The following is a 272,407-nucleotide window of genomic DNA, read 5'->3' as shown; positions in this document are numbered from 1 at the left end:
CTGTATCTGGGGGCGGGGGCGTGATTTGTTGCTTGTGTAGACAGCAGCATGGGTTTCAGCATGTGCTGTCACTGCAAGTATGTACTCAAGGGGATCAGGTGGGGTTGTGCAAGCTGCATTGAAACCCATGCTGGTGTGTCCTCACTCTGCCGTTAGCGAGCTAACTACATTAAAGCCAGTGTGGGTACAGCTACACAAGCTTTAAATCACATTAGCTGTAGTGTGGACATACAGTTAGTACCACGTCACTATAGTAGTCTTTCCAGGTGAATAGGGCTGAATGAATTAACAGCACTTGCATCAGCAGGAGCAATGCAAGATGCTCTGTTTCTATGGGGATTGGGTTTTGAGTATGATGCTTTCAGAGTGTTACCAGCTCTTACTGACTGAGAACAAGTGTTCAGAGTTGAAATAATCTAGAAGTCTTTCATGCGAGTGTACAGTGTACTGTCCACAGGCATGCTGACTAATTTAAGAGCAGCTGTGGTAGCTTCTTTTGTTTCCCACAATTTGGTAATTGTTGCTATAATGTTTTTGTGTCCTTTTCAAAGGGTACCAGTGAAAAGGACCGTCCATGTGAAACCTGTGGGAAGAATCTAGCTGACTGTTTAGGGCATTATGGCTACATTGACTTGGAGCTGCCGTGTTTCCATGTTGGGTACTTTAAAGCTGTCATAGGCATCTTACAGGTAAAATAATTTTCCTTAATTGCGAGAGACAGCAATTATTATACCCAGCCTAAGGAGGGGGAAGAGGTCAGAAAAGCTAAAATGTCACTTCATTTGGATTATCCGTCTGGGACCATGAAAGAGATGGTGGTGGTTTATGCAGAACACTTTATATTGTATGGCTTTATGTATTACATCAGGATTCTATCAAAGGGGAAGGGTTAGTAAACATAAGAATGGCCATTCTGGGTCGGACCAAAGGTCCATCTAGCTCCGTATCCTGTCTTCCGACAGCGGCCAATGCCAGGTGTCCCAGAGGGAATGAATAGAACACGTAATGATCAAGTGATCCATTTCCTGTCGCCCATTCCTAACTTCTGGCAAACAGAGGCTAGGGACGCCATCCCTGCCAATCCTGGCTAATAGCCACTGATAGACAAGTTCATGGAGGATAGTTCTTGTTCCTTTTGAACCCTATTATAGTCTTGGCCTTCACAACATCCTTTGGCAAGGAATTCCACAAACTGGCTGTGAGGTGTGTGAAGAAACCTGCTGCCTATTAATTTCATTTGATGACCCCTAGTTCTTGTCTTATGAGAAGGAGTAAATAACCCTTCTTTATTTACTTTCTCCACACCAGTCATGATTTTATAGACCTCTGTCATATCCCCCCTTAGTCATCTTTTTTCCAAGCTGAAAAGTCCCAGTCTTATTAATCTCTCCTCATATGGTAGCCATTCCATATCCCTAATAATTTTTGTTGCCCTTTTCTGAATCTTTTCCAATTCCAATATATCTTTTTTGAGATGGGGTGACCACATCTGCACGCAGTAATGAAGATGTGGGTGCACCGTGGATTTATACAGAGGAAATATGTTATTCGTGGCCACGTAAAATGCATCACGGCCTATGCGTCTCCCCCTGTGAAATAGTCTTTTGTGTGCTTTTACACTATACTATATAGAGTTGATGGGGGACACCAGCGTTTCTCATATTGGGGTCCTGACCCAAGAGAGACTTGCAGGGGGTCACAAGGTTATTTTAGGGGGCTCGTGGTGTTGCTACCCTCACTTCTGCAGTGCCTTCAGAGCTGGCTGGCCAGAGAGTGGCAACTGTTGGCTGGGTGTCCAGCTGTGAAGGCAGTGCCCCGCCAGCAGTAGTGTAGAAGTAAGGGTGACAATACCATACTATGCCACCCTTACTTCTGCGCTGCTGTCTTCAGAGCTGGGTGGCCAGGGAGTGGTGGCTGCTGACTGAGGACCCAGCTCTGCAGTCAGCAGCAGAGACATAAGGGTGGCAGTACCATACCATGGCATCCTTACTTCTGCGCTCCTGCTGGCGGCAACTCTGCCTTCAGAGCTGGGCTCCCAACCAGCAGCCACCCATCTCTGAAAGCTATGCTGCCGCCAGCAGCAGTGTGAAGTAAAGATGCCATGGTATAGTCCTGTTGCAGTACTGTAACCACCTCCACAATAACCTTGCCCCACCCCACCCCCATAACTCCTTTTGGGTCAGGACCCCTACAATTACAACACCACGAAATTTCAGATTTAAATAGCTGAAATCATGACATTTATGATTTTTAAAATCACATGACCATGAAATTGACCAAATGGACTGTGCATTTGGTAGGGCCCTACTTATTATCTTTCTTAACGATTCCCAACATTGTTTGCTTTTTTGACTGCCAGTGCACATTGAGTGGATGTTTTCAGAGAACTATCCACAGTGACTCCAAGATTTATTTAAGTGGTAACAGCTAATTTAGACCCCATTATTTTGTATGTATAGTTGGGATTATGTTTTCCAATGTGCATTACTTTGCAATTATCAACATTGAATTTCATCTGCTATTTTGTTGCCCAGTCACCCAGTTTTGAGAGATCCTTTTGTAGCTGTTCTCAGTCTGCTTTGGGCTTAACTATCTTGAGTAGTTTTGTATCATCTGCAAATTTTGCCACCTCACTGTTATATCCCATTTTCCAGATCATTTGTGAATATATTGAATAGGACTGGGCCCAGTACAGACTCCTGGGGGACACCACTATTTACCTCTCTCCATTCTGAAAACTGACCATTTATTTCCACCCTTTGTTTCCTATCTTTTAACCAGTTACCAATCCATGAGAGGACCTTCCCTCGTGTCCCATGACAGCTTACTTTGCTTAAGAGCCTTTGGTGAGGGACCTTGTCAAAGGCTTTTTGAAAATCTAAGTACGCTATATCCACTGGATCCCCGTTGTCCAAATGCTTGTTGACACTCTCAAAGAATTCTAGTAGATTGGTGAGGTTGATTTCCCTTTCGAAAAAACAGGTTGACTCTTCCCCAACAAATTATATTCATCTGTGTGTCTGACAATTTTGTTCTTTGCTATGGTTTCAACCAGTTTGCCCAGTACTGAAGTCACACTTTGTGGCCTGTAATTGCCGACGTCACTTCTGGAGCCCTTTTTAAAAATTGGCATCACACTAGCTGTTCTCCAGTCATTTGGTTTAGAAGCTGATTTAAATGATAGGTTACAAACCACAGTTGTTAGTTCTGCATTTTCACATTTGAATTCCTTCAGAACTCTTTGGTGAATATCATCTGGTCTTGGGGATTTATTACTGTTTAGTTGAGCAACTCGTTCCAAAATCTCCTCGAATGATACCTCAATCTGGGACAGTTCCTCAGACTTGTCACCTAAAAAGAATGGCTCAAGTTTGGGAATCTCCCTCACATCCTCAGCCGTGAAGACCGATGCAAAGAATTCATTTAGTTTCTCCCAATGGCCTTATCATCCTTGAGTGCTCCTTTACAATCTCAGTCGTCTTGTGGCCCTACTGGTTGTTTAGCAGGCTTTCTGCTTTTGATGACTTTGGTTAGCTGTTCTTCAAATTCTCTTTTGGCCCTCCTAATTATATTTTTACACTTCATTTGCCAGAATGTATGCTCCTTTCTATTTTCATCATTAGGATTTAACTTCTACTTTTTAAAGGATGCCTTTTTTGTCTCTCAGTGCTTCATTTACTTTGTTTAGCCATGATGGCATTTTTTTTTCCGTTCTCTTATGCTGTGTTTTTAATTTGGGGTATACGTTTAAGTTGAGCCTCTATTATGGTGTCTTTAAAAAGTTTCCATGCAGCTTGCAGGGATTTTACTTTTGGTACTGTACTTTTTATTTTTTGTTTAACTAACTTCCTCATTTTTGTGTAGTCCCCCTTTCTGAAATTAAATGCTACACTGCTGTAGTGTTTTGCCACCATAGGGATATTAAATTTTAATATATTATGATCACTATTACCAAGTGGTCCAGCTACGTTCACCTCTTGGACCATTCAGGATTAAATCAAGAATTGCCTCTCCTCTCATGGGTTCCAGGACTAGCTGCTCCAAGAAGCAGTCATTTAGTGTGTCAAGAAACTTTATCTCTGCATCGTGTCCGGAGGTGACATGTACCCAGTTGTTGAAATCCCCCATTATTATTGAGGGTTTTTTTATTTTTATAGCCTCCCTAATCTCCCTGAGCATTTCACAGTCACTGTCACCATCTTGGTCAGGTGGTCAGTAATGTATCCCTGATATTCTTATTAGAGCAAGCAATTACTATCCATAGAGATTGTATGGTACAGTTTGGTTCATTTAAGATTTTTACTTCATTTGATTCTACGCTTTCTTTCACATATGGTGCTACTCCCCCACCAGCACGACCTGTTCTGTCCTTCCGATATATTTTGTACCCTGGTATTACTGTGTCCCATTGATTATCCTCATTGCACCAAGTTTCTGTGATGCCTATTATATCAATAACCTCATTTAATATGAGGCACTCTAGTTCACCCATTTTATTATTTAGATTTATAGCATTTGTATGTAAGCACTTTAAAAACTTGTCACTTTTTAGCTGTCTGCCATTACATGATGTAATTGAATGGGACTCTTTTTCATTTGACTGCTTCTTATCCGATCCTACCTGTATTTTATCATCTTCTATCCTCTCCTCCTTACTAGGAGATAGAGAATCTCCCTTCATAGATACTCCCCAAAGGAATATCTCTGTCCAAACCACGTGCTCCTTCACATCTGTCAGCTTTCCCCCAGCCCTTAGTTTAAAAACTGCTCTACGATCTTTTTAATTTTAAGTGTCAGCAATCTGGTTCCATTTTGTTCCGGTGGAGCCCATCCTTCCTGTATAGGCTACCCCTTTCCCAAAAGTTTCCCCACTTCCGAATAAATCTAAACCTCTCATCCATGCATTGAGACCCTGCAGTTCTGCCTGTCTAACTAGCCCTGTGCATGGAACTGGAAGCATTCCACAGAATGCTACCCTGGAGGTCCTAGACTTCACTCTCTTACCTAGCAGCCTAAATTTGGCCTCTAGGACCTCTAAGTAGCAGTGATCTAAGTACCAGATTTGCAATGCTAATAGTCACCTCATTCCAAGTTGCAAAATTTATTCCAAGTTTGTCTTTAGTGATGCCAGTAAACCTAAGTTGTCTCTTTGCATGGATATTTAATTTCCTGCTGAACTTTTCTTAAGAAGAGCAAAGATTTGTCCTGTTGGCCAGAGTTTCCCAACTTGCTCATATTTGTTGGGCAGTGTGCTGTGTAATAATTGGGTTCCCCCACTAAGGCAGTAGTATTTCATTCATGAAACTCCATGTGTGTGAAGAACTGTGGTATCCCTTATCATAATTTGTCCCTAATGACATTTATTTCTCATTAACAAAAGAACAATCAATTGTTTATGTTTAAGATGATCTGCAAGACCTGTTGCCGTATCCTGTTGTCTTCAGAGGAGAGGAAACAGTTTTTGGATTATCTGAAGAGGCCTGGTCTGACCTACCTGCAGAAACGGGGATTGAAAAAGAAAGTCTCTGAAAAATGCAGAAAGAAAAACACCTGTCCTTATTGTGGTGCTTTCAATGGTGAGTGTGGAAATTAGCAGATGGTGGTTGGTATTTAGCATGACTCTTTTTTTTTTTTTTTTTTTTCACTAGTGCCCAGCCCGTGAAGAGCATCACAATGTTGTGTTGTCTTTTCATCATTCAACAATCACTGATGTTTTTTCTAGATCTTAACCTATAGCTGACACATAAACATAGGCTAAAAACCAAAAACCCTCTTGAGTGTACTAGACAATTGTTCAAAGCTTTGTTACAAGGAGTGGCGTGAATGTACCTGATGATTATCCTCTTCCTGCAAATATGAGGATTGATAGGTCAAAATTGGGACTAACTGAAGATCCTGTTGTTCATAATTGTGCTTAATCATCTTTGTGAAGAGTAATATGCTATTGACCATTTCCTGCAGTCATGAGTTAGACAAATCAGTAATACTTAGCATATAAGTGTTCCAGATGGAGTTGCGATAATTGCGGATCATACTGATATTTGATTGTTTGGTCAGTTATTGGCCAGAAAACCTTATGTGATAGACTTTTTGATTCTTTTAGAAAAAAATGAATTGTGATTACTCTTACTCATTATTTTGTGTTAACATTGCTGTTAACTATCTTGTTAATATTGCTATAGTATTATAGCTTTGCAATTTTATAGTGACAATCTGGATTAGAATAGTCAGCGTACATATTCTCTTTAATGTAATGTGTCCAGCAACCCTCACTATTTGCATTGTGGTAATAACTGAAGGTCTCACTTAGAGGACTGGGCTTGATAATACTAGGAACTGTACAAATGCATAGGAAGGCAGAGATTTAATAAGAGCACTCCAATCCATGCATTTAGTTCTGTATTTTTTTTTGTCATGAATGCATTCATGTTTGTGAATGTGTTACCAGTAGTGGCAGCTACAAGACATTAAAATCATGTTTTTGTGACTATCTTTTTTTTTTTAAATTTCACTTCAGATCCAGTATGGTTTTTGGAAGCTAATATTTCATGACTGTCTAAAGTTAGAAGTTACTTACATGAATTAAAAGCTATGTCTCTAAGCCAAGCTTTCAGATGATACAAAGCTCTCTGAGGACCTGCTAAAACCAAGGCTTTTAAAAGTTGTTTTGGAAATAACTTGGGAAGGGAGGGAGCAAGGTAGTAATCAGAATGTGATTTTTATTTCTTTAAGGTCTAGTGTGTCTCAGCTTTCTAGGGTAGAAATGAATACCCTGTGCTATTGGAAAAACAAAATATTTGCTTTCCAGCAGTATAAAGCATTCAATTTCAGCCATAGCAGTTTATGCAATGTCAGACTTAATGTTATTACTAGTCCCTCATTTTAGCAGTATTTAAGTCCCACACCTTGTGCAAGTAAAAATCAGTCCCTGAAATTGTACTTAAACTCTAGAGCCTCTATTTTCCCATCTCTAAAAAGAAGGTAATATTTGCCTCAAGGGTGTTGTAAGGAATGTTTTTACAACATTTCAAAAACATCAGGCCATATTCTGGTTTCAGGTGTGTATATGTGGGGTTTCCTATATAAGTCAATATGTAGAGTCTGTTACAGTTTTTGAAGCTAGATATGGCCCTAAAAAAACCCTCAAAAACTTGAGGAAATCTTTTAAATTTCTTTGTGTTGTGTATTCTATCATCCAGAGACACAATACATTGCTGCTCATCTTGCAGAACCACCTATTTCCTTTAACACATACACAGTAACAGGTTCTGAAAAGATGAAATGGTCATCAAATGAGCATCTCAATCTGCTGGACATGCAAAAACATTTTAAAAAGAAAAGAAAAACCGTATCTGCATTGTGAAGGTTTGGAGAGGTTAATTGAAGTGTTGGGGAAATAGGTTAATATGATGTCCTTTCCCTTGTGGGATCAAATGCTCATGAGTCAGAAGTAGAAATTGGCTTTTGGGGGGATTTCTTGTTCTTTGAACTTATTCCAGCTAATGCAGCATCTAACTGATTTGGTGGTTATTTTTGGTATTTTTCTGTTTTGTTTTCTAAATCAGTTTATCCACATTTTCAATGAGCGCGGTAGAACACAATTTGAGAGGACTAGCTGGTTCAAGGACAAATAATGGTTATAATGTCCTGCACAGTTAGGTCACTGGCTAAAATCCACTCTGGGTTAGTAATGATCAAAAGTTACTATCTGAATGACTTATGAATGAAATGAGTTGGTGCACTCTGGTCCAGTTCCTAGTGCAAGAGCATCTACGTTGCAAAAATCCTGTACCACTGTTGAGAAGAGATTGAATGGACATGTAGAATGAGCCACCCTCTCATCCTTAGAAGTAGTCCAGGTCACAGCTGAGGTGCACTGAACAGGCAACATGGGCAAACTTTCATTGCTGTGGCTGCTGCTCCTCCTGTTCTGTGAACAGAGGCATCTGGTATCTAAAGGTGACCAGAGCCAGCACCTTTCCCTAATACTACATTCACAAAAAAGTGTTTTTTAAAAATTTAGAAGAATAGCTCAAGAGTTGAGGTTTATTTAACAAAATTTGTCATCTTGTAGGTACTGTAAAGAAGTGTGGCTTATTGAAGATAATCCATGAGAAGTACAAGACCAATAAGAAAGTGGTGGATCCAATAGTATCAAGTTTTCTTCAGTCCTTTGAAACTGCCATAGAACATAACAAAGAAGTAGAATCCTTGCTGGGGAGAGCTCAGGTGAATTAGTGTGTCTACCAGTGCTTGTTTTGCCAGTGCTTGAATTTTCTGCTAATTTTGATGCATAAATTCCTGAATGATGAGCTGAAGTATTTAGTATAGGGGTAAAGGGTGGGTGCTGGTCCAGCCTTTGAATATGTGGAGAGGAGAATTTGAAGAACAATTATACTACCTGGCTGAGGGAGATGTTAATGGTTTCTGCAAAAAGCAGCATCTTTACTCTAACCAGTCAATAAATTGTGGTACACAGTTTTCTGCATGCAAAGGATAGGGATACCCCTGGTATAGGATCAGTGGTGGTCAGTGAAGAAAGCTTAGTGGTGAAATCATGGGGACAGGAAGCAGAGAAGAAATTTAGGCTACTGGAGGCTATCTCTGGGGACAGTTACCTTCAGTCACTGTCTTGAATATTTGTAATACTCATAAACCCCACCTATGATTGGAAGAGCTGAGAACTGGACAGGAAGGAGTGACCAAAGTGTAGTACAAGAATATATATAGTTTTTGTGGTTTTGCTGAGCTTTGCATTTTTGTATGGAGATTTTTCCTTGGATTTTAACAGATCAGTCAGTTCTTAGTATAGATGTTTGGAAAATGCAATAGAAAACATTTGATGCAGATTTTGTGTCTCTCTTCAATTGCGTTAGATCAGCTTTATAAAGACAGGCACTTCTTGCAAACTTTGGATTTATTGATGAATCATGATATGTCAGCAATATATTCATCATTCAGGAAAAAAAGGTTAAATTTTAAAACAACTTGCTAAACCTAATGAAATTATGTAGGATATAATGCTGTAATCTATGTGAGCTCTTGTAAATGAAATTGGTGGTAATTATACCTTACTGCAAGCACCTTATAAGCTGTTTACGTTGCTTTGGCAAGTAATTATGAAATATCCATATTGCTATAAAAAACAGACAACTGTAACAGCTAATCTAAAGAGACAAATCTAAACTGAAAATAGTGTAAGAGGAGAAGCTTGGGGGAAAGCATCAATGAGCCAGAGTTTACGGGGACTGTTATTCTAAATAAATCAAAAGACACATTTGTTTTTGTTTGCCTTAAGAATAACTTCCTCTACATATGCTTTTTTGTTTTAAATCCGTCTTTTTACTTGAACAATTGGCAGAGAAGGGTGGCAAATGAAGTAAACAGTATTAAGATGTAGCCAAAAATGAGCTGTTATGCCCTTGAAGGTTGCAGTATGACTTTCTTCATTTAATTTTTTAGGAGAACTTGACTCCTTTAATGGTGTTGAACCTCTTTAAAAGGATCCCAGCGGAAGATATACCTCTGCTTCTGATGAATCCAGAAGCAGGAAAGCCTTCAGACTTGATCCTGACACGACTCCTGGTACCTCCATTGTGCATCAGACCCTCTGTTGTGAGCGACTTGAAGTCTGGCACCAACGAAGATGACTTGACGATGAAGCTTACAGAGATAATTTTCCTCAATGATGTAATCAAAAAGGTGAGCCTGCCTGCCTGAAACTGCTGCTCTATTTAAAAATAAATAAATAAAAGGCTGGATTAAACTTTGGGGGGGTAATTGGTTTTACTTATTGCTGCAAGGCCTGATGTTGCATTCATTCTGACTTCAGCTGCAATATTTGGCCTTATGTGAAATGGCATAGGAATGGTGGACTCAGCTTGAGCTCTCTATTTGGCTCTTGGTGTTACACCAGTGTGTTAGCGACCTGCTAAACGTGGACTGGACTAACTGCTTTTCCTGAAGTATTTCTCAATTTCAGTTCATATTATGCTACATTTAGCATGTTTTGGGATGACTGTTGCACTTGATGGAAGCACAAGAACATAATAGTTCATGGGCCCAGAAATTCACACACCCCTCTTTACCCATCTGGTTTCTTATTTTATCTCTCTGTCTGTCTCTGCCAAGAGGCCCTTCCAACTCTTCCATGTAGTCTTAAAAGCCTACCCAAAATGAGCAGCTTATTGGGCTTGTCTGCATGTAGAGTTGCACCAATTTAATTTTTTTTAAACCGCTGCAAAAGATTGTGCGCACATTCTTTTTTGGGTTAAACCAGATTTACTTGGGTTTAGCTTAAATTGATTAGGAACAGGTTTAAGTTAAATGGGAAGAAGTGATTTAACCCAATGCAACTATATCTGTTAAGAAAACTGCATAGATAAAGGGAGTTAGCACCCATTGAAATCAATGGGGCACTTCCCAGCTCAGAGCTATTTCAGCTCTCTGCAAACTCAGACACTAGTTACATTCAGGTCATGCTTTCAAGGTTGTAGTTGCAACAGTAACCACTAGAAACTTTTTTTTAAACAAAAACTGAAACTGAAGAACAATTGAGAAGGCTTGTTCGCCACCCCAAAAGCTAGTCCTTTGTATCTCCTATTTTTCTTCCACATTGGGAAATGCTGCTCTAGGTTGTGTGTGCTGTCTCCTGGGAAGCAGAGAAACTAGCACTGGGTTTATAACCTGCTTCTCTGCAAGATGTTGTGCAACAGAACTATATCCTCAGCTTGGCTTAACCTGTTCCGTTTTAGTTCCTGCCACAGAGATGCAGGAGTGAAACCTTGAGTGATGGAGAAGGCTAAACACAATGGAATTTTGTATGCCACCACTCTGATAAGTTAATGAATGTTTAATGAATCATATGTTTAAAGATATGTTTAATGAATCATAATGTGTCTCCACAGCATGGTCATTGTATTATACATTCAGGTATTAAAATGGTCAGAAAATCAAACAAGCACACATCCTGTAGTTTGCAAAAAGAAAAGGAGTACTTGTGGCACCTTAGAGACTAACCAATTTATTTGAACATGAGCTTTCGTGAGCTCATGCTCACTAAACTAATAAATAAATAAACTAATAAACTAATAAATTGGTTAGTCTCTAAGGTGCCACAAGTACTCCTTTTCTTTTTGCGAATACAGACTAACACGGCTGTTCCTCTGAATCCTGTAGTTTGTCATTAATCAGAAGCTGATCTTTCAGAAGGAAAATGTGTTTTGCTAGGTTCTGCTCGGTTACATCCATGCATGAACAGAATGTGCCTCCCTTATGGCTGTTACTTATGGTGAAGGTGCCAATCTCTTGTTGCCTTTGCGATTTAGTGTGGTGCACAGCTTTCTGAAAAAATTGCTCCGTGCCAATTTTGTGTGTCACTGCATTTGTTTTCTGAAATCGGTAATTGTCTTGTTTAGCATAGGATATCGGGAGCCAAAACACAGATGATTATGGAAGACTGGGACTTCCTACAGCTACAGTGTGCCCTCTACATTAACAGTGAGCTCTCTGGAATTCCTCTTAACATGGCACCCAAGAAATGGACCAGAGGTTTTGTTCAAAGACTCAAAGGGAAGCAGGGTATGTCTAAACTCTTCCTTTTCCACCTCCCCAAAGTGTGTGTTTTTTTTTCATTTGTTTGGCTTTTTTAGCCATGTTTGCCATTGCATAGTGACCAGATCAGTGTTTGTAGATCAAGTTAGCAAGGCTTTCCCTGTATGATGTGCGTACTATGCTATATTAACACTTTACTATTTTCTGAAGTACCATTTTGTATAATGGTATCCTTTTCCCAAATAGTTTTAACTTGCTTTATTTGTTAGGTCGGTTTAGAGGCAATCTGTCTGGAAAGCGAGTGGACTTCTCGGGCAGAACAGTCATTTCACCTGATCCCAACTTACGAATAGATGAAGTGGCTGTGCCTGTTCATGTTGCCAAAATATTAACATTCCCTGAAAAAGTAAGTAGTGTAAGACTGAAATTCTTTACATGCATTTTTCTCCAGACACCTGCATTGTGGTGTTCAAATCACTGGAGAAAAAGGGCGTCAATAGTGTGTGTGTGTGTGTGTGCACGTGGGCGTACGTATGTACGTACATACAAGGGAAGAATGGCATGCAGCTTGAGGTGCTCAGTGCCCTCAGTCAGCACCAGAAGGTCATAGTGGCATAGGTTCATTGTCCATTGTAAAGCTGACTTGTTTCACAGAGCAAGACAATAGGAATGCTTGATGTAGACTGTGAGGGGGGAGGCCTGAAGGGACAATCATGAAAAACAGTTAGTTTTGCCCAACCCATTTTAAATGACATAAATTTCATATATGTTACTGTGTGTCACAGTGAAAACTGGATTTATAATGTATTTCTAAAAAATCACGCCTTTCACATCTTACTCTTTCTGTGATCCTGTCTGTACTTTTTCTCATTGCTCTGGTTCCTTGTGTACCACAAAATAGACCAGTTGTGTAATGAGGTTGAGTCAGCTTTGCTAAAGAAAACTCTTCGTTTCTTCTTTAAAATTCTAATTTTATTACTTTACTTTTGTGTTTAACATAGACTTTTGCATTTTAACTAGGGCTGTGTTGATTAATCACAGTTAACTCACGCTATTAATTCAAAAGAATTAATCTCAATTTAAAAAATTAATCACGATTAATTGCACTGTTAAACAATAGACTACCAATTGAAATGTATTAAATATTTTGGATGGTTTTCCTACATTTTCAAATATATTGATTTCTAGTGCAACACAGAATACAAAAAGAAAAGGAGGACTTGTGGCACCTTAGAGACTAACCAATTTATTAGAGCATAAGCTTTCGTGAGCTACAGCTCACTTCTTCAGATGCATATCGTGGAAACTGCAGCAGGCTTTATATATACACAGAGAAGGTGCCACAAGTCCTCCTTTTCTTTTTGCGAATACAGACTAACACGGCTGTTACACAGAATACAAAGTGTACAAGGCTCACTTTATATTTTTATTACAAATATTTTCACTATAAAAATAATAAACAAGAAATACTATTTTTCAATTCACCTCATACAAGTAATGTAGTGCAATCTCTTTATTGTAAAAGTGTAACTTACAAATGTAAATTTTTTTTGTTACATAACTGTACTCAAAAACAAAACAATATCTAACTTTAGAGCCTACAAGTCCACTCAGTCCTCCTTTTTATTCTGCCAGTCGCTAAAACAAACAAGTTTGTTCACATTTACGTGAGATACTGTTGCCTGCTTCTTATTTACAGTGTCACTTGAAAGTGAGAATAAGTGTTCACATGGCACTTTTGTAGCTGGCATTGCAAGGTATTTACGTGCCAGATATGCTAAACACTCGTATGCCCCTTCATACTTCGGCCACCATTCCAGAGGACATGCTTCCATGCTGATGATGCTCGTTAAAAAAGTGCGTTAATTAAATTTGTGACTTAACTCCTTGGGGGATAATTGTGTCTCTTGTTCTGTTTTACCCACATTCTGCCATATATTTCATGTTATAGCAGTTTCGGAGGATGACCCAGCACATGTTTGTTTTAAGAACACTTTCACTATAAAAACTTTTCTTTCACAAAAGATTTGACAAAACACAAAGAAGGTACCAAGGTGACATTTCTAAAAATAGCTACAGTGCTCGACCCAAGGTTTAAGAATCTGAAGTGCTGTCCCAAAATCTGAGAAGGACAAGGTGTGGAGCATGCTTTCAGAAGTCTTAAAAGAGCAACACTCAGATGTGGAAACTGCAGAACCCAAACCACCAAAAAAGAAAATCAGCCATCTGCTGGTGGCATCTGACTCAGACGATGAAAATGAACATGCATCAGTCTGCTCTGCTTTGGATCGTTATTGAGCAGAACCGATCATCAGCGTGGACGCCTGTCCTCTGGAATGGTGGATGAAACATGAATGGACATATGAATCTTTAGTGCATCTGGCACATAAATATCTTGCGATGCTGGGTACGAGGTGACAGGCGAACGCCTGTGTTCATTTTCAGGTGACGTAAACAAGAAGCGGGCAGCATTATCTCCTGCAAATGTAAACAAATTTGTTTACGTGATTGGCAGAATAAGAAGTAGGACTGAATGGACTTGTAGGCTTTACAATTTTACATTTATTTTTGAATGCGGTTATTTTTTTGTACATAATTCTACATTTGTAAGTTCAATGTTCATGATAGAGATTGCACTACAGTACTTCTATTAGGTGAATTGAAAAATACTTTTTTTTCACAGTCCAAATATTTGTAATAAAAAAAAATAACGTGAGCACTGTACACTTCGTATCCTGTGTTGTAACTGAAATCAATATATTTGAAAATGTAGAAAACATCCAAAAAATTAAATGGTATTCTGTTACTGTTTAACAGTGCGATTAATCGTGGTTAATTTTTTTAATCGCTTGACGGCCCTAATTTTATCATGGGGGATCCCAGTATTTTTAGAGAGCTTCTCAAGCTTCCCTCTATGTGTGAATTTGGCCAGCAAGCTATTCATTCCAGTTCTGTCAACAGTCTTACCTCCATAAGGTCAAGATTGGCTTGTATTTTTCTTCTCTTCCCCTTTCTCCAGCAGCTTAAAATAAGAGGGGATAACCACCATTGAAATTGAGCCTGAAAATCCCAAAGCACAAACCCAAGGAATAGTGAGTGGTGTTAAAATGTCTCACTTTTTTCTAACTGATACAGTCATGTTGCAGGTGAATAAAGCTAACCTAAATTTTATGAGGAAACTTGTACGGAATGGTCCCGAAGTTCACCCTGGAGCCAATTTCATTCAACAGAGGCACACACAAATGAAAAGGTACTTATCTGTAAAGGTTCACTTTCCACCTACCACCACTACCTGGTCTTATTGCTGAAGTGAAATCCAGCAGATTATTCATCATAGGGACTCCTCTGGGGTTTTTTGTTTTATGTAATCTTCAATAAAGGATAAAAACAATATTCCATGACCTAAAGGTAGCTTGTGCAAGCAAACATGAACATAGATAAATCCTTCTGTTAGAACATTTTGGTAGGCATAGATGCAATGTCATTGCTAGTAAGCTACAGTTGGATGACATACCCATATTTCCTGATAACTTAAAACTAATTCACATTTTTTCTTTAAGAACCTTGATTTTCACGAATGTGCGGTGTTTGCTGACTGCTCTACATTTGCTGTGGAGAATGATGTAGCTATTTGCTAATTGTTTGGTTAACATAACTCTATCTTTTGATATTAAACTGACCTCAGTCCTTATCTAAAACTTTTGTGAAAAACATTGTCCCTCAGTTCCACTCAGTGACAGAGACACTCTGTTAATATTTAATAAATTTGCAGAATGCATGTCTCGTTCGAAGTGGCTGTGTCACTGGAGGCTCTTTAAGAAATCAGAGTACAAATAAGAGGATGCTCTTTAGTTGTCTATTTTTCTGTTTTTATTTTCCATGAAATTTTGACTCTATTGACGTGTTTTATTTCAAGGTTTTTGAAATATGGAAACCGTGAGAAGATGGCTCAGGAGCTCAAGTATGGTGACATTGTAGAGAGGCATCTCATAGATGGGGATATAGTTCTGTTCAACCGACAGCCCTCTCTGCACAAGCTGAGCATCATGGCTCACATAGTGAGTATACACATAGCCTAACATCTGGCTATCATGCAACTTTAACCTTTAGTTTTGTTTGTTAATCTCTCACTCACTGTGTTGATCTTTTTTGCGTCTTAAAACAACACTACATGGAAATGATCCAAACAAAATAGTTCTACGCTTGTGCATAGAAATCAAGGTGGAAACTGAGCAGTCTTTTGTTCAAATTCCACCTATTTTACATTTGTGCATGTATATATGCATATCGATAGATGTAAAAATAAAAAAAATTGCAGTGTTAGTAAGAACCCGGATGCCTAAGAATATGCTGCATCTTGTACTGTGCAAGTAATGTTGCAAGGTTAAGGGGTTAGTAAATAAATTCACTCAACTTTGGTTGAGTGACTTGGTGAGCCTCCACCAATTATACAATTCTGTGTAAATTAAAATAAGTAATTTAGATGTAGCGTCTCAAGTGTCTTTTTATTTTTTAAAAATGTAAAAGCACAGTTTGCAAGGAAACCACTCTCAAAACTTGTAGATTCTGGAACCTCGTAAATTCGATGTGATACTTTGTGTCTGCGGCATCACTTCTTATCTCTTTTGCAGGCGAGAGTAAAGCCCCACAGGACCTTCAGGTTTAATGAATGTGTCTGTACACCATACAATGCTGATTTCGATGGAGATGAAATGAACCTTCATCTTCCTCAAACAGAGGAGGCCAAAGCAGAAGCACTGATTCTCATGGGGGTAAATGGAGTATCTTACTGTCCGGCTTGTGGTAATGTGATATTGCATTTCTGTATGAACAGCACCCTGTATTTTTCAGTTGCTGGTGAGATCTGCATCCTTCAGATAGGCCGCTTGACTGTTTCAAGAGACCAATGCTAAATGCTGCATCCAGCTGAATGTTTGGTGCTAGTGTTATGGCATGTTCAGAAAACAAGGTTTTGTTTTGTTTTTAACAGAATTAGAGGCATCACAGTGATACCTACTTAATATTCTGTGAAAATGTGGTTTGTTCTGGGTACATGTCTTCCTATAGTGACATGCTGCAGAAATGAGGGGCTTTTGCTGTGCAACGTAGGGTATTTTATCTTATGCCGCCACACATAATCTCCCCTCCCAACTCATAAGGCAACAGTGGGGCAGTAAGTTCCCTTTTCAAAAGTAAGTTGGGACTTCACACCCGTAGTGTAGACATGGCCTACAGCACCATTGCTTTGCTGCTGTAACCCCCAGTGTAGATGCAGACTATAGCAGTGTGGGAGGGTTTTCAGTCACTCGGAACTCCATATCTCTGAGTGACTGTTGATGGATGTATTCTTCCATCTACTTATCTATGTCTACACTGGGGATTAGCTTGGCATAGCTGTGGTGCTCAGGTGTGGATTTTTCACCCCAAGGGCTGTTGGTATCTCCACCAAATTTTGAGTGTAGACCAGACCTCAGGAGCTGATTGAGTTTTATGTAAAGCAGTGGTAGGTCATCTGATAAGACCCTACTGGGAGGATTCACGCTGTACCCTGACACTGGCTCCAGATATATGGGAGACCACTGGCATCTACTTCACCTCCAGGCTAGCAGTTACTCATACTAGGGGATTGAAGGTATAGGTGTCCAGTATCTCCAGGCTGCCAAGACTACAGTCAGACAGGACCCAGGTCAGATTTAAGAAGTGAGGAGGTAACCAATATAAGCACTTGATGAAAGTCAGATCAATGGCGGATCACCAAACTCACAACTTCACAAGAGCCACCAGCAATCCTATCCCTTGTACTTGTAACATGACTAACAACTTGACCAATCAATTCAACTACTACATCAGTAGAAACTCCTCCTCCCCTTCTGACCAAAGATGTATTACGGTTAGACTCAACAGTTTTGCTAAACAGCCTTGTGATATAGGTTTGTTATTAATGTTACTCTCTCTCTGAGGTTTTACTTGTGTGTTTTGGAATCTACCTTTCCAGCATCTGTTGGTTTTCCCCCTGTCCCACAAATGATTGGAAAGTAATCTCCCAAACGTGCCAGGTTCAGTTGCCATTTTTCTTTTACGAGTAAAACTTGTTTGTATATATGCCATCCCTCGGGTTCCCCAGATCTGGTGGCTGGTGCTGAACACACAGCTTGCAAGGGAGTACGTATCTCCCCACATCTTTTCCTTACCTAATCCATAGCTTAGATGTGTAGGTGCATTAGCTGTAGGGATAGGATAGGGTCTAGAACTAGGGTTTCCTCCAGTTTACAGGATTTGTCCTACATACGAGAGTAAATCCTAACACGTAAACTATGGAATTGGGCCCTTAATGTCTGTGTTGCAAGCTCTGTCTTAAAAGGTTTGTTCTTTCAAATGTATTGCAATAGTAAGGTATGTTAAGTTAATCTTCTCTACAGAATATTTCAAGTAATATTCATTTTTCATTCTTACGTTTTACAGACCAAAGCGAACTTGGTAACACCAAGAAATGGAGAGCCTTTGATTGCTGCTATTCAAGATTTTCTTACAGGTCTGTATGTAAAGCTCGTTTTAGAGATGTGTGTGTTTGACTTAAAAATTATTTCCTTTTTTTTTAAATCGATAATATCCCATGCTAATATATAAATGAACTTTGTGTTTTTGTTTTTCTTTTGCTCTGTTGCAATACGTATCAAAATGGATTCCCTGACTATGAAGCAATTAAATTGATGCTACACAGTGCTTTTCAGTTATGATTTGGCCTAAAGGGGTTAATTGTAATAATAGTAGGGTTAAAAATATATTATCTTTAAATTGATGGTGTCATTTGTGACTGCAAGGTTATTTAATGTTATAGGAAATGTTCAGTGAGTATATCAGTGGCCAGAGACTTCATAAGGAAGAGGATGTTTGATAGCAATACTCAGATGGTCTTTTAGACTTTAAATCTAATAGGAGAAAAAATAATTTTTCTCCTTTTTATAAATTGCTGGTACAGGCTTTCATTTAAAAAATCATAAGTGCAGGGAAAGAACTTAAAGCTAATATTACATCTGCATTGCTGTCATCTGTATCAAGTGGATAGCACGTTTTCAGAGTAATACTTAACATGCAATCATTTTTAAATTTTACTTCAGGTTTACTGTCAGGTTAACCTTTTTTCACGTTCCAGGTGCCTATCTTCTCACACTAAAAGACACCTTTTTTGACCGAGCCAAGGCCTGTCAAATTATTGCTTCTATCCTGGTTGGCAAGGATGAGAAGATTAAAGTTCGCCTTCCACCCCCAGCAATCCTAAAGGTGTGTGGTCCTATTTAGTTTTTTTTAACTGTTGTAAAGATTTTTGGCCGTGATTTCTCTTGGATGTCATGCATACTTGACCCATTCTCATAGCCACCAAAAGACAGAATTTTAGCGACATTTGTTCTTAGAGTGGTTACTTGTGCTGTAAACCTATTGTGCATGGGGATGGAGACAGAAGCCGGGCTTGATGCTGATGCTGCTTTAACTTCGCAATGGATCAGACAGCAGTGCTGTGTGAGGGTCATAAGTCAGGGCCATGGGGAGAGAAAAGTAGTGGAATCTAGGGAGGGTAACTAGAGCACTGCAGACGACCTGTCATAGCACAGTGTGCAGTCCATCTGCCCCAAACCATCAGTGCTTTGGCTCTCCACTACGCTGAGTCAGCTATGCATATTGGCATGATGAAGGTTCCTTATGGTCCTGCTGCCTCCACATATCTACTGTGGTTTGGAAGAGGGGAAACCTAATCTGATATACCTGAGCAATCTTCTTAAACCAGGAATATAGATGCTGGTGAAGTTCTCCACAGATATGAGGGGTTGGAATGCAGGTGATTGTCACCTCAGAGCCTGTACTTTCCAATATTCACTGACCCCAGTCCTGATGGGATTTGACGCAGGAGTTGGTGGGGGCTGCATATTGGTGCATCAGAACTTGAATGGGCATCTAGTACTGATGCTTTAGTTGCTGCCACCTCTGTGCATTGAGGAGTCCTGTGGGTTCAACACAGATGGTTTAGTGAAAAGGAACTTTATTCTCAACTTTCCCATTCAATCTCCTGCCTCCCTCCTCACATTTCTACTGACTTGTCCTCAGCTCCTACACCACAATACACAGAAGTACCATGGGGAGTCTAGAGCATTTAAAGCCGAGAAAATGTCCTAGGGATCATGGGGGATTATTGAGGGTAGTGGAGCTTGAGCTTGGGGAGCAGGATCTGGGATGGAAGAAATGGAGCAGGGAAGAGCTCTGCTCCATAGCTGCCTATAGTCCTATTTCATATTCTGCTGCACAATCTTCATTCTGATGACATAATTTAAATTTATAACATGGTGTTTATACATAACCAGTGTACATGTGTCCGGAGAAAATAGTTGTGCACTTTTTATTGTGATGTAGAGGAATTAGATGTATGCATTGTGGTTATCTTCTGAATCAAATATTAAGTAAATGACTTGCAAATGAACATGTGTACTGATACCTAGAGTGATCTTAAAACTGATAAATATCCATGTGCTGGAGAGTGTAATTATTAATGTGTTCAGAGGATAGTGGAATTGGAGCATCAAAGGATAATAGTCATCTAAAGCAAAGGCCAAAGCATTTATGGGCAGTCAACCTTTACCTCACCTCAAAACTTTCCTTTGTAACAAGAAACTGAGTATGACAATAACAGTTTTCATTTTGCCAAATGACAGTAGATTTAGTAGTTTGTGTCAACTGCTTATATTGGCTAGCTGTGTTTTTCATGTGGCTGAAGTACACAATAATGTGATCTCTAAGCCAAATGCACACTTATTTACAAAAGCACTGTATATTGAACAAGAGAAACTAGATTCATAGCAAAGTAAATGTGGGGAATGAAGTGGAGATAGCAGTCATCTACATTTTAACTTTTTTACTTTTATTTCAACCAGTGTCTGAGAGAAGTGGCAGCGTGGAGGGACGTCTGCCCTCTATCCTTCATCCAAAAATATTGAAGTTCCGATTCCTCGGGTAATGGGGTTTCTGGTCTCACTTAAGTGAATAATGGCAGCCATCTCAGCAAGCTGACTGTCACAGGTGGTTCCACCAAGATATTAACCACAGTTTTAGAGCAGCATATTGAAGTTGGCTGTTTTGGTACTATAATCCTATCGAAAACATTCTGATTGTTTCTGATTCTTTCCCTTTGTTGCCTTCAGCCTGTAACCCTGTGGACAGGAAAGCAGGTCTTCAGCATCATTCTCAAACCTAGTGATGACTGTGCTGTGAAAGCCAATCTCCGAACCAAAGGAAAACAATACTGTGGCAGAGGAGAGGATCTGTGTGTCAATGATTCTTGTGAGTGACCTTGCCTGCTCAACTGCTCCTCAATTACGAGTTCATAACAAATCTGCGCCAGTGACTGTTTCTATTCCTAGTCCGTAATTGAGTTCACAGCAGGGAAATGTGACTGAAGAAAATGCTGTTAAATGCTATTTTTCACTGTTAAACATGAAAATGCGAGTAAAAAATGCAAGAATGTGATGAATATTTGATTCACATACAAAATAGGCAATTTCTCAAAAATTGGTGTTTTCTCAGACATAAACACGACAGAAAAATCATGATCTTTATTAGTAAAACATTTATATAACACTTAACTTGTCATGACACCTTACAGAGATTTAAAAAAAACAGTCTCTGCCCCAAAAAACTTAGCATTTTAAATTTGACAAATGTAGAACTTGAAGCTAGACAAAGGAAGGTGATGGTGCAAAAACAGAGTTGCTATACAGGGAGCATATTACACATTCTCTGATATTTTTAAAATTGGGATCAAGGTAGAAGGCAGTGGAGAAAAGTGGTCTTTGAAGTGACAGTGCATTGATAGAGAGCAGTGGGGTGGAAGGCACAGCAAGTGTGGGTGGAGAATGACAAAGCACCAAGGTGAAGGGGCTGGTGGGAGATAGGAGCAGGGCTTGAGGAGCCTTGAAATTGCGGAGAGGGAATTGAATACCTTGTGGTAACACAGAGCTGGCAAAGGGGCTTTAGCAGAAAGGGAAGATGGGTTTGGCTGCTCATCTTACCCAAAAGGGAGAGTCATGGAAGCTAGAAAGGAGGAGATGGCTGTAGGAGCCCAGGCAGAGAGGATCTTGGTGTGAAAGGGCTTCGGCAGTGGGGACTGAGATCTATTGGATGTGTAGGGACACTGACAAAACTTGATGAAACCATGGTAGTGAGAAGGCAAGAGAGGAGTCAAAGATTCGATTCAAGATTGCAACACTGGGTGACTAGGTATAAGCATTGTGAGTTTTTGGAAGGAGTAATCAGCTCGCTATGGTCCTTAGAGGTACAGAAACTCTCCATCCTTATCCTCTTTGGCTTCTGTAAAAGCTTGGGACTCGGGTGAGTGGGGGATCAATTCTTTATCCTCCTCAGGACCTAGTATATCTGTCTAGCTGCAAGGGGGTGCTATTAAACCAGCAGTCCATAGCTAACCATTTCTGTAACCAGAAAAATCCTTCCTCAGTTTTAGTGAGGTTTTTATCCCTTGCCCCTGCCACCTTTTTCTTCAGCATGAACTAGCTGCAGGGGAGCAGAGCAGTGTAAACCCAAGAAATATGAAGACATTGCAGAGGGATGTGACAGGTCTCAGAAGGTGCTGGTGGAAACCCCAGTTTCTCGGTGTCGGCAGCCTCAGTGGAAGTGACAATTCCTCTGAGTTTCTCTGAAATTAGTGTTGCAGTCTCTGGCATACTTGCTCTTTTGTGAAGCAATAACAGTCTCAACTGGAAAAGGTCTTCTGCAAGATCTCATGAAATCCCAACATGGCTTTTACAGTGTATTCAGCCATTTAATGAATATCAATGGTTATTACCTACTGTTCAGCAAGTAGGTTTTTGCATCCTTTTAAAAAATAAATAAATCATTAAGTCAGGTCTGCTGGTAGAGCTATGTCAGTTGGGGAAAGAGAAGTGTGGTACCTGACCCACAAAGTTGTGCTGGCTTAAGCCCTAATAAAGATGTAGTTATGCCAGCAAAACTGCTTTCACTGGTATAGCTTGTTTGATGGGGGGGAAGACAGTTACTATAGGGGGTTACTATATCAGTACAGAGCACAGCTTTGCAGATATAGCTGTGTCCACACTAGGAGCACTTAATAGACCAGCTTACCAATTCCTACTGTACATGTAACTATGGTGTACCTTTAGGGAGCAAAGACAGTGCAGTGATTTAAGTCCATCTATATACCCAAGCCTTCCTTGAATGGAGCATATTGGAGTTTGAGTGCTCACACATTAAGTTGCTTACTTTCTAGTGCTATTATGCCCAATTACTGACTTGTTCCTAAATAAAATAACTCATCAATGATTCTTTGCTTACTATAGTCACTTAACATTTTTATCAAAGTTAAGTGTGGCTTTTGGCTGGGAAACTGCTTGCACTGATTTGCCCTACTGTGTTTTAAACTATGTGAACAAAAATGGACTAATTTAAGATATTCAGAAGACCTAAAATTGCTTTTTATCACATTTAATTCTTCCGTGGGAGTTAGAAAATTAAAATTTGCAGTGTTAAGGTTGCTTTGAGTTATGGGCTACAGCTGTTTCTTAAAAGAAAATCTGGCAATTGAAGCATTTGCCTGGGGAAAGGATGGGAAATAGACTTAAAAGTGTTTGGGAAATGGAGTTGTGGGGGAGGATTGTTTTGGAGACACTTTCACTGCATCCTCTTTATTCAGTGTTCCGCTTCTACAGGCATAACGTGTGTGTTTTGGAGCTTTTTTGTTTTGACAGCCCGCACTCTTAGGTTACTAGTAATTTAATAGAGTTTAAGTTAAGCTCTTGGTCTCTTCGGGTATCAGGCTTTCAGTATTTTTCTTTGTGCCTCCAGATGTTACAATCCAGAATAGCCAGTTGATGAGTGGCAGTATGGACAAAGGAACCTTAGGATCTGGATCCAAGAACAATATCTTTTACATTCTGCTGAGAGACTGGGGGCAGGTAGAGGCTGCGGATGCTATGTCACGGCTAGCCAGACTTGCTCCTGTTTACCTCTGTAAGTAACCAGGGAGGTGCCTTTTGTTGTAGAATGATATTTTAATGTAAAAATGTAACCTAAATCCAGGAATGTTTCTATTAAAAATGTAGCCTATTTAGACAAGGAAAAATCAATAAGATACAAAATTGATGGAAATGGAGAAAAGTGCATCTGTTCACAGCTTTGTCTTGAATTTCAGAGATGCATTTGCAAATGTCATATAATGGAAAGAAATTCTGTGATGGTTACCTGAATAGAACTCAATGAACTGAACTTCTTTATATGTCAATATATTTTTTGTAATTTTACTGTAGCTAACCGTGGGTTCTCAATTGGGATTGGTGATGTAACTCCGGGACAGGGGCTGCTAAAGGCTAAATATGAACTTCTGAATGATGGCTATAAGAAATGTGATGAGTACATTGAAGCTTTGAACACTGGTAAGCTGCAGCAGCAGCCTGGCTGTACTGCAGAAGAGACATTAGAGGTGAGCGGTGCTTCGCGTGTTGAATATGAGTGCCATTCACTCAGGCCAAGACACTCAGGTTTATTAAATTAAACCTTTATTTTAACTAAAAGCATACCTTGCTGTTACAAATACTATTCAAGTACAAAACAGCAGACATACAGAAAAACGCCATGGATAGTTGCCTTCTCCTGGGGCTTAGGATGTCATAGTGGATTTTTTCTGTGAAGCTCTGGCTGCCCCTTACAACCTATCACATTTTATTACACATACATATTCATTACTTATTTCCAATCACCGTTGTGTCCTGAATGTTAAGTATCTTATGTAACTCATACAATACTCGTGTGAACTTTCATTGGCATGTAACTTTCTGCTGCCATTTTTGTGGTGGTCTCTTCTCTGGTTGATTGTGCGCTATTGTGCATATTTTGGCCAGGTTACTTTGACCTGTTTCTCTGCATAGGGGTTTTTTGCGACCTTCCAGTCCATTTTTCTAACTGCTTTTGACAACAGAATTTATAGATACATTATTCTTCAATTTAAGCACATCCTGTTTTAAAAATGTCATCCTCTGTCCTATATAGTTGTTGGAAACAAGTTTACTTGATGACAAGATCATTTAAAGCAGCATTTCGCTCATGTCAGACAAGCTGCAAACTAGGCCAAAGGCAGCCTTACTTACAGACAGAACTGCTAAAAATAAGTCAAATACTAGCCTATTACAAGGTAGTTATCAGTGATATTTGATTAAAAGATTGTAAAATATGCAGTGGATTCTAAATATGACTGTGTCTGAAAACTATGGGGAATGAATCGTTGTACTTAAATATGTGCCTAACATGAAGAACCTGGATAGTCGTGTAGACATCATCTCTTTAACAGTTTCAAGCCTTTATCCTCTTATCTAGTATATTTCTAGAAATGCTCAATCACTGTTTTTCTTAAGATCTATAAAACTAAAATAAGATCTCACTTTGGTAGTCATCAAGTCTGATGCTGGTCACAAAAAGCAGTAGTTTCGCCATACTTCTCAAAGTAGAGAGTAGTAGTAAGATCTCTTGTTACTACATCTAATGCTTGCACCAAATACATTTATAGAACATACATAAATAGACTTGACACATGAACAAAGTACATTTTGTGGTGCAATATCTTTTAAATACATTTGCTTACTGTCTTGACAATTTGCCAGTCTATAGTGGGTCTCCCATTCTTAGTTCATTTCACGAAGATTCTCATGCATTTCAAAAAGCAGATTTTCTTTTTTACTCTTAACTATGTTCTTGTTGGCCTTCCTGATGCTATTTTAGACTTCATATTACTGAAGGTTTTTGGTGGCTAGCCTTAGTATATTGCTGTGTGCATATTATCTGTTACTAATGCTAAATATCTAAACTCTCTGGTTCTAGGCCTTAATCCTTAAAGAACTCTCTGTGATCAGAGACCATGCTGGCAGTGCCTGTCTCAGAGAACTAGATAAGAGTAACAGTCCACTTATCATGGCTCTCTGTGGTTCTAAAGGTAAGATTAGTCAAGTTTTGGAATTGTGTGAAGTTGCTGCCTACATCATTTGCTCTTAATTACTTGTTCTGCCTTTGTGCTAATCATTATGTAGTCTGTTTTGTGTAAAACATGCCGTTGTGTAAGCATTGGATTTATAGCATGTATCATGGCTATCAATTCCTTTTGAGAGGGTAAAGCTAGCTTCTTTTTAAATTGACTTGTAAATAATCACACTTTGTTTTATTTATTTAGATGTTTATTGCTCTACAATAAGAGCATCCATCCAGCACTCCAGGTGTCCTGGGGAATCTTGTAGAAATACACAAATAAAGACATGTTAATTACCCCAAGGTCAAATAACCCAGCAAAAATATAAGTATGTCAGAAAAAGTAATAATTGGGAAGACTTTCCACTTCCATTATCAAGTCATTCCATGTCATGTTCTGTGTTCCTGGTCTCTACTTCTACAAGATCAATTGAATAATTGTTTTTCTTTTTTTGTTTGGAGGTTGTCTGATCTTTGCCATTAATTTCCTGTGTGACCTTGGGCAAGTCAGTTGCACTCTCTGCTTACATTTCTCCATCTGTACTGGATAGGGGTAATACTTCACAGAGGTGAAGTTTTTTTTAATATTTGTAAAACACTTTGGGATCCTGAAGTGAAAGCTATAGCAAGTGTGTGGTGTTCTGCTTGTTTTCAGAAGGAGTTAATCAAATGATGCTATGTCTGTTGAGAAACTAAAGATTCTAAATTCAAGATGGGTTTTTAAAGCAGTTGATATTGCATCTGTCAACAGCAAAAGACATATTGAGCAATGAAATAATAACAAATGGCATTAACAGACATGGATTATGTGCTGTAGATAATATGATAAAAATACCAAACAAGTTAACTTAAGGTCTGTAATCAAATAATAATGTCACAAAGATCCATGATCCACAGAAAACTAGACTGATTGATTGACAGAGGGGGAGTTCCTTGCAGGGATTATTTACTTAATTTTGATTGGTATCTCCAGCCTGTGAATGTAAGTTTGACTGAATAGGAGAAATAACTGAAGAGTTTAATTAATTGACTAATTTTTTTATGACTTAGTAAGTGGTGCACCATTCATCTCCAGTTTGAACAAGCATCCTTCACAGAGGATTACTAATTTTAATGTCTCCTGTTTCTCCAGGTTCCTTCATTAACATATCCCAGATGATTGCCTGTGTAGGACAGCAGGCTATCAGTGGGTCACGCGTGCCTGATGGATTTGAAAATAGGTCTCTGCCTCACTTCGAGAAGCACTGTAAGGTCAGTAGCCTTGCACTCAACAGGATTTAATGAAATCAATCCATGAACTGGGAATAAGTTCAGATGAGTCACTACTAGGTCCTTCACTAATGGATCTAAGGATCAGGGTAACACCATAAAGTTCAAGTACAACATTTTGAATGGGGAAGTAGGGACAAGGAGCTGATTCTCTTTGCCTTCATTTGTTTTTAGGAATCTTCATTAGCCTGAACCTTAACCGCTAAACTTTTAACTTCTGGTTGCCCTTTTCTGCCAAATAGTCCCTTCCTTTATTTAAACAATACTTTAATATGTTAAATTAATATTTGTTGAAATAACATTAAGATAACACTGAGGATACATTCATAGTTCTTATATTGCTTACAAACAATAAGATTTTCTTAATCTTTGCCTTTTTTCCTTTCTTTTGAATACTTATTCACTGCACTAAGGTGTCTCATGGGTGCTGTGCTGCTGGTTTTGTTTTTATGATGGATTTCAAGAATTTTAGTGCTTGTAAAATATATCCGCTGGGTCACTCTGGAGTCTGAAATTCTCTATGGAACAGATACAGCATGACAAATAGTATTGCTAACTTCATATCAATGTTTCTCAATTTTGTTGTGCAGGGACAAGTTTCCAGGGTCAATAGACTAGAACTGTCTCCATGTTAATACAGTCCTATCTGTTAAAAAATGGTATTCATTTCCTAGTAAAAAAAGTGTCAATATAGCCACCCTCAAACACCGCCCTAAGCTCACCAGATCATGTCATTCAGGTCACTGAAGACCTGTCTAGTGGTAATTCTCAATCACTACCTGCCAGGACTCCGCTGCAATTTCTGAACTAATGGAGAAAGTTGCTTACTGCTGTTCAGTAGCCTAAACCTGCACTTCCCTTTTTATTAAGAAAATGCTCCAGGTAATTTTTGTTTATGGGAGAAATACACACGATGACATAAATTCCATGAACTTTACCAAGAGAAAATGTCCTAACTTTAATTCCCCAACCTTGTCCATCTTGTCTGTTACTAGTTAAATGATGGTACAAAGTAGCCTGCTTTAAGGGTCAGTGCCTTTTACCCTCTCCATCCACTGTTCTGCTTCACCGAACATGGGAATGACTTTTCAGTTGGATGCTAGTGACGGGATTAGGAATAGTATAGAGAAGGTTTCAGTCAATCCTCTAGTTACTCAGTTGGCTTAATAAACTTGTAAATTGGCTTTGAGCAGTTTGTTTAAAGTCTATTGAGCAGACACTCATCAATGGCCAAAACAAGCTATTCAAAAGAACTTAGAAGCTCCAGCCATGTACCATACTCCATGTTCCATAGGCCCAGGTTTGGAAGATTCCAGTAGAAGTAATGTCTCTGTCATTCTTCCTCCTCCCCACTCAGAAATGAGTATTCATTGTCCTCCAACCAGGTTGCAACTCAGAAGAGTGTGCATAGACTGAATGTTCTTCTGTATGTAAATGTTTTTCTATTGCAGACTTACAGAATGTGTAGTATATCTTTAGAATTTTTTCCCTTCCCTCTAGCTTCCAGCTGCAAAAGGTTTTGTTGCCAATAGCTTCTATTCTGGCTTGACTCCAACTGAGTTCTTCTTCCATACAATGGCTGGTCGGGAAGGTCTAGTGGATACAGCTGTAAAAACAGCCGAAACTGGATATATGCAGGTAATGCTCAACAGGAGTATAAAGATGTATAACAATCTTGCTGTTGCAAGAGGGTTATGGTTGTCAGTCATATCGTTTAATGTGAGATGCTGTTAGACCTCATCGATCTAGTGCTGGATGTTGAAAAGTATAATCATTCATCTTTTAAAGTGGGCTTTCATTAAGTGACACAGGAGTGTAACTGTCTTTGTATCTTCTGAGTACAGTGACCAATCCTTGTTCATACGTGTCCCGATTTGCTGAGCACCTCCTGCAATGTGGCAAGTGCCTTCAATTTCTCTTGAAGTTAATGAAGGTCTGAGGGCATGGAACATCTGAGTGGATCCGGCTGACAGTGTCTTTTAATCACACGCCTGTGATGATGCTTTGGTCACTTAGCCTTCATTCCAGTAAAAAACAAAGACGATACCGGTGAAACTTTAAACACTTGGTTTGAACCATCAAAACAAAAGGGACGTTGTCTCCATTACCCATATGTAAGCATGGACTGTCCTGGGGCAAACCTGCTTGCCCTACTTGTGTGAGCAATCTCAGGGTCTTCAGTGGGACTACTCAAGTAAGGCAAGCAGAATTTTGCCCCTTCTTCAAGAATGAAAACGTATTTTAAGGTGGTGTGATCTTATTCAAAAGTAGCTTAAGGCTGGCCTAACTTTTTGCTCTATTTAGGTAAACAGGAATTTTCCCATTGATTTTAATCAGAGGGCAGGCCCAATGTGAGTGTTCTTGAAATTCACATACTTAAATACTTAATATCGTATTGATGTTCTTATGTAGAGGCTTTATTTAATATATTTGGGTGCAATCTCTGACCCCATTTAGACGTTTTAACATTCTGGGGTGCAGTCCAGACCAGTGAGGGGCTGTGTCACCACTGGCCCTCTAACCTTGGGTGCCTCACAATGCTTTGCTGCTGTAGCTCCCACCGAGGCCACTCACAAACAGCATGCAGGTTACCCTCTGAATGTCTGTGTCTTGCCATAGCCCAAGTCCAGCAACTCTGACCCCGGAAGCCTGGCAGCAAACCAGCCACACTCTGGCTTCCAGCAGCCTTGGTAACTACTTGCGGTGTGACCCCCAACACACTTCCAGTCCCAGATTAAGCATGTTCTGCACTGTCCAGCCCTCTCCTGGACAGTCAAGCTACATTAGGTCCATTGCCCCTCCAGGGGCTTAGTATACAACAGTTTGCTACCATAAATGGAATTACCCACACAGTTCAGTTTCAAGACAACACTTGATTGTAAAACTACAAAAAGAGATTTTTAAGTCAGTACAAATGTAAGGCATTAAAGTTAGAAATGGTTACAAGAGAAATAAAGATAAAACGCTTTCTAAACTTAGAATCATAGAATATCAGGGTTAGATGACCTCCTTCCTGTCCCTTCCTGTCCAACCCCCCGCTCAAAGCAGGACCAGTCCCCAACTAAATCATCCCAGCCAGGGCTTTGTCAAGCCTGACCTTAAAAGCCTCTAAGAAAGGAGATTCCACCACCTCCCTAGGTAACCCATTCCAGTGCTTCACCACCCTCCTAGTGAAAAAGTTATTTCTAATATCCAACCTAAACCTCCCCCACTGCAACTTGAGACCATTACTCCTTGTTCTGTCATCTGCTACCACTGAGAACAGTCTAGAGCCATCCTCTTTGGAACCCCCTTCCAGGTAATTGAAAGCAGCTATCAAATCCCCCTCCTTCTTCTCTTCTGCAGACTAAATAAACCCAGTTCCCTCAGCCTCTCCTCATAAGTCATGTGCTCCAGCCCCCTAATCATTTTTGTTGCCTTCCGCTGGACTCTTTCCAATTTGTCCACATCCTCCTTGTGGTGTGAGGCCCAAAACTGGACACAGTACTCCAGATGACGCTTCACCAATGTCGAATAGAGGGGAACGATCACGTCCCTCGATCTGCTGGCAATGCTCCTACTTACACAGCCCAAAATGCCATTAGCCTTCTTGGCAGCAAGGGCACACTGTTAACTCATATCCAGCTTCTCGTCCACTGTAACCCTTAGGTCCTTTTCTGCAGAACTGCTGCCTAGCCACTCGGTCCCTAGTCTGCTGCTGTTTGCTTAAAATGCCGATTTGTGTTTTCAAGGACCTTGTTACTATTTCTAAATTGAAGTAAACACATGTTCCTTTGAGACCTGTTTGTCCAGTCCTGCCTAATCGCAGCTATGTGGGTTGAACATGTGCCCCACACACCTTGAAAGCTAACTCATAAATTTAGAAAACTATATTTTTTTTAAAAGGTCAGCTTCAGAGGCTGATGTTCAGTGGTGATATTTTTAACTGTCTCTGCTCTTTTCTTCTCCTCCCTACAAGACAGTATACGTGGTAATGTGTCTCCTGTGTTCTTGCTTTTTTAAAAAAAAATACCAGGAAGCAAAGCTGGTTAGAGAAACCATATGATTGAAAAGGCATTTCCTTGAAAACATGTTTGTATTTTTAAAATCCAGATAAATTGGGCTGTATCAGGTTCTAATGGTGGTAAATTTGTGTGTGTGTGTGCGCGCGAGCCAAAATTAAATGATATGAGGTGCAGGAAGGAAAGCTTGCAGACCTTCATGTTGCTTTGAATTTTTTATTGCTGCTGAGGTTGATTTTTTTTTTTTTTTTGGTCCTCTCAGGGGAATATAAAATGAAATCTTATGGATGGTGTATGAATTAAAAAGTTCTATTTTCTCAGTCCACATTCCATAGGTTTTTGTAACTCAAATGCATGGATATTCCTAAAAACCAGTTGTCTTTACTTTCCCCTCCTTTGTTTCAGAGACGGCTGGTGAAATCTCTTGAAGATCTTTGCTCTCAATATGATCTCACTGTCAGAAGTTCTACTGGTGACATTATACAGTTCATTTATGGGGGAGATGGCTTAGATCCTGCTGCGATGGAAGGGAAAGATGAACCTTTGGAATTCAAGCGAGTCCTGGACAACATCAGGGTAAGATTTTTCTGAAATCATCTGTTTTGAAATACATTTAGGCTCTCTAGTTGTCAGAGGCATGAAATACTATTTGGGACATGAAGAAAAGTGTCATGATACAACATGGAGCATCATTCTAATGTAAGGATTTATTTGAAATTGAGTGACTAGTTTATCATTTGGGGTTTTTTAAGATGTTCATGCCTGATCCAGAGCCCATTGAAGTCAGTGGCTGGACTACTGTTGATTTAATTGGATGATTGACTGGGCCCTTATTGCACACAGTAATGTTTGGAAAATTATTCTTCTGCTGGATTTCTCAGCTCAGGAAGAGAGCCTGGTTTGCTGTCTCTAAGCCTAGCATGGTATTGTGAAACACTTGAATGCTAAACATGCTGAACATCTCTTTTCAGAATGTTCATATGTTATCTTGCCTAAGACTAATGGTTTTCTGTGGAAGTGGCAATTTGGACTTAAGTGACTGGCTCTGATTTGATTTGTATAATTAAAAACATATGGATTGATTTTCCAAGTACATATATTTGGGACACTATTCAGTGAAGTGTTAAGGGACTCTGTTGTCCATGTGGAACACAGAACTAATCTCTAAAGTGTTTAATGTCATGGCCCTGTGGTCTCTATATATGTAGAAGTATAACTCTTTATGTTGTTGCTTAAGGCGGTATATCCATGTCAAAGTGAACCAGCTCTTAGTAAAAATGAATTGGTGTTAACTGCTGAGTCCATCATGAAGAAAGTTGAATTCCTTTGCTGTCAAGACAGTTTCCTACAGGTAATACTTTAATCTTAATAATCATGAAATATCACTTCCCTCATAAATCAAGGATACTAAACACATTGAGAGAGCTTTTATTTAAAAACTGATGCAGAGCTTTTCCAAAGGAAAGTTTTATCCGCTACGAGCAGCAACACCTACTGTACTACTGTCTTTAAGATATTTCTGATTATTGCGTTCACAGTGGGGTGATACTAGCACTTCAGTGTGGATAATTAATTTCTTCCTTTGTTGTCTTGTGTAAATCTGTGTTTGCTACAATCACTTTATAAAGGAAAGAAAGTCTACTGGTTTGAGCAGGGGCCAACCATAGGCCTGCTGAGACACCTTCATCAAATCTCTTAGTAAAAATGAGGTCTAGAGCAACCATCTGCAAAATAGTTCTAGTAATTCGCTATCTCTGAGGAGTGTTAAGGAATAATGTGATATTTGACATATAACTGTGAAAGTACTAATATCAAGAGCTCTTCCCTTTTATCCATCTTTTGTGTAACTATCTTTTATCATTTTCCCTGCTCCCTTCGTAAACACTCATTTTCTTATGGTTCCCAATCCAACAAAGCACTTCAAGTACATGCTTTGCTATATTGGGGCCTGTTTCCTGAGGCTTATCCACACTCCTAAAAAAAAAATGGTGTGACTGCTTGCAAAAGGATTTCACAAAATATAATGTACAAGTTTTACGAAAGTACTAGGTAACTTAAATATTGAGAGAGATGAGTAGATGTACACTGTCTCCTAATTTGAGTTTTATCCTTCGGTGACAAATGCTAATGTCTACACTTCCCTGCAGTTTGGACTATTCGGGTGTATATAGCAGTGCACACCGAAGTACTGCATTGTCACTCCCCCCGTGTGGATGCTGCAGGCATGAACTAAAAGGTTCTTAGTTCACATTAACATAATCCTGAAGAGAGACCTTTTCGTTCATGCCTGCGACATTCGCAAAGGGGAGTGACAGCACAGCACTTTGGTGCGTGTTGCTGTTCACACCCCCTTAGACCAAACTGCAGGGCAATATAGATGAGTCCTAAGAAAATGAAGAATTAACCTGGACTGATAAGCTTGAAATGGCCTCTGGGTTATCAGTGATGAGACTATGAATTTCAGTGACTGGCTCTAGTGGCTCTTTGCTATTTATGATGGATCACTATGCTCCAGAGCAGAAGGTGACAAGATTTGTAAACAGTTCTTTATATACATGACTTGCTATCCAAATGCCAGTGCTGAGTCAGTAGACTACTGTGGATACAAATAGAAATGTATACAAATCTTAACTTCATGGGCTGGTAAACAGTTTCTTCACAGCTCCTAGAAATAAATTCTGATCTGATAGCGTCATAAAGTTCAAAGTTAATTTTCTTTATTTTATAACTGCGCTAAATTTTAATGCTCCTTTCAGAAGTCAAACTAAGATGTATAGATATAGCTACATCATCTTAGCATTAACTTTTTTGAAAGATTTCTTTCTGACCAGTAAATTGCAAACATTGTTACTTTTTCTTCTGTCCTTTTACCTTCCCCCCCCCCATTCATTCTTGAAGGCATTAACTGAGACAGGTTATGAAAAGTATAATGAGGTAATTATAGCATGCGTGTGCACTGTATGAGCATTAATGTTAGTGCTATTTAACTTAAGATACTTGTGCAAGATCTTACAGTAACAAATGGGACAATATACTACTGTCTGGCAAATTATAATTAAGATTTCTCCTGCCTTAATCCACTGCATCTTTTTTAATTTTTGGATGAAAACAAAGCTCAGATGCGATGAGAAGGTTCCTGCTAACTAAATTCCAAGAATTAGTCACCTAAGGTTTTATTTCGGCACACCGCTTTTTTCTCTCCTCTCTCATATCGGTCATCTTAACCACTAAGGTTATTAACTCAGTCTAATAGCTTGAAACTCCAGCTTGTTTCAGAAGTACTAGTATATGGCAATTGGAAGTAACTTAGCATCATTTCCCATTGACACTTGGAAAGGTCTTGGGAACTTTGGTTGTCATTTTCCCTTCTCATGCATGTGGAAGACCCTTGAAAAGAATAAATCTCTCTCCAGTGCTTCACTTTGCATTCTGTACCAACATTTCTTTGTTATGATAGTTAAAACTAGCTTTTAATTGAGAATATTAGAAATGTAGGTGTGGAAGGGACCTCAAGAGGTCACCAAGTCTAGCTTCCTGCACTGAGGCTAGACCAAGTAAACCTAGACCATTCTTGGCAGATTTGTCCAACATGTTAAAAACTTCCAGTGATGGGGATTTTACAATCTCCCTCGGAAGCCTATTCCAGTGCATGATTTGCCTTCTAGTTAGAACGTTTTTCCTAATATCTAACCTAATTGTTCTTGCTGCTGATTATGCCCATTACTACTTCTCCTACCTTCAGTAGACATGGGGAACAGTTCATCACAGTCCTCTTTATAATGGTACTTAACATTTTTGAAGACAGTTATCAGGTTCTCTTCCTCCCCCCCTCTTCTTCCTCTCCCACCCCCCCCCCCCCAGGTTGTTTTTTCTCAAAACTACATATGCCTCGTTCTTTTAACCTTTCCTCAAAGGTCGGGTTTTCTAAGCCTTTTATCATTTTTGTTGCTCTCCTTTGGACTCTCTCTCCAGTTTGTCCATGTCTGTCCTAAAGTGTGGCACCTAAAACTGGACATAGTATCCAGCTGAGGCCTCCCCAGTGATGAATAGAGTAGAACAGTTACCTCCCATGTCTGACATACAATGTTCCTGTTAATACACCCCAGAGTGATATTAGCATTTTTCACAACTGCATCACATTGTTGGTATTCAGTTGATGATCCATTGCAGCAGCCAGATCCTTTACGGTATTATTACCTCCAAATCAGTTATTCATTCATCAGTTTTGTGGTTGTGCATTTGATTTTTTTTTCCTTCCTAAGTGAAGTACTTTGCACTTCTCATACTGAATTTCATCTTGTTGAGTTCAGACTAATTCTCCAGTTGAATCACCTAGGATTTGCAGCTCAGATGCCTGTATACAGAAGCATTCCAATTCCTGTTTTGAAAGCTGTTTAGGTATTCAGGAACAGTTAAAGCAAACGGATTGTCAGTAAATGAGTTTGCTTGTCTGGGTCCTAATCCTGTCTCTGTCAAAGACTCTCACTGTTGCTAACTCTTGCCATTTCATTGCAAGTCTTAGAATGCTTGATTTATTTTCAAATAGCCCAGCTCTGGGAGGCATGTGCTTAGGTAAAAATCTAGGCTTTCATTTTTTAATAAGTAAATTTCTAGCCCTCCTGGTTAGAGTAGCAATTGAAATGTGGCTCAAAAAGTTCACAAAGTTGTATAGTTAAAAACCATCTCATGATTTTTGGTACCTTAGGGTTGGAAGTACTGTTTCCTTTGTAACCTTACCAAATCATTTAACCTCCCTTTCCATTTGCTCATCTGTAGTAGGGAGATGATGCTTACTTATCATGTGGTTATTTAATACTTCGCTGTTAAGGAGTAACATATGCTTGAGGTTTGAGATGCTCTGGTGGAAGAATCTGTAAAAGTGAAAAGAATACTTTTCAGTGAACCTGATTAAAGGGAGAAAAGTATATTGCAAGGTGAAACTAGGCAGAAATAACTTATTACATTTGTAATCTTGTAAATGGGGATAAACTGAAGCACCAATTCCTGTGGCATACTTTTATTATCTAAGTCTTCCGTTTTGACCTTGTCTGCAAATTCTGATTTACAGTAGTGGACTGTTGTTAAACTAAAAATGTCTTGAATGTTGAACAAAACATCCACATCTAGGATTCAACCTGCAGAGTCTGCTGTGACAAATATACTCTGTTGACAGTGTTTTATTAATGGTGAGTGCTGTGGTTATGAAATGGCTAGGAATTTATTTATCCTGATATTTATGTAGTGGATGGAGTAACTTTTAAATGCCCAGTTACTGAGGACATTGGATGGCTCTGCAGATTTTGATCACCTCAGAGAGTTGGTGGGATTAGTGCTGTACCTAGTGGATAAGTGTCCACATCACACAGTCACCACAACAATTGGCTGCCTCAGCAAAGAGGCCATGGATTTGAATGGACTCTGAAAACTGAATTGTCCTCTGCTGTAGAAATAGTTCTCCCAAGTCACTGTTGAGGTACATTGACATAGTAGCAGAGTTTGGAGAAGGTTTCTTTGTTGCTGCTTATGCTGATCCTGTCTGTGTGCAAATGGAGGACTTAACTCTGCAGGAACCATTAACTTTTAAAATATAACCAGGCGAGCCTGTCACTAATATTGGCATTGCATAACTAAAACGCAACAGCTGGGGAGCAGGAAAAAGAGGGTAAGTGGGAAGCAGAAGGATCCTCCAAAGTGGAAAATCTTAGGTCAGCAAAGTCAAAACTATTTTTGTCAGTTTCTAGGAGAATGCTGAGGAAGGATACTTTATATGTATTGGTACAAATTCCTGATGTACTGTGGTTGGGTTTTTTTCAGTTACGCCAAGGGTGAATTTGGTTTGTGGTACCCACATACTGTGTGTCTAGGTTTTGCTGTCTTCCTTCTCATAGTGTGCATTTCTGATTTAGTATTGTAAAAAAGTTCTTCCAGATCTGTAACCAAATAGCATTTACCATAGTAAGGCTGGAGTATGAGACTCAGATATTGCATAATTACATTTATTTTTTTAATTTCAGGAGATTAAAAAGTTCATCAAAAGCGTTTCTGAAAAGATCAAAAAAACCAGGGACAAGTATGGCATTAATGACAATGGCACAACAGAGGTAACTGCCTTCAGAGGGGTAACAACAAATGCACTTACAGTAAAGCTCCATAGCCCATTGGATATCTAACATTTCTGTCTCATTGTCTCTTCAGCCACGTGTCTTGTACCAATTGGATCGAATTACCCCAACGCAGCTAGAGAAGTTTCTAGAGACCTGTAGGGACAAATACATGAGGTACAAGTTTCAGGTCTTGTTTTCTTCTAATTGGCTTATATCAATCTAGTGTTCACCATTTATTATACAAACTAGGGGTAGGGCTTGTAACTGATTGACTTAAATCTGAGAATGTAATTGTTGCTACAATAGTGCTTTCTGTCGCTTCTGTTGGTGTGACTTATGTCGCTCTGGGGTGTGGGGTTTTTTTCCAAACCTCTGAGCAACATAAGTTATACTGACAAAAGTGTTAGTGTAGACATGGCCTTAGTGTTGGGATACTGTTCAAGTTAGGTCAATTTGAAGGCCATTACAACCTTGACTGTTACTCTTGATCTATAAACAGACTGTAGACAATCATTATCTTTAGTTTCACACAACATTGGTCCACAGTCTGACCCTCATTTCTGGGAGACCGCTTCTGTGCTGTAAGAAAACGCTGATAGTCTGGAGGCTCTTCTCTCTCTGTTATTCATTGTGAGTTGATTCATATATACAGAAACGGTTCATAATGCCTTGGGATTGGTTCATTGGGATATAAATGAGGGTGATAGCTATCCTCTGGTCTCCTACGTGCACTCACTGCATTGGTTATTTGCTAAGCTTATTGCTGCTGTCGCTTAATGCTTCTAGAACAGTGGTTTTCAACCTTTTTTCATTTGCTGACCCCTAAAAAATTTCAAATGGAGGTGCAGACCTCTTTGGAAATCTTAGATATAGTCTGTGGACCCCCAGTTGAAAACCACTGTTCTAAAAGCACTAGATTTATGTTGAAGATAATTAACAAGTCTGCTGTAAATTAACTGACTTGTTGGTTTTCTTTGCTTACACTCACATGGGTAATATTTTTCAGTGCAAAGCATATTACCTGTTACCTGTTCCACAGCTTCCTTTTTGGTGTTAACATGTTTGTATAGCCTTGGATGGTGTTCGAGATACACTGGTAAATTCTGGTTTTAATTAAGGTTTTGATGTAGTAATCTTCTCCTTGTGATTTTTGGAAGGGACTTACTTGCTGTGAAACATTTCTTTGCTTAGTTACATTGTAGTTTGAGCAGGAGTGGCACCACCGAGAACTCCTACCAAGACTGAGGTACTCTCTCTGTCAGAGAGAGACGTAGCTATACCAGTGTAAGTTTTGAGTGTAGACCAGCCCTAATTTAAATAACTGTTGTTTGCTGCCATACAACCTAGTTGTTGATTGCATCAGATCTCACAGGCTAACGTCTGTAAGGCCTGGTTGTATTGGAAAGGATGTTCTCCAAGGAAAACCCAGGGTTATGCTGAAGGTTGCACTGCTGATTTAGCAGGTGGCATTCTCCCTTGACTTTGGTGTTAGGGGAAGATGTGTTCCTGGAGTGCTGATCCCATTTCACTCTTTGCAAAAATAGAAGTGTTAATTCCAATGTCCTGACAAAACTGCAGTTTAAAATGTAACTTCTGATCAGAACCTCTCTTCTTCTTTGTAGCTTCATGTTGCATATGGTGGGATACTTCACTTCCTGTGCTGTTGCTGTTATCTGTTTGATTAGCTGATTTATTGATGCTATAATAAAGCAATAACATGATCTGATTTTATTCTCATTAGAGGCTCTCCCTCTCTCAAAAATTAGACTTCTCTAAGGTGACCCATGATACAGAACTTTTTCTCTTGAAAAGCCAAAAAAAGAGCTGCTATAATGTACTGAAATCCAGTATGGAGAATTTGTATTTGGAAAATGAGAATTGCCAGTGTGTTGGTTCACAATAGTCCATCTGATGACAAATTCTGAGCAATGACCAGTACCTAATACTTCAGAAGAAGATGAACTTTTTTAGTTGACCTGACCAGTTGTGGAATGTTTTACACCTGGGGCAGAGGAATTTCTCTATGCCCCTGGCAGTCGTTCAGATTGCATGAGATTGGTGTTTGTCTCTTTTCCTGCCAGCCCCAGTGCTGGCAAAGAAAATACAGTTTAAAAACTCTTATTAGCACTCCTGGAATAATGCTTAACTTTGCTCAGCCTAGATTTAGTGTCTTAATGAGCAATTTGTTTTATACGTGTTTTTGATCAGAAGTTTGTTTGGTTTTTTTTAACCCCTGGCTTTCTTCTTAGGGCACAGATGGAGCCTGGCTCTGCAGTAGGAGCTCTGTGTGCTCAGAGTATTGGTGAGCCTGGCACACAGATGACTCTGAAAACCTTCCACTTTGCTGGTGTTGCCTCAATGAACATCACTCTGGGTGTTCCTAGAATCAAAGAAATTATTAATGCCTCCAAAGCAATCAGGTACTGAAACCTTTTTTTTATTTCTCTCCTTTAGTGAGAAGTGATTAACCTGCAGCCCAAAGTAGGATCTGTCTTACAGGAATATGAGAGGCTTACACTGTCAGATAGCCAAACAAGATGAACTAGGTTACTCATCAAATTTATATCTTAATTGGCAGAAAATCACATATTTCATTCCATCCAAATAATGACTTTTCTAGTGGCCAAAACACAAGGTTAGGTGTTCATTTCCTTTGAAACATTCACTTAAAGACTACAGACTGTCAAGAGATTAGTCTACATCAGATGAGTCTAGCTCAAGCAGTAGTTAAAGCACTTGAATATTTCTGATGTGCAACTGGAGCCATATTTAAGCACTGCTCAGTAAACTAAGCCATAAAAACTTACTATAACCTCTTGGAGTATGTGTACGTTGGAGTTTGAATTCCAATAACTGTCTTATTCCTTCAAGCTTGAGTTATTTAAAGAATAATTTTCTTAGAGATTGTCAATTTTGGGGTACTATTATTTCCTAGCAAGCAGCAGTCTTTTACAGCCTGTCCTATTTGTCCCTGTAGTGAATGGTAGTTGAGACAGTCCACAGAAGCTAGGATGTACAGAAAGCTGCTATTTTATAATCTAGCTAGTAAATTTTATAGCTGTGTCTTATTCTGCGTAGCACACCTATTATCACAGCACACTTGGACAAGGATGATGATTCTGATTTTGCCCGTCTGGTTAAGGGAAGAATTGAGAAAACCCTATTAGGAGAGGTAGGAAAATCTTCACTGTTGGTACTAGATTAAATTTAAAAACTCTAGTCTGTATTATTGCAGACTCTTTGTAGTGGACAGTAACCATTCTGAGGGAGATTCTAACTATTCCATATTGATCTGTAACTTACAGATTTCCGAGTACATTGAAGAAGTGTTTCTTCCTGATGATTGCTTTATACTGGTCAAACTCTCTCTGGAGCGGATTAGACTGCTGAGACTAGAGGTGAGTTTTTCAGATCTTGCTGACTGTACTACTTGGAAAACCCAGAACAAGCAGTGGTCCCTTCCTCCACACCAGTTGATGCCCTTTTCAGAGATGTCAATGAAACAAGGTAGTTAAAGAGCAAATGGAAAGTGCCATCCACAGGACGTCCATATAAGGTTTACAACTCCATTTAGTACTCAAAGTTGACATTTCAGAACATTGCCTAGAGCTGGGAATAGCACAGGCAAGCAGTGTTGAGGTTTCCTGACCTATTTAACTTCAGGATTTATTCAATAGACCAACTAAGTTTTTCACAGATTTATGGTCATCTTGTAAGTAGACCATTGCTAAAATTATTTTCTCTTGAGCTTTTCGCTAGGAACAAATCTTCTGAGGTGAATGGCTGTTGTGCTATGTGGCCTTCAGAATGCAAGTTTAATTTTGTGAGACAAGGTGCGTGAGGTAGTTGTCATGCTGTCTGTGAGAGTCTATCTCAGGGCAGACGATCGAAAACAGGGCGGACAACCCAAACTGGTGGTATGCTCTATAATTAGATTTTACAAGCTGGACTTAGTGATTAAATGGTCACGTACACCAAAAATCACACACTGTTCAGGTTGCTTCCAACTGCAAGAGACCAGTCACTTACCCCAGATCTTACACAAAAGACAGCATATGTAGCCAGTCCTGTAACAAACTATCTAAAGGTTTATTAACTAGAAAAAGAAATAAAAGTTGTTTACAAGTTAAAGCAAGCAAACCTACACAAATGAGTTCCTAAACATGATTCCTAAAGATGATACAGATGTGATAATCTGTCATTTCAAAATGTCTTTCAGGGTGGACCCTGGGGATCTCTGCCTCTGTATAATGTTTCTGCCCCTGTGGTTAAAACAGCAAAGAGATGACAAATTTTTATGTGACCATGTTTTATCTCTTACATTTGGCCTTCCAGTCCATGAGACGAACCCCCTTGTACATAGCATTTCCAAGACCATAGAACCATTGACCAATCCTTTGTACTATGATGATTCTTAATGGCCCGTTTAATCTTGATAGGCCTCCTTACTGTGTGTGGGAGATGATTCCCGTGCGTGGGTTCACAAGTTCAGAGCAAACATTTTCAAAGTTATAAAGCAATATGTACATATTTCTTTACAGCATGGGGTACAGACATTACAAGTGAGACTATGAAATGCTTGCAAGTTGCTGCATGCATTAGAGTCTAAACACTAAATATATTCTGGTAAGACTAAGACCTGTTTTGAACAAAACTAACATACAGGTGAGCTGGTTTGGTTTCCAGCTATGAGTTTGTCAGTTCTTAGCTAATGCCTACAGCCTTGGCCAGAGCTGGCAGGTGGTTTACCAGCATCACAGTAATATCTTCATTATTCACCCACCTTGTGTGTCTAATATCCTGGGACCGACACAACTGCAGTAACACGGCAAATAGTTTAGTTCTGTGTCCTATTCAATAAAAGTTCACCCTTATACAACACTTCAGTGAGACTGAAGTGGCATCTGAGCCCGTGTGGACCATCTGCACAGGGGCACATGTCACTCTGAGAGCCATTTTGTGATAATCTGCAAGCATTCCGTTTGTTAGCCCCATGCAGCTGTGATAGTATCCTGATTGATTAGTGGAGCAGAAATCTGATTTCTGCATGGCTGAAAGATTTAAAATAGTTAAAGGACATATTTTAATATTCAAGGAATCATTTTGCCACAGGTGAATGCAGAGACTGTGCGATATTCTATCTGCACTTCTAAGCTAAGAGTGAAGCCTGGGGATGTTGCCGTTCATGGAGAGGCAGTTGTTTGTGTGACCCCTCGTGAGAATAGTAAGAGTTCAATGTATTATGTCTTGCAATCCCTGAAAGAAGAGCTACCAAAGGTAAGTAAATCTCTTCCTTTTGCAATTGGTAACTGCTTCAATTTGTATGAGGGAAATACTTGTGTTCTAGATTGTATTGAGTGTCAATATGGTCTAGCTGTCTGAGTCCAGAACTCCTCGGTTTTAATGCCAGCAATGCTTAACATTTCCTGTCTCTCTCCCCCTATATAAAATGGAGATTGTAATATTTTTCTTACAACATTCTTACAAAGTATGTTTGATCATAAGACATTTAGAAGCTGGAAAGTGCTATTTGAGTACCAAATTTTCTACCACTTAAAAATAGGGCAGGTTTTGAAAGGAGCCCATAATAAAATCTGTCAAATGCATTGCCAAGCTTATGTGTGAGGATCAAGTCTAGTTTAGGTTTAAATGTAATTGCAAACAAAAACCTGTAACTGACAGGGTGCATGCTGAGTGTCATATAGAGGAAGAGGCAGAGATCTGTGGTACGTCTGATTTTCTGGACCCCCTAGATGTGGGGGCAGAGAAGACTAGTTATAAAACAGTAATGTGGTGAATGCCCCTCTTACATGTCTCTCTGGAGCATTCAACACATAATAGAAATCAGACACTAATATTTATTTTTGAATGTTCAGACCACTGTATGAAAGTGGAGTTTTTAGATAGCTTTGAGGACTTGATTTAAAGCCTTAGATGTAAGTGTTCTCACGTTGTCTATTTAAAGCTGCATGGACAGGACAAGTTGAGTTTATACAACTTCTTATTTTGAAAAGATTGTAGTGCAAGGTATCCCAGAGGTATCTCGAGCTGTCATTCACATTGATGAGCAGAGTGGCAAGGAGAAATACAAACTTCTGGTGGAAGGAGATAACCTACGAGCTGTCATGGCCACCCATGGAGTCAAAGGAACTAAGACCACTTCTAACAACACTTATGAGGTAATGCTCAAGTGTGTGTTATCACTACTTCTGGCTGCATCTTGATTCCTACTTATGCTCATTTACAGACAGTTAATGCAATTTACAACTGATCACTTCTACTTTCACAAGTAACCTGTCAGTGTGTGTATTATCATAAAAGGCTAATTCAGCTGCCAACTGCAATTACTTTTAATGAGCAAATGTTTTTATTAATTCAGGATCTTTAAAAAAAAAAAAAAAAAAAAAAAAAAAAAGTGGTGGGTTGGTAGAATGTGCATCCCAGGAAAATCACTTCAGATTTTTCTAGTTAGATCACTAAGAAAATCTTCGGTCCCATGTGCAAGCAAAGAAATGTTTCAGCGGTCCAAGCACTTCACCTCTTCATTTTATCCGTGATCTCTCTCCTAGGTAGAGAAAACACTAGGGATTGAAGCTGCTCGAACAACCATTATCAATGAGATTCAGTACACTATGGTAAACCATGGTATGAGCATTGACAGGAGGCATGTTATGCTGCTATCAGATCTGATGACATACAAGGTTTGTGCTGCGTTCTTTTTGGTCTCTTTACCCAAACTAACTTTATAGAGTCAATAGAAGAGCTTTCAGCTGAGGAGTATTAATAGGCTATATACTGAAGTAACTGCTAATCACACTAATTAAGCCCCATGACTGAGTTGATACCTAAAATTTAAATGGTGACTTAATCCATAATTGGAGAACAGCATGTTTGAAGAGCTTCATTTAGAGGTTGTGGGTGTCTTTATTTCACCCTGGAGGTCAACTCATTGGCACTTTACAATAAAGAGCCTAGGGTTCGTGTGGGCACCCAAGCATGTACACTGCTGTGTATATCTGTTCATATATTTGAAAGCACAGCAGCTGTGCTTCATAGCAGAGGGCAGGGTAGAGTCCTTGCAAATGGAAGCAGATTACATAATGGACTAGGGTTCTAGCACTTGCCATTTTGATGCAATGTCAGTACTCCTCAGGGAAGGAAAATAGCTATTCACCTCCATGATAATGTATATTGACTATAACCGAGCTGTATTTCTGTTAATGTACATAATGGAGCAAATCCTTTCCCATGTGTCAAGCTAGAGGACAGGAGTTTAACGCAGGGGAACTTTGCCCTTAGGGAAAGCAGCTAAGGAATTGTAGCTTTTCCTTGTTTCCTGAAGCTGCAGGGCAGTTACTGTTGCACCTTTGGGACTGCAATAGCTTCTGTGCTGATTGTGGCACCTTTCCAAAATTTTGTCTGCAGCAAGCTCACAGCCCCACTTTCCACTTCATTGGAGAAGGGGCACAGACTACAGTGTTGGTAAGCTTGTCAGGTTTCCAACATCCACTTCTTTCCCTTACCCTTCTGTCCCATGTATCAGAACTGTACTAGCTCCATTACATCAAGGTGTGTTGTAGCAACATGAGTTAGAAACAGGATTAGATCTAATATGTTTACCCTCAGGTGGATTTTTCTAAAGTGACTAAAATCGAGGATTTGCATTATCCAGTCATTTTACACTTGGAGTCAGATTTATCGGCCAACAATAATTGACAGTCTCCGCTAAGTTCTTTATAGCAGCCTTCTAATAGCCTCCACAAAGATGGGGTTTGTTTTGCTTTGAAGTGGTTGATTAATAGTTGAACATTTTTCTGTCATCCATATGCCTTTTTTGATTCACATCTTTTCCAGTTTCATTGACAACATAAAGTTTCAAGCGATTTATAGCTGATCCTACAGCCTGTGAATAAATGCTTTTTGGTTTTATTTAAACTTTCATTACTACCAAAGCTTTAACCTTCAAAAGACTTAAGCATGAAACAGCAGAACAGAGGCTTCACTTCAGACTGTAGACTTTTGTTCAATACTGTTAAAATAAACTATATATTTTGTCGTATCCACTTACTTTGATTCTTCAGTAAATTTAACTGAACCCCTGGAACCATTACTGTCTTTTTATGTTTCTGCATTGATGTAGGGTGAAGTCCTGGGCATTACTAGGTTTGGGCTGGCAAAAATGAAGGAAAGTGTGTTAATGCTGGCTTCTTTTGAAAAGACTGCAGACCATCTGTTTGATGCTGCCTACTTTGGGCAGAAGGATTCTGTGTGTGGTAGGTATTGTCGGTTAGACTGAAGCATGCAGTATTCGCTTATCTGCAACACACCCTTAAAGCGCGTGTGTGTGTGTGTGTGTTGCCTGCCTGCCTGCCTGCCAAAGCTTTCAGTGTGCCTCCGAAAATACTAAAATGAATCTAGGTCATATGCTAGATGCTTCAGAAATGGGGCTGGATAAAACAACTTGTTCCCAGAAGTCTGACAGACACTACCCTGGGGACCACATCCAGTTCCCATCCAAAGGTGTTAATCAGTTGGAGCCCTGCCTGTGCTGCTGGGGATTAAATTTGTCCCTTGGGATTTTTTCCCCTTAACTAAATGAAATAGCAGGAAATTAGTCTCTCTCCTTAATTACCTATCAAGAGCAGTGTTTTTTGTATTCACTCTACAAGTTTTGTTCACTATTACTAAGACCTAAAGTAGATTAAGGGAAATAGTTCCCTGTTTTGTTTTTAGGCTCGCTTTTTGTTTGTACTTTAAAGTGCTGAACATATCTGTGGTACTTAGAATAATGAATAATTATGATGGGTTTTATCAACTGCAACAAGAAAACCCAGAAGGCCAAGGGGCTTGAACTCTTAGGCCATGGGGATAAACAAGGTATAAAATTCTAGCGAGAGCTGTTGTTCAAACTGATAGTTCATCTTCAGAATGTACATGCATATTTCTAGGCTTATAAATTACTGAACTAATATCAGTTGCAGCTTTCTCTTATTCCACTGAACAGATGAAAGGCACAAACTGACTAAAACTAAAATGTAAAAAAGCTGATGCAGTTTTCTAGATCAACTGTATCTTGGTAGTTAAATATTTGAGTTTTGTCATTTGATTGTATATCCTTTTCAACCCTACATTTTAAATTCTCATGCATACTCTGTACATGATTAGAAATCTGTTTATTCCCGTTTGTTTTCCCCATCCAATTTTAGTTCACATTAAAAAAAAAAAAATTTTTTTTTTTAATGGACAGTTATCTACTCAGTTAAGCTGAGGAGTTGGGGAGGCAGGCAGATTTCATTACAACTCTAGTTATCTTGACTACATGTTAGTTCAGAGCCTAGCATAGTGGAGCTGTTATCCTTCATTGGGGTTTCTGGGTGCTACTGAAATATAAAAATACTAATATAACAGAGGCTTCATTTGGGATGTGTTGAAAATATAGAGCTGAATCCATTGTTTTGTTGATAGAAATGCTTGTGAATAGATAGAGATCGTTTGGAAAGCTTGGCATGGGTCGTACATATTTTAAGATCTGTGTCTCTTTCTAGCCATCTGTGCCTCCCTTGTGATTGACTTTTATTAATGTTTGTTTGTCTTTGCTTTGATTGTGGTTAAAGGAAAGGTCTTAAGATGAACTTGCTCCGTCCTGAATGATATGGAAAAGGAAATGTTTGCTCCAATTCCCCTCTGTGACTGAGTTGGTTGCCCTCTCCCTCAGTCAAGACTGTACTAAGGTCCTTTTCACGCTACCCTCTTCATGTAACAGTTTAGTTCAAATAAGGAAATGGGATGGACAAACATAGAATTGTCTTATTTCCAAATGTAAAGAGGTAGTATTGTCAGTTTTTCTTACAGGCAGGCTGTGCACAATCACATGTCCATAAGAGTAGGAAATATAGATACATCGTCATTTTGGTTCGAAGGGCACATGTTATTGCTCTTCATTATTACTTACTTGAATTATTGTAGTGTGTTGGGTCTCCAGTCATAAGCCAGGATCCCATAGTGTTAGGCTGTAGAAACTCAGAACAAAAATAAACAAAAATACAGTCCCTGCTCCAAGGAGCCAACAATCCAAGTAGAGACAAAACACTTTTTATTTTCATGTGTAGTAGCTGAAATCTTTGAACATATAGTAATTGAAGAGCAGTGTTCTAGGGGTACATATCTAAAACACAGTAATACAGCACATTGCTGAAAAGGTAGGAAATAACCTTTTGCATGTACACATCTATTGCATGCATTGCATGGACTTCCAAACCATATATTAACTGACACATCAAAGGCACTGGGGCTCACTTCATGGGCTAAATCCATGGCAAGATTGATAACTTTCAACACATGCACTTCTGAGTCATCAAAATGCAAAAAAAATTAAAACAGCTAAAGTGGTGAGAAACTCCAGACTTCATTTCATTTGAAAATCTGTCAGCCAAAGAGAACTTTACCAGACTGCACAAAAGCCTTGCCGCTGTGACGAGTCAACATGCAGGATATATTCCCAGCAGAGTTTGGTTCATACCTAACAATAGGCAGTGCCTTGTCCACTGTAAATTCCAGTGTCAGACAGAAAGCTATAAATCCATTTTATAACTGAAGCTCCTTCACTGCTGATGGTTGGCAAACGTGTTTAGCAAGGGGGAAAAAAATGCATTGGTTGTGATGAGTATCTTGCTTAACTGTGTCTGGTGGAGAGAGCTTTTGACATGTTTGGGTTTATATGTAAAGGTTCGAACAAGGTTTTGCTGTGGGGACGTCTACAGAGGGGAATCAGCAGAACAAGTAATTTTGGAAACCTTTTAGTCACTTAACCCTGTTTTTTTTCTCTTCTAGGTGTTTCTGAGTGTATCATCATGGGAATTCCGATGAACATTGGAACAGGACTCTTCAAACTGCTGCACAAAGCAGACAAGGAGTCGACCCCTCCTAGGAGGCCCCTTATTTTTGATAACGAATTTCATATTCCACTTATCACATAGGAGCTAGGGGCACCAATGGTATAAAGCTTAGTGTTTTTACTACACTCATCTCAAAATAAGTGTGAGCTGTGACTTGGTAAGTGAAATATTGTCACAGGAGTTGGGCAGTTGTTCACTAGTTGCTGATACAGACTTTTAAAGGAGATACTCGTCTATACATTGAAGTAGAAATTGGTCTAAAATGAATGTCGGTTAACTATGCTTAGTTGCTAATATGCAAGGATTTTCCATGCTACAAATATGAAAAGATGCAACACACTGGCTGGAAGACAACTGGAGGAATTGTTATATTACTTAAAATAAATACTCCCAAAGCTTGGTGGATGCGGTGTAGTAGGAATTGACTTTCTATTTCCTATGTCATCTCAAATAAAAACATCTATTTTCTGACAGATACACTCAATTTCTTGGTGTTGAGAGTTGAGGTGTTTTGAATACAAAGCACAGGTGCAGTGACATTGGTGCCTTTAGAACTGGAAGTTTTTGGACTGCTACCACTAGAGGGTCACTAGTAGAACTGGTTAAATGACTACAAAAGACGCATATAAGGCGGTTACAGCTAAGAATTAGATGTTAAAACATTAGGATACCAGAGGAAGGCAAGCTTTCAGTACCAGAGGAAGGCAAGCTTTCAATCTAATAATTTCTTTACAAAAGAAATATAATTGCTATTAGGTTTTACAAGATGTGTTGGTCCATGCAACATGAAAAAGCAGTGTAAGCCATTTACAAGAAAAGAGCTTTTTGCTCAAGGAGACAATATGTCCTTTGTGCTGAACCTACTAATTGAGATTGGCAAAATGCTGAAGTAAGACATTATTAAATAGTGGCAGAAATATACTGCCTTTTTGCCTGAAAATCATCTCTGCAGTCTCTTTCCCTTAAGGTTTATCGCTGCATTACGGAGCTTGACAAGAGATGTAACCTTGTTTCAGGTGTTCTCATGACAAGGCTAAAGAAAAGTCAAGTAGCATGTGATGGTTTGTCAGTAGATGTTGATTGCAGTGCAGGATAGTAGAAGGTACTACTTTTATCAGGGATTTTTTGCCCCCCAAAGAGCGGGTGATTATTGCTGTATATCCATGGTCTGCTAGTCTGTAGACATGAAGACTTCCTGTAAGCAAAATCCTGGTAACACCACTGAGTAGTCAGAAAAATGAATATAAACTGAATAACTTCTCTGGGTTTACACTAACTAAACTTTCGAAAGTGGGGGCAGCTGAACATGAGAGAGGGGTGTATAAAACACATGCACTGTGTGTGAGGTTGTAGTACTAGATCTAGAAGATAAGTTATACAGTGTGCATCTTAGAAATCTGATGCTTTGTAGTATATGAATAACCATTTGGATTCTTGCAGTGTGGCAGGCTATTGTACCTTGAATGTTCTCGCAGTGCTGTCTAAGGTTTTAGTTTGCTTTTATCAGTACGACTGAGCTATTTACTCTGTTCAGATTTGACAAAGATTTGTTCAACACACTGATCTCTGAATATGGGCAGGGTGTATGTGGAAATGGCCTTTTAATGGGAGCTGCAGAAGTCACATCTGCAGTTCCTAAAGATGAGGAATGAGCACTCCAAGGTTGCATTGAATGCCCAATTCACGCCACCTTGTTCCTCACCCAAACGCACAGATACGTATTAGTAGAAGTATAAGAGGACCAGACTTTGGGAGGCATATACCAGAAGACCAACTCACTTATATTTTGCTTGTGTAATGTCAGTGACTGAATATTGCCATTGTTAATAGAAAACAATGCTGTCAGATTTCTGCGCAAAACTGTGCCTTTTGTATTATCATTTCCATAAACTCTCCTTCTACTATATTATTATTTGGTGCTGTACTTTCCTCCTAAAGATTCTGTTCCAGTGAGATTTAATGGAGGTTACAAAATGTGAAGCAAAGCTGGCATTAAAGTTTGAGAGAAGGCTTTTGTGTACAAGGATGGTACACAGCTAACTTTTTTCATGGTATAGCAAGTGTTATAGTGCTGAAATTGTAAGCATGTGGCAGCCTTATTTTTGTAAATGTCTCATAAGTCACCCAAGGTTCTTTGAACTTTTTTTTTTAATGAGTGAAGTAGAAAAGTCATCTTTCATGTTTGATAATGAAAACTGAAATATTATTGTTTAATATTTAAATATTATTGTTTATTGTTAGAACAATGCCTTACTCTCCCTTTAACTCATTGGAGTAATCTTCAGTCTGAAAATACACGAAAACCGTTCAATATAAATACAATATTCCTGAATGTACACCGGTGATATGCGGGGAAAAATTAACTTTTAAGAACTGTTTTTTGCGTTTGGTTTTTGTTTGTTTGGTAAGCAATATTGCCTGGAAGCAAGCACAGCAAATTTGCTTCAAATAGCTTCATAACTTGGGTCAGAATGGAAAGGAACAGGATAGCCTTCAGAGCAGTCTCCTTAACTTCTAAGGTTAAGATTGTACAATCATGAACTGAAGCCAGCTCAATGTCTAACCTGCTGCGTGCCTGGGTGCATCCAAATGTGACTTGGTCTCTGGGACGGGGTGCATGTGCACTTGGATTTTTATTACATTTCATGGCCAATAGAAAGATACAGTGCTGTGTTAAGAGAAGATAAGCCCTTTTGTCTGTAGAGTCTGAGATGAAGCAGTGATTTCTGTATTTGGAGGAGGATGTATTAAAAAAAGAGAAGACCTAGATGAAATGTTATATATTGCTACCCTAAAATATGAATCTGTGGTTTTTGAGTGAGCTACTGAGACATATCTTATGTAGGTTCAGGCAAGGTAAAAAGAGGACAGATTTGGAGGCCTACAAATCACTAGTGTGGAAATTGGTACTAAACTCATTACAAGCCACTCTTAAATATTTTTGGGAAGCAGTAGCAAAATGCAACCTGCAGAGTAAACTTACATACTTCAGTTGGATGGCCCTCTTGCAGACCAGTAGATCTATATCAAATTATTTGGGGGGAGGGGTATTATTTTAAGGATGTGATTAAGACACAAATTGAGGGATAATAAACTTCTCCTTGCTACAGATAAATACTTGAGTGTAGCATGGAAGATTCTTTTAGTACTGTACTGTGTTGCTATGTATAAAGATTTTTCTAAAGATGTAATTTTGGTGGGCCTTGTATTGGAGCAAGTGACTGCTTCAATTTTTTGTAAATATACATAATAAAACATTTAACAAAAACTTTTCTCTGTTCTGCTCTGTTCTAAGCATGCTTTAATGGTCTTCACTAAATTAAATCTATTAGTTGCTTATCCTGACAAGAGGAAAAAGGAACAAAGGAAAAGTAGAAATTTTAGGTCTGCTTGCTGATGCATTGGTTGTTACGTTCAAATGAATTTGGGAGCAAATTACTGATGATGACCTGGCCTCTTTCTCCTTCATTTATTTAAAGTAATTCAGGCATCTTAGCCCTGGTCTACACTACAAGGTTAGGTCAAATTTAGCCGCTTTAGGTCATTTTATAAGCAGTGCGTCTACACAACCAACCCTGTTCCGTCGACATAAAGGACTCTTAAAATTGACTGCTGTACTCCTCCCCGGCGAGGGGAGTAGTGCCAAAATTGACCTTGCTGGGTCCAATTTGGGGTAGTGCAGACACAGCATTGTGCAATTCGACGGAATTGGCCTCCGGGAGCTATCCCAGAGTGCTTCAATGTGACCACTCTCGACAGCACTTCCTTTGCACTAGCCAGGTACACAGGAAAATCCCCGGGAACTTTTGAATTTCATTTCTTGTTTAGTCAGCATGGCAAGCTCAGCAGCACAGGTGACCATGCAGTCCCCCCAGAGTCGCAAATGAGCTCCAGCATGGACCGAACGGGAGACACTGGATCTGATTGCTGTATGGGGAGAAGAATCTGTGCAGGCAGAACTCCGATCAAAAAGAAGAAATGCTAATATATATATTATGCCAAAATAGCACAGGGCACGGTGGAGAGAGGCTACACCAGGGGAACACAGCAGTGCTGTGTGAAAGTTAAGGAGCTCAGGCAAGCCTACCAAAAGACGAACAGTCACTCCGGGTCAGAGCCCCATACATGCTGCTTCTATGATCAGCTCATGGCATTCCAGCGGGGGACCCTACCACTACCCCACCACTGTCCATGGACATCTGCAAGGGGGGAGTCTCACGCAACACGAAGGAGGATTTTGTGGATGAGGAAGAGGAGGAGCATGAGCAGCAGACAAGCGGTGAATCCATTCTCCCTGGCAGCTAGGACCTTTTCATCACCCTGGAGCCAATACCATCCCAAGGCGGGTTCCCGGATCCTGAAGCCAGAGAAGGCACCTCTGGTGAGTGCACATTTGTAACTACAGTACAGGGGTTAAAAGCAATTGTGTTTAATGTTTGATTTGCCCTGAAGAATTGGGATGCATTTGTGGCCAGCACAGCTACTGGAAAAGTCTGTTAACGTGTCTGGGGATGGAGCGGGAATCCTCCAGGGACATCTCCAAGAAGCGCTTCTGGAGGCTCCAGAAGCCTTTGCAGAAGGTTTCTGGGGAGGGCTGCCTTATTTTGTGCTCCACAGTAGGATACTTTACCATGCCAAGCCCAGTAGCAAGAAGTCTGGAATCATTGCAGCACAAAGCATGGCAGCTAATGGTCCTGGGTTTTGGTCGCATTCATGCAATATTTCTGTGTTAGCCTCAGGAGAGTGATATCATTCATGGTCACCTGGTTGAAATAGGGGAATTTTTGAAAGGGAACAGTAAAAGGATCCTGTTCATGCTGGGCTGTTTGTGCTTGGCTAAAAGAGATCATCCCGGAGAATAGCCACGCAGTGGGGTTGGGGGAGGTGTGTGCTGCACATCGACCCCAAAAGAGCAGTCCCTCCTTTTAAATGGCAAACCCAACCGGCACTGCTTGCTGTGGGAAAGGAGGGTGCTGCAGTTTGAAACCATTCCCACATGTTATGAAGGCATAAGAAGCTAACCCCGCAGACCCTTTGGCTTACTATGGCTGCCAGGAAACTGAATTCTGTTGCCCAGCCGTTTGTGATGTGTCACCATACCAGCAGGCGCTCAATATAAAAGGCAAAATGCGACCTTGTCCCTAAAGCACATGTGCTGTCTGCTGTGAATTGCTTGATTCACTGTGAAAAAGTCTTTTGTTCTCAGAAATGTATCTTCTTAAATTTTACTCTCCCTTTTTATCCCCCCTGCAGGTGCAAATGTTTCTATGCTCCCTGTGTCATCTCCGTCCCTGAGGTTATCGCAGATTAGAAGGTGAAAAAAATGCACTCACGATGACATGTTTTCCGAGCTCATGCAGTCCTCCCCCACTGATAGGGTACAGCTGAATGCATGGAGGCGTTCAGGGGCAGAGGCCAGGAAAGCATTCAGTGAGCGTGATCAGAATACGCAGGAGGTGATGCTGCGGTTAATGGGGGAGCAAACGGACATGATCAGGCGTCTGGTGGAGCTGCAGGAAAGGCAACAAGAGCACAGAGTGCCGCTGCATCCACTGTGTAACCGCCTACCCTCCTCGCCAAGTTCCATATCCTCCTCACCCAGATGCCCAAGAACGTAAGGGGGGGAGGCTCCAGGACCCAGCTAGCCATTCCACTCCAGAAGATGGCCCAAGCAACAGAAGGCTGTCATTAAAACAGCTTTGATTTTAGTGTGGCCACAATAAGCAATGTGGCCTTGTCCTTCCCTCCTCCCCCACCCACCTGGACAGCCTTGTCGGTGATCTCCCTTTATTTAAAAAAAAAAAAAAATGCGTGCATTCAAAACAGGGCGGGGAAAGCAACTTGGTATTCATGTGCTTCAGGGCGGGGAAAGCAACTCACAAAGTTCCAGGAAAGTGGCCTTACGCATGCAAAAGTTCTGTAGTCACTGGGAATCATCCCATATCCACAACACTATGCAATCCCACCAGTCTCTGTGCTTGTTTGCCAGGCCCAGAATTGGCGTTCCACTGTATCAACCTGCCCTACTGCTGCCAGGATGTCCCAATTGCCACATCTCATGCGTTCAGGAACGTCAGTCTCCATGTCCTCTTCACAATCATCCCCGTGCTGGCATCTCCTAGCCAGGTTCTGCCGGATAATGCAGCAGGTGTTTACAATGCTCACAACAGCAGTGCTGAGCTGGCGTCTGCATGGGTAACCCAGGATGAAAGGCCTGAAATTGTCTGCCATTGCTTTCACGGAGGGAGGGGAGACTGAGGACATGTACCCAAAACCACCCATGGCAATGTTTTTGCCCTATCAGGCATTGGGAGCTTAACCCAGAATTCCAATGGGCAGTGGAGACTGCAGGGACTGGGGGATAGCTACCTACAGTGCACCACTCCGTGAGTCAATGCAAGCCACAGTACTGAGGACGCACTCCACCGATTTAATGCACTTAGTGGGGACATACACAACTGACTGTATAAAATCACTTTCTAAAGATCGACTTCTATAAAATTGACCTAATTTTGTAGTGTAGACATATCCTTACAATTATCTCATATTTTTTTAATCAGTTTCCAATAACTGGAAACAGATCATTTTGAAGACTTAACACAATGTTTCAATACTAGAAAAATACTTGCATCGACAAAAAATTAGTTGATGTTGAATATGTAGTGTTCCATACATTAAAACATGAATGGACTCATTCAACTCACTGTACTATACATACAGTATGATGGGGGCTAATTTAGCTACAGCTAATCAGGAAAAAGATCTTGGAGTCATCGTGGAAAGTTCTCTGAAGATGACCACATGGGGTGCAGCGGCAGTCAAAAAAGCAAACAGGATGTTAGGAATCATTAAAAAAGGGATAGAGAATAAGATGGACAATATCTTATTGCCCTTATATAAATCCATGGTACGCCCACATCTTGAATACTGCATACAGATGTGGCCTCCTCATCTCAGAAAAGATATACTGGCATTAGAAAAGGTTCAGAGAAGAGCAACTAAAGTGATTAGGGGTTTGGAAGGGTCCCATATGAGGAGAGGCTAGGACTTTTCAGCTTGGAAAAGAGGAGACTAAGGGGGTATATGATAGAGGTCTATAAAATCATGAGGGTTGTGGAGAAAGTGAATAAGGAAAAGTTATTTACTTGTTTCCATCATATAAGAACTAGGGGCCACCAAATGAACTTAATGGGCAGCAGGTTTAAAACAAAACTAAGTTCTTTACACAGTGCACAGTCAACCTGGGGAACTCCTTGCCTGAGGAGGTTGTGAAGGCTAGGACTACAACAGGGTTTAAAAGAGAGCTGGATAAATTCATGGAGGTTACGTCCATTAATGGCTATTAGCCAGGATGGGTAAGGAATGGTGTCCCTAGCCTCTGTTTGTCAGAGGGTGGAGATGGATGGCAGGAGAGAGATCACTTGATCAGTACCTGTTAGGTTCACTCCCTATGGCATTGGCCACTGTCGGCAAACAGGACACTGGGCTGGAGGGACCTTTGGTCTGGCCCAGTGTGGCCGCTCTTCTGTTCTTATGACTCCTTGCAATTGATTCATGGCTGGAAAAAATGTGTTGGCGCTGCAGGCATTTCCGCAGCTCCTCTTCCTTGTCCAATCGTATCGCATTTTTGCACGGTGCCCCTGAACAAAGCTCTCTCTGTGATACCTTGCAAGCACACTCCGTGGGAATTCATGTCTGCAACGCAAAACTTGTAAGTCAGTTCCTGAATACTAAAGAGAAACTAACCCTGCAAAAGCCGCCTCAAGTAATCTGGCTTTAGACAGTGATCAAAGTGGATCTGTCGTGCAAGATCCAGATGTTTCCTGCTCTGTAAAGCAGATACAAACTGAGTTAAAACACAAATTTGTGTTGACTGCTCCTCCTAACCAGACTGTGTACTTGACAATCTGTTCAACCAAAAAATATTTAATATTGATATAAATAAAAATAGCAAAGGGAAATCCAAAATATTAAACTTGCTAATCAATCTTATACTTATACTATATATTTCTAGCTTGTCAAGTAAACAAAATAAAGCTAATGGTATTGGCTTTGCTCCTAGGCAGTTACTTGGGGGGTTTTTTAATGGTCAGTTCAATAAAACCAAACTAAGTTTCAAAATACTTCATGAGATTCTGATTCAACTCAATCATATTTCTCACTTCATTTTTTTAAACCAAGTTGATGTTGCAGGATCTTTCTTCTCAACTTACATCAGACCCATCTGGTTGCAGCTAATAAGGAATTGTTTCAAATGCTGACTTAATTGTCCAGTGAAAGTCCCAACAATGGGACCCATCTGATCATTGTTAAACGTTCAAAAATTATTTCCTTTTGTGATATGGTTTTAGGAGTTCCTGGTTAACAAATAATCCAGAACATAACATTTTAGATTGCAGAAGTATCGTTGCAATTGATGGTATTTGTGATACCCAGGAATTGGTTATGTGCAGATTAAGTAAGGACACCTGCGAAAACAGTGCTCCAATACTATAGCTTCCAGCCCAGAGCCAGGGGGCTCATTAGATATACAGCCTTGCAGAATCTTGTTCACCAGAGATGCATAGGAAGCTTTCCTGTGTGTGTATGACTAATGCATCCAGCTTCTGCAGAGTACAAGCACTTAAGGTCGATGATTACAAAAGAATCTCAAATATGATACAAGTAACCAATGCTGCCATTGAGAGCAACTGCAGCTGTTGTTCTGTCAGGCTGAAGACAGACTGTCTTTAAAATCTGTTGTTTTTTTTAAATGGGTTTCTTACGTTTGCCTTCTAGTTTTTAGCCTTTAGGATTCATGTTTAAAAAAAAAAAAATTCTCCACAACTATAACTAGAATATTTCCTTGGTGGGTTTTTGAAAGTGGAGTCCCACGTAATGACCGGTCTCCAGGAGTTGGGACATTAAGGAAAACACCAAATATTGCAAGACCTGTAGTAAAACTGTGACACTTTGGACCCATGTGGGCCAATGCCTTGCAACTGAGTAAATGGAGAAGCAGCTGCAATGGTCCACTTCTGGACTCTTCTGAACTCTGGGCCAGTTTACAGGGGTACTGAAGACTAGCAGTTGCCCTGGGCTGCACGTTTTCTGGGTCAGGTTTCTCTCCCATCATTTACCTTTGGCCGAAAACTGGGTTTTTTGACGAAAAGTTTCTGCACCAAGTGTCTGTTCTGCAAAAATGTTCTTTATTTTTTTATCGTAAAACATTTTGGTCAAACTAAATTGTTCATTTTGGAAACCCTGCTACTCTGCTTCATGGAGACTGTAGCTGAGTTATTTCATGTCCATATTGCCTTGTGGGTTGGGCTCCCCATCCAGACTACATCTTCTATGAAGCCTGTCACTTCCAGTCTTTCCCAAATCCGTGCCCTCTGTGCTGCAAGTGGGAGATGTAATCTGACCAGGCAGCCTGACCTAAAGAGGAGAATGGGAGCATGAAGCACTGTAATTTCCAAATCAATGTTTCATTGAAAAATTAGACAAAGATAATATTCATTTTAATTTAAAGTTTGGGGAGGCGGGGATGGAAAACATTTCCCAACCTGCTCTACTGTAGAGGCCTGTCCCGGAGTACCTCTCCTCTGCCGTCCTGCCCCGTTCTCCCACAGCCAGTCCCAGACTGTCCCCACCCATCTGCCTCCCTAGGGAAAGAAACCTGCTTTCTTTATCACCTACACAGTTGGGGACAAAGACCCCAGCTGCTCCAGGGACCCTTCCTTAGGTAGGGCTTTAGGTAGAGCAGAATCACTGGGCCCTCTGTGGCTGGAAAAGTGGGCTTCACACAGCAGAGAGATAAGGCAGCTGATGAGAAGATTGGGGTCTAAAGAGATGTGAAGGTGCTCAGGCCTCACTTGCAGGGGCTGCAGGGTGACTGAGTGGAGGGGGTGATGGGACAAGTAAAGTGGAGGAGCTGAGCAGAATGGTGTAGGCATGGAGAGTTGAGGGCTTGCTGTGAGGTGTGCTGCTATGACATCTGTGCAAATGGGTTGAAGGAGTGGACTAAGAATATGCAGAGGGATGTGACTAAATCTCCTGTGTGTGTGGTTGTATGGGTGGAGTGTGCAGGGTTGCAGGTGTTTGGTGTTAAGGGTTGGCCTGGTGAGTGTTCCTGACAGTCTTGCAAGCCTGTATTACGTTACTCTCTTTAATAATGTATGTACCCCAGATAGTTCTGACAGATGTGTATATAAACCTGATAAGATTATCACGGTTACAGAAGAGGCTCATAACTTAAACCAGTGGAATAAGACTTCATAATCTTTATTCTTGACAAATATGCCTTAACTGTCTGTTCCCTGAGTTGTGCTTTTAATACAAAAAATATTTAGGGTGAAAATATTGTGCAAAGAAAAAAGAACTTGTGTGCCACAATAGACTACTGAAGAGAGAGCCAAACTTTCTGGGGAAGGTGCTATGTAATAAGTATAATCTTTAAAACATTACACTTTTTTTCTGGAAATTGTTTCACAAATGTATCATTCACATTTTGCAGATGGAAAAACCAAAGCACATAAGAGACTTTTCTGAGATGTCAGTGAGTTGGCAAAGCTTGGAATAAACCTAGAGCTAAGTCATCTTGCCTACATTAAGTTAAAGAAAACTAATGTAATATGATACGATCTTCCTCATAATTAATACAAAATCAATTTAACAAACAGATACTGTATTATAATGTGCAACTGCAAATTAAAATACAGCAAAGTATTTCCTGATTTTTTCCAGGTATTACTTACAATTCCCAAGCACCCATCAACCTTTTAGACTAAGTTAAGGGAACAAGACTGTATGCTTTTTCCATGAGTTTAATAGCTGATTGTGAAGCAATGTACTTATGATCAGGGACATCCTCAGAACCTACAGCAGGTGAGCTACAGTTCTGTATAGGATATGCATGTAAGTTGTAATGAAATGACCTGACATGTACTTGATAAATAATAATTTCCATCTTCAAAGCACTTAGCTAACAGTCTTATATATTCAACTCCTAGTCAGTGTAGCCAGTAGGTAAAGTTGTAGAGAGAAAACCCAACCTGCTCAATTCCTGCAGTACAATCTGAATCAAAGGACTGGAAGCAGAGATGAGCTGTGCTTGACGGTGGGGGAGGGGGTTCAGAGTGAGCGCAGCCGGCTTTAGCAATGTCGTTGAATATGCTCAGTCTGTGTGAGCATGCTCATTACAAGCGAACAGCAAATGGGGGGGGAGGGGGAACATGACCCCATATGCCCCTCACCCACCCACACAGCGCCTCCCATGGGAAGCAACCTTGAGATGTCTTTAAGGCAGTCCTCTGCACTCAAGGCAGGACTAAGTATTATCGAGACCAAGGGTGGACAAACTTTTAGGAGTGAGGGCCACATCAGGGTTCTGAAACTGTATGGAGGGCTGGATAGGGAAGGCTGTGCCTCCCCAAACAGCCTGGGCCTTGCCCCCATCCGCCCCCTCCCACTTCCTACCCCCTAACTGCCCCCTCAGAACTCCTGACTCATCCAACCCCCCCTTCTCTTTGTCCCCTGACCGCCTCCTCCCAGGACCCCCTGCCCCTAACAGCCGCCCTGGGACCCCACCCCCTATCCTGTCCCCTGACTGCCCTGTCCCCTGACTGCCCTGCCCCCTATCCACACCCCCACCTCCTGATAGGCTCCCCGGAACTCCCACGCCTATCCACCCCCCCACACCATTCCCTGTCCCCTGACTGCCCCCCCCCCCGAACTTCCGCCCCATCATAGAATCGTAGACTTTAAGGTCAGAAGGGACCATTATGATTGTCTAGTCCGACCTCCTGCACAACGCAGGCCACAGAATCTCACCCACCCACTCCTGTAACAAACCCCTAACCTATGTCTGAGCTATTAAAGTCCTCAAATCATGGTTTAAAGACTTCAAGGTGCAGAGAATCCTCCAGCAAGTGACCCGTGCCCCACACTGCAGAGGAAGGCAAAAAACCGCCAGGGCCTCTGCCAATCTGCCCTGGAGGAAAATTCCTTCCTAACCCCAAATATGGTGATCAGCTAAAGCCTGAGTATGTGGGCATGACTCACCAGCCAAACACCCAGGAAAGAATTCTCTGTAGTAACTCAGATCCCACCCCATCTAACATCCCATCACAGGCCATTGGGCATATTTACTGCTAATAGTCAAAGATCAATTAATTGCCAAAATTAGGCTATCCCATCATACCATCCCCTCCATAAACTTATCAAGCTTAGTTTTGAAGCTAGCTATGTCTTTTGCCCGCACTGCTCCCCTTGGAAGGCTGTTCCAGAACTTCACTTCTCTGATGGTTAGAAACCTTAATCTAATTTCAAGTCTAAACTTCCTGGTGGGCAGTTTATATTCATTTGTTCTTGTGTCCACTTTGGTACTGAGCTTAAATAATTGCTCTCCCTCCCCTGGTATTTATCCCTCTGATACATTTATAGAGAGTAATCCTATCTCCCCTCAACCTTCTTTTGGTTAGGCTATACAAGCCAAGCTCTTTGAGTCTCTTTTCATAAGACAGGTTTTCCATTCCTCGGATCATCCTAGTAGCCCTTCTCTATACCTGTTCCAGTTTGAGTTCATCCTTAAACATGGGAGACCAGAACTGCACACAATATTCCAGATGAGGTCTCACAATCGTCCCCTGTCCCCTGACTGCCCTCCGGGACCCATTCCCCCTCCCCCTCTGTCCCCCCCCTCCCCTACCATGCTGCTCAGAGCACCAGGACTGGCTGCTGCGCTGCCCAGCAGGAGCTTGCAGTCCCACCGCCCAGAGCGCTAGCAACACGGCGAGCTAAGGCTGCGGGGAAAGGGGGACAGCAGGGGAGGGACCGGGGGCTAGCCTCCCCGGCCAGGAGCTCAAGGGCCAGCCAGGACGATCCCGTGGGCCAGATGTGGCCCACGGGCCAAAGTTTGCCCACCTCTGATCTAGACCATCCCTGACAGATGTTTGTCTAACCTGCTCTTAAAAATCTTCAGTGATGGAGTTTCCACAGCCTCCCTAGGCAATTTATTCCCGTGCTTAACCACCCTGACAGGAAGTTTTTCCTAATGTCCAACCTAAACCATCCTTGCTGCAATTTAAGCCCATTGCTTCTTGTCCTATCCTCAGAGGTTAAGGTGAACCATTTTTCTCCCTCCTGCTTTTATGAACTTGAAAACTGTTATCATGTTCCTCTCCGTCTTCTCTTTTCCAGACTAAACAAACCCAATATTTTCAATCATCCCTCATAGGTCATGTTTTCTAGACCTTTAATCATTTTTGTTGCTCTTCTCTGGACTTTCTCCAAATTGTCCACATCTTTCCTGAAATGTGCACCCAGAACTGGACACAATATTCCAGATGAGGCCTAATCAGCGCGGAGTAGAGTGGAAGAATTATTTCATGTCTTGCTTACAACACTCCTACTAATTCATCCCAGAATGACATTTGGTTTTTTTTGCAACAGTTACACTGTTGACTCATATTTAGCTTGTGATCCACGATGACCCCCTCCCCGTCGGCCCAGATCTCTTTCCACAGTACTCCTTCCTAAGCAGTCATTTCCCATTTTGTATGTGTGCATCTGATTGTTCTTTCCTAAGTGGGCTACTTTGCATTTGTACAATGCATGAATAGAATCAATTAGAACCATTAGCCGTCTGAGCAAATATCCAGAAAGCTATTATATAACCTACAAATATATAGGCGTGTTCTTCAGCTGTGACCACAGCATTGATTTTGCCACTTTAGGGATTAATCTTGAAGAATACACATTTAAAATTAGAGGGGTAAATTGAAAGAATAAGGCATTGTCCTTCAGTTTTAAAGAACTGCGGTACTCCATTGTGGGAGTGCTCATGAAAATAAGCAAAGGTCTGCTGCACCTGATTGACCTTGTACGGTAATACAAACTGATCGAAAGAAAGTTTTGCCATATATCCTCATGAACCCAAGGAAAGCATTCCTCCAATGATTGCTCTCCATTTAGTACAACAAGTAGGTTAGATACTCAATTACCACTAGAGGGCAGCATTCAGTTTTTAGAAGAAAGAGATTGAGATAGTTATCAGGTGTTATATAGAAGGAATTGTCGTGTGTATGATGCTTTGATTGCATTTGCAATGTCGAAGCAGAAGCATATCCATGAGAAGAAAAATAACAAGGTAAAATTATTCACATTACAAAGAATATTAAGATGATGGGAGCACTTTGGGGAAAACCCAAATCACGAAGTGTAGAGTCTCCAGCTCCAGTGAGTCTTGAAGAAACAATATGCTTGTTCCTTCTGGCCAGAAAATCGGCACTGATTTTACGGCCGACTGGGTGGGAGCAAGGGTGAGCAAAGAGATGGCTCCAAGACTGAAGGGATGTGGTCATTCCCCAGGATCCATAGTGGATTATACTTTGCAAGGGGGAGACCAATTTCCAAGGAAATAAGAGACTGTGTTTAGAGTACCCCTGCTTGCCCCCCAACCCCCAGCTAATCGAAAGTAACAAACTTGCTTATTCTTAGTAGCAAGCACTTAAATAATTGCTCCAAGAACTTTGCCAAAGCATGAGGTTTTGCCACCCAGCCGAGTAACCATCATGATATTTGAGCTGCTTCCGTAACATAAAGGTAATTATTAGAAGAGCCATGGATGTTTAAAGACCATGTTGCTGTGACTGACTGTTTGGACTGAAAATAATATGAAGCAGGTAGTCTTCTGTGAGTGCAGACAACTGAAAACACAGAGAAGTAAATAAGAGATTAATTCTGCTTGATTGCCTTAAAGCTAGCACAAGTTCAATGAATGCTCGCAAGTCAGTTAATTCCTTTCAAGCACTTATTTCACAGTGCTCTTTTGAAGAAGGATCCATGTTGACTGATCATGGCCAGGGATACTATTGACCTTAACCTCAGAATGATTCAGATCTCATCTCATGTTAAACACCACAAGCTGTTCAGATGCCTGTGTTATGTCTGACCTCTTTTTGAGAATAGACTTAACAGTGTTAGGCCATTACCTCATGAACACAACTTGTCAAACTTGTAAATGGAGATTTTGAACAGAGTCTGTATAGTTTGAAGTAGAGAAATGTGATGAGGTGATAGGAAAAGCAGCTCGAGATAAAGGCTTTTCATAAACTGGAACTGTTTAAGATGTTGAAATCCCCATATGTAATGCACTAAATTTACACAATGCTTAACAAACAGGGTAAGAGATGTTTCCCACCCCAAAGAGTTTACAGTCTATGGGCCCAAGCCTGCAAGGTGTTGAGCATCCACTATTCCCACTGCACTCAATGGCAGCTGAGGGTGCGCCACATCCCAGGACTGGCCTCCAAACTCAACCAGACAAATACAAGGAGACACTAGATGACAGGCTAGCAGCAGAGAGATGGAGAGATTATTAAGATAAAACTGATCGTGAGAAGTGAGATGTGGGGGAGAATAAAGGGGAGGGTTTGCACAAGAATAAGATGTTTTTTCTAGGTGGAGGGGGCAGGGTTGCTGAGGGAACTACGTTGTGAGGGTAGAAAAGAAGTAGTAAAGTGAAAAGTAGGGCTGTCAATTAATTGCAGTTAATGCAAAACAAATTAACAATTAAAAAGTCAAGATTACTCACAGTTTTAATCACTCTGTTGTTAATAGAATACCAATTTAAATTTATTGTAAATATTTTTTGATGTTTTTCTACATTTTCAAATATATTGATTTCAATTATAACACAAGGGATTATTTTGGGCTCAGCCAGCTCCCCACCACCACACACACACCTGCAGCAAATGCTCCATCTGCTGGAGGAATTAAAAGACAGGGAATTAGCTCATTTGGGTGGCAGAGCTGGAGGTGAGCAGACCTTTGCAGCTCGAGCAGAGCAGAGGGAAGCCTAAAGGCCCTCAGAGACACACCCCAAAGACAACCAGAGAGGGAAGTATCCTGTGGACCTTGAACATTGATAACTTCCTCTTACTTATTGTGGTTTGGATTTTCCCACCAGGGGAAGGCCTTGGATTAAGCATTGGCCCGGGGAGGGCAGCCTTAAGCAGCCTTGGTTACCAGACTACTGGTAGCCCAAAGGGCCCTGGGTCAGAGCCCAGTAGAGTGAGAGGGCCCGGACTCCCCTCCCCACAACCCCCTTGGCAGTCAGGGGTTGCAGCTATTCCACTCGGCCATGCTCCCCAACCAAACCCCGAGTGAGGACCATTACAGAGTTCCAGTGACACAGTGGCATAGCTGGGAATGGAACACAGGCATCTGATACCTAGGACCCTGCTCTTATCATTTGACCACTCTCTCACTGGTACTTAATATTCTGAGACTATGGTCTGATCACTGGTTCTTAAAAACACAAATGCTGTGACAAGGTGGCAATCAATATCATTTGCTATAGGGCAAGGGGGTCAGCTGTCCATACCCCCCCCCCCCGACTTGTCATAGGTCAACATGCTCCATTATAGAAAAATATACTTTTCCACTTTTTGCCCCCAACCCAGATTTTTGGACGCAGTCAATAGGAAAGCAATAATTGCCTAGTTCTTATCATTGGTGATGCTGTTGGGGTCAGAGAACGTTCTATGTGCTGACACAACTGGGCCACCCCCGGAATTTTTCTGAAACAATGCTGTTAGGATATAGATATTCAGGCCTGTCTGCAAAGGCCTGTACTTTAAGAATTTAGGTGTATTCTTATTACTTGGCTAGTTCTAGAGGTATAAAAGAAAGAAAGAATCAAAATCACTGTCTGCTGGTGTAAGGACCTTCTCTTACTGTGACAGTCTGAGGCCCTGTTCTTGGGCTAAGGCCTTTGGCTAAGCAGCAGAGGCAGCCATAAGCTAGGAAGCGAACAGTCACATCCTCACATTCCAAACTAGTCACATTGAAATAAGGTGCTATTGGGCTGTTAGGCACTATCAGGACAGGATTGTATTCCTATCACCTCCAGAGAAAGGGAAGTGCCTAGAAAATGTAAAAGGAAACTTAGTTTGATAGCATCCTGTCTGGCAAGAACTCACTTATCAATAGCAAGGATGTGAAATCCTCACTTCTGTATTGTCTTGTCGTTATAGTTCCCACTTTGCTATTGTTTGTCTGTATAATCTCTGTCTGGTTCTGTGATTGTTCCTGTCTGCTGTATAATTAATTTTGCTGGGTGTAAACTAATTAAGGTGGTGGGATATAATTGGTAACATAATCATGTTACAATATGTTAGGATTGGTTAGTTAAATTTCAGGAAAATGATTGGTTAAGGTATAGCTAAGCAGAACTCAAGTTTTACTATAGGTTTCAGAGTAACAGCCGTGTTAGTCTGTATTCGCAAAAAGAAAAGGAGTACTTGTGGCACCTTAGAGACTAACCAATTTATTAGAGCATAAGCTTTCGTGAGCTACAGCTTATGCTCTAATAAATTGGTTAGTCTCTAAGTTTTACTATATAATCTGTAGTCAATAAGGAAGTTAGTGGGAGGGGGTGGGTGAGATGGGAATGGGGGTAAGGAAATTAGAATAATGTTTGGCTAAGGGCAGGAATGGGAACAGGGACACAAGTGTAAGGCTCTGTGGTTTCAGAGCTGGGAAGGAGGATACTAAGGAAGGAAACTGGAATCATGGTTGCTGGAAGTTCACCCCAATAAACATCGAATTGTTTGCACCTTTGGACTTCAGGTATTGTTGCTCTCTGTTCATGCAAGAAGGACCAGGGAAGTAAGTGGGTGAAGGAATAAGCCCCCTAACATCTTGGTGCCGTGACTCGGATTCGGCTTATTAAATTTAACTAACCAATCCTAACATATTGTAACATGATTATGTAACCAATTATATCCCACCACCTTAATTAGTTTACACCCAGCAAAATTAATTATACAGCAGACAGGAACAATCACAGAACCAGACAGAAATTATACAGACAAACAATAGCAAAGTGGGAACTATAATGACAAGACAATACAGAAGTGAGGATTTCACATCCCTGCTATTGATAAGTGAGTTCTTGCCAGACAGGATGCTATCAAACTAAGTTTCCTTTTACATTTTCTAGGCACTTCCCTTTCTCTGGAGGTGATAAGAATACAATCCTGTCCTGATAGTGCCTAACAGCCCAATAGTACCTTATTTCAATGTGACTAGTTTGGAATGTGAGGCTGTGACTGTTCGCTTCCTAGCTTATGGCTGCCTCTGCTGCTTAGCCAAAGGCCTTAGCCTAAGAACAGGGCCTCAAACTGTCACAATAAGAGAAGGCCCTTACACCAGCAGACAGTGATTTTGATTCTTATACCTCTAGAACTAGCCAAGTGATAAGAATACACCTAAATTCTTAAAGTACAGGCCTTTGCAGACAGGCCTGAATATCTATATCCTAACAAATGCCTCTGGTGGCGATGCAACAATATTGGTGAATAACAGAGTTGAATTGTTTGCGTCGGTCATCAAATAAACGATTTGTCTGTAATCTTTATTCAACCAGCTGTACGAAAACCAAAACAAAAAATGATTTGCTATGTTTGACGGTCTAGTGCAGGGCAAAAACTGTTGCTTCTGTTGGATTTTAGCATAGTCCACATTTCCATCTGCTAAATGAGAGGCTGGGGGATAATGTAGACAACTGTGAGGGTGAATCAGAAGCAGCCTGGTAGTGTTGACGCACACAGACAAATGATGAGCAATCTTGGAAAATCCTTACTGCAAGGAATCTTTATCTTAATGTAAATCTTGCTGCTGGGGCAGCATATAGAAATGAATTAGAACAAGGTAAGCTGGAATTTATCTCCCATTAAATAAAAAGGCCTAACTGGAACATTTCATATTAGGATTAGATCAAGAATCCATTTAATGGTTTTCATGGTTGCAGAGAAAAGCTTGAAACATGAACAGAGTGCCCTGTAAAGACTCAGAAAGAAGAAGGTTAAAAAAAAAAATACATCCATACATATTACTTACCAAAATGATTTTTAAGCTTCTTGTGATTTGAGGTGCTGATCCATGATTTTTTTAACACAGTACTGTTGCTTATTCTCTGAGTGTCCAAAAATGTGCTAGGTACCATGCAGAATAATATAAATGCGTGGTCCCTGCCTTGAGAGAACTTACATTCTAAAGTTTAAACAAAACACAATGAAACAGTGGGGAGCAAACGAAGTGAGGAGAGATCTAGGCCGTACAGAAGCTTAGGTAAGTCATGCTCATGCCTTGAAGGTTAAGGGTGCGTATTTCACAATCTTGCAAAAATATTTTTGCATTTTAAAACACACTTTGACCTGGTTTGTTTCTACACCAATATATTTGGTCAGCAATAAAGAACTGATGAGATTGGAGGAGGGAGTGAAAGTGAGAGCAGAGAGGATGCAAGGAGGTGAGGTTATGGTAAGTGGAGAGAGGAGGCAAGGTGGAGGGGGACAGAAATAAAATTGCTTAGGACCAGAAGAACAAAGATGATGACATGGCGAGGTGGGAGTGTGTGTGTGTGTGTGTGTCTAAAAACAGTTGGCATTAGAGACAATTGCAGATTGGTGGTGGTACTCAGTCAGGTCCTGGAATGGAAGCAGTGATGTCAAGATGATGAGGCAAAAAATGTCAAGGGGCCTTGAATGGATGCTGTTGCTGGCTGTGACAACCTCTAGGAGTCTGGTTGGGCAGTGTTGCTTTTTCAGCTAATCTCTTCTACCCCAGCAGTGGTTGTAAAAGTAGGAAACTGTTAAGCAACCTTCAGGTGCTCACCTGATTAGATACAGGTATTTTATTCTCTTTTTACAAAATATAAGGATCTTTTGTTAACTGTGCCTTCCTCTTTTTTTGTGGAGGTGTTTCTATTAATTGTTGCATCTTTTATTAGTGATGGCTAGTTTATCCATGTACATGCTTTTAAAAAGTCATACTGATTGTATAGTTTTCACCAAGCTGTAAATAAAGACAAGGAAATGAAATGCTAAAAGCTTTATAAATTCAACTTCAGGATTGCACAGTTAAACTCACTGAATGCCAGAAAACACAAAAAATAAGCAGAAATGAGTTTAAAAAATGCTAGTGTCCTGCTTTGATATTCTCATTCTTTTGCTAGCTGCTGTCTGAGAAACATGGTGTAGCAGCATGAACTGACCTATATTTTTAAACTATTGTTACATCTGTAATAGTAATTTCTTCATTTCTCAAAGTAGTTCATCCTGCAGGCCAGTTTGAAAAGCTGTGCAACCACTGGTAGTTCATGAACTTGGATTAACAACCTCTTACCTAGGTAAACTTAGCAGCATTTCTATTGTACTCTTCAGTGTTCTCTGGCCTTTTACAGTCGAATGCATTAAGGCAAGTCTAGTCGTGCAGGCTGATGTTCTGTCTTTGGATTCATAGAACACTAGAGTTCAGGTAAGATGGCTTGTCTCTAAAGGGAGTACTCGGTATGGTGCCCTTGTCACGCAAAGGTGCACTGGGGTGGAGAAAAAGGCACCCTACCTTGCATCCTCCCCCACACTTTCCAGTGCAAACGCTTTTGGCTTGTGTGTTTTTTATCTGGACATCCTTTAGGGTTGTTTTCTCCTTCCCTCCCCTCCCCCCCCCCCCCCCGCTGCTTCCATTAGCCATACTTAAAGAGATTTGCTGCTTAAACAAATGTTGCCCTTAATGCTTTCATTTTAAGGAGGGGGATATATTTGTTCTAATCCTTCTGTCTGAATCTGCTGCTACTCATCTTGTGTGATTTTTTTATATTTAGTTTCTTCTCCCTGTCCTCATTCCTCATATAGACATTCCACCCTCTGGGCCTGCAGTGACCGTCACTGGTGGTCAGAATGCTTCCCTGTAACAGGCTGCGTAAACCATATTGTGCCACTGACTTGCTTTAACTCAGCTATGCAAGGTTACTCTGAACCCTTCCCCTGGGGGCAACTAAACCACTGAAGGAAAAAACACTTCACTGGCACATCTAGATGTGGAAATTTATTGCCATCAAAATTACAACTCTGGACTTCAGTGACTTCTGGAGAAATAACGATTACATAGAGAAGTGAGTTTGTACTTTGTGCGTCAACTTTTTGTGTTGCTTTTCTCTTCATTGATGATTGTATCTCATTCTTACCAAAATGCACACATTTTCTTCCCTACTTGTCAGTGTTCTTCCCCTTTAACTGATTCTACAGTTCTTTCACATACTGAACTCTGATGTCAATAGGAGCTAAGCACAATAGGAAGGAAGAGTAGTCTGGTGGTTAGTGCACTAGCCTAGGACTTGAGAGACCAAGCTTGAGGTCCCTGCTCTTGCCAGAGACTTCCTGTATGAGCCTGAGAAAGTCACTTAGCCTCTTTGTGCCTCAGTTCCCCATCTGTCAAACGGTGATCATAGTACTTCTTCATAGGGTTAGTGTAAAGATTATGGAGTGATCACATATTTTGCGATTGGCATCAAGTGAGTACGTAAGATAAATGAGATGTAGGATTGATAGGAGCATATCCTTTTTTATTTAGATTCTTATCATGTCCATCATCATGGGCTGAGCAGCTTCCAGAAGTGCATAAACGGTGCGACTAACATTTGTCCTGTGCAGTTCTTCTTTTTACCCCTCCCCAAGAAAGAGGCATAGGGCCTGATCCTGCTCCTGTTGAAGTCATTTGCAAGACTCCATCAATGTCAGGGGGACTAGGTCAGAGCCAAAGCTGGCAGTGGAGTGCTTTGCTATAATCATGTATTAGAGAAAAGGTGTCATGGAGGATGTGACAGAAAAAAATCTCTGCTTGTATGAATGGTTTGTGAGTGTATGGCTTTGCTACTGAGATGGATTGATTCTTTTATAGACCTATCCCTAGGACTCTTGGAGACTTCATCATTCAGTTGTGTTGTGCATCATTTTTATTACAAAGTTGGGGTTTGATCTAAAGCCCGGTGTCAATGAAAGGGCTCTCACTGACTTGCGGGAGGTGAAGGATTGGGGAGAATTGGTAACATCAGTACTAATTTATTTATCTGGCTTTTAGCATCATTTGTAAAAATCATACAAAATCAAGGTACTATTTTATAAATACAAAGAGCAAAACAAAAGTATGATTTCAGAATCCTGAAACAACTCAATATACAGCAAAGTAATTGCTGCCTTAAAATTCATGAGTTTGCATCCACATTTCATGAAACAAGTGCTTCTGTAGATCTGCATATATTTCATCCCTAATTTTTCCCCACACCTAAGTGTCTTAATACTCAACAGTAAAGATTATATGCTCTATCAAAGCAGCCTCCCTATCTCTCGCTGTATATTTCTTTTAAAACATATGCTCCATCCATTTTTTTAAAATGGTAGAATAAAATTCATAAGCTGATAGATAATGTGCTACAGGCTTGGTTCAAAGTCTATCAGAACCACTGACAGGACTGCCATTGACTTCAAGGGGCTTTGGATCTAGCCCAACATCCTTCCATTGTCCCACATGTTCAGTGACTTGGAGTCAGGGGGATAAATTGTGCTGCTACGCGGGAGAGCAGGGGGACTAGTCACAGTGCGTAAAATTGAAAGCACGTGGCTAAGTCTTTGCAGGAGCGATACTTCAAATGTGAAAAGGAATTGAGGAAAAAATAATAAACTATCTCTGTCTTCAGCACTCCTTAGACTTAAATCTAATTTGAATACACATATTGCTATGGCAACCAAAAAAAAAGCCTTTTCATAAAATAAAATGAAGCATGGCAGGTCAACAAATATAATTTTTTTTTAAATGTCAGGGCATGCTATTTAAAGAGTTCCCTGTAAGAAAAATGTCAATATATATATATAAAAAAATTCAAGTAGGCCATGTCCTTAGTCACTAGTTTATAGTATAGACTTAATTATCTTGTGTTTTGGCAATAAATATATACTAGGATGTTAACGCAATTAAAAAATGAAGTTCAAATGCTTTTATTTTTACTTGCTGCCCACGTTTTGAACCTTCCTAAGATCTAGCCTCAAAGAAACAGTATGTCCTGTTCTGAATATGACCTGTGGGTGCTCCATACATGTATTGGGTTCTGTTCTTCCCTAGATATATGGATATCTTTCAGCATCATAATTAATTAATTATGCTGGTATATTCACTTGAGCATATAAATTACTAAGAGGAAAACATACTGCCAAGGGACTTGGTTTGCACATCAGCTAAATTTTTTTATCAGTAGACTGTTAGGCTATACATTTTCATCTGCCTTGTAGATTTAAATCTTCCATCTGATCTCTAGCATTTAAGCAGAATCTATTAAACATGGGAGACAGAATCTTATTTCAGAACATTTGTCGCTGAGCAGGCGCACACAGGAAAAGTAGTGGTTGCAGAGCAAAGTTTGCATATCAGCAATTACCTTGAGGACTGATTTTGCTCCCAGTAATTTCAATAGGAGCAAGATTGGGCCTTGAATCATTAGATTCAAATTTCTGCAAAGCTTTATATACTTAACTTTGCAAACTATTATTAGTCTCATTGAAGTCAAGGGACTGCTGGTAGTGCGTCTAGTTAAGCACATACATGACATACCTAAGACTTTGTAAGATCAGAGCCTGACACTTCTATCCTGCAAACTACCAATTTTTAATATGGTGTTTAATGCGTCATCCCAGAGCATTTTGCAGGACAAAAGCTTAAAAACTACTTTACAATAATGTTGACCATTGACCCCCCCCCAACCTAATCATAGAGCATTTATAATTTTGGGTAAAATTATAATTTATTCGCTAAACATGCGTATAGGAATATTAATGAAAGTTATAAAGTTGTAACAGCAGATAGGAGACAGGCTGTTTTATCAGTATGAGGACTTGTGGGAGTGGTCGTGCTAAAAGGTTGAATTTTAGCTAAAACTTGCAGGCCCAAGAAAATAACCGCAGATAATAAATTCTGCACTCTCACTTGGACAGACAAACAACTACAAACAGTACAGTACACCGCAGAACTCTTCAAAAAAAACCAAAAACAGGGTGTGGTTTTTTTGGAGTCGGCTTTAGGAATCTGGTTACTAGGCACTTAAACATCGGAATGATTAAGAAATAACTGATATTAATTATTAGAGGCATGGCTGTGGACCCCAGAATGTCAATTATGGATGATGGGCAGGTATTATCTGTTATGGTCACGGAAGATGATTAAATATGGTTGTGTAGCTAACTGGTTACATAAAGCTGGGGATGTAAAAGATGAGGTTTGTTGAGTCCCTGAGATGGTGTAAACTGAATTAGGACCTTGCTTCTGATACACTCCAATTACTTTTCCTTTCACCTTTGTTTCCAGTGGTCTCCAGAAAGTTGTAAGTATGCACAATGCAAGGTTGTGTGTATGCATAATGCAGGAAAACACTTTACTGTACTGATCTTATACTTAGGTATATTATAATTGAAATCCTAGAATAAACATATTTGCCTATATTAACTAAAGATCATAAAGTTTCTGTGTGTGCTTCACCAGACTCCGTCTTCTCAATTTACTCTAAGTAGCAGCCTGTAAAAGAACCTGTCATTTGTGACAAATGCATGTTGTACTCCAATAAATAATCGCATAATTAATAATCAGGCTACAATAATCTCTGTTAAATCCCCCCCCCTTGTATTTTCAAAGGCACAAATGGTAATTAAGGGTCTTGCAATAATTTTCAAACTGTAAATTGTGTCTTTGAAAATCTCTCCCAAAGCCCTTCACAATTTCTTTTTAATTGTGATCCCTTAACCCTTTATTTCACATCCAGCGACCACAGTTTGAGGAGCTTCATAAATATCTAGATAGAAACATTAGTGTAACCTTTTATTTTTTCTTCGGAAAAAGGAAAACACGAAAAAAGCCAACCCAAGAAAATCATTGTTCCAGAGCACCACAAATTGCTCCAGGTTGTTAGAGAGACAAGAAAACCATGATTATTATCCCCTTTTTATTAAGGGAGCCTGACACTTCCTATTATAAGATCTTGTTTTCAGATGCTTATGACTGTCAAATTCTAACCATTTGGGCTGAAATTTTACATACTGGGTATCTGCATCAGCTCTTTCCTTTTTTGGTCGGGGGGAGGAGGACGGGGGATTTCAGCCAAAATGATCCAGCTGTTTCCAAGAACGAGTATGTTCTTCTGTCCATGTTAAAAGAATTCTGCTGATCTTTTTCTTTGAGAAGCTCTAGTGCCCCGATGCTTTGAAGCAGGGACCTGAATTTGGCAGATGTGGAATGGCCTTTCTGTCAGGGACACGCTTCAGTTGTCCCTGTGAAAATACAACCACATTGTAGTTTGCACGTGCTCAGTTGGGACTTGCTAGAGCTTTGCGGTTTAATTCTGCAGAGTGTCAATTCACATTGGGCCTGTTCCAGCCCGGGGCTTAGCAGGATTTCCCCTGCATTTACTATTCCAGGCTGTGCTGGGTCCAGGTCAGACTGGGCACCAGAACTGAGAGCAATGAGCCTGTCTTTCCTGTGCTCTTAATGATCCCCTGCTGGTCCAGGCAGCATGGAGGAGGAAGCAGAGGGGATAAGAGCCAAGACAGGGGAGACTGGCACAGGGAGAGAAGGATTGGGAGTTGGTGGCAGAAGAGATTGGGACTGGTTGGGCGAGGGGATTGAGTCAGGTATGTGGAGACGGGCTGGGAGCCCTTCTTCCCCCTCCCCTCCAATTCCTCACATCCAAATGATGACCTGTAAAACTAATCATGGGGATGAACACAAGGAGGCCACTGAAGAAATATCCCTGGAAAGCTTGGATCTCTTTGGGACTGAGCACCCTTATGCTGGCCAGGTAGAAGGCAAGCCCAATTCCTGCCCTGTAGCAACCAGCCCTGCACATGTAAATTTTATTATTTGCTTAATATAGGCTGTTTGTTGTTCTCATGCTGTACTGCCTTCTGTTCCAGTTGCCCCAATGCTGCAGACATTGTAGATGGATGTGAACTAGACACCTGTCAGAGTCCATGGTCCCTGCCTTTCTCCTTCCATTGATGCATGCTGTCTGTTTGCGTCCCCTCTCTTCCCCGTACACCTTTCCAAAATGGTGGCTGCTCTGGCAGGGCAATCAAGGACTAAATTCCTTGCTGCCAACTGCTTTCAGGCACAGGCCCATGTGCCTGCATGCTTTCCTTTCCCCTTCCCTCACCGTTCCTGCCCAGTAAACACCACCACCCTGACCCCACTCCAAATCCTGGTTCACCACCTCAGAATGGTGGTTAGCAGCATGGTGTAGCCACAGCCTCTACCCTCCCCTTCCCTCAGTAGATTCAAATAAGGAAAACATTCTTTTGTACAAAAGGTTAGTGAGACAGCGGTTATGAGAAAAGTGTGGTTGGTGTTCTCACTGCACACATGCGGACATGGAAATTGCATGATTGTAAACGAATACAGCTTCCCTGTAAATGTCCTGTAGTATGCACACTTAAAAACTGGTAACAGGGAATGCTCCAGGCTATCATTACAGACCCTTATCTATTTCTCTTTGCACTTTCAACATGGCTGAGGGGGAGATAAAGCAAAATATAAGGTTGAGAAGTGGCTCAGTTTTTGTTTGGAGGTTATGAGGACAAGCTGTATGGCTTTTGGCACCAGTGTAGCTAGTAACTCCCTTCCACTCCTGCTGAACTTATGGAAGGACTATCTTGAGGGATAATTTGACAGTGTATCTTGCTGGTCCATGCTTTTCCTTGTTGAATAAGGCCCTTCTTTGCCTCCTGGTCACCAGCCTCAGTATAACAGAACAGTCTAACAGGGATGCAGAGGGGATTACTATCCACCTTGTCCGCAGATTCACCCCACAAACCCCTCTGACACCTTATGAGCACCTCCAAGGCACAGTAAAACTGCAAAACCAGACCGGGAACATAATTCCCAGCACCATCCCCCCTGGCTTCCAAGGTATGATGGCAAAGCCACACAACACAGACTGCACAGACAAAAACCCCAGTGTATCCACCACTTACCATCTGCGAGAGTACCCCAAGACTGGGAAGAATCTCAGGAAGGTAAAGACAGAAATGTATGTACAAAAATGCTGTCACAGCCTTCCTAGAACATAAACAATATCTGTTTGTAATTTTTTTTAATACCCCCCCTACAGCTACACCATCTGCACTGGCCAGACCCTCAAGGACAGGGCCCTTCAATGGTGGAGTGGCTGGCTATCCTGAGGGGTAGAAAATGGAAAACTTGGACGAAATGTTCATGGAAATCATTAAAGTCTAGCCTGCCCCCTCAAAAAAACAAAAACAAAAAAAACCCAACAACTCAAATATAGAGAAGTGGAGGCAATATCTGACAGAGGGAATTTGAGAAGGAGCTTTCCATGGAGATGCTTGCAATGGCAAAGAACAGCATGGCCATTGCCTGGGAAAGCATTGCCATGGCCAAAGACAGTTTGGAAAAAGACAGGGAAATGCACAGGCAACTCCTGGAGCCAGTACAAAGCCAAAATGCCTTGTTGCAACAGATGGTGCTATTAGGGCTATAGGCAATGCAGTACTGCAAACCAGTCCCCAGCAATGTTACGCAGTCCCTGGGCAATATAGACTACTGCAAACAACAGCAACTCCTCCCTGTGGTAACCCCTGCTCCCAGAAGTCATTCTCCTCCCAGACTCCAGCAATCTCCACACTATTAATGTCTCTGGTGTTCCCAGGGGCAAACAGTCCTTTCTCTGCTAATTAAATAGAGCTGAATTGCATGGACCCTTCCAAACCATCCAGCATTTATGTCTGTAAGTCTGCTACAGTGGATGACAAAGCCTTGGAGCGCTGTAGAGAAATACCCCTTTCTCTTTATGAATTCTGAGCCCTGATGCGGGAAGCAAATAAGAGGCACATGGTCTTATCAGTTGCCCCAATACAGTTTGGGAACCCCATGTATGCAAAGCCATCAGTAATCTCCTGAGCATTATCCAGCTTTATTACCCAGTGCAACAGTACCTTTTCCATGGTAGCACACATCTGCATGACAATGGTCCCAATAGTCAATTTCCCTATGCCAAGTTGATTTGCTACAGATGGCAGCATTCGGGGTGGCTAGCTTCCAGATGGCAACTGCAACCCACTTGTCCATGGGTATGGGACACCACATGTTGGTACTCTGCCACTGTGGCTCAGGGGTCAGTTCAGCACAGTCTCCAAAAAGGTTATCTTCCCCATCCTGAAATTCTCTTGCCACTGCTGGTCATTCCAGGACTGCAGAACAAGCCTTTCCCACCAGTCGGTGCTGGTTTCCCAAGCCCAGAAACAGCTCTGCATGCTGTGACACTGCTTCAGGACCTGGTCTTTCACTACCAGTTGCTCAGTTTGTTCCTCTTCTTCCTTGCCTATGTCCTAGTTCCACCGAAGTCCCTCCTGCTGCGGGAGGAACTGCTGCCGCCGCCATGTCATCTGCTTGGTGGTGCTGCAGGTGAAGTCTCAACCCAAATTCATCTGGCTTCGAGTACAAAAACACAACCCAAGTAGCCTATGGGTATCTGAGGTTGTCAGCACAGTGGTGCAGAGCATTGCTGGGTCCAGGCTGGCTAACAGCAATTTGAAAATGGTGCTCGCTTGCCCATACAGGATATACAGCATGGAGATAGATGAATCATGGGATTTTTAAAAAAAATTTGAACTAGTCTGTCTTCTACTATCCACAGTGCACAGCAAGAAAATCCCAGAATGCACACTGCTCAGCAGTCAAGCAAAGGAGTATGGGATACTGCCAAGAACGCCATGCCCTCAGTTCACAGCAAATTACAGCCGTGTGTACACAGAGATGCACGTTGATGGCCGGCACCCCATCCTGTGTGAATGCTCTTATTGCCGCTTTCATAATGAGTGTTATCTGATGCAGAGCCAAAAGCTGTGGATTAACCCTCTCCTCCCTTGTTGATAAACCCCAGACTGGGACAAGAGAGAAGGGGTTGCTTCTGGCTCGGGGCAATCAGCTAACAGAGAAGGCGTGGTGTGGGGTAGGATTTAAAGGTGTGAGATAGCCCTGTCTAATTAACACCTTCTAAGCAAGACAAAGCAATTGTACTTCTCAACATGCTAATCTGATCAGGCTAAATCCTGGTTTTTCCCCTGTAACATGCTGCTGGGGACAAACAGAGTTCTGAGCCACTGTGTTACCTCTCAGCCTCAGCAAGACTGAGGGCATGGCTACACTTGCAGATGTAGAGCGCTTTGAATTAAACCAGCCTTTGCAGAGGGCAGTAGGGAAAGCGCTGCAGTCTGTTCACACTGACAACTACAAGTGCACTGGTGTGGCCACATTAGCAGCTCTTGCCACAGCCACAGAGAGCAGTGCATTGTGGTAGCTATACCAGCATGCAAGTGGCTGCAACATGCTTTTCAAATGTGGGGGTGGGGTGGAGTGTGACAGGGAGTGTGTTGTGTGTGTGGGGGGAGAGAGAGTGGGTTTTTGGGGGGGCTGAGAGCATGTCAGCAAGCAGTCTTGTAAGTTCAGACAGCAGCAGACTCCCCCCTCGCCCCCGCCTCTCTCTTGCTCACACAGCATTCAACAGTAATGGTTGCTTTGTCTTGGAGCAGATAAGCATGCCGGCTGTCAGACACGGAGCTTTCAAAGGGCATATCCACTGTCCTGCAGTGATTCCAAAACAATGAGAAGTGTGGCCACTTGACTTAAGGGGATTATGGGATGTTTCTGGAGGCTGATCAGAGCGCAATAATGCAGCACCTCGTTCACACTGATGCCTGGGCGTTTCAGCCACTATGCAACAAGCGTTAATCTTCTTGCCAAGGTGGAATCCAAACACTCTATGTGCCTTGACTGTGTGGATGGGTAGTGAGCTAGGGCGCCCGGGGCTACTTTAATGTGCTTTAACTCGCAAGTGTAGCCAAGCCATGAGTTTTGCTGGCAATTAGACTGTGTATCCGCTCCCTCCACACCAGTCTGTCTTCCTCCCCCAGCAAACTCCTCAAGGCTCCTTCTGCCAAAACCTAGCCTAGCAGGTAGCAATCAGTGAACTCGAGCCCCTGAGCTCCTCAGAGATGTTTCTGTAGAATGCACAGCCTCTATCACTGTACATTCACAGAAGAGATTAAGGCTATGTCTACACAGCACACCTTACAACGGCACAGCTGTGTATATGCCAGAACCAGAAGCAATTTAACATCCCAAATTCCTACTGACGTCACTCAGGTAACACAAGTGGAATAACTACAGGCTCCAGTTAAATCCTAATTCTAATACTCCATAATGGCATATTTGGTGCCTTTTGGTTCGAACTTTCTTGAACCAATGTACCCAAACTGAAAATCAAAGCACCCTATTATCGTTTTCTTCTATCCCAGATCCACCCTTTAATCTCTCCCTCCCCCTAATTATCTCCATCCCTTCCACTGCCAGGCAGATTCTCCCACCCTTTCCGGTAAATGCTTCCCCTGTCTCCAACAGGCCTTTCCATTTTAGCCATTTATCTTTCTCCCTTTCCCCACAGCCCCAGGTACAAACTACCTGATTTCCTGCTCCTCTCCTTCTGTCTATAGCCCTGATCTAAACTCCTATGAAGTCAGTGGAAAGACCCACTGATTTCAGTGGACTTTGGATCAGACCCTATATCTCCTGTACTCTTGTGCTTTCTGTCCTTTTTTCTCTCTTCCTATCCCAGATCTCACACCCATCCCCTTCTTACTTCCCTTGCCACATCACAAAGTTGAAGAATCTGTTCCTGAAATCTTGGCCTCACAGAAGTCAATGGCAAAACTCCCATTGACTTCAATAGCTCCAGGATTTCACCCTAGGTTTAACTGCAGTCCTTATGCCTTTCTGCTGTAGCCAGGAGTAGGTGTGATTTCCGTGCAGTTAGTGGTGACTGGTAATCAATGTAAATGAGCAGCCTGGAGGCTTATCCTATTGGGTTCCCTGTGGCCCCCACCCCCTCAGCCTAAGGGGAGGATCCACAGGACCTGGAAACCAAATGATTCCGGGGGGCAACAAATAAAATAACAGGAACAGGAGTGTGGTCAAAGGGTCAAACGAAGGGAACCTGTTGGGGACACCGAACAGAGAACCCCAGACAGTGACCCTCAAAGGCGTCACGGGAGTCAGTGGATGCTGCCCAGAGGAACGCTGCCCAGATGCGTGAACGGATGGAGGATCGGAAATAGGCCTCACAGTCACAGGAGTCTCCATCGGCCAACCTCCTCTCCCTGGTTTTATAGATGGCCATTATGTAAGGCATGCACACAAGCACTAATTGAAGAGACCAGTGGGTGATCCTTGGAATGACAAGACACCATGGAGTTCACTTAAATGTGGACAGAATACCAGATTCAATCCAATGGGCTGGGAACCCTCCATCTTCAACAACAGCATCATCATCATGGCAAATCTCAAAGGTATGTAGCCTCCTTGCAGATTAAGTGCCACCCAGATTGGTGGGCCAAGACACTGGCATTCCCCTTCTAAGGTGAAACAAGCCTGGCAAATTTGGTCTTCCAGTAACCCTAAGTATGGCAGATTCTATAAATTGCAAAAAGAAAAACATCAGGAAATTAATCACCTACAAATATTGACAGAGTAATGTTAAAGGTCTGATTGACATTCACAAAAGGTTTCAGAATAACAGCCGTGTTAGTCTGTATTTGCAAAAAGAAAAGGAGTACTTGTGGCACCTTAGAGACTAACCAATTTATTTGAGCATAAGCTTTCGTGAGCTACAGCTCACTTCATCGGATGCATACTGTGGAAAGTACAGAAGATCTTTTTATACACACAAACCATGAAAAAATGGGTGTTTACCACTACAAAAGGTTTTCTATCCCCCCACCCCACTCTCCTGCTGGTAATAGCTTATCTAAAGGGATCACTCTCCTTACAATGTATATGATAATCAAGTTGGGCCATTTCCAGCACAAATCCAGGTTTTCTCCCCCCCTCCCCCATAAACCCACTCTCCTATTGGTAATAGCTTATCTAAAGCGATTTAGATAAGATATAAATCTGAGATCATGACCTCCTTTGCATCCGATGAAGTGAAAGCTTATGCTCAAATAAATTGGTTAGTCTCTAAGGTGCCACAAGTACTCTTTTTCTTTTTGCGAATACAGACTAACACAGCTGCTACTCTGAAACCTGACCTCCTTTGGCTTTTAGAGATTCTATGGTGTGTTCATAAGAGCAGACATGTTAGCCATGGTCAAAGTCCAACTTTTATACAAATGGATCAAGTAACTTTTTACTGTATGAATATCACTTAAAGAATTTGAGTAACAAATTTAAGACGAAACCATCACAGATAATGTCTTAGCTCCATCTATTGTTCCTAATGAAAGGGAGATAGAAGCATGGGAGTGGTAAAACCTTTTTAAAATGCCAAGGATTAAGGAAGGATATATTTTGTAGGCTGGCATCATTACTGGGACAGAGTTAAGGTTGTTTTGCTTTTATAGCAGGGGGTAGCCGTGTTAGTCTGTATCTACGAAAACAACAAGGAGTCCAGTGGCATCTTAAAGACTAACAGATTTATTTGGGCATAAGCTTTCGTGGGTAAAAAACTCACTTCCTCTGAAGAAGTGGGGTTTTTACCCACGAAAGCTTACGCCCAAATAAATCTGTTATTCTTTAGGGTACCACCAGACTCCTTGTTGTTTTTTGTTTTTATACGGATGGAAATTTGCAGTTTGTGTGTTTAATGAATGAAGTTATTAGGTTTGGTGTCAGAATTGCATGTTTAACCTTATTGGGCAACTTCCCATAGCTTTTAATTTTGTTTTCTTTTAAATAATATGTGTAATTGTACATGTTTGGAGTAGCACTTAACAACCTTAATTGTTAGCAAACAAAGATTTTTATTTGGGGATTAACACCGTTATCAGGGATGATTCAAGATGTTGAAGTATAAACAAGGAAGTAAACAAAATCAACCATGTGCATTTCCATTTGCTAAGCATAGATATGTTTGCTAAGAATGAAAACTAAATCAGAAAAGAAAAACATTTTATTTTCAAACTCCTAAATGTAGATTACAAACAATGGCGCAAACATGAATGGAAACTATTTAAAAGCACATGGATGTCCTTTTAAATACTGCAAGATTACATTGTCACTTTTAAGTCAAGACAAATGTCACAATCTCTGATTCCATTTCTATCTGCACTAATTCAAGTATAGGAAAGGGCAGTACAAGTTATACCATTTTTATATAACAAGACAATACTCCCATTTGCTAAACTACATAAAATGTCATGGCATGCTGTCAGGGGCACTACACTGGGGAAGGTGCTGTCTTTCAGATAAAATATAAATCTGAGGTTGTGACCACTCACGGTCATTCGAGTTCCCATGACATGTTTTACCAGGTTTTTGCAAAGTAAGTATCAGAGAGGTAGCCGTGTTAGTCTGGATCTGTAAAAGCGGCAAAGAGTCCTGTGGCACCTTATAGACTAACAGACATATTGAGCATAAGTTTTCGTGGGTGAATACCCACTTCATCAGATGCAGCGGGTATTACCCACAAAAGCTTATGCTCCAATACGTCTGTTAGTCTTTTATGTGCCACAGGACTCTTTGCTGCTTTTGCAAAGTAAGGTACTATTAGTTCAAGTGATGGTATCAGAATCTAGTCCTAAATAACTAATAATATTCTGCCTGACTTCCACTGGAAATGTTATTATTTCTTCACCTTTTGGGCTAAAGTATTGTGTACTATTGCTGTTACACAGCTGCTATGTTTCATCCGACAGCAAGCAGCATTTTATGGAAGACTGAAGTGATCCCTATGGATACATCTACAGTGCAAACCCCTCCCCCAGCAGTGAATCTCAAAGTCCAGATCAACTGGGCTCATATTACAGGACTTAAAATAGCAGTGTAGGTGTTCCTGCTCGGGCTGTGAGACTCACCTCCCTCTCCAGGTTTCAGAGCCCAAGCAGCAATATTTACACTTCTATTTTTAGCCCTGTAGCCCGATTCCAAGTCTGTTGACCTGGGCTCTGAGACTTGCTGCCACAGGTTGGTTTTTTTTTTCCTGCAGTGTGGATGTTACTGATAACAACATTGGGTTGAAAGATAATATGTAAATGTAAGGTATTAATTAGAGCTGGTTGAAAATTTTGTGATGGAAAGCTTTTCCCTTTGAAAATGCAGATTCATCTACATCTAAATGCTCCCCAGGAATGTCATAAATGCAATGAAATTTCATTTTGGGGAAAAAAATATATCGGTGAGGTCAGAACAAGACCTTTAGAGCTTCAGTTTGAAACAACTTTTTGTTTTAATTATTTTACATGATAAGCTATAATATAAAATTAATAAAATAAAATAAAAATAAAATGATTGAACAATGTTATCAAAACAGAATGTTTTGATTGACCAAACATTAACTTTTTATAGAAAATTTTGGTTTGCAGGAAGGTCACAGGAAGCCTGGCCCTTTAAGAGAAGCCAGGCTCAGCTTACCAGCTAGCCCCCAGCTGATGGCAATATGTAGGGCCCTACCAAATTCACGGCCATGAAAAATGCGTCATGCACTGTGAAATCTGGTCCCCCACCATGAAATCTGGTCTTTTGTGTGCTTTTACCCTATACTATACAGATTTCACGGGGGAGATTAGTGTTTCTCAAATTGGGGGTCCTGACCCAAAAGGGAATTGCAGGGGGGAGGGTCGCAAGGTTATTTTAGGGATTTGAGATATTGTCACCCTTACTTCTGCGTTGCCTTCAGAGCTGGGTAGCTGGAGAACGGCAGCTGGTGGCTGGGCGCCCAGCTCTGAAGGCAGCACTCTGCCAGCAGCAGCACAGAAGTAAGGGTGGCAATACCATACCATGACAGCCTTACTGCTGCACCGTTGCTGCACAGCTCTGAAGGAACAGTACTGCAGCCACCCCTACAATAACTTTGCGACCCCCCCCCCCCCCACTCCTTTTTGGGTCCAGACCCCTACAATTACAACACTGTGAAATTTCAGATTTAAATAGATGAAATCATGAAATTTACAATTTTTAAAATCCTGTGACCGTGAAATTTACTAAAATGGATCCTGAATTGGGTAGGGCCCTAGTCAGTGGTGAGCTGGAGCTGGTTCGCACCTGTTTGCTGGAACCGGTTGTTAAATTTAGAAGCCCTTTTAGAACCGGTTGTTCCACGAGCACCCATGGAGTCGGCGCCTAAGGTGCCACTTTTTTGATGTGATCAGTGGGGGGAGCAGCGGCTCCCCCTACTCCCCCCCTGCTACGCTCCCCCACCCCTAGGAGCCAGAGGGCCCTGCCGGATGCTTCCTGGGAGCTGCCCCAGGTAAGCACAGCCGGGACTCCCCACTTTGCCCCCCGGCAGGTCCCTCTGGCTCTTGGGGTGGGGTGGGCCACGAGACCCTCCTGCCCAGTTCTGGGGCAGTCAGGGGAGTGGGGTGGATGGAGCACGGGTCCTGGGGGAGGCGTCAAGGAACGCAGGGGGTTGGATGGGGCAGGAGTCCCGGGGGGCGGGGGTGGACAATGACCCACTCGTGGGGCGAGGAGGGAACCACTTGTTAAGATTTTGGCGGCTCATCGCTGGCCCTAGTGATATGGCAACTTAATGATGAACAGTAATCCAACCACTGGGAATCAGGAAGGACTACTTATATAGTAAAGTGGAGAATTCAATCTGGAGGAAAAGAAATTGCAGAGAAGGAAGGACTCTTTTGCCGGTTGGTATACTCACAAAGACCAGGGTCAGAGTCCTGTGGGGAAGGCCTTGAGGTAGGGCCAATAAAAGCACTTTTGTGGAGCCTGAGAGGGTGGAAGACGACTTAGTTCAGAGATGAAGGGGGAAGCCAGAGGCCTGAGAACCAAAAGGAGGCTGTGTTAAGTACAGGCTGCACGTAAGCAGTACAAGTGAGCTTAGAGATAGGAAGTGGCCTAGGGAAACAGCACCACATCTGAAGAAGCAGACCTAGCTGCTTAATCAGGGACCCTGGGATAGAACTCAGAGCAGCTGGTGGAGCTGGGTTCCCATATCAGCCCCTGAGGAAGGAGAATGCAAGCCCAACTGCAGGAGCAGACAAGGCTCCTGTGGGGAGCCCCTGAGGGAAGGCCGGTAAGAACACTGCAGTAGAGCCCGAGGAGGGTGGAAGAGTTATTTGGAAGTTTCGCTGGGAACTTTTCTTACCTGGGAACTTTATATCACTTGGCCAGAAGGCCAGAAGACATGATGGAGGGAGATGGCCTGCAGGAGGTGCCAGAGGCAAGGGCCCCTTGTACCATTGCACGCTGACAGAAGGGGGCGCGATGGGTGATGAGTATGCTATCTTACAAGGAAACGTCAACAATCTTTGGTTTTATTCTGACTTGGAGCAACAACAAATCCTGTAATCACAGTATTTCTTTCACAATAGACATTCCAGTTCCTGCACTTCTCAGTATTAATAGTGTCACCAAATAGGCTAATAAATCGGGTCAGTTATGCCTATGACCAGGTGTGACATAGCCTTTCCAGTAGATGGCAGTGGCATATCCACACAATCTCATACATTGTCCTGTGAGTGCCTCAATCAGCTTTGCTCTGTCATTCGTTTTTGAAATGTATTCACTGCAGGATGTAGGACTACACTCCTTTTTCTTTTTCAAATCAAATCCTTTCTTTCATCTTTGGCTCAAGTATATGGACAGTTCATTTCACTGTATCGTTTTACTTTGGTATTGTCCCCCATCTTCTCTATGCATCCTTTTTTTTTGTAGGGTGTGGGGGGGGGGAAGAGGAGGAAATGAATTGGAAGAATTTTTTCTCCACCCAAATGTAATCTTTCTGATTCCTTCTCGATGAAGGACCAAACAAAAAGCAAGAATTATACTGTAATGAAGGGGTGGGCATGTGCACACCATGACTCTCTACTATGTAGAGTAAGAACTGGTCAGTTGCTAATGGAGTTTCTTCTTTACTGTAAGGTGGAGCTTAGCCTGTTGGAGCAGTTTGCTCTGTCACTGTGAAGTTCTGAGTGGCCAAGGCATACTGTAATATACCAGCTGGCCATGTGGATCTGTCCAGATGATATTAACTAATACACATTACAAAAAAAATTATTTATCTGTTTGTATTTAGCTCCAGCATGGGGAAAAACAATAAAATATGAGGGCCCTCCCACCCCAATCTCTCAGGCAGGGAGACAGAATTCCCTGCTTCTGAAGAAGTGGGTCTTTTACCCACAAAAGCTTATGCCCAAAGAAATCTGTTAGTCTTTAAGGTGCCACCAGGCTCCTTGTTGTTTTTGTGGATACAGACTAACACGGCTACTTCCTGATACTTCCTGCTTATGTAAGCCATGCCTGCTATCCGATCCCTGGGCAAGGGGATGAAGAGAGAACCCACCATCCCTTCAGCTGACTGCTTTTCCCCTCTCCGCCCATGAGAGGAGATCCCAGCGGTGTGGGGGGTGCATTGTGGGTCTGTGGAGCAGATCCTCTTTCCCTGGTGATAGATTTCAGAGTAGCAGCTCTGTTACCCTGTAGCCGCAAATAGAAAAGGAGGACTTGTGGCACTTTAGCGACTAACAAATTTATCTGAGCATAAGTATTCGTGAGCTACAGCTCACTTCATCGGATGCAATCAGTGGAAAATAGGCTTGAATCTCCCTGGTGAGGTGGTCTCCTATCTCTCAGGAACTGGTCTCCCAGCCAGAGGGGAGGTGTCTAGTTCCCCTTCCTCTGGAACCGATGTCCCAGCCAGAGAGGAGGAAAGGGGGGAAGAGCTCAATGTCTCCCGTCCCCGAGGCTGGGGCACTCTCTCAGCAGGGGGGAGCGAGGCTCCCCAGCATCTGGGCTCCTGGCGGTGGGGAAGGAGAGGAGTTAGGAGCACGACTCCTCCCTTTCCCCGGCGCTAGGTGCCCCGCCCCGGGGAGAGGCAGAAGCTGCCGCCGGAGCCCCGCCTCCTCTGCCCGTACATGGCCTGGCGGGGAGCCCCTGATTGACAGCCGGGTGGAGGCCGCGGAGCGGAGGCGAGCGCAGCCGCTGCCGCCGGGCTATGGCGGAGGAGGCTGCGGGGAGCAGAGGGGGGGAAACTTAGCCGGGGAGCCCAGCATAGGGCTGGGAGGAGCGCAGCAGGGAGCAGCCGCCGCTGAGGAGCGGGCGCTGGCCTGGCCGGCCTCAGGCCCCCTGGCGCTGGGCGGGCCCCGGGGGCGCGTTCTCCTGCGGCGGCGGGGGCGGCGAGGAGCATGAGCTGGGGGGAGCGGGGAGAGGCATGGCTGCAGCCTTGCCGTGGGGCGGCCAGCGGCCCCGCGCAACCAACATGGCTGCGGGTGCGAGGAGGCGCTCGGCGCTGAAGCCGCCTGGCCCCCGGCAGTCCCCTCCTTGCCCCACGGCCCCCAGCCTGTAGCCAGGGAGAGGGGAAGTGGTTCGAGCCGCGGCTCGGGACTCGGGGGTGGCAACTGCAAGGGGAGCGGCCGCCTTTATCCCCAGCGCCTGCCCCAGGCGGCGTCTGCCCGGCGGAGAGCGGGGAGGCGGCCGCGGGTAAGTTGGGCGGCCGGGCGGCGCTGCGGGTGTCAGCTGTAGCGGGGGGAAGAAGAGCCACAGCCCCTGCGTGAGCCCGGCTCTGTCCCGGGGGAGAGGAGCCTGCAGCCTCTGTCCGGCGCTCAGCCCCCGGAGCAGTCAGAGGCGGGGGAGACGCGGAGCTGCCCGGGGGGTGCCCGCTGGGGCAGGAAGGGGGAGGCGCCGCCGCAGCATCTCCCCGGGCGCACCGAGCCGCGGGTGGCTTTGCCCGCCTGCAGTGCGGGGGAGGGCAGCCCGGTGCTCCCCGGGGGGAGGACAAAGTTTGGCGGCTGGCTGCCCTGCCTCGCCCGCAGCGGCCATGGAGCCCAAGCACAAGGAGCTGCTCGCTCAGTGCCGCCAGAGCCTGGCCCACTCCATGACCGAGGTGGACAAAGTGATCGAGCTGCTGGAGGCTGCTGGCACCTTGAGCCCCCGCGACCTGCTCGAGCTGCAGGAAGCCGCCGGAGGGGGAACGGGGGTCGCCAGCAAGGCCGACCTGCTCATCCAGCTGCTGCTGGCCAAGGATCGGGATCATTTCCAAGACCTGCGGGTGGCCCTGGAGAAAACGCAGCCTCACCTGCTCTCGATCCTCTACCTGAACGGGGTGGCGGGGGCGCCGCCCGGGGAGACTGCCGGTGAGTGTCCGGTGGTAGGGGACAGGGACCGGCATTGGCACCGGGGAGCGGTTGCTGCCTCGCTGCACTTCCGCGGGGCGAGGGAGCGGAGCTTCCCGCCTGTGTGCCGGACGGTGCCCAGGTGTACTCTTCGGGGCCAGGGGGTAAGGGACTCGCTGCCTAGGTGCCTTTTGGGGTGGGAGTGTTTTCTGGATGCCCTCTTAGGGCTGGGGCGGGGGGTTGCTACCAAGATGACAATTGTTTTTTTTGGCTGGGGATAGGCGAATGGTTTGGGTGGAAACCAGTCTCTGTCTTTCACCATCCTGACTTTCTTAAGGCAGGAGGAAGAACATTCGGGATGAGATGTAGGCAGATGCCCAGTATTGGCTTAGTTTTACCACCCCTTTAAGTCAATAGTAATAATCCTGTGGTGCTGTTCATCCGGAGACCTCGGAGTTCTTATCCCCGTTTTACAGATAGGGAAATGGACAGGGAGATCGAGTGACTTGCCCAGCAGGTCAGTGGCAGAGCAGGAAATCAAACCCAAGTCTCCTGAAGCCCAGCCCAATTCTTGGCCACAAGGCCACACTGCTAATATTAAGAAATGGGAGAAGAAGGAGGTCTGCAAGGAGCACTTTTGGAGAGACCACTCTAAATTAAACGGTGAAAACACCTAAGCCTGGATACTTAAAGGTAGTTAGGATCAATGGGAGCTAAGTGCCTAAATACCTTTGAGTGTCTGGGTCCTAGCCTTTTATTGCTTATATTTTCTTCAGGCTTTAGGTTTTAGGGTTTATTTTGGTCTGCCTTTTTGCTCCCAACCTTTTTCCCCATCTTTAGGAAGATGTGCTGCTGCTTGTTCCCAAGTAACAGTAACAGCGTTAGCATTTACAGTACCTTGCATTACCTTCCCAAAGCAGTTATATAATTATTTCATTCATGCTTTCATTATTACTATTCCAGTCTCTGGAAACCTGGGATCAGTGAAGACTAAGCTGTTTCCATAGTGTTGTTTTGTACACTGTATGTTGTTTGTAAACTCCACTGAAGTTAATGTTGTTAAACAGTTAAAGTTTTGTGACTAGTTGCAGCTGTGAAATTGTTTCTGTTGCAGATTGATTGAACTGTGTTGGCCTAATAAAAACATGGAGATTTTTTTGTATTTACCTGTTTGAAGAGAATGGCAAATGTTTTAACTAGTGGTCCTATTTGAATACAGATTAGTTTGGGTCTATATTATAGTAACTTGTATTTGTTGGGAGAGAGGAGAGAGAGAACTTGTTTTATTGTTCAGCCAGGTGGAGATGAGAATTTTGAGAGTAAACTTCCTAGTTTATCAAAAAGAAAAGGTGTACTTGTGGCACCTTAGAGACTAACCAATTTATTTGAGCATAAGCTTTCGTGAGCTACAGCTCACTTCATCGGATGCATACTGTGGAAAGTGTAGAAGATCTTTTTATACACACAAAGCATGAAAAAATGGGTGTTTACCACTTCAAAAGGTTTTCTCTCCCCCCACCCCACTCTCCTTACAATGTGTATGATAATCAAGGCGGGCCATTTCCAGCACAAATCCAGGGTTTAACAAGAATGTCTTGGGGGGGGGGGGAACAAGGGGAAATAGGTTACCTTGCATAATGACTTAGCCACTCCCAGTCTCTATTCAAGCCTAAGTTAATTGTATCCAATTTGCAAATGAATTCCAATTCAACAGTCTCTCACTGGAGTCTGGTTTTGAAGTTTTTTGTTGTAATATCGCAACTTTCATGTCTGTAATCGCATGACCAGAGAGATTGAAGTGTTCTCCGACTGGTTTATGAATGTTATAATTCTTGACATCTGATTTGTGTCCATTTATTCTTTTACGTAGAGACTGTCCAGTTTGACCAATGTACATGGCAGAGAGGCATTGCTGGCACATGATGGCATATATCACATTGGTGGATGTGCAGGTGAACGAGCCTCTGATAGTGTGGCTGATGTTATTAGGCCCTGTGATGGTGTCCCCTGAATAGATATGTGGGCACAGTTGGCAACGGGCTTTGTTGCAAGGATAGGTTCCTGGGTTAGTGGTTCTGTTGTGTGGTATGTGGTTGCTGGTGAGTATTTGCTTCAGGTTGGGGAGCTGTTATCAAAGCCACCAACAAAACCCAATTAGGACTATATCAGAGATTCTTTTTAAAAAAAAAAAAAAAGAAAGAAAAGGAGAAAAAAAAAAGATGAAGTTGGCACTATTGAGGCCTTATGAATGCAGCTATTCCTCCAAATTAACACTACTACAGTTTATCTAAATTTCAAGGCTGTATTGTAGATTGGCTTTAAAGAATATGCATGTGTTAGAGTAATGTGCTGGGGCTGTTTTATATCAGAGGTGGATTTTGCCAGGGTGACTTACCTGTTTACAGTGAGGAAACTAGCCGTGGGAGGTGCTTCCTGGCTCATGTAAACAATATGATTTTCTTAGGAAAATTGAAGCAAACTGTCTTCAAATCAGACTTTTAAACTTGCCTGTTTCACCTGGAAAATATTTATGGATGTGCTTTTATAATATACACAGTCATACTTTATAATATGCACCGCACTTTTATTTTAATTCCGTCAGCCATAAGAGTTTATAATAAACATAGAAAATGTGATTTCTTTTTTTAACATCACTATATATTATGTCTCCTCTAATAAATGTATATCATTGTTCACAGGAACAATGGACCTCAGGACTTATAATATTGTGTGGTCTGACATCAGTGGGAGTTGAGGGCACGCAGTGCTTTGCAGAAAAGGACCCATAATATTTTATATGATTAATGCTCAATATGGTCTTGTTTGGCAGCTCCATTTACTGAACTGATGGTACTGGACTATTGGAATTCCTTAGACTTAAGAACAAAATTTTAAAATGGAGTGGATGTATCCACTCTGTGTGATGATACTGTGTTTAATAAACTGAAAGTAAGATCTAGGAAGTGTCAATACTGAGATCCCAAGGGAGGAGGCATTTGAAATTAATGGGCAAAATTAATTAGTTTCTTTCTACGTGAACTCATGAGGCTAATATTAGTAAGAATATACCCCTGGTACACCTAGTATGTAAAATTAGATTTTCAGGTTCACAGATACATTTCAAAACTTTTTAGTTTTTAGTTTTTGAATTAAAATTTTCATCTAATTGAAACTGACATGTTTTTACAAGTTAGTACAGAAGAGATTATTAAAGTAACTTTAACAGAGACAGTTGTAGTGTGTGTTAAAAGATTAAGGTCCTGATCCTGGAGTGTGCTTAACTGTGCATGCCTGAAGAGTTTTATTGGAGTCAGTGGGACTAACTCATGCATAAAGTTAAGCGCTTAGAAACATTTTTGCAGGATCAGGACCTAAATTTTCACTTGCATACTGAATATATTACAGAAAAGGACTTAATCTTTAATAGCGGCCACCTGGCCACCTTTTTGCACTTCTGCTGCTGTGGACAATGAAAATAGTCTAGTCAGTTTCATTTTCTTGTTCTTATGTAGGTTGAGTTGCTGCACTGTTTGGGTAGCAAATACTGAAGGAGGCATGGTTTATATCTGAACAAAAGTGTACAAAATTTAAGAAGTAATTAGTGAAAACAGTTCTATTAATCCATTTTGTAAAATGCTAATATTTAAAAGTGAGGTAAAAACTAATTACTGGGCCTAAGCTAAGTGTTCATTTAATTTTAATCTAAGGCCTGAATTAGTTTTTGAAGTTACTATTTAGAATTTGGTTAATGAAGGAATTTAGGACAAGCACAATTAAATTATAGGCTTGTTTGGCAGAGGCAAGATTTATCTGCAGTATATATCTTGAATGCTTGTTGGAGGTTAAAGTAATATGCAGCAGACTGCTTACATTATCAAATTTGGGGGGGGTCTATTTTTCTTTGTGAGGAGAGTGTCTAAAGCAAGTAAGGCATATCAATATTGATAGAAGTTCTAGACATATCTGTCCTACTCAGGGCCAGATTAACCTTTTGTGGGCCCCCATGAAGGCAGTGGAGCATGGCATGGGGAGGTCAGTCCCCAGAGTGAGGGGCTAGCCAGGGACAATGGGGCATGGCATGGCAGGGGCGGCCCTGCTCCATCCACCCAGTACAAGGGTATTGTTTACAAACAGAACGTTGACAGATGCATTGCGGCCCATCTGGCCCTGTGCTGCCAGCATGCCCCTTCCCCTTGGGGATGGAGGTCCCATGCCACACCACACAGCAGCCCGCCCCCCCACCCAACACGAACGCCCCTCCCCAACACCCTATGTCCATAGCCCTCTGGACCTGCTATGTGAAGTGCCCCCCGTGAGACCCTCTCCACAAATGCACAGCACCCCACACTGCACTACCCCTGCCCAGCGCCCCCCTGCCCACAACCGCACCACAACAGCCCAGCACCCCACACAGAACCCCCACTCCCTGGTGCCCCAACACATACATCTTCCCTGCCCCTTCACAGCCCACTCCCCCATGCCATGCCTCCTGGCCACACTCACCAGCCCTGCTGGGAGGTGACTGTGTCTTCCAGCCTGAGCTAGCAGTGCAGCCAGGGCTGGTCCTGGGGGCGGGGCGGGGGGGAATTGCTCCAGCCCCTCGGGAGTGGCGCGATCTGCCAGGCCAGGGTCTGCCCCAGCCAGGTTCCCTCAGGACCCACTTGCCTGAAGGGGCCCAACTGAGGCCCCCACACTGTCCATCCCCCCAACTGGCCATGACTGTCCAGGCTTCTGCACCAGTCCCAGACAGCTCAGCTCCGGGGAGACCGGTGGGGCCCCACAGGTGGTGGGAAGCAGAGACTGCCTGGAGCGGGAGGTGCACTGGGTCCAGCCAGGGCCAGAGAGGAGCTGGCGGGTGGGGCCGGGGGTGGAGAAGAGCCCTTGACCTGCCTGTGGGTGGGCTGGGGGGAGCCAGCAGGCTGGTGGGATCTTAGGGCGCAGTGCAAGTGGAGCAGGCTGGGGCCACTTCTGAGCATGGGCCCAGTACCATGGTGCCACTGGCACCATTGTAAACCTGGCACTGGTCCCACTTGCCCGGTGTCAGTGAGATTACCAATCTATTGGTGTATTGCAGTGGCTTTCAACATTTTTTCATTTGTGAAACCCTAAAATATTTCAAATGGAGGTGTGGACACCTTTGGAAATCTTAGGCATGGTCTGTGGACCTCCAGAGGTCCACAGATGGAAAACCACCATTCTATGGTAACGATGGCCTTTTGTGGTCCCCTTAGATATAGACTGCAGACCAGTAAACAGCTGTTCTGAATGCTTCAGGGAGAGATTGGGAGTTCTAGTAATTGCTAAAGGACTTTTAACATGTATCATGATGTATTTGCTTTACAGGGAGCTTGCTTTTCTTTATAGCATTTTTCCTAGCTCAGCAGTTGTTAAGATTTGAATACATGTTGCACATGTATATCTTACATTGTGAATGATGATGGGTCATTCTAATTTTTTTAAAAGTTCCCTGTGCATATTCTTTTAAATTTAATATTGTGATATTGTGTTATATTAGGACATGGTTTTAATTTTAGAGCATTGTGCATGACAACGTTAATAAACTGACTGCAAACTGACAAGAAATAATATTCTGACAAAGCAAAATCAACACAAACTCAGTGCTACATGTTTTATTTTGCTTAGTGATAATACAGGCACCATATAGTTCTTATGGTATCTCCCTTTAGAAATTCATTTAAGATAATAAAGGAAGAAAATTACATTAAGATATGCTAATAAATTATTTCAATTAATACTTCTACATTATATTATAAATTTTAATGTACCTCCCAAGACTGGAGAGGATAATTAAAAGATCTGGGCAGATGGATCCTTGCTATACAAATTATTTACATTAACTTTTTGAAAATGTCCATTTGAAAATCAATTTTTTTTCATTTTAAAATCAAACTGAACTTTGAGTGCTAATTCTTTCTTTTAAGCTATTTATCAGTTGTTCTGCCTATATTTTTGCACATTTTTATCTGCCTCTATGAACTTATGAGTTTTAATTAAGTAGCTGACTTGGCAAGGTACTTTTAATCATTTAGTAGTTGCATATCTTAATAGTATAGATTTCTCCCTTTTAATGGTGTATTAAATGGCTTAATAAGTGCAAGACTACTTGCATGCTTAAGTATCTTAGTGAATTGGGGCAATATTAATGTTGCAACATTAATGTTGTGAAATCAGATAAACTTCAAAAAGTTTATTTAACAATATTCTTGGATATGTTACACATCCATATGTATTTTATGTTATTAGCAAACAGTATATGAAAGTTTGAGTCTAACAAGCAAAACAGAAATAAAAACACTACAAATAATGTAGCTGCTAAGTTAGCACTGAGGGAGAAAGGATACCTTGTGAAACTTCTTGGCTTTGGAGTGCTTGATATATAAATGCCAGTTTTTTGTGCTTCATTTCCATGGTTTTCTAGGGGGGAAAAGGAAACAGTCCGGATCTATTTAGGTTGCTCAGCTTGTAAGTTCTTTGCTGCTGAGTTAATGGGCTTGTAGAGTTAAAAGGTGCCCTAATCTCCATATTACAGAGCTAAAACAGCTTGCTGAACTTAAAAGCCCCAGTACACCTGGCTTTAAAGCTGTTAAGCTTGCCACGTTCACAGTTTCCTTTTCCTTTAGCAGCTGGACTGGTAAATTCTTGTAACCAAACAACTGCTTTAGGTGGTGAAGTGTGTATGCATCTATCTTTACCTTTGCAGCTAATAACATATGGAAGTTTTTAGTACACAGTTTCAGTACTGTGTTTCATACTACTGATTAAGGCCTGTACGTAACAAGTCTTGAGACCAGCAAGCACTGAAAGCCAGTGGGACTAGTAAAGTTACACATGTGCTTAATGAAAGGATGTGCTTAAGTGTTTTCAGGACTGGGGTGAAATTCAACCATTCACTCATTTGTGAGTTTCTCTGAGGTGATAGGGGATAATTTTGTAAACCTAATTCAAAAAACAACTGAAGAGAGTTGAATGTTGAATTATTAAATTTTTTTAACCATCTTTGGGCAGAGACCAAGTGTTACCTCCAATCCAACAGGTAAAATTTAGAAATCTATAAGTGTACAAAAAATGGAGGTAAAATGGAAACTTCTTGTTTTAGCTTTAGAGGGACATTGTCAACTTAATGCAGTCAATTTCAAAAAATGAGTAAATAACTTCTCACCGTGAGCCACCCAGTGATCTTTTTGTGGATTACTGTAATTTATTTTTTTAATGTCTTTCCACTCTCTTGCTGCTTTGTGAATAGAGTTAGTGAGCAGAGGGGCTGTGAGCCACTTCTCCAGAGGGTAGTGGTAAACGAGAGGACAGAGTAGCTCTGAAGTGATTGACTCCTTCTCCAAAGGGATGCTGGAGATAGACCCCCAAGTCAGCGTTCTTTATCCAGAAGCAGAGTGGGGAGCAGAGAGCCAGAGGAACCAGTGAATGAGTAAGTAAATATGTGGATGGAAGATTTGAGAGGAAGTGACTGAGAGAGAGATTTGGGAGGATAGGCAAAAGAAGTGGTGGAGGACATACTGTAGGGGAAGGAGGAGGAAGAGATAAGATGGGTGGACTGAGAGAGAAGGAAAGACGCATCAGATGATGAAAACATGCACTGTGACAATGAAGAGAGGTGGAGAAGTGAAGAGATAAATTTGAGAAGAATATGTTGCAAATAAATACAGTTGAGTGTAACAATAAACAGTGCATAATGTTTTTATTCCCTGGAAATGGAAGGAGTGGGATATGTGGGGCAGCACAGGTATTTTTCCATCTAGTTAGTAGGTATCAGATAAACTTCACAAACCCTATTGCAGAATTCTTTAAACTACGTAGCTCAGAAGTCATGCAGTTACTCCTACAGTTGCTTAGGCAGCATTCAGAAAAGACTGCTTTGTGGTGGGCACTGAGAGCCTTTGCTCTTTTGGGGGGTGGTGAGTGAGACTGGCCAGGTATTTCCCAGCCAGCTTGGTAGCAACCTTCTGGTTTCTTGCTGTTCTCAAATTCTGAATGCCTGCTCAGATTACACAGATATTTTGAGAGAAGCAAGAAGTATGTCCAAAGGGGTATCCCCAAAGAAATATAAAGTTGTAGCTGCTTGGAAGTGGTCTCCCAAGCTCAAAGAAGGAAATTTGCTACTTAGTAGCTTACAAATACCTAGGGAACTACTAAGTAAAAGTACAGTTAATAAGTTTAATAAGATTGTTGAAAGCTTCTTTTCAGCTGGGCATTTGCTGTGATGCTTATCCAGCAGTGACCATCCTAGAATGCATAGTGAAAATTCACTGTTTCTAAAAAGAATGCTCCAAATCAGTAAGGGAAATGAATCACCCGTGGAACCATTTGTGGTGGTTCTGTTGCAAGTAAGGATTGCCTTCCTCGGTTTTCAGTCAGTAATGTAGATATTAGAATGTCTTCGCTCCTCTGGGTTACATTGTGTTTTCATGTGAACTTATTAAAGGCTGCAGTGACCCCTCCTGCAGACCGACCTAGACTCTGGCAGGCGACTCTCATTCCAGAGGTATCAGACTATAGTTCTAGCCTCTTTCCCGGTCTTCTGGACTTAATGGAGAACAGTATGGGGTCAGAACAAGCCCCTGGGAGTAGTGGCTATACAAGGGATGTCAGCAGACTGGGTTCTGCAGTTTGAACTCTGAGTATTCTTTTCTCTCCGCTGTCTGCTCTGACCTCTTCCAGCTACTATCCAGCCTAAAGCTCCCTTCCCCTCCAGTTTCTTTCTTCCCTTTACAGCCATTAATCTTCCTACTCCCTTGCTCCTATTTTCATCTTTCCCCTCACTCTGTTTTTGCTTCTTGATGTTGTTATGACATACTTAAAAAATCCCCAACTTACCCAAAAGCTAACTAGACATGGCAGTAATCCTGAGCATTTGCTTGTATGTTGTATCCCTCTTTCCCCTTCCTTCTTACACCTGTTATACTGTAAGCGCTTGGGGACGTGGATTTTGTCTCTTCCTATATGTTCACACAGTGCCTATCGCATTTTGGCCGCTAAAGTAAAATAGTAATCTGTTGCCAAGCTTTTCTCTAAATGCTCTCTTGATAATTACTGTGCATGCTTTATTATGAATCTTCTCCTTGTACAGATTTTCTGCAGCATTGATGATAAAACCTATGGGGATTACTCATGTTAAAAATAGTTGTGAAAGCTTCAGTAATAAATTAAGATGGAGCATTATTTTAGGCTGCTCTGGGATTTTCCATGATGACTAATCGTAATCATTTGGAAGCACGAGCTGTGACCCACTTTTCAAAATCAAAATACAGCTGGCAGGGTGGGGGGGCGGATGTTTTGGTAAATGCCCTTGATAATAGGCCTGAATCTTTCTGATGCAGGGGAGAAGAAGTCAGCAAGTTTGTGCTGATTGAGCTTCTCCATCTGAGGTAGTACAATGCTCTTCCTCTCCCTCTCTCACTTTTCTTCCTTCCCACCTGCCTCCTCCCAAGCCCTCTCATGTAACTGCAAGTGGGGGTTTGGCTCCTGAAAACCACAGCTTTTTGGAAGCTAGAGCTATTTGTGCAAAGGCCTGGTGTATCTAAACTGTTCCTAAGCCTAAAGACAGCTATACACTGATCCCAGGTCCCACCCTCGGGTGGTATTAGTTACTGCTAACCCTTCTCAGCATCAACTTCATGATGGGAATTACTACAAGCTAGGGATGGTTTACAATATTGTGGCCATGGTCATACCCTGTGCTGGGAGAAAAGGAACATTTTCAGAATTGGAAAGAAGTTGGCAATAGGCTGCAGAGCCAGCAGCATCTCTTATTCCTGCAACCCTTCTCCCATACAGATGTGCTGCTTTTTGCAGAGGGGCCTATCGAGTGGAGGGGCCAATAATTGGGGTGGAAGTTCTTGCAGGCTTTGTCTCTTGTAAATGAATGTTTAAGATACAGTAGGCAAAGGATAAAGTATTACATCTGAAAGGCCCTTTCCATTTCCAGTTGATGAGTGAGGGCAAGAACAGACCCTATACATTTAAATTATATAAGTATTTTAAGAAGTTAATGAAATGGACCCAGGCTTGACTTCTGCTGTAACTCACTCATGTGTAGCATAATTGGCTTCCTCTAGATAATTATGATTGTTTTAGAAAATCTTGACTTGTTTTTAAAAAGTCAGCTGATAAGGAGCTGAATTTGAAATGAGACATTATGGTCTAATTCAGCAGGCTTTCCATGCATGTAACTAGGCCTGTAGCTAGGGAAACAAAGCAGGGGAGAATGTAAAGACAATACAGATTTTTGTTGGCAGGGCAGCAGAGGGAGAGGTTCCGGGGTCCTACTCTGGTAAATTTTGACATACCTGCTGTAAATTCCTATTTGTTAGATTTATAGAAAGAGATTTCTTTTGTAGGTAAGATGACAAAAACTGAAAATCCCCAAATGGGCCTTCTGAAGCCATATTCTAACTGGCTCTTTCATAGTTAGCCAGTTGAGAATGTTCACCATATTTATTAGTCTATTTTTTTATACAAACTTAATATAAAAACCTTAACTGAACCACCATGAGTTGTTAATCTGAACAGCAATATGAATTGGATACTCTAACCCCTCCTGTCTGTCCACTCTCTCCTGTTCACCAGCCTGGCTTATTGGCTCATATAAACTTAACCCCTTATCCTGCAGACACTAATGCATGCACTTAACCTCACTCATGTCAGTAGTTCCAATTTATTCATGTGCACAAGTGTTTTCAGGATCAGGTTGCTGCTTTTAACCATCTTAATTTAAATGAACCAAGCACAGACACAGTTTCCTTAATTTGTCAATTTTTTAAAACTTTCCCTTTATTTTTTTTTTAGTAGTTTACGTTTAACACCATACTGTACTGTATTTGCTGCTGCTTTTTTTTCTTTTTTCTTTTTCTTTTTTTTGTCTCTGATGCTGCCTGATTGCATACTTCCCATTCCAAATGAGGTGTGTGGTTGGTGGGTCGCTTCATATAACTGTGAAGTTCTACTGTAGTTCTCAAAATATGCTAGGCACTTTTTGAACACAGCGGAAGACCCAGGCCCTACCCAAAAGGGTGTACAATCTAAATAGTAGTAAAAATTTAGTTGGAATTCTAGAATCATTGGTAAACTGTTCTATTAAAATATCAATGCACTAAAATCCCAGAGCCCTTCAATGTCGATGTTTTCCACTTACGGTTTTGTTTTTGTCAGTAAAGATGTTGTCACTGCTCATAAACGCTAACATATACAAATGTTTGCTTACTATATATGTGATCACCACACTTTAACAATCCAAACTGAAAATTACTATTCCCTTGCTGCTTCTGTTCTCTTAAGTCAACTTTCCTTCCATGTCTGCCTATCACTTACCTGTGTCTGTTTTCCTATGTACAGCTTTCTTTCTCCCATTTTCTCTAAATCTTTCAGTTTTCCTCTTGGTGAAATAAAAATGAAAGTCCTTAAGAACAAGTAGTTATGAAAAACCTGAATGCACCATCTGCCTTTGCATTCTCTTGGGGTTCTGGTCTTTTGGCCTTATTTTTGTGATTCCAGGTCCCCTTTGCCTCTTGCATCTTCTCACAGAAAGAGGGGCATGGTCATATGTCAGTGACTTCTCTAAATGGAGCTTATTGGGATGCTCACAGATTTTCTTTCGTTAGTTTTGTTTTTCCTCCTTTCTCCCCTAGTCAGGTAAAAGCCTCTCTTCTACGTTGTTTTTGACCTGTTAACCTTTTTGTTTGAATCGCTTTGTATTTTTCAGTGACTCTTCGAGAAAGACTAATGAACAGTTAGGCCTGGTCTATACTGAGTGGGGGGAATCAATCTAAGTTATGTAACATCAGCGACGTGAACAATGTAGCTGAATTCGACGTACTTAGATCTACTTACCGCTGTGTTTTCACTGCGGTAGGTGGACTGCTGACACTCCCATGTCGACTCTTCTCGGTCTGGTACTCCACCAGAGTCGACGGGAGAGCGGTTGATTTATCTAAATCGATCCCCGCTGGATCGATCACTCTGGAGGTAAGTGTAGACACGCCCGAAGATCCTACAGAGCGGAATGCTGTGTCTTAGAGGTTGTCAAAGTTCCTTCCCCACTCTGAACTCTAGGGTAGAGATGTGGGGACCTGCATGAAAACCCCCTTAAGCTTATTTTTACCAGCTTAGGTTAAAACTTCTCCAAGGTACAAACTATTTTACCTTTTGCCCCTGGACTTTATTGCTGCCAACACAAAGCATCTAACAAATATATAAAAGGGAAAGAGCCCGCTTGGAAACGTCTTTCCCCCCAAAATCCTCCCAAACCCTTCACCCCCTTTCCTGGGGAAGGCTTGATAAAAATCTTCACCAATTTGCACAGGTGAACACAGACCCAAACCCTTGGATCTTAAGAACAATGAAAAAGCAATCAGGTTCTTAAAAGAAGAATTTTAATTGAAGAAAAAGTAAAAGCATCACCTCTGTAAAATCAGGATGGTAAATACCTTCCAGGGTAATCAGATTCAAACCAGAGAGAATCCCTCTAGGCAAAACCTTAAGTTACAAAAAGACACACAAACTGGAATACATTCCATTCAGCACAGCTTATTTTATCAGCCATTTAAACAAAACAGAATCTAATGTATATCTAACTAGATTGCTTATTAGCCCTTTACAGGAGTCCTGACCTGCATTCCTGCTCTGGTCCCGGCAAAAGCAACACACAGACAGAGAACCTTTGTTTCTCCGCCCCTCCAGCTTTGAAAGTATCTTGTCTCCTCATTGGTCATTTTGGTCAGGTGCCAGCGAGGTTATCCTAGCTTCTTAACCCTTTACAGGTGAAAGGGTTTTTTCCTCTGGCCAGGAGGTATTTAAAGGTGGTTAGCCTTCCCTTTATGTTTATGACAGAGGTGATGTGCAAAAGTCTGTGTGTGGTGGTGTGGAAAATGGAGTTGTATATCCTTTTTTATTTTTTTCTTTCTTGCTGCTTACTTTGGGAGTTAAAGAAGGCCTGAAGTTTTTATTGTTGTAAAGCCACTTGTTTACCTTAAAATATCAGGAATGTCCAGGCTGGTCTTCCCTCCTGGGCATTTTCAGGGAGGACGATGATGTGGTTTGGGAGCTTGCTCAACTCTTAATTGAAGAAGCAGGGCGTTTCATTTTTAACAAACAGATTAACTCTTCCAACTGCTTATAGGGCATTTGATTTAGATAGGAGTGGGTTGAAATACAAAAACAAACCCAAAGCTTTTTATTGTCTGAATGAAAAAGGAAAAACAATTTCACTCTCAATTGATCAACTGCTTGATACTGACTGGGTCACAGTCCAGTTCTCCAATCACTAGAGTAAACAGGGTAGACAAGACAAGAATTTTGTGTGTTTCGTTGGTTTTTTTGTTTTGTTTTTGTTTTTTGAATTGCTCTCCTCTTTGGGAGGAGGGAGACACATACAAAGGAAAACACCTTTAGACTTGTCTTTTACCTTTACTGATTCTTTTTAAGAGCTATGATCTTTTATTTTTAAAGACATAGTCTTGATTTTGTGTGTGTGTGCGCGTTTTATATACGTGTGTGTGTCATTATGCGTGTGTGTGTATAAATAAGAAAATACTTTTGGCAATGACTGAAGATAGCATTCCCTACCTGTTTTTGTTCCTTTACTATTGTGCTACAATTTCTTTGTTGCTCTGTCTGTGCACAAGCATCCTTGATGTTGGCTGGGACGTACATATTTCTGAGACGAGTGTTTGTGGCAGAGCAGGGATGGATACCCAAAATAAAGTATGTCTGGCCAAAATTATTGCTGTTTTGGGGATTTGGGTATTCACTTTTTTTTTTTTTTTTTTTTTTTTGGGCAAAGAAACAGAATTCCAGAAATTAAGGGTCTGGGACTGTTCCTTCAGCCCTTAATTCGGCAAAAATCACAATAATATCCATGAGAAGTTGGCTTGAGTTTGTACTCTAGGAGTGAGCCCCAAGTTATGTGCTGAGGTTTATTTTCCAAATTTCTGGTCTTGAAAATATCTAGGCCAATGTTTTAAAGATGTATGGCATTATCTCACAATCCAAGCTTATTCTTCTATTGTTTCACGAACCTCACTTGACTTTTTGGGATCTCTACAGCAGTCTGGAGTACTTTGTTCTGCGGTATAGATTAAAATGACACAGACACAACAGTGTTTTGACTGAGAGGGAGAATGTTGGTTGATAATAGTAGGAAGCAGTGTCTCATTTTCACGTTAAAGATAATTTTCCCCTAAATCCATGTGGCTTAAAATGCTTTGCTCCTTTTGTTTTTTTGTTTTTTGTTCAACTGCGGCCCTTCATTGGCCTTCTGTATTCTTTAGAGCATAGCAGGGTATTGAAGGTACTGATATGTACTTAATATGAAACTCAGTAATTACATATTGAGAAACTATCATTAGGCAAACAAGTTTATCAGCAGTTCTTTTGTATTGAGTATTGTTAGGATGAAATTTAAAATATGAATCCATCTTTCTGTGGTGGCTCTTTCCTCCTGTAAATTTAAGTGAGAAAGCTTTGTGCAAATGACTTATGCAATGTTCCACTTGCCAGGTGGCTCTCTCCTTATCTTCTTTTCCCAGGTGTTAAGTGCCAGTTTAGCATAGATCCAGAAGTACACTCCCCAGATATTGTGAAAAGAGCAAGGATGTTGAAAAATAAGATTATAGCATAAAATTGGTTTCAACTCATATAAGGATCCTTATTTACTTGTTTACTAGGATTCCAGTAAGGCAGAGTTGTGAAGACCATTATTTAAATGTTACCTGGCTATCTTGAGCGCACTGTGTGCTATTTCATAAGGAGATTCATTATATAGGAATGGGTGTATCATTCAGTGCGTGGGAGAGTTAAATTCTCTTCATTTTCCTGGAAGTCTGTAACACAAGGCTACGGTGTTTACATTTTTTTTTTTAAAACTGAATATGTTTGGATTTCTCATGGGCATGTGAGATCACATCTGAGGCTTGAAGTAGCTGATGTAGTGGATCTCTGAATCCACCTCATTAAATGTGTGGTTTTATATATTTTAAAAAAAAAAAAAAAGTTTGGCAGTAAGAGACTCAAAGTAAGGTGTCCTTACACTGAAAGTGAGATTTTAATTTACTTATTCCTTCTTTTTTGGGGGGAAATAGATTATTTTTATACACTGTAGAAACAACTTTAATCAAATCATTGAAAAATATCCCATGAAGTTTACTTACACAGGTACACACGAGAGAGAATTAAAAAAGAAAAGCCAAATGTTGCATGGGAACAAATAGCCAATTCCCCATTCTGCATGAGAGTAGCAGAGCAATAGAAACCTGAGGATCACTGAAAAAAGAGCTGTCATGTTATCTATGATGTCTAATACCTAGCTAGCCTTCATAATATAGTACAGTGTGATTTAAGATCATATTTGATAACTCATGAAATGAAATAGTGTCGTCGCTCAAGATTATTCAGTGTTTTAGTTTGAGTAGAAAAATTAGTATAATTCACAAATCTAGAACAATAAGTGGAGAACCCTCAGATATTGCTGTTTTTATGTTCTCTTTTTTGGCCACTGATATGCATTTACTGCAATTTACATCTCTTTAAAACAGTAGTCAATTTGGCACAGTGTTTTGAGAGTGCATATGCTTCTCTGGTGTCTGAGCACATAGTAGGGCTAGTCAAAAATTTTCTGACATTTACTTTCATCAGAAAATTGGGCTTTTGACTACTTAACTTGAAAAACATTTATAAGTATTTTTGGAAAAGCAGTAATGTTCTGTGAATCAGAAAACTGGAAAGCCAATTTTTTTTCTTCTGGGGAATTTCAATGAAAATTTATTTGTAATCAAATTTTTGTGGGGAGAGGGGGATGGAGACAACACTCCATTTTCCAGCTAGCTCTAGTAGATGCACATTCTCATCTTGTGCTTATGTAGTGGGAGTTTATGGCCCAAATTTCCAAAAGTGCAAACACCTGACTTGGGCATGAATCTGCTTCATAAGAGCGGTAAGACTAGATCTTCTCATTCAGGAAATGGCATTTTAATCATTCTGTCCTAATTAAGGATGACAATGGAAAAGCAGCAGTCTACATGAGATGAATTAATGTAACATGTAACATCTGATGAAGTGGGTTTTAGCCCATGAAAGCTTATGCTCAAATGAATTGGTTAGTCTCTAAGGTGCCACAAGTACTCATTTTCTTTTTGGGATTACTTAGTTTCTCTTTCAGTTCACCAGCCAAAATCTGACTTTTTAAGGTTCAGTGTCCCTTGCTGGTGTGACTAGCACATAAGCTGTGCAGAGAGGATATCTCCATGCAAGCTCTCCAATGCTAGCAGCGATATCTTGTTTTGCAGAAGAAATGACCTTTTGATTTTGGCAAATTTAAAAAAAATAATCTTGATTGATGTGGCTGCAAGGAGGACCCTCCAGCAAAAGTTTTTGATTCTCCTAGCATTGCTGAGGTTATGCCACATCCTCAGCTAGCAAGCTTCTGGCAAAGTAGCTGCAAAGTCATCATTGAGGTAGCTTTCAGAACTGCATAGAAACATTTGTTTGCTCACAAAAAAGTCTTTTTTCCATCTTTCATGCACATCTCTCTGTGGGCAATGGGTAGCTGAAATTACAGTTTTAAACAGGTTTCAGAGCAGTTGAAAAAAATGTGAAGGTTTTGTTGTGTGGTGGCTTTTGTTTTTGAGGGGTCAATGGGGAAAACTCCCACAAATGAATAATATGAACTGTGCAAACAGGTATAGTGCGTAAAGGAAGGTTAATTTTGAACCTTAACAGAGTCTGTTTGAATGAGTGTATCTAGCGAGAGAGCTACATGGGAATGGGATCAACGCCAGAAGATGGCCATTTGATGACGGCCATTTGGCATCAATCCACTGCAAGTTTGTTGATCTCAGAGGAGAATGAGAAAACTGGGTACTTGTTGCAGTGACTAGAGTTCAGTAGCTAGATATGAAAAAGAGCCTAGGAGTTCACAAAGCCCAGCCTCATATAGTTTTGTGTATTAGGGTTTTCTTCACTCAGCTTCTGTATTTACTCAAAACCCAAGGTGATCAAAGAAAGCCAAAGTTGCACTGTTGGCCTCCCTCTAGTCCAGGATGTCATGTTTTGTCGACTTATGCATTTGAGTGCTTCCCGCAGCCTGAAAACTGCATGATGGTCTAATGTACTGAACTCAAGTTTTGTATCATACATCTAGATCCAACCTTAAGATTGTCAGCTTGGCCAGTGGAGAGATGGTAAAGAAAGCCAGGGGCAGGGAGGGGTTAGGAGAAAAGTATGTGTATTCCACACTATAGGGGAGTGCTCCCCTACTAAAATGTATTATAACATTTTTGACCTGCTACAAGCATGTAAATAACTTACATGAATAACTCCTTAGTAGTTTACTTTCCTGTATTATTATGAGACTGGGTCACAAATAGAGTCAAGGCAACATTTTTTGGTTGCATTTTTGGCAAATTTACTATTCAGTTTTATGGTGACCAAAACGATTGAATTTGAGTCAAATTCTGCAAATAGCTTTGGCCAAATAAAATATTAGGAATTATTTTTTCAAAAATGTCAAAATGGTGGGGTTGAACATTTTCTAAATTAAATCAATAGAAAACGTTTCATTTAAAAATGAAATGTTGATTCAAATTGACACTTAATTTTGAAAATGTTGAATTGACCTGGCTGAATTTTTTTGTTTCATTTTGTTGAGAAAAAACACAAAAATTGAGTTTTTGATTGGATCTTTTGTTCAGCCACTGAACCAAAAAAATAAATTATTCACTCAGCTGTAGTCACAAATACCTTTTAGAACGGATGCTTCAGCCATTTTGACCTTGGAAGTCAGTGATGAAATCTTGTCAGTTGTTTTAATCCTATCTAATATCAGGCGTTGGGTGATTCCAATATTTCTAAGTAGGAATCTTATTTTAGTATTAAAGATTTCTGGTATTCCCTTTCCAGGATTCGATTCAGGAAAGCATTTTAATGCATACCTAACTTTAAAGTGAGCTGTAGCTCACGAAAGCTCATGCTCAAATAAATTGGTTAGTCTCTAAGGTGCCACAAGTCCTCCTTTTCTTTTTAAGTACTGTGTGTTTCTAAGTCTGATTTGAACTCAATAGGATTTAATTACGTTCTTAAATTAAACACACTTTTTCTGAAAGGGTTCTCCATCACTTTGTTCTGCTTTTCTCTCTATTTTCACAATGTCAAGATGACTTTTTCAAGTAACAGTGAGCTTGTTGTGCAGATGTCATCTTAGCTTCCCTGATTTAAATTTCCATAAAGGTATAGTGCTTCAGACTTGTAAGAGTTCTTCCTTAGGTGAACTCTCAGGGTCTTTGGTGGCAGGAGACTTCTTTTGTAGCTTCTTGCATTAATTTAAAAAGAATATGGAATGGAGTTTTGGGTTTGTAACCCAAAAATGTGATTTAAAATTTCTTGTTTGTTCTGGACAAAACTACAGGGTTTTAATAAAAAATCACCCTCTTCCCTTTATCCTCCCAAAACTTAGCATTAAGGACCAAAGCAGAGTCTCCAGGTACCTAAGTCTTATGTTGCTTAGTAGATTAAAGTATTTACTAGGCACTTACTTTATATGGCATCCTTTATATAAGCACCCCAGAGTGCTTTACAATAACAGTAAAATAAGTACAGAGGAAAAACTGAATTAAACGTAAAAAATTGACTTCAATTTAAAAACTACAGAACCTGCACTTCTGTACTTGATAAGTAATCTTGCAAAGCGGGGAGCAGAGAAATTAAAAGGTACATGAGGAAACATTTGTAGGGCAGGTCATTGTTTCACTCAATATCTTTACGATATTTAGTTAACAATATGTGTAAAGCTCCTAGTTTAGGTCATGAAACATATTAATAGTTCAGGTGAATGCGTAGTAGACGTTTACTTTCAAAAGTCTAATGACTTGTGGGATCGAAGGTATAGAACATGATACAAGTGTGAAAGTTGTAGCTGTTCTTGCATTATTTTGGATAAATAGGTCTGCATGCATCTGTAACCTTTTTTTAAAAGGCATTTGTTTGTTTTGAACATTCAGAGATGCCTAAGGAAATAGAGCATGTATTAAGCAACACTAATGCCAAGGTTGTTTACGGGTCATGGGATAGTTATTGAGCTGTGGGCTATGTGTAAAATGTCTTTGAACCAGCAATGGATGTAATTTCACTTGCTGATTGTCACACATGTATTGTGAAATTGTAACAAAACATTTTTCTAACTAGGATTATCCAGCCAAGTAATGGTTGAATGCTTAAATATCTTTAGCATCACTCTTTTGACGAGGTTTCTGATTGTGGCAAAAGAAATTCTCAGTTTTTGAGCATGTAAGGAACATGACTGATGTAGGCGGATTAACCCTGTCTCCCCCAGCTTTTTTTTATTAGGGATCTCAAATAGCTTGACATAAGTATATGGGGCTAGAATCATGGGAAATACATACTTGTATCTTTTTTGAAGATAAAATTGTCTGAGCTGTTTATTGAAATTACTAACTGTTTAATAGTGGTTTTAGAAATTTTCCCAACTTACTTAAACTCTCATTTTAAAAACAAGATTTTTATCTTAAACTCTGATAACAAAATTTGGGAGAAACCAGCACAAATACTGAGAAACTTGACAACTTCTTTCGGGGGGATTTCATTAAGTATGGGTGAACTGCCTTGGCCAAAATAACAAAATTGTTCCTAAACATTTGCTCATGTCAGGAGTGGTGCTTAAAGAATAAAATTTTTCATGTTCTGAAATTTTATACAGGTGTGTTCACCTTGTACCAGTACACCTTCCCATTTCTGGCCAGAAATTACACCACAGTGCCAATGTAGTCTATCTGGTGGTTATCCTGAGGTTTTCAACTCATTCGTGCATCCTCAAGCGTTTCATTATATTTGGAGTGTAAGGTGTGTTGAACTAAATACGTCCTATAAAAATTGGTCCAGGTACAAACATGTATACACACACGGATAATATTATATGTATATATCTATGTATGCATACCAACTATTGACAATACCCAATATTATCATTTATCACAAGTAATATATCGAGTGTCCTTGTTTAAATGTTATTACTACTTTAACAGTCTTAAGAGGTTGTGACTCTGGCTGAGTCAGAATTAAATGTGCTGCATTATTTTTATTCAGACATGGGAATGAAAAGGTTTTCTTAAAAATGTATGTGTACATATATCAACGGTGATCATTTCTTTGCACAACCAAAAGCTATCATTAGGTGGAAAAGTTTCCTGTCCCACTTTCCAAAGATTGTCAAAATTGTAAGATGATAACAACTCTTCTAAAATGCATTTATCTAGAGTAAAAACATGTGCACATGAGATGATGAAGCAAATGTTGTGGGTGTGAAACAGGCCAGAATTTACCTTTGTAAAGCATGTATGGGTTAGCATGTTCCATTTCTTTATTCTGATGTATAGTTTTGTGTCATTGTTTTTAAATTCAATAAGTGTTTTTGTTTAAAAAGGGGTCTAATGTGAAAGGATTTTAAAGATATACAGAAAATAAGCTAAAATCAGAAAGTTTTGAAGGGCTGTTGCCAAATAATCTGAACCTTCCTAATGAATTTCTCCAAAAACAATCCAGAGCAAATATTAATCACGAAAGTCTTTAGCCACTGCTAGTGGGATACTGCTGTCGGACTTGGTCATTATAAACTTCTTTGTCGAACTCCTTCTGTATCCTATGCTGCGAAAGAGATGAGTTAAAATTAACTGTATGAAACAGAGGTGGTGCTTATAGCAATATCTTAATTAGAAAGTAAAATCTACTTTACAGAGAAAGTTTTATGTTTGAAAAATCTGGGTCCTAGTTCAGTGATTACAGGGCAAAACAAAACATTTTGATCTTCATTTTTCAGAAGTTAGAAATGAATTTTATTAAAAAAATGCACTTGACATCGCATCTTATTTCCCTTTTCATCTTGCTAGCAGCTTCTGTCATCTTGCAAACCTATCATTGTCATTCCATTTTCTCCTTTCTGGTAATTAAAGTTACATTTCTGTGATCGCAGTTAAATTTCAAAGGTTTGAATGTTGGGGAAAATACTGTGCTGTTGAGTTTTGGTTCTGAGTTCTTAACTAGGCAAAACTCTGATGTTGGTGAAACTGCCTGAGTAAAGCCGATAGAATTGGGCTCATAGTGTTTTACTTAATATTATTAAACTGCAGATATTCTTTTAAAAAGTATCTTTCATTTTTACCAAAAAGCTTCAAAAGTCCTGAATCTGCATATGCATGTGTTAATCTGGCTGTGATTAGATAGTGTTTTTAGAAGCAGTGGCATGATAACTTGATTATTGATGTATAAAGGGATCATTCCTTCCCTATTTAAGAAATTCAGGATATATAGTGTACTTGGGAATGATTGCCTGCTATTTTTTAATTTTTTGGAACTTGCACAAATTCCATCTAATGTAAGTGTGGTAGTGGTCGGGTGTGGAAGAAGGACATGGGTACTTCGTATCTTAGTTCATTTATCTTTAAAAATTGCTGTTTGCAGAACTGACCAGCATTTTTAGTCCCTTAAGTCAAATGCTTTGGGCGAAATGCAGACATGGTTTTAGTTCTTAGTACAGTGAAGTACTAAGTCAAACTTTGTAGAACGCTGATGTGTTTAAATAATATACCCTCACCCCTGAAAAATACCTTCACCTGCAAAGAGAATTCCTTACTATGTAATGAACCCTTTTAAAGCTCCAATTCAGCAAAGTACTTAAGTATGTGCCCAACTTTAAAGGCATAAGTAGTTCTTTTGACTTCAGTAGGACTGCTCATGTGCTTAAAATTGGGCATATGCCTAAGCACCTTGTTAATTTTTTTTTCAGTTGTCAATTTTAACAACTGATTTAACTTTACACCATTTTTGCTATGTCTTTTCACTTTACCTTGCACGTTGAAAATAGACCCTTCGAGTTTTATGGCCTGATGTTTGGATGGTAAGCGCTACAGGCAAATGGTTTTAAATTCAAACGTTTTCATTGCATTAAGAAAGTTCTGAAAACATATTTCTCCAATTACAGGTTTTGTGAAAAGTTTAGTTAAACAAAACCCCAACGTTTTGGGCCTCAATCGTTGAACCCTTTTCCCCTTTTGAAAAGCACTGCTTGAAAGTTAGAAAAGATGCTTGTTTTCCTTAAATTAGTGCAGATGAGTTTCACTACATTGATTTTTGTTGATAAAATGAACACTTTTCTACGTTTGAAGTAGCAGACCTGTGGAAAATTTGCATGTGAAGACTGAATCATGATGCGCACATACAAGGGAGCCAAATTAAGGTTACCCAGGTATTAGCTACTTGGGAAGAGCAATTGCAGGAGAAGTTCTGCTTAGCCCCTAGAGCTGTGGGATGGAACATGCGCAGTCACTGTGTGGACATAGTTCATGAGCAGTCCAGTTGGCATGGAGGAGCTGTGTAGGGATGGAGCATAGCCAATTCAGATTAAATCTTTGGGGGAAATTAGCTGCCAAACTCAAGTTCCTGACCATTTACAAAATAAGATTTTTTTTTCAGGGGTTTATAAATAGTCCAGATTTTGAGCGAATTCTTAGGGGGATGATGAAAAACAAATCCCAGACATTAATGTGACTCCTGGGCCAATTTTCAGTTCCCTCTTTCAAAGCAGGGAAGTCCTAGAGATTCTTGGTGAAATGGTTGAAATACATTATTTTGCCCATGTTAAAATTTTTTTTCCATGACCTCATTCTCCGAAATGGCTGAACCATTTTTGCTGCTACATTCCAAAAATTTCAGCCACAGGCAGACATGGTATGGAAAAACTTCATCCCAAACAGTTAAAGTTTGGCTAAGTTGTTATAACTAACTGAAAACAGGATCTTATTATGAGAAGTGTAGGGCAACCTTAACTTTAGGCAGAGCTATGGGCTCCACCTATAATTAAAAAATGTGTGAAATATTTAAAAGCATGTTGTTGTGATCTATTAAATTTTTAAAAATGCAGATGCTTGCTCATTAAAATTAGAATATCTGATCAGTGCTTAACTCTTTTCTTCTCATCTTGAGTTTAATATGTAAATATTACAGCTGTATAGCAGCAAGACGTTTGTAATACTGGAGTTATAGCTGACAAATGACAGTTTATATTTTAAATTTCTTCTGTATAATCAACTTGGCTATTTTTTCTCTGCACATTGAGAACTTCAGTGAATGGGGGGGGGGGAAGCCCACTTCAACTCTTACACACTAATTAGGGGGAAAATAAATATATATATAATATTTCAAATTTATTAAAGCATGTAAAGTTATCACAGGCCTGAAAATATTCTTGATTGTAGGTAAACTATAGTTAAATGCTCTCACTGAAAGGAAATGGGTAAAACTATCATTTATTTCAAAATAAATAATATAAACTTAAATGCATACAAAACCTTATGATAAGGTTGATATTATTATATAGGCTACCCTCACTTCATTTTAAGTTATTGAAAAAAAAAAAAGCATTATGTACATGCATAAGCCCGTAATATTTATAACAGAGTTTTTAAAAAGTCAGATGTCAGAGGGAATACTGCTGTAATTTATTCTTTAAAAAATTCCTATATAAATGGTGTGGTTGAAAGCTACTGTAAATCTTGATGAGAGGAAAATAGGAAAGAGTAGGGTCATTCTTCGCACCTGAGAACTGGAATATATTACATTTTCTAATGTATTAAAATAGCACAATATTTAGATTTTAGAATTTTATGTGGTAAAACATGCAAACATCCTTAACTTCTAACCTTTAACATACGTCTTATTTTTTTAATGCAGTGTAACACATCTGTGGCAATCACTGCCATGTGGAGGCAAGGAATTATATATATATTCCACAGAGATTTAGTATGCATAGAATAACACCCCCCTTCCTCCCCCCCACCATTCTATTAGGCAAAATTAGGGAGCCTTTCTCCAATTCCTCTTCTTGCTTCAGGCTTTAAACTGATTACTAGCTGGGCAAAAACAAATTACTTCTGTGTTTCGGTATTACACAACTGGCCACAGGTCACCTGTTCTATGAAGCATTTGGTACTCTGTCCTCCTGTATGGAATCCTACTATCAGATTAGATAGATCAGTGATTTGTTTCATGAAGGCAGATCTTCTGTTCCTAATGTTATCTGTCAGGATAGTGTGACTGGTGTATAGAAGCTCTAATTGATTGACACTTGGTTTGCCTAGTCACTATATGGTGAATGCTTCTAATAACTCGTTGCAGGGGTGCTAGCAGCAAATTGAGAACTAGGGCATCTAAAATGAGCTGTGCACCCTCATCACCTATGAATCAGGAACTTTCCCCCTCTTGCAATTAAAAGACTGTCACACTTTTGAAAATCTTAGTGTTTGGTTCCGTCCAGTTTCTTTGCTTCATGTCTTGTCCTACTATTGAGTATGCTTCCAAAGCTGCCTTAATAAATGATGGTTGAATGAGGAAACTCAGCTGGTTTAAATAGGCAGTGGTGATGTTATTGTGTTGGTCTCAGGAGATGAGACAAGGTGCATGAGGTAATAACTTTTATTGGACCAACTTCTGTTGGTGAGAGAGACAAGTTTTTGAGCTACACAGAGCTCTACTTCAGGACTAGGAAGGGTACTAAGGCCTTATCTACACTACATAGTTCTGTCGACAAGAGCGAACTCTCTTCGACCGAACATTGGAGATGTACACACTGAAGTGCTCCTCCTGCTGATGTAACTCCCCTGCTATCCTGACATAATAAAACCACCTCAACAAGCAGCATAGAGCTTTTAGCGACTTGGTTAGAGCAATGCAGTGTCAGTCTAGATGCTGTGCTTGGCTATGTTGCTGTAATTGGCCTCCAGGAAGTTTCCCACAATGCCCATCCTGTCTGCTCTGGTCAGCAGTTTGAACTCTGCTCTCCTAAAGGTAAACAGATATGCACTCCTCTGCCATTTTAAGGCCTGGGAATTTTTGAAATTCCTTTTCCTGTTTGCTTGGCATGCATAGTTCACACAACCTCTTCCCAGCTGACTATACCGGCTTTTCGCACCAGACGCTCTCCACGTGGAGCACACGGGAGCTGTTGGATCTTCTGAGTCTATGGGGAGAGGAGGCTGTGTAGTTGCAGCTTGGCTCTAGCGATAGCAACTTTGATATCTACGGGCTGATTGCTAGGAGAAAAGGTAGGAGAGGAACACACAGCAGTGCTGCGTCAAGATCAAGGAGCTGAGGGAGGCAGGCATACCAGAAGGCAAGAGATGCCAACAGTTGCTTTGATGCGGCGCCGAAGTCATGCTGCTTCTATGAGGACCTGCACGTCATCCTCGGTGGCGACTCCACCTCCGCTGCCAAGAGCCATAGGGGGACTGGAAGCAGCGGACTCAAACTTGATGAGGAAGTGGAGCTGGAGGATGATTTGGAGCAAATGGCAGGGTCATCTGGTGATGTGGTGAGTCATGACCTCTTTTCCACTCTGGAGGGGTCTAGCCAATCTCAGCATTCTTACTCTCTGGCAGGAAGCAGGAGAGGGAAGCTCTGGTAAGTCCTCATTTTGCTTTGATACTGCACAGTGAGAAGAAATTGAGCTCTCATGTGCTTTGTTATATGGTAGAGGAGGGATAAGGGACAGAAGTTAACCATGGAGCCTGTCCATCTATGCAGTGAGTCCATGGCAAATAAGTTTGTTAATGTACACGGGAGATCCTGAGAATCCTCCATAGTGATCTCTAGGAAACTTTTCTGTAGGTATTCTGTAATCCTCTGCTGAAGTTTCCTTGGCAGAGTGGCTTTGTTTCTCGCCCCTGCTATAGGAAACTTTGCTGTACCGCCCAGCAATTATTTCTGCAGGAACCAGAGTGGCACACGTGAGGAGCATACAGAACTGGTCTGGAAGCCACATGGATGCAGGAGATGTACCCTTCCATCCTGGGTTACCGTTCGGAGTGAGATTTTTGGTTCGACTACCCCACCTGTGAAAAAGAGTACCAATGTTCAGAAGTCTCCCTAGCCACCTGTAATCCCTTCACAAACTGCCCTTTGTCCCTTCTTGCCCATTCCCCCTTGGCAGCCCTCCCCCTCCTCTCCCCCCCCTTAAGTCACCATATTTGGGACTCGCGCAGACCCTATGTGCTAGCCCAGGGATAGTGAGAAAACGGTGTGCGTAACTTTTGTGATTGATGGCTGTGAGTGTACTCACACAATACTGTCTCTATTCATTGTTCCTTTGGCTTCTGCAGATGTCTCCTGGAGGACCCACACCTTCACACTGGCAGAATGCCTCTGTCAGATAAGGCAGCAAACCAGTAGGAGTAAGGAGGATTTGTTTCGTGAAGTGCTGCAGTCAACAGGTGCAGCACATAGCAAAACAAGCATGGAGGGAGACAATAAATGAAAGACTGAGGCTGGGTAGCCTGGAAATGACTCGGGGGAAGGAGTGGGATGATCAAGCTCCTGGAGGGCCAGACAGAGATGAGATTATTCTGCAATCTGAGCACATCCATGCATGGCTCCCCCTATAGCCACTACAGAACTCCGGTCCATGCCCTCCCCAAATTCCCCTACTGCAGTCCTTGTGTGTTCCCGGTCCTGCTCAGTATGCTGTGCACTCCATGCCCAGGGACTGGTTTCCCAAAGAAAGCTGGAGTTACACATAGCTGTGAGACTGTTCCTCATTATGTCCCGTTTGAACAAAACTTTGTGTTTTTGTCCTGTTGTTAAACTTGAGTCTTTGAAATAAAATGAGTCTTTATTTGTGGTTAGTGCTAACATTGAGAAACAGTGGCTGTAGGTAGGCATGTTTGTTTACTACAATTAACGCTCAAGAAACAAACTCTACGGGGTAATTCAGGGCAGGAAGTAATCATTGCCTGGCCGAATGTATCACATAAAGACACATTACTGGGAATCGTTGTCAGAATGCTCCTTCAAAGCCTTCCTGATTTTGAAGAGCCCCCTGCTGTGCCCCTATAATTGCCCTTGTATCTGGCTGCTCAAAATCAGTAGCCAGCCAATCAGTGTCAGCGGTCCATCCCTGGGGAAACTTTTCCCCCTTTGCTTTGCAAATATTTTTCAGAGTACAGCAGGCCCCAGTGATCATTGGATTACTTTCCTCATTGTGGTCTAACTGGCCAAAAAGACAGTGTCGTCAGCCTTTTAATTGGCCAAAGGCACATTCAGTGGTCATTCAGCACGTGCTGAGCCTACTGTTGAAGTCCTCTTTGCTGCTGTCTTGGTTCCCGGTGTACGGCTTCATGAGCCAAGGGAAAAAGAGGTAGGTGGGATCTCCAAGGATCATGATGGTCATTTGCACATCTGCCATTGCAATCTTCTGGTCTGGAAAGAAAGTCCCAGTGTGCAGCTTTCTGTACAGTCCAATGTTCCAAAAGATGCGTGCATCATGCACCTTCCCTGACTACCCCGCATTGATGTCAGTGAAATGGCCCTGGTGATCCACCAGTGTTTGCAAGACCAGGGAGAAGTAACCCTTTTGGTTGATGTACGCTGTTGTAAGATGGTCTGGGGCTAAACTTGTTACCTGCTGCAGTTAGGGAATCCCATTGCCTCAAAGCCATCAATTATTTCCTGCACATTACCAAAAGTCACAGTCCTTTGTAGCAGGAGGTGATTAATGGCCCTACACATTTGCATCACTGCAGTCTCCACTTTCCAACTCCAAACTGATTCGCGACTTGCTGGTAGCCATGTGGAGTTGCCAGTTTCCTGGCAGTGACTGCCAGTTGCTTTTCCATAATAAAGGCAGGTCTCATTCTGGTGTCCTTGCACCAAAATGCTGGTGTGAGCTCTGCACACAATTCCATGAAGGTGGATCTTTGCATCCAAAAGTTCTGTGGCCGCTGCTCATCATCCCATACATGCCTCACGATGCGATCCCACCACTCAGTGCTTGTTTCCTTAGTCCAGTACTGATGCTCTACCGTGGCCAGCTGGTCCGTGAATGCCAGCAGCAGTCTTGAATTATTTGTCTGGCAGACAGCAGGGCAGGCATCACTGATTCATGCTCTGTTTCGCAACTCATAAAATACTGGAGGGCCAACTGAGTTGTGTTCCTATGGCTCATCCCCAGACTGGTCAGCAGCTCAGGATCCATGCTGTCAGGCAGAGATGGCAGGCGCACAGTTAACAAGGGCAGTTGAAAAACCCTGTGAATCGAAGTAGGGAGCCCATGGAGTGATGGGATGGCACATCCCCATGATGCATTGCGATCCGTTCCCAGTGGCAGAGTGTGACAGCAGGTGGTGAATTATGCAGTGGGATAGCTACCCACAATGCAGTGCTCTCTGTCAATGCAAGAGTGACAGCTGTGGACGTGCTTCACCGACACAAGGAGATTGTGTGGACATGCAGAATCGATGTTATTAAAGTGACTTAGATCGTCGACATAACTCTAGCTGTGACTCTTAGGCCATTTCCACACTAAATACAAGATGGAACAGATACTTTAGCATAAGTAGTTAGCACATATTCTAAGGGACCATTCAAGGCCAGTGTACCTTACTATGTAATAACTATTTATACTAAAGTATCTGTTTGATCTTATATTTAGCTGTGATATTCTTAGTACTGTTACCAGATCTGAAGAAAAACTCTGTGTAGCCCAAAAGCTTGTGTCTCTCACCAACAGATGTTGGTCCAATAAAATATATTACCTCACCTACCTTCTCTCTATTTAAATATAACATTACTGAGACAGGTTTCAGAGTAGCAGCCGTGTTAGTCTGTATCCGCAAAAAGAAAAGGAGGACTTGTGGCACCTTAGAGACTAACAAATGTATTTGAGCATAAGCTTTCGTGAGCTACAGCTCACTTCATCGGATGTCTTCGGGAGACAGTATATCATTTGGGGAGGATCAGTATTGTAGAGTAAAGCATCTGCTAGATAGCATGATAATGCCTAAAAATCTTCTGTTGGTGCATCTGATGCAGGTGAATCTGTGTGTGAGATCACACAGTAGCTCTGCTTAGGTGAGGTGTGAGTCTTAGGTGTTTTTTGAGGACGTTCAAGAATCTTTTTACAGGTTCTTCTTTTTATTTCAATCTCTCCTCTCTCAGCCCTATGGCTGTTGCGCCTTCCCCTTCCCATGAGTTTACCGTTCTCACCCTTCCTATCTTCTTCCTGTTTAAAGAGATATTTTATTGCCAGTGGTCCCAGCAGCTTTGACAACTAAAGGTTTATTTTCTTTGCTTCTCTCATCCTGCGCTGTCCCCACTCTTTCTTGCTAATATTGGCTTGGCCAACAAATTTAACGCCAGCTTTAAGGTAGACATTTGTGGGAGATGGACATGTTGTTTTTCATTGTCATTGTACATGCATGCTGTCATGTGCAGACCATTATGTCTCTATTGTAAACTATGTTTACTATATAACGTTAAAAAATCAATCAGACTTTCACATGGTATAGGAAGTATAATTTATGCTCCTACAAATGTAGCATAACTAGTTCCTCAGAATTTTCTTTTCCTGAAAGTTACTTTGTAAAGGAACTAATCATAAGTCTTTAAAACAAACAAAAACAGAACAACTAGTTGCATTGCAGGACTAAAATTCATCTGTGAATGACCTCTTAGAACTTTGTAATTCTACACTAACGTACTAATTGTCTGGTAAGGTCACAGCAAGTCTTTGTTGTAACTTAGACCAGCATACAGTAGTGGGCCAACTGGTTCAGCCACTGTGCTGGTGCTAGCTTAGAACAATAGCCTTTTGTTGTGTGCTTGGCTGTCCAAAGTGCATTGTCAGCAGGTTGCTGTGTCTGATTGTAGAACCTGTCAGTTAGTGTCCCAGTGACTTAGGCTTCAATAAATCATGCTGTTTGTATTATGCTGCGCTAGTAGCACAAAATACAGTCGATATATAGAATCCATTGTGAGGATTTTAAACAGTGAATAATTGTTCTGTATACTATTTCTCTCTCTGTGTGTGTGTGTGTGTAAAACCAATGTTTGAGTGCCTTTTTGTAAGAATATTTCTTGCAAGAGGTAGTACCAAGCAGGCATTCATTTGTGCAGTCTGCACTGACTTTTTCTTATTTCAGATAAGACTACTTGTATAAGGACTAGGGCTGTCAATCGCAGTTAATTCATGCGATTAACTCAAAAATTGTGATTAAAAATATTAATCACAATTTTAATCGTGCTGTTAAACAATAGACTATCAAGTGAAATTAAATAATTTTGGATGTTTTTCTACTTTTTCAAATATATTGATTTAAATTACAACACAGAATACAAAGTGTACAGTGCTCACTTTATATTATTTTTATTACAAATAATATACTACTTCTTATTCAGCCAATCACTAAGACAAACAAGTTTGTTTACATTTACGGGAGATAATGCTGCCCACTTCTTATTTACAATGTCCCCTGAAAGTGAGAACAGGCGTTTGCATGGTACTTTTGTAGCTGGTATTGCAAGGTATTTACATGCCAGATAGGCTAAACATTCATATACCCCTTCGTGCTTCGGCCCCCATTCCAGAGGACATGATGCATGCTGATGACACTTGTTTATTAAAAAACAAAACATTAATTAAATTTTGACTGAACTCCTTGGGGGAGAATAGTATGTCTCCTGCTGTTTTATGCACGTTCTGCCATGTATTTCATGTTTATAGCAGTCTCAGATGATGGCCCAGCACATCTTCGTTTTAAGAACACTTTCATGCAGACTTGACAAAAGGCAAAAAATGTACCAGTGTAAGATTTCTAAGGATAGCTACAGCACTTGACCCAAGGTTTAAGACTCTGAAGTGCCTTCCAAAATCTGAGAGGGCCGAGGTGTGGAGCATGCTTTCAGAAATCCTTAAAAGAGCAACACTCAGATGTGGAAACTACAGAACCCAAACCACCAAAAAAGAAAATCAACCTTCTGCCGGTGGCATCTGACTCATGATGATGAAACATGCTTTAGTCTGCCCTGCTTTGGATTGTTATTGAGGAGAACCATCAGCATGGATGCATGTCCACTGGAATGGTGGTTGAAGCATGAAGGGATGTATGAATCTTGAGCGCATCTGGCATGTAAATATGTTGCGATGCCAGCTACAATAGTGCCATGCGAACACCTGTTCTCACTTTCAGGTGACGCTGTAAATAGGAAGTGGGCAGCAGTATCTCCTGTAAATGTAAACAAACTTGTTTGTCTTAGTGATTGGCTGAACAAGAAATAGGACTGAGTGGACTTGTAGGCTCTAAAGTTTTACATTATGTTTTTGAATGCAGTTATTTTTTTAATACAAAATTCTACATCTGTACATTCAACTTTTATGATGGAGATTGCATTACAGTACTTTATGAGGTGAATCGAAAAATACTATTTCTTTTGTTTTTTACAGCACAAATATTTGTCATAAAAATAAATATAAGGTGAGCACTGTAAATTTTGTATTTGTTACTGAAATCAGTATATTTTGAAAATGTAGAAAACACCCAAAAATATTTAAATAAATGGTTTTCTATTATTTAACAATGTAATTAATTTTTATTCGTGCGATTAATCACGATTAGTTTTTAGTTGCTTGACAGCCCTAATAAGGGCTAATCACATGAGTAAAACTTAGCTGTTTTAATGTCCAATATTTTTAGTATTGTAGCCACTTTGCAATAAAACTGTGTATACAGTTAGATATAATTTCAGATGCACAGACAAATGCTGATGTACTGAGAAGATATTTATTTTTATGGGCAAATCATTTAACTCAGAGGTGGGCAAACTGTGGCCCGCGGGCCCATCCTGCCTGGCCCTTGAGCTCCCAACCGGGGAGGCGAGCCCCCATCCTTCCCTGCTGTTTCCCCCTCCCCCACAGCCTCAGCTTGCTGTGCCGCCAGCACTCTGGCCTGCTGCTCCTGCCGGGTGGTGCAGCGGCGTGGTTGGCTCCAGCATGGTAAGGGGGCGGGGAGCGGGGGGGATTAGATAAGGGGCGGGGGGTCCCAGGGGGTAGTCAGGGAACAGGGGGCGGTTGCACGGGGCGGAGGTTCTGGGGGGGAGGGCAGTCAGGGGACAGGGAAGGGGGGGTTGGATCGGTGTGGGAGTTCCGGGGGGGGCCTGTCAGGGGATGGGATGTGTGAATAGGAGTTGGGGCAGTCATGGGACAGGGAGCAGGTGGGGTTGGATGCGGGGTGGGCTCCTGGGGGGTGGTTACGGGCGCGGGATTCTGAGGGGGGCAGTCAGAGGTAGGGAGTGGGAGGGGGCGGGGCCCAGGCTGTTTGGCTAAGCACAGTCTTTCGTACCCGATCTCCACACAGTTTTGCAGCCCTGATGTGGCCCTTGGGCCAAAAAGTTTGCCCACCCCGACTTAACTGTTTTCTAGCTGACATATTCCAGTTCAGTTGCAAGACTTCTTCATTGTGAGGAAGTGGAAACCTTTTAAGGCTAAAACTAGGCTTTTCTGTGGCTTGATTGTATGTGTGCTAACCTACTTCCCTTTGATAGTGCTCTGTGGCACATGAAGTCTTTCAGTGAAAGTCCCAACCACAAGGACTTCCTGTGGTTGGTTAGAGACTACTTAAGAGCTTTGCAAAGAGAAACAGAGTTGATTTAGTTGGATAGGTGTTTTTGTTTGCGGGAGGAAGTTATTGTATGAGGATAAAGTAAATGACTTTTCCTGTATACTTTTATGGAGTATCTTGTCTTCAATGGGCCATTTACCAGGCTTAATATATGAGTCTGTTTTCTGTAGTCTGTTATATTGCAGGTGATAGTTAGATCCTACATTAATCACATGTAATTTACAAATGATTTCCAGTGACAATTTGCTAATAAATAAAAAAAAGTCTCATTGAGAAGACATGTTATGAATTTTTAACCACCTGCCGGTGATGCTAATCACATATAAATGAGGCCTTCATGGATCTGATGTTGAATTTTTCATGGTATTGATTTTTTGTTTTTTCTTGTGGTGATAGCCTTTTCTTGCTTTTTCATACAGAGACTGTAGTCTTTCCCTAGTTGGGACTGAGACTGTGAGTACCTGTTACCAATCTGAATTTTGACCTCCTATGTACTTCACAGTCAGGAATGAGTTTTCTGGTTAGGGAAGTTTGCTAATGGATGAGAACTTTAACGACATGAAGAAAAAAAATTTTCACTTTCATTTTTGAAATACCCATGAATGTTTTGTTTTTGTAATATCGTATTCAGCTAACTTCATAGGTGAGTGATTGAGGTCTTGAGCTTGCGGCCTTGGAATCATTTGGACCAAACACAGAGCCAAGTGAAACTTGTTCTGCGTTGGTTTTCCTATCCTCTGTCTGTCTAACCTTCCTGTTCTAAACAGATGCACAGTTGTTTCTGGTCTGCAGGCTCAATACAATGTCCTTGAGATGTGAGCTGTTCCTGGTTCTTCTTAGTGGGATTGTCATAAATATAAAGGGACGGGTAAAAACCTTTAAAATCCCTCCTGGCCAGAGGAAAAACCCTTTCATCTGTAAAGGGTTAAGAAGCTAGGATAACCTCGCTGGCACCTGACTAAAATGACCAATGAGGAGACACAATACTTTCAAAGCTGGAGGGGGGAGAAACAAAGCTTCTCTCTTTCTGTGTGAGGCTTTTGCCGGGAACAGAAAAGGAATGGAGTCTTAGAACTTAGTAAATAATCTAGCTAGATATGCGTTAGATGCTGTTTAGTTTAAATGGCTGATAAAATAAGCTGTGCTGATTGGAATGTATATTCCTGTTTTTGTGTGTCTTTGTAATTTTAAGGTTTTGCCTAGAGGGATTCTCTCTGGTTTGAATCCGATTACCCTGTAAGGTATTTACCATCCTGATTTTACAGAGGTGATGCTTTTACTTTTTTTCAATTAAAATTCTTCTTTTAAGAACCTGATTGCTTTTTCATTGTTCTTAAGATCCAAGGGTTTGGGTCTGTGTTCACCTGTGCAAATTGGTGAAGATTTTTATCAAGCCTTCCCCAGGAAAGGGGATGTAGGGTTTGGGAGGATTTTGGGGGGAAAGACGTTTCCAAGCGGGCTCTTTCCTTGTTATATATTTGTTAGACGCGTGGTGGTGGCAGGAATAAAGTCCAAGGGCAAAAGGTAAAATAGTTTGTACTTTGGGGAAGTTTTAACCTAAGCTGGTAAAAATAAGCTTAGGGGGTTTTTCATGCAGGTCCCCACATCTATACCCTAGAGTTCAGAGTGGGGAAGGAACTTTGACAGGGATATTAACTCTAAAACCTATTTTCACATGTGTATTGGTCTGTAAATTCACATGCTCAGAAGAAACCCTTCCCTTTTAGAATTCGGAATTGAATGTGTAAGTGGGGCATTCTTGAAATTGTTGTTTTTGGCCCTTGTCTTGCTCATTAATGAAGCCAGAGGTGGAATTAAAAGCTGCAGCTGCCAAAGTTGTATTTTTTAAAGCATATGTTGGTGTGCTTAGAATACATGCTGCTCATAATACCATTGCAGAGCTTATCTTGGAAAATATTAAAAAATAAAATAAACAAAATACATAACTTGATACAAAAACAAATTTCAGTGATTTATTTCCAAATTCCTTGAGTTATGCATCTATATTAGCATCACCAGGCATTTAGGTAGAGAAAAGTTCTTTTAAATCATTTTAATTTTTTTTAAATTTAATTAATAGTTATTAATCAGCAATCCAGTCTGTAGCTGAAATTCACTGTACAAGTCGTGAGAACAGATTCCATAAGTGCCACATCACAATATTACAGTAAATATTATTCAACATTTAAAAAAAAATGCTTAATCTCACCCTGCATATCCATTTCTCTGTCCACAAAGGGAAAAATGATTTAGGATGAAATTCACCAGTAGTGTGGAGTGCGAGATTGCAAGATAATCTATGCTTAAGTATTGCATGAAGAGGGGAGGAAGTTCAATGGGATGAGAAGCAGGCAGACAGTAATGCCTGTGTGTCGCTTGCGTGTCATGAACGGGGTGCCTACGCCAGCCCTGCAGAGGACAGTGGAGGGGCAATGATAGCAACACTTACGTAGAGCTAGTGGCTTGGAGGGTCTGCAGCCTCTGCTTCAGTCCATAGGTTGGAATAATGTCAGACAGGGGAGCGGGTTGGTGCTGGGAATGGGATGGTGTTCACCACTCACAGTATTTAATTATTCAGGATCTGTGTTTTATGAGTGAAGTAGATTTCATCCTTGATGTGTACCAAATTAATTGCATTTGTGGAGTGCAGTAGCATAGGGGTGTGTGTGCAGGTATATGAATATATGTGGGTATATATAATTTTTAAAAATGATTTTTTCCATTACTGCTGAATTATGATTGAAACATCAGTGCTGCTGCAAAGCACATGCTATGTGTGCAGACATTTAACATAAATATGTTTAGTTGTAGAGCTACAGTTTGCGTTGTTACTGGTCCCATTAGGCAGCACTGGTTTTACTTAAATTTGGAGGAGGTATGAGAATCTCCAGTTTCTTATATGCATTCTTTTCTCCCCCAACCCAGTGCTCGTTCCTCTTGCTAGCAAAGCTCCTGTCTCTTTCATCCCCTCTGTCTTTGTCCTATTTTAAAGAAGAAAGCAATGATAGCAGGCTGTCCCAGACCCATTTCTTTAATTACCAAGAGGGTGCCACATCGAACTAGCTGTCTCCCTAGGTATAGTGCATGCCATGGATATGCAGGTTTGCTCGTTCTAATTTTGTTTTCGCTATTTGCCTTTAAGTAACAATGGGGAAGTCAGGCAGCTTTTCTGACTATTATAGCTACAAGCTGAAGCGGCAGGCCTTTTAAAATTTTGCTTCTGGTGGTTGTTTAGGATTTCTTCTAGTCCAGAGGTTTATTCCTCTTTTAAAATGTTCTCTCTACTTGACAGCTGCAATGTCACTTAAACACATCTGCAAACATTCTCCAAATATAAAGACTTTCATCCCTTCTACTTTGGAGGGGGGTTTTTTATTTTAGAAATTCCCTTCCTTTTTCTAATGGAAATGCCATTAGTCTAATGATTTTTTTTTTTTTTTTTTCCCCACACAGCTAGTCCTGGCTGGGCTGGGGGTGGTGGTAAAGTGCACTTCTCCTGCATGGAGTGGCTGGGCTGGATCAGACCCACCCCCAGAAACCTCCCCCAGCTCTACACCCCCTCCCCCACTTCCTGCCCCCATTGCTCCTCAGCTGTGGGGGGAGGGGTCACTGTACAGGAAGCTGCTCCCCTGTCTGCCCAATCCCTGTGCACCTGGACCTCCCTGCACCCAAACCCCCAACCTGCTGAGCCCCACCCCCTGCCTCTGGACCCCTGCTGAGCCCCACCCACTTGCACCCAGATTGCCAGCCCTGCACATGGATCACCGCGCCCCCCCCCTCGGTGAGACCACTCCCTGCTGAGCCTCCAGCACTCAAATCCCCTCCCATGCACCTGGACCCCTACCCCACTGAGTCCCACTCTCACAGCACCTGGACCCTGCTGCCAGGCCCCTCGCACCCAAACCCTCTCTGTCGAGCTCCAGCCACCTTCATCTAGAATAGATCTTCCCCTGCAGAGGCCTTTGCCCCTGCACCCAGAAGCCTCCAACCAGTCGCTGTACATCCAGATCTCCCCCTGAGCTGCCCGCATCCAGATTGCCCCACATAGAACCCTCACATCTGGATCATTCCACACTAAATCCCTCCACACTTGGATCCTGCTGCTCTGAGCCTGCCTGCCTACACCTGGTGCTCCATGTGCGGAGGGGCAGATCCGGGGGCAGGTTCAGCCCTTGAGCTGTGTCAGGATTGGGTGCAGTCTCACTGCTGAGACCCTGTCCAGAGGGTGTGTGTGTGTGGGGGGGTAGTCTTCCACCTCCGTGCAGCCAGTGGCCTATGCTCCCCACTGCCATGCTGGAGCCTCCACATCTATTTATTGACCAATGAAATTGGCAGAATTTTAAAATATTGTGCACAGAATGTTAAATTTTTTGATGTTGAATTCTGAGGAGTACTATTTCTGAGCGGTTCAACTGTAGTTACCTTTTGGACCAGATCCTGTGCTCCACCAAGGATTAAAACAAGAATTGCCTCTCCCCTTGTGGGTTCCAGGAATAGCTTCTCCAAGTAGTCATGGTGTCTAGATCTTTTATCTCTGCATTATTCCCTGAGATGACGTTTACCCAGCCAATATGAGGATAGTTAAAATCCCCCCATCATTATTGTGCTTTCTGCTTTGTAGCTTCTTTAAACTCCCCTAGCATTTTGCAGTCACTGTCACCATCCTGGTCAGATGGTCAGTAGTATAAACCTACTGCTATACGCCTTTTATTTGAGCATGGAATTTCTATCCATAAAGTTTCTATGGTAGTGTGTTTCATGTCAGATTTTTACATTATTTGAGTTTTATTCTTTCTTTAACATATGATGCTCCCGGACCAGCACGACCTGTCCCGTCATTCCTATATATTTTGTACCCTGGTATTATGGTGTCCCATTGATTATCCTCATTCCACCAAGTGTTCCCGATGCCTATTATATCAATATCCTCATTTAATGCCAGACACTCTATTAGTGTATTCAGTGGCTTGCCATCCTGTGTTCTATTTAAATTGGACACTAATGCATTTGACTGGTCGTCACGATCTCCTGGTTGTACTTTACAAACTTCTTTCCTGTCCTCTTTACTAGGTTAGAGTTCCTCCTTTTAATAAATTCATCCTTAAAGGATGTCACTTCTCTAACTGCATGTTCCTCTGCACCTGTCTGCTCTCCCCTAGCCCTAGGTTTAAAAAATCTTCTATGACCTTTTAAATTTTACGTGCCAGCAGTCTGGTTCTAGTTGGTTTAGGTGGAGCCCATCCATCCTCTATAGGTCATTCCTTCCCACAAAAGGTTGCCCAGTTCCTAATAAACTTAAATCCCTCTTTCCTACATCATCTCATCCATACATTGAAATCTTGCAGTTCTGCCTTTCTTACTGGTTCTGCGTGTGAGAATGCTACCAAGGAGGTTCTGGTCTTCAATCTCTTATCCTGCAGCCTAAATTTGGCTTCCAGGACCTCTCCTGTCTTTCCCTATGTCATTGGTATGTACATATACTATGATCACTGGCTCTTCCACAGCAGTACCTGTAAGGCTGTCTAAATATCATGTGAGATCTGCTGCCTTTGCACCCAGCAGGCAATTCACCATGCAGTGCTCCCCATCATCACAAGCCGAACTATCTCCCACTACTATTGCCTATGTTATCCTAATAACTGAGGTGCCTGCCTCAGAGGGATATCCTCAGTGTGAGAAGATACCATAACCTCTCCTGGAAGGTGGGTCCCAACTATGGGATCATTGCCCTTTGTGCCATCTTGATGCTCTCCTGCCCTGAGGCATTCATTCTCCTCAACAGCACAGAGGCTCTCAGATAGGAGGTGGGACCACACCACTGTGTCCCTGAAAGCCTCCTCTGTATTCCCTTTTCTCCTCCAGTTCAGCCACTCTTGCCTCAAGAGCCTGTATTCACTCTGCGGGGCGTGATTTGCTTGCACCTCCTGCACATGAAAGCTATGCCCCTCATGGACAGGTAATTACATGTTACACTTGTTTGTTGTTCACTGTGGTGGAAATGCCAAGTCAAAGCGCTGGGTTTTATGTGAAGATTGTATGGTGGCTAGATCTGTGTTCCAAAGGGTGTTCTAGAGCTCTGAGCTTTCATGACAATGTGTCCTTCTGCTCTTTGTGATGAGCACAGCTGTGGTGGTACATCCTGATTCTGGAGATAAGTGGTCTCTGAGGTAACTGGAGTCAGTCCCATTCTAGTCCTAGAAGATGAAAATCAAGGCCTTGACACCGATTTGGGAAGCAAGTATGGAGAGCAGAGCACTGGCAGGGGGGATGCATTCATCTCAACTGGTACCGCTTAATAGACGGTCTTTATGAGCTGGAGTTCCTTCAAGGTCCTTTGAGTTCTCACTAAGTATACTGTGTTGCAGGTAGTTCCTTCCTTGGAGAGTTCTTCAAGCATTTCCCGCTGCTGCCAGGTTCACATCTTTAAGGATAGAGTAAAACCTCTTATGCTACTGCCTGTAGTGACAGAAAACGTTCTCGGCCACTCTAGGATTTTCTACATGCAAAGGGTAGTCTCTGGAAGATTTTGAGACTTAGAATCATCTATAGGGAAATGCCATCCATGTATGGCAGTGGTACCACGTTCGGCATAGGCTGCAGAATGCTTTCTATTTGCTGTTCAGCCAGTATTCTTCCTTCTCCAGAACATTATTTCAAATTGACTACTATATTAAAGGAAAATGCACAGATAACCAAACAGCCTATTTCTACTTAATGCAACTTTCTGATAGTTAAAATTACAGTTTACTCTATCCTCTTAAATTCCATTGTTCATTTATGGAAAGGGCAACAGACTTGGTACACAGTGAATGGACAGTACTGGGTGCTCACAGAAATCTTCCCATGAGTTGAGAAAAATGAAATAATGCTTCCAGCTCCCACCACCTCCAACACTCTCACACATGTGCTTTATATAATATAAGCTACTGTTTTTACTTAGTGTTGGCTTTGTGTATAGAAGATTGTAGAATGGGGACAGTGATCATATTTGGCTGTTCTATGGTACGGTGAAAACAAGCGCACATGAGCTATTTAGTTTAATCAACAGTGACACCGAGGTGTGTTACCTTTGGGACTAAGAAATTAATTCAGCCACCTTTGCAGTTTTGCCGTGAGCCTTGCTAGAGAAAAATGAAGGTATGTGGAACTAAATAGAATCTTTTAATTCATGACACCGAGTGCACTCTCAGAAGTTGAATCAAATAAGAACCCTCCTGTCTCTTAATTGAGTTATTTAAGTACTCACTATCTTTTAAGAATTCCATTATTTCTCTGGAGTTGTATGCCCTTGAGTGATATTATTAAATAAATCAAAAGAGCTAAGCAGAGAGTCGAAGGGCTGTTGCTAGATGGGTTATTTCCCAGAAAGTTGATGTGATCAATTGAATATTTTAAGGTGGTTGGCAAGGGTTTCTTGTCTTTATTAGCTGAAACTGGTGTTTCAGTCTGAATGCTGGTTGTAAAGTTCTTCTTAATTAGTGTCTTCCAAGAACAGGTAATATTACTTTTATCCAAAAGTAAAAGGTATTACCCATAACTACAGCATTGGACAATGGAGCATTTCTTTCTTGCATGAAAGATAATAGTTTTCTGCAGATGCACATATTTAACAGATTACCATGCTTTGGTTCAAATATGGGCTTGTCTGGGACTCCTTGCCTCAAAATTTGAGGTGTGTGTTTTCAGAGAACACCAGTTAAAGGGATTTTGTTTTGAAAGACACCCAGTCGACACATTATTACTCTTGGATGCTAACATCTCTTGAGATGCCCTAGAAAGGGAGGGGGAGAGAGAGCGGGGAGAAAAAAAAAAAGCTGTGTGCAGTAGGGAAGGTAAACAGATTCCAAAATAAAATACCTGGAGGGCAGGAGAATCAGGGCAAAGTTGATTTAGGAGTAGACTTGGTTCTGTGCAGTGAGCTGTAACCAGACCCTATGCCTGATGTCAGATGGTGGTGGCATCAAATTTGTCTTGGACAATAGAGGGCTGTTAGGCTCACTGAGCCTTTCACTTCTCTTCTGAGCGTGGTTGGTAACTTTGCTCCGAGGAAGGTAAATGAATTTTGTCAGTGGCTGATGAGGATGAGAGTCTGGTGCCCTCTCCTCAAAGGTGAGATCCATTTCCCTATTGGGCCAGGGGTCACTTGTGTGATACCAGTGTACATTTTCATGGGCAGTCTATAGCCGTTTCTTTCTAGCTAGGTAGGTAAGTAGTTGCTCAGAGTGTCTAGTGGGATGTTGCTGAATTGCAGACCTGCAGGGCTTCCCAAAGCACAAGAGCAAATTCTGGCGGTTCTGTGTGTTTTATATAGAATATGGTGGCCTGATTGCTTGAACCAGAGAGCCTCTTGTTGAACATCTTTGAACATCCTCAGATTATTCAGGTCTACATTCATATTCAGCTGCTGTTCTTACAAGACTATGTTCCTTGGATGTTACTTTGAAACCTGAAAGCTTATTAGGAATATTTCTGCTGTTGAAGTGAGGGTTCATCTTTTACTTCCAGTATCTGGGTTTTGCTTCCTTGATTTTACATTTATTTCCATTCTGTGCTATAAAGCTACATTGTCTTCCTTTCTGGGACTAGATCAGAGCATGTTAATGAGTTGTTAAATAGAAGTAAATAGAAATGAAGAAATCCCCCCTGTAAAATCAGGATGGTAGATATCTTACAGGGTAATTAGATTCAAAAACATAGAGAACCCCTCTAGGCAAAACCTTTAAGTTACAAAAAAGATACACAGACAGAAATAGTTATTCTATTCAGCACAATTCTTTTCTCAGCCATTTAAAGAAATCATAATCTAACACATACCGAGCTAGATTACTTACTAAAAGTTCTAAGACTCCATTCCTGGTCTATCCCCGGTAAAGACCAGCATATAGACAGACACACAGACCCTTTGTTTCTCTCCCTCCTCCCAGCTTTTGAAAGTATCTTGTCTCCTCATTGGTCATTTTGGTCAGGTGCCAGCGAGGCTACCTTTAGCTTCTTAACCCTTTACAGGTGAGAGGAGCTTTCCCCTGGCCAGGAGGGATTTCAAAGGGGTTTACCCTTCCCTTTATATTTATGACAGCACGTCAGCAGGTTCCATGTAGACAGTTAGTCCACAGCAGACAAGTGTGGGGTGGATTCGCATGCCAGCTTGTTGTGGAATAATCATGGATGAAGAGAAGCCATCCATGTACTAACAGTTTTTACAGTTTAACAGTGTACTAACAGTTTTTACTTCCACAGAATCATATCGAGCACTGATTTAATAAATCTCTCTCAAAAATTCCCCAAAATTTATTCTAAATTTTAATAGCTTTGGTGCATATTTTACTAGTTTCACATCAACTCTTGTTTCTGTGGTTTGTAAGATGTTGTTTTAAAGTGTTAGTGGTGAAGAGCGGGAATCTTTTTATTTTTTTCCTGCAGGGTAAAAAGCAGTACACATGAGGGAAGCAAAAATTCAGAAGATCTACCTTGTGCCAGCTCCCTTTTCAACATAGCCTGTTCTCGACCAAAACTTTTCCAAAGGTTTTGGCTGTTTCCTCTGAGGTCTTTCAGCCTCCGAAGCATCCTACCAATATAATAGATAATTTTCAAAAAACTCTTTAAGAAGTGATACATGTTCACATTTACCACATTTTTATAAAATTCATAACGCAGCAGTAAGATTGTCCTGCAATATGCACAATTTTCAAATGGATCCACATTAATCTTTTCCTGACTAAGCCAACTGACTCAGATTATTATATTATTATTATTATTTAAATTTTTGATAGCACTCTGTGTGATAGGCACTCTGAAAGCAGAGAGAAGGTGCATTTTGTCCCAAGAGGTTTCTGTTAAAGCAGCACAGGCTAAACTCAAAGAACCAGAGATGTAGGATCCACTCTGACTTTGGCCCTGATCCTACGAACACTTTTGCACATGCATAACTTTACATACGTGAATAATCCCATTGCTTCCAATGAGACTACCATGGTGCATATCTAAATATTGTAGGATGGGGGCTAAGGTTATTGGGTAAATTTTAAGGTTTTAACATTTATTTTTCACTAAATTTAAGACTCGATGATGCATGTTTAAAAAGATTTGTTTTGGCATTAACAGGAATCAATACAGTGCTACACTGAGGTAAATGAAGAGTAAAATTCTCATGCAGGAAGGATCAGCACTACATGAGATTGAAATAAATCGCGACAGCCAAGGAGTATATTTGACTTTTCACTTCTAAACTCTGATCCATCTTAAGCTACGTCATAGTTACACAAGCACATTTTAAAATCCTTTCCTGTATAATTGACTAGATGAACTCAGTCTTCCATTAAAACTCACTTCACACACTTTGTAACTGAAGTACTGTGACTCATTGGTGCTGCAGCCACATCTCTGGGGGAGAAGTACTTCTCTCCATATATTTGAAGATTCGTAGCTTTGACATAACTTGATCAGTTCTTAATTCTGCGTTAAAGCATTTTGCACTGTGTTGCCAGTAATATGAACATGAATGGAACAATGGATGTCTTTATTTTTTTTTAATGCACTGGCATTCTGCTCGTGCTGTTTGCTGCATCTCTCTCTCTCTGTCCCCCCTCGCCCTCATTGTTGCAACTACTAGTGAAAGGGGATGCATACAAGAACAGATCGCTGCTCCCAATGACATCACCTTCAGTAGGAGAAAAAACTGTATATCTCCAAAACCTATTTAAAACTAAAAATGTAACCAAAATTGAAATCCATTTATTCTTGGAAGTGAAATTTGTACCATTGTTTTCGGGTTGACAACCGAGACAGATACCATATTATGGTTAAAAGAAGTGGCTGCAACTTTATTAAAAACTATCACCTAACTGGGGTAACCCCCAGGAGAATTACTGCCCAAATCTCAATGGGAGCCAGTTGCCCCAGTGTACTGTAAACCTGGAAGTGAAGTCTATGTCCTTTCTGCATCTCACAATGGCTAGGCAGCAAATGGTGTCAGCCCCGCTCACGTTCCGCCATCACCAAACAGGAGCAAGTTACCTAGTCCCAGTGCTGCCCGGTGGCAGAGGGAGGGACAAGCTCCAGAGCCTTACCCGCTTCCCTGTGCTCCTCCCTCCCCTTCTCTGCCAACACCTGTATAGGCCCTGAGAATACAGAAGGAAGGGGAGGGAAGGAAGAAGGGAAGAATCAGCCCCCACATGCTGAAGGCAAGGGGAGAGAGAAGAGACGGGAGCATATGATGCATTGCCTTTGCTGCTCCCAGTTGAAATTTCTCCCATACCCTAGAAGGAATCTCCTCTGCCCCAGGCCCTGTCAAAGTCATTCCTCAGGCAGTAGAGTGAGCGTTTGTGTAGAAAATAATTTTTGTGTTCCCGGTAAATGCCCCACTGCTGACAGTGTGTTGGGGTGTGTTGGTACATAGTGATTCATGTTACTTTCTCCGCTGTGGTGGAAGACAATGAGTTCACTTGATTCAGTGATTTTGTCAATTTTCTCTCTTTCAACCTTAACACTTTTCCACAAATTCTTGTAGAATTTTCATGAACAGATTGATTTCTGCAGTAAGACCCCTATTCTGTAAAGCACATAGGCACACATTTAACTACTTTTCTAAATCAGGGCTTAGGTATATTCTTTTCAGACCTTTAAACTTGAGATATGACTGCCATGTCTCATCCTCCATTTGACTGTCAAGATTGAAAAATTCTGGTCCATGATACCAGACATTTCAGTATGTTCCTAGTTGATGACTGTTACTACCTTTACCTCTGAGTTTGGCGATTTTACTTGTTTGGTTAAAAGTGTCATTTTTATGAAAAGTTTGTATCTATTTTTGGAAAGTTTCTTAAAACTTAACATTTTTTTAAAAAAATTGGTTCCAAATTGTCTAATTTTAAAGAAGTGTCTCAGTTGTTTTTATGACAGAGCCTGGTGTTACTTAGGCCTGGTCTACAGTACACTGTTACGTCAGTGGCTATATTACAGTCTTGTCCCCGAGATGTAAGTGCCCTACTTTAGTGGCTCTCAACCTTTCCAGACTACTGTACCCCTTTCTGGAGTCTGATTTGTCTTGTGTACCCACAAGTTTCACCTCACTTAAAAACAAGTTGCTTACAAAATCAGACCTAAAAATTCAACTGTTTAGCACACTGTTACTGAAAAATTGCTTAGTTTCTCATTGTTTACCATATAAAATAAATCAATTGGAATATAAATATTGTAGTTACATTTCAGTGTCTAGTATATAGAGTGGTATGAAGTTACTGTCTATATGAAATTTTCGTTTGTACTGACTTTGCTCATGCGTTTTATGTAGCCTGTTGTAAAACTAGTTTGTACTTGATGAATTGATGCACTCCGTGGAAGACCTCTGTGTACCCATGGCTGAGAACCACTGCCCTACTACACCAACATAACTCCACGTAGGGCTTATGCTGGTGTAGTTAGGGCCATGCAGTGTCATGAAGTTGACAAGAAAGCGGGTCAGCTGGGCTCTAGCTTCCCGCCCCACCCCCAACTCCTGTGGCCCACCCTCCTTCCCCCGCAGTTCTAACTAGAAAAGGGAGAAATGCGGGGGTAGGGCTCAAGCCCCTGCTCAGCAAAACTCATCCTTGCTGTCATTGCTGAAGTTGTGGGGGAGGGAGGCACTGGGGAAAATGGACTCAAATCCAAACATGCCTCTACTCACCGCAGGAGCATCTAACCAGAGGCCTCAGTTCCAGTCCCCACTCACACATTCAACTACTGCTCTTTCCAGCCCTGAAATCCTAGGACAGGCCCTGGGGAGCCTGCAAAAAATCTCAGGCGGTGATGGGAAAAGAAGTAAGAGGGGGAAAATACTAATTCTGTGGTATGGATTATATCAAAATCTTTATAATGCTACTAGTTCAATTTAAATACTACTAGTTCAAAAAAATACTAGTTCAATTAATTTGGATTAGTAGGTGGAAGAGAACATATTCTCTATTTTAATGTGTCTGTAGATTTCCTCACCACCAGTAGACAAAAATAAAATGTAAAGGCCAACTTTTATGTATTTAAATGAAGGTGATCATTCCTGGGAATAGTTCCCTGTTTAAGCGTGCAGTGGGCTGAATGTTACGCTATAGGGAATTCTTTTATCAGGTCTTAGTTGATGGCATCTGCAGGTCATTTTAAGGTTGAAAGAAATTACTTCAGTTTTATGCCAGGAAATGTGAATCACTTTCTTTCAGAAGTGCCGACTTTGATGGAAAGAGTAGGTTTTTAAGAAGAGTACAGTCTGGTCATGTCACTTAAATTTCAAAAGAGGTATCTGGTATGTTAACTCCCACTTAATTTGAACTTGGGTGACTCTATTGGTACCTCTTCTGAAGTGGTCTTTATGAGCAGTGGGACTGAAATTTATTTGTAAGTCGTATAGGAAATGATTAGAAAAGTTGAATGTATAATGCTCCCAGCTCATAAAAAGAGAGCCCTATGAGATCTTTTGATATTTGTAGGATTTCATATTAGTGTGGAATTGATTTAAATCACTAGTCAGGAAGACTCAGTTTAATCATGGATTTCTACATAAAAGTGTGGTGTTGTTGGTTATGACCTTAATACATATTCTTCACAACTCAGAGATAGATGTAGATTTCATTTTTAGAAGGTACACACTATACATTTTAAAAATTATATATTTTGAAAACTTTTCAGATTAATTTTACAGCTGTATCACAAAATGAATGGTTGTTTGGTAATTTACCAAAGGTAATTGAAGCAGATAATCATGAAGTGGATGGGAGGTGAACTATCTCCAGTTCAACAGGTTAATCATTAATATTTGGAGGATTTTCTTCCCATGCTGTATTAGGAGGAGAACATCACAAGACAGACATTTAAATTGTTTTATTTAACAAGAACAACAGCGTTATATATTCTGGATTTTTTTCTTCAACAGCAAACACAGACTATTTTAACAAAACAACCATATGAATTTTTGAATTTAGATAAACATTCAAGTTTTTTAAAATCAGGTTTGTTTTTTTCAGATTGTGTTTAACTAAAATAGTTAAATGAAATATTTTAAAAAAACAAATTAAATCTACTGTGTCAGCCAGGTCAACATGAGAAACTTAAAATACTGGCTTCTGCAGCTAACTCAGTCGTCTTCGCCTTCATTTTCCTGTTGGTTTAGGAAATCTGGAAAAGAAAACAAGCTTTCCTGCTTTTTCAGCTCCCAAACGATTTCTCAATTTGAAATGAATTAGTCCAAAGGAAGAAAATATTCTTTCTACACCGGTAGAAGAAGCTACTGCTGTTAAAAGTGAGATGATCACTTCAACAGTCTCTGAATCCAAATGCTTAAGTGACTTCCACCAGTTCACTGGTGTGATTTTCTTTAAAACCTCATCAGCAAACATATTTCTTGAATGGTTCGCCCTTAGCTCTGAAGTTTATTATAGTTGGCATTATGGAGGGATGATTGCTGGATGTCCATGTCCTAGCCAACTCCTCCTCTTCAGCAGCTAAGATTTGAACCTGATACCGAATATTGAGAATATTTGCAAGAAAATGAGCTGGAGATAGTGCTTGTTCCATTTGTTTTTTTTAATGCTTGTAATTTAACTCTGTCATTGCATATTTCTCTTTTTAAGATCTCTCAGTTCCTTCCAAATTTCAACAGTGTCAGCAATAAAACAGCTATTTCCCTGCCTTTTGTTCAAGGCTACAGAAATAGGCTTCAGGGTACTCAGCATGTGTTCAACATTTCTCTTAAGCCCAATGTTGAGAACTTTGGCTGTGACGGCGCCATCTATTGATTTTTTTCATGATTTTGTTCACAACTGTGATCAGTTAGAGGCCAGTTCTTGATACAGTGCTCAAAACAGTCCACTAGTGAGTTCCATCGCACGTCTTGTGGGAGAGTTAGCTTGGTTCCTCCCACTTTTTTCAGAGCAGCTGCTGCAAAGCGGTTGTTAAGGAAGTATTTTGCAATTTCAACAACATTAGCCTTTATTTCTGGAACAGTGAAGTCTTTAGCTAGGAGATGCTTCAAATGAGCACTGCAACTGTATGCTATTAGCTTGGGACTCTCTTCTAAATTTCTTCTCATCTTAAATACATTTGCAGCATTGACTGTGACCAAGCTGCGTACTAGACATTTGAGTTTTTTTTCACCATTTGTAATAGCTTTGCTACTACTTCTTTTAAGTATTCTGCTGTGTGTGCATTTCCTGATGTATCAATTGTTTCTGTAAGGAAGACATTCCTATCTTCTGTTGTCACACAAGCATGTACAACAGGATCATTGTGGACATTGCTCCACCCATCAAGACTCAGGTTAACAATTTCACCTTCTAGACCAGGGGTCTCAAACATGCGGCATGCGACCCACGGAGTTACTTCCTGTGGCCTGCCAAGCTCCCCTCACCCGCTGCCCCCCTTGCAACATCTGCTCTGTTGGGTGGACTGTATTCTGGTCTTAATGACTGAACCATATTAATGAAGTGTGGGTTCTCAATCATACAGAAAGAGTTTGTTGCATAAACAAACCAGGCAATTTTTCCATCAATTACCTCTTTTTGTAATCTGCTGGTTCTTATCACAAACTTATCTATAGTTTCAGAGTAGCAGCTGTGCTTTTCTTTTTGTGGATACAGACAAAGAGTACTTGTGTCACCTTAGAGACTGACAAATTTATTTGAGCATAAACTTTCGTGAGCTACAGCTCACTTCATTGGATGCTCACGAAAGCTTATGCTCAAATATGTTAGTCTCTAAACTTATCTAGGGTTGTTTCTGGATGATGGAGTTTTTTTGTTCTGTTTTTGCCACGGGTGATATACTGTGGTTATGTGACGGTACATGATGTGACTGAAACACTATCACTGGCAGGTAACTCTGAAACTATAGAAAATGATGGTGATCTTGAAGGTGGATAGTCTTCAGACTCTTGTATATTGAGAATGGATTCTTCTAAACAAAATAAGTCAATGCAGTTATTTAATTATTATTACCAAACTGTTCATTTAATATTACTCATTGCGTTCACTGACACTCAGTACTACTTTAAAGGTGAAATTGTAAAAGGAAGATCTGCCTATTTCAGCTATTTATTTTTTATCACAACTGCAACTAAAGTGATAGTACCATAGAGTAACAACTATATTTTTTTGCTCAAACATGAGAATTCAAGAATAGTCCGAGGAAGATGGGCAGTCCTTAAGAAAAGTATGAAATAAAAAAGTTTACCAACCTGAAGATCCTGCATGTTCAGCTATGTTCCTTTAATCATCGTCAATGCAGCTTCCTTATGAGAAGGAACACTTCTCATGATGTTGTTTCATTTGGGCAACCAGGCCTTGCATTTCTTTGTTGCACTTTTTGTATTTTGCACACATGCCTGTCTTACCCACAGGTAGAGGAATGTCATTAAAATATTGCCAAACTGGGTGTCTCTTACAGCCTGCTGCCATTATAGGTTTTCCCTTCTAGTGAGAGAATGGTATGGTAGATCTCAAATCAATGAAGGCTACACTCAGAAAGACCTCAAGACTTCCGGAATATGCTGATCAAACAGTTTCACTTTTGTTTCTACTGCCTGTCCCTCCCTTCTCACATTTATCTCCAGACTTCTTTTCCTTGTCCACATCTATTCTGCCCCAACAATCTTCTATTTATTGAACTTTCTGAAACTTTGCACTTTTAGAGAGAGGTAAGGGATTAACTCTGTGTATACAGATTTGCAGAGGGACAATAGGGTTGAGGTCTGTTATTTCTCACCTCTGTATATTTATTTATTTATTTTAAAACATTTTTGCTGTTAACAAGCATGTTATCTCTGGAGACACACATCCACAGTTTGAGAATTGCAAAACTAAGCATCTCTGATGGTATCTTCTAGACTGAGCACGGAATCCCATTGCGTAGATAGAAAGATAAATTTAAATAATCTATACAGAAGCCTCTGGAACCCCATAAGATTGGGTCCCTAATCCATGAACTATTGCATCTCATTTACAAAACTTTTCTTAAACATTACATTCTTAAACATGAATATATTGTCGCATACTATAGAACTGGGATTTATAATCCCTATTCCATGATGAGATATCTTTGAGCTATAATGTATCTTAATTAAAACTATCTTTAGATAGGGTTTTCCCTCAAAAAGCATTTTATCAAAAAAATCTGATTTAAATAAAAAAAAGAAACATTTTTTATTTTATTTTTTTTTAAATCATTGATTTTTATCCACCTTGTTTCATATGGAGAACAGCCGTGCAAGGGAATTAATCCTATTTTTCAAACGGAAGCTGTTCTTTATTTGTTGTGTAATTAAGGTAGTTTTCTCTGTAATTCATTTGTTCAAATGAGTTTTTTATGCTATTAATAGAAGTCTGATAGGTCTATCAAGTTACTGGATCTATGAATGTCTATCCAAGGCGTGGTCATGGCGATTGACATATGTCTTAACATATATCCAAAATTCCTTGCATGCAGTCATGCTAGGCCATCCTAACAAGGACTTGGACTTCAGGATGTTAACCAATAGTTTCTACTCTACTTCTGATCACTCAGGTCTGGTCATTACTGGTATGGCTAAATTGGGCACATGTGTAATTAGTTTCAGTCAAAAAAAAAAAAGTTATACCAATACAACCCTTAGTGTTGATGCAGTTATACTGGTATAAATGTGCCTTATACCAGTACTGCTTATTCCCATTCCTGTATGGGAATAAACTGTACCGATATTAAGCACCTTGAAACTGGTGTATAACTGTCCCTACAAAAGGCGATTGTACTGCTTTAACTGTGCCAATATAGTTAAAGCAGCATAGCTTGTATGTGTAGACGGTGACTAAGAACATGTGGATGTAGAAACTTGCTTGGTTGATATGTACATCTGAGTGAGTGACCTGGCAAGGTTTGAATTGTAACGTTCCTTCCTTCAGTAGGGACTTCGATTTGCTAGAAAATATCTGGTTAGATGTGTGATAAATCTCCTGTTGCCAGCAGTTACAGCATGCCCTTTGTGTGTTTTGCAGTGGGAAATGCCCGGTTCCAAGCATTAGTGAGTTAATGAAAGGATGGGATGCCTTAAAAGGCTAATCTCATGGAATTAATGCTCGCTCTCTCTGCTAACGTAGTAGAGTTCTGAGCACCTGAATATCAGTGTCTGCAGTTTCAATGCCAGGGTCGCCTCTTTCATTTGTTCATCTATCTAGTTTATACGTTGTAGCATGGCAACCCAACAAACAGGATAAACTGCTATTATGACTTAATTTTAGTCTAATTTTTGTATTAAGATTTAAAACTAAATGTTTTTATTTTTATAGTTAGCACGAAGTGAAATTAAGAGCAAACTTGTTATTTGATTTGAAATTCTCATTAACTCAATGTAGTTTCTCAGTGAAGCAACATACTATGAAACACTGTTGGTGTGAACATATATTAAACTAAGTAGGTGAATCTAGATATATTGGTTTATGAATTTTTTACACCTACATGTTTTCTAAACCTCATGTCAGTGGATTGAAAACACATGTATAAGGCCAAAATATTGTTGCTCCTTAATATCACAAGCGGACGTTTAAACTTAAATTATTAGACATTAAATTTAACATCCCAGTGAGATGAATGGGGAGAGTTTACACCTCTCGGAGCTGCTGCTTACAGACTAAGGAAGAAACTATTGCATTGGTTCACATTTGGCAGGGTTTTTTTGTGTGTGTCGGTACCACTATGAGGGCTAGAAACTTAATTTTTCTTTTACATGAAAGCTTAGCTTCTGCAGAAGCTGTATGTAATGCATGTTACATAAAGACAGATGCAGCCCAAGTGGTAAGGTTGTGTTGTCTTCTGGTTGGTGATAGCTTTTAGTGATCAAAAATGTGTCATTGGCAACCAATGGGAACATCCTTGTTTCCTGCATAGTGACTTCTTAGACCCATATCAACTTGACAAAGCACCCTTGCTCATAAATTACTTGCCTGGCAACAGAAATCAAAGGAGTGGTTAGATTCAGGTTCCTTTGGTGGCTTCTGCTACTGGGTGGGGAGAAAGGAAGATGAGGAGACTTGCTTGGGTCAGGTGGAATGAGGCAACATTAGTACACAAGCATGCTGTCTCGTTGGTACTGCTAGGCTGCTTGTCAAATTTTCATTTCCACGTTCCTGCTCCAAAAGTAGTGAGCACTGCAGTCCTTCACTTATGACCCAGGAGGAAGCTGTGTTCAGAAGCTGCATCTGTGATTCCTTAGGGTCTGCTGCCCAAGTCCTCCCATTCAGGTCTCAAAGAAATTCGATGCTGCCTCTTTGTAATACAGTCTGGTGCTGAACCTTGGTGGGTTAGAAGTGCTTACTGTTGGAAATAGAGATCATTCTTGTAATGATAGCAGCCATTTTTCTTGGGCAATTTTCTTACTAACTTGTCTTTCAAGGATGTTCATCTACATATTCAAGACACCAGAGGCTTCTGAGGTTCACTGTGGGTCCCTTAACTTCCTGTTCCACACTACGCTTTGGCCTGGTGACAGAACCCAAGTTCAGGCACTTTGGCCTGATGACATATACCCAAGTCATCAAGGTGACAAGTAGTTGCCTCAAGAAAGGCACTCTTGGTGTGATGTTTGGTTTCATTGATTGACCAGGGCCTAGTCACTCTAAGCAGAAAAGTCTGTGAGCATGCTGTTCGGCATGCTGGTTTGGTCATTTAGTCTCAAAAAGAGCTAATTGAAAACTCTTTCCCCCGACTCAGCGTTCAACTGGAAAAAGAGATTTCCCTTTGACAATGGTGTGAGAAGGTTGTAGGCTATAATTCAAGTCCTCAACAGAAAGTATCTCTTGCTTAGGTCCTCTGTGGACCATTTGGCCAGGGTGGTTTTATGTTAAGACCTAGAACACTGGTTTTAATAATTTTATTAAGATAATGTTGAAGTAAAAAGAAAACGGTACAGAGTTTAAGCATAGAAGTTTCTGGTTATCCAGGAATAAGGTACAGATTATCAAGGGGTGCGAAATCTGGTTTAGGAACTGGTGGTGTAAGGAATACATAATCTGCAATCTCCCCAATTTGGGGGTAAAAGTTTAACGGGTCAAAGTACAGACATTGAGATATGGGGGTGTGTTGTCCATATAATGGCTATGTTCAGGTGTGGAGTATGAGTGGATACGGTGATGAGGATGGATCTACCCTCATTTGGTGGGATTTAATGTTCAGTGAGTTTATGGTTCCAGTTCATATGGTCTAATGGAAAAAGTCTCTCCATCCCTTTCCCATAGTTGATGCATGATGTTGTACTGGCTCACACCTCCTGGTACTGTAGGTGGCCGGTGATGTGTTCGATGTAGATGTCCCTGGACCATCGGATGGTGTCCGAGACCATGAGGTGCCGCATGAGCCGTGCGTAGCATCAACTGATCCCACAGGTCTGCAGCACATGCTTGTTGCAGGGGTCCCAAGCGCCCAGGGCTCTGACCATCAGGGCATCCATCTGCACCTTGTAGCCCTTCGTTCTCCGGGTGTTGGCCAGGGGGGTGTATTTTTCCAGCTTACGAGCTCGGGCTTTGCGGAAGTCCGGGGTCCTGTTCTCGAAGGAGACTGTGATGTCGACGAGGATATCTTTTTCTGGGCCTCGTTGGTGACTACCACGTCAGGTCGTAACTGGCTGTCAGTACCGGGGATGGCACAGTTCACGGCGAGCGAGCTCCCCCAGGCATGGTGCGATGGCTTTCACCAGGCGGTTCTGGATGGCGTTGTGGCGCAGCTGCCAGGCTCTGGAGTGGGGCTTGCAGCTGCACAGGACGTGGGGCAGGGTCTCATTGGAATAGCTGCACGTCCTGCAATGCTTGTCTCGGTTCCCGTGGCGGACGGCTCCGCTGAGTGGGACACAGTTGAGCTGGGGGCGGTGGATGAACCGCCAGTCGGCAAGACGGGTGAAGCCACCCCCAGCGAGGAAGCGGTTGCTGGCGTCCTACTTGCTGGTCTGTTCAAAGGCTTTACCCTGGTCTGGCTTACGCTTCAGGGTTTCCATGTACCAGGGTTTCCAGTGGATGGCTGCCTTCAGGGTCCTCTCCAGCATGCCCCTGGCGCTCAGGGTGACGATGGTGTTGTCGTCGGATCTGATCTGTGGCACCAGGACGCCCAACTCCTGGCGCTCCTCGCACCACTCCCAGCGGCAGCCGATGCGCTTCTCCAGGTGATGCGTGGCATTGCGAGCGTGGGACCACAGTGAAGTGATGTCGCTCCCGTCCGAATTTGCCATCCAGGGAACTGCTCAGGAAGCTGGCGGTGTCTTAGTTGGAGGGGGCTCAGCCAGTCCACTTCCTTGTTGCGTCATGGAGGGTGTTTGCTGCGATGTTCCTTACCATGGCGTCGGGACATGTCAGCCGGCGGAAGGCGTGGGTGATCACCGCGATGTCACACAGGTCACCCATGCGGGGGACATTGGCACTGCCATGCCTGTGGGCAGTATAGATCAGCTCCTTGCTGGCTCTCTGGGGAAGGAACAGCGACTTCTTCACCAGCTGCCGGACGATCTTGTCCGCCTTTGTTGAGGGGTACCTTCGCCACGGTGGATCCCCTTAGGACGAACGAGATGCGGGGGATCAGGAAGGTGTTCAGGGCTTTATCTTCTGCCACGGTGCTAGCAGGGAGGCGTCGATCTTGGCGGTGTCGATCTTGGTGGCATCCTGCAAGATCTCCTGGATGGTGTCCTCGGGTGTCTGCCGGACACGGAAACCCGTCAGCATGCTGAGGTGCTGGTATGCCTGCCTCTCTGCCAGGGGATGACGGACTCGCACTGGATCTGGATCTCCCTTTTGCTACTGTCAATGTGGAGAGTTGTGCGCACACTTTGCCTTGAAGCGGAGCCCCATCCAATCAGCAGCTCGACTGGTGGCATCTAGCATATGTTGGAGGTTCTCTGGGTCATCTGTGGTCAGGATCAGGTCGTCCGCGTAAGCCAGGACGCTCACCCTCTCACCGTGGAGGTTGAAGCCATCTGTGCCATTGGAGATCGCTCGCAGCAACGGCTCCATGGCAAGGTTAAAGATGATGGGGCTGAGGGGACAGCCCTGCTTAACTCCGCTCCGGATTGGGATCTCGGCGGTCTCCCCTTCGACTGAGCGAATGGTGGTGCTGCATCCCTCGTACACCTCTCGGATCACACGAAGGAGGTTCTCTGGCATCCCGAACTCCTGGAGCGTGGCAAAGATGTGGTGGTGGGGCATGGACCCATGGACCCAGCCAGGTCGAGCTACAGTCTTGTCCCCTCTAACCTTGAGAGAAAGGGGTGCTCCAGGAGTCTGTTTGGAGGAAGTCCCTTTTTACTTAGCAGCATTAAGTTAAAGGACATGGGTTAAGTCTCCAGCTCCACCAGTTTGGAACAAACACAATGGGGTGTTGAAGGGTTGGCTCTCCATTGCCCCAGGATTTCAGCTGCTTATAATATATTGAGAGGAAGGATCCCCTCCTCCACCCCCCAGGGATTACATTTATTATAACAGTAGTACCTGGGAAGCTTAGTCAAGGATTAGGGCCCCATTGTGTCTAATGCTGCACAAACAAATAACAGACCGGGTCAGACCCAATGTTCCTTCTAATATTTTACATCCATATGTGGAATGAATTTTGTTATGTGCACCAATATGGAGGTGATGTGAGGCGGTGGGGGGCTGAGAGGTTCAAAGTGTGGGAGGGGGCTCAGGGCTAGGGCAGAGGGTTGGAATGCAGAGGGGGTGTGGGCTCTGGGGTTGGATCAGGGATGAGGGGTTTGGAGTGTGGGGGTGGGGGGGCTCAGGGCTGGGATGCAAGGGGGTGAGGGCTCTGGCTGGGAGTGCGGGCTCTGGGGTGGGGCCAGGGATGAAGAGTTTGGGGTGCAGGCTGTCCTGGGGCTGCGGCGGGGAGAGAGGACTCCTCTAGCCATCTCTCACCACAGTAGCCTGGGGCTGGGGAAGAGGAGCATCTCCCCCAGCCGCAGCAGCTCTGGTGGAGCCGGAGCCTGCGCCTGGCGAGAGGAGTCTCTCCCTGCTGCGCACCTGCACTGGCCTTAATAGCCTGCTACGCAGTTTAGAGGGATCTTCGGTCAGACCCTGCCCCGGAGAGTTGACAGTGAATGTTATCTCATCTGTGTAGCTAAGAAACAGACTTGCAAATATCTTTTTTTACTTTTCATCTTGTTGAAAGCCTGGGGGGATCACTGTTACTTTGGTCCTTAATGCATGAGAAGTTACTTTAACGCCATTTTATATCCTAGATTTTTATTGCCTAGATTAAGAGGGCATTTTTGGAACAGATCATAGAAGCTCTGAAGCTAAGGTTCATGAAGCTGGTTTAAAAAAAAAAAGTTTTACTTTCTTTGCTTTGGCTTATCATGCGTTATCCAGCAAATAAACATAATGGTTCTTTATAGGTTGTATTGTACAAGACCTCATTTCTTAAGCTTTCCAGAAAATGATCGCTACTTGTATGTACCAGGCAAGCAGTGTTTGCTACTCTGGTAAATTGAATGCAATATGATTCATGTTAAGAGCAGTTCTTGCAGCATGCTAGGAGGATTAGTTTTCCCAGCCTCCTGTGGGAGCTAAGGAGGCTTTCCCGTTAAGAATACTGGAAAGCTTTCAAAGAAATCCTCACTTGTTTTTTTTGTCATTGTAATGTTCTGTAAGCTCACATGGTGAAACACATTCTTGCCCTGAATAAACTCTGAGTTGTATTTGAAAATAAAGACAACACTTAAATCAGCATCCCCCCATATGTCTGAGTGACCTGATACTGTTTTAAAATATCATGCTTTGTAATGTACCTCTCTATGTCTACAGTTTAATGCCAAGAAGTTAGAATATGGTAATCGTTGAGACATTTTAGCATTTATTTAAACACTGATTTAGTCAGATCCTTGCTCCTTACAGCAATTTAAAAGCATGAATGAGTTGGGAGTGCATTTGATGTGACGTTGGACCACCTCCATAATTACCAGTATTGCAAATGTTCTGTTTTTGGTAATATGGTGGCTGCCAAACTTAAAATTGATCTTAATTAAACATTTTAGGTTGTGGTAATGAACATTGAAAATCAAGGGTGCTGTGATGAAAATTATGATAAGTGTATGTAGGACTGAAATCCTGCCAGACACTTTACAAGCAGGCAGGAGATTAAGATTTCCCATAATAAGATGACTAGTAGTATTTAAAACTTAATTTATTCTTCAAAATCACTAGGGAATCACCAGGGAGAATGATTGGATATTTTTCTGATATATTAACTTCCAATGTTGCAATATTTTGCGGCACAGAAGGGCAGTAGTGATTTTCCAAGGACCACACTTAACTTCCATATGCATTTACATAAATTGCATTCTGTGTCAATTCGTAGTTCATGGCATTTGTATATCATAACACATGTTACATCTATACATGTAGCTTTCAGTGGAACCCCCCTCCCCCCCGCCCCGTTAATCAATCATTAAGGTTAAAGAATCAACATTCAAAGGCTAGGATATGGTTGAAAATTTTACTTAATTTCTTCCCTTTTGAGTTTATACCTATAAAATATGGTTTCTTAATATAAGAAATTATCCAGTTAAGGCAGCACATTCTGTAAATCGTATGGGAATTAGTTATATAACCATACATGAGGTAGATTACAGCACAGCATGTACGCCAATATTTTCATGTTGGGAATCAGCCTTAAAGGATTTTCAGAAAGGTCAGCTCACCCACACTTGGGAAATCAGACTCCTGATGGAAAGCTGTCTTGTCATAAAGGTAGGATCTCATCTGTTGAAATGTTACGGTAGTGTAAAGTTCTACGGCTTGTCAAGTAGAAAATAAACTGAGTAAAGTAGACAATAAAAGGTCACAAACCAAGAGCAAGTAGGCAAAGGTAAAAGCAGTTGCTTTTCAGTGTTGTACTCCATTCTAAACCTGGAATGTTGCAGGATTTTTTCTTCTCGCACAAGTAATAACTACGTAGGTTATTGTTGCTTGAAATACTAACTTCTCCCTTTCCCTTTGTGAAGCCCCATCACGAGGAGCACTGAGTACTGACACAGTCAGAGAACAAGGCTGATCACTGAGTCATTCTATCAATTGTCCAGGGAATGGAAAGAAAAGTGGTGGAGAACCATGGCAACTGTGGACTTCATTGATGTGTGGAGGCCTTGATGTATGTTTGTCTAGTGATCATAAATGTAAGATACTCCGTCCCCTGGCATGAACGGTGCTTGAAATGAATGCAGGTAAAACGGTGGCATGTCTACAAAATTTATAGTAACTTAAGCTTTTTACAAAAAATTTCCCCACCCACCCGTCTAAGCCAGACTACAAAGTAACAAGACTATGGCAGGTTTCAGAGTAGCAGCCGTGTTAGTCTGTATTCGCAAAAAGAAAAGGAGTACTTGTGGCACCTTAGCAACTAACCAATTTATTTGAGCATGAGCTTTCGTGAGCTACAGCTCACTTCATCGGACTGCTTGTATGCTCTCAATCTAAGCAATGGCACCAACCTCCTACCCTGTGGACAGGAGGTGCCAGAAACTTGGTAAATTTTAACTTGTGGACCTTTTTACATAATTTCTCCATGCATCTTTTGTATGAAAAGGGGATGGTTTGGCCCAGTGTTCTGAATGCAACAAACAAGGACAAATAATAAGAAAATATGTGGGTAATAGCAAGCATATCCTAATGACAGAGTTCATGTTACACAAAAGGCAAAGGAAGCAATCTTTCCCCCTTATTCCCCCCTTCCCCCCGCTTTTTTTCTCTCCTATTCTCTCTTCTTGCTTTTTATTGCCTTCTGGTCTTCAGATGATTCTCAAGAATATTCCAGTGACCCAGATCCTCTGAAAAGCTTTTTTGTAAAATCTTTTCAATATAACTCACTACCAGCAACTAATCTTTCTGAAAAGTCCATAGAACTAGCACAGTTGTTGCTATGGAGAGGTGAGAGGTTCCTGGGTTTTTTTCCTTGTACCTGCCTGATTCAATCTGCAATTGATTGCTTCCCATCCTCCACCCCACTACATCAATGAAAAGTGACTAGGAAATTAACACTTTCCCGGATATAAATGTTGAGTGTTTTACCACTTACTATCTCACAATCAGATGCTGTGTCTGTGTACACGATGGGGTGCTAGGAACTCCAGAATCTGAATCCTGGCTCTTGCACTAATCTCTCTGGCCTTGTGCAAGTTCCTTAACCCTTCTGTGTCCTAGGTTACATAGGAATTGCGATATCGAATCAGACCAGAAGTCACCAGTAGCAATCTCTACTAACTGGTTTCAGAGGAACTGCCGTGTTAGTCTGTATTCGCAAAAAGAAAAGGAGTACTTGTGGCACCTTAGAGACTAACCAATTTATTTGAGCATGAGCTTTCGTGAGCTACAGCTCACTTCATCAGATGTTTACCGTGGAAACTGCAGCAGACTTTATATACACACAGAAATCATGAAACAATACCTCCTCCCACCCCACTGTCCTGCTGGTAATAGCTTATCTAAAGTGATCAACAGGTGGGCCATTTCCAGCACAAATCCAGGTTTTCTCACCCTCTACTAACTGTTTCTGAGGAAGGTGCAAGAAACCTTGGAGTTACGGAAATTCCTGACCCCAGGAAAAGTTTACTTTTTAACCTCCAATAATTAAAGAATGTTGTCGGCCCTAAAGCAGCTAGCCTATATTTTTACAGTATTATAATGTAACTTGTAAAAGGGAAATCATGTTCTTAACAACCTCGCAGAAACACTGAGGGTTAAAGTCTATAAAGCACTTGAAAGGTAATTCTAGTCATTTGGTGCTTTATAAAGTAATTTAGTGTTCTATTTTGCATTAGAATTTTAGACTGTGGGGTAAAATATTAAGAATCTAAATTTAAAATCTAAAATTCTAAGAATCTAAAATTGTTTTACATACTAAAATTTTGGGTAAAAGTGTTTTTAAAAGTGTGAGGGGTAGGGGAGGAGGAAAGTTAGGTTCACTTGCATAATTAAACCTGATTTTTCTTTCCTTCATTGGCAAGTTCTAGCCTTTGTATTAGGAATCCCAGTCAGCCTTAAAGTGAAGTGATTGTGAAACACCTGAAATAAAGATGGCACAGACAGAAGCCAACTTCCTGTTGAACTAGTGCAGTACATTCAGAGCTTTGTGTAAGCATCACATGACTTACAAGAAGAACTTAGCACTTGAATGACTATGTATTTTACGGCTTCTGACAAACCTTACCACACAGGCTTCTAAGGAAAGAATAGCCTCAGAGATAAAGCATGGCAGATCCATGTGATTCTTCAGCTCCTTGGTCAGTTTTTCCTGTGATGTGAAAGGCAAAGGGAACGTGGTAATCTGGGTCATTTCCAGTTTCAGTCAAACTTTTTAACTCCCCCACAGCAAGTGGGAGTCCTGCCAAAGTCAGTTTAGTTTTGTGCACTGAGATGTGGATAAACAAATGTTTGTCACACTGCCTTCTCATCCTGCATATTGGGCCTCCGTCAGAAAGTGTTTGCTGACAAGAAGTTGAATTAGCTGGTGCCTGTGGGGAATTGGGCAGCAGACAAAGTGCAGGGAAAAGTGGAGTTTAATCATGGAAATTCGCAGTAGAAGGGTAGGAAGAGAGTTGCTTGATGTCACTGTAGTTCGGAGGTGTAGTGAAAGGAGTATATGAAAAGTAAAGGAGTACTTGTGGCACCTTAGAGACTAACCAATTTATTAGAGCATAAGCTTTCGTGAGCTACAGCTCATTTTGGGCTCAGTCCTGTAAAGTGTTAAGTTCTCTGGTTTCAGTTCAGTAAAGCAGTTAATCACATGCTTAACTTTAAACCTGAGACTACTTATGTGCTTAAAGTTAGGTGTGTGCCTAAGGATTGGAGGACTGGGCCCAGAGTGCTCAGTACCTTGCAGGATTGACCTCCTAGAATCTCTGAAGTTAAACTAGAGCTCTGAAGATGTTTGTGCGTATCTGGTTGTTCAAAATTCCTACATCTGAAGCAAACAGATTCATTCAAACAGAATCTCTTCTCATTGTTAAAGGAGCATGCCACAGTAAATGTTCATTTCATCAAGCAAAGTTTACTAATTGAGAATGCTTGCCCTCTTACGTTCTAAATAACTGTCAGATGCTACAGCAGATTTTAGGAAATTGGAGAGGGTGAGAGTTAATAGGTGGTTTGAATTTAATTTGGAGGTTCTGAATTGAATTACAGGTTTAAACCTATTTTAATTTGAGTTTTAATGTGCTTTTGTGAACGAATGTTTAAGACTAAAAAAGCATGTGGCAATAAATTCCTTCAACAGGAATGACATTAGCAGCATACGTAGAATTGACAGAGTTTGGGCAGTTTACTTAAGCTCTCTGTATCTTAAGTTACAAGTCTGTATAATGGAGATACCTACTTGTGAGCGTGGCCCAGTTCAATATGACATTGGTATGTGTGCGAGAAGATGGTAGTTTGAGTTGTAGTTATGACAGGTGGCCTGGTGTGTGTGGGGGGGTGAGGGGGCTAGTAGCCCTGAAATCCTCCTTATTTCAAAATTGTGTAATATGGATAGACTTTTGGTCAACTGGCTACTTGGCAGCAAGTCAGCAGTCAGTTGCAGGGGTACCCTGGTTGGGCTCTGTGCGCTCACTTTCTTGCAGAAGGAGCTAATCATGTCTGTTTGGGCATAGCAAAATGTTGGTTTGTCTTTTTTTTTTTTTTTAAATTTTATTTTAATGTCTATTCCAAATGCAGCTGATGCCCAGTATTGTGTTGTGCTTGATGATTTGTGGTTAGAGAGACAGAAGAAGAGAAATGTTTTCATTTAATTACTGTGGGATCCATCTTTTAATCTCATCCCTGTCCTTCCCCCCACCCCCTTCAACTGCCTCCATTGATCTCCCATATGGAGTTTTGTGGCATCAGCTGCTTGTACTAAGTACTTGCATGCCAGAACTGCATTGCCTGGTGGCTAGGTCTGTGACTTGGCATTGTTAATGAGGAATTAGCAGCATTTGACAGTTGGCATTCTCTTTGGATGTTTTACTCTTCTCCCATCCGCCCACATTATCTTTCCTAAACTGGGAGAATGAGTCATACTAAACTCAAATGGAAATGAATGGCTCAATGTTGTAGGTCTATGGAGGGGAAGGAAGGAAATGGGAGTCCACTACCTCTCAGGTTTGCTCTCTGAGGATAATAAATCATGGTATAATCCTGTTCTGTGTTGGCTCAGAGTTCTGGGATTAAATCCAGAGCTGCATTTGAGGTACTTAAGTGGCTGCTTTATTGCCAGGCCAATAAATACAAGAGTTGTTCAAGGAAATCTGATGATCGGAGCAAGTTGTAAATGAACATTTTAAAATTCTTAATAAAATAGGAAGTGCAGTGAATGTTGGTACAGGCTGACATTGCAGGATTAGGACCTAAATCATGAAATAGCAAATAAGAATTGCCCCATATATCATTCTGCTGTGCAACAGAGGAAAAAATGGCTGATGTTTTGTCTTCGTCTTTGTGTTTTTCTTTATACAGCTACGAAAACTACAAGTGAGAGATTTCAGAGTAGCAGCCATGTTAGTCTGTATCTGCAAAAAGAAAAGGAGTACTTGTGGTGCCTTAGAGACCAATAAATTTATTTGAACATAAGGTTTCGTGAGCTACAGCTCACTTCATCGGATGCATGAGAGAGTGTGCATATAAAAGTCACTGTTCGTTTCGAACTGTGACTGTAATGCACTGTGTGTTTATCAAAATCTGATTATTTCATATTGTAATCTTGAAATTTGTTGAAAGGGAAGGTTATTGTTCTGAGTCAGTGGCTTGAAATGAAGTGTAACAAAGTTTTGTACTAAGGGACTGTGTCTTGGAATACAAGGAAACAAAATGACCTGTTGAAAGACAAGTAGCAGAGTGTGGAGTACAGTACTTCTTTATTATAGCATAAACTTCTTTAATCACCACTTTATTTCATTAATTTTTTTACATTATATACTTAACTCTTAACGCCACAGAGTTGCTTTGGGTAATAATCCACCTTTTTGCCATGTTGATGACTCCAGAAGTGCAAATGTCAATTAAAATTTTGTTTCAATTTTGTTAGTATAATGCTTCCCATCTTTATTGAAAAAACAAAACAAATATTCGCATAGGAATCAGAACAGTATTTGCATCCACCTGATCTGTCTGTGTGAAAATGGAACTGCACGAGCCAACCTGTTGAAAAATATAGTGATCTTTTTAATTAAATGTTCCCTGTTCCCAGTTGGGTGACTTTTGTGTTCCTCTAATTTAAGATTTTCTGTGAAATTTGATGAAGTGGCCATTTCCATTTTTTAAAATCTAAAAATTGTAATTTTGAAATTGCTATGGAAAACGAACCACTTTTGTCAAATACTTTACAAAACATCTATTAGAGGTAGTGATAAAATGCCAAAAAATTCAGCGTCTGTGTAGTTTTGCCTTTTGTTATATTTCCCACCCCTTTCCAGTACAACTCAATTCCCAGGCTAATTAAATAGGAACAGGTTAGAACAATAGTTTAAACGCTGGATCACTTTGACTAGTCTCAGGCAGTGGTAGCTGACAGGAGTGCAGTATTTCACATAAGACACTATTTTGCCAATATGTAAACACTGGTATGGGGTAATTCCAACACCATGAAGCACTTATCAAACAAGCAATTATTGATAATATTAAGATGACATAAGTTCCAGACAATGGCCTAATTTCCCCTCCAGTACATTAAAACAAAACCAAACCCATCAGGTATGCATGCTGCAGGTGAGCAGACACTAAGGCCATGTCTCCACTACAAAGTTAAGTTAACTTCATGTAAGTCAACGTTGAGCCTCCCATTTCAGCAAGTCGATCATGCGTGTCCACACTATGCTCCTTGTGTTGGCAGTCCTCACTAGCAGGGCTTGCATCGATGCACAGAGTACTGCACTGTGGGTAGTTATCCCACAGTGCACATAGCCGAGTAGAATTTTGGGTTGGGCTTGCAATGCCTTATGGGACCAAAATATTGGCATGGGTGGTTATGGGAACATGGAGTTAGCTTTCCATGATGCAATTACCTCCGTCCCTGAAATCAACAGCAAACAAGCCAAGCTTTTTTGTGTGCCTTTTTTTGTAAGCCTGGGTTACCTGCACGGATGTCATAGCACCATAAGCATGGACCCCGCTCAACTGTACACTGTCGTCTTGAGCATTACGAACACCTCGCACCTTATCCTGCAATATTTACACAGCCGATACAGGAGCCACCACATGGAACAATGTAATGCCATGCAAACAGCCCAGCTGGAAAACATATAGAGCGGAGCAGTTAGGAGTTGCTGATGACTGACATGCATCACCTTGACACAGTTGAGCGTCATTTCTGGGTCTGGGAACAAGCACTGATTGGTGGGACGGCATTGTTATGTAGCTATGGGATGACAAGCAGTGGATGCAGAACTTTCATATGCATAGGGCCACTTCCCAGGAACTGTGTAAAGAGTTTTCCCTACCCTGAAGCGCAGCAAAACTAAAATGAAAGCTGCTCTGACCAGTCTGCTACCGGTCAGTGGGGCATCAGTTTGGAGTGGGTAAATCTACCAGGGGATCTGTTGTGATCCAAGTTTGCAGGGCCATTAACAGACTTCTGCTAAGAAGAGTAGTGACTCTGCACAATGTGCATGACACAGTGGATGATTTTGCTACGATGGGGTTCCCTAACTGAGGTGGGGCAATAGATGGAACACATATCCCTACCTTGGCATCATACCAAAAGAGTACATAAACCAAAAGGGGTACTTCTCAATAATGTTGCAAGCGCTGGTGGATCACAGGGGCTGTTTCACCGACATCAACATGGGATTGTTGGGAAAAGTGCATGAAGCATGCATCCTTAGGAACACAGGTCTGTTCAGAAAGCTGCAAGCAGAAACTTTCTTTCCAGATTGCAAAATAACCATTGGTGATGTTGAAATGCCAATCGTGATCCTGGGAGATCCAGCATATCCCTTGCTGCCATGGCTCATGAAGCCGTACACGGCAGCCTGGACAGCAGTAAAGACCGGTTCAACCATAGGCTGACCAAGTGCAGAATGGTGGTGGAACATGCCTTTGCATGTTTTAAAGGTCGCTGGTGGTGTTTGCTTTCTACGTTAGACCTCAGTGAAAGCAATAACCCCATTGTTGTTGCTGCCTGCTGTGTGCTCCATAATATCTGCGAAATAAAGGGAGAAAAATTTCCGGCAGGGATGAGGAGTTTAGGCAGATTGCCTGGCAGCCAATTTTGAACAGCCAGACACCAGGGCAATAAGAGCACATCAAGGAGCTCTGTGTCTCCATGAGGCTTTGAAAACCAGTTTCAGCAATGAGCCAGAGTAATGTGACACTTATCTATGTTGTTCCTTACTAAACTGTCCCCTCCTTTGCATTTTCTCCCCTGTAAACTCCACCCTCATCAACCATTGTGTGGTGAATGAATAAAGAGCCTTTTCTCCTCAATCCGTTAAGTTTTATTATGCACACAAATAGAGACGGCAAAGAAAAGTAAAATAACCTGGGGCAAAAGGGCTGATAACACTCTTGGGGGGCGGGGGGAGGAGAAACTAAGAAAGCTTGCTTACAGATGCACTGCAATAACAATCAAATAACAATGGGAATGGGTGCCTTCTGGTCCTTGTACCCTCCCCTGGTGTTGAGTGCAAGGGATACTGAACTTTTCCGCCCCACCTTATAGGATGTTTTGGGGAGGCAGATGTAGAACTGGGCGGTGATGGCAGCAGGTTCAGCATAGGCTGTGGAGGGACTCTGGCATCCAGCTTCCTTTCTTGAACCTGAACCAGACACCTCAACATATCTGGTTGCTCCTTCATAATCTGCAGCATCTCTTCGTGCATGGCATGTTCTTGTTCCTTGCATGCTCTCCTGTCCTCCCAGTCCAGGTTCTCAGACAGTGTAATACTCCATGCTGTGATCTCAGTCTTGTCACTCTCGGAGGCATGCATCAACTCACTGAACATGTGCTCTCGAGTCTTCTTTTTCCACCTTCTACTCTGTGAAAGTCTCTGTCCCGGTGTAGAGAATGTGCTGATGGACAAGGTCTCAGCTGCAAGGAATGCAAAGCACAAGGGTAGCATTGACAGTGCATACGTTGTTTCTGGTGCAAGGTTAATTTTTTTATAACCCTCCCTCTCCCCACCCCTCAATACACTTCACTGCAAGCCACAACATAATCACAACCATTGGCTATTGCAAGAGTCGGTTTGCTGCTCAAGCCATGGTAAGGCCACAATGCATGGACGAGAGGTCTTGTGCTGTTGCTGCTTTTGTGAAAGACATACGTGGGATTGCAGGTTGGAACTTGAGAAAAGCCTTCTTTTCCCCCAGCAACCTGGGTGGTGCTTGAGGACAGGCACCAGTGTTCAAAGCCCCGCGGCACCAAGTTGTGTGTGTGTGTGGAGACCAACAGGAAGCTGCCACCCCCCCCTTTTTTCAATGCTGCTTGTAATACACTGTGATCTCTTCCAACCACAGCACTTTTGGGAAAGCATGGTTGTGTGACCCAGAAATTCCCAAATGGGGGGCGGATTACTTGTTGAATTGTTTGCAGTTTAAGGGCTAGCTTTCAAAACTTCCCCCCCATTTCCCCTAGGTGACCCTATGCTATATCACTTTCCTGAGGGTAACAGAGGCAGCAAGGTAGCAGATGCTGCAAGCATCTGAGTACAGACCTGGTCCTTATGCTGCTATGCAGAGTTAATACTGGAGGGGCGCGGGAAAGTGTCCTACCGTGGTGGACGAAATAAGGCAGCCCTCCCCAGAAACTATTTGCAAAGGATTGCAGAGTACTTTCATGAAAGCTTCTTACAGATCTCCATGGAGGATTCCAGGGCCATCCCCATGCACATAAACAGTCTTTCTTTCTTGGTGAGCACCCTCTGTGTAGCTGGAGTGGCCACCGGCACCCACTACCCCTACTTTTTTGTTCAGATTAAACATAAGAAAATAACAGCATGTAACCCCTACAGTTTGATTGCAAATGTGTACTCACCAGAGGTGCCTTCCCTGGCATCATGCTTCGCTGCCTTTGAAGGGGTGGGCTCCAGGGTTAAAAATAGTTCTTGGCTGTCAGGGATAATGGATCCTCTGCTTGCCTGCCTCATATTCTTTTCCTCTTCCTCATCAACAATGTCCTCCTGGTTGTTGCTTGAGGTCACTGGGGGCTTCTGGCAGGTACCCACAGAGCATTTAGGGATAATGGTGAGGTCACCACTGAAAATTGCATGCTTCTCCTCATAAAAGCAGCATGTCTGTGGGACAGAACCAGAATGACTGTTCGCCCCCCTTGTCTTCTGGTATGCTTGCCGAAGCTCTTTTATTTTCACGTGGCGCTGCTGGGTGTCCCTGGAGTAGCCCTTCTCCCCCATGCCCTGCACGATCTTGGGATAGATGCCAGATGCTGCTGGATCGGAGCTCTGTCTGGACAGACTTTTCTCCCCACACAGCAATCCAGTCCACCACGTCCTATGTACTCCGTGCTGGAGCATGTTTGCGGCTTTGAGTCTCCATGATCAGCTGTGTTGGTGAGCTCTCTGTGCTGATCAAACAGGAAATAAAAATTCAAAAGTTCTCAGGGGCTTTAACAGAGGAGCGGCTATTTCCTGTGTACTTGGCTGATGTGCAGTGGAGTTGAAAGTGTTCTCTAGAGTGGTCATAGCAGAGCACTGTGGGACACCTCCTGGAGGCCAATTCATTCGAATTACACAACACAGTGTCTACATTATCCCCATGTCAACCCGTGGATGTGAAATCAAGCACTACGCCGCTTGCGGAGGTGGAGTATAGAAGTCCACTTCACAGGCCACTTAGGTCGGCGGAAGGGACTCGGTTGTGCACAAACATTATTAGATAGACTTAATGTGACTTATGTCAACCCAAGTTTGTAGTGTAGACTAGGCCTAACTTTTCCATAGGTATTGTCATGAAGAACCGGAAAAGCAAGGGTGTGTGTGATGAGAGCTATGAATGGATAGATACTTATCCCTTCCTCTTGGATGTAGGTGTTCAGGTGGCAGTATGCCGTCTGTCAGATTTTTGCCCCTATAATTTTCACCAGCAGCTATACTGCACCTTCTCACTGTCTCTAGGAAGAAGTTATGCTTTTCTTATCTAGACCATCTTGGTGTATTTCACAAAATGAAATTCTAATTCTATTACAGAGAGTTTGTCTCCTTTTTAAATACTGGGCTTGTTTTGAGCAAATTCAACCCTTTTGAAGATGAATAAAAACAGTGATCTAACAAAATGAGATTTTATCCATTCTTGAAGAATCTACTGTGGATTTTGAGAGACAACCTGTACTGTGTTATTGAAAACGTTTAAAATCAGGTCAACAAGAGCAGACCAAATTTTTCACTCTTTTTGGTCACATTCTTCTTACAATACCAAAAGTAAGAGCTTTACTTCTGTGTTAGTTGTACATTCCTATAAAACCTACTGTGACGGGTTGGATCCCAGAAACCCCCTGGGGAGCTGCCACCTGATGTGCCAAGACTACTACTGCTCCTGCTTTCCTGCCCTGCCATCTTAGGACTCCAGCACCCTGCTTGGTTTGAGCCAGACCCGCTAGCCTGCTGTAAACCCAGACCCAGGTCTGAACCACGTCCCCTAACAGCTGTAGGCTCAATTAAAAGTAGCTTACAGAAGTGTTCCTATCCTTGACACTCAGATGCCCAACTCCCAATGGGGTCCAAACCCTGAATAAATCCGTTTTACCCTGTATAAAGCTTATACAGGGTAAACTCATAAATTGTTCGCCCTCTATAACAGTGATAGAGAAATATGCACAGCTGTTTGCTGCCTCTCCCCCCCCCCCCCCCCAAAGTGTTCATACATACTCTGGGTTAATAAGTAAAAAGTGATTTTATTAAATACAGAAAGTAGGATTTAAGTAGTTCCAAGTAGTAACAGACAGAACAAAACGAATTACCAAGCAAAATAAAATAAAACCTGCAAGCCTATGTCTAATAAAACTGAATACAGACAAAACCTCAGCAGTTCCAGTAATTTTCCTTTAGACTAATCTCCATCTAGTCTGGGTCCAGCAATCACTCTCGCCCCCTGTAGTTACTGCCTTTTGTTCTAGTTTCTTACTGGTATCCCTGGGGGTGGAGAGGCCATCTCCTTAGCCAGCTGAAGACAAAATGGAGGGGGTCTCCATAGACTTGCTCTTGTGGGTGGAGACCCGTCCTCTCTCCTATGCAAAGTCCAGCTCCATGCTACCTTGAACGTCTTCAAGTCGACTTCTTATGTGGATTGGAGCATTCCAAGATCCATTGTACTTTAAGTGCTTCTTGATTTGCACATTCCTTTCTCAAGAAGCTGACCAAATGCTTTACAAAGGTTACTTGAAAATCAAGCCAGTACACAGCCAATATTCAGAACATCGAATACAAAAATGACACATGCATACTAATAGGATTAATAGATTTGGTAGATCATAACCTCTACAGAGATATGTCACATGGCATATGTAGCATAAAACATATTCTAGTTATGTCATATATACGTTCATAAGCATATCTCCATAAAGCCTTATGGGGGGCACTGTCACAGCTACCAAGGGGGACCTCTTGAAAAATGCCCATCTTTTAAAGATTGCACTTTGAGAGAGAGAGAGCGAGAGAGAGAGATTGCAGCAGATGGATGGGATGCAGAACAAAATTTCTATTGCTGAAAAAATATTGGTTGGGCCAACTGGGCATGTGGGGATGGGGAGATTGATGATGATCTTGGACCCGCAAGATATGTACCAAACATCACCTTGATAGGATACCAGGGTACAAACATTTTTCCCATGTATGGTTTTTTTTCTTTACTTAAGCCCTGGTACTACATGTGCATAAGCAGAATCTCATGCTCGTGCAGTACCATGGTGCATTTGCAGGCTTGGGGCCTTACATTATCAACTGGTTAAGGAAGGAGCCTGTCTCATCACGTGTCATAAATTCCCTAACATGCTTTTAGCACTATCTAAGTGGTGATAAATGCTATACCTATAATCCATTTTTTGACTGCTGCTTGAAGGTATGTTCCCACAGCATATCCATTGTATGCGAATCTGTCAGCCATCCTTAGCTAGGAAAGATGGAGTGTTTGAATCTCAGCCAAAACCTAAAGGGGTCAGCTTTTTTTTTTTTTTTTTTTTTAAAGCTCAAGACAAGTGACATTCTGGACAATCATGGCGTCTTCGGTGTCTATTATTGTCTATTTCAGGCTGAGTATTAAGTGTGAGTGTTGATAGGATGTCTTGCTGAGGTGACAAGGAGAAAAGTCTGTGCTAATTTTTATTCTATCTTTCAACTTCTCTACAGTGCTCATGATTGTAATATCTGAGTGCCTCATGATCATCTATTAACTTATCCTATTAACTTTCCCGGGGAAATATTTATAGATTGGGAAATTGAGCTACAGAAAATAAAAGATTGCCATTGTTAGAGGTGGGAACAGAACCCTGATCTTGTGAGTCCAAGTCAGCAGCCTTAATCACAAGAACATCTTTTCTCTCCACTTATCAGTCAGTCCCTTGTGTCACTGTGACACCTTGCAGAGTAGTAAATTTAGCTATCTACAAATCCACAATGAAACGGTTTCTAGAGAAAAATCTGAATTTTAGGAGTTGGAGCACTCCTGGATTATAATTTATCAGGAGCTCTTGGAAAGGGCCAGAAGCCATTTTCAATGCCTGTGACAAAAGGTTTTTTTCTTGTACTCCTAAAAGGAAACAGGTGATGAGGGTAGGTGATTTTGTAAGGTGATTGATTAGCTTTCATTTTTAAAGACATGCATTCAGATTCTGCTCAAGTACTATGTTAGTTTGATCTCACCCTAGTATACATTGTCGGTTGTAAAAGGTCCCACTTAATTTAATAAGGCGTTCGCCAATTTTTGTTCAAACCCCCCAGGTCTTAGCTACAAGACACGCTAAGGGTCATTATGGAGGTGTGGAAGAAGTTAATGCCGAGACACGCTGATTGATTGATTCTAGTGGGTGTTCAGAGTATCTTACTTTTAATGAGCAGTAACAAAGAAAACTCATTTTTCCAAATCTTAAACTTCGGAAGTGTGTGTGTGTGTGGGGGGAAAGGTAACTAATTTAGTGTCCTCTGAAACCGTTGTATCAAAGTGACATACTTGTCATGTGCTTTATAATATACAACTTATATAATCAATTAGAATTATTCAATAACCAGTGCATTTTGAAACTTTCTTTGCTAAAAGTTGTCAGGTAAAATAACCCAATTCCTTTTGTGTGTATTTTTTTTGTTAGTGAAGCTAGAGAGTCTGCTTCAAAGGATTGATTGTGGCAACACCATACTTTTCTGACATTGCTCTCATCTTTGTAGCATTTGCTCCTGTTTTATCAAATCCAGGGCCAGATCCTCAGCTAGTGTAAATTGGAACAGCTTCATTGAAATCCATGAAGCCACACCAATTTATTCCAGCTGAAGATCTGGGCCTCCGTTTTTGATAGTAATTTTATTTTGTACTGTGAGGTGGGGGTGGGGGCGCAGAGACGTGACAGAGGAAGCTTCTGTTATTTGTCATATGTCTTCTCTTTCCTCCTTCAAATAACCAATTGGTCTTTTTTGGGGAGTGGGGAGTAGGATGAGACCTATCTGAAAGGATGGAAAGCAAGAGAGACTTCCATTATTTCCTAGTCCTTTTTTTGCTTCCGGTACTGGAAACATAGACTCCAGTGTTTCAGCTGTTAATCCCAAGGAACCTGGAAGAAACAAACTTTAAAGCATGAGAGGAAAGAATTAGGAGAATAAAAGAGGAGAAGAGGCTTTCACAGCCACGTTCAGCCTAAGGGCAGGTTCCTGGAGGATGGACTTCATATCCCAGTGGAAATTCCCTTGTTGTGCCACTTATCTTATAGTTGATAACCCCCTTCCCTCACTCTTTTTTCTGTGGTGGATTTTTTTGTGGGGGTGAGTGGGGAGGAGATGGATTTCTGTTTGATAGCCAGCTCTTCAATTAAGACCTGTCTTTCTGTTCTTGTAAATAAATTTTAGCTTACTTTCTTCTTCATAATAATAATAATAAAAGATCCCAGCCTTCAGTATCTTCCAATATTAGCAAAATAGTGTTGAGGCTCTCCTCTTGTAAGAGTGGCTACTTGAAAGAAGCAAATGGAAGCAGCCTGGATTTATTGAAGCCCAGGCAGTGAAATTAGCCCTTTAAGCTTGGGAATGGCTTCTTGAGGGTCAGCATATCCTAATTAGGTGCCATGACCAGATAGAAGATCTGGTGTGTCTCAAAAACAGGAAAGCGCCTGTAGTGTAGGCCTCCTTCTGGAAGTCTTGAACTATGCTGGACATTACTGTCTCTTAAGTTCTGGGAGAAGTAATTGTTTGATTAGCGGTAATGCAGCTGAATAAGAATGGTTAATGAAAAAGGAAGCCAGTGACCACAGGTATTCCGATTACTGTGATACCATTCTAGTGATGTGCTGTAGAAGTGCCTCGGTAAATAACAAACTGTCTCCCAGATCTCAGCAGAGATGCCTCTGTTCTGTACCTCTTTGACCTGTTTTGACCTGTTAAGAGACTGGAACAGATGCTTTCTTGAGAAATTGAAGGGAAGCTGTGGGGTGGGGAGTGAAGCAAGAAAACTAACTTTTTGTTGTTTTTTTTTATTCCAGGGTCCACTTACAGTGTGCTGTCCATAATGCCATCTGATTCCGAAAGTAGCAGTTCTCTCAGTAGCATTGGTGAGTAAAGTATTATATTGAAGAGTTTAATATGTACACTTTTCAGTGGGGTATACATTTTAAATAGTCACTGTTGGAAGGATGAATGGATCCGTCTGGGTTTTGCATAGTAACAAATGTAAATGTAGGTTGAACTATGAGAGTGAAATGCATATGTCTGCACAGTGATAAAGTATATGCTTCGTTCGTATTGCAGGGCTAAACGTTTTTATAGCTAAATGTAATTGCTTAGCAATGAGCAGCCAATAAAATCTGTGCTTAAAGTGAGCTGAGTTACGTGACATAACTAAGTTTATATATATTAAATGACCATAATAACAGCAATATTGTTACAATGATACCTGTATATCTTAACTTGTAGGTCATAATCAGATACAAAAACCCTGAAAAAGAGAATGAAAAATAGTTTTCGTCAAATTTATCCAACTCTTTAAACTTTGTCCAGTTGCTGCAGAACTTCAGGAGTGACTTGTAATATTCCTTTTGTTCTTAATAAGATTGGTTACTTTACTTTCTCGTATGTTTTTAAGAGAATGGGGGTGAAAATGATATTTAGGAAGTTGGAGGGAGTGAGGTGTGGTTAAAAATGAGCTGAAATAGCAAGCTTGGCTACCAGTTTATTCAACTTTCCACGTATACAAATAACATTTTTGTGAAAATTGCATAAAAGTGATTAATCTTAAATAGAGGTCATGGACTCCTGCGTTTTAAAGTTCCAGTGTTGCTTCAGACATCTGTAGATTTCTCTGACAGCACAAGACAAGTCAGTTGCCTGTTAAAGGATGTCTTTAGACATCGGGTTGAACTTTAACTCCAACACGCAAGAACAAGATTTCAGTCTTGACTAAAACTATTTGCTGAAATAATGGAAAGATGTGACACTGCAGATTTTTTTCAAGACTAAACTTGTATGGTGGCTGCCAGCATATGGAGGATGCATACATGTTTATATTGAAAAAGAAAAACATATATTCAACCTGTTTCTTGGCAAAAAAAGACTTTTTAGTACTGTAGATGAACATACTAAATGGTTGGAATAGAGTTATTTAAATTTTGCAATTTTGATCATTGATAGAGAAGAGATAAGTGGATTAAATGTTGTCTTTTCATAAAAAAACATTTTACATTACTCCTTCTCCAGTAGTACACCCCTGCAAGCTATAGATAATGTGCGTTCCATTTTCCTACAACCTGTCTGTCAGGTGCGTATTTTCTGAAAATGCAGGGGGGAGACTTGTGTGACTGGCCTTTTTTTTTTTTTCTTTTCCTTTTTTCATTTCTGTTTTAAATAATTTTGTCATCTTGTGATTTATACTGTCATCCAAACCAGGCTATCATATGAAAGTGTTTTGTGAAATACAGCTATTTTCCTTTGGAATTACTGTTGTTCCAGCCACTAGCTCAGGGCCTACAATAAGAATAACAGTAAAGAGATCTCTGTGATCTTGTTGTAACTCAACACGAATTTTATTTGGATTTGACTAATGTCACTTTTAAAATGCATTTCAGAAATTCCAGGCTTTAGTGCAGATTTAGGGAATGTCTGTAGATTTCAGGTCTTTCCAATATTTTTTGCAGAACTCAGGCTTATGTTCACAAATATTTTGTTTTCTAGCTCTTCTGGATAGAAAGATATGGACCAATGTAGTCCTGTCATCTAGAGTCTGTAATTAACCACAAACAATAGTCCTGAGTCATGAACTGCCACATTTCAATTGTTGTTAACACTGAAACTTAATAGTGGCATCTCATATGCCAATATATTAATTATTTCACTGTTGCTTGCTTGCTTTTAACAGAAATAAGCAGCTGTTTTGTTTTATCCAATGTGGTTGGATTCATTTGCAAGACATTTCACAGGAAGTTTCACAAGAATGAGGCTGCAAATGTTAGATACAAATACTCATATTGTCTGTTAAATATTTTGTGTGCTCACCCTCCCACAGTGGGGGGAGTAGAACTGTAATGAATTAGGTAGGAACTGGTAAATCTTGGGGGGAAAGGGGAGTGAAAGAGGTCATTAGGTGGAAGAATTTAAAAAAAGGATAGGTAAATAAAGCTAATATGTAAAACAGCTCAGCAGCATAAATAATTAAGGACCCAATCCAAAGTCTGTCAAACTCAATGGGAGTTTTTCTTTTGAATTCAATGTACTTTGGAACAGAGCCTTACTTTTAAAAATACAGTGGATTGTTCCTAAATTCTGCAAAATCCAGAGGAAAATTCTTCAGAATGTGACAAGATCTTCCTTACCTATCCAGTGGTCCAAGATATGATCCAGGGTCTTGATGCAGAGTTCTTGCAAACTACTTTCATTATGACACTAAAGTCCATTTTGTTCTGTGACAATTTTACTTGTGTATTTAGTTAAAGGATACAAACCTCTTCAGGGGATGCCTCGATCCTGTTAAGAATTGGCAGTGATGGAACATCTCTTAACATGGACTGAAGGCGGTCTATTAAGGATGTTGAATGATCAATATTTGTAGTTTTAGGATTGTTCAGAGTTCAGCTCCCTTGAAATAATTTAGTAATAGTGTATATAGCGCCTGCACAGGTAAATGAACTCACTTTTTTGTTTGAAGCTCACATTTGTTAATTCTACAGCCAGACTGTAGGGCACAACATTCTGTTCATTTATGTAACTGTAATTTGTATCCAGTCACTTTTCCCACTCTAAGCAGGAAAAAATATTTCTAATATTTTCATTGTATTTTTATGGAACCCAGTAACTGGATATTTTTGCCTCTTATTAACCAGCATATAGGGGGGAAAAAGCACTGTTTGATTTGTTGAGTGTCAAGCCATCACAACTGAAACTGTTTGCATGCCAGCACCCTGAAGGCTTCATATGGCTTCCTTGAATGGAATCTTAGCGGTTACTAAGTTGCCACAATGTTTCAGAAATTACATGTAAAAATGTATACTGAAATAGATTTTCTGTAATAGAACATTCTGTGCAATGAAACTGACAATTTTTGCATGTGAAATGCACACAATATGGAAGAAAGGGAAAAGTAATCTGTTAGAAAGGTCCTCTGGATGAAATGTAAATATTCAAACAGATCCACTTTGGCATCCATTTGGGGGTGTGTGTGTCTGTCTGTCTGTCTGTCTCTCTCTCTCTTTCTCTGTGTGTATGTTTCTTCAATCCACCTGTTTCTGTTTCATGATGGGAAAGAGAGGTTCACCTAGGATCCATCTCATTTGTTCACCTGTGGATAATCTCAGGTGACACACCTGTTTCTATCAATGTTTTACAAAATTTTAATTTTTTTACAAGTCATGATGATAGTATAAATATTCTGCTTAAGCACTTTGCGGCAGGGATTGTCTTTTTTTGGTGAGAGTTCATACAGTGCCTTGCATATGGTCCTGGTTGATGGCTGGGGTTTATTGTAATATTAATTATGTGCATTGCAGTAGCACCAATCTGTGTGCAAATGGAACTGAGCTGGTAATTGCTGAGTCCTGCTGTATCTCTCTGCAGACTGCATGAACAGATTGTCCGGAAGTACCTGGTGGGGAGAAGGGAGAGAACCAAAAATAACTTGGTATATAAATGTGTATACTCTGCAATCTTGGTCACCAGTACTGACTGAAAATTTCAACCCTTCCTCCTTTTTGTCAGGAATATGGTAGCAAAGCTCTACAAATCAATTTTATGTCTCCTGAAAGAGCTGCCGCCTCTTTCTTCTCAGTTATTTATCTGCAGTTGCTGCCTGGTGGCTCTCTCCTGCCCATGGCAGATGTCCCTTCACTGAGAACATGTCTTTCCTCTACCACAGATTTCTGTTTTATTTCAGGTTTGTTGTTTAGCTGGGTTTTGGTTATTTTTTAAAATTTACTTAAGGGAGGAGAATAGTGTTTATTTCTTCCAGGAGACTTGGGGAAGGACAATGGGCATTCTGGATGGACAGTAACTGAGGGGAGGGGGAAGACATTTGGTGCTCTGTGAAGCAGCACTCCATAGGGTTTCAGAACAGGCTATTTCTGCTCAACCTGGTGCCCTAAACGATTTTCCATTCCATAATGATGCATGCAATGTCACTTTGTATCGAGGCCATGAGCAGCCTGTCAGGCACTGGGAATCCTCAGCAGAGGAGAGGCCTTCAGTGAGATTTTTCAGAGGAACAGCAGAACCTGGAGGAGAAGGAGAATTATCTATATTTATAAGATGCCTGTCACCTTGATATCTAAGTGCAGAACTAAGTTTGAAGGAGAAAAAAATATCCATTCCTCCGGTGTTACAGGGATGTGTGCATTTATATGTACAAGCCTTTTTTTAATTAGTTTTTATTTATGGGCATTGTTCCTGGGGAAAAGTCTACTGAAAAAGAACTTTGATCTGAGCATAGACTTAAACTGATCTATTTTGAGAAGGAGTCCAAAAGCCTGGGTCCTGCTGCCTTGAATGCTCTGCCTTCAGTTGCTGGTAGACTTACCCAGGGTGTCTCCTGCTGTGTCGTCTGCGAAGAGAATAGCTATATTGCAAGGTTATGAAGGATGAGGCAGCTAGATCCCAGTCTGTTAAGCGCTTTGGAGATAGGGACCAGGATTTTTAATTCCACAATTGAATGAATTGGAGGCAGGGAAGTTTAGGATGCACAGGTATGATGTGTCTCATAATGTGAACACAATATGACATGCTTTATCAACTTGAGCTGCTTTGGTTGCATTCAGCCCCAAGTAGAGTGAGCTGCAGTAAGCTAATCTGGAGGAGATGAAAGCAGGGATGGCTGTGGCTAGGTCATTGGCACTATGGGGGTCTGCATGTCTAGAAGTAGCAATGAGTCTAGCATGATCCTAAAGCTCGACAACTCTTTGACGATCTGGGGTCTGATGTTCTCAGGCTGTCAAGGTTCCTTCCCCACTCTGAACTCTAGGGTACAGATGTGGGGACCTGCATGAAAACCCCCGTAAGCTTATTTTTACCAGCTTAGGTTAAAATTTCCCCAAGGTACAAACTATTTTACCTTTTGCCCTTGGACTTTATTGCTGCCACCACCAAGCGTCTGACAAATATATAACAAGGAAAGAGCCCGCTTGGAAACGTCTTTCCCCCAAAAATCCTTCCAAGCCCTACACCCCCTTTCCTGGGGAAGGCTTGATAAAAATCCTCACCAATTTGCATAGGTGAACACAGACCCAAACCCTTGGATCTTAAGAACAATGAAAAAGCAATCAGGTTCTTAAAAGAAGAATTTTAATTGAAGAAAAAGTAAAAGCATCACCTCTGTAAAATCAGGACGGTAAATACCTTCCAGGGTAATCAGATTCAAAATAGAGAGAATCCCTCTAGGCAAAACCTTAAATTACAAAGACACACAAAAACAGGAATATACATTCCATTCAGCACAACTTATTTTATCAGCCATTTAAACAAAACAGAATCTAACTCATATCTAGCTAGATTACTTACTAAGTTCTAAGACTCCATTCCTTTTCTGTTCCCGGCAAAAGCCTCACACAGAAAGAGAGAAGCTTTGTTTCTCCCCCCTCCAGCTTTGAAAGTATTTTGTCTCCTCATTGGTCATTGTGGTCAGGTGCCAGCGAGGTTATCCTAGCTTCTTAACCCTTTACAAGTGAAAAAGTTTTTCCTCTGGCCAGGAGGGATTTTAAAGGTGTTTGCCCTTCCCTTTATATTTATGACACAAGCATTGGTGAGGAACAGAGCATTAGCAAATGGCCTTATTTCCCCACCCCTCCCTTCCTACTACATAACCTTTTCCTTCCCTACATTGTGCTTGAGCCAGTTGCTCTTCGCACAACTGTTGGTTTCTTCTAGGCATTGGGAGGTTTTGGTGATGCTGGCCAGGGATTTCATGGCCCTTAATGTGGCCATTTACACCAATGGCATGCCTGTAGGGCACAGAACAGTACAAACAAGGTGCTTCCTGTGAGAAAAAGCCATGCACATCAGTGCTATGGAGCCCAGGACAATTAAACTGACTCTCCTGACCATGAAAAAATCAGTGAACCATGAAATCAGGCAATGTAGCTGTTGTAGTTTGGGAATGGTAGGCCTGGCTTGTAAGTTACACATTAGCTTGTTCAGAAAGCTAGGAACCTGAGTACTCCTATTTTGATTTTTTACAAGGTTTGGACTATTTTCTGGAATTTGTCAAAATTGCCTTGATCTTTTCCATGTTAATTCTGTAATCCAGATTAGACAAATGCTTGATAACTGCTACCCTTTGGCAATAGACCTTTGACATCACTGGCCTTCAGGATAAAATGCAAAGAACATTAGCTTTTATCTGAGCAGCTTGGTCAATGGGTACCGGGGTTTCTGCTTCTCCACTGCAGCACATAAATAGCTGGGGCTTTGGAAAGAGCCAGTTTATGTATAATATTTCTGGGAAATAGTTCAAGAATTGTTTCCCCCCTTGCTTATGTTTATATATTGAGTTAAATTGCAGTTTTACAGTTTGCCTTGAGTGAAGGGCAGCACATCATTCTGCTGTCCCTGGAGCAGAGCATGGACTGAATTGTGACTCATAATAATTCAGGGCCTGCCTATCTCTAGCTCCATGATTAGCTGCTTCAGCCCTTTTCCTGGCACAGATTACCTTTCCTTCCATGCCGGCTTGCCTGTGCTGGTGGTGCCTTAGGAATGGGGCAGGAGCCAAGGCTCCAACTACTTGCTCGGACTCTTGCTAGAATGTGGGATTCGGGATCCATGCGCTGTACCACGTTAAAATGAATTGCAATTAAAGTAATTAAATTTGGGATCCATGGCCGCGACCGCGTTATATGCGAATTCGCGCTATATAGACACGCGTTATAGCGGTGTACTTCCCCACCTTGCCTGCATGTTCTCCTGCCAAGCTGTGCAGAGTGGGAATTAGCAAAGGGGCAGCTGCTTTTCTCCCATCTGCGCTGCTACCAGCAATATGGGTAGCACACTTAGGGGAGGAATAGGTGCTCTTTATTGCCCCTTTCCTTTCCCTGTGTGCAGCAAGGGTCACAGTCTGGCTGTGCGTGTGTGCAAATAAAATATATACAAAATTTACTTGTGCAGTTCTGCTACTGTCACTAATCCCTTGGACGTTTTACCCTATAAGTGCTCATTATAGCGCCAAACCTGTGCAAATGATTTTATTTCTTCTTTGTTTCTTTTTTGGTTTTTTGTGATAAAGCTCATGCTGTGCACATGAAAGGTGCTGTTTTGACAATATCTGTGGCAGAAATCCTCTGTTACCCACAGAATAGGTGTGATACAATCTGCAATAGTTCTTTTCCCTGCACCTCACCACTGTGCTTCAAACCTGTCCCCCCTCCCCCCCCAAAGAACAACTCCTCATTAAACTGTCATACTCCTGCTGTATTTCCTTTCTCAGTAGTCTCTGCTAATCGCAAAGATATTTGTGTGTGAATAGAAGCTTCGTTCATTCATGCCAGGCAGAATCAATCAACGGAGCCACAATCCAGCTTCTGTGACATCAGAGTAATTTTTATGGAGATAAGTGCTTATGCACCAAGCACTGAGCAGCACTGTCACTGAAGAACTGGGTAGAAAAAAGTGTCAGAACATGTAGGTAACCGTTTCTGGTCACAGTCTCCCGTTTGCAGGTAGTAGTGATGGGGGAAGTAAACAGAGTAGCCACAACTAATTTTTAAGGGAGTATTGATGTAAATATTTTTCTGTTTGCTCTAGCATTTCTGTTGCGGGTAGAAGCTATGCATCCTTCTGGAATGGTTCTTGGATTGTGCCCTGTAATTCTGTTTGCTCATATCATTTTGAATGTTCAGAGTTTTTACTATAGTAATCATGGAACCACAGGGTTAGAAGGGACTGTAAGGGTGTCGTCTAACCCCCTGTCAAGATGCAGGATTTGTTGGGTCTAAACCATCTAACCTCCTTTTGAAAACCCCTAGGGTGAAGTGAAGGAACCTTTGCAGGGGAGGGGGTGCTGTGCAGCCTGGGCCAGCCCCCACAGGAGGTGGGGTGGGAGCACCACCCAGCCTCATTCCGTCCCAAGCTCTGCTTCGACCTTGGCAGCCCCTGTCCCCAGCCATGTTCCCTGTTCTTGGCCACAGCTCTGCTCCTGGCCCCAGCCTCAGCCTCCATTACCACCACTGCCTGCTCTCCCCCACCCCCAGGAGTTGTGGTCCATTCCCGGGGGCGGCGGGGGCAGACAGGGGTAACGGGCAGTACAACCATGAAAAGTTTGGGGACCACTGAACTAGGAAGTTATCCATTTTTGGATCAGGTTTTCACTATAACAAGGGTGAATTAGTTGCGGGCGTGAAGATGGTCGGGAAGTTGGGAGGAAGTGATCATGAACTGACATAATTAAAGATCCTAAGGAAAGGAGGACATGAGAACAGCAAAACAAGGACACTGGACTTCAGAAAAGCAGATTTCAACCAACTCAGAGAAATAGTAGGCAAGGTCCCATGGAAAGGTCAATTAGGAAGAACAGGAGTCAAAGGGGGATGGCAGTTCGTAAAAGATGTAATACTAGAGGCTCAGCATCAAATTATTCCGATGCGGAGGAAAGATAAGAGCCACAGGAAGCTACTGTGGCTGCGCAAGGAACTTTTTAGCTATCTAAAAACTAGAAGGGACACACACAGGGAATGGAAGGAAGGGCATGTTATATACGGGAATAGCCCAAGCATGTAGGGAGAAAATCAGGAAAGCCAAGGCAAAGGAGGACAACAAGAAGGGGTTCTTCAAATATGTCAGACAAAAAAGAAATACCAGGGATGGTGGGGTCTGTTGCTCAGTGGAGAAGGTGAGGTGGTTACGGAAGATGATAGGAAGGCAGAGCTCCTCAATGACTACTTGCTTCAGTCTTCTCACAAAAAATGTGACTGTACAACTAACAAAGTTACCATAGACAATGAAGGAGAAGGGATGCAGATCAGGATAAGTAATGAACGCATCAGAGATCTTCTGACCAATTTGAATGAATTCTGATGCTATTCACCTCAGGGTGCTGAAGAAATCTCAGAGCCTCTGGCAATAATATTTGCAAACTCATGGATGACAGAAGAGATCCCGGAAGACCGGAGAAGGGCTAATGTAGTGCCAATCTTTAAAAAGGGGGGAAAGGAGGAGCTGGGGAACTATAGACCAGTCAGCCTGATCTAGATACTTGGGAAGCTACTAGAGCAATGTACAAAACATTCAGTTTGCGAATACCTGGAGAATGAAGGGTTAATCACTAGCAGCCAGCACAGATTTACTAAGAATAAATAATGCCAAATCAGCTTGATTTCCTTCTTTGACAGAGTAACTGGTTTGGTGGATAGGGGGTGTGTGGTGGCCATAATGTACTTGGACGTCAGCAAGGCTTTTGACACAGTCCCACGTGGCATTCTGATAAGTAAGCTGGAGAAATGCGGGCTCAGTGGAACTACCATTAAGTGGATACCAGAGCAGTGAGCCAGAGCAGGCTCTGTGATGCCCCTACCGCTGCACTGGTGGGCATGCAGAGGTGAGAAATGGTTGGAGTCTTGGCTCCACACCCATCATCCGCTACGCCAGCTAGCAGAGTTGAGTCTGCACAAAAGGGTGAGTAATCTACTCCTTTTGGAAAGCCGCAGCAGATTTTCACCCTAGAGCGAAGGGGGTGGAGGGAAAACTAATAAGGGAATGTGTGTTTCTGAGGTGGTGCAGCTGTATGCTTCCGCTTACTCAGAGCAGGTTGTAAAATTAAAAGCTAGCCCTAAATTTGTTCTCATTATTACATTTTGAACATGTTAGTCTAAATATTTTTTTTCCCTTTACTGATTTGCAGCAGGAGGTTTTACATACTGTACTGTGTGGGTACATGGTTTGTAGTAGTGCCTGAAAATAAGTAAATCCAAAAAGCTAATACATGGTTTGGAGAAGGAGTTGTTGATTCTAAGAACAGCAAGTTTACCCAGCAACTTCAGAGGGAATTGTTTAGTATTCACAGTGAATGCTATTTTCTGCATATTTTTTTAGGCTCCAGATGAAAGATTTTAGAAATTTATAGGCAGCAGTTTCTCCAGATTATTAAAATAATTTTGTTTAGACAATTTAATTGCTTTGAGCACTTTGTCATGCAAATCAGATTATTTTTCAACTACAGGAGTAGTTTGCAGATGTTTGCACATGAAAACTGCTGGGGTATGCGTGTGTGTCTGTCTGTCTGTCTCTCTCTCTCGCATATACATATGTGTATTGGTTGTTTTTACTGGAATTGATTCTTTCTATGCTTGAAGAAAAAGTTCTGTTAACATTTAGCTGACCTGGTGTGGCATAGAAAGCTGAATAAAAGACTAAATAAAGATTAAGCATGTTTTTTTCTGGCATGTAATTTTGAAATGTTTTGAATATTTTGCTATATTGGGTGTTGATGCAGATTATGCCAATTAAGCATTATTTATACATTTACATGTGTTAATGAATATTTTAAAATAGCAATATAGCAAATCATATATGATCCTTAATGAGAAGGCAAGGAAGTCTTCCATGAAGAGTGAAACCCACTGACGTGATACATTAAGTTGTATTGTCGTGAACCCAGAAAAAAGGAAATACCTGTAAACTTTTGGTTCAGATTAGCAGTAAATTGAGAGCTCATAGAAATACTGTATTTTAATGGTAACTTTTCAAGAAGTAATTACAGCTCTATATAATTCTGGGTAGTTACAATGTGTGTTTAATCTGAGGATCATAGATTCCAAGGCCAAAAGGGATCTTTGTGATCACGTACTCCAGTGGTTCTCAACCAGGGGTACGCTTCCCCCTCGGGGTACACAGAGGTCTCCCAGGGGGTACATCAACTCACCTAGATATTTGCCTAGTTTTTCAACAGGCTACATAAAAAGCACTAGCGAAGTTGTACAAACTAAAATTTCATACAATGACTTGTTTATGCTGTTTTATATAGTATACTCTGAAATGTAAGTACAATATTTTTATTCCAATTGATTGATTTTTATAATTATAGGTAATACTGAGAAAGTATGTATTTTTCGGTCATAGTGTTTTGTGACACGTATATTTTTAGGTCTGATTCTGTAAGCAAGTAGTTTTTAAGTGAGGTGAAACTTGGGGGGGACACAAGATGTGTCAGACTCCTGAAAGGGGTACAATAGTCTGGAAAGGTTGAGAGCCACTCATGTAGTCTCATTTCTTGAATAACACAGGCCACAGAACTTCTCTTAAAAGAATAATTCCTAGAGCATAATTTTTCTGAAATGCTTTTTATTAATGTCCAGATAATGACCTTTTAAGCCGGGAGTGGAAGAACGTTGTCTGACTTGCAGAAGGAAAGGTAACAGTGTTTTGCTGATGCAGGGAGGGAGGCAGAGAGGTCAGAAGCTGCTGGAAAAATGGAGGTGTGGGTCTGTGTTGTGACACTGACTCATTGTCTGGGAACAGAAGGGTTGAAAAGGGGCACACTTGGGCATGAGAAGTCCTTTTTCCACCCTCCCTACCTTTGAGGTGGCAAAATGCCAGATTTGCTCAGGACCTGCGATGAGCTTTGTGATAGCCACCCCTTTCTAAGGGGGCTGGGAAGGAATTTTTCTCTCACCACCAGGTTGGCCTCGGTAGAGTGGTGCTGCTTTTTTTTTTTTTTCCTTTCCCACAGTGGGTTCAGGGAGGGCTTTAATTGAGATGAGAAGGCAGTTAGTCTAGAGGTTGCAGCTCATTCTGTAAGTGTGGGGTGGATGTCCCGTGCAGGTACGCCAAAGGGAAGGGATACAGTGACCAGAAAAATGACTTGGAAAAGGACTTAAAAATGCTGGTTCGAGGAATGAAATGTGGTGGTGGTGGTGGGGGAGAGAACGTATTTTAAAATACAGATTTTTAAAAGCAGCACAGAGTCCTATGGCACCTTATAGACTAACGGATGTATTGGAGCATGAACTTTTGTGGGATGCATCCAACGAAGTGGAAGCTCATGCGCTAATATGTCTTAGTCTATAAGGTGCCACAGAACTCTTTGCTGCTTTTACAGATCCAGACTAACACGGCTACCCCTCTGAAGATTTTTAAAAGCTATTTTTAAAGGTCAAGTTTAAAAAAAAAAGTGACCCTATTGAGAGATCCACTTAAGAATTTTTTTACGTTTTAATACTTACTTCAGTAAAGTGAAAGGAAATTTTCTTTAACTTGATCTGAAAGTTTCAAAATTAAGATCATCTTGGAGTGAATCTGTGTAGCCAGGCTAAAATCTAGGGGTGAAATCCTGGACCCATTCAAATCCATGTGACCCCTGGTGTCTGTCCTAAATGTTGAGACCATTAACTAGGTTTGTGAATGGTGCTCCTCTTATGGATTGTAACTCATCCATGGGCCCAATCCTGTAAACATGTGCACTTGAGGAACTTTACATAGAATCACAGTTTCACAGAGTTCACTGGGACTACTCCTGTGCATAAAGTTATACACAGTTGTGTTTACAGGATCAGGGTATAAATCAGCATTTGTGTGCTTTCCTCCTTATCCAGAGGATTAAAAATAGTTATTTCGTGTTGTTTCTCCCCTTCCCCCTTTACCATACGTGGAATGCTCCTTAATGGGGTACTATCTATTCTCCCACGTTTCCTCCCCGCATTGCTAGCCTCCTCTGCTGGACAACTGGAATAAGCTGCTGGGGAAGAACCAGGGCAGCACTCTTGCAGATAAATGTTTTTCCTCTGGAGCTAGCTGGGATCATGTGATACTATAATTCTCACTCATTAACAAGTGCTGTGGATAAAGCATTTCCTCTCCCAGTAGCTACCATTCTGGATCTGGAAGTAGGAGGAAAGGGGTGCATTCAAAAGAACGTGAAGCAACCACATCTGTGGCCAAAAGGGACTCCCTCCACCCCCACTAGCCTTGATAACCCACATAATTGTGGGGTTTAACAAAGTTATTGTGGTTTTTTTTTTTAAGATGGAATTCCAGAACCTGTCTTTGTAGTAGCTCCCTGGAATGCTATGATATGCGTGTCTCCTTCTCAGATATTATATTGTGCTATCTGCATTGTCAAAATATTACTCTGTTCTAAGATGTATTACTTTTAAACCAACAGTGTTGTATCTTATTTCTCTGTTCTGGAAACAGAAGCACGGTGTCTCTGTTTTTCATTTCTCACTGGCTTCTTGTCTTCTGAGAATCACAGACTCTCTCTCCTCCCACCTTTCCTCTTTTTAGTCTCCACTTTGTTCTCAGTCTTTTTCCAAAATCAGATGTCTTTCTGTCTCTCCAAAATAGAGAGTAGATCTTTTGCCCTCCCCACACCCTCTGAAATAGTAATTCTTAATTAACTCTGACAGTTCACATTATGTCTCAAGACTTATCTGGTCACTGGCTTATGACTCCTTGCACTCTTCAATAACTTACTTGCCCGGCGCTCTTTCCCTCTGCCCAGATTATTATTTCTCCTCTATTCCACCCTGCTATAGCTACAGAACCTGCCTCTAGCTCTGTTATCTTGGCTGTATTTCAGGGTATAGAGAGATTGGTTTCCTCCTCCCCTCAGCATTGTATGGAAACTCCAGTTAACATAAGTCAGCATTTCATGTGCAGAGAGAGGGCAGTGACTGACTCTGAGGATAATCTGCTGGTAAGCATTTTAAGAGATTTCTGAATAAAAATAGACTCTGTTAACATGATGGTATTAAACACATTCTCCCATGCTTTTAACTCCATTTCTTCCTATTTTCAGATTCTTTCTTTACATGATATGCCAACTTTGACCTTGTCACTCTTCCACTGGGTCCCTTGTCGTTCCTTCTTGATGTAGTAGCAGTCAGGAAAGTAGCAAATACTTTCCTCATGGATTGTATTTTCTAAATGGACAACCTACCTAATTCTCAATTACTGATGGACAGTCTCCACTCATTGATATATTTTGCTTTCCACATATATTTTGCTCTATACAGCTTTTCATGAGTGATGTACCTGAGTATTCAGATTGTAATATCTAAACTGTATTGTTAATCTATTGACCTAAATTTGGGTTATTGCTGATTATGTATCATCTGACTTTTAAAAACAAACTCTATATTTGTGGATAATCTGAGCACTATACCCAGATGTACAGACACTCTTTTCTCAACCTATGTATTATATAATTTTTTTAACATTAGCTTTAATAAAATTTTTAAATCTTTGCTTCCTTCCTTTATCTTGAATGCTGACTTGTCTATAGTGTCACAGTTCCTTCATTCCACTTCCTGTTGTGTGGTCATCCTTATCTATCAATTAATTACATCCCATTATATTGCTCACATTCTCTAATTCCTTCACAACTGGCTCCATTTCCCTTAGCCACAGGTGCCTCCCTCCTCACTCTTTATTGTACTGGCTTTTCTCAGCACGATTGTCATTCCACTCTGTAACAACCACCACCACGACTGGAACTGTGATTTTAAGACTTTTCCCTTCTGGTGCCAGGCTTTTCCAAACTACATGACTTCCATCGTGAGTGCTACCCTGCCCACCATTTTGTGGACTTAACCAGCCTGCCACAGAATGTGCTTTGAGATAGTCTTTCATTGAGGCTGCTTAATTTTGGGCCCTTAAATCTTAGTTACTCCAAAGCAATAAATACTTTATTTCCAATAAAGATCAGATAATTTGTTTTTCACAATCTTAGTCTACATTTATCAGTGTCCAACTTATTTATGTTCTTATATGCATTATTTTTAACAATGATCTTTTAATCAATTTCATTTCACTTTGTTTCCTCAGTGTTTCTATATCTGTGCATAGTAGAGTGACTTGTTTCTACACTGGACCCGCGCTAGAACGCGGGATTTGGGATCCATGCGCGGTACTGCATTAACACGGGGACTGCATTAAAATGCATTGCAATTAAAGTAATTAAATTTGGGATCCATGGCCGTGACCGCATTACATGTGAATTCGTGGTATATAGATGCGCGTTCTAGCGAGGGTCCAGTGTATATCCATTGGAACATTCGATGTTAACAGATCCATAAACATGCTTTCAGTCGAGGGCAAACGTTCTTTGTTTCTGGCTTTTAGAATAACTATCCTTGTTCTTTCTCCAGGTCAGCCCCTGGGAATCTTTTTCCTTTATGGCAACACAAGCACAAAATGTACATTTGGTAAAGCTGTCTCACATTTGTCACTTGCTTCTTTGTCAACATATGTTAAGATTTACATTACTTGTTGAAAGCCCACAAATGAATGGGGAAACCATTTAGTCATTAAGAAAGCTAACAGTATACCACATCAGAATACTTTTTATATAGCCAAATACAATAACATCAGGTTGTTGGCCTTTCACTCTGGTACTTGACTAATTTACTAGAAAAGAGTTTTTTAACTTGTATAGTAACACTGTTTCCCCAGCCTCCAAGGAGTGTTTTGGTCTCTGCTGTGTCACAGACAATTGTGACCTCCCTGGGATGGGTTCTCTATTTCTTGGCCTCGTTCTCACTGTGTTCCTTAAAGGCCAGATTCAGCTGCCTTGGCCTGTCACATAAGTAGTACCTTGAGTGCCAATTATCCCCTTGTATAGTCCTATTAATTTCAGATCTATGTCTGTAGTGTATATCTCAGAACATACTCCAATCAGTATTGATGTCTCATCATCAGGGATCCTAGAAATTCATTTGCCACGGAAAAATGCAGAATTTAGTTTTTACAGATAATCTTTAATTTTTATATTTTGTGAAAAAATAAAAACCATATTAACTATTAACTAAATGTTACTGAAAATACCAGTGTCACTTACTCAGTGCACGCAACCTTTCCCTCTTGTGACTGATTTTTTTGAATGCGCTTTAAATTTACATTGCAAAACACACTTCAATAACCTGCTTCCAGCATATAGAGCAGTGGTGGGCAACCTGCGGCCCGTGGGCTGCATGCGGCCCATGAGGGTAATCTGATTGTGGGCTGCGAGACATTTTGCTGATGTTGACTGTTGGCAGGCATGGCCCCCCGTAGCTCCCTGTGGCTGCAGTTCGCCGTTCCAGGCCAATGGGAGCTGCGGGAAACAGCGTTTTGTTTTATTTACAGAAAAATGTAGATTTTTGTTTTTGTATCCGAGAATTTTGGTTTTTTATCCTGGAGAACTAGGATCCCTGCTCATTGCTTTCTGGTTCCTCCATTTTCCTTTCTCGTATTTAGTATCTTGGTGTTCTCTGGCAGCTCATCATTGGTGTCCCTGAAAGTCCAATCTGCAGGTCTAGGCAGAACTTCTGTACCTTGGTTTGAATAAAGGCAAGTGAGCCAAGGTCTTTGTGTGTCCATCTTTTTCACTTTTAGTGTTATTTCTGGAAGGCTTCTTTCCCCCAGACTTCTCCGCCAGCTTGACTATTCGCATGCCTAGTGACCGTTCTTGCTGTCAGCTGTTTTCTTGTAGATCAATCTATCTTAGTGCCCAGGGCTTTCTTGCTTTATGGCTCCCTGTTCCAAAGACTTTACAAAAGGAATCACTGATTCTCTTTGGTCTTGAATTCCTATGGGATACCTATGTATGTGCTCTGCTTGTTTCCCATGTGCGGGGCTGTAGGGTCAGGAAAATGCCACGCATTGTCTTCCCGTTCGGTCAGATCCCACAGAATCAGAAGCAGCAGTTTCAGCTGCACACATTCCAAAACAGCCTGCCTCTACTCTGTTTATTATAGCTAGCAAGGTTCCAGGAATTATTTCTGGACTGACAGACAGATCTATTTCTTCCTTATTCTGGCCTTTGTGGGCATGAGGTCAGTGAGCTGAGACAGTGTTTATCTTTGCATGGATCTTTCCAAAGCCCCTCCCCTCCCCTCCCTCCTTTTAGTCTTTCAGAAATGTTAAGTTTAGTTATTTTCAGTTGAGTGTAAAGGAATTTTTTACACATTGGTATTGTTGGTTCATTGCACTGTGCATTACAAGCACGGAGGTACCACACATTCTTTTGTCTTGTGCATAAACTACGTGATCCTCCTCGCTTTCACAGCTCATTATGGTCTGCCTGTCACAGTAAAAGGCCTCTACAGTTCAATATTGTACCTTTCACTTTTTTAATGGACTGTTGCTTGCCACTGATAATGTTTTACTTTACCTACATAGTAGTTTTCTATTGGAATATTTCTCACAGCTTGCCTGCTGTCATCTTGTTATACTACTACTAATATATGCATCCAAATGGTCCTTTGTCTTTTGGATATGGTCAGTTTCCTTTTGCTCTTGCTGAAGTGAGCTGCTGTTTTGTTGTTAACATTTTCTTAAAACAAATGCTATACAAATAAACGGCTACTAATAACTTCTGACTGTTGTCTTTTGTCTTCATTTGGCAAGAATCTTTGAAATGTTCTGAGTCATAATTCATAGGACCATAAAATATTTTGATATTCTGAGTTCCCCTGGTGGTTATTCAGGTAGTAGAGGATGCACAGCATGTGTAAAACTTGCTGAATAGGCTTTTTGTTTTGGTATCTGCATGTAACAGCTGGCACTTGTTTATAATAATTTTGTGGTAAACCCTGAAGTGTGCATTCTGTTAGAAGACCTCAGATTATATTTTAGCTAGATCACACAGTCCTCGTGATATCACAAATGTGCAATACAGATATGTAACCTCCATCGAGTGAATGACTGGTTTGTCCTATTTTGTAATAAGTTGATGATATATTTGCAGGAACACTTAGGTTTACTCTTCCTCACCCATCAATTACATTCAGAATTGCACAGCAAAATGATCCAGTACTATGGTGTTTCTTGGCCAGTTTGTTTTCCAATCCTTCACTCATGCAATTGGCCTCCTTTTGATTTAAAAACTGTGATCAGAGACTGTCATTTTAGGAAATATCAAAGTATGCAATCTATGGAGCAACTTTGAGCAATAGTTTTGAGGGTCAGCATGCACTACTCTCATTTGATCAATCATTGGGGATTGTATGTTCTGCATGTAAAAGGAAAGGATTTTTGCAGATTTTTGTAAACTCAAACATTTGACGTCTGATTACTTACAGTATGAGTACTTCAACTCTCTTTGTAAAACAATTTATGAAGGATACCCTGCAAAATCTGATTTTTGTTTTTCCTGCTCAAATACTAATGTTAAAAGGTGGGTGAGGTAATATCTTTTATTGGACCGACTTCTGTTTGTAAGCTCGAACGGGCTTGTCTCATTCACCGAGTTCTTTGGGTGTCACAACTAAATAAAAGGTGGAACAGTTTGTTTAGCATAAGGAGTTCACATGTTAACATGTGAAGTGTGCAGTTGCTATGTTCGCAGTTGTAGGATGAAGTGGGTTATAGACTGGATTTACGGCTCGTTACAGCAGTGTCTTTACTGAGTCCATGATTTTTAGTGTCTAACAAGCTTATGCATGTAAGCTCCCGGGCTCATCTTTTGAATGTGTTGTGCAGGTTTCCTTTGAGGATGAGGACTGAGAGGTGAGATATGGAGTGATCGTTTTGTGAAAATGTAATGTTGATGGTGTTAGTGTTTAATATGTCATGTAGATTTTATGTATGTAGTATAACGTAAGCAAAATTAATTTTGCTTACGAACTATTCCCTAGTAGAACAATATGGCTATTTCACTGGTAAGAATGGAACACGGTTTACCTGGAGATAGGCCAAAAAAGGTGACCAGCATATTCATTGGTTCTTGAGGCCAGATGTGAGGCTTATGTAAGCAGACAAACAAGTTGCACTTGGCTGCAATTGTATAAATATTTTTTGACAAATCTGGTTAGTCTGAAAAAGCAGGTAAGTTACTGAAAGGCAACATTATTTAGATAGGTTTCAGAGTAATAGCCATGTTAGTCTGTATTCGCAAAAAGAAAAGGAGTGCTTGTGGCACCTTAGAGACTAACCAATTTATTTGAGCATAAGCTTTCGTGAGCTAGAGCTCACGAAAGCTTATGCTCAAATAAATTGGTTAGTTTCTAAGATGCCACAAGTACTCCTTTTCTTATTATTTAGATAATAGAGCTTTAGTCTTTAAACTTGTGTATGTTAAAACCAATTCGATTGGCTAATTTGATTGGTTTTTACTACTTTGTACGGATGGGAGGGGGATGTATGCATTATAAATATGCATTTACCCAAGGCAAAGGGCATACATTTTTTTGATCTAGACTTTCAGTAATGATAATTTTTCCTTTATTTTATCAATACTTCTGACAAAATTAATGACGTTACTTGAGCCATAAATGTTGAAAACCATAATAGTTTTTATTCTGTATATTTAATTTTAAAACACTAAGATCAAAACTCTTATTCTGAAGGTATTTGTAGAAGTGGCCAATTACTAAATTGAAAATAGTAATTGCTTTCCAATTTTGAGGCTGCATATCATGAGAACTTGTCATATAAGGCTAGCTACCATACCACATTACTTAGATGAAACTTGTGTTCCTTGGCTTAGATTTTTGACTCTGCATAAGGACATTCTTCTAGTCAAAGGAGACTGGCACAGGGACATTGATTGCTGTGTCACAAAGGGGGCAAGAAAAATGAGGTGAAGAAATGGAGAACTCAACATTTCATAAGCTTAAGTCCCCAGAGCAGTCTTCCTGGGCTTGCTCAGAGATTGCACAGTTGATATCCAAAGCAAAAATTGGCTGTGGAAGTAGGAGAGGGGTTAATGTTAACTTAACGATGGACTGTTCTTGACCAACAGGCTTTTCATCAACATCAAGCTCTCAGGTTTTCCCTTTTTTCGCCTCTGGAGTAAGCATTTGTCACCAAGCAGTTCAAGGACCATCACATTATTATAGTAGATAGATAGATCTTCTAATATTCCAGTGCAAGTGTGGAGACGGATATGTAGGCTGCTGTAGAAAGAGTGAGTTGCCTAAAAACCATGCAGCAAGTCAGTAGCAGAGCAGGTTTGTTCTAGGTCTGTGCTTATCCATTAAACAGTGCTGCTTCTCAGCATAGGTCCACATAATTACAAAGAAGAAATAGGTCCTGATCTTTTTTTTTCCTCCTTTCCTCCTTATCTCTATTTATCCCATCTAGATCATTGTGTGTATCCGCTGCTAGTTAAAGCAAACCACCAACCTGAAATACTGTTCCCCACCGTTTCTTTGTATTACAAACCATCAGTATGCATGTAGTTTACAACTGTTATTTTATATGTGTTTGCAGTATTGTTGTAGCCATGTTGGTCCCAGGATATGAGAGAGAAGGTTGGTGAGATATCTTTTATTGGACCAACTTTTGCTGGTGGACAGTACAAGCTTTTTAGGTAGAGCTCTTTTTAGCTTGGACGCTTGCACCTTCCATCACAGAAGTTGGTCCAGTAAAAAAATATTGTGTATGAGTAGTTATCTTCACCAAAATGATGAACTTTTCATCGGATTGGAAAAACCATCTCAAGGAGATGGGCCTTACTTTTACTTAGTGGTGACATCTGTGAATTTATCGAAGAGGAATTGGGGGAACCTTATGGGTTGAGGTAGGGACATGAAGCAGGCTCATTTGCAAATCAGGTTGAAGATACCCCTAAACTGAATGCTCATTAGATTGTCTGTTTCTGCCCTAGATTGACTTCAGAACAGTTCTCGTGGTTACTAGTTCTTCCATTTTTGTTGTGATAATACTAAATCGTTACCTGAAATATTTAGACCGAAAAACTAGCTGTATATTAATAAACATGCAGTGGCATTAACATCTAGACACTCCAGTAATAACAGGAACCCAATTGAGCAAGGTGCTGTACAAACGTAGGCCCTGATCCAGGAAGTTCCTTCTCTATGCATAATTCAAAGCGTAAGTTGTCACACTGTAGTAAAGTCACACATGTATTTAGGTACCTTTCTCTATCTGGGCCACAGAATAGAAGGGTGATCTCTGCCTCAGAGAGTTCACAGTCCAGTGAAATTAGTTGACTGGTTTATTACAATATTTTAAAAACCTAGTTGGAATGACCCATGAAGCGGGTACTTGCATATTACTTGTGTTGCCACTCCCCATGATGTAGCTGTCTGGTAGTCAAAGAACAAGGGATCAGATACTCAATATACAGGGACAATGGGTGAAGTCCTAGCAGTATAGGAATATGGGCCACAATGACATGCATTCAGTTCAGTCGATTTGCCTAGGGCAGCAGTTCTCAAACTGTGGGCTGGAACTCCAAAGTGGGACATGACCATGTTTTAAAGGGGTTGCCAAGGCTGGGTTAGATTTGTTGGGGCCCGAGGCAGAAGCCCGAGCCCCACCTTCTAGGGCCAAAGCTGAAGCCTGAGGACTTTAGCACTGGGTAGCGGTGCTCAAGTTACAGACCCCCTGCCTGGGACTGAAGCCATTGGTTTTGGCTTTGGTCCCCCTGCCCAAGGCAGTGGGGTTCGGGCTTTGGCTTTGGCTCTCCCCAACTCAGGGTGGTAGGGCTCAGGCGGGCTTAGGCTTCAGTCCCCCTTTTTGGGGTCGTGTAGTAATTTTTGTTTTCAGAAGGGGATCGCAGTGCAACGAAATTTGAGAACGCCTGGCCTAGAATATGTAGCCTCTGTACCACAGGCAAACCATGGAGAACTTCGGAAAGTTTATAAAGTAAAACTATGGGACAGCAGAGATGCTGCCACAGCTATCTTCGGTATCTAGATTGTTCAGTGCCTTGAAATCAATAGGAGTTGGGAGTGTACCTTAGGAAATAATGTGGTTCTGAATCTCCAACCTAAAAATATCAGAGAAAGAAGACACAGTGGGTTCATGTCGAGCCAAACACATCTGCCTTTTATTATCTCTAACCTAGCAAAACTGTACAGTGCATTGGATTTCTTCTTACACTTTTTTTTTTTTTAAATTAATGGTTTATCTTGTGGTAGGTACAGGCTTTCTTACTGAACACCAAAAGGGACTGTTCTTTATGTATAAGCCTGTATTGATTCTGCTCTCAACTGTTTCTTATGTTGTGTTGGGTAAGTCACCTAAGCCAGTGGTTTTCAAACTTTTTTTTTCTGGCGCCACAGTTGAAGAAAATTGGTTGATGCCTGCGACCCAACAGAGCTGAGGATGCGGGGTTTGGGGTGTGGGAGGAGGTCAGGGTCGAGGGTTAGGATGTGGGGGTGAGGGCTGCGGGGTGGGGACGGAATGAGGGGTTCAGGGTATGGGAGGGGGCTCTGGGCTGGGCAGGGGGTTGGGGTGCAGGAGGGGGTTAGGGCTCTGGGCAGGAGGTGCAGGCTCTGTGGTGGGGCTGGGGATGAGGGGCTTGGGGTGCAGGAGGGGGCAGGGGGTTGGGGTGCAAGAGGGAGTCAGGTCTCTGGGGGTGCAGGTTCTGGGGTGGGGCTGGTGATGAGGGGTTTGGGATGGAGGCGGGGGCTCTGTGTTTGGGGGGGGTGCTCAGGGCTGGGGCAGGGATTTGGGGTGTGAGCTTACCTCAGACAGCTCCCCATCAGCAGTGCAGTGGGGGTGCTAAGGCAGGCTTCCTGCCTGTCCTGGCGCTGTGGACTGCGCTGCATCCCGGAAGCGGCCAGCAGCAGGTCTGGCTCTTAGGTGGAGGCGCGCAAGCATCTCCACACACCTCTTGCCCACAGGCACTGCCCCCCGAGCTCCCATTGGCTGGTTCCTGGCCAGTGGGAGTGCGGAGCCGGTTCTCTGGGCAGGGACAGCATGTGGAGCTGCCCTCACCTAGGAGCTGGACCTGCTGCTGGATTAACCTGCCTTAGCCAGGCAGCACTGCTGACGGGACTTTAAATGGCACAGTTGGTGGTGCTGACCAGATCTGCCATGACTTACTGCTGACTAGATCCACCACAACCCACTGCGAACCACAGTTTGAAAACCACTGCCCTAAACCAACATTTTCAAATTGCCGTTGATTTTGGTTACCTCAGTTTTTGTGCGCCTTATCTGAGAGACGTTGTGTATAATTTTAAGAAGTACTGGGAGTCCGTTGATTCATTTGAAATTATGTGTGGTTAGCTCTTCTGAAAATTTGGAAATCTAATGTCTCAAGTAATGCACCCAAAATCAGTAACATTTTTGAAATTTTTGAACCTCAGGTTACCTATCCTTGTGCCTCAGGTTGCCTGTCCTAAAATAGAGATAACTACCGACCTTGGTAGTGTGCTTTGAGGGCCTCAGATGAAAGCAGGTGTGATTATAATAAAATTACATCTTAACAAGGCTTCACTTTAAAATCCTTCATCTTTATGTTGTTTTTTTTTAAAAATTATACCTCAGGCAAATTGTCAGTTTTTTTTTCTTGTGGAAAACTGCATTAGAAAATTACAGAATTACAAATCTCAGCATAGATCTAGATTATAACTTCTGTTCTGTGACCTGCATCTAAGATTAGAATCTGACAGTTAGCTGGCAGAACTAAAATTACAACTGGATTTAATGCCAGGATGTTTTGAAACAAAATACTTCAAATTAACAAGTCTTGGCTGGAAGTTAACCTCTTCTTACAGTGACCTGATGAATGGATGTTTATAGCTGTCTGAGGGAATGTGCACCATTAGTCACTGCTGAAATTTAAAAAACAACAACAGTGATTCAGTCACGTAAACCTCATGTGTGACAACCCATTCGGGAGACTGTCGTGTAATTCAGCTCGATAAATGTGATTAACTCATTTTAGAAAATAATATTCAAAATGTAATGCAAGATACTTTTCATATGTACCTTTGATTTTTTTTTTAAAAGGCATATTTCAAATGTATTGGATTGATCTGTTGTGATGTATCAAGGGGTATTGAATTGTTTTGTCACTCAGTACAGGTATTACATTCCAGATTCTTTTTGAATGTCAAAGCTGTTACATGATGTTTAATGTCTTCATGAATTTTTGTACCATCTTGATCCACAATGTTTGGGCATGGATTCTATCCTGGCAGCTGATTTAGTGAAGCTTGAGAGACTGTCTCAAAATGTCTCAGGCTTTCCATGTTTTATTTTGGGCTTATCCTGCATCATCAGTGGTGGCAAATAGTTAACTAAAGGTCAAGTTATTTTAAAAAGAGAGTCAATTGTAATACTTTGCAAAACAGTGAATGTATATAGTTAGGGGGTGTGTGTGTGTGTGTGTGTGTTGGGGAAAGCGGGGCGGAATTCTGAAGCAGCTGCATTGTTGTTCCCGGTGTAGACTAGCAAAGCTGCTACGTGCACTGATGGATCTTATTCCAGTTTCATCCATGCAATAAGCTCCACCATTGTCAATAACAGCTTTGCCCATAGTAGGGATTTGCAACACTGAAGCCACACTAGGAGCTGGCAACCAGTGTCTGTAATTGGGACAAATATCCAGTGTAGACAAAGGCCTCTCTATCTGCTGCTACTTATTTCCCATAAAATGTCTTCCACTTCTAGCACCTTGACTTGTTGGTGACTCTGTTGACAAGTATGTAAGGGCCTCGATCTTACAAACCAGTCTGCATTGTCAGATCCCTGCACCCTGTCAGTCTGAGTGAATTCATTGGAGCCTCATGAGGCAGCATGCAGGACTGCAGCTTGGGTGTTTTTTTTTTTTTTTTTTAAACAAAATTCTTATGCATGGTTTTTATCCATTTAGCCTGGCTAATTACAATGAACATATATTATTTGTTCAAGTCTTGAGAAGTTATCTGACAATCTAATTTATATTCTTATTAGGTACGACAGGCAAAGCATCATCCCCACCACCTGTCTTAGACACAAGGCAGATGAATGAGAAACTAGAGACTATTTTATTCCAGCTCCGCCAGGTTACACGTGAGAGGGATGAGTTACGCAAGCGCCTTGCACTTTCATCTCCTGGATCAACCTTCGATGACTGCAGGTAAAAAAAAAATATATATTATATTTGAATATGTCTTTAAGGGGTGTTGTATGTATTTTGGTTTTCATGAGTTACATGGACTGCCACTCATAGCTAAAGCAGTTAGCAAATAGATTGCAAAATGTGTTTATACCACTCCCAGAATGTATACACCTGGCACTAATATTTGTTGCTGACTCATGTGGATGATGAAAAGATATAGCTTTGTAGTTCCTGGGTGTTACCTCAACAGAAGACAAATGTCTCCTATAGTAGGGCATTTTTCAAACCCACTTTGCTGTTGGGCTCAAATGAGGGTTGGCAGCGCTCCAGTCCATGGAAATTCATTTGTCATTGGGTATGAGTCCATTCTCCACAGACCTGAGTCTCCTCTTACCTTTAGAGTTTTTGGAGGGACTGAGACCTACCACAGGGTCCTATGTCTTCTGGGTAACAGTGTTCTCCTAACTTCTTCCTGGGATCCGCAGGGGAAACTGGGTAACCACATGTAGGATTAAGAGCCACTTATTACTGCCCATTGCTTCTGAGCTAATGATTAGCAAGAGAGGGGTGAACAGCTCTTCCACTCCAAGAGTTCTGGTGCGAGAGTATATAAAACACTTGCAAAACCCACTTGTCCACAGTGAATGGGCAACTTAGGGCTGGAAAGTTACTGCCTTCTTCCTTGGAGAGGACGGGTGGAGAAGTCATGGCTAGTGTTATTGAGGAGGGGAGGGGAAAGGAAAGGCAGTGAGCAGAATGGATAGAGCTGCTTCTCTTTACAAAGGAGAGGAAGCTAAGGAGCAGAGCAAGCTCCGAACTACTTCTCTTTGGGAGTAAGAGAGGAGGCCAGCAGCTTTCTGTGTGAGAGCAGGGCAAATGGACTAGCAGCAGCAATAGAGCCCTGCATAGAGAGATGGCCCGGCATAAAATGTCTTGTAGGAAAAGGGGGCTCCCCAGCACTAACTTACTGGGGATACAGCATATACTGATTGTGGGGGCTGCACACTGTTAATGTGCAACTCTCCACTGAGCAATGCTGGGCACCCACAAATTTAAATAATTAGTGCCGCCCCCAATAAACTAAGCCTGGGCGACCCCAATATTCATTGTTTTAATTGGAAGAGGGGGCTGCCTTGCAATCTGCTGTTAGGTGGGAAGCATTAATTCAGAGTGCGGAGGCCTCCAAGGTAGGTGAGGGAGATGGGGAAAGGGTTGGTTTATTTTGGAGGAATGAGAATGTGATCCTATAGAAACATGGGTTTGAGGGGCTATGCTAGTACAGGTATTTTCTACTAATGCTAGTAGACTCAGTCGTTGGCATAGAACTTGTCAGGGAAATATGTTGAGCCCTGGAGTAAATTAGTCCCACGGCCACTGGATGCTGAAATGCATTTACAAAACACAGACTTCTTGGGGAGGCCTGAGGCAAATCTTGGTCTGCGCCTCAGTTTCCCCATTTGTCAGTTGTGCCTTTTGTAATGGGGTCTCTGCTAACCTGAGTATTAGAAGCAAGACTGTTAACTATGAACTTTCAGACCTTCTGAACATTTTCAGGATTTGAACCCGTGAACTGGAGTTGAAAGACTGTGTTTGCCATTATCAGTCCCTGAGCCAGCCATTCTACCTACCTCACAGGGGTGCTGTGAGACTTACTTAACGAGCATTAAACCCTTTGAACTTCTGTCACATATTCTATCAAAGGATCTCCAAAGCATTTTTGTGTATCATTTGACCCAATCCTGAAGCTGTTGTTAAGTTTTCACTTAGGCAGAACTCCCATTTGAAGCAGACGGAGTTTGCCTGACTTAAGGATTTGGCTGCCTGACTACCAGTATTTTATAATAATAATTTCTTGTAACATAAGTCAGGATATTATTATAAGGTTCTGCTTTTAGGGTGCCAAGTTTTGTTTGTTTTTTTTTTTTTTGAACAAGAGATCAATCCACTGCTATAGCTGCAGGAAATGTGTGCAATGGAAAATATATTTATAAGCTTTTTACAGTTTTAAGAACAACTTTTTAAAAATAAATATTGTGGTTGACCAATGTTTAAACAGCCTATATTAAAGAGGGATAGGTACTAGTTTCCAAACAATTAGAGAGATTTCAGAAATAGAAAATGAATAGATTGAGTTGACTTCACTTTCATTCTTTAAAAAATAAATAAATCTCCTTTATAGTACTTTTTCATATTGCTTTTAATTTCCATTTTGCAGTCCTTCCCCATTGATCTCTGTAGGACCATAGGGTTGGGCCCAGGTATTGTAAGTAGAGCTGTGTGTATATACATATCTCTCCTCTTCCCCCCCCCCCGGGCTTCAGTGCCCAAACCAAAAAGAAAAAGTAAAAAATTATAACATTTTGTTTGACCCAGAAGGACATATTTTTGTTTTGTTTTTGTGGTTTTGCCTCTTTTCGATTTTGTTAAAAAATTTGAAGTACAATTCATATGAACAGTTGTTTCAAATGAAAAAGTTAAAACATTTTGTTTTAAAAATGTTGAAACAAAACATTTTATTTTTCAGATTTTTTTTTTTTACAGAAATAATTTGTCAAATTCTTTAAATGTTTTGGTCAACCCAAATCTGTGTGTGTTTGATGAAAAAATGTTTTGTACTTCAACTTTCCCCCAGCTCTAAATGTAAGCTTTTTTTGTTAGCTTTTTGTTCTACCTAAAGGCTTGTGCTTTTCCTTCTGTTTGTGGGTGTACACAAGTAGTATTGGCAAACTGAGATCCTGGCCTGTCATGATGCGGGGGATTAAAAACACTTCTATCAGAGTTGAGTATGCTGGGAAAGAGGAGTGGTTTGTTTCCAAAGTAGGGTACATGCTGCTATGCCAGCGAGTGCTAGCTGAACTTAGTTTGTATTTCCTTGCTAATGTGACCAGATTCCAGTCTTGCCCTGATGTATACTGAAGGCAATCCAATTGGAATCCAAAGGGAGTTTCAGTGGGAGTTATTTAGTAGAACCTCAAAGTTATGAACACCTCGGGAATGGAGGTTGTTTGTAACTCTAAAATGTTCGTAACTCTCAACAAAATGTTATGGCTGTTCTTTCTAAGGTTTACAACGGGACATTGATTTAATACAGCTTTGATACTTGTGCAGAAGAAAAATGCTACTTTTAACCATCTTAATTTAAATGGAACAAGCACAGAAACAGTTTCCTTACCTTGTCAAATCTTTTTTTAAACTTTCACTTTATTTTTTTTAGTATTTTACTTGTAACACTACTGTACTGTACTTGCTTTCCACCCCGTCTCTGCAGCTGCCTGATTGTGTACTTCCGGTTCCAAATGAAGTGTGTGGTTGACCGGTCAGTTTGTAACTCTGAGGTTCTACTGTATATGAGTCAAAGCAGGATTTGACCTGTAATTCTTACGCTTTGGATTTATAGATTTGTTTATATGCTTTGAAACTGACATTTCTATAAAATATAACACATCTCTTTAATTAAAATAATCTCCTTGCTCTAGGGAACATAGTTCTGCAACTTGGGGCAAAGTAAAATTGCCCAGATCTGAACTCTGATCTGACTGCTGTATAGTTTTAAAAGGATGTGTATTGCTGTAACAGTTTGATCTTTGATTTTTTGATCTATAATATAATTCCATCTGCATTTCCACATTGCCTTCGGTTGGTGGGGCTTAAACCTCTAAAATGGCAATATAGAACATTCTTCTGTTTACATCTGGTCCAGCTATCTAGGATACAAGTACCAGCATCATTGCAGTTAGCAGAGTAGCAGCCGTGTTAGTCTGTGTCCGCAAAAAGAAAAGGAGGACTTGTGGCACCCTAGAGACTAACAAATTTGCCACAATTCCTCCTTTTCTTATTGCGGTTAGCGCCACCTTTGGGTAGGTAGGTTAGATTGTGTACACCTGCAGTATTTCTGTGTGTTTATTTCCAGCTGAGTCTTTGTAAGGTAAGGATTCTAAATATTAACTTCAGCGGAGTTGGAGACATTGGACATTCTTTCTTCACTTTACAGGAAAAAAAAATGTTGTTTGCCTTTGAGACAAGCTTATCAGTTGCCTTTTTGTTGAATCTCTCACACTGAAATATTTTGCCGAATGTACATTTCTGATTACAAGCTTAATATGAGCATGTGTTTATTAGACTCAATAAGCATAGTGTATTCACTGGGATTTAAACTGCGGTTCAATTAACATCATTTTAATTACTCTGTTGGACAGATGGTGTCTGCTTTCAATAATTTCACCCTAAAGCCTCATTTAAGTCATACTTGGGTTCTGAATGCTTCTGTCAGGGGCATGGATAAATGTAGAATGACATTTATTTTTGGTAACTTGGATTAACATTTTGAAAAGGAAATACTCTCTAACAGTTGATAATGCTGATAACTCATACAGCACTATTAATATAGGGGTATTCTGCTGCTTGGCATTCTTGATGGGAGAACATGTAAAAATAGTGTACATGAAAGTCTGGCTTCGTTACTGGAAGTTCATCTGTAATGTGAAGTTCAGTTTTAAATGCTGTTCTGATTTGTCAGGCAAGACGGTTGTTCCCAAGACCAGTTTCATGTTGGGAGAGGGGAGTTAAATGCTGAGACACAATTGCTCCCTTTGAGTTCTTCAGTCAAAATATAGCTCTATTCCTAAAGTAAACAAATAAAATAAAAAGGCACGTTAGTATTGCTCACATACTCCTTGTTAGTCTGTGAATCTTATGTGATCAGTATTTTATTTTTACTACTCTCACCACTGCAGCTGTGCAAAGACCACTTCCATTCTTCCTCATCAATTGAACTGCCAGCTAGATTTCAGTTCCAGAATCCTTACTGCTGTTTATATCTGAAGCAGAAAGAATCCTGATTACTTTTCAGGCTGAGCTTGCAGTGCTGCCATTTCGGGGGTGGGGAAACGTGATCTAAACTGGCAACTGAACAAATTTGATAGGAAACTAAATGGGTTCAAAAGAATCAGTGAGTTTCACTCAGCTCTCTTCATTGCCTACTGCAGCGTTTCCCAAACTTTTTTGGCCACGGAACGTTTATAATATTATTTTGTAGTCATTTGGTTTTCAAATTAAAAATTGTGTTATTTATGCTCAAATATATTTTATTTTATAAAACAAAGCAAAAATACAAATTTAAAATAATTTGAACTAACAATTTCTAACTGGAAAGCGCGTATAAAGTAGTACAAAAATCAAGTGCAAGAGTCAAAATTAAATTCTAGATTCTTTCACGGAACACCTATTCACATCGTGTGGAACACCAGTGTTCTGCGGAACACAGTTTGGGAAACGCTGGCCTACTTGTTAGTTTCATTTTTAGGGGACCCAGGAGACAGGTCATGTGACTATCAAATGTTTCATTGTGAAACCAGAAAACTCAGTCTTGGAAAAACATTGTGACGATCCAGAGATAGCAAAGAGTTTAATTTAGAGTTTCTACGGAAGTTTAATGGGCCAAAAACACGTTAGGACAAAATACTGCTAGTTTGGTTTGTTACCAACACTAAAATTAGTAGTTTCACACAACTAGAGGGTTTCCTAACAAAAACTTCCCATTGCCCCTTAGCTCAGTAAATGAGTTGTGTGAGAGTTCATGATAAATTAGTCCAACAGCCAGCCAAGGTAGATGTTTTTAGTTGTTTTCATCTAGTCATTCTGATATCATTTTAAATTCCGGTCTCTGAAGTAATCCTTGATTTAGAGTGGCTTGTAATTTGCACATCTCATTAAAGGCTATTAGGGGTGTGGTGTTCTTCGAGTGATTACCCATATGTATTCCACAATAGGTGTGTGTGCTTGCCACATGCACCGGTGCTGGAAGTTTTTCCCCCAGCAGTACCTGTAGGGGGAGCACCCCAGCGACCTCTGGAGTGGTGCCTCCATGGCGCGGTATAAGGGGAGCTGCCTGCTCCCCCCACCCTCAGTTCCTTCTTGCTGCCGAGTGAAGGTGCATCGGAACTGTGCTGCTCCAGCTTTGCTGTAGCTCATCCCCAGAACTTTTTAGTTTGTTCAGTGCTAGTACCTATAGTTAGTTAGCTGTTACAGTTAGTTCATTTAGTTAGAGTACCTGGGCTGGGGCATGCCACGTGCCCCGGGTTTTAAGGCGTGCGACACTTGTAGGCAATCTATGCCAAGGAGTGATCCACACGCGGACTGTCTACACTGTTTGGGTGAGACCCATATCAGTGATTGTTGGAAAATTTGAAAGTCGTTTAAACCTCGGACTAAGAGAGAGAGAGACATTAGGCTCCGGGCCATTCTCATGGAGTCGGTGCTGGTCTCGGCTCCGGTGTGCTGCTCCGAGTCGGTATGAAGCACCGCAGCATTGGTACGTGGCGACCTTCCAGTGCCTTCGACTAGTCGGCACCGCGCACCGTCTATGGGGCATAAGAAGGCTAAAAAAGTGCCTTCTTCGCAGCGGCACTGAGGTAACCGGGGGCAGAGACTAGACATGTCAGGCAGTCCTCGATCCCCTTTGGCCTCTAGATCTCCAACTCACGTTGAGTGGAGTAACCCAGCCACATAGGACCAGGCCTCCCCGGATGTCTGGATGCCATCCACGCTGGAGGCCCTGCAGGTGGCCAAAGACGGCATGACCATGCTGGTACCAGGAGCACCGCCGGTGTCGGTCCCCGCTCCAGAGGTAAGCCACCTCTGGGTTCTCAAGTAGAGTTGGACCTTGCAAAGGGAATTAAAACCAATAGTAAAAGGTTCTATAGTCATATAAATAGGAAGAAAACAAAGAAAGAAGAAGTGGGACCGCTGAAAACTGAGGATGGAGTGGAGGTCAAGGATAATCTAGGCATGGCCCAATATCTAAACAAATACTTTGCCTCAGTCTTTAATAAGACTAAAGAGGATCTTAGGGATAATGGTAGCATGATAAATGGGAATGAGGATATGGAGGTAGACATCACCATATCTGAGGTAGAAGCGAAACTCAAACAGCTTAATGGGGCTAAATCGGGGGGCCCAGATAATCTTCATCCAAGAATATTAAAAGAATTGGCACAAGAAATTGCAAGCCCATTAGCAAGAATTTTTAATGAATCTGTAAATTCAGGGGTTGTACCATATGATTGGAGAATTGCTAACATAGTTCCTATTTTTAAGAAAGGGAAAAAAAGTGATCCAAGTAATTATAGGCCTGTTAGTTTGACATCTGTAGTATGCAAGGTCTTGGAAAAAATTTTGAAGGAGAAGGTAGTTAAGGACATTGAAGTCAATGGTAAATGGGACAAAATACAACATGGTTTTACAAAAGGTAGATCGTGCCAAACCAACCTGATTTCCTTCTTTGAGAGAGTAACAGATTTTTTAGATAAAGGAAACGCAGTGGATCTAATTTATTTAGATTTTAGTAAGGCGTTTGATACTGTGCCACATGGGGAATTATTAGTTAAATTGGATAAGATGGGCATCAATAGGAAAATTGAAAGGTGGATAGGGAATTGGTTAAAGGGGAGACTACAACGGGTCCTACTGAAAGGTGAACTGTCAAGTTGGAGGGAGGTTACCAGTGGAGTTCCTCAAGGATCAGTTTTGGGACCAATCTTATTTAATCTTTTTATTACTGACCTGGGCACAAAAAGTGGGAGTGTGCTAATAAAGTTTGCAGATGATACAAAGCTGGGAGGTATTGCTAATTTAGAGAAGGACAGGGATACCCTACAGGAGGATCTGGATGACCTTGTAAACTGGAGTAATAGGAATAGGATGAAATTTAATAGTGAGAAGTGTAAGGTCATGCATTTAGGGATTAATAACAAGAATTTTAGTTATAAGCTAGGGACGCATCAACTAGAAGTAACGGAGGAGGAAAAGGACCTTGGAGTATTGGTTGATCATAGGTTGACTATGAGCTGCCAATGTGATATGGCTGTGAAAAAAGCTAATGTCGTCTTGGGATGCATCAGGAGAGGTATTTCCAGTAGGGATAAGGAGGTTTTAGTACCGTTATATAAGGCACTGGTGAGACCTCACCTGGAATACTGTGTGCAGTTCTGGTCTCCCATGTTTAAGAAGGATGAATTCAAACTGGAACAGGTACAGAGAAGGGCTACTAGGATGATCCGAGGAATGGAAAACTTGTCTTATGAAAGGAGACTCAGGGAGCTTGGCTTGTTTAGCCTAACTAAAAGAAGGTTGAGGGGAGATATGATTGCTCTCTATAAATATATCAGAGGGATAAATACCAGAGAGGGAGAGGAATTATTTAAACTCAGTACCAATGTGGACACAAGAACAAATGGATATAAACTGGCCACTACGAAATTTAGATTAGAAATTAGACGAAGGTTTCTAACCATCAGAGGAGTGAAGTTTTGGAATAGCCTTCCGAGGGAAGTAGTGGGGGCAAAAGATCTATCTTGCTTTAAGATTAAACTCGATAAGTTTATGGAGGAGATGGTATGATGGGATAACATGGTTTTGGTAATTAAATATTCATGGTAAATAGGCCCAATGGCCTGTGATGGGTTTTTAGATGGGGTAAGATCCAAGTTACCCGGGAAAGAATTTTCTGTAGTATCTGGCTGATGAATCTTGCCCATATGCTCAGGGTTTAGCTGATCGCCATATTTGGGGTCGGGAAGGAATTTTCCTCCAGGGCAGATTGGAAGGCCCTGGAGGTTTTTCGCCTTCCTCTGTAGCATGGGGCATGGGTCACTTGCTGGAGGATTCTCTGCTCCTTGAGGTCTTCAAACTACAATTTGAGGACTTCAATAGCACAGATATAGGTGTGAGGTCTTTTTTAGGAGTGGTGGGTGAAGTTCTGTGGCCTGCATTGTGCAGGAGGTCAGACTAGATGATCATAATGGTCCCTTCTGACCTAAATATCTATGAATCTATAAACAGTCGCCCCCGGCGCAGCACCTGTCTCGGTCATGGGAATGTTCCCGACTCGTTCTCCACCCAGCGACCGTTTGGGATGCAGTCCACGTGGCTCGTCCTTGACTCCCACCAGACTGTCTGGTTGGGTACCGTCTGACTGGGACTCCTGGCACCGCTCCACGCCATGGAGCGATTACCGTCGGGACCGAGGCAGACATCGCCAGAGGCCCTTGTCTCACAGGGGTCACTGCAACCGGTCGCGGCATGGATGTCTTCGCCGTTCCTGCTTGGAATCCCACTCCAAGTCTCCGCCAAGGCACAGTGCCGCAGCCCAGGGCGTAGATCGCCAGCACCGCGCTGTCATGGGTCCGCCCGTTGGAGCAGTTCGCAGAGCAGCAGATACAGGCAGTACTGGTCCTCCACATCGAGATCGCGGTCCTGTGGGCGACGCCCCTCCCGGCACCGCTGTTCCTCCCGGTCCCGTGACAGTGGTAGGTCATTCATTTGCCCGGGCTCCGCTCGTAGTTGCCCTTCCATGAGGCAGGCCAGCCAGGCCGAGCACCTGGGGCCGTCGGTGCCACAGCAGATGCAGAGGCACCGGGCCCAATGGCCGGCACAGGCCGGTGAGGGCCTGCTTGGTAGCCAGAGCCTCAGAGGCGCCGTTGGTCTCTCTCTCCAGGCCCCCAAGGAGAGGGTTGGTGGGACGTATGTCCTCGGCACCATGCCCGGAGACCAACCAAGTGGTGGACCCTCCATTGCCGGTGGATATCCAGAGCACCATACTGGCTTCCTCTCCCTCCCCGGATGAGGCGATAGCAGCCCTGCCCCGCTCCATCCCGCAGGAGGACTTCAAGAACTTTTAAAATGGGTGGCATCGAGCCTTCACCTCCAGGCAGAGGAGCTGGAGGAGTCCTTGGACTCCCTGTTCAGTGTACTGTCATCTTCGGCACCAGGCAGAGTGGCTTTGCCCCTCCATGAGGGGGTGGCAAGGATTTCAAATGCCCTGTGGCAAACGCTGTCTGCCCTGGCCCCCATCTCAAAGAAGGCAGAATGCAAGTACTTTGTACCCACCAAGGGGCACGAGTACCTCTACACCCACCCAACACCCAACTGCCTGGTGGTCAAGTCGGTCAACCACAGGGAGTGGCAGGGCCAACCAGCCCCCATTCTGAAAAATAAAGACTCAGGGAGGCTGGACTCTTTTGGCAGAAAGGTTTATTCATCCTGGAGTTTCTAGTTGCGGGTGGCAAACCATCAGGCTCTCCTGGGCAGGTACAAATTCAACTTGTGGGGTTCGCTGCCCAAATTCGAGGACTCCCTCCAGGAGCACAATAAGAAAGAGATCAAGGAGCTGGTGGAGGAGGGTGCAGCTGCTGCCAGGGCGTCCCTGTAGTCGGCGTCAAATGTGGCAGACACGGCAGTTCGATCCATGGCCTCGGTGGTGGCTTCTGCTCTCCGGGCTGTCCAGTGAGGCGCAGTCGGCCATGCAGCAGCTCCCGTTTGACGGCAAGGCTCTGTTTGCTGAACAAATGGGTACACAGCTGCATGGCATGAAGGACTCCCACATGACTCTGCAGACTCTGGATCTTTGTGTTCCAGCTCCGGCCAAAACTAAGTTTAAGCCACAGCAGGCCACTGCTCCGGCTGCCCTGCCTAAGTACGAGGCCGTCTACAAAAAGTCGAGAGACTATAAGAGTATGTCTACACTTCGAAATTATGTTGCATTTTTGAAGTCGATTTTTTTAGAAAGCGATTTTATACAGTCGATTGTGTGTGTCCCCACTTAAGACCATTAAGTCAGTGGAGTGCGTCCACAGTACCAAGGATAGCGTCAACTTCCGGAGCATTGCACTGTGGGTAGCTATCCCACAATCTCCGCCACCCATTAGAATTCTGGGTTGAGATCCCAATACCTGATGGGGCAAAAAACATTGTCGCGGGTGGTTCTGGGTACATGTCAGGCCTCCGTGAAAGCAACAGCAGACAATTGTTTCGTGCCTTTTTTCCTGGGTTACCCATGCAGACGCCATACCACGGCAAGCATGGAGCCCACTCAGCTCACCGTATGTCTCCTGGGTGTTGGCAGATGCGGGACTGCATTGCTACACAGCAGCAACTTATTGCCTTGTGGCAGCAGATGGTGCATTAAGGCTAGTAGCCGTCCTTGTCTCCTGAGTGCTCTTGGCCGGCCTCGGTGAAGTCAGTCAGGGCGCCTGGGCAGACATGGGTGCTCCTGGCAAATCTTGGTGAGGTCTGTTGGGGCACCTGGACATAAATGGGAGTGACTCAGGTCATTCTCTTCTTTAAGTTTTGTCTAATGGAGATTCAGTCCTGCCTGGAATATTGGCAGAGGCATATTGAGCCTTCCCCCCTTCCCTCTCATCAGCAGGGTCCTGGAGAAAGTAAAAATGGACAAAGCACGGGTTCTTCTGATTGCCCCAGCAGCATTGGTACGGGATCCTCATGGGCCTGGCAGTGGCTTCACCGCAGCCTTTGCTGCTCCGCCTGGACCTGTTCTCCCAGGACCAGGGCTGCCTCCTCCATCCCAACCTAGCAGCTCTCCGCCTCACGGTGTGGCTGCTCAATGGCTAGGCGGGGAGGAGTGGATGTGTTCGGAGGGGGTCCAGCACATCCTTCTGGAAAGTAGGCGGTCCTTCACATGCCGCGCCTACTTGGTGAAGTGGTCCCAGGTCTCCAGATGGGCTGCCAAGCAGGTTTCCCCAGTGGCCGCCCTGATCCAGCTTATCCTGGACTTCCTCCTTCACTTTAGAGCCCAGGGCCTGGCGCCCTCGTCGGTCAGGGTGCACCTGGCGGCCATATTAGCCTTCCATCCGCCAGTGCAGGGACACACGATGTTCTCCCATGGTATTCCTTGAGGGATTGGACCATCTTTTTCCATATGCTAGGCCTCTGTCCCACCGTGAGACCTGAACTTGGTATTATGGGGGTGTCTCACGGGGGGTCTCACGAAGCCCTCGTTTGAAACTCTGGTCACGTGCTCCTGGTCTCACCTCTCGTGGCCTTCCTGGTTGCTATCACGTCGGCCAGGCAGGTCTCGGAACTCAGGGCCCTGACCTCCTAACCCCCGTACACAGGTTTTCATAAGGATAAGGTTCAGCTCCGCCCACACCCCACGTTCCTCCCTAATGTGGTCTCTGCCTGTCACTTGGGCCAGGACATTTTCCTACCTGTCCTCTGCACCAAGCCACATGCGTCCAGCGCTTGATGTGCGTAGGGCACTGGCCTTCTATCTGGAATGAACTAAGCTGTTCAGGAAGTCCTCTCAACTGTTTGTTGCCTCAGCTGAATGCGTGCGGGGTCGGTTGATTTCCACCCAGCGCCTCTCCCACTGAATCACCTCGTGCATTTGCACTGGTTATGATCTGGCGGGTGTTCCCCCGCCACCAACTGTAAAGGCACACTCGACTCTGGCCCAGGCTTCGTCGGCTGCCTTTGTGGCCCACGTCCCTATCCAGGATATTTGGTCTTTGATTCACACGTTTACCTCACGCTATGCGATTGTCTCCCAAACCAGGGATGACGCCGGGTTCAGCAGAGCCATACTTCGTCCCGGGGATCTGTGAACTCATCCCACCTCCAACAGATATAGTTTGGAATCGCCTATTGTGGAATACCCATGAGCAATCACTCGAAGAAGAAAAGACAGTTACCTTTTCCATAACTGGTGTTCTTCGAGATGTTTCTCATGTTTATTCCATATCCCGTCCTCCTTCCCCTCTGTTGGAGTTGTCTGGCAAGAAGGAACTGAGGGTGGGGGGAGCACACAGTTCCTCTTATACCATGCCATGGAGGCGCCATTCCAGGGATCGCTAGGGTGCTCCCCCTACGGGTACTGCTAGGGGAAAAATTTCCGGCACTGGTGCACGTGGTGAGCACGCATACCTATTGTGGAATAGACATGAGCATCTCGTAGAACACCAGTTACGGAGAAGGTAACTGTCTTTTTCTTAAAAATGATCGTGGATATTTTATGTGAATAAAATAAAACTCCTGGAGTATTTAGTAGAAGCATGTCTGATGTACACACTTTGACATCTTTATATCCTTCATTTGTAATATCATAAAATATGATCATAGCACTTCGACAGATGTTGAATTTAGCAGCATGAAGTGGATAAATTATGCTTTCACAGATGCATGCACTTGTTACCCATTTGAAATTCACTGAGGAGATCAGGGCTGGCAGGCTAACCCAGGAAAGCAGAGTCAACTGAGACTGACTGAATTATGTAGCAGGAAAGTTTTTTTTGTTTTTTTTATTCTGTAAAATAATGATGTTGTCTCTGGGAGAGGTATCTGGGTTGTTAATATAACTTTTGAGTTCTTGTTAAAGAAAATAATCTGTTTGTAATAGTTACATCTTTTTACTCTGTGTGTGTGTGTGTGTGTGTGTATGCGTGCACATGCGTGCACACTCACACTGTTTTATAGAGAGGAAAGATTGTGTAGTAGTTAGGGTGCCAGTCTGAGAGTCTACAGAGCCAAGTTCAGGTCCCTGTTCTGCCACAGAGCCTGTGAGACTTTGGGCAAGTCACTTGGCCCTGGTCTACACTATGAACTTACGTTCGTATAACTATGTCGCTATAGGGTGTGGAAAATGCACGCCCCGAGCAATGCAATTATACCGACCCAACTCCCAGTGTAGATATTGCTACAGTGTTGATAGAAGGGCTTCTCCCGTCGCCATAGCTACCACCTCTTAGGGAGCTGCAGCCCTGTAAGTGTACATAAGCCCTTGGTATCTCTTTGTTTCCATTTCCTATCTGTAAAACCGAGATAAGTATTTCTACCTCGCAGGGGTATTGAGGATAAATAAATTCAAGACTGAGAGGTGTTTAAATATTATAGTAAAAGTGCCATTATAAGTACTTAAGAGCCTCCTTTCTTCTAGGGTGTAGATCTTGCTGCGGTTCTTCATAGGACCTCAAAACCATAAACCCTCCCAAAAATACAGCTTGTGCCAAATGTGATTGTTGGCTTTCTAAGTGGGATATTCCATAACAAGCTCACTAAACCTGTCCTCTGTGATCCATACTGACTACCACTTGCTTTCTGGGCAAAATTTTAACCATGTTAACATTGTAGCTTAGAAAGTCTAAGTTGTTTTAATTCTTTCCTATGTTCTTGAGGCTGCCTCTTTCCTCACGTTTCCACAGTATTTGAGATATTTGAACTCTGGTTTACATGGGGCTGCTAGAGCGTGTTTTAACTGAGGGGCGCTCCAGTCCCAAATGTACACCTCACCCTCTAGTGCACCAAACCCTAGAGGTGGTGGCTTTCAGGGTAAGTTGCTATCCTATTTTTTTCAAGGGCAGGGGCTTGGCTGGGTGGGGTTTTAGAAGTGACCTGCTGCAAGAAGCATTGAATGAATTTGTAATTGTGTTCAATTAAAAAAAAACAAACTTTATGCATGTCCGAAGGGACTTCTGATAGCACACTTTCAAAATCTAAACGTGTAATGGTATTCTGTATGCAGAAATTAATGGTGCAGAAGGAGAATTGCCTTTTTTTCAGTTGCAGCATATTGACCCAGGGTCAGTCTTGAATAATTGATTTGTCACTGTAATAGATTCTAAATAGTGTAACTTCTTAAAGCAATATCTCAAGATTTGGAGTGATTGCTTGCTAATAGTAACTGGACAGTCACTTCACAATATTTCTGCTGATGTAATAATTGAAGTCTGGTTTTATTTTTCCCTTCCATGGCAGGCCTAGTCCAAAACCAAGTCATGATTATGAACGATTGAAGATCCAGTGTATGAAAGCCATGTCGGACCTACAGTCTCTACAGAATCAACATACCAAGACACTAAAAAGATGTGAAGAAGCAGCCAAAGAGGCAGATTTTTATCAGTAAGTAACGCACAAAAGGTAGGGGTGAAAACTTTTTCTCTTCACTGGTTCAGGAGCAGTGCTTAGACAAGTTTACTAGTGCTGTAAGTATTAGTGCTGGTCTGCCAAAAGTGTTTCATTCTGGCTGATCGTGAGATATTTGCTCTTTTAAAATATGGCAGTTTTAAATTACATCATTCTTGTTACCATCTTGCTTTTCTTATTTTTTTAATGGCAACATTTTGTGAACTTCTACAGTCAAAGGTTTTTATTATTTTATTTCACCTATGTTGAAAGGTAAAGTTCCCGTGATTTCAGAAGGGGAAAAGCATTGGTTTTGATCTTTAGGGATCTTTTAGTAGCAACTTCTAAAGCCATGATGGAATTGTGGTTTAGTGGTGTGGAGCAAGGCAAACTAGTTACTAAAGTGTGATTGAGATTGGATATTTCATGACCTGGCCAGTCTAGAAATAAAAGGTGGGATTTTAAAATAGGTTCTGCATTGGCCTGACTCCGCTTCCATTGACATCAGTGGGTGTTTTAACACTTTGAGAGCAGAGTTAGACCATCAATGAGTACATGTGAAAATGTGGTGAAGTTGTGGGGAGAAGATGCCAGCATTTGCTTCTAGCACTGAGGATGATCAAGATATTGGGCTTGAAACCGGGTACTGGTGCAACAATGAACGTGACATGTACGTGATCTTAGACCACTCTAATTTTTATTAATTGGAAAGGTATTCAGCTTAGCAGAAAAAAATGAGGCAAATATAATATTGGAAGTAGCTTTAAGGCTACTGTTCTCTAATGGCACACAATGCACAATTGATAAGTGTGTAACAATCTGGGAACAACGTCTGATTTGGCTGGCTTAGTACTGTCGCTCTTACACCATCAGCAGGCAAAATTTGAAAAAAATGTTAGTAAGAAAATTCACCATGTGCAAACTAAGTGAGCTGCATGGCTATTTGCCGAGGAGATTTGTTGATCCTGTCTGTCCACTTGATTTTGCTATGGAGGAGCAATAGAAGATCCTTGCAACACACTATTTTACCCCTTTATACCTTTGTCGTTATCTAAGGATCCTTCAGAGGTGGTTTGTTTCTTATTTATTAGATGTCAGTTCCACGAGATCACAATCCTGAGACACTCTGTCCTTAGTGCTCTTTCCAAGTTGTTCTGCCTGCTAATAAATTCTAGACGAAGCTACAGATGTCTTTATTTTTAGTCAGATTCCTGTAGCTACTTTTTCTGTGCATGTGAAAGGCTAATGTAAAATGTTTGCACTCCTTGAATTGATAGTAGGGTTTTATTTCCCTTATTTGCAAACCACAGTTCTATAATCTGTGTGATTATAATGTTGTGTTGTTTTTGTTTTATATCTGTATGAAGGGATTTTAAGGATTTAAATTTTACTTGTTGGGGGCAAAAGGCTGTTGAGAGTGATTATTCTGTTGTAATTGCACACACATACACAAGTAACTAAGAATATTATTTTCTCTGAGGAACAGCAATTTTGGTTTTTACATAAGACAAATACAAGGCAATAGCAAACTTTTATGCTTGCACTAAGTACTCTATAAGACTAGGTACTCTGTGAGACTATCTGGCCAGTAAAAAAAAAAAGCATTTTTTATTGTCTCAGAGGTAAGCCCACTTTTCCCCAAAATGAACTTTTATTAAGATTTGGATAAGTAGACTCCTTACTTGCCACTTCAGATAGACCTGTGAGTTTCCCCTCCCTCCCCCCATAGAAGCTCAAATTAAAAACACATCCTTGGGCATGTTTCCTGCAATGTCATCTCTTCTTTTCCTCCCGCTCCATTCAGCGTCTTGCACGTCTCCTTCCTTTGAAGATATTAATACTGAAATAAGAATTGTGGGATCCACCAAATCCTGCGGTCTTTTTGCGTCCTGGTTTCTTTGCATTTAAAAATCTCACATTTCAGGATAGAGTATGCTCAGCAGTGTTTCCCAAGTGGGGAATGTGAGACATCTTGGGTGCAATGGCAGCTAAGGCCCAGCAGGAATCTTGTCTGCCATGTCTGTTAAGCACTTTTTGACTGGTTCCTCTAAGTTGAATGAAGACTAGTGGGGAGTTTGAGGCCTATTATTAGGGTGTTAGGGATAGGTGTTTCAGGGAACGACGGCTTGCCAAGGAATTTACTAAGTTTCGAACCAAGCCTTACTCAAGTATAGATACACCTGCTCTATGAATTTATCTTAGTATGTGTCCTGCAAACTCTGAGGTTTAGCAAGTTTTGGATGCTGAACCAAAACCTTGAAAGTTTGGCACTACCCTGGTTTCAACAAAACATTTATCCAAGTTGACTTGTGTTTTCAAGTGACCAGTAATTTTGGATGTCTAATCCGAGACACACAATTTTAAGCCGATTCATAAAATCATGTTTGTCCTATGAATTATTCTTGAAGCTATTTTGGAAGAGAGTAGGTGGAGCTCTCTAGTCGGGGTTGATTTTAACATTGTAATAATTGTGGTAGCATCTCAGAGCCGCAGTCATGGTCCAGGACCCCATTGTGCTAGATGGAGAACAAATACAGAAAAAAACCAAGCCTGCCCCAAATAACTTATTATCCAAGTAAAATCTGAATAGCAGATGCTGAGATCAGTCAGTCCCAGGTGTAAGGATTGCATATATTTAGTCTTGTAAAAATAATTTACCAAAGGCTTAATTTTTTGCCCAAGTTATTTTCAAATTTTTTTAATTTGATGATTTCTATAAGCTCTCCATTGGGTTATTTTGTACAGGAAATGTAGCTCACTTCTTAAGAAAGGAGTGGGAGTATAAGGTGTGCTTATAATATAGAAAAGTGTACAGATTTTTTTTAAAATTGTAAATTTGATTCCAATCACTTTTTTTTTTTAAAAGAGAAACGACAGACAGCAGCAGTTTTATTACAGGGACTTTGAACAGTTTCCTGGTAGGTGGGAGAGTTAGGTCTGAATCACTTTGTTTCAACAATAAAACCTGGCCACATCCTATTGTCCTTCTTTTCTCTAAACTGCAACTTAATACCATTTAATTATATCTCTTGGTCTGCTCCAACAGCAATCTGCTCTAAAGTTGGGCTGCTGCACTGAATTAGAGTTTGAATTATATCCTCAATAATGTGACTTAGTTGTGATTTTAAGTGTGAATATACACTTGTCAACTATTACAAGCAATATACCCAATTTGGTATAACAACTGGTAGCTTTACAACAAAAAACAAAAGCAAACAAGCAGAAAGCTTTTTCTACTCTATTGATGTTTTGTTCTATCATATTGTATTGTGTTGTTCAAGCGTTGTTCAAATATGCTGCTAATTTATTTTGCCTAGAAGATCTTGTATGCCCAGTGACACAATTTCTGTGCCTCTTGAGCAGTTTGCTTGTTGAAATGGTCTACAGGGTCGGGGGCTGCTTGTTCTGCATAAATCTATAATATATCTGTTTTAATGCTGCACAGGGCTTTCAAATCACTTAACTCCAGAAGGTCTCTGGTTGTGCTGCCTATCTTTCTTCAGTAGGATTTAGCTGGCACATGGCATTTGGAATATTCAGATCTGAGGAAATGAGTCAGTTAATTTCATCTGCCTTTTTTAATTTGAAACTTTGATTTGGTTTGATATGGATTAGTGCATCGGCATGAAGAGGGCTTCCTGGAAAGTTTGCATCTAAGTGCTCTTTCTTTGTGGCATTCTAGTACCTTGCATAGTCGACTGCTGAGTGACCAATCACAGCTGAAGGAGGACATGGATACCTTGAAGAGGAAGAATACACAACTGGTGCGAGAGCATAACCATCTCCAACAATCATGTGAGGAAATGAAGAGGCTTCATGATGAGGATCAGAAAGAGATAACAGACCTACGCAGTCAGCAACAGCAGGTAGGCTGTAGCTCTTGGCACGAATACTGTGAGCAACTGTTTAATGTTTTCATGGAATGTAAAGCATTGCATGGCTGGCCTACCACTTACCTTTCTTTTTACCTTTGCACCAATTGGAGTAATGTTCCCTATACACCATATATCTGACAGTGCAAGTCACAAAACTGCCATTTAAAACACAATGATAGTGTGTGCATTTAATTGTCGTTGTTCTCTGATAAGTGACTCTCTAAAATTGACCTTGTGTGGGGTTCCTTCTTCCTTGTGTTTTAGTGACTCTGGATCTCGTGTCTTTTAGTTGGAAAAATCTTTTTACTTTTAAAACCTGCTAGCCCTGCAAACTTGGATCTGCAATATGAAATGTCTTTCAGCATCTAGTAGGATGAGGAGTTGTACTACTTACCTCTCCCAAAAAAACAAAAAGGAGACTACTTATTCTCCAGTAGTTTAGCAGCATCAGCTGGGACTGACAGTGTGGGGGGGAATTTTGGCAGGGGGACATGCAAGGGGGAGAAAGGGTATGGATCGGTGTGGATTGAGGTTATATGTGGGTGGATTTGGGGGGAAGGAGAGAACGGTGTGTGTGAGAGGGGGAATAAGGACTGGAAGAGATGAATAGGCTCATAGACTTTAAAGTCAGAAGGGACAATCATGATCATATAGCCTGACCACCTGCACATTGCAGGCCACAGAACCTCACCCACTCACTTCTGAACTAGACCCCTAACCTCCGGTGGAACTACTGAAGTCCTCAAATCATGATTTAAAGACTTACACCAGTTTTTAAACCTGTAAGTGATCTGTGCTCCATGCTGCAGAGGTAAAAAAAAAAAAAAAAGAAAACAAAACCCCAGGATCTCTGCCAATCTGACCACAGGGGAAATTCCTTCCCGACCCCAAATCGGGAGATGAGTTAGATCCTGAGCATGTGGGCAAGACCCACCAGCCGGACACCTGGGAAAGAATTCTCTGTAGTAACTCCGAGCCTCCCCATCTAGTGTTCCATTACGGGCCATTGAAGATACTTGCTGTTAGCAGTTGCAGACTGGTACATGCCATTGTAGGCAGTCTCCTCGTGCCATCCCCTCCATAAACTTATCAAGCTCAGTCTTGAAGCCAGTTAGGTTTTTTGCCCCTAGTGCTCCCCTTTGGAGGCTGTTCCAGAACTTCACTCTGATGGTTAGAAACCTTAATCTTATTTCCAGCCTAAACTCGTTGATGGCCAATTTATATCCATTTGTTCCTGTGTCCACACTGGCGCTTAACTTAAACAACTCCTCTCCCTCCCTGGTATTTATTCTGTAATGGAGAGACTGTGAGGATAGGAAGGAGAAAACACTGTGCAAAGGGAGAAACAGGGAGAGTAGGAAAGCAAGGGAATCCATTATTAGACATTACAGACAAGTTAAATTCAGGGACAACTTAAGGAACATATGAAAAGACTTGCCAAGACATTCTTTTCATTTAATAGATATTTTCTCTCATATGCACAGATGATCTAGACATAGAATATATGGATTATTATCAGTTAAAAAAAGTCCACATTCTTTTAAACTCCCCTCAGTCAGCCAGAGGCAGATATTAAATATACCTTTGAGACATTACTCAAAGTGCCTGTGTTTGTCTGCACCTACCAGCCCAGCCTTGCTCTTACAGATTGGTTGCCCCTCACAGGTACCTTTCTTTGTGTAACCTTAGAATCCAGTGTAAAATCTGTTTACCAGTGAGTTGTGGATTACCTTGTTTATAATTGCTCTCTATGCTCCCCTCCTTGTTTGCCAGTAAAATAAAAGGGAGTTGTCCCTTAGGATCTTGGTAAAAAACCACTGGCTGTTAATTTATCTGTACTAGTAGGAAATTTTTTTGAAGCGTCAATTAATCGTAAAGAGGAATTGGGATTACATAAACTGTTAAATAAGGAGGAAGTTTGACATCAACAGACCCAAATGTCTGAGTTTAACACTGATTTATACATTGAAGGGACATGGTCATTTTAAAACTTCTATATTTTAAAAATGGGTGCCTAAACTTAGGCTCTTAAATTCGTATTTAAGCCCCTAAATACGAGGCCCAATTCTCAGAATTGCTGAGCGCTCAGCTCTGTGCATCTGTTCCAAAGCCCTTTGAGTCAGTGGAAATACTGATTGCAGCCTATCCTGAAAAGACAATGGATCTGACTACTTTTGGCTTCATGAGTACTTCGGGTGGAGGTGTTTTGGTTTGGTCTGTTTTTTTTTTTTGGAATAGGAATTTATATATAAATGTTACCGTAACCTCATTTCAACCCTTAGACAAAATTTCAGCCTTAAGAGACTTATTATTGAATTACATGCCTCTTACTTTAAGGGTTTACAATGAAAACGTAACACAAGTTTTTGCCAGAATAACAATGAATCAAAGCATATCTGCACTGACTTGATAATTTTGGGCACATTGTTAATAGTTAACTGTTGATTGTTTATTCATCGTTCTTGAACATCACATCATACTCATAGTAACAAAGTTGAGTGCTTTTTTAAATAAAACTGTTAAGAATTGACCCTTTCCTAATATGAAGAAAGAACTCTGGATAATTATAAGCTTTAGTCATGCTAAATCTAATTTAAAGGCTTATGATAATGAAAAAAGAATGGCTTTTGTCCCTTGATCTTTAGGTATTTCTTGGGACAGGAATAGCTGTGGGCATGCAAAAGTCCAGCCTGTGTTTATATTTGGAAAGTATCACAAAAAATGAGTGGCAGTTTTTCTTTCTCCCAGTAACACCTTTAAAGGTTAGGGGAATGATTGAACAAAGTTTGGTTATTTAGGTTCACAGACACTATTCAGTTAGAACAATGCTACAGATTGATTAATGCTTTTAAACTTCAAACTTAAAAAAAAAAGAGAGCTTTTCAAGGATGAAAGAATGGAAGAATGAATTAAGCAGTCTCAACACCAAGTTGGTTGGTGTTTTAATCGTAGTAAAGCTCACATGCTAGGGATAAAAATAGGCAAGAGGGCTGGCAGAAAAAAACAACCTGGAAGTGGCAGTGAGTCCACCGTTCATTTACAGAAAAGGGATCATTCAGTTGGAACAGTTACGGTAACTTGTGGAATGGCCAAATAGATGGCTTTGCCTAACTCTGTGGGCTGATTCACGAGACAAACTTTAAATTTAAATGGTTAAGCTTCAGAAGCAAAATCGATACAAACAAAAATAATTACTTGCCAGACTTGAAGGGTAAAAGTCAAAATAAGCTATAGAGACTGAGGTGTTAACAGTGTTTTTAGTTTTTGTTTTGTTTTTGTTTCTTTGTGGGGTTTTTTGTTTTTGTTTTATTAACTTTGTATTTTGTCTTGCTCGTTTCCTCTGATATCAGGTTAACTTGAAGGGGTGCTCCTATATATCTGTATATGTGAAACAACTAGGACTGCAGAAGTTTGGATTTTTATTCCCTGCTCTGCTACACTACAGATTCGCTATGCGAGTTTGGTCAAGTCACTTACCCTTTCTGTGCCTTAGTTTCTCACTCTGTAAAATGGTAATGTGAAACCTAAGGTGCCACAAGTACTCCTTTTCTTTCTACCACAAAGTGCTATTCAGCTTTAATGTTTGTCCAGCAATTGGAGATTCTTTGATTGGAAGCACAGCATAAAGTCAGTGTTATTACTATTATCTGTTTTTTCAAAATAATTTAATATTGTGCAAACTTCATCATTACCCTTTTCAAGGAAATTTTGTTAAATTCAGACAATGAGGAACATGCATGGCTCCTTTTCTTGGTATGTCAGTGTGAATCATGTTGTCCTGAAGGAATGCCATCAGTCTTATCTTAGTCTTTGTCATTTTGAATCTGGATTAATCTAAATCTATTTTTGTTGGTCTCTCTGATGTGTCATGCCATCACCAGACTGTAGCAAAACACAGTAGCCCAACTGCTTGAGAAACAAAACTGTTAATCAAATGACTACTACTGTGTGGGACTGTCCTTGATTTCCTGAACAGCAGCTGACTGGCCTTTAAGTTTCTATTGTTCGCGTATGAGGTTTTCGTTGCCATGGCTGTATCCTTGGGTCCAGCTTGGACTATTTTCTCTTCCTCATATTGGGGCTTTGGATGGGAGATTTTCCTTATTACTATGATTCCTGTTTGTGGCATTTTCACTTTTCTTCCCTTCCTCCCTCCAAACCCCATTTGCATTTTAGAGTCTTTATTTTAAACTTAGTCAAACTCCTGCTATCTTTGGATTAGTCTTTTCTCTTTCTGCTTACTTAATCTGATAGTTGTTTAAGATTATTGTCAATGAGAAGGGGCCCCATACATTTTAGGCTGTGAGAAGATGTTTGCTTCTGTCTGAGAGTTTCAGATATTCAGCTCCTAAGTTTGGTTTCAGTACCATTTCTTTTTCTTTTTCAGTAAACTTTGTTTTTCTTAGACGGTTCAGTGATGGTCAAGGCCCCATCCCTACCCAGTAACGGCGCTTAAGCACATGCTTAATTTTAAACACATGCTGAAGTCTGCTATTTAAAAAGTGTGCTCCCCTAAATGTGGGTGGACAAAAGAACGTGCTGATGTTATTTCCTGAATCACATCCTAAGGTCTCAGTTCAGCAAGGCACTGAATCATGTGCCTACTTCAAGCATGAGTAGTGCCCCAGAAGTGAATGGGACAACACACAAGCTTGAAGTTTGGCACCTGATTAAGTCATTGCTAAATTGGGGCTCTGTTATGTCCAAATTGTCAAGTTGACTTGGAACCAAACAGCTCAGAGTTCTTGTCAGTTGGGTTTTTGTACCTCTAGGTTTGTTAAAGGGGACAGTGTCAGGATAAAAATCATACTGTTAGGAGCCTCACTTTCTGACCTGTGTGGTTGTGATGTATAAGATCAGCTTTATCAAGTTGCAGTCTGGGTTACTGGTGATCTATAGAGAACTGGCAGTCATATAAAGTTGGTAGCTGCTACTCATTTCCAGCTTCTTCTCCAAGCATCTAGGCTTTTCAGTGTAAAGAAGAGCCTGAGTGTGTGTAGAAGCAGCAGGAATTAAGGAGTCAGCAATGACTATAATTAGGGCTCCGTGTCTGTCACAGAGGTCACGGATTCCGTGACTTTCCGCAGCCTTCGTGACTTCTGCAGCGGCCAGTGTGGCTGACCCCAGGGCCTCCCAAGCAGCTGGCCCCAGGGACAGCCACACCGGCTGCTGCTGGAGCGGCTCTGCAGCCACTTGCTCAGGCTTGCCCATAGCCAACTGCTCCGGTCGCTGCTTAGGTGGCCCTGGGCAGCTGGCTCTGGGGACCGCTTAAGCAGCGGTCCCAGGGGAAGCTGGAATAGCCACTGCTCGTCAGCCCTGGCAGCTGGTGCCACTGCCCACCCCTGGGCAGCGACACCCCCCACCCCAAGATTTAGTCATGGGTATTTTTAGTAAAAGTAAAGGACAGGTCAAGGGCTGTGAATTTTTGTGTATTGCATACAACCTGTCCGTGACTTTTACTAAAAATACCCATGACTAAATCATAGCCTTAACTATAATTGCCAAGGGAGTGTTGGGCAATTGCAAATGGTATACTAGTAGTCTGTGTGATCATGAACAGGAGGGGAAGTGATCCACAAGGTTTCTCTCTGTATTTGTGGTCCTTGCAACGAAACTGTCAGCAATCTCTCAGAGCAGTGGTGGGCAACCTGCGGCCCACGGGTTGCACACAGCCCGTCAGGGTAATCCGCTGGCAGGCCGCCAGGCAGTTTGTTTACGTTTACACGGCTGCCCGCAGCTCCTAGTGGCCACGGTTCGCTGTTCCTAGCCAATGGGAGCTGTGGGAAGTATTTTATGAAAGTATTCCTTTTAAGTTTCTCTAGTACCCTCCTCAAATGCATCTAAACTTTAGGCTAGATTTGACCCTTTTAAACATAAAACTCACAATATTTTTGGGAGCAAAATAATCTAGCTATGGGTAGCTTTCTGAACAAATGCTTCTTTACTAGATGTTTTTAAGATGAAATAACTATGTATACTGAAATGCATGACTGCATGTAAATCTTACCCAGACTAGCCTTTCATCTTTTGAAATTTAAGTTATATGAGTTTGAATTGTTGTTGTGAGTGAGACTGGTAAAATGAGGTATTAATCACTATTATTACAGCTTCCAAAGTTATGTTTTGGGGTAGTGCTTTATAATTTGGCAGCTGAAATGTGGAAAAGTTATTATCAGTATTTGTTCAACTAGTAATAGTAAACTAAGTTAGATATTTCCTTGTCTAATGTTGTGGTTTTTTATTTTTTTTTTAAGACCCATGTGTTAAGACTAACTACTGGTACCTTTTTTGCCCTTTTTATTTAGATTGCTTGTCTATAGCAAAGCAATTTTTATAGGACTATTGATACTGTCATGTTTTTCCATCTAAATGTATCGAATGTGAGTATTACCAGCCTGAAGCTAAGAATCTTGTATGTAGAGGTTTCCTTTTCAAAATGGCCTAATTCAATTTAAATGTTTTTTCATGGACATTGAGTTTGAGGAGAAAAGTAGCTAAGTAGTAAGCAAAAAACGTTAAGTAGTTTTCATATTTAACAGGTCTCCTAAGATATTCATACTATTTAAAAACAAGTGAAAAGTCTCTTTTACGTGTACCTCTTACTGAAATTATCCTTTTGTTTGTTTGTTAGGTTATGAAACAGAATGGATCCTCAGAGATACTAAATAAACTCTATGATACAGCAATGGACAAGCTAGAAGGTGTGAAAAAGGATTATGATGCGTTAAGGAAACGGTACAATGAGAAGATAGCAAGCCACAATACAGACCTTAGCCGGCTAGAACAGACTGAGGAGGAGAACAGGCGTCTTCAGAAGCAGATTGACATGTTAATGAAACAGAGGGACACAGCAATACATGTCCAGCAGCAGTATTCCTCCTCTCTTAGAAGGTATAGGCAGCTTTTGGTGACTTGCATGTACATTGTGTAGGCGATACCAATTCTGCTGCTGAGTGGCATTTTAAAGAGATGGTAACATAAACCAGTATTTTTCTAAACATTTGTGTATCTACAGTGGAAGGCACCTTAGTCAGTATGTAAAAAAAACAAAAAGAACTCCACCCCCCCCCCCCCAACTTCAGGGACTAAAAATCATTGAGAGGAAATTATTGTCCTGCCCAACCTTTCCCAGGATTATGTTTTTATGTATGTAAAATCCTGTAAAAACTGTCCTTCAGTTCATCTAAGAAAACTTGTGGTTCATAGGGGTTTATTCTTTCTTCTCAGCTGTACTTGACTCCTATCTAAGGGGAGTCAAATGTCCATTCAGGGGTACATTAGTTGTTGTCAAACCTGAAAGGTTTGGGGCTTTGTTTGCCAGGTTTAATGAACTCGACTCAATAGATGATGAATCCATTGTAGCATAAACATAGGCTGCCAGGTAGAGTTCTTGTTCCTGGAGTGGAGTTTTAGCTAATGAAGAGGGCCCCAGGCCTAGAGAAAACCTTCATGGTGCTGTAATGGTATCTCAGACTGTGTGCTGATCTCCAGTGATGCTGCAGCCTGACGGCATCATGGGTTAGAGTCTGCTGAACAGAAGTCAGTGAGGGTGTGTCTTCACTAGGAAACTTCTGACCTGTTCTTTAGCAGGGCTACCAGCTGGGTAAATGCCGGCACAGAGTGGGCACAGGCATTTTTAGCATCATGTCATCTAACTCGACCCTGCACGTGGCTTACGCTAGATCTTGAATGGCTTACACCACTGCTTAAAAGGGGGTAAGAAAAGTACAAGTGTAGAGAAGACCTGAAAAGGATGTGTGTAGGTGGGTTGGGGGTGCCCAGAGGTGGATTTACAGTGAAACACAGGGTGCCCTGGCACGGGGCCCGACTCAGTGAGGGCAGAAGCTTGGTCCTGCCAGCTTCTGGGGCTCCTGCTGCAGGCTCCACCCCCACCGGCACCCACGGAGCGTGCCATGTTCCCGCCCCTCCCAACACTTTCCCTGCTGCCAAACAGCTGTTTGCTAGCGCTCAGGTCGCTCCTGGAGGGAAGGGGAGGAGCGGGGCTGCAAAGCGCTCAGGGGAGGAGGCAGAGAAGAGGCGGGGGCGGGGCCTTGGGGAAGGGGGTAGAATTGGGGCAGGGCAGAGCAAAGGCGGGGCTCCTGCACCTCCACGGCACATATTTCTCCCCCCGTTACAATAGTTAGCTAATGGTACAAACAGTATTTGGAAAGATCATTAAGTGGTTTGCCGAGACCGTCAGTGATTTTCAAGTGGTCTGTGGAAAAATAAGTTAGACTACAAAAACAATCAAGGTACCTCACTTTATTTTCATTTACTTCCTATTACTTATAGGAGGAGGATGAAGAAAAAAAGAATGAAAAACAGGGGTGGAAGGGAGATAAGAGAGAATGTTCTTTTTCTTGGCTGAGTCCCAAGGAGGGGCCCCAAAAATGAAGCTGAGCACAGGGCCACACTAACTCTAAATCCGCCACTGGGGGTGCCATGGGTTTTTTCTGCCATAAGTTAGGGATAACCTTATGAGGGTCAGAGCTGAAAGTCTAAAATTCTCTCTCACTGTTTTCTGGTTTCCTCCCATCATCCCGTGAACACAGAACTCTGTTAGCTGGGATGAGGGCTGCAGCATGGACACATTTGCATTGCCATTTATGTATCTGTGATGCATCAGAAGGTTAAACTGGCAACGTTTTGTACCTGCTTTGTTGACTTCTGGACGTGTGCAAAAGCTTAATGTGCGGTCGTGAGCAGTGCGGGAACTCTGGCTATATTGACAAAGCCTTGGTGACCAATGTTATAGTCCTGTTCTATAGAGAGGAAGTAAATTTTATACGCAGACTTCTATTTAAATTCTAGAATCTACTTGCTTGGGGATTTGCATAATATACTGGCTCTTAACGAGGTATATGGAATACTCCGCTCAAGGTTAGTACTGTATAGTCACTGAAAGAGTCCTCATGAAGAAACGAAGTCTGTTAGAAAATCTATTGTGTTGTGTGGTATAATAGTGTAGCACTGGAATGTGAAGTCTGGGGAATTTGAGGAACTGCAGTCCTGTTTCTCAGTAGCATATGAGAAATCAAGTTAATTGAACTGAGGAACTTATTTCATTGAGTTTTATTCATTTTGTATGGGTGGTTTGTTGTTGTTGGGTGGTATTTTTGTTTTTTTTGTGAGTGCATAGTTATGGGGTTTTAACCTGTTAGCTCTTTGCTTGTGACTTCTTTTTCCCTCTTCATAACCATTCAATCAAAAATATATTTAACTGAATGGTAAATTTATAATTAAAAACAGCTTGAAAATAATCCTTGTGCATGGTCAGTATATTGTTTTTAAGCATGAAATATTGCTCTTTTCAAAATTCATTTTTCAGAGTATCAAATATACCAAATCTGCAGTTTAGGTTAAGGACTAACTCGCTACAAAACTTGAAAACTTCAGCACTTTTTAACTGCAATTTGGTTTAAAAACATATTTAAGCAGAGTCTAAATTGCATTTTGTTTTTGTTTAACAAAACATGGCTTGGTAGTACTGACCCTGTGGATAGAATAGGAAGCCTCTGAGCTGTGAAAGTGTGATGCCAGCTGTCTCTTGCTCTTTCCTCCTTGGAGGCAGAGAGCAGTCGGCTCAAGGTCAGTTCTGAAGCCAGGTTTTCCACGTAAAACTTCATTGTATATCTACTCAGCTATCCGTATTATGATAGTTTAACAGATAGAAGAATCCTCTACAGAAGATATGATTTTCCTCCCCCATTTAAATACTCCCTGATGGCTTAAGTGTTTTTTCTTCTGCTTAAAAAAACAATCTTTATATCATGTAGCCTCTTTATAGCTGATGCCCCGTTTCCGTTCGGCAGATACTGATTTAATTTTTTCCCCCCATTCCCTTCTCTGTGACCATAATGATGCTTGGAATGCACACGGCCACAAGGTTATATATCACGTATGTGTCTCTCACAGGCTTTTAATGTGTTATCTATGCCCGGTAAGGTGCAGTCTCATCCTCAGGTTTGCCCACAACTCCAAAAGAAAAATAAAATAAAGTACTTAACAGTAGATTTTTCTGTTGTCTACAGACTGGGGATCTGTAAGGAGATTCTTTAATCTGCACTAATGGCAGAGGAGACACTTGCAAATTACTGACAGATGTCTAATGGCATGGAGATGCTTTAAATTTGCAGGTGCCCTCAACTAAATATCTTAGGTAGCGTTCCCTGCTTACCTGATAGGCCCAGAGCCTGGCACAGCCTGACAATCAGGCTTACAGCTCTGGTTTCCAGGGTCAAAGCATCATATACTGGCTTGCACAAGAACCATGTCTCGATCATGCTAAGTGTTTGTGTGAGAACACAAAATATGCTAGAGGCCTATAGGAATTGCCATGCTGAATCAGACTAGATCTGTTAAGGCAGGTACACTGTTTCTGCCATTGGTAATAACCAGATGCTTCAGGAAAAAAGGTGCAAAGAAATCCCTTTGTGTAAAATTATGGAAGAATATGCTCCTAGGAGAAGTTTCTTCCGAACTCCCATCAGTTAGTGGTTGGCTTATGCTCTGAAGCATGAGGATTTATATCCTTCATTATTTTTTAAATTCTATCAACATAACTGTGGATGCTCTTATTATTCATATGGATATCTAAGTCTTTTCTGAATCTCACTAAGCTCTTGGCCTCTTACACCTTGTGGCAATAAACTTCACATATTAACTACATGTTGTGTTAAAAAGAAATACTTTTTTAAATCAAATTTAAATTTGTTGCCCTTAAGTTAGCTGATGACCCTTTGTTCTCTTATCAGAATAAGGCAAATGGGAGCATCCAATTTACTGTCCTTATCCCCCACATTTTCCACACCTCTAATTTATCTCCTTTCTAAACAATGGCACTGGTAATTTCCGATGCCCATTTCTCCCCCCACCCCCGCCTTTGCTATATCCTTTCCAGGATGGAGTGCCCAGAACAGAACACATTATTTCAGGCAAAAACAGATCATCAATTTCTGTAATGGTGTATTTTCAGAATTATTATTGATCACATTTTATATACATTATAAAAAAATTATTTGCTTTATTTTTACTGCTTCTGTGCATCAAGTGCATGTTTTTCCTATTTTAATTACAAATCTTCAGTTGCAACCACCCAGCCTTCTCATATCTCTAAATGGGTTCTGGCCAGGTGGGGCAGGAGTTCTGGAGATGGGGGTGGGGGGGCTTCTGGGACAGAAATGGTTGAAAAGGACTGCACTCGTACACTAAGGGCTTGTCTGCACGTACAGCACTGCTATAGCACTTTAGTGAAGATGCTACTATGCTGACGGGAGAGCTTCTCTCATTGGCGCAGTTAATCTATCTCCATGAGAGGCAGTGGCTAGGCTGATGGGAGAAGCTCTCCCTTCAATGTTCGCAGTTTACGCCAGGGTGAGGTTGATATAACTTTGTCACTCATGGGTGTGGATTTCTCACACCCTGAGTAATGTAGTTATACCGCTGTAAGTTTGTAGTGTGGATGGATGCCCTTTAAAAAAAGGTGTTCTGCAAAGTTTTGCTGTTTAATGGATACTCTTGAACATGTAGGAAGCATTTAGTTGTATAGATGTGCACTACAATAAGATTATCCGGAGGAGAGAAGCAAAAATGATAAAAGGTTTAGAAAACCTGACCTATGAAGAAAGGTTTAAAAAAAAAAAAAGGGCATGTTTAGTCCTGAGAGAGAGAAGCTGGTAAGTTTTCACATAAGTTAAGGGCTATTACAAAGCGGATAATAATTAATTGTTCCCCATGTCTGCTAAAAGTGGGACAAGAAGTAATAGGTTTAATCTGCAGCAAGAGAGATGTAAGCTAGACATTAGAAAAAACTTTTTAATGATAAGGTAGTTAAACTCTGGAATAACCTTTCGAGGGAGGTTGTGGAGTCCCCATCATTGGAAGTTTTTAAGAACAGGTTGAACAAACACCTGTCAAGGATGATCTAGGTTTACTTGGCCCTGCCTCAGTGCCAGGAGCTGGACTTGATTGAGTCCCTTCCAGCCCTACATTTCACCAGCTCTATAAAAGGAAAATGCAGAATGATGGAAGCGTCTTTGTTTCTTTTTTTTTGTTTAGGTTTGAGTCAATTCAGCAAGAGCTAAGCAAAGCAACTGCGCAGAACAAGGAGTTGCAGAGAGAGATGGAGCGGTTACAGTCAGAAGTGACGCGGTTCAAAACAATGCAGCTGAAGGCAGTGAAGGATGCAGAGAAGTACAAGGAAGAGAGAGACTCTGTTTTCAATGAGTATCGCCTCATAATGAGTGAGAGAGACCAAGTGATCAAAGAGGTGGATAAGCTTCAAACTGAGCTAGAGCTTGCAGAGTCCAAACTGAAAAACACTTCCTCAGAGAAAAGAGTGGCTAGTGAAGAGATGGAAGCTTTAAGACAGGTACCAAGGGACCATTTTGTTGTGGGTGGGAGGATAAAGCGGTTTTACCAGTGCCTTCTTGCAGCTGTGCAAAAAAAAATGTGTGCCCGATAGATGGGAAACATGGCTTCATTGTGAAAAGGAAAGTCCTGGCTGATGTTCTCCTGGCGGCACTCTTTATTGAATACAGTCGAGTACCTGTCAGCTGCAATCTGCTATGCACTTGACTTGTTCTGTTCAGTTCACTTCAAATTCCTCATTTTAACAAGCCAACCTTTTGTATCCAGCAAATGATGCACTGTATAACAATAGATAGAACTCAGATATATAATTTTTTTCTTTCATTTTTAACTTGTAGCTAAGAGACACACATCTGGGCATTATCTATTAAGAAAAAAGGCCTAGCATTATAAAATAGACTCTCAGCCTCATTTTAACATCTACTCAAAGACTACAATTATGCCCCCCTGTTCTTTGCCGTTTAGCCTCTCAAAATAGGAGATATTTGGCACTGTGATTTACAAAAATGCAGGCACTGCTTTATAAATCATATTAATCCCAAAGCAGTATTACTTCAGCAATATATTCTTAATGTTTAAAACACGAGTGCTGTTAGTAGGATTTACAAATGCAGCATGGTGCTAAATAGTAAAATAGTATTCAGTTGGTCATTCAATTTTCAAATATTTTGCTTAGGTGATTCACATATGACCAAATACTTTTCTAGTGCCCATAAATCCTTTTTTTTTTTTTTTGGCTTTTCTTTCACATGCTTGTCATTGATCACAAATAATCCTTTACATAAAATTATCCAACTGCAGTTCTGAATACCAGATCTCTCTTATTTAGGTACATAAATATGGGTTAGGCTATGTAGCCAACACTCAAACAACCAAGTTAAAAAAACTTTGGCCTAACAGTTGAACTTGGTAGGTGCTAGCTGTCTGGAACCTAAATCAATAAGGCCTGGTCTACACTTAAAAACAAATAAAATAAATAATTGACCTAGCTATGTCACTCAGCTGTGAAAATGTTTGCACCCTGAGCACCATAGTTAGGTCAACCTAACCCCAGTGTGGATATGGCGAGGTAAATAGAAGGATTCTTCCGTTGACCACTGCCACTCAGAGAGGTGGATTAACTACATTGATAGAAAAACCCCTTCCATTGATATGGGAAGGGTCCGTATTATGGCTCTACAGAGGCAGAGCTGCAGCGCCATAGACATAGCTAAAAGGTGGGGTTTTCAGAAGCTCTCAGTGTTGGCCTAACTCCGATCCCATTGAAGACAATCGTAGTTTTACCATTAACTTCAGTGATAGCAGGGTAAAGGTAACTTCTGTAAATCTCACCCAAAGTTGACTGAACACTCATAATTTGTTTTAACAATCCACACAGTTCCTACAGCAATTTGCATGGGTGCTTATTAAGCATAAGATTAAAAAATAAAACAAATAAGCATTCCCGGAGAGTTAGCTCACAATCTTGAAAGCACTTGGATGAGTAGTTGAATAGGGACAGGAAGAAGGACATAATCCTGATGAACAAGATGCTAGTTGCTGACATATTTTTTTAAAATAAAATGTTATGAATTTTTTTTTAAGGTCAGATAGAATTTCTGTGTCTGTATAGTGAGGCTGCTGCCGTAGCTTTTGCTTGAACAACTCTTTTAATTATATAAATCAGGGGTTCTCAAACTGGGGGTCTGGACCCCTCGGGGTCACGAGGATATTACATGGGAGGCCGTGAGCTGTCAACCTCCACCCCAAACCCCGCTTTGTCTCCAGCATTTATTATAATGTTAAATAAATTAAAAACTATTTTTTATATATGGGGGAGGGGGATTGCACTCAGAGTCTTGCTATGTGAAAGGAGTCACCAGTAAAAAAAAAAGTTTCAGAACCACTAATATAAATTAACATTACTGTGCTGGCACTTCAGTTTTTCTTTATAATTATGGGGATATTCTGCCTCTGAGCAGGGTGTTCCTTTGTTATGTAATGCTGACCATCTGAACTTGTATTTATCTAGTTCTGACTGGATCTAGTACCTGGGCAGGAATTTGAGAGGGATATACAGGTGGTTTATTGATCAAGTGACACTTCCGCTTGGAGTACCATGCATGAGAATCCCACGTAAACGGGATTATCCTTTCAACGAGTTTGACTATATCTCGTACTACAATTGCTTCCTATTGTGTGTAGCTCCACCTAGTGATATGTTGCTGTTATGACGGTCATGTTATTATGGTCATAGCTATTTGTCTAAAACAGCACTGCATCAATTTAAGCTGTTTTAAATGTTCATCCTAGTACATCTGTGTATAGTGATGCAGTTTTTGTGCTATTCTAAAATGTAAAAGCTATCAAAGCTAGGGTTTTTTTAAATAATTTTAGCTTTTAAAGATTAATGAGCCATGAACTCTCAGACCTAGTGCTACTCCCTAGTTTCTAAATCTTCATGGGGTCCTGCTTGCTCAAACACAAATGGATTAAACCATATCCAGACACTTCTGAAATCTATGGCGCACACAGGTGATAGAACAAATCAAAAGTAGGAAAATGGAATTAAGCTTTCTTACTGCGGACAATTTCAGGCAAGAGTCCAATGATTTAAGCTATACACAGAGCTTTCGATAAGGGATTTTTGTCTGTTATTGCAGGCTCAGGTAGCCTGCCATACCATTTTACTTTTAGGATGGGGGTGCACAAGCAACTACCTGGGTATATAATATTTTATCTCAGCAATTCAGTTGGCTCTTTCCTTTGGCGAACAAGTTGTATTCACTCTTGTATCTTACAGGGCTCTTCATCACAAATGTATTCACATTTGAAAACTTCCTACAACAGAGAGAATTTTTATCACAGATGCAAAGAGCAGTTCACTTTCTGCCTGGGAACTATCTACATTCTCCATCTGATATATAACAATGAAACAGTGTAATTTGAGTTTTACATACCTGTAGGCAGAAGCAAATTGAGCAAGAAAGAGCAATACTTGCCTAATCATTATTAGCACTGTCCCACGCTAAAAGTTGTAGCAGTACCTTTTGTAAATAATAGCTGCAATATGGCAGTTCTTGTTTACCAAGAGAATAGTATAAACTCTTCAGCTGGGATTTGGGACTGAAGTCCCACAGTTTGTTTTTTTTTTTTTGTATTTACAGCATCCATTTCTGTTTGCTAAAGAGAAGAGAATTCTCTGGTGATCCATGTTAGCAATCTTCCCTGCCACACTGTAGTCTCTGTTTTCACCTACTTATATCCAGAAGTCTTGCTTTCCCAGCATTGTGTGGAATTTAACACTTCCACCGTATTCAGCCATCATGCTGGTGCCATGCAGAATGATTCTTCAGACCAGAGTGCTGCATTTTCTATCGGGAATTGTTTTGATGGGCATCAGATGATATTTGGTCTTGTACTGTCAGGTTGCTGTTCCATCTAAACCACATAAAACAAATAAAGCGGAGAGAAGGCCGTACTCTTGGTTAGAGAGAGGAGATGTCTGTTCTAAATCAGCCAGTTGCTTTATTTTATGTCCGCTTGAGCACCTCTGAGAAAACTATGGCAATGCCTAATTTTTCCAAAGGTTTTTAAAGTATGATTTTCTAATATTTAAAAGCCTTGTCAGGAATTATTCCTCTGCCACAGTGCTTTGTTGGCCTTTTGGCTCTGCTGAACACCGATGAAGCTTTATTACTTCTATATCACCTTTATCCAAGGATCTCAAAACACTTTCTGCAGAGGAATTATTCAAGCCAGGCGACAAACTGATGTGGTGGGCCTGATTTTTTTCCCCGAGGTTCTAAACAACCCCAGCTCCCACTGAAGTCAGCTCCTCAGAAAATCAGGACAAGTGGTTTGTTCGGGGTCACACAGACTGCATGAGTGCTGGGAATAGAACCCAGGAGCCCTGTGCAAGTCTCCTGCTCCAACTACAAGACAGAAATCTCTGGTATAATATAACAGCAGAATTGTTTTTAAGACCTTAACAGTTCTATTTAAAGTCTCCTAAGAATAACTTTGTCTTCATGGTGTTGCACAGGCCCATGAAATAGTATGTTCACACCTCGCAGGTGACTGGTATGCTACACTCGACATAATGTATTGTTCACAGTATTATGGCGCGTCATATTCTTATCTTACAATTGTAACATTTCACATGTACACACAATTGGTGCCTCACGCTGTAAGATTCTCAAGTCCCTTTAAAACGTCTGTGAAGCTTCAGGGCACTCATTCACTTAGGTTGGAAAATATTCTCTCAGCCATGCAATAATGAAGGAAATTGCTTTGAAATAACACGAAAGGGAAAGGTTTGTGCTCACATTGTGCAAAGGAGAGCTGTATAGTACTATGTAATTACAACATTGAAAAAATATGTTTAAAATATGTAATATGATTGTTTTGTGTTAAATCTGAGTGGCTGTCCAGGACTCCTGAGGACTTGCAACAAATGTACTCTCTCCAGGTTTCTCAGAGCCATGAGTGTTCTTAGATTATGTGCTTCATTATTCAGACAGCAGGGTGTTTAAAGGTGGTGGCATGGCAGTTTTAACACTTTGCTGAATGTTGTTAGCTATTCTTTCTCTGTATTTAATATGGGGACAGAGCTGTACAATTCTCCATTTTGCAGAATGTTCGTTATATACCCCCAGTTTTTAAGGTGTCAATGTGTATTCAACTGGAAAGAAGAAATATTGCTCTGTACCTAACACCTTGCAAACAATGGGTCTCGTTGTAGGAGCTAAACTCAGCTCTAGTGGAAAGAGATCGAGCAATTTGTGAGAGGAATGAGTTGCTGGAAAAGTACTGTCATGAAGTGAAGGACAAGGCTGAGGCCCAGAAGGAACTTGATCAAGCTTGCAAGGATATAGAGACAGTGAAGGAAGAAAGAGATGTTGCCAGGAAAGAGAGAACAGAAGCTATCATCCAGAGAGACCATCTGCTAAGGGAATATTACCAAGCTCGTCAGGTACTGGCTGTCTTTGTAGATGGCTTTTTCTTTTTAGGTCAAAGAGCGTAAATGCCATTCGGCATGCTTGTAAAAGACGTGGTATAAATTTATTATTTTTTTTTAATTTCAATGAAGAATGCTTCATATGCATGCGTGCATGCACTCCTTAAGAGGGGGAGTGACTAGCTACTTCTTTAAAATAAATCAATCAGTCACAGTGTTTAAGTTTTCATTTATAAAGGGTTAATAGATGGTTTTAATATATGGTTAACAGATTGTTATAGCCCAATATTTCAGCAGGTTACAGTAGTAGTGTGGCTGGAACATCGCCCCCTTGTGGATGTTCCAGGACACCATTTGAGGCAGGCTCCATCAGCTAGTTTTCCCATCAGTCTTATTCCATTTCTGGGTAGGATTGAGCGGCTCAAACCCCAAAATGTTCAATAACAAAAAAAAAAAAAAAAAAGTCCCCAAACACTAGGCTGTCCCACAATCTTCTGGTGGGAAGAGGGGTAGAGAGGCGCATCCCTGCCCTTTCCTTTGGGCTTGGTTCCTCCACTAGTGTCTTATTTGAGTGTTGTTCACTCCTTGGGGTCTGGCTGTTTGCCTGTCAGCCCTGAACTGAGCCAGGTGGTCGTCTTTTATTCTCCCTCCTGTCTTGGCATTGTCTGTAGCAGGGTAGGGCTAGGTGGATCCAAAGGCACTCCTTAACCCCTTCTTTGCTGATATGGATCATCTCAGTCACTTAAAACAATCTGTAATACCTTCTGCTGGCGTGCTCGTATATATCTGTTACATAGCTACCTTATGTCTGTAACATGCTTATTATGTGTGCCAACAATTTAAACCTTTATAAAGCAATTTATAAATGAAACAATATGAAGTGTGACGAAAAAGATTGTTCTGCATAAATTCTTTACATTCAATCACACTAAGATATACATATCATTAAAGGGGATAGATGGAGCACATCAAGCTGTGGCTGTTAGTAATGATTATACAGAAGAGCTAAAATATTCTTGCAGTGTTGCATGTTTGTAGATCTATTGTATGTAATATATTACATACATAATTATACTGTAATGTAGTAATATGTAAAATCCTACATTATCCCTGCTTCTCATTCTTGAGAAAGAGCTATAGGATTTACAGTAATATTTATATTAGAGAAGATCCTTCAGAAGGGTTTTTCTGTGTGTGAGAGAGGCATATTTTCATTTATCTAATTTCATTATAGTATCAATCCTTGATCATAACAGACTTTTTTTTTCACCACAAAAACTCCCCCATCTTCAGCTTTCTATGCCATGTATATTTGTCAATCTTGAAGTAGCATCCGAGTGAGCAATAAAACTCGGAATTCAACTGGACTGTGCAGAACCATTTTATTTTCATTTGGCTATCATATCTCCAACTCTGGTTGTGCAGAAAGCTTTCCTCCATCTCCCCACATCAAAAGCCACTGATATGGGGAGACCTTGGTTTGACTTGCAGCCTTCTTCAAAGAATCAGCATGAGTTTGGGAGTACCTCATGTAGGCAGGACCTGCAGTACCCGTCACTCAGCACTGTGCCCCCACGTCCCAGATAGGTAAAGAGATGCATTTGATGGACTCCAAAGGAGGAGCCCTACAAAATCCTCTGCTGAATGAGAGATGGCTGTGACAACGGATTTTAAGAATCTGTACAGCAGGGGAGATTTAGAGTATGTCTTCACTACCCGCCAGATCGGCGGGCAGTGATCGATCCAGCATGAACTGGTTTATCGCATCTAGTCTAGACACAATAAATCGACCCCTGAGTGCTCTCCCGTCAACTCCTGTACTCCAGCGCTGTGAGAGGCGCAGGCAGAGTCGATGGGGGAGCAGCAGCAGTTGACTCACCGCAGTGAAGACACCACGGTAAGTCGATCTAAGTACGTTGACTTTAGCTACGGTATTCACATAGCTGAAGTCAATGTAGATTGATTCCCCCCCCACCCTCCAAGTGTATACCAGGACACAGAGAAGGAACTGTAGGGCTCCAACACAAGATCCTCAAGAGTAGTGAAATGTGACTTCTTAGGATCTACCTTTGTTTTATGAAGGGGAGTGGAGGATCCTGAACAAGCAGAGTGGAGATCTCTGTGATATAATCACTGATGGATACATGGTACATAGGGTCAAATCTCACTTGTTGTGGGTTGATTTGAGGGTTTTGAGGGATGAGGTGGGGGGTGGGGTAGAAGAGCGGGAAAGGACAGCACAATGACAATGTGTGGGACAGCACAATGAAAGGAAAGATGTGAATTTTTGTGGCTTCTGTTAGTTGTCATGAATTAGTATTACACTTTTTGGAGTGGTGGGTTGGAATGTGGCTGGGGGTTTTAAGCATGAATGGCTACAATTAAAACCATTTGGGGAGGCATACAACCCTAAAAGTATGGTGTCCTGGGTATATTGACTCTCCTAGCATTGGTAGGACCCCTCTACATGTATTTAGACCCTGTTCCTGCAAACACACAGTTGCTTAACTTTACTCAAGAGAGTGGTCCCTTTGAGTTCATCAGGACTACTCACATATGTCAAGTTAAGCTCACTTGTAACTATCTGCAAGATTAGGGCTTGAATGTGGTTGTGTTAAAATAAGCTTGTTTCTCTTGTGTGCACACATGGAAGTGTTCTCTCTAAGTCAGCATTGTCTTTGTCATTATTTTCTTCGGTGTTCGAAATCTGCAATAGTGGAGAGGTGCGGATTTTTTTTTTTAAAGGAGAAATAAAATCTTTTCTGAAATGTTGAATTAAAACAAAAACTGCTTGGCGATCCATTATTCTCCTTTGGAGATTGGGGATTGTGAATCATAAGGGTAGGTGTACTGTAAATCAGTACGACTGATGTTTTTACTGCCTGTCACAGGATCAGTCGTAGACACTAAAACAGCCAGTCTGTGCCATGATTGTTCACTGTGTTTATCTTGTTTCTAGCTGTCCTTAGATATCTTCCGTCTGTGTGCTAAAACAGGTCAATGAATCAGCAAGGTGTCACTGAAATATGAAGTGTATATTGATTTTGCTCTAAGATGAAGAATCTTCTACCATAGATCACAGTCCTATGAGTTTTTGACTGGTCTCTGTTCCTATTGACTAAAATACTTGGAGCCAACCCTGAACCCTTTACACAGGCAAAGTTCCCACAGATTTTGGGATTCCCACTGAATGCTAGTTTAGTTTGTGGAAGGATTTCAGGACCGAGCCCTTCATATAACAAACCTGCAGTTCGGGTTACAAAACCTAGTGTGCATACTTATTCTATGAATTGTACATAAAATAAATATTTCTATATATTTGAACTCATAGATACAAGATTCTGCTACATTGGACATAGAAAGAGCTAACAAAGAAATTGAAATGCTTCGGAAGCAATATGAGGCCATGTCACAGGAGCTAAAGGAATCCGTCCAGGAAGCAGAAGTAGCCAAATGTCGGAGAGATTGGGCCTTTCAAGAACGGGACAAGATAGTTGCGGAAAGAGAGAGCATACGGTAAATATGTTAGATGACATGCTAGTGCTCTTCATAATCTCAATGGCTAAATGGCAATGGTGTTCTTGTTGTGCAGCTGACTCTTTCAGAGTTTGACGGTTTTTAATAGCACATCTTAACTTATTTGAGGCAATGCATGATTTTATCACAGTGTACTTAAGTAATAGGAGGGATACCCCGTTTTAACTTGGTAGGGTCTTCCAAGACATCCCTCTTAACTACCTACCCCTTCATCACCATACTAACTTCTCTCTGGTAAACCTCCCTCCAGAGCCCATCAGCACAGCAGTTGGAGTGGTAACAAGATACCTCTTTCTCCACACATAGTAGCCAACTCTGTAGTACCCATGGTCTAAAAAAGCAAGGGACCTGAAGCCTGATTTCAGAGGATCTAGTCATCATCTTACTGTCTTTAAAACACCTAATACCTCTTTTGTTCTAGATAAACACGAAGTACAAAAGTGGAATTTCTAACGGAAGGATTTTGTAGTGGTTAAAGGACAAGACTGGGTATAAGGATTCAGGGTTCTTTAAGTTAGTAAATGTAAATTGCAGCTTTAAAGTTTTACGTGAACATCTGTTATTTTCAAAGGACTTTGTGTGACAACTTGAGGAGAGAGCGAGACAGAGCTGTGAGTGACTTGGCAGAGGCTCTTCGCAATCTCGATGACATGAGAAAGCAAAAAAATGATGCTGTGCGTGAACTGAAGGAACTAAAGTATGTTATAAAATGATTTCATTGCATAGAATGCTTTTTATACTAGAAACCTTTAATTAACAGACTCTTCAGGCCTGTCTACTTAAGCGAAGTCTGCATCCGTGTTACTAAGATAACACTAGTACACAAACCCCTTAGTGTAGATGCACTGCCCCAACACAAAACAGGGCTCGTTCTGGTTCAGCTAACTTCGGTAACTTACTCAGCTTAAACCGTAATCAAAAGCTCTATTGCAGTTTGAGGTTTAAGAAACTATATTAGTTCTAATGCTTTTAAAAAAGCTATTCAGTTAGAAAAAGAGAAAATTTCAAGTGAACATCTACTGGTGAGATAGATTTCAAAATTATTACTATGTGCCCCCCCTTATCATAACCCTTTGCCTGCAATATACCCATCATTTCCGTTAAGATTAAAATGGATCTTAAACACCTATTGTACACAACAGGATTCATGTGTAGATGAATTTATAGATTGACAAAGGGCAAAAGGAGCTGGTTGGTTCGTCACGTTACCCTCCAGGAAATAAGAAAATAGAAAATCTCCATTCTGATTAGACTGTTCAGTCAGAAGTGTAATATGTTCTGAGCATGTCTACATACTAAATGTGTCTGTTGAAATTCACTGAAGCGACTCTTTCACTGCAGTCAGGCTTTCACAGAAGCTTTGTTCATTACATCCAGATTCTCACTGAATTATAAATGAGAGGAGAAAACATGCATCACATTTTTCAGAGTGGTGTAGGAGATCTTATCTTCAGTACGAAATCACATCCACTTCTCCCCTGGTATTAGGAGCAGCTTATCTGGGGGGAGAAATCTACTGCTATATTTCTTGAGAGGCATTTTCTATATGTTCATGTATGGAACTTGTTTGTAAGTTTCCTTCAGTTAATGTAAGAGAAGATAATTACAATATGAAGGAAATGAAGTTTTTAAAACTGAGTTCAGGTTTCTACTTACTGAGTAGAGATTGCATTGATAAATTAGAGAAGGAACTGTGAAGAACATAATCTCATTCATTCATTTCTTTACAAGAGAGCTGCTGAATCACCTATAAACACATGTCTTTCATTCCATAGAGAGAAGATGGAGAACCAGTTGGAAAAGGAAGCCAGGTTTCGGCAGTTGATAGCCCACAGTTCTCATGATTCAGCCATAGACACTGATTCTCTGGAATGGGAAACAGAAGTGGTGGAGTTTGAAAAAGACAGAGTAAGCCCAAGATAGATTGAAGACTTTAGTGTTTTATATGAATGAATTGCTTCATGTTTCATCATTACATCCCTTGTACAATGGGTTATAAAAATAATGCTGTTTGTTGAATATGTATTTTTAAACCTTATTAATTTTAATCGTGGTTACATACCATAAAGTGCAGTATCTACAACAAATATCATACCAGTCAGATATGAAAAGCTAACACATTTAAGGCACGATAGACCATTATCAAAATAGACCATTGTTCCAGGAAATCTATCCCTCTTGTGGAGTACAAACCATAGATAACTTTGCCATCTTATGTTGTAAACCACACAACTGTTATATAAAAATAACCTTTATATAAAAATGGGGGGTGTGGGTGTGTGTTTGCTTGTAAATATCTAAATAAATAAACAAAAAATATATGTAATATTTTTTAAAACAAGGAGATTAATTCCTAACACTAATGGTAAATAAGACCATGAACAAGGTTGTATTAATACATTTAATACCTGGGGGAGGAACTGAAATCTGTGTATATTAATTTATACATCTGAGATATTGTTAAAGCATCAAAGATATAAAATAAGGGCATAGTAAAAGCACTCAGTTTACAATTTCTATGTACATACAAATGCAAATTAGTTTGAATTCCAGTTGAATCACTTGTATCATTAACAATGTTTATTAGGAGGACATGGACTTGAAAGCACTTGGTTTTGATGTGGCAGAAGGTGTGAATGAACCATACCTCCCTGGAGACTGTGGGATTTTTGTCACCAAAGTAGACAAAGGAAGTATTGCAGATGGTCGATTAAGGTACAGTGTTAACTGGTAAATCATTTGCATGCCATGTGGAAACACTTTTATTTTAATTTGCTTTGGTTATAAAAGGGAAAAAAAATCAAAATATTATGGATGGTTGGTCACCTCTTCATACTTTAAATGGGTTCTGTTTTAGCTCCCTAATAACTTAGGCTTGGAAAATTTGGTTTGATCTGAAAATTGCCATAAGGTGTCTGCAAAGCATTATGGAAATCTAGCTATTCTTGATTTACAGGTCATTTAAAAAAAAAATCCCAATTTGCAATGTTGACATTTGTCTGTTGCTGCTTTGTCTGCCTCCAACACTTAACCTGTTTCTGTCGCTTCAAACTTTCCATATACTTAGATCTTCTTGAGAATTTGTGGGTAAGCTATAGTTGGGGAGGGGGGGAAAGATTATGGATAGTTTGTGACCCAGTCCTGATGCCAAAGTGTCAATTCAAGTTTTTTGCCTCTTACTTAAGTGGAAGTAGAATCATGGATTATGCAAGCATCTGGCTCTCTCTTGGTTGGTTAAGCTCACGGAAAATTGTGTTGTCTGTAACACAAAGCTAGAAGAGACCTTCCTTTTGCATAAGTGGTAGAGGCTTGTGTTTTGAAGCAGTAGAACCAGAGCTATTGTCCAGGCTCTGCAGATGTGTGTAGGGTTTATTATGGAAAGAAGCCTCTCCATAGTTAAAGTTGCAGCACCAGACCTATTATAAGGCTGGTTTCACCTGCCTTGTAACTCATGTTTTCAGATTTTTATAGTTGAGGTCTCAATAAAAGCTGGAACGTACTGTGACGTTTTTGTTTAACTTAAGGGAATACTCTCTGATATTAAAGGGCTCCCATTTGAAATTTTTTGCAAGTGTCTAATGAAATGCTATGTCTGCCCAACAAAATTACATCAGAATACTTGAAAGATAGGTAGATTTTGAGATTGGCTCATGCACAAGACAGTTTTCAAGAACAATGAAATATTTGCGGTAACAGAGGAAAGGCAAATTTAAGTGGCTTGCCAAAATCTGTGGTAGAGCCCTGACTATTGAGATAATAACCATGAGTTACTCACTTTACAAGAGTACCTACCTCTTATGAATATTGCTTGAAATATCTGTGTTTAGTTAGGCCAGCTCTAACATGGAGCTAATAATGCTTAATGTACCTGCGCAGCAGTTCCACTCAGCACATTTTTAGATACGAGGTGTCCAAGGATCAGTAACTTGACTAGGAGATGCTGAGGGCTAGTGGAGTAAGCAATGGCGGTGGAACAGGAAGACCTGGGTCTTACTCAATGTCAGTAAGAGATGCTGGGAAACATCATCCTTTTTCAGAATTTGAGACTGTTAGACAATTGAGGGTGACATATCAAGGTTGTGCTAGTGGTATTATGGTCCTTTTAATTAATTATTGCATATTTGCAATGTGCAGCAAAGTATTGTTATAACATGGACTTCCTTGCCTTTGTTTTAACTGCCAGAGTGAATGATTGGTTGCTGAAAATAAATGATGTGGATCTCGCTAATAAGGATAAGAAGCAAGTTATAAAAGCTGTACTTAATGGAGGAGGAGTTATTAATATGGTGGTTCGAAGAAGGAAGTCCTTAGGCGGGAAAGTGATAACACCTCTGCACATCAATCTTGCTGGGCATAAAGGTAATTATTTACATTTGAATGCTCAGGGCAAGCTATTAGTCCACTCGCTTGAATTGTTATGACTTCCTAGATAAGGGTTCTCATTAGCTGTTTTTTAACTGAACAAGTAGTAGTGACTTAAGGATAGATTTCTTGCATGAATACTGCTAATGTATCATTTCTCACCTCTAGTTTGTCCTCTATAAGGAAGTTTATAGGAGTTCAGCTGAATAAGCTTGCAAATCCCTACAATCTTTTTCTCCACTAGAAAGTGCTTGTAAGTCTATATTAAATTTTGGGTTATCTGTAACCCTTTTCCCATTGTATTTGTGTGTGTTTTTTTTAAACGTTATTACAAGTTAAGCTAATTTATTTCCAACTGCATTTTTATTACATGTGCTTCTTTTTCATGCAGGTAAGTCAGATACGTGCTAAATTATTTGAACTGCAGGAATGAACTTGTTTTATCTTTATGGATTTCAGATAGTGGAATTAGTTTAGAGAATGGAGTATTTGCTGCTGCTGTTGTGCCCGGTAGCCCTGCTGCCAAAGATGGGTCCCTTGCTGTGGGAGATAGAATAATTGCCGTAAGTCTAAAGAACAAATAGTATGAAAAAATAAATTTCCTTTTCTTTAAAACCTTTTTATTTGACTCATTTTACCACGTTTTCCTCTGTTTTAAATTTAATGATCTAATGAATAAACATGTTGGTGTTTGTAGGTTGGGTGAGTAATAGAAAATACGGTCCACGTTTAGTAGTTTCATTGGTGAAGTTTTGAAAGTATGGTTGCAGTAACTCATCCTTCAGACCTATTGTGGACAATCTCACTGCCTTCCCTTTTCACAGTAAACGATAGGTAAGACGACTTAATACAAGGACTGCAGTTCAAGGAATCTTCTTTAGACCTCCATTAGAGTTTAGAAATAGAAATGATCTGGGATGACCTTATGCCTATTCTTCCTTTAAAAGTGGACCTATGTCTCCATTCCATTTCTGGATGTGTTGATTAAACTACAAGTGCTCCTGCAATTTGCAAAATCCCATGAAGGCCTGTCTTTACCTTCAGACTTCCTCTGAACTTAAGAAGACTCTCCCTCTGATATACCTGCTCTTCCAGAACCAAGTTAAAGAAACTGGTTAGATTCTTGTCTCCTCCAGGATGCTACTTATCTCTTCTGGGAACTGCTGGCGGTCTGTGATCTGCTGAATAATATCTTTAAAAATAGTTACCTATTTTATTCAGAGGAACAGATCTCAGGGAGGGTAGATTCATGCAAATATATAAAGATAAATAGAGGTGTATGCAGTGGAGAAATCGTACATTAAATGTCAGCTCTAGTGAATTAGGAAGTCTGTAATTATAGTTCTGGTTAGAGCAAATCTCTCGTGTCTGAAAAAGACACATTCCCCTGATATGCAAAAAATAATCCAATTTACCAGGATACTGACATTTTCCTTTCTGCTTCAGTTTTTTTGTTTTTTTTGTTGGTGTAACCACCATTCGCCTGTCTCATAGAAGGTAAACTAAGACAATTGAATGCTGCTAGGTTTGTTTTGCTAATTTCCCCTTGTTTTTATGCAGATTAATGGCATTGCACTAGATAATAAATCACTGACTGAATGTGAAGCTTTGCTACGAAACTGTAGGGATTCCCTTACCCTCTCATTGATGAAGGTGAGTGTGGGGACAGGAAAGGAGGAAGTGAAGAAAAAGCTGCGAGTTTTTTTTCAGTTGATACATATTTTTGTAATTGTAAAGGGCAGAAGAGCACATTCATAAAATGAATACTGTAATGTGGAAACTCAGCTAAATGAAATGGCTTTGCCCTAGGTAGTAGTGGTTGGTCCCTGTGAAATTCAGTGGTTGCTCTCAGTTCAGTTCCCAGCAGATTGCTGTTCACATAAAAAAAAATAAACCTATCAACCGAACTGGTAATATAGCCCCCGCATTAGCATCAGCTGCAGGAAGTTTGCATGCACATGGAAACTGAACTGTCCTCTTGCCCCCAGAAAGGGTCCCCTCTGGGTCAGGACTGAGGGTCACTGGTGGGAAAGCAGACTCTGCCCCTGATAATGAATAAACAGAAGCCTTCATTCTGAAGGGCTGTCAGTAGAGAAACATTTATATTTCATACTGTGGTTGTTCCTAGAAACCCCAAATGAGGTTAGGGGCCGATTATGCTAGGTGTGCCACATACACACTGTAAGAGTCCCTGCCCCAGAGAGCTGACAGGCTAAATAGACAGGACAGACAAAAGGTGGGAGGGGAAAACAGAGACAATAAAGGTGACTTGCCTGGTGTCATTCAGCATGGTGGTAGAATCAGAACCAGAATCCAGATCTCTGGACTTATCCACTACACCATGCTGCCTCTGTGAAAGTATTTTTAAAAGAATGAGAAGGTTTGTTTTATCGATCGTCATTCAATCTGATTTTCTGTACCAGCAATCTGTGAAATTTTGTTAAACTGCCCCATGGTCTCCCCACCCACCCACATGCTGTCCGTCGTTTTCCCCAGAATATGGGCTTATTCCTTTATGTTCATCTTCATGTTACAGTCTCTGTGTAAATTGGGAGCTTGGGGGGGAGGAGAGGGAGGTGAGGCTGTCATGTGCAAAACCCAAGTTTGCCACAGTCTTGAGTTGATTAAATATTTTTCTCCTCCTAGGTTTTTCCTCAGAGCTCATCATGGAGTGGTCAGAACATATTTGAAAACCTGAAGGATTCAGAGAAAATATCGAACTGCAGGGTTCATACATCAGAGATACAAGTTCAGAATAAAAGAAACTTGAAACACAACAGTTCAACACAGACAGACATTTTCAGTCCAGACATCCTGGATGGCAAGAAGGACCAGAGCGACCAGGGGAGTGGTTCGTTCTGTGATCACAAGCCCCTTTCCAGCCGTGCTTTACGGGCAGACTCTCGCAGGAATGCTGTGCACAGCTACCACAGTAATTCAGAACACAGTCTTAGCTCCTTCAGTCCAGACACATATGGGGAACGAGGCTATGGACTGCTTGACTTGGACCGCAGGAGGCTGCCGTTTGAGCCCACGGTAGCCGACTGCATCATGGTTGAGACCACGCTAGACAAAGGTCATGGAGCTAAGCATAGTGGTGGTACGTGGCCTAAAGTGATGGTCAATATTTCAACAGCAGAAACTGAGAAGTTCTCTGTGTACAAAAAGCCAAAACAAAGGAAGTCCATCTTCGACCCTGACACTTTCAAAAGACCACAGACTCCTCCCAAAATGGACTATCTCTCCCCTAATCAGTTGTCAGCGCATTCACCTCAGCCCTCAAAAGCTGAAGTGGCTTCAACTCCTCCAACCCCTCCCAAGAGAAGTGACTCTATTAAATTTAAACATAAACAGCAGACGAGTTCTGCATCAGACTCTACTGTAATGACTGGATCCCCGCCTACCAGCCCAGCTACTGCCCAGCCCCCAGTGTCCTTAGCACTTAAGCAGGACTCAGATACTCACAAGGGGCGCAGCAGGAACGCTGGGCATTATTACAGGGAGGAGGGGATCGACTGCACTCATCTATCTTCAAGAAAATCTTGTGAAGATGACATTGGCTTTCAAAGAGTTGAAGAGCCAGAGATAAAAAGACCAAGACCAAAATCAGCACCTGCTTTGAGACATAAACTGACCCCTGTGCCCATTCCTAATCCTTCACTTCAGGTAGAAATTAAACATACGGAAGCACCAAAGCAGGGATGCTGGCCATTATTTTCAGAAGTGACTCAAGTTTGGGTGCCCAACTTGACTAACTTCAGAGGGGCATGATTTTCAGAGGATGGATACTCAGCACATTCTGAAAATCAGGGCCCTTCAGGGTGTCTCAGATTGGGTGCCCAAAATTGATAGTAATGAAAATATCGGCCCCTGACACCTTCATTAAAATTCTTTTGTGTCTTGAATTACAAAAGTAATTCTCAGAGTTACAGTATCAAAAAGGCACTGATGGTTACGAAGAGGGATAACAGTGTCTCGCTTGATGAACGTTGCGTGGTGTTTACGCTCTTTAGTGCCAGATGTTCTCAGTAATAATTCTAGGTTTTCTAGTGTATGTTGACTGAAAAATTGAATTATGATGAAGGTCAAGTTTATAAAGGTATTTAGGTGACCAAAGATGCAGATAAGCGACTAGTGGGATTCACAAAAGCAATTGAAAGTCAATGTGAGTTGGGCTCTTGAATTACGTTGGTGTTTTGTAAATCTCACTAGGTGCCTATCTACATCTTTAGGTGCCTAAATACCTTCGTAAACATGGTCTGAAGTTGATAGTGGTTAAAGTGCAGTTGTACTCTGTAAATGTTGACAGTATTTATTAGGAGGATATGGACCTGAAAACACTTGGTTTTGCTGTGGCAGAAGGCATGAATGAAAAATCCCTCCATGGAGATACTGGGAAATTTGTTACCAAAGTAGACAAAAGAAGGATTGCAGGTGGTTGATTAAGGTCGATAGAATGTTAACTGGGAGATAAAGTAAAAATGGCTGCAGAGTTAGTGTTCCCAAGGCCTACATATCAGTGGGTCACATTTTCCCTCCGTTACATATGAACAGCCCCACTGTCTTCAGTGGGTTTGCAAAGATGTAACTGAGAGCAGGCAATGGAGTAGAAGGTATAAGTGAGAACAGGATTTGGGGCCTGATTCTGCAAGGTGATCGGTATGAGAGCTGGTGGGAAAACTTTCATTAAAATTTTTCTCAATGAAAATTTAGCAATTTCTGCCAGTTTTGCTTCCTTCTGCTCCTACTTTGACTTCAGTGGGAGTTCGGTATTGGGCCTTTAATTAAACATTCTATCTGAACCAGAATAGAATCCAGCTAACTCTGCAGTGCTGACAGCATTAAAAAAGTAATAACAGCTTACTGTTGTAACTGAAGTCAGCAGATCATTACTGAATAAGCACAGGAAGCATATGTGGCCTATAAGAATGTGCCATTTTCAAAACAGAATTGCAGTGTAAGAGACTAATATATAGGCTCCTGCTGCCTTTTGGCACATACCCAACAAAATATAAGCAAACCATTCCACATTTGAGTGCAAAGAATTTGCTTTGAATAGAATGTCAAGTTGATCCATGTGCACTGTTACTCGTATGCTTATTCTTTGAACGGTAGTCATCAGTCACCATAAGCGCAGCACATTTATATTGTCCTTAACGTCTAGACAAATGTTGCCTGTCATCTTTATGCTAATACAAGAAATTTGAAGGGCTCTCATTTGTGACATGGGCATTTTCTGGATAGAAAGCCAATATCTTTGTTACCAATTAAGATAGGAACAGGTGAACCTTATCAGGATATGTCAGGGTTGGTCATTAATACTTTCCAATGGGTCTTGGAGTTACAATATAGATATAGATCTATAGTTTCTGCACCCCCAACAAATATTTTTCAGATAATGAAAACACCGCATAATTTTGCAACTTACTCATTTGCAACCTTAAAGAACATGTTGAATGAGTAATGCCCATGTCAGAGAGTTTCAGGCTTGGAGATGCAAGAGTGCACACATTTCTCTCTGGAATGTTTTGTAAATTGAGCTGTGAGGTTCAGAGCAGGGTTTAAAATAGGGTTTGTGTAGTGTCTTTTAAAAAGAATGGCATTCACACCAGTGCCTTTTATGCACTGTCATAGCTAAAATAATTGCAGGGGCTGTACTTAAGCTAAAATTGGGCTGTTTGAGGAGGGTTAGTGGTGGAAAATGAAGATATTTAAAATACAAAAAATTACATTGAAGTTACAAATTTATACACTTAACATAAGAAATGAAAATGTTCTGGTTTTCATAGTAATGCTAATAATAGCGGTATTGTAGAGGATGTTTTTCTGTTCTGATGGCTAGATTGGAAATTGAACTAGGTAGCTGTGCAGATGCTGTGTGCCTGCTACCTCCCCACAAGTGGGCAGAGCCTTGGAACCCATCAGCTGGTAAACGCCAAGGAGCAAGGGAGGCATTGTGAGCAAAGGAGTGCCACCAAGAACAATGTCTTCTGGAGCTACTCTTAGGTTGAGGCTGGTGCAGGCTATGAACTACCCCTTACTCTGGTTGAAAGACAGAGTCTTGCCCTACATGTAAATGTGAATCTATTAATGTTAAATTTGTGTAAAAAATATACAGGGTGTGCAATGTGGCACAGTTTATGGGTATATTTATTTGTCATGCTTTTTATTGTGGAATGTGCCCAGGTATCAAGGTGATTGAGTGTAACAGAGAATTTAATAAGACAGAGAAGAAAAAAAAAAAGAGAGAGAGAGAGATGAACAAATGGCTTTTCTCATGGTTGGGTAACAATCATGTCTGCTGCTGATGCAGCAAGGAGGGCATGGCAGTAGGAATGTGTGCCTGTGTGTGTGGTTACATCTCTCTCACTATGTAACACAACTTTCCTGTCACATGAAGAAATATGAGTAGCCTTTAGTGATTCATATTCTGTATCTTATGTTTTTAATGTGGTGGCTTTTATGCTGTACTGTTTTTTATCTTGAAAATAGTATTGTGAGGGCTTGCAGCTGTCTAAAGTTACTGGCATTCTTGGCTAATGAAATCTCAGTGCACATCCGATTTCCTCACTCACCCACGCCTGTTCACTCTTTGTTAAAGCAGACAATGTAGAAATGTGTATCTACAGCCCAAACCGGCTCTTTCAGCTGGCCTGTTAAAGCAGCCAGGAAAGAAGTTGCTCCATCTGCACCGGAAAGCTGAGACTGAGCGCTACACCTTCAGGCCCAGCAGCCAGTCTTGCTTTAGGCAGCCATGTGCTCTGATGGCTGGGGAAAAGAAACAAGTGTAGAATTTGTTTTTAAACATCTGTTTTTGGAGGGGTTTATTGTTGAAACCGTGTGGGACCAACGGATTTTAAGAAAGAATTTGAATAGGGGGGCAGATGTTTTGCACGCCTGAAGAGGGAGTGAGTTCCAATGTAGGCCTCGATTAAGCAAGGTAATTTGCCAGGTGCATAACTTTTAAGCGTCTGAGCAAGCCCCTTGAAGTCACTGGGCCTGTTGACATGCTCGGAGTTACACACATGCCAAAATACCTTGCTGAATCAGGGCCGTAAAGGGGGAAGAAGGCATGAGGAGGACAGAGAGTCCACAAGAGGGACTGGAGGGCCATAGGTAATGGATTGGGAGAGTCCTATGGGAGAGAATGAGAGCTGAGATGTAGGCAGAGAGGAGCTTGAAGATGAAGACAACATGAAAGAACAGTGAAGAATAATGAAGGAGGGGGGTGATATCAGCGAAGTGGTGGGATCAAAGCATAATAATCAACCAGCAAGTTATTTTTGTATTAGTTTATACAAAGCTTTCTGGATTAGTTGCAGATTGAATTCTGCACTTTGCTTACAGGTACAGAAATACACTCCAGCCAGTGAAGAGCATCTCTCTCCGGAGCTCCAGGAGTGGGCCCCATATTCACCAAAACGTTCCACTAGGCACAGCGATGGTTTTGTGTCTTCCTCCTTGTACACTGGAGCCATGTCGGCAGGTTAGTGATGATGACCTGGATGGTAATGTCGGTAATGTCATGGTGATAATTTTTCCTCATTTTTAATGTTCTGACAACAAGCTAGACGTACTTGTTTTGTGCTCAAAGCAGAATTCTGTTTGTAGATGTGAAGGCCAAAAGTGACCATTATGATTGTCACGCTGTCTGGAGTGGTTCATGACCATGAGTGCCAACCTCAGGGCAGACTGTCGAAAAGCAGGTTAAAGCGGCAAAGAGTCCTGTGGCACCTTATAGACTAACAGACATATTGGAGCATAAACTTTCGTGGGTGAATACCCACTTCGTCGGATGCATGCAGTGGAAATTTCCAGAGGCAGGTATAAATATGCGAGCAAGAATCACGTTAGGGATAACGAGGTTAGCTCAATCAGTGAGGGCCTAAAAAGCAGGTTAGACACTTTGGTGTCTAAATTAGTGGTATGTTCTTTAATTAGATTTCACCAGTCCAGTAACAAATGTGAACTCCTAAAGCACTATAACAGTCTTACCATGGAGTCACAGACAATCTCTTGGGCATTCCTGTCTGTCTTGCCATTCCGTTAAGCTGCACTTCATTGTGGTGGGTGCTATACACCAAATATCACAAAAGATTCAAGTTGCACTGTTCAGACCTAACCAGAGACCTGGGGGTTTATTTTAAGAGAACTCATGAATTTAGAGACTCAGAAAGGTTATTCATGCTTCACAAGGATCTCGGAAAAGGTCTTCATGCTAAGTGGAGAGGCAGCGTAGTCTCATGGATACGGCGCTGGAGTGGGCATTTAATAGAACTGGATTCTAATCCTGTCACTGCCACTAACTTGCTGTATAGCTTTGAGCAAGTCACTTTCTGTGCCCCTTTCACCTCCCACCCTTTGTTCTGACAAATTATACTGTAAGGTCTTCAAGGCTCTTATTTGCCTAGCCCATGGGGGCCTCTGGGTGCAATTTTAATATAAATACTGTCTGCCTTCTCCAATCAGATGGAAACTGCTCATCCGAGAGGTTTACTTTAATTACGAAAAAAGCAGTGTGAGATGACTGTGTGAAATCAATGGCAAAAATGAGCGTTTTCTTGCAGGAAATGTTAGAAAGCAGCTATTTGAGTTTCATTGCCTACCTTTTTAACAAACAACAATAACAAAAACCACACTGTAGAATTGATGTAGAGGTACTGGCTGATGTGGTGACCAGCAGGAGCATCTCGCTGGCCATTGGTAGTTAGAAATATCTCCCCAGTGTCTTTCAAAATACTGGTTTAGTATGGTTTGCATTTGAACTGGCATAGAGGATCTCTGAGAAAAAAATGTATCAATATGTATTTGCCTGAGTTTAGTGAGCCAGGGTCTGAGGTATGTCCATTCAGCAATTCTCAAAGCCAAGGTCCAGCTCAAATAGGTGTGAAGTTTAATTTGAATATTGTTTACAGTTCTTGTTAGTGCCTCTTTGGTTATCATCCTGATGGTCACTGAATTACTGGCTGATAGCAGAAAACTCATTCAATCTCTGTGCCTCAAGTTACCCACCTGTAAATGAGGATATTATTTAATCAATATTAGTAAAACAGAGTTCTTTATCCCTATTGCATCTCTCATGCAAAGTATTATAAAATGTAATGATAAAACTATTATTAATTAATAACTGTGACTTTATTGGAAAGTATTTTCACTAAAAAAGCCCTTTCCTTATTTTTATATAATAGTGCCCTTAATTTTATAACAAAGCTCATCAAAGTATATCTGACGGTAAATATTCATTCTTTGTCTTGCAAAATGTTTCTGCAACTGTGAAATACGATACCAAAACTTCTGTTGAACAACATTTTGTCTGATAGTAAAGTATGAGTTTACTTTCAATAAAAATCCTAAATATTGAGATTCACATATAAATATCAGTTTCACAGAGTTGTGAATTGTTATCGTCTAAGGTCATAGGACACTATAGAAGTTGGAAGTGCACAAGCCCACCGAAGAGGAAAAAGAACAATTGTAGCTGCGATCAATTTTTTGTGTGCCACACTAAAATTGGACCTCTAGCTAATTATTATTCAGCTAAAAGTATAGAATTATTTCAGTTACATGTTTGACACTATCATGACTTTGAGAAGGGAGAGGACATCTTTTTAGTGGGCAAGTAGATTTTGTTCAATAAAACAGTCTGAATAATGGTTTGAGCCTTGGAGCTAGGTATTCAGCTTCCCACTTTACTACGGATTTGCATAAATGTTACAGGCAAATGACTTTATCCCAGCATCTTGAGTATGCCTAGAATATTTTTGTGAATTTAACTAGGAAAAACTCATACCATATATTTTTGTCCACTTTAAAATAGGTACTGTACCAAGAAGTTTAGCACCATGTCCTGCAGTAACTGCTGTCCTGAGAAATCCAGTTTATACTGCTTGGAGCCACAGAGTTCACACCAACAATTGCCCATCTGTTGCCAGCCAAATCTGCCATCAGCACCTGCATCCCAGGTATATATTCAGAACTTCACAACCTTAGATCTTTAATTTATTTATAAATAAAATCAATCAGAGAAAGCTGCTTCCTGCTGTGCACTTTGGTCCCCACAGAGGAGAACACTATACTAGTGCAGCATAATGTAAAATAATAGTTCTGTTGCACCTTTTATCTGAAAATCTCAAAGCACTTTACAAACATTATGTAAAGGCAGTGACTTCTTCCTATGTAATGTTACTATGGGCTTCCCTGAGAGAGCCCTGCAACTTTGGCTTGAACATTTTTGCCTGAAAATGATTTACTTTGAAAGTAAAGGAGGAAGTGACTGCAAAGACTGTAGAAAATTCAGCTGGCTCTTCAAGTTAAAGGTAATTAAAAACTTACCCTGATCAGAAACGTTTACTGATGTTTTGTTGTCTCCCACTGGCTCAACTCTTTGATCCATTTGGAATTTCCATAGTTAAATGGCTTTGTAAATTTGAACCCTACCTATGTTTGAAGACAACAAATTATAATTGAGCAAAGTTATTAACCGTTATTGTGGATTTTTTGGGCCCAACTCTGCTCTCGTTGGCAAAGTCAGAGATCAAACCCAATTCCTGTTTCTCTACTTTAATTATTAAACCAACACCTTATTCATGGTTAGGTTATATTAGTATATATTTTGCAAATATTTAAAATTGTACCCTTAAGCTTACTAGAAGAAGAGTGAATTTATCATGAAGTACATATTCTGTAGAAAGCATAGGGAGCTGAATTAAAGCCCACAGAAATTACTTCTGTTGAACTGAGAGTCAGTGCACTGTCTGTATAAGAATCTGATATATGAACACTGAACTCTGACTTTCAACTCAGTAATAATCTATTAGCATATTTCATGAAGAGGAGATATGTTTCTCATAATATACATAACTCAGTCTCAAGAACAATTTTTGGAGATTGCAGTCTATGTGGTGTACAGTAATATGCTAGGTAGCTGATACTCACATTGGCAAACATTTATTCAGTGTTATGTCAGGAAGTCCTAGGTATGTATTGTCTGGGACTGGCTTGTACAAATGTCTTCTCAAAACAAAATGTTTTCTCTGGGACTGAATAATAAAGTATCTTTATTGTGCTTCAATATGCTTCTTATGGAATACTTTGTAGAATATAGCTGTCTATGACTCAGCGATTTTAAGGATGTATTGCAGTGAAGTTAATGGATTAAATTGCTGTCCAAATAAGTATGAGAGAATTAAAGCAAAGTAGCAATGGCACTGAGCTACAATGTACGGCTGTAGATACACTTTTCAGGTAGTCTTTCACTGCTCGGCGGGGTTGGGTTTCTTCCTGTTCCTCTGGTTGGCTGGGGTAATGTTCGTTTTGAAGGGTGTGTTTTTTGAAGACACTATAACCTACTTTGTTTTTGATGCAGTGCTCAGCACCAAGGTCGCCTGAGTTTGGACCTAAGTCACAAACACTCCAGTGATTATTCTGAAAACTCACGGACGAGAGCATCACATGGTTCAAATTCATTACCATCCAGTGCAAGACTTGGTAATTAGCATTTCAAATTTGTTCATGCAAAGTACTCTGTTTACATCTAAGACAAAGCAGAGAAAATTCCACCCCACTCAAAGCGTCCGTCATAGCTGTCAGAACCTTAAGGGTCCATTGTTTTTCCTTGTTTCAAGTTTCTAGCTCTTACAATTTAAGCTTCCATTCTCCTCACTGAGAAGATTTCAGTGAAACTCCTTTTACAACCTGTCTGCCTCTCCTCAGTATGTCACAGTGGTGCAAGACACTTCTTTCAGCTGTTGCTGTATGGAAGGCAATTGTGTGGTGACTGTTGTCAGCAGCTAGAAGGATTTCACAAATATAATTTTGAGATTCGGAGGTGAGATGGGAAGAGAGAAAGGAGGTAGCTCCAGAAGGAAGGCATAGATATTACCACTGATCAAATACTTGTGTAGGGCTTACCTAACAAAGTATTACATTGTGGAAAGACAACAGAGTGTATTAAATTGTTTTATGTCCACCTTAGACAGTTCTGATATTTACATTTGTGTCTGTATCTATTCCAGCAAAAATAAAATATATGCATACTTCATGGCAATAGTCTTTAACATTACATAGACCTTTTAATTCTGAAATATTTTAAACTGTATAAACAAGAATCTCATGATCCATCACTGAAATACAACTACTTCTCTGGCAGAACATGGCAGCTGTTTAGCAGTACAACAAAAAACTACATGTCCGTTTAGGACAGGAAGTGAAATCTCTTATCCATTGAAACTAGTGTAGGTAATTGGAATACACCTGAATTCTTTCAAAATGTGCCAGTGGAAGTTCAATGACCACAGATGATCAGGACCTGTCTTACATCTCAGTCATGTAAATTGGCCAAAAAATATTTTAAAGAGTTCTTTGGTGCCCAAATAAGTATTAGATAGGTCAGTCATTTTGTAGTACCCAGTAATGGTGCATTTTAAGCAATGCCATAGCTGTACTAGCTGTTTGAACTAGGAAGTTTGCCAGCCATGAAAATGGTATTATAAAGGGTTTTTTTTTTTTTTTTTTTTTTTTTTTTGGTAATGCCTTGATTCTGATAGGAGAACTGGACTCTTGCCCCTACATAGAGACCATTTAGCTTGTCTTTGAAGAATGAGAACCTAAATATGTTTTATCCGTTCGCATTTACATATGTCATAAATTGTGACATTTTCTTGTTATAAAATAGGTTCTTCCAGCAACTTGCAGTACAGGACGGAAAGAATTAAGATCCCTTTAACCCCAAGGTATCCGAGATCCATCCTGGGCTCTGACAGGGGTAAAGTCTTCTATTCTTAACTTTTTATTTGTTGCCAACCCAAAATTCATGAGACAGGTCCCCAAAAGAGAGTTTTAAAAATTATCGGATTTTAAAATTATTTTTTCAAGGATTTTCTCATAACTACAAGGAGTAGAAAGTTCCTTTTAACTTTTCCAAATGAAAGCACTTGATTCCAGGAGCTGGAGCTTCTTGGAAAACATCAATTATCACAAGTCTCCTGATAAAATAGTGTGTGTCAACACAGCACTCTGTAAGAGTTCTAGTCCCATATGAAGTCATTTCCTAATTTTATAATAGCGGTGAAATGACTCCATAAAAGGTGTATGCATAATTTTGTTCGCTCTAAAACACTGTATTCTTTGGCAAATTGAAGTCTTTCTAAACGAGACATGAATTTACAATTTAAAGGATTTTACATATTAATATTTTGCTTACATAAAGCATTCTTCATCAGAGGACTTAAACATTTTACAAATTTATTGAATTATTAGAAATATATAGAACTGTTCAAATTATTTTCAGGAAACAATTTATTCTTTTCATTTAGCCCTTTTTTTCTGTTAATGAACTGTACAGCAGAACAGATTTTAATTCTTCAGAGAATATTTTACACAAGTAGAACTCAGCCTGTAAATTGCTTGAAAGTTCTTGACTGCCATTATTGCTTTGAGTATTTTGTATCTATAATTAAATATTAAAGATGCTTTAATTGGACATATATAGGTCATGTGTTATGTTACTGTACCCTGACTGAAGGAACATAAGTCTTATAAACAAGTTTCTTTTGTGATTACTAACTTCAAATTTACTTTCTGCAACATTCCATGGTGCAGCAAACGATTGATTTGAACTTTTCTGCTGGTCAGCTTGTTCAGTCAAATATTCCTGGGGAGAAAAAATAGTCAAAGCAAATTTTATTTAAAACTGTAGATGTTCACAAATAATTTTTTTCACTATTTGACCTGTAGGTTATGTGCATGGACTTGTGCTGCTTACGCTCTGTTGTTGTTTTGAAACGTTTCATAAGGCATTCTGTAGCCAGAACCCAGGAGAGTGGATAAAGATCCTTTGAGACTATCCCTAACATTCAGATCTTTATTTCATTTTTACCTCGATTTTCTTTATTTCATTATGATGTCAGGACTTTCCATTACTCAAGTGCATTTATATATTCAGTTGAAGGAGCTTGCCTGTGACAGGTTCTCACTGTTATAGTTTCAAGCCAGTGCTCTCAAGTTCTAGAGCAGGAAAATCAACTCACATTTGAAAGGATATTGCATGTGTAAATATCTTCTCATGTTTATGTAAACTATGTATCACATTTGTATTGTGGGTGTGTATGTCTTTTAATGTCTCTTCAGATTCCTCCATTGCAAGACGTTTACAATAAGCACTACATACAAAAAGTGAATCCCTTTCTTGTATTATTACAGGTTCACTGTCACATTCTGAATGTAGCAGTCCTAGCCTGATAACCCCTCCACAGTCACCACTGAACCTGGAAACATCATCTTTTGCCAGCAGCCAGTCACAGAACTCCCTTTCTACGTTACCTAGGATTTCTGTTAGCCCAGTATCAACTGGAGAGCGTAGAAAAGATAGGTAAGGTGATAGTTGTCATCTTTCATACAAATATACCTGAGATCATCTTGTTTGATAGAGTGAAGAAATGTAAACAATTGGCTGTGCAAAAATCAGGAGTATATTATACGTGTTGAGGTGTACTTTAAGTACTGTTACTTTTTTTTATTATTATTATGTATGTGTTGTGAAAAGCTTGTGTAACATACTCTTCCTTCAGAAGTTTTAGGGTAGCGGTACAGCTTCCAGAAACAAAATGAAGACCCTAAAAGAAGTTTGTGGTTAATAGTAAACTTTTTAATGTGACTGGCCACCAGGCCTAACTCTCATTTGTATTTGCTGTGATTTGGCAGGATTCAATCCAAGCAGATCTCTTCAACAAGGTTAAAATTCAGGACGCTGGCCCTGATCCTGCAAACATGTTTGTACACACTTAACTTTACTACCATGAGTAGTTCCAGTGATTTTAATGGGATTATTCACAGTAGTAAGATTAAGTGCTGCTGAGTGTTTGCAGGTTTGGAGCCTAAGTGTGATGTTGGGTTTTTAATATTATATAGGTTTTCTTTGATGTCACATCCCTGTATCTTATAATGCACATTCAGCTTGTGTTAATTAAATTTGGACTTCCGGTTTTACTTTTATTGTAAAAGTTGCTACCTCTGCATTTGTCAGAGTTTACATCAACTCAAAATATCAAACAAAAAACCGTTGACTCTAAGGGCCAGATTTTTATTTATACTGAGTCCTCTTTACACCATTTTTGGCAGAATAAAGAAACCTTGATGTGGGAGTAAATTACATTTGTATGCACTTTAAGACCCCTGACTGTATAAATAGCAACCTGGCGCTCAAAATGTAAATAATCCAATAACAGGGGCATTCTATATAAAATACTAAAATAATGCTTAAATCTTGCACAAAATTTTATCAGGTTTCATCACGGGGTAACTGAAGATATTTCAGCTATTTTTATTCCACTATGTATATATTGTACTGTACATTGCTGTTTTGAAAGTGACTGTAAAAAGCACATTGTGGAGCTTTATTTATTAATTCACGCTGATTAGCGCAACTGTATTCAGTTTTCAAGTAAAAAGATGCTTTCTGCTAATGGTCAGATTCAATGGTAAGCCTGTAGGGCTGAAGATCAAGCTGGGTTTTTCCCCTTCTTGCACATAACTAATGGAGAGAGTGGTTTGGCAGCACAAATGATGTGTTCAGTGACACCTGTGTGATCTCATATTCCTGTTAATGGGGCTACACAGGTACAAGTGCTTGGAATTTAAAGAATTCTGTTGATGTACAAGCAAAAGTAAAATCCTGCTCGCTTTTAGCCATTTTGACTTTGCTGGGCTTGTGTGGAAAAAGCAGACACATAGGGTAAGGATCTGCTGAGTAAGAAGGTGCAGTTTTTACTTTTCACAGTATGATCCCAGTTCATGAAAGCATCCCTACTGAGGACAGCTGATGTCCTGAATAAATGGGACTTTTCTAAAAGTTTTATGTGCTTTAGAAGACTTAGTCATCCCCCCAATCTCCCAAAAATTTTAACTCGCTGTAACTTTTTCAAGGTGAGATAATACGAATCAAAAATATCAACATTATTTACGATGATGTTAACGAAAAACAATTTAACTTCTAAAAGCAGACCAAAAAGAAGGGATCAGTTTAAAACATTCTTTTAACCTCATAAAGTGAACGTTACAGCAGAAATAAGTGTTACATTTGATTAATAACATTACTAATCAAGTTAGATACCTTTTAAACATTATAATTTTTCCATTATTATTATAGATGCTCTGCTAGCTGTGCATTACTAATTAATTTCCATCTGCTTTTAGTAGAATCCCAAGATAATGCTAGTTCTATCTGTTTGAAAATAGTATGCAGGAATAGAGGTGTTTAGATTTGATTTCCAAGAAAATGCACTCCAAATATATTTTAAAACATGGAATTTGGGCAAAACCATATGTTTTCAGCAACACTCCTTCCCCCACACAATGGAGAAATTCAAATAGACATGCAGTAACAGGTTAGAGAACAGGTTAAGGGGTAGTAAACAAAGGTGCCAAAGATATGACTGGAGCTTTAGGGGGAGAATCCAATTTACTAAATTTTGCATTGCCGTATTATATGTGATTGCATCCTATTCCTAAGAATGTGATATGAGATAAGCTGCATCTGTCTACAGAATGGATTAAGTGTCCTAAAGAAGTGGACATTTAAATGCTGTCTTTGAACAATTTTCAGGTTTCTGGCACTTAGCACATCTCAATTACTATAACAGCATATAAAAGAACATTTAGTTTTTGGTTTAAAGTAGATTAAGTGTGCTTGTAGTAATACATGTTGAAAGAGAGAATACAACCATAAATGTTGTTTTTACAGTAATAAAGGGGAAAGAGGTCCACCTTGTTCTCCCACCTCCCCCTTTCCAAAGGTATCTGTCAGTCACTTGGGTGCTTTTGGAAATTTTACCCAGGGAGCTGGCAGCACCATTTTATAACCACCCTCTAGCACAGTGGTTCTCAACCTATTTACCACTGTGGACCACAAATGCAGCTCTCTGTGTTATGGGGGCCGCATCCACACACTGCTGATTGGGCTGTAAGCAGGCCGCAGGTTGAGAACCGCTGCTCTAGAAGGTTAATGTTTCTATTTGCATGTACCTTGAAAGCCCCCAGTGGTACAGGAGAGTGTGTCTTGATCTGCCATTTTGAAGGGGTTAGAATTGGGCACCACATTAAAAATTATAGGTCCCAGGCAGTTGTGATTTGTTCTGCCTTTTGGAGCAAGGAGTAGAAATTGCACCTTCTGCTAGGAAACTCACAGACTTACCTTACCTTACCTTACCTAACATTTTATAACACTGCTATTCAACAAGAAACAGACATATAAATCAGATAACAGTACTGTAAATGGAGGAAATGATGGGGAGAAAACTTCACCAGGCTTTCCTTCTAAAATAATGTGTATAGACTATTCTCTCATTATACGTATTAGTGTCTGTTACTATTGTGTGTCTAAGTCTTCTTTTCTTCTCAAATCTTCTGCATCTTTCAGATATCTGTTCCGTAATAGGTCTTTTCTGAGAATCCCTCTGGCTCCTAGGCCTAGGTTCTCATCACTAAGGAGTTTGAGGTTGGCCTGATATAAGGTTGTCCTTCTCAAGCAGCATTGCGCACCTTGTGCTATTTTACATGTTTGGATAATTTCCCTCAAGGAGAATTTGCATGGTAATTGTAATGCTACCATGCAAACTGCTGTCTTCAAGCTTGAGTTTGCAACTGCTTAATTTTCATTACTAATTTGCGTTTCCCTGTGTACAAGTATAAAACTGATATTGTGTATTGGCTTCTCTTGGTTCACCACCTTATTATTTACAATGTTTATTTTTACTGGATATTAAGATTTCTAGCATTTATAAACTGTAAGGCACCTTTCTGGAATATGGTTTGTAAATTGCATATTATATATAGTGGTTTACTTTTATATAATATGAATGTGCAGGTTTATTTCCTACCTATTTCACCATCTTAGTATTTATAATTCACGTTTTCCATAACTTTTTTTGCGCAGTCATGTATCTAGAATTGTGTGTCTGATATACATTTAGTTCCACCACTATACATTGCATGGTGTTTAAGGAATGCATAGGCCGTTTACAGTATTTTTAGTAGCTTTTTAAACCAGTCTTAATATTCCACTTCAGATACATAGTGCATGTCGCTTTTCAATATTATGCTTCAAGTGCCATTTTGTCCAAATCAATTTTTGATAATTTCCTCTTAAAGGCCGTACATGGAAGAACCACGCCATGTTAAAGTGCAAAAGGGTTCTGAGCCACTAGGGATTTCCATTGTGAGCGGAGAAAATGGTGGGATATTTGTGTCTAAAGTAACTGGTGGGAGCATTGCCCATCAAGCTGGCCTTGAATATGGTGATCAGTTACTGGAGGTAATTTTGTTTGCTTAACATTTCTACTACTTAGTAAACTAATGCAGTTGTGTGAATATAAAAATAATATGAAATATCTTGTGAATGAGAATCTGTCTCTCAAAATATAAATGATACAATAACAGGGATATTCCAGATCATAATTACAATTTTTTAATTCTATATGAAGTTTCATCACACATTATTCATCAGTTTTTACTTTACTAAGTGTGTTTTGTATAAAGGATAATGCTGCTTTGAAGGTGGCTGTGTAGAACGGACAAGTCTTCTGCTGCAGTGTTAGTGGAAGATAGAGTACCTGAAGCAAAACCATGGAGCCAAACAACCATAAACCTGGTGTTTGAAATTTGTAGCTGGATCCAAAGTTTGTGTCTTGAACCCATCTGTACTTAAAATCATTTCTCATTAGGGTTGCCAATTTTGGTTGGATATATTCCTGGAGATGTCATCACATGACATAATCTTAATTAAATATTAATCTTTAATTCCTGGAGACTCCAGGCCAATTCTGGTGGGTTGGCAACCCGATTTATCATGGTGTAATGTGAACTAGCAAATATTCAAACAAAAAACAACTTTAGGTGCTATTTCGCAATCTTTGCAGTACTTCAGTAGAATGCTATCTGTCATCCAAAAAGAAAAGCATTTCAGGATTGTCATCAAGCTGTCAAATTTTAAAGTTGTATTGATTCCTCCAAAGGAGTAATTAAATAATAAAAGAAAAATCAGTAATTCTATAGCTGTTCTTTCTTCCCCTTCTTCAGACAACCGTCTCGCAGCAATCCCACAGATTGAGAGACTCGTGTTTCAAAAAACAGCATCCACAAATCAGGATGCTGCAAGTCTTATAATGATTTTGCTGGTTTTCCTTTGAAAATTGGATGTCTGATGTTTTATTTATTCATTCTAGTTTAATGGAATAAATCTGAGAAATGCTACAGAGCAGCAGGCTCGACTGATCATTGGACAGCAATGTGACACCATAACTATTCTGGCTCAGTACAACCCACATATGTATCAACTTGGCAATCACTCACGATCGAGGTAAAAGTAGCTAGACCTTGAAAATGCTATTGTCTGGTCTGTGTCATTTATCAAGATATTAAAAACATTCTAAACTGACACTATTAAAGATGTTTTGATTAAAAAATATGAGTGCTTAGAAAAAACAAAACAAGGTGAATAGCATCCATTTTAAAACCAAGGCATTTGTTTTATTTTGTTTAAGACTAAACAAGGAAAAAGTTACTTTTCAGAAACATGAAACTAAAAACAAAAAATGTGTTCTTTTCTACCACAGTAATCACACATTGGTTTGCTTTAGGAGCGCTAGTAGCAGTGACACTTTGTCAAAAGAGTACTGAAGTTGGTTTTGGTTTTTTTTTTGTTTTTGCAAAGTCTGTGCAATTATATATAGGCTTTTTTAGGAATTTTCTCAGAGTTGGGGGGGGGGGGTGAAAGAAGAGCCTACTGGCCTTTCAAGAGGGGACTTTTATCTAAAATATACCTGACTACATATCAAAAAATAAGGGACTGTTTCTGTAAGAATCCACTTGGATCTTTAGAAACAGGCTGGTTCAAGCAAAAAAATCTATGCTCCGGAGAGACTACCTGGACATTCACAAAGGTGAACTGTAGTGCTCTTAAGAGGGAAAAAAACAAGTTAATGACACCATCAATATTTAAGCAGCCACATTCCTTGGTCAGCTTTAGTTGTTACTGATGTCCTCTGCTTGTAGTAGGCTCATACTGTGATAAGCTCAGGCCTTGTCTACGCTACAGGGAAAAGTCGATCTAAGCCGTGCAATTTGTGTTACATGAATAGCGTAACTCAAATCGATGTAGCTTAGATCTACTTACTGTGGGGTCCACACTACACTCTTCACTAGACCCGCTAAATTGACCGACCACCAATGCATCGATTGCCACACATCGATTCCCTGGTAAGTGTAGACAAACCTCAGTATAAATGCTAGCTAGGTAACTCCATGCCTGCAGACACTGCAGGTAAATAAAACATCCCAACCTGCCAGCAGCTTACCCTGACAAGCCGGGAGCCAAAGTTTGCCAACCCCTGAAATATAGGGTCAGCTTATGAAAGGGTCATACAGTTTTTATCTATCTATCTTGGGGGGCCGGCTTATAAACAAACGGGCTAATGAACAAGTATATACGGCATTTATTCAGAAATAGCAATAAAAAGCAAAAATATACTAGTGAGGCGTATAGTTCCCTACAGAAACCAAGGACCTAACTGGGAGATCTGCACAGAGAAGTCTTGCAAAACAGAACCCAAAGACATTAGCTATAACGGTAGTGCAAAGTTGCCTAGAAAGAAATTTAGAAGGCTTATACTGTTGCACTATTTTGAGATTTCTCATCTGATTTCAACTTGATTTTAGCCCAGATTGAGATTCCAGGGAAAACCAGTATCTGAATTATGAATGTTCCTTGATATCTGAAGTTAGTTTGGTATTTGTTGGACTGTTAACATTTATCAGTGTATTTTACACCCTCTCTCGCTCTCTGTTTAGTTCTCGTTTAGAACCAGTGAGCAATCATTCCACTCCTCAAGGCAGTGGAGCTGCAACCCCCGACAATCATTCCATAATTGATACTGTGAGTGAACAGGATGAAGGAACAATGACACCTCCATCCAAACAAACCACACCGACAACTAGTCCCCGGAATTCCATGAGGTAAGTAGTCTGACCATGTCACTTTCTGTTTTCCAAAATTGGCGGAGGACAAGACATGAAATGAAACGTGCTTCTTGAAGTGCACTGACATGTTTCAATAGACAGGAGCACATGGCTTGAAATAAAACAATTTCCTTGTTTCTTGCAGACCTATTTGAGAAGCACTTCAAATACAAATGGAGCAACAAGATTAGTTTAATTAAGAACCATATAGGAAGCATGAAGTTGAAGTTAAAAATGGGATGCTTATGCTCTAGAGATGTAATAAGGAGGGAAATAGACTGCTTTTCTTCTTGTTGCACTTGAATTGTAAATGAGAGCAGCTAATACACTTTTTTCAAATTGCTATCAAAAGGGTCCCTGTGGACACAAACAAGAGGACCCCTGAACCAAGAAATGTTGTCATTAAAAAATCCCAAGTGGAGCTTGGAATCCAGATATGTGGTGGAAACCTGCATGGAATATTTGTGTCTGATATAGAAGAGGACAGCCCAGCAAAAGGACCTGATGGACTAGTAACAGGAGACATAATACTTGAGGTAAACTGTGAAGATACAAAATATAGAAGACATATTCCCTTCTAACCTTTCAAATTTTAAAAAAAAGCATGTAGCTTGAGAGCATGCCTGATGGTAGTCCAACAAATTAGTTGTTGCTACTAGATTCCTTACAGCAGGGCACTTTCTGGCAGGTTTGACAGCTACATGCAGTTGCCCGTAGGAACTACGTTGTTCGCTTTTATGTTTCTGTTCTGAAGCATTCTTTTCTCTGCTTCATGTTAGGCCTTGCTTACACTAGGGGCACTCAGCAAAAGTCACCCCCCCCCCCACTAAGACCAGTTCATTTTCACCAGTGTTAGTAACCCTGGAAAACCTAGTGCAGACTGATGGCCCTTCCAAGTGTGAAAAATGTCTAAGTGATGCTATGAGAACTCTGAGTCTGTCTGAAACAAGAGCTCTGAGATCTGTGAACTGTCCCCATCATTTCGATGGTGTGTTACGTTGCAAGTCTCTTAAGTGTTTAAATGCCAACAGGAACTATTTCACAGGTGATCGTTTTAGCAGAAATGTGCCTATTTTTCATTGTTGGCTGGAGTGGCAACTGGGACAGGTGTCGTGGGGCAACTACTTGCTGGGAAATGTGAAATTACCATTATCAGAAATTAATCTCTTTGTCAGCCATATGTATAATTCCTAGTGTAGACGTGGTAAACTGCTATGAGCCACAGTTAGCACAGTTTCATCTGTCTGCAGTAGGGGTTTGCAGTGGTTCAGCCACACAGATGGCTGTAATTAGGACAAACTCTCAGTGCAGAGAAGACCTTAGACTGCTCTGAGGAGAGTCATCCACTTCCCAGAACGAAAACTGTCCCATGACCTACTCTGCACTTACTCCTTGTCAGTACAAAAATCTGCAGCACGCTGCAAGAGTAACAACTGCAGCAGCATACGAAAAATTGGATTAGTATGAAAACCCTAAATTGCACAAAGAACTCTGTGCTGATTGGAACAGACTGTTGAGGAGGGGAGGGAGTACGCCATGATTCTGGAGTCCCTGCCCCATAGGTTGGGCCTAATATACCACTGGGGACTCAGGGCCTTGGTTTTAACTCTCACAGTTAAATAGTTGACAACAACTGACACTACACGGAGGCTTATCTTTGCTAAAGACAGGGAGTTTAGAGTACAAACTACACACAAGCTTGAAGTACCAGTGTTGGTGTACATGTACTAGGAGTTGAGAATTAGTGCTCTAGAGGGTAGTAGGCTCTAGATGAGAAACCTTGAGCCCTGACTCTGTAGATAGGATACAATAGCCCCTATGGACCGCAAGCCCTCTCCCCGTGTGGTGGAAGCAAGAAGAAGGGAGGTTCCATGTTACAGAGAAGTTTGGTCTTGTATCACAGATTTCCCTGGTGACCTTGGGCAACCCCTTAATCTTTCTGTGCCTTGTTTTTCCATCTGTGAAATGGGGATATTTCCCTACTTGACAGGGGTATTGGGAGGATAAATACATTGTTTGTGAGATGCCTAGATACTAATGTGATGGAGTGCAGGTGAGTACTTTGGTAGATGTTCCCATTGTACCTGCTTACTCCTTGATACTGGTCCACACGTAGGAGATGTGCAGGGTTTGTTTTTAAGTTTATGCCTTGATTCAGACCACTTGATCTGCCTATGAATCCTAAAATAAAAATCATGGACTGAACAGAGACACTGAATTTGTGGTTTATTACAACAATCTGTACCCCATTAACCCCCTCTTTTTGTCCTCTGACTGCAGAGGTGTTAACAGGCCACTCAACCTTGAATAGTACCTTACAATATGTGCTAAAAGAAATGCATGCATCCGATGCAGTGAGCTATAGCTCACGAAAACATATGCTCAAATAAATTTGTTAGTCTCTAAGGTGCCACAAGTCCTCCTTTTCTTTTTGCGGATACAGACTAACACGGCTGCCACTCTGAAACCTGTACTTACGCTAACAATCTGTTCCACCCTGCATTTTGCTGTGACTCTGGGAGTACCTTTCCCAGACCTGAAGAGCTCTGTGTGGTTCGAAAGCTTGTCTCTCTCACCAACCAAAGTTGGTGCAATAAAAGAGATTACTGCCTTGTCTACAAGATTATGTCAACCTGTACACAATCAGCCAGCGCATTGTGGGATGGCTCCTGAAAGCGATAACAGTCGACATAAGGAACACACTGTCTACACTGACACTGCGTCGACCTAATTACATCAACCATGACTCTATGCTGTTCGGGGAGGTGTTACAATCAGCGTAGAGATGCACTGGTGTCAGCGGGAGCCAAATTTAAGCGAAGATGTTTCCATAGCTAGGTCGATGTAAGGTGCACCTAACCCCTCACCCACTTTTTCTCTCTAGGAATCCTAAATAAGTTCTCCTTGGAATCTTGTGATTTCCTGCTTTTGTGTCCAGAATAGCTAAGGGAATATGGTGGCTTTTTCTCTTCTTGTGTATATCCACTGCATTTTCTTCAGGGATTTTTTTTAAATCCTCCTCTCTCTCTCAGTGCTGGACATTTTAACTGGTGCCTACACTAATGTTGTATCATGCTGTGGTGAGTTTTCCTTTTACACACGTACCTGCCTTTGGGAGAACCAAACTCCCACTTCAAATGCTTCCTCAGGCTCCACTCTAATCCTACAATGTATTAAGACACAGCGTCAGCTCTGAGACCTCATGAGTTTTGGGTTTTTCTGTATTTTACAGTATGGATCTGTTGATATGCGAAATAAAACAGCTGAGGAAGCCTACCTTGAAATGCTGAAGCCAGGAGAAAATATCAGAGTGAAGGCTCAGTACAGAATAGAAGAATTCAACAAGATTAAAGAGTTACCTGGAGATGGATTCTATATCAGGTATTCACATGTCCATTATATAGCTTAGATTTTTCCAGTAAGAATCACATGTAGTTGCAAATAGTTTCAAGGTAAAGGACCATACAAGGCTGCTAGAATAGTATGCTGACCATTGTATGCAAGGGATCAGAGAGGCAGCAAATCAGTCTTTTGGCGTATTTTGGAAATTCAAAGCACAATGCCGTATCTCAGTTAGCCCTTGATTCTTTGCAATTGCTGGAAGTGTGCAACCTGTATCCCAAGTTTAACTGCATACTGTACTGTGAGTACATGGGCATTTGGAATGTTAGAGACCAACTCCAGTGGAGTGTCATTTATTTTCCTAAATATCTACACCACTTGCTTCACTTGAGATGGTGGAGCTTCAGTTATAGAGTCTATTTATGTCTCTCTTTGCAGAGCACTTTATGATCGGCTGGCAGAGGTGGAGCAGGATTTAAACTTTAAGAAGGATGACATTTTGTATGTTGATGATACTCTACCACAGGGGAACTTTGGTTGCTGGATGGCTTGGCAGCTGGATGAGAATGCTCAAAAGCTAGAGAGAGGACAGATTCCCAGCAAATATATGTAAGTGACCTTAGTGAAAAATTGTTTCTTAAAGTTCCTGAATGATGAGCTATAAACAAAAAAGAATCGGGTTTCAGTCTTCAAAGCTGTGTGATTCCCGTGAGGTATTAGTTTCCTAGAAGTGTTTTAGGGGTGGCATGTTTTAATAACATCTAATTAAATAAGACGTTCTGTCAAGTCATTTTAGTGCTGCTAATAGTAACCTCCTAAAAGTAGAAATGACACACAGTGCTGTGCTGTGAAAGAAGATTCAGACAGTAACCAGAAATATCATTTAAATTGGGGGTGTAAGACCCATTTTTAGACAGCCATTCCCTTTTGAATTATGATATGTGTAGATTGAGGACTGTGTACCCAAAACAATCCACTATTACCAAAGGGAAATATTCACCAAGATCAAGGGCAGAATATAACCTTTATTCAGCCATTACATTTTTAGCTGTTTAGTGAAGTCGCATTCAGTATCATTCAGTAGGCAAATAGTCTCACCTTTTTAAGACCACTGCTATTTCTGCACTTCCGTTCTCTCCTTTCCTCATAAGAACTTGTAAGCAATTCTTGACCATAGAAGCTATGCTAATACGTAGGCTAGCTGTTACATAACATTTTGAAAACACAGTATAGACATAATTATCCTCACACTGTTCCTGTGAGCTAAGTAAGAAGGAACTGACCCTATTTTGCAGACATAAAGATACCTGCTATGTGTACAGTAAGTTTGCTTCCATTTTTAATACAACTGCATGATAGTAATTTTGTGTTAGACTGTTAAACAAAACTAATCACCTAGTTTGCAGAAACAATAATGGCAATACAACGTGCAGCATCTTATAACCAAAAGTGTGGCTATATGTCTATGTAGGGGGAGGTGGGCTTTCATTGGGAATTAGGGGCCTAATTACCTTTAAAAATCTTCCCCAAAATTCTCAGCCAGAACTTGTCAAGCTCTTTCCAGTGCTATTATGTTTACCCACATTCTAGTGTTCCTGAAGAAAGGCCCAGAAAGTCAGACTTAAGAGATATAATACATGGGATATATTCTTCCAATGTTGATCAATAGTAGTTTCAGCTATCTTTTCAGGTTATGGATATTCTGTTGATGCTGCTTGAGATCATTTGGCAATTGTCCTATACAAGTTTTCCTTAGTGATGTTAGATTTTTTTCTTTTCTTTTGTGAAGAATGGCTCTTAAAATCCCTATGTGTTGGTACTAACCTGAATACAATTACTCAATCCATTTCACTCTAGGATGGACCAGGAGTTCTATAGGAGACACAGTATGTCTGAGACTAAAGATGAAAACAGCTCCACTAAGACTTTGTCAGCAGCAGCTCGAAGATCATTCTTTAGAAGAAAGCATAAACACAAGCGTAGTGGTTCCAAAGATGGAAAAGATTTACTGGCTCTCGATACAATCAGTACAGACTCCATTCCTTTCTTAGATGGCAAGTGCCTTTGTTAGTTTTAGTTTTCTTAAGGCTATGAAAAACACCTGAGAGAAGTGTGGTTTTCTGGTTGGTCTGCATATAAACACTGGAGAATCATCTGTGTACTGTGACACTCATTGTCCTCAGGCACCAACATAGGCATTAAATAACAAACCAGATCATCATCTCAAATTAGTGCTTGTAATTTATTAACTTAAAAAGTCCATTTCCCGATGTATGAATAGTAAAATTTAACCTTTTGAGCAGGGTTGCCTCCCTCACCCCCCGCCCCTTTAATTATCTGAACGATACTGCAAAAACATTTTAAATTGTGCATAAGTGACTTTTTTGTTGCTCTTTTTAGATTCTGTGAGTCTGGCTTATCAGCGTGTACAGAAGGTGGATTGTACCTCTCCCAGGCCCGTACTCATTCTAGGACCATTACCTGATGCTGTGAAGGACATGCTAGTCAAAGAATCTCCTGGAAAATTTTGTAGATGTCCCCTTGGTAAGTGTACAAGGATTGAGAGCAACTTTGTGTGTTTTGCCATGTCATGTTTATTTGTACTTGTAGAAATAACACAATCATCTGACCTAACAACTGGATTAAAGGGTAGCACAAAGATTCTGGAAGGGGTAGGAAAAAGCAGGACCGTGAAATTCTATATAATATCCTGTAAATCTTGTTCTGTGGTTAAGAAATATAAATGAACGAAGTATCAATTTTTGTTCTTTGAAATAGAAGTGATGAAAGCTTCCCAACAAGCCATCGAACGGGGAGTGAAAGACTGTTTGTTTATAGATTACAAACGAAGGAGTGGACATTTTGATGTGACAACAGTAGCTTCAATAAAGGAGATAACAGAGAAGGTGATTGTCTCTCTATGGTATCTTCTCCAGCTCTCCAGTTCACTGTAAAATTTACAGATAATTATTATATACTGTGTTTCCTGAAAAAAATTGTACTAGTACTGATATTGTTCTGTTTCAAAAGATTACCAAAGAATTGTTCCCAGGGCATTTTCTTATTGAGAAAAACAAGGTAATTTAATATAAATGCTGTTACCTTGTTTTATCATGTCACTATTTAAAGACTCTCTTATAATCCTAGATGTAGAGAAATTGGTTGTGTTAGTGGTTCTTTTTTAAGTCATCTTAATATTAGTTAAAAATAGAAATTCTGTGCATTGCATAGTTTGAATTAAAAATATTTTGAAAAATAAAAAGTTAAGTACTTTGTTTCTTGACATTGCTCAGAGCATGAAATTTGCCAGTGCATAAACACTGCAAGAAAGAAACCTCTAAACTGACATTAACAGAATTAAAATGTGTTCTGTCAAACCGGATATATACTCTTACCGCTAAAGGAGTAGAGCTGCATATTTGGTCTCATTAGGAGATATGAAAGACTATTAATCTGTTCTTAAAGATGAAAATAAATGAATACCTAAATCCTTTTTTGCAATAGGTTTGAGATTAGTTGATTCCATCTGTTTTAAGCTAAATTTTCAATTTAATATCAATATCCTCAAATAAGTGTCTTTTTTATTAATAGATTTTTTTGTACTCTAAATGGGGTTTATTGTTTCAGGTATTTTTGTCATCCTGAGGATTGATAAATCCTTTACATACAATGCACGTTGTAGTTACTGCCACAACATATTTTATGTGTAAAAGGTGTTGAAAATATGCTTAATGGCCTGTTATATAAATGTAAAACAGAAATTCTGTTGAGTTACTGGGGTTTCACTGGGGAATTAATAGGGGCTTTGTAACTTTGCTTATGCTTTCTACCCCAATGTTTGTTTTTAGGACTGTCATTGTCTGTTGGACATTGCTCCTCATGCCATTGAACGGCTTCACAGTGTTCATATCTACCCTATTGTCATCTTCATTCGGTACAAAAATGCTAAGCAAATCAAGTAAGTGAGAAATATAGCTTACAGCCACTTGTTTTGTTATACAATAATAGTTTGTATAGCCAGTTTCATTGTAGTATCTCAGAAAACCTTTTTAAATGTGAATCAATTAAGCCTTGCAACTCTCTTGTGTGGTAGGAAGACTTATCACCATGCAACAGAGGGATAAAATGAAGGGACGTCTGTAACTTACCATGTTTTGATAGGAAGTATATTAAGTAGTGCTGTTTATTAATCGCAGTTAACTCATGTGATTAACTCAAAAATTAATTGCAGTTTTGAAAATTAATTGTGATTAATTGCAGTTTTAATCACACTGTTAAACAATAGAATACCAATTTCCATTTATTAAAATATTTCTGGATGGTTTTTCTATGTTTTCAAATATATTGATTTCAATTACAACACAGAATACGAAGTGTACTGTGCTCACTTTATATTATTTTTATTATCATTTTACACTGCAAATATTTGTAAACAAAAGAAATAGTATTTTTCTGTTCACCACATACAAGTACCGTAGTGCGATCTCTTTAGCGCAAAATTGTAACTTACAAATGTAGATTTCTTTTTTGTTACACAACTGCATTAAAAAACAATGTAAAACTTTAGAGCCTACAAGTCTACTCAGTCCGACTTCTTGTTCTGCCAATCGCTAAGAGAAATAAAAGCGGCAAAGAGTCCTGTGGCACCTTATAGACTAACAGACGTATTGGAGCATAAGCTTTCGTGGGTCAATACCCACTTTGTCGGATGCATGTAGTAGAAATTTCCAGAGGCAGGTATAAATATACAAGTAAGAATCAGGCTAGGGATAACGAGGTTAGTTCCATCAGGGAGGATGAGGCCCTCTTCAGCAGTTGAGATGTGATCACCAAGGGAGGAGAAACTGTTTTTGTAGTTGGCTAGCCGTTCACAGTCTTTGTTTAATCCTGAGCTGATGGTGTCAAATTTGCAAATGAACTGAAGCTCAGCAATTTCTCTTTGAAGTCTGGTCCTGAAGTTTTTTTGCTCCAATACATCTGTTAGTCTATAAGGTGCCACAGGACACTTTTACAGATCCAGACTAACACGGCTACCCCTCTGATATAAGAGAAATAAGTTTGTTTACATTTACGGGAGATAATGCTGCCCACTTCTTATTTACATCACCTAAGGCCTGGTCTACACTACAAGTTTGTCTGATTTAGCAGCATTAAATCCGAATTAACCCTGCACCCGTCCACACAACGAAGCCATTTTTTTGACATAAAGGACTCTGAAAACTGATATCTGTACTCCTCCCCAACGAGGGGATTAGCGTTGAAATAGACATCGCCATTTCGAATTAGGGTTAGTGTGGACGCAAATCGAAGGTATTGGCCTCCGGAAGCTATCCCACAGTGCACCATTGTGACTGCTCTGGACAGCACTCTGAACTCAGATGCACTGGCCAGGTGTACAGGAAAAGCCCCGGGGACTTTTGAATCTCATTTCCTGTTTGGCCAGGCGAGCTCATCAGCACAGGTGACCATGCAGTCCCAGAATCGAAAAAGAGCTCCAGCATGGACCGAACGGGAGGTACTGGATCTGATTGCTGTGTGGGTAGAGGAATCCGTGCTATCAGAACTACGTTCCAAAAGACAAAATGCCAAAACATTTGAAAAAATCTCTGAGGCCATGCAGGACAGAGGCTACAGCAGGGGCTCAACACAGTGCTGCGTGAAACTTAAGGAGCTCAGACAAGCGTACTAGAAAACCAAAGAATCAAACGGATGCTATGGGACAGAGCCCCAGACATGCCGCTTCTTCGCTGAGCTGCATGCAATTCTGGGGGGGGCCGCCACCACTACCCCACCCCTGTCCGTGGACTCTGATGATGGGGTACTCTCCGCCATGGCTGAGGATTTTGCAGATGGGGAAGATGAGGAGGACGAGCTTAAGGAGAGCACACAGCACACGGTTCTCCCCGACAGCCAGGATCTTTATCACTTTGCCTGAAATACCCTCCCAACCCAACAAAGCTAGAAAAGGGACCTCTGGTGAGTGTACCTTTTTAAATATAATACATGTTATAAAAGGAAGCGTTTTTTAATGATTAAGTAGCCCTGAGGACTTGGGATGCATTTGTGGCCAGTACAGCTACTGGAAAAGTCTGTTAACGTGTCTGGGGATGGAGCGGAAATCCTCCAGGGTCATCTCCATGGCGCTCTCCTGGAGGTACTCTAAAAGCCTTTGCCGAAGGTTCCTGGGGAGAGCAGCCTTATTCCGTCCTCCATGGTAGGACACTTTACTACACCATGCTAGTAGCAAGTAATCTGGTATCATTGCATGACAAAGCCTGGCGGCGTATGGTCCTGGTGTTCGCTGGCATTCAAGCAACATCTGTTCTTTATCTCTCTGTGTTATCCTCAGGAGAGTAATATCGTTCATGGTAACCTGGTTGAAATAGGGGAATTTAATTAAGGGGGCATTCAGAGATGGCCACTCCCGCTGGGCTGTTTGCCTGTGGCTGAAAAGAAATCCTCCCCACAGTTAGCCACCCGGGAGAGGGTCATTGATGCTGAGCTGTTCACATTAGGCTAGCAGGGATCTTCCCTGATACCAGCCAGGCGGTTGGGGGAGAGGGAGAGCGATCATCCCAGAGAACTGGATGGGGCGAGGGGGTTTGTTTGGTTTCTGCTGCTGCACGTTAACAGGAAAACCGCAACACTAAATGGCCAACTCAATGGGCTTTGCTTGGTATGGGGAAGGAGGGGGCTGCTGTTATGAAGGTTGCAGAAGCCAAAAGACTATGGCTTACCATGGCTGCCTGCAAGCCCAATTCTGTTGCCCGGCCCTGCATGTGTGATCTCTAACACCAAAGCCGCAGGCACTCAATATAAGATGCAAAATGCGACCTTGTACCAAAATCACATGTGCTATGCTATGTAATGTGAATAGTGTTGTTCGCTGTGAAAGAGTATAGCCATTGTTCTGTAAAATGTATCTTTTTTTTAATACTTCACTCCCTTTTTTCCTCCAGCAGCTGCAAATGTTTCAAGCCTCCCTCCTCTGTCCCAAAGCCTATCTCAGATAAGGCGGCGAAAAAAACGCATGCGCGAGGAAATGTTCTCAGAGTTCATGCAGTCGTCTGGCACTGACAGAGTTGTGCAGAGGGACACAATAGCAGAGTACAGGATGGTGGCCGATGAACGTGAGGAGAGGTGGCGTCAGGAAGATCAGAGGAGGCATGAGGAAACACTGGGCCTACTGCAGGAGCAAACGGACATGCTCCGGCGTCTGGTGGAGGTCCATGAACGGCAGCAGGATCACAGACTGCCGCTGCAGCCCCTGCTTAACCGCCCTCCCTCCTCCCCAAGTTCCATAGCCTCCTCACCCAGATGCCCAAGAACGCGGAGGGGGAGGCTCTGGGCACCCAACCACTCCACCCCAGTGGACAGCCCAAGCAAGAGAAGGCTGGCATTCAACAAGTTTTAAAGTGGCCTTTTCCTTCCCTCCTACCCTCCTCCCACACCGCACCCAGGCTACCTTTTGAGTTATCTCTCTATTTTTCAGAGTAGCAGCCGTGTTCGTCTGTATCCTCAAAAAAGAAAAGGAGTACTTGTGGCACCTTAGAGACTAACAAATTTATTTGAGCATAAGCTGTAACTCACGAAAGCTGATGCTCAAATAAATTTGTTAGTCTCTAAGGTGCCACAAGTACTCCTTTTCTTTCTCCCTATTTTTATAATCAATTAATAAAGAATACATGTTTTTTAAATGACAGTGACTTTTTCCTTTGCAAGCAAGCTGTGATCGAAGGCGGGAGGGCGGGTGGCTTACAGGGAATTAGAGTTAACCAAGGGGGCAGGTTTTCATCAAGGAGAACAAACAGAAGTGTCACACAGTACCCTGGCCAGTCATGAAACTGGTTTTCAAAGCTTCTCTGATGCTCACCGCTTCCTTCTGTGCTCTTCTAACTGCCCCGGTGTCTGGCTGCGCGTATTCAGCGGCCAGGTGATTTGCATCAACTTCCCACCCCATCATAAAAGTCTCCCCCTTACTCACTCAGAGATTGTGGAGCACACAGCAAGCAGCAATAACAATGGGAATATTGATTTCGCTGAGGTCTGAGCAAGTCAGTAAACTGCGCCAGTGACCCTTTAAATGTCCAAATGCACATTCTACCACCATTCTGCACTTGCTCAGTCAGTAGCTGAACAGCTCCTGACTACTGTCCAGGGTGCCGGTGTACGCCTTCATGAGCCATGGCATTAAGGGGTAGGCTGAGTCTCCAAGGATAACTATAGGCATTTCAACATCCCCAACGATTATTTTCTGGTCTGGAAAGTAAGTTCCTTGCTGCAGCTGTTGAAACAGACCAGAGTTCCTGAAGGTGCGAGCGTCATGTACCTTTCCCGGCCATCCCACACTGATGTTGATGAAATGTCCCTTGTGATCCACCAGTGCTTGCAGCACCATTGAAAAGTACCCCTTGCAGTTTATATACTGGCTGCCCTGGTGGTCCGGTCCCAAGATAGAGATATGCGTTCCGTCTATAGCCCCACCATAGTTAGGGAATCCCATTGCAGCAAAGCCATCTAGTATGACTTGCACATTTCCCAGAGTCACTACCTTTGATAGCAGCAGCTCAATTATTGTGCTGGCTACTTGCATCACAGCAACCCCCACAGTAGATTTTCCCACTCCAAATTGATTACCGACTGACCGGTAGCTGTCTGGCGTTGCAAGCTTCCACAGGGCTATTGCCACTCGCTTGTGAACTGTGAGGGCTGCTCTAATCTTGGTATTCTTGCGCTTCAGGGCAGGGGAAAGCAAGTCACAAAGTTCCATGAAAGTGCCCTTACACGTGCAAAAGTTTCGGAGCCACTGGGAATCATCCCAGACCTGCAACACTATGCGGTCCCACCACGCTGTGCTTGTTTCCCGGGCCCAGAATCGGCGTTCCATGGCATGAGCCTGCCCCATTAACACCATGATCTCCAAATTGTGGGAGAACGCAGTTTTAGAGAAATCTGTGTTCATGTATTCCTCACCTGGTTTTTCAGGTGCTGGTTCTGCATACACGGCACGATAATGCGTGAGGTGTTTACAATGGTCATAACTGCTATGGTGAGCTAAACGGGCTCCGTGCTTGCTGTGCTATGGCATCTGCTCCTGCTCGGGCAATCCAGGGAAAAGGGCGTGAAACGATTGTTTGCCGTTGCTCTGGCGGAGGGAGGGGCGACTGACAACATGGTTTACAGGGTTGGCTTACAGGGAATTAAAATCAACAAAGGGGGTGGCTTTGCAAGAAACGGAATGGCCCCTTCAAGGATAGAACTCAAAACTGGGTTTAGCAGGCCGTTGATTTCACGGAGGGGGAGAGGAGAAAATGAATACAAAACAAATCTGATCTATTTCTTGTTTTGATTCACTTCATCTATCTTCAGACATCCTGGTGGCAGCAGACACTGCAGTACGACCACTAGCCATCGTCATCTCCTGGGTGCTCGGCAGAAGACGTGCAGTATGACTGCTGGCCATCGTCTTCTGTTGGCTGCAGATTAAAAGACAGTGCACTGCCGGTAGGACTGAATCGCCATGAGACGAAACTTAAAAGGGAAATGACCTGGCTGAGTCACTCCCTTGTTTGCCCAGGCGCCCCTGACCTCATCGAGGTCAGTTAAAAGAGCACCTTGGACTACGTCGACGATGGCTACCAGTCATACTGTACTGTCCGCTGCCAAAAGGCAATAAACTGCTGCAGTGTAGCAATGCAGTACCACGTCTGCCAGCACTCAGGAGACATACGGTGACGGTTAGCTGAGTGGGCTCCATGCTTGCCGTGGTATGGCGTCTGCACAGGTAACTGAAGAAAAAAGGCGCAAAACAATAGTCTGTCCCTGGAGGGAGGGAGGGAAGGGGGAGCCTGATGGTATGTACCCAGAACCACCTGCGACAATGTTTTAGCCCCATCAGGCACTTGGATTTCTACCCAGAATTCCAGTGGGCGGCAGAGACTCCGGGAACTGTGGGATAGCTACCCACAGTGAAACACTCCAGAAGTCGACAGTTGCCTCAGTACTGTGGACACACTCCGCTGACTACATGCACTTAGAGCATTTGTGTGGGGACACACACAATCGACTGTATAAAAACGCTTTCTACAAAACCGACTTATATAAATTCGACCTAATTTCGTAGTGTAGACAAGGCCTGAAAGTGAGAACAGGCTTTTGCACGGCACTTTTGTCGCTGGCATTGCAAGGCATTTACATGCCAGATATGCTAACTATTTGTATGCCCCTTCATGCTTCGGCCACCAGTCCAGAGGACATGCTTTTACGCTGATGACTCTCGTTAAAAAAATAATGCATTAATTAAATTTATGGCTAAACTCCTTGGGGGGAGAATTGTATATTTCTTAGCGTTTTACCTGCATTCTGCCATATATTTCATGTTATAGCAGTCTCCGATGATGACTCAGCATATGTTCATTTTAAGAACACTTTCACTGCAGATTTGACAAAATGCAAAGAAGGTACTAATATGAAATTTCTAAAGATAGCTCCAGCACTCATCCCAAGGTTTAAGAATCTGAAGTGCTTTCCAAAATCTGTGGAGCATGCATTTCAGAAGTCTTAAAAGCACAACACTCTAATGCAGAAATTACAGAACCCAAACCACCAAAAAGGAAAATCAGCCTTCTGCTGGTGGCATCTGACTCAAATGATGGAAATGAACGTGCGTCAGGACATACTAATCTTTAGCGTATTTAGCGCATAAATATCTTGCAACGCCAGCTATAACAATGCCATACGAATGCCTGTTCTCACTTTCAGATGACTTTGTAAACAAGAAGAGGGCAGCATTATCTCCTGCAAATGTAAACAAACTTGTTTGTCTGAGCAATTGGCTGTACAAGAAGTAGGACTGAGCGGACTTTCTAGGCTCTAAAGTTTTACATTGTTTTATTTTTGAATGCAGTTTTTTTTACATAATTCTACATTTGTAAGTTCAACTTTCATGATAACTTTCACTACTTGTATGAGATGAATTGAAAAACTATTTTTCATTGTTTACAATGCAAATATTTGTAATTAAAAATAAACAAAGTGAGCACTGTATGCTTCATATTCTCTGTAAAGCTGTACTAGCTATTGGCTAGATTTTCAAAATATAAAGCAACTGCTGCTGTTGAGCACTCTTACAGCTACTGTTTTTGAAAACCAACTTAAATATAATATTGTGAAAGATTGAACTGTTGACACAAGTCCTGATTTCTCAGTGCTCATCAAAATTAGGAGGAGTACTTGTGGCACTTTAGAGACTAACAAATTTATTTGGGCATAAGCTTTCGTGGGCTGAAACTCACTTCATCAGATGCATGCAGTGGAAAATGCAGTAGGAAGATATATAGATATACAGAGAACATGGAAAAAATGGGTGTTGCCATACCAACTTTAATGAGACTAATCAATTAAGGTGGGCTATTATCAGCAGGAGAAAAAAAACTTTTGTAGTGATAATCAGGATGGCCCATTTCAAAGTTTAATTATCACTACAAAAGTTTTTTTTCTCCTGCTGATAATAGCCCACCTTAATTGATTAGTCTAGTTAGAGTTGGTACGGCAACACCCATTTTTTCACGTTCTCTGTATGTATGTGTCTGTCTGTCTTCCTACTGTATTTTCCACCGCATACATCCACTGAAGTGGGTTTTAGCCTACGAAAGTTTATGCCCAAATAAATTTGTTAGTCTCTACGGTGCAACAAGTACTCCTCGTTCTTTTTGCTGATACAGACTAACACAGCTACCACTCTGAAACCTGTCATCAAAATTAGGTGTATTAGCATATTAGCATTGGGAATACCTGTCCTGGACATCAAAAGTTTAATAGTAGGATTTTCAAAAGCACCTAAGTAATTTAGCACAGGTGTCATTAATTTTCAGAGGGATCTGTGCTCCTAGGTCAATTAGATGCTTTTGAAAACCACCTTAATACTAGGACAGTATCTACAATAACACCAACACTGGCCCAGCTTGATGTATTAGCTCAGCATTGCAAAGGCAGGCTATCTGCTTTTCACCCTTTCAGACAGAAACTTGCCTTTACTCACTAACCCCTAGGAGAGCCTCTGTTTACGTTAGGGCTCTGTACCTACCTCGCCCAATTGCTCCGGTATCCAAAGTGTGATAGCTAAACATCGGATCTTGGTTTCATACTTATGAGAGTATTTTGTAGAGATGGGCTTGAACCAAATCCATGGATCTAAATGCTTCTGAGTGCTGGAGAAATGTTGATCTGGAGGAGGACTTTACAGCTTGTCCCTAGCTGCCCCTCCACCCCAATTTATATCATAAGATTCTCTGTTTATTTGTAAAGTTTAATAAATGCATTTACATTTTAAGTCCTTTGATAGAGCAGTTTCTTTAGTGTTGTTTTGATAAAGAAGTGTTTTTTTTCAAAGTGTAGGATGATCTGAGACTTCTGAACTGAACTTTAAAACTGGAGAAGTTGGAGGTTTTTTTCTTTGCTTTCACTGAGTGAATTTCTGCTAATGTTCTGCTGTGTTTCCTATTACAGCAATTCATATGCCTTGGCTATCACTTAAACCTGATATTACTGGTAATATTACACTGAATCACCAGACGGCGCTCTCTGTGTGCCTGAATATTAATCAGAGGCTTGGACATTACCATAACTGTATGTAGTTCATCTACAGTCTGTTGAAAGAATAACTGCTAAGCAGACATTTTATTTCTTTTCTTACAGAGAGCAAAAAGACCCAATCTTTCTGAGGGACAAAGTTACACAAAAACATTCCAAAGAACAATTTGAGACAGCTCAAAAAATAGAACAGGAATATAGCAAGTACTTCACAGGTTAGTATTTAATAATCATTTCAGTAAGAACACAGTTTCAGGTTGTTCCACCTAAACTATGTTTCAAAAGAGCCTTTCGTACATAGCAGGTTTTTTTGTGTTTTTTCTCTCCTTTGGTTCTGGTCATGTTTGTGCTCTTAAAGAGAATATAATCTTTTAAAAAAAAAAGTCACAACTGCTTAATCTATAACATGGAGTTTTAGTTTTAGTATTTAGAGTATCTTCTATATATAGTATAATGACACCTCTCAAAATGGCTTGGCACAAATGACCCAGTATTGGGAGCATTATGATGAAACTATATAAAGTGTAAGTGTTATTGATGTGACTGTTGTCATAACATTACAACATGCATTGATTTTTTTATTATTATTATTCCTCTAGAGTGTGGTGTATTTCGGAGTTCTAATGTAAGAAAGCTATACTGGGATTTAATGGATTTGGAATAATACATATTGATATGACATGTTATAGGGGTTTTTAAGAAGGCGAGTACACAGCTATTGGAATGGAACCATTATACATAATCATATCAGAGGTCTGTTTTGATGGCATAGTTCATAATATGAGCCACTGAACGTTTGAGGAATGTTTTTGAACATATTTTACCCGAGACAGTGCTGCAGTACTTAAAGGATACTTCAGTTCATTTCAGCACCAAACTCTTCTGCATAAGCTCATAACATTCAGGCTGAAATCTCTGTACTATAGAAGCAAATGGCCCCAACATTACACAAACGGTGCCTAGGAACACAGCATGAAGTCCTTATAACAATATTAATAATTCCTAGCCCTTATATAGAGCTATAGTCCTTAACGTTTCTTTTAATTTAGAAGAAATTCTGCTGTGATTTTTACAGAAGTGGTTTTACACACACACACTCTCTCTCTCTCTCTCTCTCTCTCTCTCTCTCTCTAGGGACAGGTCTGTCTCTCCATAAGAAGGTATTACTATTACATGTTGAGAAAAGTCACAAATCATTAACAATGGCAGTTTTCCAGCTTAAATAAGAGAAGTACTCCATTTTCAAAGAAGTGACCATGAACCTTGTAAACGTGCACATAACTAGTTTTTATATAACCACATGCTATCCTCTGCTTCTTGTGTATGGATGTTGCACCCCTTTGTTGCATGTTGTCTTAATTGAGGCCAATCCTGCAACAAACCATGTGTGACCAGAGACTCATTGCATGATGAGGGGCCTTAAAGTGTAAGTTCTTTGAGGCATGGACTGTCTGTACGGTGCCTAGCAGTTTGCAGGCCCCAATTTGATGCTCCTGGATGCTACTGAGACAGACAGAACCAAAACAGCTGTGTTGAAACTGAATTATACTTTTGACATACTAAAAATTCCAAGCTAAGATTCAGTGCTTAACTGACATAGCAGGATTCTGAGAAAAGTGTGTAGTTTAAGCATAGAGTGATATGTAATCTTGCACGCAATAGCTTTTTCTCCCTGGTGTGCAGCAGACCTACAGATCTGAACCCTGGGGCTGCTTCAGTAACCAACCTTTTTTGGCTAATAGCCCATTTAGGCCATCTTCAGTTCAGAGACTGCACACTTCGTTTGATCTGTATTGCCTTTTAAATGCCCCTTTTTGTCCTTTTTTGAGTCCGTGCATTCTGCTTCCAAATTCTCATGGTGTTGGTGCGGCGCTGTGTGCATTAGAATACCTTTCTGTTGAAGTGGTATTCAAGTGTCTCGGTTCAGACGAGGAAAAGTCTGCCTCTTGCTATTTTTTCCTATTACTCGAGAGAATTGTTAGCTGTGGTCACAGGCTCTTTCAGGCACGGCTGTTAAGATATGCAAGGCACTCTTACGTTTTAAAGCTCCTATGGTCTGCTCTCCCTTGTCTACACGGATTTTTTTTCCTACATGAGTGCTGTTGCAGCTGAACAACTGCTAGAGCAAGGAATAGCAGGCAGACATTAAGAAGTGTCAGTACAGGCAAGGCCCAAGCTTTGGGGATGATTATTATTATTTTGGTTAAGTCCCATTACCTGTTCCTAACTGCCTGCACTAGTTATTTTGAATGGCTTGAGGGTCCTGGGCAAAGTTTATTTTAGTGGGTAACACCGTGATGCAAAACTCTCGCTGTTAATTCTTCAAACTGAGCACTCCAGGACAGATATATCAGGGATTTCTCAACAAAAGGCCCTTGCCTTTTGAACTTGTTCTGCTTGGCATTCCACCGTCATCTGAGTTTGGCATGCCTACGAACACTATGCAAGGTGTATTTATGGCTATTTGCTTCTCTTCCCCCCCCACCCCTCCCCAACATAGTTGTCTCAATAAATTTGTGGTAACAGCAATGGTGGTTTTATTTAGCTCATCCCTATACAATTAGTTTTAAATATTTGTAAACAGCACCTAGTTGCTACAGCTATAGTCTGTGTGTATTACTATATAAATATTAAACCTTGAACACCCCTTGCTCAACAGTGTGGGTTTATTATGATATTCTGGGGTTCTGGCCATTTTTAGGGGTAATGAACAAATTCTGCCACATGCTTCTGAAAATAGCAAGCAAAGGACTCAGTAACAAAACAGTTGTCTTAGTTGATTATAGCCAGGGCTCTGACTGCCTTCTTTTGTCATTTTAAGGGTTCGCAGGAGAGTCTGATATTAAATACTTAACCTCTCTGCTCTATTTATCCTTGTTATTGTTTTACTCACATTCTTGTATCTGCCAGATATCCAAGTGGTTAATTTATTCATGGTCTGTTGATAAATACTATGTAGGAAAATACCTGGCTATGAATTGCTTTTCCTGGTGCCTGATGTGTGTGATTGTGGTGTTTGTTTTTATTTTTGTAGGTATTGTCCAGGGAGGAGCCCTTTCAAGCATTTGCACTCAGATTATGACAACTGTTGATCAAGAACAAAATAAAGTCCTGTGGATTCCAGCTGGCCCGCTATAGATACTTGCTGTGAAACTCTTCTGCGGCTGTAACTAAACAGTGGGCTTTTCTTTTTGTCCAATGGACACTGTCCATTATATCTCTCTAGAGATGTAAAGATTGATTTTCATGAAGGGGATGGATACACTGAATAAAAAAACATCCACAAGGTGGGCTGGAAGAGAGAGATCACTTTATCAGAAAAACTTGTATTTTATGGTGTGCTTTTATACAAAACAGGATGGGATATAACGTAGGTGTACTTTTTCATAGGAGATTAATTTAGTGATGCTGCGAAACAAAAACCCTTTAGAATGACAAGTTTACAAAATCCTTTTCCAAGTATTTGGTTGTTGTTTACTTGAATGTCTTTTTTTAAGTTTTTCCTTTCCCCAAATGAGGCATATCTCCAAAATGGAGTGATGTTTTTACATATGAATGAATGGTTGTGGGCAGTGTGATTCTACCTTGCAATTCTAACCATTTCCGAGCACGCTGTTGACATGACTACCGGGTAATCACATGGGTTTTGTGAACGGTACATTTTGGGAGTGAGCTCAGAAGGAAGTGCACTCCTCTACAGGGCAGACCACTGTTGATAAAATACAAATGCTTGTCTGTCAAAGATACTGTTTTTTGTTTTTATGCATGGAGCAAATATTTAAACATCATAATATATCTGATCAATCTGAACTTAGTGTGTGTTGAGAAATAATTTTTGGTTGTTGGGCCTAGATTAAGTAGAGATGGGGAGAGTCCATAGCTAGGCCTAGCATGCTGTGTTTGTCACTTTTAGAGACTGTAAATATTGAAAGCTTATGTTGGTGCAATTTTGCAGGGTAATTCTTAAGCATTGTACTTCAGTGTGTAGCATTCACATAGATTTTTATTTAATATAAGAACAGTCACAGTTTTAGGGCTTTAATTAAAAGCCTGTAGGGAGGTACTATAATTGCTAGTGTTGTCACTGTCAACAAATAAGCAATCATTTAGTTTTGGTTCAAGACTTATGTACCCATTGTACCAAACTCCATTGCATCAATTCCTTTTTTGTTTTTGCACTTCTGAGTCTGTGTTCCTAACAAGTTTGTTTTTGTCTCTCTTTAACTGTATGTCATGTTTGTAGATACTGTACTTCAGTTGTTCTTTTGAAGAAGAACTGTTTCTCGGTGACTGTTCCTAACATTTCATTATGTAGCAAGAAGTATTTTTTAGTTTTACCCAACAGTGTGTAGTTTTGCTTTTATTTGCAGTTTTTTTAATTAAAAAAGGGATTCTTCTTGTACAGCTCTTTAAAGAAAAATTTGGTCCTAAATTTTAACTTCTGTTTTCCAGATACTGTTTTATCGTTCAAAATACTTAAAAAAATATAGGAAATGTATTGATGAATTACTGGTAAAAATATTTTACATGTTGTGGGACAGCAATTATATTTTTTTTAAGTTGAGGTCAGAGTTGGACTCCAATGGTACAGCTGAGACACAGGTACAGTTCTGACTTGGATTTTCTGTACTAAAAATAAAAATGTCAATTTGTATAAAAAAAGTTAAAGAAACTGATTACTGTGTTAAATAAGTCAATTTCTAGAACTTGACTTGTGCATAAGAACTATTTATGTATTGTATATTCTCACTTTTTACTTGACATATGGAGCCAATTTTAGTTCTTGTACTCATAACATTTGCACATATAAAATCTTCATTCTGTAGTCTGAAATTGACATGTGGGCTCTGTACACACAAGCTTTCTCCACAAAATAGATTCTGCAGGCATAATTTGTACACTTACCTCCAATTCTTTTTTCTTCACCTAAGGTCTATGGGTTTTCAGGGTGTTGGCAGAATTCAGACTTGTCAATAGATGTTTCAAGGACACATTCCTTTCTGAAGCGCCTGCCAATTGAGATAACTGATGAAAAACTGTCCCTTACCGATATTTTTATAAGGGCTTGGCTACACTTGCAGATGCAGAGCGCTGGAAGTTAAACCAGCCTTCGGAGACCGCAGCAGGGAAAATGCTGCTATGTTTTTACACTGTCAGCTGCAAGCACAGTGGTGTGGCCATGTTAGCAGCTCTTGAGAGCAGTGCATTGTGGTAGCTATCCCAGTGTGCAAATGGCTGCAGCATGCTTTTCAAAGGGCAGGGGACGACAGTGACAGGGAGTGTGTTGTGTGTATGGGGGGGAGAGACAGTGTGTTTTGGGGGGCAGAGTGTGTGTCAGCATGCTGTCTTGTAAGTTCAGGCAGCAGCAGACCCCTGCCCCCTGCCTCTCTCTCTCTCTCAGACTCTCGCACAAACGCCTGCCTTGGCGGCAGCAGCAACATTATTCCACAGTAATGGTTTGCTTTGTCCCGGAGCAGATAAGCAGCCGGCTGTCAGACATGGAGCTTTGAAAGGGGATAGCCACATGCCTGCCGCCAAGTTCAAAACAATGAGGAGAGTGGCCATTTGACTTCAGGGGATTATGGGACATTTCCACAGGCCAGTCACAGAGCAGCAAGGCAACACGTTGTCCACACTGACACCCGGGCGTTTCAGCCAGGGCGCAGCAAGCTTTATGCTTCTCGTGGAGGTGGATTACCAGGAGTGCTCCAGCTGCAGAGTCCAGGCGCTCTAAGTGCCTTGCCAATGTGGACACCTCAGGAGTTAAGGCGCCCGGGGCTGATTTAATGCACTCTAACTTGCAAGTGTAGCCAAGCCCTTACTAAATCATCATCAATGAATCTAACCAAGTTTTCATGTTCTGCAGTAGGCCGTCACATGTCTACCAAATTAGTGATCCTTACCCAAGCTTGCACAGGATCTGTGTCCCTTCCTACTTGAAGAAAGGAAATTTTGGGGTGGCACATAAACATTCTTCAGCATAGTGAGTGTCCCAGTTCATACATTGGTAATTCTTCAGACATGTATAGCAAGGACAGCAAAACCATTTGGACTAATGTAAGCAAAAACAACAACATGCATCAGTCATCTGGGAATAAACCTAACACCATCCTCCTCGCAACACCTCATGCAAGACTTGGAATTCAGCTACTAGGTATGTTAAGAAATCCATGGAGAACAGGAATTAAGTAGTGTGGCCTGAGTGCAGAAGAAAATCTTCTTGCCTTGTGCATCCAACACATAAAACTTTGTACCTTCAAAGCCAAGTGAAAGGACACAAAGTGAACTTGATCAGCTGAATGAATGCCTTGGTTTTGTCTAGGTCTATTTTTAGCATTGTGCAGGCATCCATTGCGTGCAATGGCTTGGGACAGATTTATAGTGCAATTTTGTGGGACTTCTAGGTAATGCAGTTGACTTGAGGAATAAATTCTGGGTTTGTCCAAAGAAGCACTTTATCAGCATGAAAAATTCAGTACTGGTTCTGTATGGACAAAACTTTTAATTGCACTACAGATCAAGCTAACATTACTGCTATCATGGCTACTTGCCAGAGGGGGAAGTGTGAAAGGATGGCGCATGAGAATGTTCAACATCAGGTTGAGCCCCATCATGCAACTCTGTACCCCAGCTTTTACATTATAGCCAGACACAATCTACTCTGTTCACTGATTTGTCTGGAAGCTAAAAGGGTAGAGATCATATCTGAATATTCCTGCATCAGAAGTCACTTAATTTCTAAATGCCAGGCAGCCAACTTCAGCCTCCCACGCTCAGACTGCATGATGGGTAAGGCAATTCCTATCTGCATCCCTGTACTTTGAATACCTAATTATGACCCCTAGTCAGAATACAGGAATTTACATGATATTGTACAGTTCCTGAGGGGGAAAAAAAGTCCTATTATCAAGCAGGGAATTGTGTACGTGAGAAATAAATGAACTCTTGTGGGTCAGTAGAGCACACTATTCCTGTGCTCTGACTGTCAGAAAACCAAAATGGAAATCTTTGTCAGCTTTTTGGCTTAATTTGAGAGAGTCTTAGTGCCATACACAAAACTCCAAGGCTAGATTTGCCAGTAATTCCAGAAGAAATTATTTTGGCCCAGTGTTTACATAACACACAGGCCTATTTTAAAAACTGCAGTAGTTAGAAAGTGAGTTCTGAAAATCTTATGCCTGAGTGCACAGCTATAGGCCTGCAGTCAATCATACTGCACAGTAGTTTACTTAGTGACCTTTTCAAAATATTACCATATTTCAGACTGTTTTCTTAGCTGTTAGTACGATGTCCTTCTCAGATGGAGTGTACAAACCATTCCTTTTTGCCTTATCTGGTCATTTTTACTACTGCTTCATCATCAAGTTCTGGAAATAACCCTCTGATGCATGAAATGAACATGAATATTTTTGTATGATTTTTTTTAAAGTAAGATATGCAGCCTCTCTGCCCTCGAGTAGTTCGTAAAAATGGGGTTTTGAGTTATAGGCATTGTGCTCTTCATACATAACACTAAGAAAAGCAATTTTTATTTTTAAGAGAAGTGATTATTGTACCTTCACCAGTTTATCATTTTGAACTTGACAGTCTACACTAGAATTGAGAGAGAATTGTACTAAAGTGAATATTCCAAAAGAGTGTTTAAACTTTCACCCAGATTCCAAACTGCAAGTTGGTTTGGCATTGTTCACAACCCTTTGTTACTATGCCATTTGTGAACAAGTTTTTGACTGAGCTAATGTTTTGGGTAAGAACTTTTTCTTCATACAAGTGACCCTATTCACCTGGAGTCAGGAGATTGTTGCATGTGTGAGCAAAAGTATTTAATGTTCATTCTGTGTTCTAAAAATTCCACCCTACCAGAGCACAGAAGTAATCCCAAGTGATATAGTGGATAACCAATCACATTCCATCAACACAGTGACTAGCCAAGTCAAATTGTCTAGCCCATCTGGCAAATAGTTACAAATAACACGTTCACAGAAACTGGGATCAGTTTATCATGATTCATACATCAAAAACAGGGGTCTAAATTCCCCACCAACACTTCAACTAGCCCTTATTATAATTCACAATATAGTCAAGCATGATCTTTCTGATGCAGCTGCATATGGGA

The 272,407-nt window shown here is 41.2% G+C and overlaps 2 protein-coding genes across 9 annotated transcripts in view; both read left to right on the top strand.

The window, feature by feature from the left end:
* The window catches only part of POLR3A (RNA polymerase III subunit A), a 53,440-nt gene extending 2,322 nt beyond the window's left edge, over window positions 1-51,118 (top strand). The window contains exons 3-31 of one of the 3 annotated variants that reach the window (XM_073353229.2): window positions 552-689; window positions 5,405-5,576; window positions 8,075-8,229; window positions 9,463-9,702; window positions 11,418-11,580; window positions 11,823-11,959; window positions 14,700-14,803; window positions 15,470-15,611; window positions 16,185-16,325; window positions 18,016-18,085; window positions 18,707-18,834; window positions 20,742-20,880; window positions 23,416-23,580; window positions 23,877-24,049; window positions 25,441-25,552; window positions 26,714-26,832; window positions 28,351-28,488; window positions 31,257-31,427; window positions 32,089-32,202; window positions 36,866-36,952; window positions 37,047-37,129; window positions 39,205-39,375; window positions 40,034-40,127; window positions 40,261-40,353; window positions 42,068-42,232; window positions 42,970-43,134; window positions 43,525-43,656; window positions 45,096-45,228; window positions 47,786-51,118. In XM_073353229.2, coding sequence (XP_073209330.1) covers window positions 552-689; window positions 5,405-5,576; window positions 8,075-8,229; window positions 9,463-9,702; window positions 11,418-11,580; window positions 11,823-11,959; window positions 14,700-14,803; window positions 15,470-15,611; window positions 16,185-16,325; window positions 18,016-18,085; window positions 18,707-18,834; window positions 20,742-20,880; window positions 23,416-23,580; window positions 23,877-24,049; window positions 25,441-25,552; window positions 26,714-26,832; window positions 28,351-28,488; window positions 31,257-31,427; window positions 32,089-32,202; window positions 36,866-36,952; window positions 37,047-37,129; window positions 39,205-39,375; window positions 40,034-40,127; window positions 40,261-40,353; window positions 42,068-42,232; window positions 42,970-43,134; window positions 43,525-43,656; window positions 45,096-45,228; window positions 47,786-47,931 — 3,990 coding nt within the window. In that variant the 3' untranslated portion in view covers window positions 47,932-51,118. Of the gene's footprint in view, window positions 1-551; window positions 690-5,380; window positions 5,577-8,074; window positions 8,230-9,462; window positions 9,703-11,417; window positions 11,581-11,822; window positions 11,960-14,699; window positions 14,804-15,469; window positions 15,612-16,184; window positions 16,326-18,015; window positions 18,086-18,706; window positions 18,835-20,741; window positions 20,881-23,415; window positions 23,581-23,876; window positions 24,050-25,440; window positions 25,553-26,713; window positions 26,833-28,350; window positions 28,489-31,256; window positions 31,428-32,088; window positions 32,203-36,865; window positions 36,953-37,046; window positions 37,130-39,204; window positions 39,376-40,033; window positions 40,128-40,260; window positions 40,354-42,067; window positions 42,233-42,969; window positions 43,135-43,524; window positions 43,657-45,095; window positions 45,229-47,785 lie in introns of all 3 variants that reach the window. The other 2 variants (XM_073353228.2, XM_073353230.2) reach the window with 2 other exon arrangements.
* Window positions 51,119-85,625: 34,507 nt separating this feature from the next.
* On the top strand, window positions 85,626-268,963 carry DLG5 (discs large MAGUK scaffold protein 5). 6 transcript variants are annotated; one of them, XM_073353222.2, is made up of 34 exons: window positions 85,627-86,807; window positions 158,876-158,944; window positions 183,429-183,594; window positions 198,121-198,264; window positions 201,950-202,133; window positions 208,774-209,033; window positions 214,200-214,512; window positions 219,235-219,465; window positions 222,782-222,966; window positions 223,559-223,684; window positions 224,763-224,895; window positions 225,575-225,702; window positions 227,171-227,346; window positions 227,809-227,912; window positions 228,910-229,002; window positions 229,996-231,015; window positions 234,697-234,835; window positions 237,167-237,311; window positions 238,715-238,836; window positions 240,023-240,112; window positions 241,549-241,717; window positions 244,763-244,840; window positions 245,494-245,656; window positions 246,567-246,700; window positions 248,191-248,355; window positions 248,711-248,894; window positions 251,591-251,739; window positions 252,139-252,309; window positions 253,558-253,754; window positions 254,101-254,244; window positions 254,479-254,606; window positions 255,549-255,658; window positions 264,397-264,506; window positions 267,326-268,963. In XM_073353222.2, the coding sequence occupies exons 1-34, from the start codon at window positions 86,492-86,494 to the stop codon at window positions 267,427-267,429; spliced, it is 6,150 nt and encodes a 2,049-aa protein (XP_073209323.1). In that variant the 5' UTR covers window positions 85,627-86,491; the 3' UTR covers window positions 267,430-268,963. The 6 variants fall into 6 exon arrangements, 5 of the variants coding, with proteins under 5 accessions (XP_073209326.1, XP_073209328.1, XP_073209323.1 ...); XM_073353225.2 differs by lacking the exon at window positions 219,235-219,465 and having other exon boundaries at window positions 85,626-86,807; XM_073353224.2 differs by lacking the exon at window positions 240,023-240,112.
* Window positions 268,964-272,407: the final 3,444 nt, after the last annotated feature.

This window comes from Lepidochelys kempii, chromosome 7, assembly GCF_965140285.1.
Source record: "Lepidochelys kempii isolate rLepKem1 chromosome 7, rLepKem1.hap1, whole genome shotgun sequence".
In the NCBI taxonomy this organism is placed as follows: Eukaryota; Metazoa; Chordata; order Testudines; family Cheloniidae; genus Lepidochelys; species Lepidochelys kempii.
This window is presented reverse-complemented; position numbering and strand designations above follow the sequence as displayed.

What these genes read in the sequence shown, in the direction of transcription:
- DLG5 (XM_073353222.2), top strand. Translation starts at nt 86,492, where the DNA reads ATGGAGCCCAAGCACAAGGAGCTGCTCGCTCAGTGCCGCCAGAGCCTG. An exon ending in ATTGCAGATGGTCGATTAAG is followed by an intron (nt 225,703 to 227,170) that starts GTACAGTGTTAA and finishes TTTAACTGCCAG; the next exon opens with AGTGAATGATTGGTTGCTGA. An exon ending in CATCCTGGGCTCTGACAGGG is followed by an intron (nt 240,113 to 241,548) that starts GTAAAGTCTTCT and finishes GTATTATTACAG; the next exon opens with GTTCACTGTCACATTCTGAA.